At 41.5% G+C, this 244,383-nt stretch overlaps 2 protein-coding genes and 1 long non-coding RNA gene across 5 annotated transcripts; 2 read left to right on the top strand and 1 right to left on the bottom strand.

Moving 5' to 3' along the window:
* Positions 1 to 3,517: 3,517 nt before the first annotated feature.
* UPF2 (UPF2 regulator of nonsense mediated mRNA decay) lies at positions 3,518 to 112,374 on the top strand (the record flags this gene model as incomplete). 3 transcript variants are annotated; one of them, XM_082740828.1, is made up of 22 exons in its annotated part: positions 3,518 to 3,676; positions 9,314 to 9,693; positions 12,978 to 13,757; positions 23,112 to 23,272; positions 29,362 to 29,559; positions 37,956 to 38,105; positions 40,073 to 40,176; positions 44,663 to 44,748; positions 60,897 to 61,005; positions 67,782 to 67,895; positions 70,141 to 70,257; positions 72,366 to 72,551; positions 74,850 to 75,053; positions 75,750 to 76,025; positions 78,167 to 78,350; positions 84,083 to 84,222; positions 87,057 to 87,161; positions 87,466 to 87,564; positions 93,931 to 94,098; positions 103,416 to 103,557; positions 104,750 to 104,870; positions 111,088 to 112,374. In XM_082740828.1, exons 2-22 carry the CDS (start codon positions 9,332 to 9,334, stop codon positions 111,095 to 111,097), a joined length of 3,816 nt encoding a protein of 1,271 aa, XP_082596954.1. In that variant the 5' UTR covers positions 3,518 to 3,676; positions 9,314 to 9,331. The 3 variants fall into 3 exon arrangements, with proteins under 3 accessions (XP_082596954.1, XP_082596955.1, XP_082596956.1); XM_082740829.1 differs by having other exon boundaries at positions 3,521 to 3,676; positions 111,124 to 112,374; XM_082740830.1 differs by lacking the exon at positions 111,088 to 112,374 and having other exon boundaries at positions 3,521 to 3,676; positions 104,750 to 104,874.
* A 38,117-nt stretch (positions 112,375 to 150,491) lies between these two features.
* Positions 150,492 to 195,265, bottom strand: PROSER2 (proline and serine rich 2). Its single transcript, XM_082740833.1, has 4 exons — positions 194,973 to 195,265; positions 174,525 to 174,727; positions 155,067 to 155,307; positions 150,492 to 153,463 (listed from the first exon to the last, which is right to left on the bottom strand). The coding sequence occupies exons 2-4, from the start codon at positions 174,660 to 174,662 to the stop codon at positions 152,457 to 152,459; spliced, it is 1,386 nt and encodes a 461-aa protein (XP_082596959.1). The 5' UTR covers positions 174,663 to 174,727; positions 194,973 to 195,265; the 3' UTR covers positions 150,492 to 152,456.
* Positions 195,266 to 195,355: 90 nt separating this feature from the next.
* Positions 195,356 to 196,798, top strand: LOC309869519. Its single transcript, XR_014314225.1, has 2 exons — positions 195,356 to 195,550; positions 196,669 to 196,798. It is a non-coding gene; the product is annotated as an uncharacterized lncRNA (long non-coding RNA).
* The last annotated feature ends 47,585 nt before the right edge of the window (positions 196,799 to 244,383 follow it).

The raw sequence follows: 244,383 nt of genomic DNA, 5'->3' as shown, positions 1-244,383 counted from the left end.
GACCTTGCTTCCAATTTCATGATCTAGGAGGAAGTCCTTTACAATCCCCCTTCCAAGTCTATAAACCTATCTGTCCATGCATTCATCTTTGTTTTCTCTCTTATGTCTTGTGGAAATGCCATTGCTTCTATAAAGCACTCTTTCTTCTCCTTCTCCTTCTTTTTTCCCCTTAAGATTTATAAATTTAGGGCGCCTGGATGGCTCAGTCAGTTAAGTCTCAGCCTTCAGCTCAGGTCGTGATCCTAGGGTCCTAGGATCAAGCCCTGCTTTGGGCTCCCTGCTCAGTGGGGAGTCTTCTTCTCCCTCTCCCTCTGCTTGTGCTCTCCCTTTCTCTCTTTCTCAAATAATTAAATCTTTTTAAAAAATATTTTATTATCTTTAAATCTTTATTATCTTTAAGTTAAAAAAAAGATTTTATTATCTTTAATAAAATCTTAGAGAGAGAGAGAGGGAGAGTGGAGGCTGGTGTGGGGGCAGGAACAGCAGGAGAGGAAGAGGATCTCAAGCACACTCCAAGCTCCCCATGGAGCCCAACACCTGGGCTCCATCTCACAATCCTGAGATCAGGACCTGAGCCGAAACCAAGAGTTGGATGCTTAACCGACTGAGCCATCCAGGCGCCCCTCAAAGGCACTCTTTCTGCTTGTACTTCAGATTCTATTCCTTCTCACCACCGCAAGGATTTTGCTCATTGTTATCTTTTTTCTTTCTCCCTGCATCATTAATATTTACCCCCCTACTGGATTATGCCCAGGAGTATACTTCCTCTATATCTCTCATTAAAAATACAAAAAGACGGGCACCTGGGTGGCTCAGTGGGTTAAAGCCTCTGCCTTTGGCTCAGGTCATGATCCCAGGGTCCCCACATTGGGCTCTCTTCTCAGTGGGGAGCCTGCTTTCCCCTCTCTCTGTCTCTGTCTGCTTCTCTGCCTACTTGTGATCTCTGTCTGTGAAATAAATAAATAAAATCTTTAAAAACAAAAACAAAAACAAAAAGATACAAACAAAACAAAAAAGATGATACAATACAAAAAAAAAACCCAAAAAAGACACAAATCTAGCTTAAATTAGTCAAACTAGACATCAGCTTCTAAAAGATGGAGGTAGATTTATTTAAGATACAGCACACATTCAGCAGGGCACCAGGCAATTCATATCACATGAGCCCTGTTTTTTTTTTTTTTAATTTAAGATCTATCCTGCCCTGAAATTGTAATTGCTTTCTCTTGCCTTTGCTTTCTAATGCGAAGCAGCATTGTAACTGGGTTTTAAATGGAAAACAGTATCATGTAAATGATATGTATATCCGTTTTTTCATTCAGTGTAGTTCTGTCAACTGAAGCAGGCAAAGAGGAAAAGGCGTTTTCTAGAATTTGCTCAAATAATGAAATATCTAGATAGACACTTAAAAACTAATTATAATGTAGTTACAGCAAATAGTGAAGTTTGAATTATCAGAATGCAAAAATGATGACTTCTTCAGAGAAGTGTATTTCTTCCAGTTAGACATTGCAAATGGTATCCTCACACCAGAAAGTGTTGGTGGCTTTTGACATTTTTCTTTGGAAGAAAGACAACGGGGAGCGTTTTCAGTCTATGAAAAAGGCTAGGCATTAAGGCAGTGGGATACATCAGAAAAAACTTGGGTTTTTGGAGGTGGACTTGTGTGTAATAGTATGTTTACTAGTTTTGTGATATTGAATTAATCTGTGACTCAGTTTCTATAAAATGGGGATTGTAATACCTATAGGATTATGATGATTATTTTAAATAACAAATTTAAAATAAGCAGGTCAATAAAAATGCTCCTTTTGATCCCTGTATTCACATGATTTCCTTTTAATACTTCATGAAAGGTAAAGACCGACTTGGATAGGCATATTTATTCATTAATAGCATAGAGGTAAATTTTCTTAAGGTAGGCAGAGAAAATGAGAAAAACTTTTCAAAAGAACAGCAGTGGCCATCTCCACTATGGTGGTTTGGGACAGTTCTCTTCTGTTATGTTGTTTTTTTGAAGTAGGACTTGAATTTTTAACGCAGGACTTGAATTCACAATAGTGAAATCTAGACCTGAGTTGATATCAATAACGAAATGTTTAACTGACTGAGCGACCCGGGTGCCTCCCTCCTACTCATTAATCAGTGGTATAGAATAGCAGCATATCTTTCCCTTTCACTACCCTTTAAATAATTGACCTATTAGCAATGTTTTGGGAAAAAAATCTAAGTACAGTAAACATCAACACTCAATTTGTGAAGGCGATTTGCCTGCTACTAATAACTTTAAAGCGAACCAGTGAATAGAGGTAAATGGGCAAAAGCTGAATGCAAATGAATCTAGATTAGGCTCATGTATTTGAGGTTGGTAGCCGCTCATTTTGCGGGCTTCTGTATCAGGTGAGGCGCCACATGTCAAGCAAGAATCAAGACCAGTTTTGCACCCTTGTTCCTTTGGCTCCCCACCAGTCAAAACCAACCAGTATGAACACCCAGTGAGAACATGTTAGCAGATTCAAGCACTGGTTTGATAAAAATCGGAGGCCAGATACAGAGGAGATATACAATTTAAGAGCAGTTAAGTTGTGTGGATAAACGAACACCCATTTAAAAAAGTTGACTTGGTTTCGCATTTGGAAGAAATGACAAGACCAGCCAATTTTTTAGACGAGTGATTACATTCAGTAACTCAGATCATTCCATTTTAATTTTTTAAAAATTTGCTTGCTAGGACAGGGTACTTTCTAAGATAGGTTGAGAAAAACCTCTGTTCTTCACTCTGGGTTTTTATGTCGAACACCCAAAAAGTGCTTCCGGAAATTCCCCCACGGGAATTTCGCAGTCTTTCTAGGGCACTTTTAAATCTAGACCCATTCCCGACCAACTTTTACTTTTCCCACCAGCCATACTCTTTAGCTTCTCCGGTTTCCAACTTCCTAAATCTTCAACCTCACCCCTTAAATTAGTCCAATCAAACTTTCCCTTCTTAGACCTCTTCCTTACGTTCGCTCCAGGAAACTCCCCTGAGAATCACGTGGCCAAATTTGTCCTTAATGGCGCTCCGTAATTCTCCTACTGTTCCACCGCCCTTCCTTACCTCCTGTAAGCTCCGCCCCACCCCATTCTAGGCCGCCCCCCTGCCAAGTGCCTGCGCCTGCGCATCTACAATTCAGGCGCTTTCCCTTTCCTGGCGACCAATCCACTTCCTGCCTCCGGTCCTTGGAACACTCCTCCCCTCCGCAGGGGACCTCACTTGATATGCTGGTTGTGGCTGCCCTGTTCATTGCCTGCTTGAAAAACTGGCTTCTCTTCTCCGGTGGACAATTTGAACAAGTCTCTATCTGCATCGCACCTGTCTGAGCCTTTGCTCGCGATCCGCCACTTCGGGGTTAAACTAAGGGCATCGATATGCCGGGGGCAAGGAGACCCGGACAGTTTTCGATCAGGCAAGCGTCCGAACAGCCTCCTTCTTTCCTCCTCCCTCCGCCCCGCCCCCACTCGCAGCCCGGCCGCGCTGGTGAGTGGCGGGCGGGAGGGCCGGCGGGCGGAGGGAGGAGGGGGAGCTGAGGGAAGGCGGGCCCTCGGCTGCGAGATAGGTGGGGGGAGGGGAGGGGAGAGCCCGAGCGCTGGAGTTGGTGCTGGGAAACCCGGGGCTAATGTTGACAACAGGCTCGAGGTGAGTCCCGGGGAACCTCCTTCCCCTCCGCTCCAACGATCGGGAGGAAGCGGGTCCGGGGGGCACCGGCCTGGACTCCTACTCCCTGAGGGACCCAAGAGGCGACTCCGCACCCCAGCGCTCCGGGGGCGGCGAGCAGTAGACGGACCGCAGCTCCGGCGTCGTCCTCCTCAGACCCCTCTCCCGGAGACTCCCATCAACGCGGGCGCCCCCGGCCCGGGGCAGACATGAGGGGCAGTCGAGGGGGTGTCTGCCCCACATGCCCGCGCTGGGCCTTGGGGCTGAAGGCGGGCAGCCTGCTGTGGCGGGGTGAAGGTGTTTGGGGGTGTGGAGTAGAGCGAGGGGAGGTTGGGGAAAGCTCTTCGGGAACCGGGAGGGAAGCGAGGGCGAGGAAGTGGGGAGGGTGCGTTGAGTGGGAGGATGTGGAGTAGGGAGACCAGCATGAGAGTCTCGGTCTCGGGTGGTGAGGGAGTGTGGGGTGAGAAGTTAGGGTTGGGGCGAGGATGGTCAACGAAGGTGACCGTAGGTACTCGTAAGAAGGGGAGTTGTGGCGGGGAAGCGTGTGGGATATGGGAATGTGCAGCAGGAGCAGGGGTTTGTGGGAGATACGTGAGGAGGGGAAGGGGTTTCGGTGTTTGGGAAGGGTGGGCACGAGTTATTTGGTTTACTTCTTTTTAGTCCCATAGGCTGAGGGTTCTTTGCTTTGCCTTCGCCTTCATCCCAAAGCTCCTAGTATTTACTCTCGTTGGTACTTTTGAACTGAGGAGATCATCACAGGGTATTTGGTTGTCAGGTTGACCAGACAGAGCCAGCTTATGAATTTGGGGTACACTGAGCCGGGCCATCAGCTCTCCTGCTCTTTTAGGATTTGTATGTAGTAATGCATCAGACCAAAGTAAAACGATCACTCACCGTTATCGTTTATCGTAGTTTTTAGGTGTTTATACAAATTGTACAACTCATCAAGAAAACCAGTTTTGAATTCTGGTGAAATTTATAAAAACTTTGAACGAGTTCTTGATATTAAGGACTTTTTATAAAGCCAGACACTGGGAGATAAAGCCCTTGTGCAGTTAGGGCTTAGGACATTTTGAATAACACAGAATTAAAAGGTGAAACAGCATTGTCTTTCTGTGGACTATTTTCAGAGCAGTCTGATTGTGATTTCATACATAGTCCATATGGTACTTTGCTAGAGGACTATCTCTCAAAGGGAAACACCCTTACTCTGCACTCTGTCCTCTGGTACACTCCCTGGGTACCTGTTTTGCTAATAAAGTAATTCTACTTTCTTTTGGACATTCAGAGTATGTTTAGAAAACCAAATAAAATATACAGCCCAAAGGCCAGGGCACTACTTGGAGAGCTAGGAAGGTGGTTTTAAAACATGGCTTCCTTTTAAGGACTGGCTGTAATTGTATTAATTTGTAAGAACTAAAAAAGATTACTAATATTAATCTTGATTATTTTGAGTGAAATCTATTTATAATTTAAGTTTTTACTTGAAAAACATTTTGAAATAGTTTAGTTAAAATATTTGGGTGTTTATTAAAGCATGAATTATCAAAATAATTTAAAGAAATATTAGCATTTCACTAAACAGTTTGACAGTACAAATGCATATGGATCTAAATTAGGTTGTTGGTATATTTTGTTTGGCTTTTAAAATCTTGAGTCAGGGTATATAGTGGAGAAGAGCACTGGACAGTGTGTCTTGACCCAGCCATTAAACTAGTGTGATTGGGCAGGTCACGCCTCTGCTGCCATGTCTATGTAAAAATTGAGAATTGGAGTAAAGTCTGGTGGTCCTAATTCTAAAAAAAAAAAAAAAAAAAATCTTATCCAATGAACTTTTCAGTGTTCTGTGTGAAAGAACAAACATTTATTGAATGCCTTCTTGATACTACCTTCCATGTTAGTAGATTAAGAATTCTGTAATAGAGGTAGAAGTACCTCCATTTTATCAATGAATAGACTGAGAAGTGAAGTTTCCCAGTTCCCATAGCTAGCAGGTTGCAGAGTTGGGATGCAAACTTTAAAAGTCTGACTTCAAGCCTATACTGTTTTCACATGTTGCATTGCTGGTGTTTACATGGGTCTTTACATTTCTGTCACATTTTTTGTCCACTGAAATTTAGTTCAAAGTGTACTTTGGGTATGGATATGCTTTTAATACAAGGATGAAGTGATATAAAGAAGTTATCAGTATGAAGATTTAAGGGTCATACTGAGAATCTTTTTTATGTTCTAGAGCAGGATCAATTCATGAGTGCCTACTACAGTTTGATATAGTAGGCACTTAAACATTTATTTTTTTTTAAAGATTTTTTATTTATTTGACAGAGAAATCACAAGTAGGCAGAGAGGCAGGCGGTGGCGGGGGTGGGGGGAACAGGCTCCTGACATCATGAGCTGAAGGCAGAGGCTTAACCCACTGAGCCACCCAGGCGCCCCTAAACATTTATTGAATGAATAAATACTGTAGAGAATCACAAAAGTTTAAGAGACTCTGTAAAGCTAATACATGATCCTTTATGAATTTGTTAGATTCCAAGTGAATTTAATGTTTTTATAGAACTTAATATCTAAATTATCATAAATGAAACATTACTTGTAAATTTTTAGGCCATTCTTTTTATTTTCTGTAGTTCTTGTATCATTGAAGTATCGCTTGTTGATAAACTTCACTTTAGAAAATACCAACTCTGTATATAAAGAGTATTATTTTTTTGGGGCGTAATGACAAATATCCCTAAGTAAGATTGTATTGTTAACGTTAGGAATTATCTTCTGTATGTTTTAGCTAGGGTCTAACAAAAGTTAAAACTGTAAAAACTGCTTAGCCATTATCAGGGACTCTTTCAATTTCAGATGCATAATTCTATGATTTGTCAATATCTGTGATCAGGTCTTCCACCTCACAGTTTGGTACTCTCAAGGTTCTTAATAACTTTAGCTGAGAGTATGGGTTCCAATTCCAGCTCTGTCACCAGCTGTGGAGGCCTTGGTCAAGTTACTTGATCAAGTCTCAGTTAACTCATTTATAAAATAGGGAAAATAATACCCATCTCATAAAGATTTTAGTATTAAATGAGATAATGTATGTAAGATGTTTATACTGTGGGGTCAGTGAGTGGTAGCTATGAGTATTTTCTTTAAAGTTTGCTTGGTTTAGGGCATGGTTTTTTCAGACTAAAGGTTATTTGAAGCTGCTACTCTTCCCAGATGATACGAATGTTAAGACTGCCTTGCCACACAAGTAAGTAATTATGCCATTTGGTGTTTTAATGATAGCTTCAACACGATTAAGAGCTTTTTTTCTTGAGTTCCACCACTGAGGTTAACTGGGCGTCATTGTTAAAATAAATGCACAGAAGTTAGAATGTAGGGGTGCCTGGGTGGCTCAGTCAGTTAAGTGTCTGCCTTCAGCTCAGGTCATGATCCTCGAGTCCTGGGATCAGGCCCCACAAGAGCTCCCTGCTCAGCAGGGAGCCTGCTTCTCCCTCTCCCCATTCTTTCTCTCTCTCTTTCTTAAATAAGTAAATAAAATCTTAAAAAGAAAATAAATGCATAGAATGTGGACCTGCAGGAGAGTCAGAGTAAAGGAGAAAAAGGGAAAGAAAGAGGTGGTTGAGAGAAAATAGATTGTTGCTTGTGCCTCCAAAAATTACTTAAAGGGCTTCTATTGGCCTGGGTTTTCTTTATGTGATAACATCCTATTGGACTGCTGAAATAAATGTACTGTGTTTATAAAATATTTATTATTGCAAATGTTTTCTTTGCTAACCTAGTTTTTATTGCTGTAACTTAAAATCTGTGTTTGAAAATGATTAAGAGGAGCGCCTGGGTGGCTCAGTGGGTTAAGCCGCTGCCTTCGGCTCAGGTCATGATCTCAGAGTCCTGGGATCAAGTCCCGCATGGGGCTCTTTGCTCGGCGGGGAGCCTGCTTCTCTCTCTCTCTCTCTCTCTCTCTCTCTGCCAGCCTCTCTATCTACCTGTGATCTCTCTCTGTCAAATAAATAAATAAAATCTTTAAAAAAAAAAAAGAAAATGATTAAGAATACTGTGTATATTTTTAGCTCTTAATAAAATTAGGAACTTTAAATAGTTTAATTCTGTATTAAATAGAAAGTATTTTGATTTTCTCATATACAATTTTCAGATGATATAGGACTTAAAACATGAAGCACTGTCCATGAAAGAAATTACATTAGAACACTAGTTCTAAGTAGAGAAATTTTTTAGGAAAGAAAAATGCTGAATTTTGCTGAGAATTACAGTTTTTTGTCCCCCAGTTTATTTCCATTTAACTGTATAGAACCTGTACTGTCTACCAGTGTTATCCAGTAGAACTTTCTGCGATAATTAAAATGTTGTGTTTCTGCACTGTCTGATATGGTAGCTGCTAAGACATGTGATGAAATTGAGTGCTTGAAATATGGGTAGTGACTGAAGAACAGCATTTCAAACTCTTAATTAATTTTCATGTAAGTAACCATGTGTAGCTAGTACACTGTTTTTCAGCTGGTGGTGATTTTGTCCCCAGGCAACATTTGGCAATGTCTGGAGTAGTTTTTGGTTGTCAGAAGTGGGGAGATGACTGCTGGCACCTCCTTAGTAGAGAAGGCAGGGATGCTGCAAACATGTAGTGCACAAAATAGTGTCAATATCCTCCCTTCCCCCACCAAAACTCCCAAAGAATTAGCTTGCCTGAAATGGTAGTAGTGCCAAGCCTGAGAAATCCTGAGCTGGTGGCTACTGTATTGGCAGATGTAGACAGAATATACAGATTTTGTGAACACATTATCTTTATTTGTAGATTAATTTTGACTAGTACTAATGAAAAGATTAAAAGTCTAGTGTAATTTGGGATAGTTCATGGTTTCTGTATTCGAAAGTTTGATAAGTTAGAATGATAACGTGAAATCTGCCTTCTGTCGTCTATTTTGTCAGTTCATTTATAGGAGGCAAGAGCTTATGTTCCAACTTAAAAACTTCTATTCCATGTTGTGTGAAATATGTCACTAGCATCTCCTAATGGATGTGAAATGTTGGGATTAAAACTGATTGAAAATATTCTCAGGTACTGAACTATTTAATTGAATGTTATGTTTTGTAGTTGCTAATGGTTGATTTTGGGCAGTGAGTATGTGGAGGTTGGTTATATTGTGCTCTATACTTCTGTGTTTCAGTTTTTCCTTAATAAAAAGTAAAAAAATGGGGCGCCTGGGTGGTTCAGTAGGTTGACCCTCTGCCTTCAGCTCAGGTCATGATCTCAGGGTCCTGGGATCGAGCCCCACATTGGGCTCTGTGCTCGGTGGGGAGCTGCTTCCCCCCATCTCTCTCTGCCTGCCCCTCTGCCTACTTGTGATCTCTCTTGGTCAAAGAAATAAATAAAATCTTTAAAAGAAAAAAAAGTAAAAAAATACTTAGATGAGGTGTAACTAATAATGATAGAATGTGAAGTGTGACCAAGAAATTATTTTATCACAGAACTAGTGTTCATTTTGCATGCATTTATTTAATCTTCCACAATAATTTCATTAATATGTTCTGTTTAGAAAACAGTGTCACATTACTAAAAGTCACTGTATCTCCAATAGTACAAAGAATACTGACATTCTTTTACTCTTACAGATTGTTCTGGGTAACATAATGCCAGCTGAGCGTAAAAAGCCAGCAAGTATGGAAGAAAAAGAAACTTTACTAAACAACAAGGAAAAAGACTGCAGTGAAAGGCGGCCAGTGAGCAGCAGGGAGAAACCAAAAGATGAGATCAAGCTTACTGCCAAGAAGGAGGTTATTAAGGTCCCTGAAGATAAAAAGAAGAAAGTGGAAGAAGATAAGAGAAAAAAAGAAGACAAGGACCGAAAGAAAAAAGAAGAAGAAAAGGTAAAGGCAGAGGAAGAATTAAAGAAAAAAGAGGAAGAAGAAAAAAAGAAACATGAAGAGGAAGAGAAAAAGAAGCAAGAAGAGCAGGCCAAACGTCAGCAAGAAGAAGAAGCCGCCCAGTTGAAGTAAGAGCAGTTATTTTATCATTGATATGAAGGAATGGGAAGATTGAAATGGTAGGAAAGCAGTGATTATTTGGAATCCCGACTTCTGGGTGCACTTCAACGAGAGTATCTTCCATTACTTGATCTGTTACTTTCAGTGACTACAGGCATGCTTATGATGCTTTAATTATTTGTATTTTTTTAAAGATTTTTATTTATTTATTTGGCAGAGATCACAAGCAGGCAGAGTGGCAGGCAGAGGGAGGGGGAAAGCAGACTCCCTACTGAGCAGAGAGATCCATGTGGGGCTCCATCCCACAACCCTGAGATCATGACCTGAGCTGAAGGCAGAGGCTTAACCCACTGAGCCACCCAGGTGCCCCTAATTATTTGTATTAAATAATAGGAATTTTAACTTATTTTTTGTGGTGTGGAGTAATCTGGATTGTTTCTGACTTTTAAAAAAAAGTTTTTTTTCTGGTCTCTGTCTTATGTTGAAAATCTTCAGTTCTTAATGGGTCTTACTTGCTGAATTCTTAATATGTGCCAGGCACTACAAAATATATCAGCACATATCCTAAAGGCAGCCATAATGATATCCTCGTTTGAAAGATTAATAAAATGAAGTTTGAGGAGGTAACAGTAACCAGTGGAGTTGCAGGGTTTTTTGAACCTCGGTGACTTTAAAAACTTGTCCCTAAAAAGAATTCCATAATGCTTCCCATTCTTATTTTCATCTAAATCTGTTTTTAGGGGTGCCTGGGTGGCTCAGTTGGTTGGACGACTGCCTTTGGCTCAGGTCATGATTCTGGAGTCCTGGGATCGAGTCCCACATGGGGCTCCCAGCTCCATGGGGAGTCTGCTTTTCCCTCTGACCTTCTCCTTGCTCATGTTCTCTCTCACTGTCTCTCTCTCAAATAAATAAATAAAATCTTAAAAAAAAAAAAAAATCTGTTTTTAGGAACGCCTAGCTTAGTTGGTTAAGTGTCTGTCTTTGGCACAGGTCATGGTCCCAGGGTCCTGGGATCGAGCCCCATGCCTGGCTTCCTGCTCAGCAGGGTGTCTGCTTCTCCCTCTGCTTCTCCTCCTGTTCATGCTTGTTGTGCTCATGCACGTGTGTGCTCTTGCTCTCTCTCTCTCTGAAATAAAATCTTAAAAAAAAAATAATATCTATTTTTAACCTTATAAATCTATATAGATAGCATAATGACCTGGAGAAAAACCGTAGTTCTCAGGAAGACTACTAGGATGTAGCATGAATGACTACTGTTGAGTAGCATGGGCTGTCCCCTTGTGTGTGCATGCATGCACACACGTGTGAATTTTCATGGATCTCTAGAACAGCTCAACCACCTATTCTCCTACCAAAGTTCTTTAGCCCTTCTATTTTTAGTGAGGTACTGGAGCCTTATGTATGGAAGGCAGTAGTAGAGGCCAGTTTGGGAATATACAGAGCCATGATTCTTGAGAGTTTCTTGCTTATAATTTACTTAAAAAAAAATTAAGGAGCTGTGGACCCACACAGAATGAGGTGGTACAAAATGAGATTGATGTAAATGTGAGTGTTAATACTGGATTTTAAGGCTCATGAAAAAAAGAACGTAATGTATTTCACTGCTTATTTTATTTTAATTACATGTTAAAATTAAACTATTTTAGATTTGTGCTAAAAATGTATTCAAATTAATTACAAAATATTCAGAAGGATATTAAATTTCACTGTGACTTTTGCTCTTCCCTCTACCCTAGAATAGAAAGAGCAAAAAAAAAAAAAAAAAACCCCTCTCAAAAAACCCACAAACAAACAAATAAAGCCAAACCACCAGACTCCCAACTTCTTATTGGGAAAAATCCAGATATGCAAAAAACAGAGTAGAATAACGAACCGGTCCTCCCAACTCCCCCAACCATCTCTCTACCCAACATCAACAATTATCCCCTTTTTTCTTGGAGTACTTAAAAGCATTATTATTTCAGTGGTAAATATTTCATTTATGTATCTTAAAGTATTTCTATTGCAGATGAAAATGGACTTAAGGCATATACTTAAGGCATATACATGATGAGTTATTCTTTCTTAAAGTGTGCTCTCACTGTTAATCCTTTATTTTGTGTGTAGCTTTAAAATTTATATTTTAAAGTTACATACTTTGGTATGTCAGTAGCCTCAAAGTCAGATTGTTTGTACCTTCCTGCTCAACTTATTTTACTACTTTTGCAATTTAAACATGTTCCATTTAAAAAAATTTTTTTTTCAGGATAAACTGTTAGCCTTTTTTAAAATTAAAGGAGTTGTATCTTATCATTTTCTTCTGGTTCCTCTTCAGATTTTCTTAATTACACTTGAAATTTAAGACCCAAATTGATGGGGCGCCTGGGTGGCTCAGTGGGTTAAGCCGCTGCCTTCGGCTCAGGTCATGATCTCAGGGTCCTGGGATCAAGTCCCGCATCGGGCTCTCTGCTCAGCAGGGAGCTTGCTTCCTCCTCTCTCTCTCTCTCTATGCCTGCCTCTCTGCCTACTTGTGATCTCTCTCTGTCAAGTAAATAAATAAAATCTTAAAAAAAAAAAAAAAAAGACCCAAACTGAGAAAGGTACTTTACATATCAAAACATTTTTAATGCATTTTTAAATAAACATTTTTCTTTAAAATATTCTTAGTGGACATATTTCTTTTCCCCTATATTCCCAGTGCTTTTATCTGTTTTAGGTCTTATATCTTTCCCAGGCATATTATTTTGTATTTTTCATTTAGTGCATCATGTATTTAATCCATTAATTTTTGTAGCTTTATTGAGGTAGAATTGACAAAAGTATTTTATCCATTTAGTTTGCCAGTTGACAGAATGATTTTGCTCTAGTTATTCATAATCATCCACTCTGCAACATTTGGTATTTTTAGTATACTGGGTTCTTACCATCCTAAGTCATTAATAATATGTCTTTAGAAGTTGGAAAAGGGATGCCTGGCTGGTTTAGCTGGTACAGTGTGCAACTTTTGATCTCAGGATTGTGAGTTTGAACCCCATCTGGATGCAGAGATTATTTAAAAACATAATCTTAAAGTAAGGGTACCTGGGTGGCTCAGTTGGTTAAGTGTCTGACTCTTATTCAGGTCTTGATTTCAGGGTTGTGAGTTGAAAAAAAATGTTTAAAAAAGGTAGGAAAGGGCTTTTTGCGTGTTTCGTTTCTTTAGGATGCTGATCCTATATGATTATGTTTTCATTGTCTTTCACTCTTAGGACATTTGTCAGTGATTTTTCAAAATATACAAGGTATTTTATTTACGTGTTTGTTTTTTATGTAGAGAGAAAGAGGAATCCCTTCAGCTTCATCAGGAAGCCTGGGAACGACATCAGTTAAGGAAGGAACTTCGTAGCAAAAACCAAAATGCTCCAGACAACCGACCAGAGGAAAATTTCTTTAGCCGACTAGACTCAAGTTTGAAGAAAAATACTGCTTTTGTCAAGAAACTAAAAACTATTACGGAACAACAGAGAGACTCCTTGTCTCATGATTTTAATGGCCTAAATTTAAGCAAATACATTGCAGAAGCTGTAGCTTCTATTGTGGAAGCAAAGCTAAAAATATCTGATGTGAACTGTGCTGTGCACTTGTGCTCTCTCTTTCACCAGCGTTATGCCGACTTCGCTCCATCACTTCTTCAGGTTTGGAAAAAACATTTTGAAGCGAGGAAAGAAGAGAAAACGCCTAACATTACCAAGTTAAGAACTGATTTGCGTTTCATTGCAGAATTGACAATAGTTGGGATTTTCACTGATAAGGAAGGTCTTTCCTTAATCTATGAACAGCTAAAAAATATTATTAATGCTGATCGGGAATCCCATACTCATGTTTCTGTGGTGATTAGTTTTTGTCGACATTGTGGAGATGATATAGCTGGACTTGTGCCACGGAAAGTGAAGAGTGCTGCAGAGAAGTTTAATTTGAGTTTTCCTCCTAGTGAGATAATTAGTCCAGAGAAACAACAACCTTTCCAGAATCTTTTAAAAGAATACTTTACATCTTTGACCAAACACCTGAAAAGGGACCACAGGGAGCTTCAGAATACTGAGAGACAAAACAGGTGATTTTCAAATATTTCTCAGAATTGAGAATTTATTTTGGAGCTCATACTTAAAAATTTCCAAAGTCTTCATTCATGCCACTGAAAGAACTTGTGGAAAGGGCTCATTGCAGGTGATTTCTTAACATTTCCAGGAGAATTTCAAAGTCCCAGTCTAAGTACTCATGTTTAAATGGGAGTCTGTGATAGATTTTATTTATAAATTTGAAAGAAACCTGGCAAGTATATGGTGATTTTTACTTTGTGGATGTGTTTTCTTCCTGTGACTTAAAAAAAAAACTCCTTGATGTTGAGGGATAAATTTTCTTTTTCTGTTGCTTTAACTTAACCTGCTGTTATTTTTGTGTGTTTTGTTGTGCCCTCTCTATAATAGTTTTGCTTTCATTGTTTTGTATCCTTCTTATTGATGTCACTGTTGATGCTACTACTTCTTAGAAGATGAGTCATTAGAGCAGAAATGAGAAAAAGTACAAGTTAGATGTGAAAAAAAATTTCTTAAATGCTGCTATGTAAAGTGCGTTTATAGTAGTCTTTCTCCTGGGAACATCCATTTAAAGTTTCAGGGAATAATGTGGAATAATGTATGTGCCTCTGGTAATTAGTGAAGATACCTGATTGAGCGGCCACCTTTGACTGCTGTGTAGCCTCTGTACCTGGAAGGCATCAACAAGTTAGAAGCTGATGTAGTTGGTGGGCAGTAGATCAGTTTTTCTGGAGGGTAGATTTGGAGGAGGGCTGAGGAGTACAGAAAGGAGATAACAGCAGTAACGTTTGGCTGGGTACTTTGCACCTATTTAAAGTGCATGGTTAAGAGTCTGAAATTGCTGTTTTTCTCGAAGTAGTATGGGAGGGTACACTTTTATTTCTGTAAACCTGCAGTTGGGAAGGACGTGCTGGTTTATTCAGAAGGTGATTGACTTAACTAGAAGCGAAGACTGTAGCAGTACAGTTAGGTCTGCATCAGGGTAGGTCCACAGACCATATGACTAAACCGTGATGGTTGAGGGTCACTCAGGATGGGAGAGTTTAAGATGGCAATTGTGTTCCTCAGGGTTTCTTTAAAAAAAAAAAAAAGAAAAAAAGATCTTTGTTTTGTGCTTTTGAATAGTGAGGTCTGTTTTAAACTTCGAATAGGCAGCTTCAGGGTGTATTTATGTAGTCAGTAATGAGTTTAAAAAGAAAATGGTGGCCCTCTAATTCTCACATATTTAAGATATCTTAATTACAGCTGACATAGTGTTTTGTCATTTTCTTAGTCCTTTTTTTCCCCCATATGTTCTACCTAATACCTCATGGCTGATTTTATAGTATGCTTTGATTACTTTTTATTGGCTACTTTAGGGATTTTGTGTGTGTATTTACTTCTGATTGGCCTCAAGGGAGCTTAGAGGGTAGAGTCTACAATGATTTAATCCAATCACCTTACCAGTGCAGGAGTCCATTTTATAGATTATCTGACAGATAAAATATTCTTTCTTTGAAAGTGCCATTCCAGTGTTGGCACACCTACTTACTGGGAATTCAAGTGGTAATTTACCTTCCCATAAAACGGTTCCCTTTGATTTAACTTCTGGTAAATCTGGATTTTGATTTCTGGTACAATGAAATAAAGCTGCTTAAAATGGGGGTTCATGAACTGTTTACCTATTTGCAATGAATTAAGTGTAGGAACAGACAAAGCATTAAGACATCTTTATAACAGTTTTCCATAGTTCTTATATTGTTACTGTATTTTATAAAAGCATCTGTAGTGATGAGGAAAAAAACTAATTCTTTTAACATAGGTAGTTTGAGAAACACTGATGTGGGACATGTCTCCTCTTTCATACCCATGATAATAGCTCAAATATTTGCAGACTGCTAGGATGTTTCTTTTTTCATCTTCTCAAGGCTAAACACCTCTTGTTCCTTCAGCTTGTTGCATGATTTCTACACGCCTATCCTTAGGATGTTCGTTTTGGATGCATTTTTTTCCTGCTGTAACCTCAGATTCCATTGCTTTTTATAGCTGCCTTGTCATTCTTTTGACTGTGAACTTGTATATACCTGAAGATTAATTTCTCAAATGAACTGCTGCCAGACCAGTTCTTCACCTTGAACTAGTGGAAATCATCTTTTAAACCTGAATGCATTTACCTCTTTCAACTTTATTTAGATGTTTTTGATATATTACTTTATCCTAATGATAATTTTGAATATTGATTATGTTATTATCTGCTGGATATATTATTATGTACTTACATGCTGGTCACATTCACCTTTGATAAGCAGACCTGTTCTTTTATATTATTCAAGTCGTCATGAAAATTTTGAACAGGATGTAGTGTTCAAGAGCATGATTTTGTGGCCTTTACCTAGAAATTTTTACTCATTTAAAGAGAACCGTTAACATGTGGTTATTAGGGGAGGTTATTTACCTAGTATAAGTTGACCTAGCATCGTAGCAGTCATTTTATCATGGGATACTGTCTACTTGGATGTAATAATTTGGGAGATGGGATTTTTTTTTTAAGGATTTTATTTATTTGACAGAGAGAGAGTGAGAGTACAAGCCAGGAGAGAGAAGAAGAGGGAGAAGCAGCTCCTCTGCTGAGCAGGGAGCCCAATGTGGGACTTGATCCTGGGACCCTGGCAAAATGACCTGAGCTGAAGTCAGCCGCTTAACTGACTGAGCCATTCAGGCACCCGGGGAGATGGGAAAGTCTTAATCACAGTATAGATAATAATTGGCATATGGCTTAATAAATAACTCATGCCTTAGGATAGCTTTAAATTGAGCAGCCTCTGTAGCGTAGATTTGAACACCTGACTGACCAAGAGAACATGAGGAATGGATTAGTGGAGTCCCTTGGCCTAGTATTAGTACATTACAGTGTACTGTTAAAATGGCCAGTTTCCCAAGGTTCCCCTTCCTGGTCATTACCCAGTAGGTGTTTTGAGGTTATTCTACCTCATGGGAACAGTTGTGGACAATAGTCTACCCAGTAAGGTTTCTTTTAGGCATGGTAATGCTGGAAATCTCAGTGCTGAGCTAGGGGATATTTAAGACTTATGCAGTTAAATTACTTTAAGCCTTTATTCAATATCTTAATAATGACAGTTAAAAAAATGCTTTCTATTTTCAATCTGTGGACCTAAATGCTTTGGGTCATTTTAATTAACTTGGGAGAGGGCACTGTTCATAGAGATTGTGAAGTCTTTGTCTATACTCATTAAAGTCTATACTTAAGAATTCTTTCAGCCAAATTAAAAAAATAGAATAATAAAATCTCTGGTATTTTCTAAGAGAAACTAATGAGTGACTGAAGACAGTGACTGGATAAGACCTGTTGAGCCTTAGCTGTTCTTTTCTTGTGTTATGTGGGCTGATAATACAGGTATTAGATAGCTAGTTCTGTTTCAAAGCCCCTATAAGCAAGTATATACAACTGACCCTAGGATTTGGTGAATTCTCATAAATTTGACCTTGTTAGCTTTTTGTACCTCAAAGAACTTTTAAAATACATTTTGATTTGGGAGTATAATTAATACTTACACATTTGAAAATATCTGGTAACATCTGCCAGTTTAGAGTTAATAGCTTTACTTGGTTGGTTTTGCTTTTTATAATGTTCAGTGCTCTTACTTTATACTTAAAATGCTTTGTGCTATGAGATACTATCCTCATGGAGGTAATATGACCTACTATTTTTTGGCATTTAATAAAAGTTGAAGAAATTATTTAATTTTATTAGATATAATTTAATTATATAACTGTTTCTTGCAGAAGTGAAATCATGAATTCATATATTAAGTCAGTTCTTGCTTGAATAATTTTGAAATGTCTTAATTCCTTTCTTTCTCCCTAACTGGTGGGAATGGTGGCAAAAGTTTCTTTTTTCAGTAGTGGTGAATAGGACCTTCATGATTACATGTTCAGACAGCACTAAGTGATTTGATTGAAAGCATAGGAGAAAGAGAAGTAGAATGTAGGCTTTCCCCGTTGTTAATAAAATCGGAAATTTACTTCGTTTATTGCAAATTCATGCAGTATTACTTTGCCAGTGTTAAAACTTAAAAACACATTAATGTAAAATTAAGTAGTGTTACTTTTACCTTCCACTTTCCTTCCAGGTAAGTAGTACCTTGCCTTTACAGGTGGAATGTTTGATAAATTGTATAGCATTTAAGCACTATTAAGATGTTCTTTCACTGTACTTAAGGCTCAATGAGGATTTAACAATTTTGTAAGTACTCTGAAATTGTTACATCTTTCCTGAAATTCTCATTCAATGGCTTTGACAGTTATTTAATAAATATTTGATTGAGTAGTTATGCTTATTATGCTGTAGTGTCTTTTCATACAGGATTTTAAGACACCCATAACCAAATTCTTTTTTTTTTTTTAATTTTATTTATTTATTTGACAGAGAGCAAGCACAAGCAAGCACAAGCACAAGTAGCAGGCAGAGGAAGAGGGAGAAGCAGGCTCCCTGCTGAGCAAGGAGTCTGACACAGGGCTCCATCCCAGGACCCTGGGATCATGACCTGAGCCGAAGGCAGTTGCTTAACCAGCTGAGCCACCTAGGTGCCCCATAACCAAATTGTAAAATGAAACCAAAAGAAAATTTAATAGTCTTGAAAATTTGACTAATTGCTAAAGGAGACAAGTGAAACCTAGTCGTTTTTCATAGTCTGCTTTATGATTATTTTTTTCAAGATTTTGGCCATGTGTTCGGTGTTATTTTGCATGACTGTATTAGCTCAAAGCTAAAATGGATTTTCTGTGTTCTTGCCAAGATTTCTTTTCTTTTTTAATTTGGCTAATACAAGATCAAATAATAATTTGGCATTGAAGATCACTTTTTTCACAGTGGGCTGTGGCATTTTTTTTCTCATTAAAATACTGTTGTACATTGACAAAAGTGCATCACATGTTTGATTTTAATTGACCTTCATAGTACCCTTGAAAGAAATACGTCTGTTTTGAAGGTGATCAGATCTAGGGATTAAAGAGCTTGCCCATTGTGATTTAAATAGCAAGTGACAGATATAGTTCTTTCATACCTCTTCATACTGAACTTTTCACAATTTCCATATTACTCATCTTCATCTCCATTTAGTACTTGTACTTGATTTTAAAGTGTCTGGTAAACACAGTAGCCTCTTGGTACTTACCAAGTGAGATCCAAACAGAAGGACCCGAAGGAATATAAAATAAACACCCCAGTGTGAGAAGGCTTGCCGTTGATATATGCATTTGAGAGACATTCCGATTACAGTATAGGGTACCAAGTGGGTAATTTTAATTTGGGAGGCAGTAGAGTCTAATAGTTGTAAGCATGGAGTCTGGAGCCAGTCTCCTTGGGTTCAAATCTTAGATCTGTTATTTACTCAGTTCTGTAATTCTTGGCAAGTTATCTCACATCTCTGTGCTTCAGTTTTCTCTTTGTAAAATGGAATAATAGCAGTCTACCTCGGAGATAAATGTGAGTGATGCAGTGAATTCACGTGTAAAAGCACTTTTAATAACAGTATCTGGCTCATTGTAAGTATGAGTTTTTATTTGTAGTATATTGCCTGCTTAATCCTTCAGAAAGACTTGATGAGAATTTCTCTTGTGCCTTTTGATGATTTTGAAAATGTGTATTTTTAAAACAATGCAAAACAACAGTAAACAGTATATAAAATAAAAGAGCAAAAGAGTGTCAAGCAATAAGAAAAATTTATAAAAGGAAAACAAAACAAAAATTATGTCTTTTAATAGAGTTTTTTTGAGGCATTTATGACTTTTCTTATGAGATAGAATGCTCCATTCAAGAATGGACTATTTGGTATTTTCTGTCAGCTTTACAGTGTTGAATTAGTAATATAAAAAACACTAGAAATCAAAGATTGATGTACCTTAGGATTGCTTCCAGATAGTGATAACTTATCATCGGGTGGAGGAGGTCTACTATCTTGTATTTTTATTATAATGAATAAGATTTGGAATTAATTTTGTTTTCATTGTTTTTTATATCTTTAAAATGCTCCCAGTAACTCCCTATTTTATAGTGATGTCATGAGAGAGAATGTACTCACTTGCAGTACATTTAACAGACGATGATTCAGTGAACTCTAGTTATAGCACGGATTGGCAAACTATGGCCCACAGGCCAGATAGACCCAACACTATTTTTTATACAGCTGGTGAGCTAAGAATAAGAATGGTTTTAACTTTTTTGGATGGTTAGAAAAAAATCAAAAGAGGAATATTTTGTGAAATACTAAAATTATATGAGTTCAAATTTCAGTGTCCATAGATAAAGTTTTATTGGAACATAGTCATGCTCATTTGTTTATGTATTATCTCTGGCTGCTTTTGTGCCATATCAGCAGAGTTGAGTAGTTGCAACAAAGAATGTGTGGTCTGTAAAGCCTAAAGTATTTATATCTGTACACTTCGCAGAAATAGTTTGCTAACCTCTAAATTATGATCATCTCAAAAAGAATGGATTCTATTCAACTTTATGAATATATGTCTTTCTGAAGAGATTGTAATTAAAATGATATGTGATAAATCATGTATTCAGCTTGATTTTGCATAGTGATATAGTCCCATGGAATTCTCAAGAAAATTTGGTGAGATTTACATGAGAGAGTAGGTACTTTGGTCAAATGTGCTGCAAAATGTTTAGTTCCCTCATATAGGTCTTCTAAAAAAGTTAATCGAACTGATAATCTTTTCCAGGGGGTTTCATAAACATAAAAAACTGCCATGTATGGTACAGTCATTAAAAAATGTTTCATTTTAATTTGATGGGCACTTCTGAATGACTCTAGGGATTTTGAATGTTCAGGTACCTATGATGCATTTATTTCTCTGCTTGAAATGTATAGTCTTACTAGATGTGTGTTTAGTCTGATTCTTAGTAAATAAATAAATGGTCAAGGAAAATATGTAGGACTAGGTAAATTTTGTGTATGACAGAACTCTTCCAATGCCATTTCATTGATATCTTGTGCTGCTTGCTAAGCTTTTAGTATAAGATATGATTAGAAAATACATCTACCAAAAGCTAAGCTTTTGTCCTGAGGACTGTTCTCGCTAGGTAGTGACCTAAGCTCATGTAAGTTAAGCAGTTAGGTTAAATAGTACTGTTAAAAAAATTTGATCATGGGATTGAGCTTTGGGGGAGTGTGGGAGTTACCTCTGGAGCTTCAGAATTTCTAATTTGTTTTAGGGTGATTGGAAAGGAACTGGAGTGTGTATAGAGGGAACTATCATAGAATTAAATCACTCACTGTTAATTGATCGAATGCGAAGTCACAGGCAGATGTTTGAAAATGAGATTGATATTGGAGAAAGTATCAGTCTTTTTCGTTGTGATAAAAGTCATCACTTTATTCCTGCTTATATATTATAAATGCTTGGTGAGTGTATAACCAAAAACTGCATGTATGTTCCTCAGATTACTAGAATGTCAAAACTTGTTAGAGAAAGTTCCAGGTTCTGTTATTTTGAGATGTTTTCCAATTTCTTTTCAAGTACTGATATAATTTTGCATCTTAATTGTCAGTAGATGTTTTGAAATCTCTCAGGACTATTACTGTCACTCTGAACATAATCTTAACAGTTAATCTTACAGAATAAACTTAAGTTTTTATTGACTAACATTTTTTCTAATAGTACACTGCAGAACAGTTTAGAATAGCCTACTTTTGAGTATTAATTTAAACAATTTACTTAATTTTAGTGTCTTTATTTTTTTTATTTTTTTTTATTTTTTTTTAAAGATTTTATTTATTTATTTGACAGAGAGAAATCACAAGTAGATGGAGAGGCAGGCAGAGAGAGAGAGAGGGAAGCAGGCTCCCCGCTGAGCAGAGAGCCCGATGCGGGACTCGATCCCAGGACCCTGAGATCACGACCCGAGCCGAAGGCAGCGGCTTAACCCACTGAGCCACCCAGGCGCCCTTTAGTGTCTTTTTTATCTTCAAAAATGATACAACTTCTAATTAAAAGTTCTAACAAGCTTCCTCATTCAGAGTCATTGTCATTGCTTTCATGAGTTCAGCATTTTTTAATGTTTTGGGTTTAGAATTCATTCATAAAACTTACTGAAAGAATTCTTTCCTGTAAAATTAGTTTGAAATAAGTGGTTAAAGAGAGAAACTATTCTTGTTCATTGAATGATACTAATGTACTTTTAAATAGTAAGAAAATGCGTGAAAATTCTTCGTTTTGGATTCCTAATAGACTGGATTTGAAAACAGAAGATTGGATTTAATGAATAGTATCCTATGCCTTGATCTGCCCTGTGCCTATAATGGGAGCTGATATTCCTAACTTAGAAAATGTTGGCTGGAATGTTACAGCATTTAAACAAAAGCTTATGTGGGTAGAAATCGGGTAAGATAGGAAAATTTGGAAATTGTTCTAGGTAAGCTGGGATGAGTAAATTTAGGCATGGTTTTTCACTTTATTTTCTGTAACTCTTAATAAGATAACATCACCAAAAAACCCCTCATTTTCTTCCTTATTCATAAGAAAACTCAAATGACAAGTAATAAAAAACTTTTGTATATTTTGAAAATGACTTTATTTACATTTATAATTGGCTTTTTGAAACCTATATTGTATTTGCAGTAAGGTTTTACATTTCACGTTATTATGTATGTACTTAGTCATAAATAGATGCAGGTATAGACATCTCAGCTATCTGTTTATATAGTAAGATTTTTATTTCACTGTTCATTTTGAAAATTTTCAATAGTTCTATATTTATGATTATAGGTGGCTTATTAGTGATTTGTTTGTAGAGTGGAAGACTAGTTGTATTCTCTGTTCCTGAGATGGCCTGGCCTTGCTTAAGTGTGTTGCTTCATTAATATTCATTAAGTGGATAAATAACCAGTACTTGTACAGTAAACTGAGAATTGGCTGTTTGGGAGATGTGGGCTTTTTCAAAAAATCTTGATTCAGATCATTGTAAAAAAATTTAAGGATACTGATTTTATAACCTGTGGTTTTGAATAGTAACTATTTTACGTATGTTAAGTATTTTTGATTAACTATTTGAAGGGAGTATTTTTAACAAAAGACTTTTAAAATAATTTTTAATTAGTGGCATTGTCAAATTTTACATTTCTGCAGGCATAGGTAATCACAATTGCCTTTGAAGAATTAATGTTGAAATTTAATTGCTTAGGTGAATTTGATTATACCAGTTTTAATTTTCAGATACATCTTGAAAATGTTAATAAAAATAAATTGAAGAAAATATGCAAAAAGCTTATGTGATAAAATTTTGTGGAACATTCCCAGTGTAACAATACATGATCGCATGTATTTTGATGAGATTATCAGATTATTTCATCATTTGTTTATAGGCGTATTCTCCATTCTAAAGGGGAGCTAAGTGAAGATAGACATAAACAGTATGAGGAATTTGCTATGTCATATCAGAAGCTGCTGGCAAATTCTCAATCCTTAGCAGACCTCTTGGATGAAAATATGCCAGATCTTCCTCAAGACAAACCAACACCAGAAGGTAAGATAGCCCTAAAAACATTGTGATTTTTCAGCAAGCACTATCACTTGTCTTTATTTTGTCAGGTGTATAGTATTGAAAATTTAAGTTTTAAACATGCCTTTAAGATGTTTTAAATGAAGAAGTACAGTATTAAGACCTAATAAGGACTTCGAAAAACTGCTATTTGAAACATTCCTATGAATGGAAAAGGCTTTGCACTCAGAGAACAAAAATTAACTCATATGATTTTACGATGTAGTCCTTCGGGTTCTTTTATATTAGGTATCTTTGAATTATATCCAACAGGGGCCTCTTTTTTTTTTTTAAAGATTTTATTTATTAGAGCAAGCACATTTCAGGGGGCAGGGAGGAAAAGAGCAGGAGGGAGAGGGAAAGAATCTAAGAATCTCAAGCAGACTCTGTGCTGAGCGTGGAGCAGGTCACTGCGCTAGATCGCACAACCCTGACTGAGATCATGACCTGAGCAAAAACTAAGAGTTGGACACTTAACCAGCTGAGCCACCCAGGTGCCTCCAACAGGGGCCTGTCTTAAACCATAGTTGGGGTTATAAAAGGATTCACTTTATTTTTCATAAGGTGGAATGGATTTTTGGGATTCTAATATTTTTTATATTTATTTTTAATCTATTTTTTTTGAATGATACACTATCTTAAGTTGTTATTTAGAATTAAAAGTTACTTTACAGTTTTGTGAGATAAATTGTTTAACATTTTGTGAGATGAGTTTTCCATACTATTTCAAAGATGTTTTAAAGTTCCATTTTGATTGTCCTTAGGTTGGTAGGGCTCTTAATACATTAATCTGTCACATCAGCTACTTTATATAATAATTATATTTACATTAGTAGGTGAGTTAATGTGTTACTAACCTTCAAGCTATCTGGCAATCCTGTTCACTTAAAAAATTTTTAAGAGTAAAGTATTTGTAAAATAGCCTTCTATAATACCAAAAGATTATTTTGTATTTTACATCTCCATAAGAAACACATAGTGTATAGTGTGAATGTGTTTATTTTATTAAATTTATATATAATCATGTGTATAGTGCCTACTAATTTTTATATCCCTTCATCAGTGAACCTCAAAATTTTTTTTTTTTTTTAAAGTTCCACTGTATAATTTGTGTTTATTTTAATCTGGTAGGCTTCTTGGAACTTTTCTGTATATTTATTGCATTTTAGAACCAAAATCTTTGATATTGTTTGGTATTGATTTGGTATTGATTTATTTCTACTGAAATTTAAGGTAGTTTTTCTTTTAATGTTAAATGACTTGAAAAGTATTTTTAGGCATTTTCCAGAGATAACAGCCAACACAAAATTCTGTCCTCATTTTAAAAGATATTTTAACCAGGTATAGAATTTTAGGGTGACATTTTTTTCTTTGAATACTTTTTTGTATTTTTCCTCTGGCTGCTTTAAAATTTCTTAATTATGATGTGGCTAGGTATGGTTTTCTATATGTTTCTTGTGCCTGGGTTTATTGGATTTCCTGAATCTTTTAGTTTATAATTTTCATCAAATTCGGAGAATCCTGACCCTCATTTCTTAAAATATATTTTCTGTTACTCTTCCACCTGCTACAGAGATGTAATTATAACTATGTTAGGTGGTTTGAAGTTGTCCTTTTTATTCTCTAATACTTTATACTCTGTGTTTTGTATTGGGTAGTTTCTATTGCTGTGTCTTCAAATTCACTAGTCTTATTTTACAGTGTCTGATATAATACTAATCTTTTTACAAAAGATTTTTTTTTAAAGATTTTTATTTATTTATTTGACAGACAAAGATCACAAGGAGGCAGAGAGGCAGGCAGAGAGAGAGAGGAGGAAGCAGGCTCCCTGCAGGGAGCCCGATGCGGGATTCGATCCCAGGACCCTGGTATCATGACCTGAGCCGAAGGCGCCCTTTTTACAAAAGATTTATTTAAGAGGGAGAGAAAGCACAAATGGAAGGGGCAGAGGGGGAGAGGAAGAGAGAGTCTCAAGCAGACTCTGTGCTGATCACAACACTGAGATCATTCCTGAAATCAGGAGTCTGATGATCAACTGACTGTGCCACCCAGGTGCCCCATATTATTAATATTAGAGATGTAATTTTTATTTCTAGAAGCTTGTTATATTTTCCATGGTCTCAAACATGTTTAGTCTATCTCCTAGCTTATTGAGTGTATGAAATATAGTTAGAATATCTGTTTTAATATCCTTATCTACTAATTTTATCTTATATGTCATTTCTGTTTTGGTTTTTAATTAAGTGATTTATCTTCTCTACAGTTCTTGTATTTTTCCTACATTTTGCCTTTTCATCATGTTTAAATTGGATAACTGCTGGATAGTTTCGTATTCTTAGAAATATCATTGACCTTCATTCTGGGGCACAGTTAAGCTACTTTGAAACAGTTTTACTCTTTTCAGGTTGGCTTTGTTAGTTGGGATCAGAGCAGCCTTTAGTCTAGGGCTAATTTTCCCTATTACAGAAGCAATATCCTTCTGTGCTCTATTTGATTTCCCATGAATCTTCTATGAAGATTCATAGTAGTTATTTTCCCACTCTAAACAAGTTCCCTCAGACATAGGGGCTGATTAGTATTCTGCTGAACATTCAAAAGGAGACCTCTATTGATCTTCAAGGTCTCTCTCTGTGCTTTTCTTCTCTGTGGTACTCTGTCCTGCAGTATCTAGCCACGTGGGCTAGAGTCTGGCCACACTCTTAGCTTCTGTAGTTTTCATCTCACGGAGACTTCTGGGGTCTGCTTTACTTCTCCCTAACTTGCTATAGCCTGGAAAATCTTATCAGGCATTAAGCTATAGGTGTTAATTGTAGGGCTCAGGTTTTTTGTTTCTTCTCTCTGGAAATCACTTTCCTGTGCTATCTTATATCCTGTTCAAAAGCTTATGTATGAATTGTCTGGTTGGGTTTTTTTAGTTGTTTTAGAACACTGGTACCTCATCTTGGTCTGAAGAGGCCTGAACTTTTAAGTGATCAGAATACAGGTTCCTGCCCTGCTGAAATGAGATTGTATTATATATACTGTTCTGCAACTACTCTCTTTTTTACATTTTATTTTTATTTTTTAAGTTTTTTAAAAATTCCAGTCAGTTAACATATAGTGTAATATTAGTTTCAGGTGTACAGTTACAGTGATTCAATACTTCCATAGGGTATATGTATTTTATGTTTAAATATATAAAGTTAAATATTCTTCCAGAGAAATTTACATGCTACTAGCTGTGTGAGAATGAGTTTTTCCTTAGGTTCTTACTGTATTGTAGTTCTTGACTTTTATCTTGTCAGTGAGGTTGAGCATCTCTTCTTTAAGTTCATTGGCTGTTTTATATATATGTTTGTTCCTCTGTGACATACTTGTTTGAATCCTTTACCCCTGCCTTTTCTTTTTCATCAAATATTTATCTATTTTTAATTAAAGTATAAAAACACTTTGCATATTTAAGAAATTATTCTTTGTCATATGCATTGCAGATAGTTTCCTGAGATTATCAACTGCTTTTCGACTTCGTAGCATTATTTTGCTTCTCAGAAGTTGATTTTTTTGTAATTTATAGTTACTGTGCAAATGCATTTTTCATATATATAAAATATTCATGGATATTATAGAGTAAAAAGTGAAAGTCTCCTGTCTTATGCATTCTGTTTTCCAAGCTATCCATGGTTAACAGTTTAATATGCCTCTATCCACACTTTTTAGTACAAAATACTTATGTAAAATACATAATCAGATTTTGATACATAGCTTTCTTGTTAAGTTATATAGTATGTTATTTTGTATTAACTTTTCTATTTCAATAACATATTTTTGAGAAATTACTGAAATCAGATAAATAGGCTTTATTCTTTTAGTGTCTCATTAATATTACGGAGTGTATAAATGCATTTTGTCAGCCCTTATTGGTAGATATTTAGATTCTGTTCAGTTTTGCTCTGTTATAAACAGTGCTACAGTGAATATCCTTGTAAATCTTACTTCACATTTCCTTTTATTTCTTTGGTATAGATTCCTGGAGGGAATCTTACAGGATCAAAGATTGTACTTATCTTAAATATTGATAGATACTGGGGTGCCCGGGTGGTTCAGTCCCTGCCTTTAGATTAGGTCATGATTCCAGAGTCTGGTGTTGAGCCCCATGTGAGCCCCGTGTCGGGCTCTGCACAGAGGGGAGCCTGATTCTCCATCTCCCTCTGCCTGCTACTCACCTGCTTGTGCTCTTTATCTCCCTGTCAAATAAGTAAATAAAATGTTAAAAATAAAATAAAATAAATACTGATAGATACTGACAGATGACATCTCCTTAATGCTGTGTTAATTTATACTCTAGATAAGAGAGTGCTTATTTCCCTGTGGGCTTGTCAACATTTGCTTGTATCAGTCTTTTAAACATAATCTAATGTGTTGCAGTGAGAAATGTTAGTTTTATTTAACATTATCCTTTTTAGTATTGAGGTTAAGGTTCTTTTCATATGGTCTTTTACTTAACCTGTTCAGGGGCTTTATCCATTTTCTGTTGGGATTTTGGTCTTTGGTTGTAGGCCTTTTTAAGTTATGAATATTAATTTATTTGTATGAATATTGCCAGTATTGTCTTCTAGTTTGTCTTCGCTTTTGTTTGTATTTTTCATTGCACAAAAGTTATAAATTTATCAGTCTTTTATACTATATGGGTTTGATGCTCTTTGTTTAAATATATGTGCTGTAAGGCATATAAGGAGTGTGCTAGGGAGCCAGTGTTGTGTTGATTGTTGCACTTGGTCTTGTTTTTGCTATGAAATGAATCATTTTCTTACTTTTTTTTTTTTTTTTTTTTTAAGATTTTATGTATTTATTTGAGAGAGAGAGAAAAAGCATGAGAAGGGGGAGGGTCTGAGGGAGAAGTAGACTCCCTGCTAAGCAGGGAGTCTGATGTGGGACTCGATCCTGGGACTCCAGGACCATGACCTGAGCTGAAGGTAGTTGCTTAACCAGCTGAGCCCAGGCGTTCCTCTTATGGTTATTTTTAATCTATATGATCATTCTCCTACTTAAAGTTCTAGTTAGGAGAGAAGCACAGTGAGAATAGATAAATTCACGAGTGATCTCATGAGCATGAAGTTGGATATTAATTTTTTTCTTCTGATTTTAAGAAGTTATAGTTGTATGTAAAAGGTAGACTCTGTGTGTGTGTGTGTGTGTGTGTGTGTGTGTACATGTGCAAATATCTGTGTGGTTTTCTACCATCTACTGAAATATCTTCTTATTTTTTCTTCTTTCCTTCTGTTCTTTTCCAGTTATTTATCACTTGACACTTTATAGCAGCCTGCCTTATACCACGGATTATACCAAAGAATCATACCAAAACTTAATTAGAAGCTTATGGTTTACTTCTGGGGCACCTGACTGGCACAACTGGCAGAGCATTGACTCTTTTTTTTTTTTTTTTTTTTGAGAGAGGGAGAGAGAATGGGCATGCGTGCGCGTGTGTGTGCCCGCACACGCGCGCGCGCACACACACACACACACACACACACACACGAGTGGGGCGAGGGCAGAGGCAGAGGGAGAAGCAGACTCCCCACTGAGCAGAGGAGCCTGACGCAGGGCTCAATCTCAGGAACCTGAGCTCAAGGCAGATGCTTAACCCCCAGAGTTACCCAGGCACTCCAGAGAGCATGTGACTCTTTATCTCAATGTTGTGACGTTGAGCCCCACATTAGGTACAGGGATTGCTTAAAAAAAAATCTTAAATATTTTTTGGTTTACTTAGGAAGATAATTGTGTTATAAGTGGTACAGAGGGTTGGGAGTCATAAAAAAAATGCTTTATGGGAGATGTGAATATTTTAGGAATGGCCAGGCTTATGTATTTCTTATATAAGAGAAAAAGTGTCTTTCACATATGTTGTCCTCTAGTCTGTCCTCATTTGATATTAAAGATGATTACATGAACAGTCCAGAGTATTTGTTGATTGAAGAAGCTTCTATTAATTGAAACACTCCGGATTCATCAGTTGTAAAATTGAAAATATCTTGTTACATGTTTTTGCATACTATACCTGAAATGGTTTTAATTTCCTTTGGCTTATTTTATTGTAGAGCATGGGCCTGGAATTGATATTTTTACACCTGGTAAGCCTGGAGAATATGACTTGGAAGGTGGTATATGGGAAGATGAAGATGCTCGGAATTTTTATGAGAACCTCATTGATTTGAAAGCTTTTGTTCCAGCCATCTTGTTTAAAGATAATGAGAAAAGTTGTCAGAATAAAGATTCCAACAAAGATGATTCCAAAGGTAAATTCTAGAGGATAAATTTTTACATTAAGTGCTATAAAAATTAATTTTAAATTAGTATTTGTAAAAGTATATTTTTAGTTACTAGTTTTGCAGTATGAACATTGAGTCATTAGATTAAATAAATGACAGAATAACATGGAATAGAGCATGAAAGGGTGATAGATGACATAATTTCAACAGTACCAGAACATTTATGTTAATGTGAAATAATTTGAAAATGTTTGTTTATAATGTAATGAGTTCATGTGAGATCTTGGTAAGAGCTGAAATTCTCCCAGTTGGAGAATTTTCCCAGTTAGGACAAGTGTCAGTTCCGTGGTGCTCTTTACCTATTAAGACTCTTTCTAGGCCAGATAACCCTAGCTTTTTGTGAAGGAGAGTTAATTTAGAGAAATCACAAGCTTTGAGATCATTAAAATAGTGGAAGGTCCTGAATACCAGTCACACCATGTTTTCTAAATGGAATTCTGCCAGACTAGAGTTGGAAGGGAGATGGGAGGGAATGGTGGCAGGGATTTGTAGAGATAGCAGATAATTTTTTTTAAATGTACTTTTGTAATCCAATATATTTATCAGGGAACTCGTGTAAAAAAATAATAGCTAGTAATTTTTATTTAATAATTACTTCATGCCAAACGTCATTTTAGTACTTTATAAGTAAAACATTGTTTAATTCTCTTAATAATCCTGTGAAGTGCAGCTACTGTTATTGTCCCTGTTTTCAGATGAGGAAACTGGCACAAAAGGGTTGAGTAACTACCCAGGTTTAAGTAACTTAACACAGCTAGTGAGAGGTGGATCTGAAATTTCAGCCTTGTTAATGAATGATTTGGGCCCTGAATTCCTGTGTTAACACTGCTTTTTGAGTTATGTTAAGATTAGTAATTTACATGCCTTACATTAGAAACTAGAAAGTAATATTCTTTGCTTTTGATGCAGTGATTATAACACACACTTCTAAAACAGTCCCTCATTCCTATACCCATGAAACAATTTCTCTACATTCCTCCCTTCCTCTAACCCCTGGCAAATACCAATTTGCATTCTGTGTCTGTGGATTTATTTTTAGTGTGTCATATAATTGGAGTCACAAAAGTATGATCTCTTTGTCTTTTTCTTAGCATCATGTTTTGAAGGTATATTCACATTGTACTTTTGTCAGTACTCCATTCCTATTTATGGTTGAACTATATTTCATTTTGTGTGTGTATCACATTAGTGGACTTTGAGCTTTTTATTTTTTTAGTTGAAGTATAGTTGACATGTTATATTAGTTTCAGGTGTACAACATTGTGATTAGACAGTTCTGTATGTTGTATGGTACTCACCACTGTAAGTGTAGTTACCATCTGTCACCATGCAAAGCTATTATAATAACTACAGAATGGGAGAAGATACTTGCAAATGCTATTTCTGATAAGGGGTTAATATGCAAAATATATAAAGAACTCCTACAACTCAACACCAAAAAGCCACATAATTTGATTAAAACATGGGCAGAGGATCTGAATATACTTTTTTTGAAGAAGACATATAGATGGCCAATAGACCATGAAAAGATGTTCAACACCACTACTCACCAAGGAAATACAAATCAAAACCACAGTGAGATATCACCTCCCACCAGACCGAATCACTAGTATCAAAAAAGACAAAAAATCAGAGGTGTTGGTGAGAATGTGGAGAAAAAGGGATCTTCATTATTTTTGGTGGGAACATAAATTGGTACTACAAATAGAAAACAGTATGGAATTTCCTCAAAAAATTAAAAGGAGAAATATCATACAATCCACTAATCCCACTATTGGGTATTTGGGAGAACAAAAACAGTAATTTGAAAGGATATATGCACCCCTATGTTTATTGCAGCACCATTTACAGTAGTCAGAATGTAGAAGCAAACTAAGTGCCTGTTGATAGATGTGAATGGATAAGAGGATATGGCATATATATATAAAATGAAATGTTAGTCATAAGAAAGAATTAAACCTTAGGCATTTGGTAACTCAGTCAGTTAAGTGTTTGCCTTCCTCTCAGGTCATGACCTCAAGGTCCTGGGATGGAGCCCTGCATCTGGACTCCCTGCTCAGCAGCAGTAGGGTCTGCTTCTCCCTTTGCCCCTGCCTGCCCCACTCCCTTGCCCCGCCCCCAACTTGTGTTTTCTCGCTCACTCATAAATATATAAAATCTTAAAAAAAAAATAGAATAAGATCTTACTATTTGCAACAACTTGGATGTTGTTAGATCGACCTAGAGAATATTATGCTAAGTAAAATAATTCTGACAAAGACAAATACCATATGATTTCACTTATATGTGGAATCTGAAAAACAAATGAAAAGAAAAAGAAAAAAACCCAGAAACATATCTATTAATACACCCAACAAACTGGCAGTTGCCAGAGGGGAGGGATGCAGAAGGATGGATGAAATAGGTGAAGGGGATTAAGAAATACAAACTTCTATGTTTAACTTTTAAACTCTCAAACTGTTTTACAGTGGCTGGACCATGTTAACATTCCTACATTTCTCTATATCCTTACCAACCCTTGTTGTTTTATGATTTTCTTTTTCCTACAGCTGTCCTAGTGGGTGTAAAGTTGGTATTGTAGTTTTGATTATGTTTTCCTAATGACTAGTGATGTTGCATATGTTTTCATGTGGTTGGTGACCATTTGCATATCTCTTTTTAAGTCCTTTGTCTATTTTTTAACTAAGTCATCTTATTATTGTAAGAATTTTTAAAATATTCTGGATATTAGACCCTTATCAGATTTGCAGATGTTTTTCCCACTCCAAAGATTGTCTTTTTACTTTCTTGATAATGTCCTTTGACACACAAAAACTTTTTTTTTTTTTAATATTAGACTTCATTTTTGGGGTGCCTGGGTGGCTCAGTGGATTAAGCCGCTGCCTTCAGCTCAGGTCATGATCCCAGGATTCTGGGATCGAGCCCCACATCGGGCTCTCTGCTCTGCAGGGAGCCTGCTTCCTCCTCTCTCTCTGCCTGCCTCTCGCCGACTTGTGATCTCTGTCAAATAAATAAATAAAATAAATCTTAAAAAAAAAATATTAGACTTCATTTTTTAGAGCTAAAGCTTTAGGTTCACAGCAAAATTAAGCTGAAAGTATACAGTTCCCATATCCCCCATCCCTCCACACACACACACAGCATCCCCCACTGTCAGTATCCCAACCACAGTGGTGGATGTGTTACAGGTAACGTATGTAGTAACACATCACCCAAACACCTAAAGTTTTTAACTGAAAGCTTTTTTTTAAAGGATCAGTTTTGTTTTCCTTTTTCATATATAACATATATTTAAAATGGGGAATAGGGTCGTGCTACATATTAATTGAAAGAAGAGTAATAAAACAATTTCGTTTTATGACATTCTTCCTTAGAATCTAAGTTCTAAAGTATACTGAATGTGAAATGAAAAACAGGCTATTTTTTAAAGTTTTATTTTTATTTAAATTTAGTTAACATAATGTATTAATGGTTTCAGAGGTAGAGGTCAGCAATGCATCAGTCTTACATAATACCTGGTGCTCAGTATATTACATGTCCTTTTTAATGTCCATCCCCCAGTTACCCCATCCTCCACCCCACTTCCTTCCCCAACCCTTAGTGTTTCCTATGCGTAAGAGTCTCTTGTGGTTTGTCTCCCGCTCTGATTTCATCTTTTATTTTTTTTCTTCTCTTCCCCTATGATCCCCTGTTTTGTTTCTTAAATTCCACAGTCAGTGAGATCATTTGATAGTTGTCTCTCTCTGATTGACTTATTTCGCTTAGCCTAACACCCTCTACTTCCATCTATGTTGTTGCAAATGACAAGATCTTTTTATTTTTTGATGGCTGAGTAGTATTCCAAAAATTAAGCTATTTTTGTGTACACGATAGTTGAGGTCATCCTATGGTAAGAATGCCATAGGATAGTGGAACCATAAAAATATGTGGGACTATATTGTGGTACCATAAAAATATAAAAACCTCTTGGTTAATCTCAAAGATGTTCTTACCTTAAGATAAATTTTACTTTATATTTTATGGAAAGTAATGTTGAAATATTTGAAATGTTTCAGGAAGTATAAGGAAAAAAATACATAAAATGCTCATTTTAGGTAACTACTGCTCAGTTTTGTCAATTAAAGTTTCTCAGAAGGCATTTCCTCATATATGTACAACTGAAGCCCTGAGGAGTAGTTTCTAAAACATTAGTTACCTCAGTGTTTCTTTCTGCCATGATAGGTTTTTCATAGCATCATTCAAGTTTGACTTACTTGAAGGGTTCTAATATTTGTTTTTCTTTGAGGTAGTGGGATTAGGGTATCAACCTCTCTTGTGAGATAATGAACTGAGGGACATGGACGAGACAAATATGAGCAAGCCTGTTGACTTACAGTCACATTAGTGGGGAGCAGCCTGGGTCTCAAAGAATTAGAATATGAAGGAAAGTAGGAGTGGGGCCATAGGAAAAGTACAAGAACTGTGGCAGTTGAGGCAGTGGGGCTGGGGGGACCTGGGTGGCTAAGTCAGTTAAGCTTCTGACTCTTGATTTCAGGTCATGATCTCAGGGTTGTGAGATTGAGCCCTGAGCATGCAGCTCCTTGCTCAAGTGGAGTCAGCTTAGGATTTTCTCTGTTCCTCTCCCTTCTCTCCCCCCTCCCCCCATATACCATGCACTCTCTCAAATCTTTAAAAAACAAAAACAAACAAACAAACGCGTGGTGTTAGTAACCATGGTTGGAGATCAGATAAAACTCTGTGGCAGAAATGGACCTTTGTGACAGACTTTTTGAAGCTTAACTTGAATTTTGACAAGAGATACTGGGGTGGACCTTCCAAGTAGAGAGAATGGCATGAAAAAAAAAAAAAAAAAAAACAAGACACAGCAGCTGGAAATTATCTAGTATATTTGGAGAGGAAATAAGGATCAAATAATTCATTCTGCCTTTTTAGAAGGTATAATAAATTTGGAGGGTAGTGAGAAATTCATTTGAACTATCTCACTACAGACCATGAGTATCATTTATTTGAAGTTTAAATAACATAGATGCATAGATGTGATTGATACACAGCTTTTTGTTACTGTTTTGTTACTTTCTGTTAAAATGTTACTGTCAGTGATATAGAATAAATTAGAAATATGGTGTGGACCAGCAAGTCTCTGTTTTAGTAATATAAGAGATCAATCCTGTGAACAGTATTATGAAAGGAGAAGGGAGGTATGGTCTTATGTACAGAAATATACCCAAGAATGAATAAACCAAATTTGTAACTGACTAAGCAGTTCAACTTATTAAAAGAAAGAAAATGCTATTTTATTTGGTAGAGGTATTCTGTGGATAAAAAATTATAGGACAGTTTCTACTAGTAACTGGTTTGAACTTTACCTTTCATTCTTACCAGTATGATAGAAATTAATCTTCCAATCTGCACCAGCCCTGAAATTACCTCAAACCACTAACTTAAATACCTCTGTGTCCTTATACCTTACCTTCTCAGGTACCCTCACTGCCCCTCTTCTGCCTCTTTTGAGACATCTAGTCCCTTGCTTGGCTTCCTTAGTTTTTTAAAAATTTTAAATTTGCATTTATTTATTATTTTTTTTTGGCCTTCCAATAGTTTTCACCTGCCTTCGCTTACCTTCTTTTCTAGATTGCATGCTGCTATACATCTTTAATATTTCTTTTACACATTCTTTCTTCTTCTGTCTTTCATTCATACATGCCTGTCAAGTTCAGCCCTGGATGAACTCTGTCATCCGCCATATATTGATTTCTGTATCCAAACTGTTGAGTTCTCTTAGAGATGATCATTTAGATAGCTTGATAACTTGATAAATTCATGGTCACCAATCTCAACTAGGTTCTCAACACTGCGTGGAAATTTGACAGCATCTCTGTCCTTAGTTCCCTCTCCCATACTCCGTAACACATTTTCATTCTCTCTCCAGTTTTCGTTCTGCTTCCCTCCTTAGCAGAAGATGATGCGCAATATAGTACTTCATAGAGAAGATGGAGGCCTTCAGATATAATTCCCTCAATAGTGTACCCCTTCTAATTTATAAATCTGCCGGTCTTAGGGCTTATACAATGTTTCTTCCCTGGGTGATAAGGTGAAATTCTACAACTTCTGTATAAGGCCAGGTCATCTTCTTGCTCTGAATCTTGTTTCCTTCTTTGTCCTGAACCCTGTTGCAGTCCATTATCCCTTTTTATCTCTTTGATACCGAATTCTCTGTCTCTCTTTCCCTCTCTCTACTGGATCCTTAATCTCAGTATTCAAACATATTCTCATCTTTAAAAAACAAAACAGATCAAAGCAAATTGTGAATACTCTGAAGCCTCCTGGGCCTCCTATCCTTTGTTGGCTACTATCCTGTCTCTTTTTTATGTAGTCCTTTTGAAACACGCAGATTGTTCACTGTCTTACTTCCTCATTAGTCTACTTCAGTCTGGCTCTAGCCTCACCTCTACGCCAAAACTGTTTTTTGCCAAAATTACCAGTCAAGTTCATGTTGCTGTATCTCATGGGCAGGTTCCAGTCTCTCTCATTTGATCTCTCAAACCATTCAACACAGTTTACTATTTCCTTTGTGGAGCATTTCCATTCCATGGCTTCTGAGGCACTAAACCTTCTTGTCTTCTCTACTTACCTTCAGTTTCCACTTTCATTGGACCTTTGAAATGTCAGTGTTTTTCAGGGTCCGATAGAAGAGGAAGGGGCAGTCACTGTAGTAATCAAGTCTGCTTATTTCAACCTTTTACGTGTATCTGAGATTGGTTTTGTTCTTACTGCTTCTATTCTAATCTAAGGAGCTGTCGTCTTTTAACCTGGGCCACTGTGTGATTCTTCCTCCCTGGCTGCCCTGGATTTGCTCTTGCTGCCTTCTGTACATTCTAAAAATTAATTTGACTCTCCTGTCTTTTTAATGGCTTTACATTTATTTGGAAGATAATGTATACTTGTTAACCTTGTCTCTTGGATGCTGCACAGTTTGGTGTAGGTCTTCCTCCAATATCTGATACCACATTACCCTTACTTTTTTCGCCTTTTTAGCATCTGCAGCAGGATAGTCCTCTTACTTCATGGCCGTCCCTCGTCATGTTTTCTGCTTGTAATCCTTTCTTCACTATATTCCTCTGACTCACTTGTGTATATTAATTTAATTTCCTTGGATAGGTTATACATTTCTTGAGAGCAAGAGTCACATTTATGCTTTTTGTGAATGTTCAGTTTAGCATAGTTTTGAATACATAGTAGCTGGTAGTAAATGTTGTTTTTTTTGATAGCCAGACGTCAGAGAATACTGGGAAATGAGTATATGCTCCATATGGGCAGGGGTTTTTATCTCGTGCGAAGTGGTATCCTTGTTGTTTAGAACAGTAGTTAGCATGTAAGAATTTAAGTGTTAGTTGAATGGAAGGGTAAATGAATAAGAAAACTGTCTCCAATAGAGGTAGCAGAACCAATCCATATTAGAGTTTTGATTCTTCCAAATATGGGATGGGATCGTGTATCAGTAAAACATTTCTACTTTTACTGCAGAAATTATGAGATTAGAGACTCTTAAGAGAAGATGAGGCTGAGAAATATCATTTCAGTGGACACCCTAAGTCTACTACTCTTTAAAGCATAAAGTCTTGAACTCAGGCTTTTTTGTTTTTTTCATTTATGAAAAATTTCAAACACAAAAGTAAGGCTAATCCATTGAAAATTATGGCAATATTGTTGAAGTTGAGTTTACTTCCGCTTTCATTTTTATCCTTTCTGTTGAGCCTTATTACCAACTCCTGGCTATTTTTCTTGGTTTTGTTGCATTTTTTAATTTCCTCTAAGCCCTGACATCTGAATTACAGGGATGTTTTCCCAATTGGTCTTTTTGCATCTAGTCTTTCTGATTAATCTTGTGTATTGTTGCTAAGTCAGTTTTCACGTCACCTCATATTTAAATGTTATCTCCTGCTCATCATGACCCAACAAAGCTCATACTGTGTAAAAGAGAAAGTCTGAAGTTGTCATCATGGAGTTTGAGATCCACCTTAATCTGAGTCCACTTTATCTAATCAACTTTATTTTCCTCTCTTTACCACAGATCCTCATGCCATGTATGTCTCCATCCATCCATCCATCCATCTACCCACCCACCCATTCCTTCGGTTAATAGATGGCTTATAGAATCAAAGAAGTTATGGTCTTTGTTCTCAATGAGTATACTATATTTTATAAAATCTGAGAATATTAAATATATACTCAAGTTTATTGCCAGGTATATATGTAGATTCTAAGACAAATGATGCAGATTTTGTGAATTCTTACCTATTTTTGTGACAGGATTTCAATATGACTTTTAATTCAGAGATAACTGATTCTTTGTTTTCAAATAGAGACAAAAGAACCTAAAGATAATAAGGAAGTATCAAATCCTGATGATTTGGAACTCGAGTTGGAGAATCTAGAAATTAATGATGACACCTTGGAGTTAGAGGGTGGAGATGAAGCTGAGGATCTCACAAAGAAACTTCTTGATGAGCAAGGTAAGTTTTATTTTGCTAACAATTTAATTCTTTTTTTTTTTTTAAAGATTTTATTTATTTATTTATTTGACAGAGAGAAATCACAAGTAGGCAGAGAGGCAGGCAGAGAGAGAGAGAGGAGGAAGCAAGCTCCCTGCTGAGCAGAGAGCCCGATGCGGGACTCGATCCCAGGACCCTGAGATCACGACCCGAGCCAAAGGCAGCGGCTTAACCACTGAGCCACCCAGGCGCCCGCTAACAATTTAATTCTTGATTAATTTTTATACACAGAGCTCCTGCTTTACTCTTTAGTTCTCTTTTTTCCTGTTCTTTCCAGGCCATCACTTTTTTGGAATTTGATTTGGAATAGAAACATAATATGTCCCATGTAATGTGAATACATGCTTTAATGATCATCCAAATTCTCAATATCTTAATAGATATTCTGCATCTAAGTTTGTCCTGAATTTACTTTAATTTATGGTATGATCTTTACAGTCTTAACATAAAAGTATTTGAAAGTTTTTCTAAAATGGTTGAGAGATAAAAAGACAACTAGTAGATCAGTTTGTTATAATTTTGTTTTTATAATTGAGTAATATTTTATATTTAGTAAAAAAAAAAGTTTTTTGTTTATTACTCCCTAAATACTTCCTATTAGTTTTTTTTTAATTAGTTAGGACTTTTTATTGAAGTACAGTTAACATACAGTATGTTATATTAGGGACAGGTGTACAATATGATGATTCAGTGATTCTGTACATTATCGGTGCTCATCATGATGTCTCCTCCTGATCCCCCTTATCTATTTTATCTGCCTGCCCAACTGCCTCCCCTTTGACAACCATCAATTCTCTGTATTTGAGAGTCTTTTATGTTTGTCTCTTTTTTCTTTGTTTGCTTGTTCTGTTTCTTAAATTCCACATATGAGTGAAATCCTACGTTATTTGTTTTTCTCTGACTTACTTCACTTAGCATTATACTCTTTAGGTCCATCCATTTTGTTGCAAATGGCAATATCTCATTCTTTTTATGGCTATTAGTAATATTTAATATATATATATGCACACATATATATATGTACCACATCTTTATCCATTTATTAGCTGGGATTTTTTTATTAGAAGGATACCTTTTGTCGGTATTGCTTACTTCTCTATTGTCTTCATTGTTTCCTACTGCAGTTTTTTTTTTTAAGACTTTATTTATTTATTTATTTATTTATTTGACAGAGAGATAGAGTACAGGCAGGCATAGGCACAGGGAGAAGCAGGCTCCCTGCGGAGTAAGGTGCCCGATGTACTCGATCCCAGGGCGCTGGGATCATGACCTGAACCAAAGGCAGCCGGTTAACCGACTGAGCCACCAGGCATCCCTACTGCAGATTTTCTTTTCTCCATGTCATGAAGGGAGGGTGGGCATGGTGGGAAGCTGCCCTAGGCCCAGGTCCTATCAGCTATTAACATCAAAGGACAAGAGAGTCTCTCTCAGTATCTATACACAAGTGTCATGGAAGGATTTGGCTAGTGGTTGCCTGTGGCTAAGGGGAAGGCAATATGCTGTGCTGTGGCTGTGCTCTTTTCTATCAGAATCCCATGGGTTGCCTTCAAAGGCAAACAAGTGATGGGAGGGCTGTTATTACTTGAAGACATGGGGGTGGGATGCTCAGCAGATAAAAATAACAAATTTACTATAAAACTATATGCAATTTATGTTTGAGTTTTTATGTCTAATGCAAAAGTTTGCCTTTTCATATTTGATACCTGAAAGCCTACCTGAAATCTTTAGGTTCTGATTCTAGATAATACCCAAATATTAGGGTAATAGCTTCCATTTTTCATAAAAATGTTTTCATAAAAAGGCTTCCATTTTTTCAAAAAACTCCAGATTATCTATTTGCCAAATAACTTAAAATTGAATGTTTCTATTCTTGTCTGTATTGTCTCTTTGTATTTTTTTAACCTATTTAAAAAATAATTTTATATTAGAACAAGAGGATGAAGAAGCCAGCACTGGATCTCATCTCAAGCTCATAGTAGATGCTTTCCTCCAGCAGTTGCCCAACTGTGTCAACCGAGATCTGATAGACAAGGTATAATTGTCATGGTTTAACTTTATGCAAGCTCATAGACCTTGTGGGATAGCTCTAATTAGGAACGCCTGTGCGTTTTGGACAGTTTTTGCCATAGAATGAACTATGTTTTCAAGTGGACTCCTGGGAATCCAAGATTAACATAGAAAATTGGATCTAATTTGTAGATGTTGTCTCTTAGTGTGAAACTGTGTCTAGAATTGGCTTCATGCTTCTCCCCTTCATCTAGGGACCCCACAGTTTGAAAAATATGGTTTTAGACCCGAAATTCTTAAAGTATGCTTTGTCAGTTTCTGGAGTCTTCTGAGGCGCTTTCATGAGGTTTGTAAAGTTAAAACTCTTTTCATACCAAAACTAGGGTCCCCCCCACCACTAGCCTTGCCTTTTCATTGTTTTTGACATTTGAAAAAGCAACTGGCAATTTAGCATGAGTGGGTGAAAACTGTGCTAGTAGCCTTTGTATTCTTTGCTGCCATGATTTGCAATTAAAAATAGAGTGCTACTTTCACTTAAGACTCTCCTTGATGACTGTAAAAATTTATGATTTTATTCATTTCGATCTTTGAGTGCACATCCTTTTAATCTGAAAAAAATGGGACTTTCATATAAGGCACTTCTGCTTTCTCAAGGCTTTCTTGGGAAAATAGTTGTGTGATTGAGTTTCGAGTTGAACTAGTTGCTTTTTTCATAGAATACCATTTTTACTTGAAAGAAGTGATGGACAGACTGTTTACTCAGACTTGGGTGTTTGGCAGATGGTTTTCCAACATGAACAAGGTGATCCTGTCACTTCAAGGACAGCAACAAAGTATTTATTACCAATGAAGGAAAATTCTAAACAAAAGTTAGAATTTTGGGATACTTAGGTCTACCATGACAAGCTTGATACCTTCCCAATTGTTTTCTGAAGAGATTCATTGATGAGACTTTCCTGATGAGATTGGCAATTATATTAAATAATGTAATTTTAAATATATAAAATTATGTCTATGGAAGATCTGCATCACTCAGTGAACCATTGTTCTAAGTGACCACGAGACCGTGTTCACAGAATCTTGCTTGACTTTTAAAGTTTCACTCAAAAGTACAAGTTAGACCAGTGGATTTTAATGTAGCATGAAAAATTGATTTATATGGTTTTGGTTCCACATTGCAACTAACCGTTAGGAAACTACCACTTGTCAAGTTTTGGGGTAGTATCAGAGAATATCTACAATTATTGGAAAGTATACTAAAGTACACCTCCCTTTTCTAGCTATGTATATATGTGAAGTTGGATTTTCTTTATTTACTTCATCCTAAAAAAAAAAAAACACATCATGACAGACTGAATGTATAAGTAGATACAAAAATATAGCTGTTATCTAAAAAGGTACCTCTTTTGGCACTAAATTATTTTCATCTTGAAAAGTATATAGTTATTTCCAAAAACAAGTAACAACTAATAGATTTATTGGTATTTTTGAGTGAAATGATATTTTAAAAGTCTCTCAATTTTAATTTCTAATACAGTAAATGATGATAAATGTAACCCATAAACAAAGTTCTTTTAGGTAAAGGGCTTTCAAGACCCAAAGTTTGAAAACTTGCTTTAAGCCTTTTTTTTTTCTTTTTTTTTTTGGTCAAAGTATAATATAATCATTTTTTCCCCATAATGGTCTGACAGTCTCCTGTGGAGAACTACAGAAGTTAAGTTATTTTTCAGCTTTGAACTCGTTTAGTCCTTCTTCAAATAATTTTAGATGTATTTCACTAACTATTCATATAATCAAGTAGGCTTGAAACTGTTTCCAAATTGGCTTCTTGGAGTGATTAGGTCATTGTACAGTTTTCAAAAACTTATTAGCAAGTTTGAAATATGAATGAATATTTTCTCTGCCAAATTTTCATATATTTATTCATGTGACATAAACAGAGGATGATAGAGAGATACCTTGACACTCCTGCTTCATCCCCATACCCCATTTTGAGTTGTATCATGAAACTTGAAGGTGAGAAGGAACTCACCAGTTTTGTGTATAGTAGCATTATTGTAATGCGTGTGCATTGGAAGTTATCCTCTAGCGCCCTGCTCAGTATTAAGAGTTATTGCCAGTAATGACTGTATAGTAAATTCTGAGTTAGCTCTCTGAGGGTCACGTGGGCCACTCCTCCCTATTGGACCCCAGTTTGTTCCTCTGGGGATTTTTCCTCTGGGGAGTTAGCGTCCTCGTGAAAGGAATTTCCTCCATATACACTCACAGATGTCCAAATGGCTTAAAGGGAAAAGTACCTGGGAAACAGAAAAATCCAAGAATTCTTTGAATTCAGTAATTATGTAACACTATAGAAATTAGAGTGGAGATTTGGGTAACTTCTGTGAGTAATGTCATTCATGGTGATGTTTGTTTATTATTTTTTATTAATGTTTATTTCTACATACATTTGATGATCATAAGAATTTATTTTTACTTAATAAAATAAGAAATGATTATTGAACTTCCATTGACCCAAAATGTTTTGAAACAAGTTTTTAGAGTACTGCTTATTGAGTTGCCAGTCAGCAGTTCCTCAGGCAGGTATATGCCGCTAGAGAGACTCTGCTTCCGTTTCTCCCAAAAGGACAGGACTGGTTAAATCTAAGAATAATATGCATATGAAACTTTTCTCTTTTTAATTTTCTGAAATTTAATAATTCTAACAATTTTATACTCATCTTTTATTTATTCTGTATACTTAGGGTAGTAGAAACCCTACTGTGTGTTAGGCGTTGGAATGCTTTAAGGACTCCTGATCTGTGGAGAGTTTTGAATATTGTAGGTTTTTTTTCTCCACCTAACTGGCCTTTGATTATTGTGCTAGGTGAAGTGATTATTGCTTTTTCTGTCTTTCTAAAATTTATTTAGGTAGAATATGCAAAATATTTACGTATTTTAAAGGACAGTGTTCTAAAGTAATCACTGAGATTTATTTTATTTTTCGTGTTTTCAAATTTGTAGTGAAACATAAGCCATTATTGGCCTTTTAAAATGTTTCTTAATATTTTCAAAAATGTTGATTTGAGAGTTTGTGTCTGTATGCGAACTTTTCCAGTGTTAACCTGTTTTATTTTCTGAGTACATGACTTTGGGGTTTCTATTTATTAGGTCCAGAATTTTTCAGTGTTGCAAATGGGTGAATTGATTGTAGGAAATTTATTGTATTTTCTCCTTTCTCTTTGTTATTTTATTTGCTATGAGAAGCTTTAATGTTATAAAATGTAAGCTTTAATAACGTTGATTATACTCTCTTTACAAGTAGAAGAAAATTCTAAATTGATTTTTCTGTCTTGACTAATTTTGATGTACAGTTTTGATCTTGGTGAATACTTGGAATGTGAGTTAGTGTCCCAGGTTTGAATCTAATCAGTGTTAGTTGTGCCATTTCCTCAAAAGATTTAACCAAATGGGAGATATTTCAGTGTGTTCTGTCAATAGTGAAGAGTAGAAATCCTTAATAGATCTGGAACTTGTGGATCCTTTATGTGCATCTGATAATCAAGAAACTAAGGATTGGGATTATTGATAAAATAATCATTATATTACATGTGAACCTATGGAAGGACAATATTTGAAATCCTCAGAAGTATATTTAAAGGTAGTTTATTCCTTTTAGAAGTGTGACTTCCTTATTTTTCCTAAACCAAATATACTGAAAATCTTTAACATTTTAAAATATATATGCCTATGTTTTAAAAATACCAATTACTCATATTTTTGCTTTCCTCTGGCTTCCTAGAACACATACCTCTCTCAGCTTTTCTTTTATGCTTGTCAGACATAGTGATGAAATACTGAACACTTCTTTGTTCTTGCTGTATGGAATGGTAGATTGTTGCACTAGATAACAGGTGTGGGTATTTTTTGTAATCCTGTGATGTTTTTTCTTTAAATTGTTGAATCTGACTGTTGACGCTAAACTAAAACTTCTTAGTCAATGCTTAGGCACTTATTTTTACATGTTCCTGAGAATAATATATACCTTTCTCTCATTTCTAGTTTATCTCTGTTCATTTTTGATTATCCTGATTAGTGGCAATAATTTTCTTGGTTTTTGGTAACTTTTCTTGCTACTTTCTAATTCTGTCAGAATATTTTTCCAGTATTAATGGTGATTTACTTGACATCAGTGAGCTCAGAGGCATTAATTGCCATTTCATATAAATATTTGTCAAACAATTTGTGGCAGGTCTTCAGTCCACTCACTTGGGTTTCTGTTTGTAACGCTAGGTTGCAACTAAAAAGTTTGTGAGACATGTATTTTGAGATCTAAAAAGAGAGAAGACTTTAAACTTCAGTGATCTTTTAGTTTGGCATATGCTTACAATGCTAGTGTTCTAAAAGTATTTTGAAATGCTTAGGAACAAGTAGAAGTCCTTTGTAGCATGCATGGTTTCTGCTTTCATTAGCTAAATTGAAAAAAAAAATTTTTTTTTTTTAAGAAAAAAAATTTGCTTTTTCTCCTTTAGGCAGCAATGGATTTTTGCATGAACATGAATACAAAAGCGAATAGGAAGAAGTTGGTACGGGCACTCTTTATAGTTCCCAGACAAAGGTAGGTACTAAAAACCAAAAAGTAATTTGTTAGTGTTTTTATGCTGTAGTGATGATTGTAAGATAAATGTTTTTACTCAGCTCTCTCTTTAAAAACATCTCTTTGTCAGCAGACATTATTATTTTTAGCATATTTTCTGGAACTTTTTTCTTGTTGATTTCTGTTCTTTTGTTCATTAGTTTTAGTGGAAATATTTTTTCTAATGCTAATCTATTATTTGAAGAGAAAATGTTTGAGAATAATAGCAATCTAAGAGTAGTAATAACTTAATCATTTCTAGAAGCAGTTGGTTTACATTTTTGCCTCTGCGAAGAAAAAAATAACAAAAGGTATATAAGTTTTTTGGAGAGTTTTTATTTTGTATAAGGATCAGACTAATTTAGTGTTTCTAATTTTTGCAGTTGTATTTAAATGAAAAGTTCCATGTTTTTGTAATTATGATAGTTTAGAATTGGAAGTTATATTCATGATTATGTTGCTAGTTATTGAAGCATCATATTAGTTGCATAATGCATTTAGAGAATAATAATGCTGTAAATTACACTAACTTAATGATCCTGAAATATGGAGGACCACTCAGTCTATTGACCTTACGAAGGGAGGAGATGTTTTTCTGTTTATTCAACAGTGAGTAATTAAGTAATTTTGTTCACTGTTATGATGATTACATACCACATAGCTAATATAGATACTTCCCTAGAAAGTAAGGGCTCTGAGGGATTTTCATTAGGTCCATTTGTTGGTAGAGGCCCATAATCTGTTGATAGAAGGTTTCTCAGTGAAACCAAATCGCTGCTTCTTTTTCTTTCATACTGGTTTTTGCCTCCTGCCAGCATCATTATTATGAGCATTTGATTTTTCATCTTAGTGGGATAAGAGAGATGGAATGTATTAATAATAATAATAATTAAGCATTCTCTAGTTGAGAAAGTCATGTAAATGAATATTTTTATAATATGCATTTAATTTCATCAAATCTAAGGTGCCATCAGTTATGAAGTGCACCATTATGTAAAACTAAGAAAAAATAGTGCCGTTATTGTTAAACCCTTAATTGTGAGACACATCCCACTTTCATGTATTTGTAAGTGGGAAAAAGAGTATGCCTCTCATTGATGAAAATTCAGATACTTTTTCCTCAGTATCTTGGACTGATTTTTTTCAAGTGGTTCTCTTCTTATAAAGTGGAAATTTATAAGATTTCTTTCAGATTTTCAGATTTCTTTCAACTCTATTTGAATGAAGAAATAGGTATTAACAATTATTTGAACTTAATATAACACAGAATAATCCAAAGTTAGCAAAATAAAAGTCTTTGTTTACAAAAGAAATCATGCAGTGATGTTTAAATATTTGCTTACAAAAGAGCATCCTGTCTCCCTTCATCCCTACTCTGTCCTGTTCCACCATATTCTTCCTCTCCTCAGGTGGCCCACCCCCTAAGAAGGCCCTCAAAAACTGCATATTATTATTTGGTCTTTGCTAGTTGTATCCTTTATAACTCACTTTATCTGCTTAGCTCATTAAATAGCTGCAAATTAGATGTACTTGGAATCTGCTAGAAATGTAGACTTAAAGGTAGAAGTAAGTGACAATTTATGGTTTGAGAAGAGAGGGAAAAAGTAAAGAGACAAGTGTATAGTATGCTAGAGCCATGAGGAAGAGACCTATATGTAGTCTTACATACCTGAAATGTATAAATTCAGTCCTTTGGGTTTTTTTAATTAATATACCTGAGTGATCAGAAAAGATTATGTTCTAAAATTTATTTATTAACTAATTCATTAAGAGTCTGCTATATTCTGTGCTAGATTAGTGTTAGAGATACACTAACAGGACAGATTAGGCTCTTGTATTCACAAAGCTTACAGTTTAGAAAAGAAGAAAGACAAAGACTTCTAAGTGCAGTTACCAAGAAGAATCAAAACAGCATGCTTTGAAGTATATAGCAAGTGGAACTGATTGATTTAGTCTGGAGAGTCTGAGAAGGCTGCCTGGAACAAGGGTCATTTAATGTGAGTCTTGAGAAAGGAATTAGCTAGGCAGGGATGACTGGGGAAGGGGAGTGTAGAGAGAACATTCTCGTGGAGGCAGCTGAGTGTGTGCAAAGAGCTAGAGATGGGAAAAGTGTTGCAAAAACTGCTTTCTTGTTTACCTGGATGTTGTCTTCTAGACTAAATAAGCTGCAGGGAGGAGGCCATGTTTACTTCTTTATCTCCAGCACTCAGTGTAATATCGGACAGGTAGAAGGTGATAAAATTACATATGATGGTATTTCGTGCCTTATCTTATCTAGCCCCCTTTCAGCTTTAGACGGGAATTCTGTCCACTCTTCTCTTGCAAAATCCTGATCCTGATTTCTTCAATACCCTTCCCTCTTTCTGCTTCCAAGCCTATGTCTTCTAATCTGTATGGGATAATCTTTATTTTTTCCACTGAAAATTTCTGGCTCACCCTTTAAATCTTAGCCCAAGAGCTATCTTCTCTGAATAGCCATCTTCATTGCCATTATGTACATATAGATGCTCTTATAGCACTTTTAATATAATGTCTTTGTATGAAGAATCAGGTACATTTCCCAATATTGCTTTGCCACCTGTATCCTTACCAATCTGTACAAACTACAGGCTCTTTTAAAAGGGAGTTCTTCCCCAGTGTCCATAACCCATTGGGGAGTATATGTGCTTTGGTGAGTGCTGTGAATTGTGTAAGACTGATGATTCCACAGATCTGTAATCCTGAAACAAATAATACATTATAAGTTAATAAAAAATAATAAAAAATAAAAGGGTAAGATGTGGAAGGGGGGAAAAAAGGGAGGTTTTGGGAGTTCTTGCAGCACCTGGCTGGCTCAGTGGTAGAGCGTGCAACCCTTGATCTTGGATTCTAAGTTTGAGTTCCACATTAGGTGCAGAGATTACTTAAAAAATAAAAAAGAGAGTTTTGGATCTTTTCATTTTTTATATTTTCAGCACATATAGTTCTGGTAAGTGCTGAAATATTCCATGGATTATTGTTGGTCATATGCAAATCTAAAATTTCATTTTAAAAAATAAGTGAGGCATTTATAGGCTCAAAACCCAGAAGTAAAAGTATCCTTTCCATCCTTGTCTCCTTTTACCCAGTTTCCACTTTTCCATTTGGAAACCCCTGTCTTGATTCTTATATATCCTTCTAAGTTTCTTTTTCATGTACAAGAAAATGTAATTATAAATTCTTTTATTTCTTGTTTTTTATACAAGGGCAGCTTACTGTACCTGTCATTCTGAACATTACTATTTTCATTAATAATACATCTTGGAGAGCTTTCATATCCATATATAAAGATTTCCCTTGTTCTTTTAAAGCTGCAGTGTTTCTAATTATGGATGTACTATATTTAACCATTTTGGACATTCCAGTCTGCCATTACAGACAACGCTGTGTTTGTACTTCCCTTTTTTTTTTTCTCCTCTTAAGCATGTCAGCTAGAGGTTTATCCATTTTTGTTTTTCCTACCAAAAAACAGCTTCCAAATTACAATTTTTTTCTACTGTTTTACTATTTTTTTACTCACTATTTTTGGCTTTTGATCTTTACCAATTCCTTCTCTCTTGCTTTCCTTCATTCATTTTGTTACTTTTTTGGCATTTAACATATTGTCTTAAGAATGGTCTTAGCTGTGTATTGTAGTTCTGACATGTGGTGATTTCTATTTTTGTTTTTTAGAAATTCTTCAATTTTAGTTTTAAGTTTCATTTTGTTCCCTAAGGAGGTATCTGAGAGGTTTGAAACTTCTAAGTTTCTTTTTGTTCTGTTTTCTTGTCTGACTTGGTTAATAATTCATATTTTTACTACATTATGAATTAAAAAATACAGCCTAGACTTTCTGGATGTCTTTGAAATTTTCTTTATGGCCTATTATATAGTCAGTCTTCGTGAATATTCCACAAGCATTTTTTTTTTTAAGATTTATTTATTTTTTTAAGATTTTAAAATTTATTTTAGACGGAGAGCATGTGGGGGCACGGTGGGGCAGGACAGAGGGGGAGAATCTTCAAGCAGGCTGCATACTGAGCTGGGAACCCAATGCTGGGCTTCATCTCATGACCCATGAGATCATGACCTGAGCCAAAACCAAGAGTTAGACACTTAATTGACTAAGCCACCCAGGTGGGGGATGCCCCTCCCCACCAAGCATTTTTTTTAAAAAAGGGTTATGTTCTTTGTTTTTATAGTACAGAGTTAAATGTATTGGTCAGGGAAGTTTACAGTATTAAATTAACTTTTATTAAGTTTGTTTATTTTCTTGACTTTTTTTTCTCTACCCAGGGGTTCTGGACTAAGGTGAATTAAAGACTGCTGTTGATGTGTGGTGTTTTCCTAATAACTGCTATGATTTCAGCTTTTTGAATGTTACTGTTGTTATTTAGTATGAAGATAAAACTTACACCTCACTGTGGACTGAGCCTTTTATCACTATAAAGTGTCATTCTTTGTCTTAATGCTTTTTTGGCCTGATACTACCTTATCTGGTATTAATTTCTTTTTCTCATACGCTTTTGACCTTCTATACTGACCTTCTATATTCAGTATTTCAAAATCACTTTATTTTAGTTGAGTCTCTCATATATTCTAGAATTGAATTTTACTTTGACGTATTTTCTGAAAAATATGTTTCTTATCATTAAGTTAGGCTATTTACATTTTTTTTTTATTAGATCATGAGCTGGAAGTGGAGGTGGAGGGGAGGAACAAAGGGAGAAGGGAGAGGGATAAGCTGACCCCTGGCTGAGCAGGGAGCCAAAGTGGGGCTCGATCCAGGATCTGATCTGAAGGCAGATGCTTAACGACTGAGCCACCTGGGCACCCTGTTTACTTTTTGATAAGATAGATATGATTGGTCCAAGTTCTGTTATATTATTTGTCTTTTTGGTTTTATTTTTGAAAAAGTCTTTTATTATGTAATCTGTATTGTTTTATTTGCCTTACAAATGTGGGTATTTGTATTTTCTGATTTGAGGAAGGTTTGTATTTTTATTTTAGTAGTTCCCTTCATAATTGTAGGTTTACTTCATGGTCAGTTATTTAGATAATCTTTGTTTTTCCTGCCACAGTGATGATGAAATTAGCTTGTGTTCTCTTCCTTTGTTCTCCCTTGCCTTACCCACCTGGTGTCGGTCTGTAATGTTACCTTCTTTGACATTTTCCTCTTTCAGTGTTAAGTGTGCTCAGACTTGAGTCATTTGGTTTGTCAGCTTTCAGTGTTAATTCTCTCGCAGTGCTACAGGCAGGCAAGCAGCAAACTTACCAGACTTCCCCTTTTCTCTTCTCTTCCGTCTGCCCTCCCTGTTTTGTCTCCATGTTGATACAACGCATCCTAATTTGTCACTCTAACCCCCTCCTTTGTTTTGTCTTAGTTCTACAGTTTAAAATACTCCATGTTCCCGGCCAGCCCTGTTTCTCTGGTTTTCTTAGTTATCTCTTGGTTTGCTGAAGTTCATCTTCTAATAATTTTTTCAAGAAGAGTTCTTGTGAAAAAATACCCCTTGAGGTCTTGTACATTCAGTGATGTGTCTGTGGATTGATTTCTTGAAGGACAGCTTAGCTAGTTGTAGGATTCATGGCTCATACTTTATCCCTTAAATACCTTATCGGTGTTAACCCCAGTGTCATGAGACATTTGGTGTTATTGTGGAGAAGTTGTAGGCCAGTCTGTCTTTTTCTTTTTCTCCTGGGTGATTGACTTGGTCATTCATGTGGCTGCTCGAAACTCTTTCTCTAGTAAATCCAGTGGAGATCCAAGATGGAGATTCCTCAGTATTGTTGATCATTCTCCATGCCCTTTCAGTGTTCATATTGAATACTTCAGGGAAGTTTTCCCGATTTTCATCTTTAAGTATAAATAGATAATTGTTCTGTTCTCTTGTTTTGGTTTTCTTTCTTAGGTACTCCTAAAATCTCCTTTGCTTATTTCCAGCTACCGTATTTTTGCTAATCACTTCTTTCAGTGTCTTCTTTTAATCTTCTGCCTGTTAGTGTTCTCAAAGTATGTTCTTCCCTGTGCTCCCTTCCTCATTTCTTGTTTTGGGTTCATTTCGTATTTTTATTATTTTTAAAAGATTTTATTTATTTATTTGATAGAGAGATCACAAGTAGGCAGAGAGGCAGAGAGAAGGGGAAGCAGGCTCCCTACCAAGCAGAGAGCCTGATGCGGAGCTTGATCCCAGGACCCTGAGATCATGACCTGAGCCGAAGGCAAAGGCTCAACCCACTGAACACCCAGATGCTCCTCATTTCATATTGTTTTTTAAAAAAGATTTTATTTATTTATTTAACAAAGAGAGACACAGTGAGAGAGGGAACACAAGCAGGGGGAGTGAGAAAGGGAGAAGCAGGGAGCCTGATGTGGGGCTGGATCCCAGGGCTCTGGGATCATGACCTGAGCTGAAGGCAGATGTGCAATGACTAAGGCACCCAGGTGCCTTCTCATTTCATATTTTTAAAATCACAGCAAAATGGCCAGAATTTTAATATCTTTTGTGGCAATATTTTTCTGGTAAAATTTGATACATTTTAAGGAACTTTTCCTTTTCTTCTTCTTTTTCTTTCTTTTTATTTTTGTAAATGCCCAGTGTGGGGCTTGAACTCATGGCCCTGAGACCAAGAGTGATCTGAGCCAGCCAGGCACCCCTCTGTATTTTTTAAATAAATTGTGATTAATAATATTAATAAATAGATTTTGAAAAATTTCCCTGTTTGGATTAGCTCTCTGTTCACTTTTCACTTGTGGCTTCTGCTGTAATTTACCTTACATCAAATCTGGATTGATTTTGGTAGCTCCATTCAAAGCTTATGCAACATTGGCATTTACTCTGAAAAATGAAGTTTACAGACTTCATCTTATATCGTTGCCATTACTTCCAGGATTGCCGTGGCATGAAAGGACAGTGTGTGACTTCAGCTGATTCTGGGTACCTTGGACAAAATGTTACACATCGTTTTCACTCAGTCCAAAGCCTAAGATGACAACAATGACATTTGGAAAATGTAGGGAAGCAAGTGGAGCACTCGGGTAGCGCTGTTGCCGTTGCTTCAGATACACTCATAGGGATTTGTTTGAGGCCATTAAATTTTTATTTCTCTAGTAAGTAGTAAGTTTTCTCACTGAAAACGATAAAAGAGATTTTAAGTATGGTTTGACTGATAGAGGGCAGTCTGTTCAGCAATGGAGTTTACAAGTAGCATTGACTGTTAACTCTTTACTGGCATTTCCATATTTCATACGCATTTCAGATGAGCTGAGTTTTAGAAAAATCTCTAATTTATGTAAGAACAGATGTCTCACCTGTCTACTTTTCTAGTGTAAATAGTACTCTCTGGTCTTCTGTTTAGCTAAAACTTGTCTTGTTTATGTTCCTGAGTGACTTGGAAAGGCAAGGACTGTTTACACATCTTTAAAATGGTGAATTAGAGTCCCGGACAAGGTTGATGCTTCCTGGTTAACTGTATATTTTTATTGATTGGAATAGCCTTTAATTTTGAAGGGCTTTTGTTGTTGTCCTTAACCCCGAGGCATCTTTCTACGTTACCTGCGCTATTTGGGTTGTCCTGAGGATTATAGCTTGGTCTCTAAGAGGCCAGAGTAAAAATAATAGTCAAGTACCATTAAGTCTTCTCTCATTCCATTTTTCATTCTCTTTTTTTCTTTATTTCTTCTCTTCCCTTCTCTCATAGGCTCACAAACCCATCTCCATCTTTTATTCATTTTATTCATTCCGTCTTGAATAAAAGAGATGACTGATTGCCTTTAGAGGGAATGGGAGGAGGAGGGAACAAAGCAGGTTGGGTCTAGAGTGAGCCTGCTAGAATGTTCTCTTGGGTAGCCAGTTATTAGTGTATTAGGGGTAGCAGTTATTTGAGCCCTCTGGACTTGGGGACAAACTGGGACACTGGGAGAGAGGGCCAAGGAGATTCTTGACACGTTTTAGCTCTTGCTCTTATCTATCCCCACTGTCTGCTGTGTCCACATAGACTCTGTGGGACCCCTTTGATAAGGTGCATCTTTCTTTTTGGGTGGCATTTTCTCTCCCCCATGAATCCTTTTGAGCATCTGTGTGCCCAAGATTCTTTACTATGGCCAGGATTCCCTCCTTCATCCAGCCCATCCTGCCTGAGCTGACCAAATACTGTGCTTCCCAAATCAGAATAAACTGTTTGTTGTTTAAGTGCCTGTGGCTGTGAGGGCCCAAAGGTTTTATATATACAGTGGACTCTTGAACAGCATGGAGGCTAGGGGCACCAACCTTCTGCACTAAATTAATGTATAACTCTTGACTCCCCCAGAACTTAACTAAGGGCCTACTGTTGACCAGAAGCCTTACTGCTGACATAAACTGTTGATTAACATGTATTTTTTGTGTTACATGTGTTATATACTATATTCTTAAAATTAAGTAAGGTAGAGGCTTTTCACCTTTTTGGTGCAAGTGAAAAATCCTTTCTGGATTTTTTCCAGGTAGCAAAACCAGTATAGTTGCAGGTCTTAAGCAAAAGCAGAGTGGTATAACGTGAACTTTTGAAATGCAAGGGATCCCTTTATGTTTGTAGAGCTAGTGTCTGGTAGACAATGGCTGTCTTACCTAATCTGTATATTTTAGTTTAGGAAGCACTAAACTAGATAACTCTTAAGGTTCTTTATGGATCTTTTCTTAAAAAAAAAAAAAAAAAGCTTTATTGAGCTGTAATTCACATACTATACAATTCACACCTTTGAAGTGATATATTCAGTATTCTAAATATCTATCACTATGATCAAATATTAAAACATTTTTATCTTGCTCAAAGAAACCCATACTTTCTCTGTCCACTTTTTCTCGTGCCCTAAGAAACCACCAGCCGGGGCGCCTGGGTGGCTCAGTGGGTTAAAGCCGCTGCCTTCGGCTCAGGTCATGATCCCAGGGTCCTGGGATCGAGCCCCGCGTCGGGCTGTCTGCTCTGCAGGGAGCCTGCTTCCTCTCCTCCTCTCTCTCTGCCTGCTCTCTGCCTACTTGTGATCTCTGTCTGTCAAATACATAAATAAAATCTTTAAAAAAAAAAAAAAAGAAACCACCAGCCTTGGGGTGCCTGGGTGGCTCAATGGGTTAAGCTTTCGGCTCAGGTCATGATCCCAGGGTGCTGGGATCGAGCCCCGAATCAGGCTCTCTACTCAGCAGGGAGCCTGCTTCCCTTAATCTCTCTGCCTGCCTCTCTGCCTACTTGTGATCTCTGTCTGTCAAATAAATAAATAAAATCTTAAAAAAAAAAAAAAAAGAAAAACCACCAGCCTATGTTTAGTTGCTATGGGTTTGTCTATTCTGAGTGTTTCATATAAATAAAATACAGCATATGCCCTTTGTACCTAACTTCTTTTTACTTAGTATCGTGTTTTCAAAACTTATCCATGTTATAGCATGTATTAGAATTTCTTCCTTTTTAAGGCCAAATAATATTCCATGCAACATTTTGTTACCCATTTATCAGTTGAGGGACAATAGGATGGTTTCCACTTTTTAGCTACTAGGAGTAATGTTGACATGACTGCTTGTGTACAGGTTTTTGTGTGAGTATTGTTTTCATTTCTCTCGGTATGTGTCTAGGAGTGAAATTGCTGTGTCCTGTGGTAACTTTTTAATATTTTCAGTAATTGCCAGACTTTTTCCACAGTGGCTGCACTATTTTACATTCCCATGAGCCATGTATGAGGGCTCCAATTTCTCAATATCCTCAAAACACTTGTTATTGTCCCTTTTTTTTTTTTTAAAGATTTTATTTATTTATTTGGCAGAGATCACAAGTAGGCAGAGAGGCAGACAGAGAGAGAGAGGAGGAAGCAGGCTCCCTTCCGAGCAGAGAGCCCGATGCGGGACTCGATCCCGGGACCCCGAGATCATGACCTGAGCCGAAGGCAGCGGCTTAACCCACTGAGCCACCCAGGCGCCCTTATTGTCCCTTTTTTGCTTATAGCCATCCTAGTCTGAAGTGGTATCTTTCTGTGATTTTTATTTACATTTTCCTAATGGTTGATGGTTTTAAGCATGTTTTCATGTGCTTATTGGCATCTGTATGTCTTCTTTGGAGAAATGTCTGTTTAAATCCTTTACCCCCTTTTAAAAATATGTTATTTATTACTGAGTTGTAGGAGATCTTTATGTGTTCTTCGTATGTGTGTCTTATCAAAATAATTTGCAAGTATCTTCTCCCCTTTTGTGATTTGTCTTTTCACTTTCTTGGTGTCATTTGTAGCATAAAAGTTTTAAAATTTAATGTCCATCTGTATAATATTTTTTAAACATGTACAGTTTTTAAAGGTTCAGTCTGAAACTGTTTTTACTGTTAGTGTGTTTTTCCTTCATTAAATAAATAGTTGGCCAAAAAAAAATCTTAGAAGCCTGGCATTTTATCTCAGCCTATTGAAGGGCTCCATAGAAATGAAATCTACGAGAAATTCCCTTTGATGTTTCATATCATTTTATAGTTAATTTGTAATTTAACTTTAACACTTATAATTGAAATTTTGTACAAAGTATTCACATCTTAGGTATACCTATGTATCCACCACCTAGTTCAAGTTAGAGATTGGGCTTAGTATCTCAGAAAGGCCCCCTCCCCTAAACTAACTTTGAGTGTAAAGTACCTAGAAACGGCTTATTTATTCATTGTTCTGGTACAGTCGAACCCAGTATTGGTTTTAATGACTTTGAAGTTGTATGAATTTCCAAGTTTTTACAGATGGATGATCAGAATCTCTTTAGATTTAGATTAATATAAACAAACTTAAGAGAATGAAGTGTTTCCCCTGATTCTTTCAACAGCTTTTCCTTAGTCTTTGAAGCGTGTTAGCATGTTATACCACCTGATGGCACTGTTGCACTGGGAGTGGAACATTGTGAAAAAGTCTTTAGGGCATTTGGTTGTTGATTTCAGAGTAACTGACTCCAACCTTTTGTTATGTGTCATATGTTTTGAATCATCTGCTTCATTGTTTCAATGAAGAAAATCCTTTGTATTCTTTTAATTGAATGGTTTCGGTATTCTTTCACATTCCTCCTTTTTCTAGGCATTTTTGAACAAGGTAAAATTAATACCTTCCAATACTTAAATTCTTTAGATTTTAAAAAGAAAAAAAAAAAGCTGGACATTTCTTTTAGAAAGCTGATTGATTATGACATAAAAACTTTTAAGAATTTCTTTTCTTTCCACTCAGTAACAAAATGTGTTTCTGCATTCTTTATTACTTATAGTTAATGCCTGGATGCTTACTACCTTGATGATCATTAACTGCTAGTAAGATACTTAAATGTGTGATTTAAGAGACCTTAAATTGTAAGCAAGGTTTTATTGTTTAAGAAAAAAATGTTATTTTTCAAATGGTTCACTCATTAACTGTTGGTAAAAATAACGCTCACTCTGAAGACAAAAATTGTTTTCAGAGGGAGGATCTAAATTTATTTTCTAGTTGAATTGCAGAAAAGTCTAAAAATACATACCTAGCTTAATTTTTAATATAAATTTTACTCTTTAGTTTCATTAAAATGTTTTATTTTGTGGTTAATACCTTTAATGTGGTTGGCATAGCATTTAGCACTCATTCCCTTGCAGCCTTGCATGCATAAAGGGGTAGAACAGGCAGAAAAGCATATTTAAGATGAATTAACATTAAAGAAATATGTAATTTATTACCTTATATACAACATGAGGGGTTTTATTTTGCGAAGTAATGGATGAACAGTCAAAAAATTGAAGATTTAAATAGGGCAGGGTGACATTTACTTTCAGCCGTCCTTTTAATTGTGATAGGTATAATGGAAAAGAAATTTTATTTATTTATTTATTTATGTGTCTTATTTATTTATTTATTTATTTGTTTGTTTGACAGAGAGAGAGAGAGAGAGAGGGAACACAAGCAGCGGGGAGATGGAGAGGCAGGCCTCCTGATGAGCAGGGAGCCTGATGTGGGACTCCATCCCAGGACCTGGGATCGTGACCTGAGTTGAAGGCAGACATTAATAACTAAGCCACCCAGGAGCCCCAAAAGAGGAATTTTAGAAAGTGTTAGCTTGAGAAGAACTTGGTGAGCTTTATATGAGTAGAGGATTCCGAGAAAATAGAATAACTAACTTCACTTTCATGTGGCCAGAACAAAACCCAGGATTTCTAACTATCTTATCTGGAAAGGCGTAAAAGAGTTAAGATCTTCCAGGGAATCCTTAAACTTTTTTTTTTAAATCGCTTTGGAAGCTGAAAGCACTTACTTATTTGTTAGTTCACTGATAAGAACCTGAATGGATAGCACAGACTGGTTTCCTCTAGAAAGGTTAACTATCTCTTTCTTTTGGGACTAGGAAAAAGCTTTGATACAGATTGGGCTGATTTTGTAGAAGAAGAAAATAATGTAATAAAGTATAAGTGACTTGTCCAGGAAAAGAAGGAAAAGGAAATGATACAGTTAGGTCAAAATTTTTGTGCTAAGTGGATATAATCTTAAATTGTATTGAAAAATACATTGAGAAAGACAACCAAAATTAAAATTAATTTTAAAAACTCAAGAGCTATTTCTTAAAATCCAAATAGGGAAGCATTTAGAAAATTTAAACAAAAAGAACATTTAAAAGTTTAAGAAATGAGCCCGATGATATGCTGGAAATATTTTTAAAAGCACTTGAAAGAATCACAGTGAAATTAAATTTTGGGGGGAAAACATACATTTCCAAATTATTTCAAGATAAAGTAGACCTGTGAAGTTATCAGTTAATTTTATCTTAAATAGAGTTAGACTGGATAGTGTTTTTTTTAATATGTTCTTTTTTAAAAAAAAGATTTTATTTATTTATTTGCCAGAGAGAGAGAGAGAGAGAGCAGCAGAGGCAGAGGGAGAAGCAGGCTCCCTGCCAAGCAAGGAGCCCGATGTGGGACTCGATCCCAGGACGCTGGTATCATGACCTGAGCCGAAGGCAGCTGCTTAACTAACTGAGCCACACAGGCGTCCCTGGATAGTTTTTTTGAGTTCTTTCAGTCTTTTATGGAAAAGTGATTTTTCTGCTGTGTTGTTTGTTCTAAAGCATAGAAAAGCAAACTTGCTGTTTCCTACTATGAATATGCAGAATCTAACAAAGAGCAAGGGTTTGAAGGATTGGCCAGTCTCACTTTTGAATGTCCATATAAAAATTCCAAGTAAAAAACTAGCAAATCCTATTTAATAGTATAATAAATAAAAATTCAGGATCAGAGGATTAATTTTAGGATTAAAAAGATATTTTAAATAGGAAACCTATATATAAAATAAGAAAATATATGATTATCCTATTAAGTATATAAAATATTTGATAAGCTAGCTTTGATAAAATGTAAAACTTGATGAAGTTTAATATTATTTTTATAAAAATCAGATGATCCTTCCTCAGAGTGGTGAAGAATATTTTTGACTAAAAGCTAACAGTAAACCTGGGGGAGCCCGGGTGGCTCAGTTGGTTAAGTGTCCAACTCTTGGTCTCGGCTCATTTCTCAATCTCAGAAGTTGTAAGTTCAAGCCCTGCATTGATCTCTGCACTGGGCGTGGAGTCTGCTTAAAAAAAGAAAATAATTAATAAATAAACCTAATTGTGAGATACCAGTAATATTTATTTATCTAACAAATGTTTCTGAACACCCACTGTGTTGTTGGCACTGTGTTGAGTACTAGTTAACTGTTTCCCATGGAGTTTACTTATGTTCTGGTGGGGAAGGGTGACAAGGTAATAAACATAACAAGTAAGTAGATTATATAATATGTTAGAAGGTGAAAATGTTACTTTAAAAAAACAGTGCTGGGTAGAGGATTGGGGGCATGATGGGGCCTGGTGGATTTGTGGTTTCAGGGGAGTATTTGGAAGAAGTCTCATTGAGGAGATGAATTATTAGCCAAATAAGATTTGGTCTTTGTTAGGGTGTAAGTGTAGATATTTGGGGAAAGAGAAAAGCATCTTCCAGCTGAGAAAAGAGCCAGTGCGGAGGTTCTGAGGTGAGCTTCCCAGCCATGGGAGGGTTACCCAGGGCAGCTGAGACTAGAGGTTACAGAAGTACTATTTGAGAGAGTTAGAACCTGAGTCTCCTAACTCGGAGCACATTCCTCTTTGTTGTCTTATGACCTCAGCTCTTGTATTCACTTAATGTATTCTTCATTTTTCTGATTGGAAATTGTGGCAATTGTGGGTGGTAGAACCTAGGCATAGGTATAAGTAGTTTATTTGTATTTGGCGATTGGTTATGAACTGAAATAAAAAAGTATTTGTTGCTCAAGCGGGTTTGAAAAACAAATGAAAAACCAGATAATATATTCTAACAAAATGTATTACAATTATATTAAAATACAATATTCCAACCAAAGTTTAAAAATTTATAAAGTAAATTTGCTATTAGTGTGAATCTATCTGTTATGCAAGAAAGTTGAAGGTTCATTTGTCCTAGGCTTTTTAAGCTAATAGACATGAAGAAAATTGCTACTTATTTGTGAGAATATATCATGGGAACACTTCATTTTTATAATATCAAGGAGTAATGTGCCCCACATGTGCATATTTTCTGTATGACAGGAGCTTAACCTTCAGTTCATAAAACTTCTGAAATAATTCAAAGAAACATTTAAAGTAACATTTAACATTAAATATTTTGCGTTAGACCTTTATATAATGGATTGAACTTCTCATTGTTTCAGTAAAGAAAGGTGTGATGTCTTTAACAAAATTCACTGAGTCACTAATACAAAGCTACTATTTTCCTGACTTCTCAGCATCTGTTCCCTTATTTCTGAAATGGTAGTTAAAATATCCACCTTATGGGATGGTTATTAGGATCAACAAGTTCAATGAAGTGTATTATTAGGTGCCTAGGACAGAGCCTGGCATGTAAGAACGAACTAAATGATAATTTTTAGAAGAAATTATAATGGTCAAAGAGGAATGCAAAGGTTTTTAGGCTCTTAGGTATGAATTTGAGCACTTCTCTCCACCTTTCAGATTAACCTCCATTCTTTCTTTCTTTGCTGTGTTTCTTCTTCCAGCTGAGCCTTAATCTGTCCATGCTTTGAATTTTGCAGATCTAATCTAAGCCTTGCATGGTGTGCGTATTTTTTCCTCTGATGATGAAACTGTTTTCATCACTATTCTGTAGTGATGTATTCAGGGATAACCTGTAGGATTTTTGTGTTTCTATTCTCCATGGCTGTGGGCTGCTTAGTTTTTTGAGCTTTTGTGTTGAATTTTTATAATTTTTAACTTCCTTTCTCACTGTTAGCTCCCTATGACTTGATGCGGTCACCGCAGCTGCTTTTGTTAATTCCTCACTGCTGCTAATCTGCAGCATCGGCTGAGTATTGCATCATTTGGAAATCGAATTCTGTAAAATAATGGCTGTGGCAGGAATGGAAAGTAATTTTAGCTTGTGTATTCATTCTGATTAGTAGTGGCTGCCTAGAGTGCTGGGTTAAGCAGGACTGTGGGGCTGCATTCAGATTTGATGAGAAAGCGCTCTAATAATGAAAGGGGGTGGCAGCATGAATAACCACATATTTGCCAGTTATTGTCTAAAGTAAGAGAGGATAGGCACTGGGGGTGAATCTGAGTAGCTTCTGTAATGAATAAGATGCAGAAGTTAGTGTGTGGGTTTTGGATAATATTTTGACTTCTTAGATGCCATCTTGGTTATTGGTTACCCTTTCACTTTAGACATTAAAGTTTCCAAATAACTTAACCAGTGAATAAAAGAAGGAAATAGTTTAAAAGGATTCTGTTTTGTACTATGTAAGTGACCATTAGGTATGTTTACTTAGTAATTATGTGATCAAAAATTCAGGCCATGTCAAAACTTGATGTTTTCTGCACTTGGTATTTCATATATTATCAAAATTGTGTACTCAGTGAAATTGCACATGTGCAGTAAATGCACTGAAGAGCAAATGCCAGATTCTTAGTAAGCTTTCACAAAGCAGGTTGAATTTCCTTATGCTTCATTATGATGGCAATAAATAGGCACATCTGTACGATTACTAGTTTTTATCATTTAATGTGTGAATATATCTGAGAAAGTTTAAATTTTAAGATTAATTACTTCTGGTATGTCTTTCCTTTTACATATATCACATATAACTTTTGCAGGTTGGATTTGCTACCATTTTATGCAAGATTGGTTGCTACATTGCATCCCTGCATGTCTGATGTAGCAGAGGATCTTTGTTCCATGCTGAGGGGGGATTTCAGATTTCATGTATGTATTTAAGCATTTATTTTGTTATATATGTATACACACATATTTATATACTTCTAAGTTGAGTGAGGATTCTTTAAGAATATAATTTTGTATTGGTAAGCATATTTTTGAAATTTGATAGTGGTTAAGAGTTCAGAATTAATGAGCTTCTGAGATTTTAAAATGTAATTTTCTCAACAAAGCTTGAAATTGATAAGTAGTATATTCCAGTCTGGAGATGAGCTGCTGCTGCTACCTTGTTTCCTACAGGTACTGCACTTTTTTGCTTTTGTAAACTAAGAACCATTCTCTAAGGTCAAGAGAGCCAGCAGGTCTCACTGGTGTTCCCAGAAGAAACAGGATTGGCTGTGCAAGTCAGGGCACAGTGCCTGGAGGATGCCCGTTGGGGTGTCGGGAGTCCAAATGTCTGGGGTACACGAGGTTGTATAATTTATCTGAGCAGTGAATGGTGTGATAGCCCATGTTTTTATTGATTCTTGCCTTAACAATCTTTATCTTGTATAGCGGTAAGTTCTTAAAGAGTACCCTGGTAAGTACCAGGGACCAGTTTCCAGACAGCTTTTCTCCCTTTCTGGTTCTAGGAGTCTTAAATTACCTGTTAGCTGTTCTCCAAATCCATACTACCCATCACCTCGTAAGGGTATATAAATAAGCCTTGAAAGGAGTAAAATGGTTCCTTAAAGATGACTGAAAGTGAATATTGTAGACTGAAAACGCATGAAATTCAAGTGGTTATATTAGCCAATGGGAAAAAATTGACAAACTTAGCTTAATAGCAAGTTGCTTGTGCTGCACATAAATGTTTGCTGTGCCCAGCATGCACTTTATTGCTCATTGTACAGAAATTGGTATTGCTGAGTTCTCAGAGAACAGTAATAATTCCTGAGAACAGGAATCTCACAACCTAGTTGTGAAGAAAAGGCATAAATACAAAAATGAGAGTGAAATAAACATTTAAACCCTGAGTATATTTGATATTATAAGAAATTGCATGTTTAATTGCCAAACGAATTGTTCAGGAGTAAGAACCTTGCGTTCAGAGAAGGAAAAAGTCTTCACTGAAGAGTGGGATGACTTCTAAAGGCCTCTTGCCATAGGAGTTAGTTTATATGAGATTTGTGGTTAAGATTTTTCTGAGGCAGTTTTTGCTGAAGTGTGTTCTGGATTTTCATACATAGTATTAAGCAAGCACCGGTTTCTGTGTTTTAAAGGCTGTTTGGAAACATTTGAGATCAAGAGAGCTAAATGATTTTGTTTTGTTCCCTTTTAAGAATTCCCAAAGCTTTAATAGGGTAATGTGCACTTTGAACCTCCTGGAAGGGGTCAAAGAACACACTTTGATAAATGCTGCCAGTTCAGGGATTGATGCATCAAGAGTTATGATATTCTTTTTGATTTATTTAATCCCATTATGCAAAACAAATTTTTCCTGGCAGACAGTATGACTCTATTTATATGAGTCACACATATACCCCTCAACCAAATCCAAAAACAACATACATGCTGGAGCAAGCATAATTAATGCTTTTGGTGAGAAATTTAAGATTAAGAATATTCTATTCACAAAAAAAAAGAATATTCTATTCATGTATCTTTTGCTTCCCACCAAAATTGATAATTGAAATTGATAATTGGGGTGAGAGTTGTGGGACTTGGAAGTTTCGTTCCTGATGTAATGCTTTGTTACGACTCAGAGACTTAGCGGAATTCTAGGAGAATACTGTGGGAACCACTGCTTTCAAGGGAGAGAAGAGTAACTTGAAGTCACTTGATCAAATAACTTGATCATTTCTGCTTCCTCCAGGATCTATCTTTTCTAACCCTGACATCTGCAGACTTTGCCAGCAACTTGCTTTTTGTCTCTATATGTGCCTAAAGTTTCCCATCCTTAAGTGAAACTAAAATAATAGCAACAAGAAAATGTCTTCAACCTTACCCCCCACCCTCTTTCATTTGCTTCTTGTTCGAGTTGTTTTAGAGTATACTTGTCTCTTCTGCTTCTGACATTTACCTTTATTTCATCATAGCACCCTGGCAGAGACCACCAGCATCCTCTTAATCACTTTAAGTTAGTTGATGTCCCTACAGATTCTAAACTGCTGGACTGTTCTTTTTTTCTGCCCTTCTGTCTGCCCCACTTGCTAGCATTGTTAACGCTGGTCGAGTTACTTAAGTGGGGATAATACTGGTATCTTTTCAGATGGGATTGTTCTTATGTATTACACAAGATAATGGATAAAAAGTTCATCACGCAGTGCTCAGACATAGATATTATTACAATAATAATCATCCCTTCTCTCCTACCACACTCTCCTGGTTCTTACTTGACTGCTTTTCCCAATATCTTGTATCAAGAGTAAAATATCTTCTTTTTTCCAGCTGAGTCTGTATTTTTGCATTCCCCAGACCTTCTTCTTCACCCTCCTTTTTGACAGAACACATTTTACCTGGGCTTTAGTTGACTTTTATTTCTCAGCAACCTCAAATACATGTCTCTTGCCAGAACCTCTCTCTTGATGCTTAGAAAGTTCTCATGTAGTTCTAGGTAAATATGTTTATAAAATAAACTCATGAATTCTCAAAAAAAAATCTTCAGCTTTCACTTCCTCATATCAACCTTCATTCTGTCTGTAAATTTGCAATATTTTTTCTCTAGTCTCTAAGAGAAGTACTTCTACTTTTGCTCTTTGGACATTCCGGAGCCAGCCTTCACCAAATTCTGTTGGTACTATCTTCTAAAATACTTCTCCAAATCTAGCATCTCCTCTTCATAGCTTGAATTATGAGAATAGTGTTTTACTTAGGCTTCCCTGTCTTTGTCGTCTAATTCCAGCATATTATCACAATCATACCCTTTGCTTAAGAATCTCACCTGAGGGAAAAAAAAAAGAATCTCACCTGAGAACTAAAACTGGTTAACAGAACTATATGAAATCTCATCGAGTAGTCCAAGAAATTCTGGTTAAAACAACAATTAATCTACTAATTTGACCAACAGATTAGTAAAGATGATAGAAACCAGAAACCACATACACTTGAGGTCAGAATTTGGAGGAGGAATTAGGTAATATGTTTCAAGGTTCTTACAGGCGTTTATACATTGGACAACTTTGAGAATCTGTCCTAAGTAATCCTATATACCCAAAAAAGCTTTATTCATATCATGAATTGTGGGGAAAAAATGGAAAGTAAGCTAGAAGCTCAACAGTGAATTAAGAAAATGGTCAGGTAGTCGCAGTGCTGAAATGATATAGAGCCATCGAAAGTAATACTTACTAAAAAATTTTCGTAACAAAAAGTGCTTCTTTTGGTGGAAAAAAAAAGCAAGCTGTAAAATCTTACACAGAATAAATTTATAGTTATGTTAAAATGCTTGGAATGTAAAGAAAGAAAAGAATTACATATCAATATGTTAGCAGTGGCTGTCTTGGATAGTGGGGCAGTAAGAAATATTTTTTTCCTTTCTAATTTTTCCATGCTCTCCAAATTTTCAGCAGAGCCTACTTTACAGCGAAGGGACAGCTTTTATTTAAATATAAGCATATCAGACTGACCTTTTTTTTTTTTAAAGATTTTATTTATTTATTTGACAGAGATCACAAGTAGGCAGAGAGGCAGGCAGAGAGAGAAAGAGGAGGAAGCAGGCTCCTTGCGGAGCAGAGAGCCCGATGTGGGACTCGATCCCAGGATCCTGAGATCATGACCTGAACCGAAGGCAGAGGTTTAACCCACTGAGCCACCCAAGTGCCCCTGACTGACATTTTTTAAATTAGCAGTCTTTCAGTTTTTTTAAATCAAATCTCTCTAGTGGTAAAATAAATTGACCACATATCCCAATTTGGCATACTTATATATTTGCAGTTGTATGAAATATTTTATGTAAATTTATAAAATAAAAGTAAATTGAAAAGTGTGAGATCAGAACATAAATAGAAGTTCCAAGACTTTTGGGGCACCTGGGTGGCTCAGTGGGTTAAAGCCTCTGCCTTCGGCTCAGGTCATGATCCCAGGGTCCTGGGATTGAGCCCGCATCAGGCTCTCTGCTTTGTGTGGAGCCTGCTTCCTCCTCTCTCTCTGCCTGCCTCTCTGCCTACTTGTGATCTCTGTCAAATAAATAAATAAAATATTAAAAAAAAAAAAGTTCCAAGACGTTTTTTCCGACACTCTAGTAGATCAAGAGTCTTACCTACCTTACCCTGGAGATCAGTGGTCCACAGCACGAAATAAACTTTGAAGGCAAGTTTACTTGTTTATAGACTTAGTGCCTTCTTAGTGTCTAGTGTATAGTAGATTTTCCAAAAAATTAGAATGATTAAATGAATAAAGTTTATGTAGAACAAAATGAGCAAATTATAGAGGACAATGTATCATGTCTATTTGGGTGAAGCTATAGAAGGACCAGTTTGGGGAGGAGGGTCTTCCTATCTTAGATAGGCCTTGGAAAGCCTTAATTTTTATATGTTGATGTATCCAAGAGTTTTTATTAATGCTTAGGAATTTAGTTATTCAGTTGATCTCAGTTTTAGCTGTCACTAATAAATGAGTTGTAAGCAACATTTTTGCTAAGTAAGATTATGTGAGTAAAATTCTGTAAGAGACATTGAACTAGAAATATATAGAAAAAATTTTTTAAAGATTTTTTTGAAGTTTATTTATTTGATGCAGAGAGAGGAGAGAGGGAATATAAGCAGGGGGAGTGGGAGAGGGAGAAGCAGGCTTCCTGCTGAGCAGGGAGCCTGATGTGGGGCTTGATCCCAGGACCCCCGGGATTGTGACCTGAGCTGAAGGCAGACACTTAACGACTGAGCCACCCAGGCGACCCAAGATATAGAAAATTTTACATTGTTAGTTTATTTACTTCCGCAGAAATGTTTGGACATACCTTTTTGATCATAAGGAGTCAACAAATGAGACTAGAAAATAATGAATAGTCAGAATAAGTCAGTCTTTTTTATAAGTTATAGCATTTTAAAAAGCCTTCATTTTGGGGCACCTGGGTGGCTCAGTGGGTTAAAGCCTCTGCCTTCAGCTCAGGTCATGATCCCAGGGTCCTGGGATCGAGCCCCACATCAGGCTCTCTGCTCTGCGGGGAGCCTGCTTCCTCCTCTATCTCTGCCTGCCTCTCTACCTACTTGTGATCTCGGTCTGTCAAGTAAATAAATAAAAATCATTAAAAAAAAATAAAAAAAATAAAAAGCCTTCATTTTTTTCATCTGAAAATGAGGGACTGAGGTAGAATTGATTTTTTATAATTCATTTAAAAATTCTATAATTTTGTCATGTTACTTAGATTATACCTCCTTACCCTCAATAATATTTAAGAATAATTGTAGATGGTACACTATGTTACTTGTTTTGAAAGTTATAATGCTCATACCTAAAATTGTATAGTGTTCCACAGCAGTTATTAAGAGCTTGTACATGCAGAGTCACCAAAGAGATTTTTAAAACCATGTTTGTATACTTCTCAGCCCCACACCCTCTCAGGATTCAGCTTTAGTATATTATTTTTGAGTTGCTTCCTTACACATTTTTTGTTAACCTGTTTCTTCAGCTGTAGAAGAAAGACATGCTCAGCATGGGTTCTTTAGAAAATATAAGATACATAATTTATTTTTCTTAAAAATGAAGATGATAAATTCAATCCAAGTGTTAGCTCCTTGAGTATGTAGAAGTTTAGTATTTATATAAATGACTGTCATTAATCATCTAGCTGCTTGTGAGGTTAGGCCTTATTTTAAAACCCAGCACATTACTTGAATTGAATTCTCAAGTAATAGGAAACTGGGATTTTAGTACTGATCTTTCATCAAGTCATCTGAGAGCTTTGTCTTGTTTTGTTGTTAAATTATTAAGTCAGATTATAACCTATTGTTCCTTTCTCAGAATGTTGTTACGTGGAACAAATAAGATAGGATAGTAACCTGGAAAAGAAAACACTAAACTGGTTTTAGTGTTTGAACAACTGAATAAGACAGGAGAGGATTCTGAAAAAGTATATTATAACTAGTTCGAGACACCACCATGTTATTGTCACTGTTGTTCACATAAAAGATTTTTAGACTGTTTGCTGTTAGTCTGTTTGCTGTTAAAATTGTAATCCATTTACATTTATCTTGACATACATTTGCTTTGTACTATTATAATAGGATTTTGTTATGCTGAATATTTTTTGAAACATGCGTCTAAGTTAGAAGGCTTATATTTGCAAAGGGTTTGAAATTTGATATACAGCCATGACTGATGATAAAAAAAGAATAGTGATTATATCAAAAATTTCACTGTAATGAATTTATGATAGAAAATGCATACTGTAGTTCATAAGTATGATACACTAAGCCTTGCTAATATTTTTGCTGAAGGAGCTCTTGGTACTTATTATTTTTAAAGCAGCATTTCATTAAGTGTTTTCCTTATAATATTAGTGAGATGTTAACTCGTAGTTGCTAGCATCTCAAAAGGAGCTTTATGTTAAATAAATGAATTAAATTAGGTTAAATAGGCTTCTTTATTTGAGAACCTGTTTAAGCCCAATAAAGTGTATCATTTCCCAAAATTATTTGACCATGGAACTGTTTGCAAATCATATCCCAGCACTCGTGTTCCACAGAGCTTACTTTGCCTTAACTTAAAGTAATTTGAATAGCAAGAAATTTATTCAGATTTATTTAAAATATTTGGGGTGAATGCAATCTTATTAAAATTACATTTTTTATCAGAGATTTCAAAATGTTAATTCTCTAAGCTAATGTCTCTTTTCTTTTAATTTGTAGGTACGAAAAAAGGACCAGATCAATATTGAAACAAAGAACAAAACTGTTCGTTTTATTGGAGAATTAACTAAGTTTAAGATGTTCACAAAAAATGATACATTACATTGTTTAAAGGTTAGTGCCGCATTGTTCGAGTTGTTTTTAGTAGACAAAGTTTTAGTTATAAATGCTGGAAAAAAATGAAATAAGTAAGGAATATTTGTTTAATATGGAGGACAAGAAAAGAGTAAAAAAGAACTTTAAATAGATGAGCAGAGCCAAAAATAAATAATAGTATGGTAGATAGAAATACAGCTATCACAGTAATTACATGAAATGTAATGGGACAAAATACAGGAAGTAAAAACTGAAGAATGTAAGACTTTATTAAAACAACACTGTAAAATAAATAAATAAATAATTAAAACACTGTAGGCTGCCTTTAAGAAAGTTAAATATGAAGACCCGAAAGGCTAACATTAAAAGGTGGGGGAGTATACCGTGGAAGAATTGACTAAAAATCACTTGGTTTGGGGCACCTGTATGGTGCAGTTGGTTGAGCATCCAACTTTTGGTTTTGCCTCAGGTGGTGATCTCAGGGTCATGGGATCGAACCCCATGCTCAATACAAAGTCTGACATCCTCTCTCCCTGTCACTCATGCTCACTTGCTCTCTCACTCTCTATCTGAAATAAATAAATAAATCTTAAAAAAGAAAATACACCTGTTTTCATTATCATCAAGCAATTAAGGTACAAAGCATTTATTGTAAATAAAGAAGGACAGTTCATAATGACAAAGAGCTAATTTTAGCAGGAAACTATTACCTTCCTGAATCAGTATGAATCCAGTAAGGGACCTTCAAAATATATAAAGCAAAAGTCAACAAGGAAAGAAGTAAACAAATCCACGGTCATGGTGAGAGACTTAGAAACACCTTTCACTAACTGAAAGAAGAGGCAGACGAAATTAGTATGTGTATACAGAACTGAACAATACAGTTAACAACCTGGATCTAATGGACATTATACCCAGCAGCATCAGAACTTAAAATCTCTTCAGGTTCACATGGGTCATTTACCGTAACTAACAACAAAAATCGCAGCAAATTAGAAAAGACTAAAATTACTCGATTATGTTTTCTGTCCGCAACGAAATTAAGCTAGAAATTAGTAAGTAATTATATGTGGTAAAGCTGATGCAGCAGAGATGGAATAATTCTAAAATTTGAATTGATCATGACAGACAATGACAAATTTTGTATCAAATTGATTTCCTTAGGTTGTTAGGTATGTTACACAAAGTGGGTCTCACGGATTCAAGTACATTTGGAAAACCCCAAGTTAAACAAATTTATCAAGTTTCTTCATTGCTTGATTTCTTAAGAGTGTTTAAAATATTAATAGTCATTGTAAATAATTAAGGGGTTAAGTTTCCTAAATCTACTTGGAGCATCTCAGAAGACAACAGAGTACATTTAGGGATCTCTGGACAGCATTTCAAAAACGATTGTGAAGGATTTCTCAGTGCTATATTTGAAGGGAATCATACCATGGAACAATTTAAACGTTAGTATATTTCTTTATAGTAATTATTACAGATAGATGGGAAGGGTATACATTTCTTTGACCTAGAAATTCCATTTCTATTTGTTTGCTTTAAGGAAATAATAAATGTACAAATTTATCTACAAGGACGTTTGTCCCACAGTTGTTTAAGTAGCAAGAAATCGTAAACAATTTCAATATCCAGTAAGTAAGAATTACTTAGGTTTTAGTGTAGTTCATATTATGCAGTAATATGCCTCTTTTAAATCATGCCATAGAAGGATAAATAAGGACACAGCAAAATAGTCGTACTAGCTAAAAAACACCAAGTTATTAAATACTGTGATATGTTTGAATCTGTTTTGGTTTAGAAAATGTGCATAGAGAAAGATTAGGAGGATAAATACTGAAATGCTATGGTAATGTGTTACATTTCTAAATTTCATACAGTGCGCCTGTTTTGGTCAGAATTTTACAAGGGAATGTCCCATAAACCAAAAACCACAAAGTGATTTAGAAAATGTTAGTTGTGTTGTGTATGTCACAGGTGTTTAAATAAATAGCATCTAATAGTCATTATATACAAAAGGCTTTGATACTAGTTTTCGTGTAATTATCTGAATGAAAAGACATTAAGTATATTGAAGATTTTATATAAAATTTTTGTGACTGAACACAAGATACTCATCAGTGAATCTTGTTAAGCCAAAGTAGACTAGCTTTTGTTTTTCACACTTGACATTTCTGAAGTTGTTATACACATAGATCTGTATTTTCTTTAACAGGATTGAAGTGTTGTCTTTTGTGTTTTCTCACCATCATTGTTGTTACAGATGCTTCTATCAGACTTTTCCCATCACCATATTGAAATGGCATGTACTCTACTAGAAACCTGTGGAAGATTTCTTTTCAGATCACCAGAATCACACCTGAGGACCAGTGTACTTTTGGTAAGGGCTTGAGGATCCTAGCAAGAGCTTGAGGTTCTTGATTTACTTCAGGGGTTAGAAATACTGACCAGTGCCTATGTTCATGGTCTGCTATATAAAAAGAAACATTTCTGCCTAAACTAGAACCTCCCATATTTATGTGCTGTGGCCATTCCAGGAGAGTTGTAGGAATTTTCCTCACTTGTCTGCCAGTGAATTCACTGTATGGTAAAGGAGGATTAAGTTCAACCCTAAATACCTTTTGATAAATGATGCAAATGAGCAAGTACTGGTGATACTGTTGTGTTAGAGCTGTTTTTTATGGATGTTCTTGAATGTTTAAAGAAGCTGTTGTGGGATGCCTGGGTGGCTCAGTTGGTTAAGCAGCTGCCTTCGGCTCAGGTCATGATCCCAGCGCCCTGGGATCGAGTCCCACATCAGGCTCCTTGCTCCGCAGGGAGCCTGCTTCTCCCTCTGACTCTGCCTTCCACTCTGTCTGCCTGTGCTCGCGCTCACTCGCTCTCTCTCTGACAAATAATAAATAAAATCTTTAAAAAAAAAAAAAATAAATAAAAAAAATAAAGAAGCTGTTGTTTGGGGCGCCTGGGTGGCTCAGTGGGTTAAGCCTCTGCCTTCAGCTCAGGTCATGATCTCAGGGTCCTGGGATCGAGCCCCGCATCGGGCTCTCTGCTCAGCAGGGAGCCTGCCTCCCCCTCTCTCTCTGCTTCCCTCTCTGCCTACTTGTGATTTCTGTCTGTCAAATAAATAAATTAAAAAAAAAAAACCTGTAAGAAGCTGTTGTTTATGTGCCATAAGCATATATATTGTAAGCTTAAAAATATAAAATTTAATTTAAAAATTAAAAACTATAAGCTTGAAAAATTAACTTGGGGTAGAAGCTATTTTTTAAGCTACTTAGGATGCTGAAATGGCGATCAAGTTTATTAAGCAATTAAGTTCTTGTGCTTATGGATAATATCCATGCATTCCCTTGCAGACTCGGGAGGATGGGAAGTGTGATGGCAGAGGGAATATTGATGTTAGTGTTAAAAAGAGCTCAGGTTTAGGAATTCCTGGGCATAGACTGTCGTTACATTAGTGTTACTGTTACAGAAGTCTTGATTATATAATTTTCATTAGATAATTTAGTTTTTTTAAAATCCAGTTGTGAGCTTGAATACTCTCTGCCAATAATATTTAATATGAAGAAACAGAATTTATTTCTAATAAACAAAAATATTAATCTGGAGGCCATCAAATGGAATTGATTTCCAAATTTTCTGTAGGCTTGTATCACATTAGTGACTTAAACGTCATTCCAAGTTCAAATTTTTTTTTTTTTTTTAAAGATTTTATTTATTTAGTTGACAGACCAGAGATTACAAGCGGGCAGAGAGGCAGGCAGAGAGAGAGGAGGAAGCAGGCTCCCTGCTGAGCAGAGAGCCCAATGCGGGGCTCGATCTCAGGACTCTGAGATCATGACCCGAGCTGAAGGCAGCGGCTCAACCCACTGAGCCACCCAGGCACCCCCCAAGTTCAAATTTTTATCCTAACAAGGAAAAAGCTCTTGTTCTTTTGACTCAGGCTCTTAAGGTTAAAAGAGACTGTATATGTAAAAATGTGATAGAGCTAGCTTTTAAGGTCTTGTATTTATTTACAATATTTGAATCCTCTATTTTTGCTAGGAAAAACATTTACTAGTCATGGTGGTATGGGTGATACTGGATTGGCTCAGTGGATCTTTTCCCCTCTTACAGCAAAAGCAACAAGCTTTTATCACTGGTTGACTAGATGTCTGTTTGAATCAACACCTCTTGGGTTGATACTCAGAGCTGTGGACAAGTTAATAAACCTGGGGTGCTTTTAGTTTTCTTGTTCGTAGAGCTGTGTCAGAGCCTAAGGACTAACACCAAGTAGTCTTGGACTAATTTGTTCTAAAAACATGATTTTGGTATATTGGTGTGCTAATACATTCTTAGAAATACCTAGTGATTCTGATTTTTTGTCTTTGGTTTTTTTTTTTTTTCTTTTTTAGTCCTTTATCCTGAAGTCCTATCACTGAGAATAGAAATTTGGTTAGGAATAAAGATTAGAATGAAAGTATTTTGATTTAGACATTTTTATTTTAGGAGCAAATGATGAGAAAGAAACAAGCAATGCACCTCGATGCAAGATATGTTACAATGGTGGAGAATGCATATTACTACTGCAACCCACCTCCAGCTGAAAAAACAGTGAAAAAGAAACGTCCTCCTCTCCAGGAGTATGTCCGGAAACTTTTGTACAAGGATCTCTCCAAAGTTACCACTGAGAAGGTAAATCCTGTTGAAATCATAAAGTAATAGTCAATTTGATATTTGTAGTAATGCTAAGATGATATAATACTCAACAGAATTAATTATTTTTCATTCTAGTGATTGTAGTATTAAGAACAGTGCAGTTGGCTTGTAGCCTGTGTACTAAAATGTTTCGGTTCAGGACATATATTTCAATTTCTCCAGATCAGCTTGTTTATAAATTGCTTCAGTGTTCGACAAAGTACCGGTAAGGAATGTAAGCAGCTTGCATTATTCATATTCTGTAACTGGAGAAATTGAAGTAGAGCTGTTAAAGTTTCAGCGGTGGAGTTTAGGAGAGTTAAGATTAGATCATAGGGGCGCCTGGGTGGCTCAGTGGGTTAAGCCGCTGCCTTCGGCTCAGGTCATGATCTCAGGGTCCTGGGATCGAGCCCCGCATCGGGCTCTCCGCTCAGCGGGGAGCCTGCTTCCTCCTCTCTCTCTCTGCCTGCCTCTCTGCCTGCTTGTGATCTCTCTGTCAAATAAATGAATAAAATCTTTAAAAAAAAAAGAAAAAAAAAGATTAGATCACAAGTTGAATTGTGACTTCTTCTATACAAGTCATCCTAAAGTGAAATTCATATGATGAACATAAGATACAGGACACATGTTTTGTTTTCCTTTTGTGACTCTTGTTACATTTGAATTAATTAACTAATTAATTAATTACTTCTGAAGTGATTACTCTAATTTTACTTTTGGTACTGTTTATATTTGACATTACTACTTTGTCTCTGATACTATATAATGAATTTGACTTTTAATATTCTGCTTCAGTATAGGGGATCCTAATCTTGAGTGGGCTTTAGTAGGTCCCTGGCCCCCTGAAATTTCATAATTTTGGTCATTTTCCAGAAAAGGTTAAGAAATGCTGACCTGTTTTCATAATTATTGCAGTTACCTTGTTAGAAACTTCACTTTCAAGTAGGATATGTTGAACAGAACATTTCATGGTTAACTCTTGAAATTGAAACAACACATTGTATAGAACCTTTTTCCTCTTTAGGAAAAAAAAAAGGTGAAACAGATAAGCTGTTGTACAGAGAAAACCTGTGGGAGAAGAAAAGGTGTGCAGTAATACATGCATTATACACGGGTAATGAGCAATGATCATGTGACTTTGGAAATTGGACTCAACTTTCAGAGAATCACAGATAGTAGTTGTTTCAAACAACAAGCAATTTGAAAGCTATTTTAGAATTAGCTGTAAGTTTAAAAATATAGGTTGCTCTTTGGTTGAGACAACATTAGTATTTCCACTGAAGCTGATTTGAGAACATATTAAGTGCTTGAAAGATGGATGGTGGCTACAGTGCCTGAATGGCTCAGTTGGTTAAGCATCTGCCTTCAGCTCAGGTCATGATTCCAGGGTTCTGGGATCAAGTTCCACGTTGTGCTCCCTGCTCAGTGGGGAGTCTGCTTCTCTTTCTCCCTCTGCCTCTCCCTGCTGCTGCTTCTCTTTCTCTCTCTCTCAAATAAATAAATAAAATCTTAAAAAAAAAAAAAAGATGGGTGGTGGCTATAGAGATGAAAAGAGTGCTTTGCAATCTGCTAAGAGTATCCTTTTTTTAACTTTTTTTTTGTTTTTCAGAATAAAAATGGGAGGAACTTGATTATAGGTAGAGCTCTGCTCACCATCTCATTACCAGTAGAGTTTTTGAAATAGTAATGGCTGACTTTTCTGTCATACTTATAACGAGTCAGACAGTTCTATGTGCCTCACATAATTTAACTTTGTCTAATCCTTAACAATAGACTGTGGAGTAAGTGCTGTTACTATCCCTCTTTAGACTTGAGGAAACAGGATGCTGTATAATGTTAGTTTTGTATAATGTTGTATCCTCCATATCAAGTGATCTTTTAACCCACTGATCTTGGATTTATTTATTTACTAGAAATTTTTGATTTACAAAAAGTACCTGAGATTATTTACATTAGTGATATGCAAAAGAAAATATTATTTTTTGTAAACCTTGGGTATGTGTTTGTAGTGACTGGTATTATGGGTATATACTATTAGCCTGATTGAAGATCTGGAAACTCTAGGAAATTTAGGGGCATCATAAAGAGATGTAGGGCAAGCGTGAATAAATTTTGCCAGTAATTAAAAGTATTTGACTTTTCCTGTCTCTAAAGCTAAGAAGCTGGTAGAGGATCTCTAAAGTATTTTTTATTTCAAAAGTTAAATGACTGCAGAATCAAAATATTTATATTATTGGGTATATTAGAGTATTATGTACTTATCTTAGTAATTGAAACAAAATTCTCTCCGTGTAGGTTTTGAGACAGATGCGAAAGTTGCCCTGGCAGGACCAAGAAGTGAAAGACTATGTTATTTGTTGTATGATAAATATCTGGAATGTGAAATATAATAGTATTCATTGTGTAGCCAACCTCTTAGCAGGCCTGGTCCTCTACCAAGAAGATGTTGGAATCCATGTTGTGGACGGAGTTTTAGAAGATATTCGATTAGGAATGGAGGTAATAAGGACTTTCCTTGAAGTCATCAAATTGGAGTTTGTGGAGAATGTAAACAACTTTTAAATCCAATTATTAAAAAGAGTAATTTGGAAACCTTTCTTTCCCTTGTGATGTCAATTTAGTGTTTCTTTAAAATTAGTGTGGTCTCAGATTTCCTAGTCATCCTTCAGGCTAGTGCTGGAGAGTTTTTTGCTTCTTTTTCTCAAGTTCAGTTAGGCTTATTTTGGAAGAGTATGATAGATTTTAATTATTTCTAGGGCACTAGAACTCAGGCTATAGGAATCTATAAATCTCTTAATTAGGTGAATTGGTAATCTGTTGGTAAGAATTTCTATATACTGTTTCCTCTTACTGTTGGCTCGTCATTTCCTTAATTCATGGATTACAGAAAAATAAGTTATGGGGGGACTGATAGGGAGAATTACATCTTGACTGTATCATCAACTTAGTTAATGATAATACTAAATTTAAATATTTAACTTGTTCTTTTTAGTAAAACATTTTAAAGATAGCCATTTCTTAAAAAGGATATGCAGAAGTGATCACTTAACTAGAAAATAAGGAAAGGACCCGTTTTTTTCCCTTCTGTTTAGTGTTCTTTCAGTAATTGGTATTATCAAGTGACAGAGGAGAATTTTACCTCTTGTCAACACATTACTGCTCTTTAATGGAAATCTGTGTTTTTTTTCCCTTTAGGTTAACCAGCCTAAATTTAATCAGAGACGTATCAGCAGTGCCAAGTTCTTAGGGGAACTTTATAATTATCGAATGGTGGAATCAGCTGTCATTTTTAGAACTCTTTATTCTTTTACTTCATTTGGTGTTAACCCAGATGGCTCTCCAAGTTCGCTAGATCCTCCTGAACACCTTTTCAGAATTAGACTAGTGTGCACTATTTTGGATACCTGTGGCCAGTACTTTGACAGAGGTTCCAGTAAACGAAAACTTGATTGCTTCCTTGTATACTTTCAGGTATGTAAACTAAATATTCAGTTTGGCATCATTTAATGAGTTGGTTGTGTTACAGAAATATTAGAGAAGAAACACAGCATTCATATATCACATATAAGATGTGTTCATCATTAGATTAGATTTTTTTTTCTTCCTGCAAGGATGTTTTAGAGATTAAACATATATGATGAAAAGAATTCTACTATATAAACATACTATTTGCATTGTTGCTTTTATGATTAACAATGATCATTGGGGAACTATTTTGGTATGGTTTATAAATTTGGTATGATTTATGGATTATTGTTTTAGTATGATAATTTATGACTTTATATGTCTGATAACATTTTCAACTCATCTGTGTTCTGATTTTACATTAAAATTCTTGTTTCTAAATGATTTCATTTTTTTCTATCGTTTTTGGGAAAATATGCTCTTCTCAACACAGGAAAAAGTATTTGTTCATTCATGGTAAATTCTTGGGTTGTGCTTCTCTCTCTATCTTAATATCAGTTAATTATATAAACTTAAAATTTAGACTATAATATAAATTAAATTCAGAAACAAGTATGGAGACAGTTCTACAACTTTTATAAGGTTGGTGTTCCAAAAGTTAACTTAGATTTAGGTTTAACTGCTCACTATTGAATTTTCCAGGTGTTACTAAAATAAAATACCAAAGGCACCATTCAGTTATATATGATCATTCTAATGTATATAATCTCTTGTTAGTATTTTCTTCACTTATTTTGTTGAAGAAAATACATTTAAAATTACGACTTTTGAAGTATTAGAAATATATCCACATAGTGGCTGCTGTTAAATGAGGGCAAATGCTCTGGGGGAAGAGCAGATAACTTTATTCTGTCACCGTACCTATGCAGTAGAGGACAACTTGTTACTCGCTTGTTTTCTGACTTGATAAGAAGAAAATGGGGAGGGAAATTCTACAGATTTGAGAGTCAGATTGCCTGTAATATGCAAGGACTATCATACATTGGAGACTGTATCGAAACCAAAAGTTTGTGGCAAAATGTCACTTGTAACTCTCAGCATCAAAAGTAAACTCTCTTTCAGAAGAGTGTCCTTATTTGCATTCACTCTGAAATCCCAGACTGAGAGAAAAAAGCCACTCAGAACTATCCAGGAGCAGAAGGAGACAAAAGTAGTTTTTGAGTAACAAGCAGAAATGTGTAGCAGGATATATACCTAGGGAGTTGGGAGTAAGGAGTGAGTAAGGCCTGGGGGATGAGGGCAGTGTGTTCTAGGTCAGAAAATGTACATGTACAGTTAAGTATGGGAAGGCCAGATGGAAAGGACCTTCGCAGTGGTGCTTCTAAACTTTAATGTATATATGTGCCACCTGGAGATACTGTTAAAATGCAGATTGTGATTCATTTGGTCTAGGGTGGGGGCCCAAGAGTTGGCATTTCTGACAAGGTCCCAGTTGAAGTCCACATGTCAGTAGCAAGGACCTAGAACAAATTGGAGAGGAGAAAGCACCCAGAAGGATACCCTTTTATATATAAACAAATTCTTGGGTTGTGCTTTTTAGTTAAATTTACAGATAACAAAGTAGAAAATAGAATGAAGGAATCAGGCTAGGAGAAGCGAGGGAAGATCTCTGAACAGCACCATGTATGACACAGTAGCTGTCCAATAAATGCTTGTGGATTAATGGTTTTTATATATTTCAAAAACTGTATCTTCAGATACTTTTTTTTTGTATCTTCCGATACTTTAATTGACTTGCTTAAAAATCAAAGCAAGTAGCATAGAGAAAATACTAAAAACGTATCAAAACTATGGTTTGAATTTGGTTTTATTGTTTTGTAAAATAAATATTTAAACCCTGTTTGGGGTTTGGGAGTGGGATTTCTGTTTCAGTACCTAGAAATTTATTTGATATTTTATTTTATGATTTTTCCTTGTGTTTAAAAAGGATTTTTGACAGTTGTAATAAAAAAAAAAAATTAAAATCACCAAATGGCTTAGAAAGTGGATTAGGGTTATTACTGTTGACCATTAAAAATGGTAGGTGTTTTGTATAACTCTTTAGCTTAGTTATTTTAACTAGGTAATATCACAATATAGATTATTATTTTAAAATATTTTTGTTCTTTAATTTCCTATAGCTAAACTTATTTTTCATTTGTTATCAGCGTTATGTTTGGTGGAAGAAAAGTTTGGAGGTTTGGACAAAAGACCATCCATTTCCTATTGACATAGATTACATGATCAGTGATACACTGGAACTGCTAAGACCAAAGATCAAACTCTGTAACTCTCTGGAAGAATCCATCAGGCAGGTACACGACTTGGAACGAGAATTCTTAATCAAACTAGGTAAGCAGTTAATTACAGAGAGAAAACGAAGATGATGTTTGGCAGATTGTTTCTAGAATTTGCTTTATAGTGTTGTCAGTGTTTGCTTTTGTATACTTTGTGTTTTCACTGTTGAGTGTTGTATAATAGTGTAGGCAAGACCTGGGTGACATACTTCTTGATTTCATTAAATAATCCCAATTTGGAGGAGAATAGTCATGTAAGGAAGGGATAGTGATGGAAAAACACTTCCTGTCAGCCTCTCTTAATTAGTGGAATTTTTACTGCTAATAGAAAACACCTTTGATGAAAGCATTTCTTACGTATACAGTATATATTTTAAACAAGCATTATCTTCTAACATAGTGCAGGCAGACACTGTAGGGGGAGTATCAGAAGTTTTGGAACGACCTTGTGGAATTTCAGACCTTACTTGGGAGAGTAATCTCTATTTCTTAGGACTAGAGAAAATGTGAGAACTATGCGCTATAGGACGATTGATCTGTTTACTTTCTCAACATTCTTCTGAGACTGTTCTTGAAGAAGAGTTAGCTCTTGAACAGCTCCCACAAGGGACTAGGAGCTGACTAACTTTATCAGTAGAGATAACTGGAATGAGATGCAGCCTTACCAAATAGTTCTTAGCATGTTAGCATGTTTTATTGTAGCCATTTCAGAGTGACACGTTTTTAGGCTTTAAGCTAATGTTTTATTTCCTGCCAGCACTTGGTATCCATATGTCTGTCATTAGGGGATCCTTAAGCTTCACCATTTATGCTAACTGCATAAATTTACTATGTTGCATACCTAAAGTACTTCCTTTCATGGGAGAAGTATTTGTGACTTTTTTCCTCTAAAACTATTTTTTTCATATTATATCCAGCATTTTAATTTCTTTCTCCAAGGGTCCATCCTCTGGAGAATATGATTGCTGTTATCTATTTGAGCAGTATTTTTTTTTTTTTTAAAGATTTTATTTATTTATTTGACAGAGAGAGATCACAAGTAGGCAGAGAGGCAGGCAGAGAGAGAGAGAGGAGGAAGCAGGCTCCCTGCTGAGCAGAGAGCCCGATGCGGGCGGGACTCGATCCCAGGACCCTGAGATCATGACCTGAGCCGAAGGCAGCGGCTTAACCCACTGAGCCACCCAGGCGCCCCTATTTGAGCAGTATTTTTAAAGATGCTACTGATTGTACAGCTGTTCACTTATCTACCACTCCACCCAGAAGGGCATATGTGATTCCTTTGTTCTTTGAACTTTGTCCCCAGTTAACTACCCTTTTTTCCCTTTTTAGATTTCCAGTTGTATAAAATGATCATTTCAGGCAGAGTACTCACTTCTCTTGATTATTTCATTTACTTCAAATGCTTTTAAAGAATTTTTTATTTTAAAGATTTTATTTATTTATTTGAGAGAGAGCACGAGAAGGTGGGGGAGGGCCAAAGGAGAGGGAGAAGCAAAGTTTCTGCTGAGCAGAGCCCAACACAGGGCTCAGTCCCAGGACCCTGAGATTATGACCTGAGATTAAGGGCAGAGGCTTAACAGACCGAGCCACCCAGGCGCCCCTACTTCAGATGCTTTAATATAGTTAAGTCTTAGCCTTGTTTCCCAAAAACGTGTACAGATGGTACATTCTGTGTAGTGGGCATCGGGTAATACTAGTTTGACACCTGGTTTAGTAGCAGCAAAGAGTATGGTATACTTTATCTTTTTTATAGAGCAAAGGGTTAAGTTAAAGGACCTCAGGCTTCTTTTGAGGGGTCTGTTCTTGTTTAGAATATGGGAAGGAAAATACAGGCCACCATTTGTGGATCAAACTCTAAAGATGATGGCTACTAGAATCAGTATACTCTCAAGTTGTCCCATTTTCCTCCTGTTTTAGAATCTAAGTATCAGGAAGAAGATGTACAGGAACAGTTTATATTACTCTATTTCCGTATCTTGCCTTTGGTAGTTTTTTTTGTTTGTTTTCAAGCACTTTGTAAATTCATTATTATTTTAACTTGGTAATAGCCCAGTGTTAAAGAGCTACAACGATCCTTTTTCTTTTGAAAGTCATGTTTATATTATTCAAAGTAGAACTTGTTTGGAGCACCTGGGTGGCTCCATCATTTAAATGGCTGACTCCATTTTGGCTCAGGTCATACTCTCAGGGTTGTGGGATTATGCCTCACATCAGGCTCTGCACTCAGTACAGAGTCTGCTTGAGGATTCCCTTTTTCTCCCTCTGCCCCTCCACTCACTTTCTCTTTCTCTAAAATAAATAAATACATCTTAAAAAAAAAAAAAGTAGTACTTGTTTGTGGCAAAAAATGAAAAAAATACCAAGAAAACAAAAATCATGCTCCATACACAAGAATAATCACGTGTTGACATTTTTTGGTATATGTTTTCGTCCTTTAAAATTTTTTTCGTGTTTGCAGTTTTTTTTTTTTTTTTTTTAAAGATTCTACTTATTTGTCAGAGACAGAGGGAGAGAGAGCGAGCGAGCACAGGCAGACAGAGAGGCAGGCAGAGGCAGAGGGAGAAGCAGTCTCCCTGCCAAGCAAGGAGCCCGATGCGGGACTCGATCCCAGGACCCTGGGATCATGACCTGAGCAAAAGGCAGCTGCTTAACCAACTGAGCCACCCAGGCGTCCCTCGTGTTTGCAGTTTTATAACTAGATTTTTTTCTACCTAATATATTATGAAATTTCTTCCTGATATGAAATATTTTTCTAATTCTTAATTGGCTGTATTCCTTTGTATGAATATGCCATAATTTATTTAAACCTATTGCTTGGCACTTAGGTTATTTCCAGTTTTACATTACTATAAATAACATTTTTCTGTGATATTTATGTGTATCTTGGTGTTCTCAGTATAGACTTAGAATTACTGGCTAAAACATTCTCTATAAATTTAAGAACAAAACCAAAATGGTCATAGGCAATATAATTTAATCTTGTTTTGGAACTTCTAGATTGTATCATCATATAAGGAACAGAAATGAGGGAAATGGAAGTGAAAAAGAAAGAAGCCACATGAATAAATTATAAAGCCAACAGTGTATTTCACAAATTAGTAAAAAAAAATCAGTAGAACAGAACAAAAGGCCTAGAAGCACCCCCCAATTAAATAAAAAATAATTTATATATAATGAAATAGGAATATTAAAAATAGGATAAGGGCAGCAGGTCAGCATTTTGGAGGAAAATTGATACAGAGCCACAACCTATCAAACTGCAGATGGATTATGGAGTTAAAATATTTTTAGGGACACCTGGGTGGCTCAGTTAAGCATCTGCCTTTGACTCAGGTCATGGTCCTGGGATTGAGGTCCCGCTCCTTGCTTAGCAGGGAGCCTGCTTCTCCCTCTACGTGCTGTTCCCCCTGCTTGTGCTTGCTCTCTTCTCTTTCACTCTCTGACAAAATCTTTTTTTTTAAACTATTAATTTTTTAAAATAAATCTGATTATCAAATATTTAAAGAGGCATTAATTTTCTCAAATTTTAAAACAGTAGAAGAAAGCATATACATGGCAACAGATTGGGGTGTTTAAAGCTTTTATACAGTACAAAAATAAAATCAAAGTGAAAATAGTCTCCATGCCAGGTTAGTTTCACTTTACAAAAAGAGCAAAGGCAAATTGGTAATAGATAAATGAACATGATAGATAAATGAGCATGACATAATCACATGGTGGGAGGGCAATTGGTGTTTTTATTGAGTACTGTCTGATGCCAGAGTGACACAGGAAGGTAATGTTAGTTATATTTGACAAATCAAAACACTGGGTTAACCTGCCAAGCCAGAATTCAAAGACTGCTCTCTCTGACACATTAAGTTTGGGAGGAAATGCTTAACATCTCTCGTAAGCAGAAAAATAAAATTTAAAGCAGTCTGAATGGAAATATTATTACTCTCTTTTATGAGCAGGAGAACTGAGGCACCAAGAAGTATTTTATTGTTTGTATTTTGCTAACTCGATATCCTGTGGGTGTACATTTTTACTCCATTGTTTAAGATTGTGTTCTAGGGATCAACAGCTAGATAGTTATTATACTGTTTAGCAAATGCAAAATATATTTATAAATTGTTTTTTAAAATATCCTGCAATGCAGCTGAAAATGTGTTAGAAATAGTATGTATTTTCCTTACAAATTGAAAGTATGACTGTTAAAACAAAGCAACTTCTACATTATAGTTCTTCCCACTATGCATGTTTTAGGTGGATAGAAAAAAGGTATAAGGACAGCTCATGCTATGTGAGTTTACCAGCACTGTGATATTTTTTACCCTGAAAGTTTAGATTTACACAGTTGTGACTAAATTTTTTGGCTTTGATAGCTTAAATAACAGTCTAATATTCTGCTCTTAAAGTGCCTATATATAAATAAGTAAATAAATAAAATGTTTCTGTATAAAATCTGTATTTGTGTTTGAAAACTAATAAGTGACAGAAATTTTAAGTTAATGGATTCTCATTCTGAAGCAACAACTTCTTTTCTCAGTATTTTAAAATATTAAAACTTCAGTTACTTACCTTAATCACCTTGTACTTTCATGTTTTTGTTACTTCTTGGTTAATTTCTTAAACTTAAGACACTGGAATAATTTTTTACTCCTATTGGATAGGTTATTCAAATTCTTTGGACTTCAGTATTCCTCATAAAATGAAAGAGTTAAATCATTATATGATTGCTAAAGTTTCTTTCTGCTCTAATCATCTAAGAGTCTGAATAAATAATTATTTACTAAACACCTAGTATGTATTTATCAATATATGGCCTGTGATAAGTTTTGGATATATAAAACAATTCTTTGTCTTCAAGGGCCTTATAATCTGATATAACGGTTATGAAATCTTTAGGAAAAAAAAAATGTTGTAATGGTGTATCCTTAAATGTAAAGTGCTATGAGATATTCAAGTGCTTTAGGAGCAAGTAGGAAGAGTAATAGGTTGAGGTACTCATTGAATTTATGCAGAAAGTATAAAATTTAGACTGAACTTAGGGAATGTACAGGAAGGACTTGAAAGTGTACTTTGAAGGATATTCTCTATTGAGAAGAGTATCAGATGAGCAGGAGTCCAAGATGGTATGCTTTGTGACAAAGAGGCCCAGCTATCAGAGAAGGCTCAGGAGAGAGCAGCAGAAATTCAGATCAGATGAGGCATCTTGGAGTAGAGTGGTTTGGAATTCAGATGTTAATTAAGAATTGACTAGGCCTTGAGCTGTGGAAGCAAATTCAAGCTAGGGTTCTCTGAGGAGGAGAATGCCAATACTGAAGAAAAAAATTAAGCCCTTTGGTAATATAACTTTGCCTCCTTCCCTCAATCTTAATGTGTAGACATTCAAGTTGATAGCCAAATGATTTCTCTATGAAGGCAACTTAATTTTATATCTTTGATGTTGGAGGTATTCTAAAATGTCACATGATAAAACGTGTGGCTGAGGCTTCATCTTACATGGTTAAGGCTGCATTTTATATGCTGGTATGTTTTGTGTTCCTCTGAGATGGAGATAAACAAGCTGAAAGAAAAAAATATGTATGTGTTTATGCATATAGATATACATATATATAATGTGTTAATGCTTTTTTGTTGAAATGAAGGTCTCTGTAGTTTGTAAAATGTTTCTCAAATAATTTTAAATTGTATTCTTACTATTCTGAGAAAATGGCTGTTAAATTATCTCACTTAAAAAAGTGGTATAATATTGAAAATTTACTCCTTTTTATGTTTTTTATTCCACTTTCTCCTCATTTCAAGGCCTAGTAAATGACAAAGATTCAAAAGATTCCATGACAGAAGGAGAAAATCTTGAAGAGGATGAAGAAGAAGAAGAAGGAGGAGCTGAAACAGAAGAACAATCTGGAAATGAAAGTGAAGTAAATGAACCAGAAGAAGAGGTGATGACTTTTGTTTATAGGCAATAGGTACATCTGTACAAGAGTATCTTGATTATTTGAGCCAAAGTTTTCTTTAATTTGTAAAATAAGATCTCCTCCTTAGTTTTATTATAGGAACTAGTAATATATGTCTGTTATAAAACCCCTGGAATTAAGGTGGGGTTTTTTTGGTTTTTTTTTTTTTTTAAGTAAAAAAATTATAGTATCGACCAGAAGATCATAAGACATTTTTTTAATAGGAACATTTTTTTGGAGTAGATTTTGCACTAATTAGATAAACAGAATCTAATAAATTAAACATCCTTAGTAGGTCTGTCATTGAAAAGTGACTCATTTTCCTGTATTTCTCATCTGAAGAGTTGGGATGTATTTTTTCTTTTTAAAAAGTAAACTATAACTTTGAAAGTTGTATAATTTTTCACCATTGTTTACTTTTCCATTTGCAGTTGTAAATATCATACATGATACATGTGTGTTTGCTAAGTAGAAAAACACAGTGTTCAGTTGGCATTGCATGAGCCTTGTCTTCTTCTCAAGACCACCCTTTCCCATGGCTGCTCTCCAAGTATAGGGAAAACATTTTATTTTATTTTTTAAGAGATTTTATTTATTTGAGAGAGTGAGAGTATGAAAGGGAAGAAGGTCAGAGGGAGAAGCAGACTCCCTATGGAGCTGGGAGCCCCATGTGGGACTCCCATCCCTGGACTCCAGGACCACTGCCTGAGCCGAAGGCAGTAGATAACCAACTGAGCCCCCCAGATGCTCAGGGACAACATTTTAAAGAGAGAAAATAGGTTGATTCTTGAGAGCAGTGTGAGATATTCTACAACTTAAGCTGAGAAAGGGCTACAGTGTACTCTTCAGAAAAATTGTGCTCTTTTATTCTTCTTGGTCCTTGGCTCCATATGGCCTTTCAGAGTTATTCCTAGCACCAAATAGCCAGAATATTTCCTCCTGAATGTCAGCTGTGTAAATTAAAGATAACAGTAAAGGTGAAGTAAATGTTCTGCTAAAATTCTAATTTTCTGTAGTATAGCATTTATATAATTTAGCAGTAAGTGTAAGATTTAATTTATCATTATAGTAGTAATAGTATTTATATTACTATTTCTCATACCATGCTGTGAGGTAGGTGAGAAGATAAGGCACAGGTAGTTTAATATGCCCAAGATCTCACTAAGTGCTGAGCCAGTATTTGAATTCAGACAGTGTGACTTGTGCTCTGCTGCCCCTCCTGCTTTCCTTTGCCAGCTTTTGTGGTCCATTCACTTCCAGTGTGCACAGATTATTATGTATAATAGGCATTAGGATGTGGAATTCTTGATCAGCATTTCAGTTTCAAAAGGTAATCTATTTTATTTTGCCTGAGTAATGTAAAAATAAAGGGTAAGGAGGAAAAGTTTATGCGTTTAATTTAGTTTAGCTTAATTTTTGAATAGGAAATATTTTCTAAGTGTTAAGAAATGATTACTTTTTTCAAGCAAATTTAACATCTCTTGCAAATTTGATTTTGAATTACAGACTTATGTTTAAAAAAGTTAATACATTTTGGGGCACCTGGGTGGTTCATTCCGTTGAGTGTCTGCCTGTGGCCCAGGTCATGGTCTTAGGGTGCTGTGATCAAGCCCCACGTTGGTCTCCCTGCTCAGCAGAGAGCCTGCTTCTCCCTCTCCCTCTGCCCCTCCTCTGTCCCAGCTCATGCTCGCTCTCTCTCTCACTTCCTTTCTCTTCAAAAAAAAAAAAAAAAAAAAAAAAAGTTAATACATTTGAAAAAAGTAAATGCATTTCTTACATTCCCAGAATATTTCCATTTTAGAAGCGCTAAAAATCTCTGTCTGTATAGTAAATTATAATACAGTCTTTGGATTTTTGGAACTAAAATGTTGTTATGTATACTGAAAAGGTTGTGACACATTTAAATAATTCATTTTTTTCCCTAGGTGATATTTCTCATTCACATTATGTCTCAGCATAATGAGAAGAAGCTGGATTTAGTGTAGTCTTTTTTTTAAACTTACAGAACTGAGTGAGACTGAATTTTGTTGTTGGGAATGGAAGAATACACAGATATGGTGCAACTTTGTGCTTTTTTGTGTGTGTCCTTGTCCAGAATCACTCAGGTTATTTCCAGTCTTCTGTTTGAAAAGGAAATTTGGCTGATAGAAGAGGAGGTGGGGACATTGACAGGAGAGGATGGGAGGAGTGTGGGGATCAGAATGTCTATCTCCTCTGCTTAATAAGCAAGAGTGTCCTTGGGCAGGTCAATTAACTTACCCAAGCATTGTTTTTGTCCTGTATAAAAATGGGGACATGAAAGCTTATCCTGCCTTCTTCAGAATTTTATAAAGCAAACAGAATGAGGTATGTCTGCATACCTTCCAAGCCGAGGTGCTTTATACACTGTAGTGCTTTATAAATTTTGGTGTTCTTGATTTCAACTGCTAACCATGTTAAATTTGAACTACTTATTGACTTTCAGAGTTAGAATGGGTATTAAAGAACTACAGTGAGAAATTCAGTCTCAAAATAGTCAGGGAGGAGAAATATATAAAAGGTTCGGGAAGCTCATTCCTTCTGCAGTGCAAGGAAGAATTTCTACAAAGGATCTTTGTGTTACTAGGTCAGTGGAAGATCGTGAGATGGGTTTTCAGCTACTGGTGTGCATTAGTTTTCAGCTAATGCCAGCTGACTTTTCTCTGAGTTGTAGGCAGACTACATAAAAGGCTGGAACTTGAGAATAATGAACAATTATACAGAAATTTTTAAATCTTAAAGCATTTAAAATAGAGTTCCTTTTCAAAATGTTTTAATCTTCTAATGTTAAATAATTTCAGGAGGGTTCTGATAATGATGATGATGAAGGTGAGGAGGAAGAGGAAGAGAATACCGATTACCTTACAGACTCCAATAAAGAAAATGAAACTGATGAAGAAAATACTGTATGTATGGCTGAAAATTGGCTTTTGAAATCATGCCACATTCTCTTTATTATTTCAGTTTTAGCCACTCAAATTGTGTTTCTTGTGATTATTGAAAAATATTCCTTTGGAAAATCATTTTCAGTTTGTTTTCCTAAATACTTTACTACATTAACACTTTTTTTTTTAAACATGAAGTAATGTTACATACTTTACTCACTCATTCTCTGAGTTACGTTGAACCAACTTATCAATACAAAAGACTCTGCCATCCAAAACATGATCTTAAAATTTGTGGTCTGGTTTCTTATTTTGTTTTAATAAGGAGGTAATGATTAAGGGAGGTGGACTTAAGCATGTACCTTGTGTGGAAGATGAGGACTTCATTCAAGCTCTGGATAAAATGATGCTGGAAAATCTTCAGGTATGAATGGTTCCTCTACCCCAGAGTGTCTTCTTACTACAGAATAGTGCGGCACGTTCCGTTCTGGTTGACACAAGGATCTCGACATCTAAACAAACATTTGCCTGCGCGGCAGCTGCTTCCTCACGTATACAGCTTGCACTTGCCAGTGCTTCTTGCATCCCACATCCCAATTTGAACATTTTTTTGAGATACACTGGGGGAAATGTAGTAAATATTACACTTAGAGTAATTTCATCGTACCAGTCACTGCCTTTTCTCTCTGAAGTCCTCTCTCTGTTTCTGAGACCTCTTTACTTAGAGTTTGTTTGGGATTCAAACCTTGTCAAAGATAAATATTTGGGGAAATTTAATATACCAAATTCTTAAGTTTGATTTAAAATTTGAATAACTGTTTGTAAATATGTAGAGGAATATTGGTCATTTGGTGTTTGAAGAAATGTTTAACATATTCTTGACGTTAATACACTGGACTTATAAAAAGCTCCATTTCCCAGTAATTTAGATTAATTATGTTTTTCTATAATTAGAGGTCACATCCTGTGGACTGTTTCCTTCCACCCTCTTTATGGCTGTTGTTAAATCTGTTAGTGATTTGAGGAGAGTCCTTCTTCTGGAATAGGGTATGCGGGCCCCATGCTGTAGGCTCATTGGAAAACAGGGAGGGAGGAAGTGAAAATACTAGATACAGAAAATACTAGATACAGAGTCGTGCCCTAGAGGAGTTTTACTAGAAAGGGAGGAGAAATGGAGAGGTGACTAGAGGTAAAAGGGTTATTTTTGAGATGGAAGATTTTGTAGTCTTTCTGTGCTGAGGGAGTAATCCTTAGGGAAGAAATACTGGATTTTACTTTTGTGGATACTACCAAGTCCAAAAGCTCTGATAAAGTAAAAATTAGTGCTATAGGTTTTTAGTCCAGTTTGTTTCTTCCTATGTTGTTAAAGCTTCTTCATATATCTAGAAATATGAAGTCTTAAATTTATCTCATTTAGGAGCTCAAGTCATCAGATGATCATACTCTCCCTTTGAAGAGACAGATAATAAACAGTTTATTTCTTTTAAAAAAAAAAAAAGATTTTTATTTATTGATTTGAGAGAGAGAGATTGCACACAAGCAGGGGAGAGAGGTAGAGGGAGAAGCAGACTCTCCGCTGAATTGGGACCTGATGTGGGGCTCAATCCCAGGACCTGGAGATCATGACCTGAGCTAAAGGCAGATGCTACCCAGGCACTGCAACAATTTATTTCTTTAAAAACTTTTCCAGGGGCGCCTGGGTGGCTCAGTGGGTTAGGGCCTCTGAGGCCTTTGGCTCGGGTCATGATCTCAGGGTCCTGGGATTGCAGCCCGCATTGGGCTCTCTGCTCAGCAGGGAGTCTCCTTCCTCCTCTCTCTCTGCCTGCCTCTCTGCCTACTAGTGCTCTCTCTCTGTCAAATAAATAAGTAAAATCTTTAAAAAAAAAAAAAGCTTTTTCTGTCTTACATAACTTTCCTATCTTACATAAGTCAATAGCTATTTATTCTGTTGTTCATTTGTTTAAGTATTTATTGAGTATGTCTGTGTGCCTAGCACTATGCAGTGGGCATTTAGAAGGTAGTAAATAAAAACAGACCTAGTTCCTGCCCTCAGAGACTAAGTTTTATGTGGGAAGATACATGTTTTAAAAACTAAACAAATATATAATTTCAAATTGTGCCCAGTGCTAAGGAACTGAAAGAACAGAATGGCTTTTGTTGAGATAGGATAATCAAAGATCACGAATTTTAGACAAGACAGGCAGAAATGGAGCCATCCAGGTGAAAAATTGGGAGAATATGGGGACAATGTGTCAGAGGTCCTGAGGCAGAAGATGATGTGTAATGTTTGAAAAACTAAAAGGAAGCCAGTATTCCCAGAGTGTAGTTGGGTCTGTGGGGAGGGTGGCCTGGTATGTGAATGGATATTTATGATGGGTTTTCTTTGGATGGCACAGTCGTGTATGAACCATAGGTTCTTATGAAGGTTTAGGCTGGGATAAGAGGAAAAGCAAGGAGAGTGTCAGGAAGACTGATTAGAAGGCTGGTGATCCTGGTGACAGATGATCATCTGTCTAGAATAGTGGCAGGGCACAGGGAATGAAGTCTGGATTCAAAAGCTGTTTAGGAAGAAGAATGAACCAGATTTATTTGGCACTTGATTAGATAGCGGTGGGGTCAAGGAGTCCAGGATAGCACAGGCTTTTTAGCTTAGGCCACTGGCTAGTTATCTGTGGTTGGAAATAAGGAGAAAGTGAGCAAGAGTTCCATTTGGCTATGAAGTTTGAGAAGCCTGTGAAATGCCAAAATGGAATTGTCAGATATCAGAAGAGAAACATAAGTGGAGTAGTTGTTAGAGCATACTTAAAGATGGAGCAATAAATGAATCACCCACATATAAAGTTTGGAGAGGGGGGATGCTTGGGTGGCTGACAGTTCAGTGTCCAATTCTTGATCTCAGTTCAGGTCTTGATCTCAGGGTCATGAGTTTGAGCCCCACACTGGACTCCACATTGGGCATGGAATCTACTTTATTATTTATTTATTTATAAAGATTTTATTTATTTATTTGACACAGAGAGAGACACCACAAGTAGGCAGAGAGGCAGGCAGAATGGGGGGCAGGGAAGCAGGCTCCCTGCTGAACAGAGAGCCTGATGTGGAGCTCTATCCCAGGATTTTGGGATCATGACCTGAGCCTAAAGGAGAGGCTTTAACCCACTAAGCCACCCAGGCGCCCCTGGAACCTACTTAAAAAAAAAAAGGTTTGGAGAGAGAGGAAGAGGAGATTCCAGGTTGAGTCCTGAGGAGCCCCTAACATTTAGAAATAGAAAAGCTGATGGAGTCAAGATACAGTCTTTTGATAGGATCCAGTAATCATTGGTTATTGGGAGTTCATGAAGAAGCAAGCTAGAAGGATGGGAGGATGTGATCAGAGAGGAGGGAAGTTTGAATTTACGTTTATGCGTATGTGTTTAGCCTACTGGAGAAAATTTAATCCCAAATTAAGCGCTAATTTTCAAACACTGTCAAATACCCAAACCAAACAGCCACAGGGAGTTTTTTTTCTTTTGATAAAGTTGTCACAGGAAGACACAGTAGTGTAAAAGATACTGATTCTCCATGAATCAGGTCCTTAGATTTTGTGTAGTCATAATTCTGTCCCACTGGAAAGATTGGCAGGGGATGGGAATGATGGATTGGGGGAGGAGGTAGTTGGAGAAGAACAGGGAGATAGAGGCAGAATGAAATTAACAAAATTCTTTTTTAAAAAATAATATTTTATCTGGGGCGCCTGGGTGGCTCAGTGGGTTAAAAATATTTTATCTATTTAAGAGAAAGTTTTTTTTTTAAGATTTTATTTATTAGAAAGGGCTTGTTTTTAAGATTTAACAAAATTACTCTTAAATGTATCTATAAGAATAAAATAGCGAGGAAACTTCTGGAAAGTAGGGGAAGATACTCTATAAGAAAATAAAACATTTTAAAGACAAAATAATTGGCACAGCAGTAAATAGATTAATGAAATAAGAGAGTCTAAAATAGACCTAAAACATGGCAGCTTAGACTGTAAAGATAACATTGCAAATCAGTTGAGGGAAATGGATTATTCAGTGAATGGTCAATAAAAATAAAACTGAATTTCTATTTTATTTCCACAACAGAATTAATTGCAAATTTGTCAGGAATCTCAAAAAATGTTCAGACTATTGAGTACTGCATTAAGACTTCACATTTATTCTTCATACAGTGCTGTCAGATACTGTTAATATTGCCATGCCGCAGTTAAGGCCATAAGCCTTGTAAGTGGTGTAGTCTGTTCTCAGTCACCTTGCTATTTTGCTTTCCATCACAGAATGCCATAAGAAATGACAAACCGGGCTGGAGGTGGGGGAATGGTGGGGTGCGTGGCGGGTGTGTGTGTGTGTGCACGCGCATGTGTGTAATATAAATATGTGTGTGTGTGTGTGTGTGTGTATGGTCTATATAATGCAGGGTTAATAGCTGTACTATAGCAGCAGATCCTGCAAGCCAATGAGAAAAAAAAAAAAAAAAGAATGACCCAGGGTCTTTTTTTGATTGAAAAAATAAGTGAAACCATGCCAAAGCTCACGATAATCAAAAGATAAGCAAATTAAGGGTGCCTGGGTGGCTCAGTTGGTTAAGCATCTGCCTTCGGCTCAGGTCATGATCCCAGGGTCCTGCGGTTGAGCCCCACATCGGGCTCCCAGCCCAGCGGAGAGTCTGCTTCTCCCTCTCCACCTGCCTGTTGCCTCCTCTGCTTGTGCTCTCTCTCTCACAAATAAATAAATAAAATCTTAAAAAAAAAAAAAGATAATTAAATTAGGATGAGCCCTTTTTATCAGATCACCAGATACTAAGATTTAAAAAGTAATAATACCCATTGTGGTTAAGTGTTGGTAAACATCTGTATTTGGAATGTGTATATCAGTCCAGCCTTTTTAGAGAGAAATTTAGTAAACCTATCAAATGGGGATGCCACTTGATATAAAAATTTACCCTTACTAATTGTCTCTCAAATGCGTGAAGTTAAATATGCAACGATGTCATATTGTGATAGAACAAGAGTCTAGGAGCCCCTGGATGGCTCAGTCGGTTAAGTGGCTGCCTTTGGCTCGGGTCATGATCTCAGGGTTCTGGTATCAGGCCCTGTATCTGTAGGTTGAGCTTCCTGCTCAGCTGGGAGTGTGCTTCTCCTTCTCCCTCTTCCCCAGCTTGTGTGCATGCTTGCTTGCTCTCAAATAAATAAAATCTTTAAAGACAAAAAAAGAAAGGAAAACCTATCAGTACAGGACCAATTACATAAATACGGGCATAGCCATGTAATTAGCTCTATATATACTCAACTAGAAAGATGTCCATGGAATCAAAAAGAAGAAAAAGGCGTATAGAACAGTATGCACATTTGCACCTTGTAAATTTTTATGTTTGTATTAGCATTTTCAAGAAAAATCTGAAAGAACATGCCCCATTGATACTGGTTTTGGCACTTTGGAGCAGGTAGAGGTGGTCAGTCGAGGGAGAGGTTTGTATGGATGGACACATTAGCTGATTCATTTCTGTATTTAAATAATTTACAAAGAGAATATGTTAATTTTATAATTAGAAAATGGTTAATTTATAAATCAAGGGTGATCTAACCTGATCCTTTCAAGTTTTAAGTAAAAAGTCTTTGTAAATCTTACAAACCTGGGAGAACTTCAAATTCTAACAAAGTGGAACTTAGAAATAACAAAATTTTACACCTTATTACCATTTTATTTTATTTGAAATCTCTCGGAAATAAGGAGCCTATATCGAAAGATCATTTAAATTATAGTAAAGCAAATTCAAAACCTTCATGGCCTTTTCAGCAATCCCTGCTTAGCTTTGAAGAATCATGTTCAGTTCTTTCCTCATTTGTGCTCCTTTCACAAATACGGAAAATTGTGTGCCGGTTCCTAAATGCACCATGTTTCATGTATTTGCTTTGCACCTATTCTTCCCCTTCCTAAATTCCTTCCAAATCCCCCAGACTGCTCTGCTACCGTCTGCTTATAAGAAATCATATGAAGCCTTAAAGATATTTTCAAGTGTTCCATTTTTATTGTCTTCTATGAAATCTCAGCATCCACCCACTCCCAACTGAGCTTATATATAGCCACTCTACACCCAACACAGGTTATATATGACTTGAATGAATTGTAATTAATTGATTTCTCTCTCTTAACAAGTTATGAGCTCTCTGAGGATAGAGACTATATTTTTAGTATTAGTACCTCAAAGCCTAATGCACAGTAAGTCGTCAGTGAAGGTTTGTTTAAATAATTGGTTGATGAAACTGGTGTAAATGTTAAAAACTTGGATGTTAACAAACATAAAGCTAATCTGAACATTAATAGATTTCATTCATTCTTAAACATTAATTGAGCACCTGCTAGAGGACACCAGGAAAAGGGTGTCCCGTGCTGAACCCCACCAGTCTCGTAGAGGATTCTCACACAGGAGCAGGCACTTGTGACACATGGTAATTATGTAGGAAGATGTGTGCTTTGGCTGTGCATTTCAGGAGCAGGTAAAGTTAGGAGAACCTACAGCATTGTGTGTTTTGGCCTCAGGGGAGGCTACAGTGATAAACGGGAACTGGTCACAGAGGTCTGCCAAGCCGGCTGTAAGAGCAGGGGCACGGGAGGGGCCAACTCTGTTTCGGTTACCTTTCAGAAAGATTACTTTGGCTCTAGTGATTGGTGTGTTTTAGGAACTGTGGCACTGAATGAATTGTTCACAATTATATTTACATATATCCATGTGTACCTTGGAGTACTTATATTTTTTTATTTCTGTCTTTAAGCAACGAAGTGGAGAATCTGTTAAAGTGCACCAACTAGATGTTGCTATTCCCTTGCATCTCAAAAGCCAGCTGAGGAAGGGGCCTCCACTCGGTGGTGGGGAGGGAGAGGCAGAGTCTGCAGACACAATGCCGTTTGTCATGTTAACAAGAAAAGGCAATAAACAGCAGGTAAGAAACTGTCCTCTGTGCATTCACAATTGATTGTTAGTTACTGAGTTTAACTAATAACTGTTTTGTAGGTTCTAAGTTATCTTTTGCCTATGAGGGGAGAGTTGGAAACATTTAAAGTATTCAGAGGTAGAAATAATTTTATTTTAATATGTGTGGAAGACACATCTGACTTCTAGTGAATGGATATGTTTTAAAAGAAAGGACATTTATTTATTTATTTATTTAAGATTTTTATTTATTTGACAGAAATCACAAGTAGGCAGAGAGGCAGGCAGAGAGAGAGAGAGAGGAGTAAGCAGGCTCCCCGCTGAGCAGAGAGCCTGAGGCGGGACTCGATCCCAGGACCCTGAGATCATGACCTGAACCGAAGGCAGCGGCTTAACCCACTGAGCCACCCAGGCGCCCATAAAAGAAAGGACATTTAAATCTTAAATTCATATATATTTGTTAGAATATATAAATACTTTGACTTTCAGGAGAAAGGTTTCATAAGTAAGCTCGGTAGGAAAGGAGGATGATGACAGATACAGCTCAAGAAAATGTTCAGTTATTAAGATTTGTCTTGAAGGGGTGCCTGGGTGGTTCAGTGGGGTAAAGCCTCTGCCTTCAGCTCAGGTCATGATCCCAGCCAGGGTCCTTGGATGGAGCCCCTGCATCGGCTCTCTGCTCAGCAGGGAGCCTGCTTCCTCTTTCTCTGCCTGTCTCTCTGCCTACTTGTGATCTCTGTCAAATAAATAAATTAAATCTTAAAAAAAAAAAAAAGATTTCTCTTGAAAATCATTGTTTTCTGACCTCTAATCCTTCTCCATTCTCCTTATACTGCTTCCTCCTCCTTTCCATTATCTTATAGACAGTCCTCAGAATAATTTCCCTGACTGCTAAACTATTACTTAAGGGATTCGTACACAGATTCATTGTTCATCCGTCAAATATTTATTGGTTATTGAGCATTTGCTAGATGCCAAATACCAAGTACTGAGACTTTGGTGATCTATAAGATAAAATTCCTGCCCTTGTAAGTTCACATCCTGCCAAGGTTGATAGACAAATGTATTTGCAAAGAGTGCAGTGTGCTATGAAGAAAAAAAAGCTCAGCTCTCAGATACAACTCTAGGATATATCACCCATTACCAATTCTGTAAAAATTTTCTCACATTTTAACATTTCTGAAATCAAGTTGCCTCCTAGCATTGATTGTATCTTGTGATAATTGGCAGCATTTTTTCCTGTTTTAGTGGTGTGTAAAATAATGGAGCATCTTAAAATTAGGGAACATTATGTTCTATGAAATATGGTAGCTACCACAACTTACTATAGATAAGTCTATAATATAGACTTATAATTATGGACTCTGTAATAAGTCTGCTATAGATAAGTCTAATAACCTGGCTTCTGCATTCATTCAAACAGTCATGTAACAGGTAATTTGTTGTTCACTCTGTATGTACCAGGTACTGTCCCAGGTGCAGAATATACAGCAATCACCAGAGTCCCTCCTCTGGGCAGGAGGGGGTGGGGGCATGGGGCAGGGCTGTTGGGGGGGTTGAGGAGAGGGGAATTTTCATTCCAGTGCTGGGAGGCAGACAGTGAAGAAACGCACAAGGTGAGGTTGAGGGAAATCCCATGAAGGAAAATAAAGCAAGATAGAGGCTAGAGAGAGACAGGTGGGGAGAGGGGGAGGGAGCCTACTGTGCTGAAGTGGATGGTCTGCAAGATCTCTAATGAGATGTCATCTGTGATGGAAGGGATAGTCTATTCCCTCCTCACCAGTACAGCCATCAAGAGATGGTGCTCAAATTAATTTTTTATCTTTGCTTTTGTCGGGTAATCTTATGTACTCAGGGGATCAGAGTTGTCCAGTATTTTGCTGTACTGCAAGTAAATCTTCCAGTATACAAAACTTGAGATACAAAACTTGTACAATTAGAACCCTGGAAAGGAGGGCCAGAGAAGGCTTCACATCATGTTGTATGTCAGCAGTTAACTTTGGCTCAGACTCAGAGCACTGCTGTGTCTTCCAAACATTGCCTTCATAATTCTTTTCCAGTCATGGCCTTTCCTCCCTCCTGGCCTCTGGGGTTGTTGTGCATTTAGGGGAGCTCTGTCTTCACCCACCCTCAGGCCAGGTTTGAACTCTGGCAATTCCCCCCTACCCCATACTCTACTCAGTCCCTAGAAAAATAAGGGTTTTTTCTAATCAAGACCCTAAATTTGGTGTTGAATCAAGATCTTTGCAAAACTGCTCTCAGAGCACCTGAAACTGCTAGTTCATCATGGTTCCTAGGATTCTCAAAGCCCAGAGTTTCTGCTTTTCTTTCCTAGGGACTACTACGTTCTCTGAGGCTCACTATTCTATTTCAGTCATTACATTTTAGGTCTGCTTCATTCTCTGTTTTCTTTAAAAGCTCTTAGCTCCTCCCCTACCCCATACCAGATTTTCTGGGCCCAAAAGAGAGGGGTTTTTTTGTTTTTTGTTTTTGTTTTTACTGTGAAGGGCAGTACTTGGTGACTTCAGTTAGATGTGCCTTGGTTCCTATTCCAGTGCAGCTACTGAACATTTGTATTACTGGCATACTTCTTGAAACATTTTTCTTAATCTTTTTTTTTTAAGATTGATTTATTTGAGAGAGAGTATGAGCTGAGGGGTGGGGGCAGAGGGATAAGTAGACTCCCCATTGAGTGGGAGCCCTACTACATGGGGCTCGATCCCAGTATCCTGAGATCATGACCAGAGCTGAAGTCAGATGCCTAATCGACTGAGCCACCCAGGTGGCCCAATCCATTTTTCTTATCTAAAAGGGGGCTTAGGAACATCTTTCTGTGAAGATCAAATTGCACAAAATTTAAATAATCCGTTTCCTTCATTTGTCCCTCCCTTTTTTGAGGCACATGTGGAAATTCCTTTTAACTTCATCAATTCATAGATACCATTTGACCTTTTTAGGACATGCAGGCATAAATTAAACCACAGCTAAGAAACTTCTGAGCTTTTTTTTTTTTTTTTAAAGATTTTATTTATTTATTTGACAGAGAGAGATCACAAGTAGGCATAGAGGCAGGCAGAGAGAGAGAGAGGAGGAAGCAGGCTCCCCGCTGAGCAGAGAGCCCGATGCGAGGCTCGATCCCAGGACCCTGAGATCATGACCTGAGCCGAAGGCAGCGGCTTAACCCACTGAGCCACCCAGGCGCCCCAAAACTTCTGAGCTTTGAAAAATAAATTCTTTTCAGCAGTCCTAAATTCTAAATAGTATCGATGGAAGTAAAACTTGCTTATTTTTTAGGAGGAATATTTTTGGTTTAAAGTAGATAGATTATATACTGTATAACCCATATAACTTTATACAAAATGAGGAGTGAAAATTTTTATTTCTTAAAATGTGAAATTTTAATTTTTAAGGAAACATTTTTATTGAACTTTACTAAAAATATATTAGCAAGATGAAGTAAGTACTTGGTTAATAAGTAAATTTTCAACTCATAAACTTTATTTGGAATTTTGGAAAATGTTCAGTTTTAGGAACATTATTTGAAGAAACATCACTGGTATTTTGTGGTCTGAAAAAGAAAGTTACTTTGTTCTGATTTTTATTTCTTTATTTAACTTTTGGGTGTTGGCCCTTCTTGTGTAACGGTTTTTCTAGAAATGTGAAGTGTTTTGCCTTATAGGAATCTTTAGTTCTTAAGTGAATGATCTCTTTGTGTACCAGATTTCTGCTGAGAAATAACTTTCTTCTGTAGTCATTAGGAAAATAAAAGTGTAGGTACTGATGAAATGAGTAGTTGAAAAGAAAAGAGGATAATGCTATTCATAATTTATTTTTCTAGATTTAAATATTTATAAATTAGAATAGTGAATTGAAATAAGATGTTTTGGCTATTAAAATAGAAGTTTTAATAGAACCATTATATAATGTTTTAAAGAACTTTTTTGACTGCTCTAAACAAATGTACAGTATATTTTTTATATATAATATTTGTAAACCATTTTTTTGCAGTTAATATTTATAAGGAGTCACCATTTGTTTTATATATCTTTTGACTATAGCAATTGATACTTGGGATTATGTGTAGATATTTCAGTTTCAGCTGCAGTTATGAAATAGCTTTAAAATACAGCCTAAGTTACCTTTATTTCAATTATTGCATTCCAGAAAATGTAGTTTAAAAGACTTTTGTCTTTTTGTCATCTAATTTGCTATAAAGTAGTAACTTTCTTTTAAAAATGTTTTGGCAGCTTTACAGTAAAGTCAGTTGGTGATGGTGGCATCAGGAAATTGGTCTCTTGTGCTCTCTGTATTTATTACTCTCTCTTATATCCTTTTTAAGGACTTCAGAACATTTTCTTTTGCAGAACTTATCTCAAGTCAGTCTTATAAATGAATAGAAGCTTATATTTTTCATATTTTTAATCAAATCATTATGAAATTTCTTTTATAATGTTTTATTAGTGTGGTAAGTACCATCATTATTCATCTCTTTAGTACTGAATTGTGAGGGACAGTTTAAATGTTATTATCAGAAACCCAGAAAGGGGGAAAAAACAGCCACCCTGTTTTCTCTCGTAGTGTTTTAATGTGGTAACAGATAGAAGCATCTTTGAATTGCAGTTTGTGATTTCAAGAAATTATCTGTCTGCCTTTCTTATTGGGCCGTTTGTTTTGTGAAACAGTAGTATGTCACTGTGTTTACATATATCTACACATGTTTAAAACCAGTTTGTAAAGTTATTAAGGAAAAGCAGCTAGCTGAATAAGTAAGAGCATTGTAATATTAGAGTCTGTAATTTACTTTGAGAAACTCAGATTTTCACTTTTTTTTTTTTAAGATTTTATTTATTTATTTGACAGACAGAGATCATAAGTAGGCAGAGGCAGGCACAGAGAGAGGGGAGGAAGCAGGCTCCCTGCTGAGCAGAGAACCCTATGCGGGGCTAGATCCCAGAACTCTGGGATCATGACCCGAGCTGAAGGCAGAGGCTTTAACCCACTGAGCCACCCAGGTGTCCCTCACCTTTCTTTATCCTTATCTCAAATAAGGCATTTTACTTGATGCTAGGAACAAAGAGTGACTTAAAATTTAGTTGTCATTCTTGTAATAGGTATCTTATATTTCACTGCGACAGTACTCAGCATTGCCCAGATTTCTTACTTATAATAAAAATAAGAAAGTAATTGTGGTGATGACAGTAATACCTAAAACATACTGAATTCTTTATTTCAGACATTGTTCTTTTATGTGTAAGTATATCTTTAAAACTAATATATTAATTTACATAGCTGTCTTTATTGATTTATACTGGCAGGTTAAATTTTATTTAGAGTATTTGTATCTCTGATATATCTGCTAACCAGATTTCACAATTGTTAAGAGAAGATTGGAAAATTGCTTTAAGTCATCATTCTGGAAATTGTCCTCATTCTTGTGGTCTTCCTGGAATTTGACATATCTGCTTCTGCTGTCATAATAATTTGACCCACCTCTGTTTGCAGTGTCTGGATTGTTTCGTTGTTGTTATTTTGTTTTTTGTTTGTTTGGTTTTTTTTACACTTTATTTTTTTAAGGTTTTATTTATTTGAGAGAGAGAATGAGCAAGTGAGAGAGAGAGAGAGAGGACACAAGCAGAGGGAAAGAGTCAAGAAAACTCATCGCTGAGCAGGAAGCCTGATGCTGGGCTCTATCCCAGGATCCTGGGATTACGACCTGAGCCAAAGGCACACGCTTAACCAACTATCCTCCCAGGAGCCCCTCTAGTGTCTGTTTTAATCAGCTTTTCTCTACCAGTAGTTTATAGTACCTGGATTTGGGAATGTAGGTGAAACAATGCTTTCTTCATGCATAGTGCTGGAAATTTAAAATTTCGTTTTGAATTAATGCAACATCTCAGTAATTCTGCTTAGGAAGAGTAAATTTATTATGAGGCTTTTGTTTCACCTATTAAATAACATGTAAAGAGTCTGGCAGAAAGGTTATTTTGAGCTGAACTTTTTCATTAACTTATTTTTTGTTCATCTTCTTGATTTGTGAAAAATAAAAGATTTATTAGCAGGAATAACTTTCTTTCAGTTGTTTTTGTTAGTGGAAATAAGACACATTCCTGATGTAGACTACTACACAGGCCTCAGGACAGTAGACAGAAGTAGTTAAGGTCTTCAATTTCTACTTGGTGGTTGTCAGTGTCATTCTGCTAAGAAAGTGATGTTTTTAGTTGACTTTTGATTTTATTTTTCTGCAGTTTTGGTTTCAGCTGTATAGTGACTAATGAGGGTGACTATTATTCTGAACTTTTGTTATTTTGATGCATTATTAATAGGTAATATTTATGGAGAACCTACTGTGTCCTAGGCACTGTACATATTTATCTTACTTAATTCTTATAGCACCTTAAAAGATAGTCTTGATATCATTTTATAGCTGAGAGAAAGAGTGTTCTTAAGTGATTTGCCGAATTGTACTAATATATAGTAGGCCTGAGCTGTGAACCTCATCTGTTTGACCACAGAAATCCATGGTCTTCTTTGCAGCACTGCCTGGCAAGTGTATATTTCATGAAAGCACTGATTGTAATGTGGAACCGAAAGGAAGTTTGGGGGAGGAGCAGGAAAAACACAGAGTCATAATTGTGGATGAAGGAGAAAATGGACTCTCGTCAGACCATAAACAGTCCACAGCTAGCCATTTTTAAAAGAGATGTAGAGGATGTGTAAATGCTTTTTCTTTTAATTGAAGTATAGTTGACAAGAGGAAGTACTTTTTAAAATGCTATGTTCAGGATCATAAGAACAAGGAAGGGTAATCCCACCGTTTGTGGGAGGTTTGGGGCCAGGCAGGCGGGGGCAGGAACGAACCAACCATTCACTTTTGCTTTTATCAACAAGAAAGATTTCATCCTGGCAGTTGGTGAGTTGAAGATCGGGTAAAATTAGATAGTGTCGAAAGGGATAATTTATGTACTTTAAATGAGTCCCAGTCTTTAGTTAAAAACCAATTATATCCTCAAAGACTGAAATAACTTCTATAAGTAATTGTAGAGCAGTTGTCGTTAAACTTAGAAAGTCGTTCATATTGAGGTAGTAGTCGAAAGTTCCTAATGGGCAAATAATTTCCTTGTTCAAAGAGCAGGGGAAAAATACATTCTGAAAACTGTACAATCCAGTAAACTTATATCACCTTTTAGCAGAATTCTAGATTGAATTTTGAAACAGATGATTTTAGTCATGAGGAAAATAAAAATTAAAACCAAAGTAAAAATGCCATTGTATACTCACTAGAATGGCTAAAATTAAAAAGATAGGCCATCCCAAGTATTGGCAAGGGTGTGGAGGAACCAGAACTCTCTTACACTGCTAGTGGAATGTAAAGTGGTACAGACACCTCAGAGAATATTTTTGTAGTTTCTTAAAAAGTAAAACACACCACAGGGTGCCTAGGTGGTTCAGTTGGTAAAGCATTTGACTCTTGATTTCAGGGTCATGAGTTCAAGCCCCACTTTGGGTAGAGAGCTTACTTGAAAAAAATTAGAAAATACACCAGCTAGTCCCAGCTTTTCTTTACTAGCATTTTGTTTTTAAGAAAACTGGAGACCTGTGTCCACACAAACATTTGTAAATGTGTTTGTAATAACCCAAAATAGGAAGCTCAGGTGCTGTCAACAAGTAAGCAGATAAGCAGATTGCAGTATGTTCATATAAAGAAGTACTGCTCTTCGATAAAAAGGAACAAACTATTCATGCATGCAACAACATGGATGCATCTCCGAATCATTGTGGGAATTAAAAGAGGCTGGACAAAATGAAATACATGTTGTATGATTCAACTTACATAAAATTTTAGAAAGTTCAAACTAATCAGTAGTGACAGAAATAGCAGTTGCCTGGGGTTGGGGTAGAGGAAAAGATGGGTTACAGAGGGACAGAGAAGTCTTTGGAGGTAATGGACATGCTCATTATCTTAATTGCAGTGAGGTTTTCTTGATTGAATGTGTATGTGTTTTTTTCTTTAAAAGATGGTTTTGAACTCATAAAATAGAAAGGGGGTAGTTTCAGAAAGTCTATCCTTGACCACTAAGAGCACATTAAGTCAAACTAATCTCATTGGGGAGAATGGGTAAAGTCTGCTAGGCTGGTAGCCAAATTGACTACCTTAAATATATTTCTATTTTGAAATAGGAGATACTTGGTTATCTACTGTGATAAAAATGAAATGCAGTCACTTGGGTTTGTAGATGTTTCTTTATATTTTTCATCTTTATATTTCACCTTTATATTTATATCACCACCCACTTTATATTTTTCACCTTAGTGTATCTGGCCTGGTGCATTTAGTGTTCTGGGTATTATATTTTAAGAGGAATGTTAACTGACTAAAGTGCATTATATAAAAGTGAGTATCAAGAGAGGACATATGAGATAATATGAAGAACCAGATTGTCTGATCAGATTCACATGAGTCAGAGACCTAAACAGTGTTAAGCTTTACTAATTCAAGGGTATAAGCATTCAAAATGGCATAGACCCAGCAGAGAGAGGATCCTGAGCACAGGTCTTTATGTCCTTTCTTTCCTCATCAGGCATGCCATTGATCCAGAGTATTTGAGAAGTTCTCTTAACTAAGGTGTGCACGTTATCCACAACAGAGAGAATTTCCTTTTTGTGTTCAGATAGTTATGTAACTTACTCAACAATTTCCAGGGAGCTCTTAAACTCATAGCTTCTGTCTAGGTTTGTATATGTTGCAGAATCCTAAGCAGAGACGTCCTGCTAAAAACAAAAACATTTCATAGATAAGGACTCTCCTGTAACAGAGAAATAGATCTTACAGGGTAGTTTCTTAACTCTTCCTGTAGTCTATCTTTAGAAGTAAGAAGGTGTCTCAATACTAAAGATGGCGTAGATTTGTTTGTGGTATGGTCCGGGAGGCTGGAACTGGTTCCAGAGGATAGAAATAAAAAGGATGCAGGTTATAGCTTGCATAAAAAGCCTTTTTGACAATTACCCACACATAATAAGGTCTTTTTGATGGAAGCTGATACCCTGTTGCTAGATGAGTGTTTCTAAACAATGCAGGCAAGAGGAGCTTTTACTTTTCTTGAGATTGAATTTGATAGTCTTCCACTTCCTCTCCAACCTGAGTGGGTTTGTCTCTAGAAGATTAAGACTATTAATCTGTTTTATGTTCTTGGATGATACTGTCTTTATTGACTTAGAGTAAAGACATTATTTTTTCTAAATTTGTTTAATTCTACTTAGCATTTTATTTGAAATCATTTTTCTTCGATTTTCTCAAGCCATTTGTTTTTCTTTGTTATTTTTTCTCAGTTTAAGATTCTTAATGTACCCATGTCTTCCCAACTTGCTGCAAATCACTGGAACCAGCAACAGGCAGAACAAGAAGAAAGGATGAGAATGAAAAAGCTGACTTTAGATATCAATGAGCGGCAAGAGCAAGAAGATTATCAAGGTAAATAATCCTTTTTAGGACAGAAGTGGAAAAGTTTTATGCTTTGGGGGCTTTTTAAATATAGAATATCAGGGGTTTTTTTACACTCTCCTCTTTGTAAATATTAAGCTTTGTAAATATTTGTCATCTTTGTAAATATTAAGCTAAAGAAATTGCTTTTATATTCCCTTCTGTCTTCACTTACTTGCAAAATAACAATGTCATTTTCAGCAAATTCTGCCAGCTCCATAATTCAGATTAGATTCTGTACTCTTTAGAGCTATGTTTGCAACTGAGATGATAATCACTTTTTAATTGCCTCATGTTGCCAATCATCTGTGAGCAATTAATTCAGTACATATTTATTATCTCATTTGTCTGGGAATCCTATCTCGAGGACCCCATGCTTCTTCAGATTTGAAGGTATACTTAAATTAAGATTCTGGTTTTGTGCAGATGTACCCAACACTCTTCAACTAACTGGAACCTCATGTATAGAATCCACGAACCTCATTAGCCAGCCTCTTGGCATTTCTCTGGCACCCAGATTTTAGAGCCATAACATGACTGTTTATTATATAGCACTATATTGACAGACTGCTTTCTGTGCAAGAGAGATTGTTAAGTAAATAAATATTTGGTTTTCTATCTTCGAATCGTTCTAGAATCTCTTCTGGTAGATGATACCCAACATTTTTAACAGTCAGTAGTAATGGCTAACATTCAGCAGAAGTGCCTACTACGGGCTGGGCACTGACTTCTGTACTTTCACAAAGCACATAAGCCTCACCACAATTCCATGAGATAAGTGCTTATTATTACCTGCATTGACATTTAGGGAAATGAACCGGAAGTCTCATAGCTAGTAAGTACCAGAGCTGGGATTTGAATCAATATTTTCTGGCTCCAGATGCTATGTTTGTAGTTATTGAACTAGACTGCTTCTCATACTGCTTTACTGCCTCACACTTACGTAGTGGCCAGATTGACAGTATGGGGAATATTGGATAGTAAATGCTTGAGAGAGTGTCGCCTCTCTGGGTGTGCTCTTTCAGAACTTCTTAATCATTGTAGTCTGTGTGAGGGTTGTTTTTCTTTAATCACCTACCTGACAGAACTAAAAAACTTGATCTCCCTAGGGTTTTATTTGCTTCATGGAGGGGAGTGCATTTACCACAGTTGACCACTTTTTCTGTTTTACTCCTGTGTACAGAAATGCTGCAGTCTCTTGCCCAGCGCCCAGCTCCAGCAAACACCAATCGGGAGCGGCGGCCTCGTTACCAACATCCAAAGGGAGCACCTAATGCGGATCTAATCTTTAAGACTGGTGGGAGGTAAGATGGTCTCTCTTTTTTTTCCTCCTTTAGTTACTTCTTTTTCATGATGTCTGTATGAATAAATTAGATAGTTTGGGATTATACTTAATGATAGAGGCCTAATTTTTAGCAAAATAGAAAAGTCTTTGAGTTGTAGATATTTGAGAAAAGAAAACATTTATGAAATAATTACAGTTCTTTGGTTTTTTAATTTCAGCCACATTGATCTTGGCTTTCACTCTGGGAGTGGACTTTTTTGGATTCTTTAATTTTCACTTGTGCATTCACAGAGATGACTAGTTATAGATGAGTTTGAGAGAAATCACACTTTTCTGTTAGGATTTTTTAGGCCAGTGTTGGATCATATTAACAAAAACTCAAAACCTATTTCCTAGACTTTTAAGCCTGCAGGTTGTTTGTTTTGAGGTGTTTGTTTGTTTGTTTTTAATTATAGAATATTCTGCCGGGATCCATGCCAGTTCTGCTTAAACTTGAGTTGCTTAAAGTGAAATAATTACAATTACATAAGGAATTTCACATAGAAGATTGCCAATAAGACCTTATTCATCTTCTTTTAAGGGAGAAAATTAAGTTTTTCTGGGATCTGATCTAAGGACCCATACCATTAACTCAGTTTTCTGTCTTATGGTCAGTTTATAATCAAAGATAACATTGGCCATGCTGCTCTTACTGATCTCCTTCAGGGTATTGGTGTTTTAGCCTAAGGACAGACGATAGGCCCAGGATGTCACCTTGCTGTCTGCGGCAGGCAAGGTGGATATGGGAGGGAGTGTGCTAGGGATAGGGAGCAGAATAGTTCATTACTGTGACAGCAGTGCTGGGGAAGTGTAAGTCTGTGTCTTGTACGCACTCTATGTTTGTGTGTACCTGATACATTTCTCTTTGACATATATGCTGAAACAGCTCTAGTCAGATTATGGGTTAGCACTTTGGTTTGTCATGACAGTTTTGGGGTCTGTTTTTAACATCTAGTGAGTGTAATGTTTTTAGAAATCCAAGCTAGGACTGATGTACAAATCCATCTAATAAGTGCAAGATATTAGGTTATTTTTAATTATCCAAGCTTCATTAAAATCCTTTAGTAAAACCTTTTATTGCCACTAAAACGTAGAAGCTAGGTAGTTTTAACAAGCCATGAAAATTTTCGTTTTCTGCGTTTTACATTTTCTTACAGAGCTTTGAATATATATCAGTGTTCTTGATACTGCCTGTTTCTCTTGTCTCCTGGTTGGCAAACAGATCTATTAGAATATTTTTATCTTGATGTTTTCCACCAACTTCACCTTTACGTATTATAGCTTCACATCTCTGAATGGCAAGATTTCTATTAATACCTAATCCCTTCTTGAATCACGTAATGCAAGTATAGTGCATTTTCCTAGTTTTTCCCAATTTTTAAATGTTTGGGTGAATTTAAGAATCAGTAACTATGACATTTGATACATATTTGATACTTGTGGTACGATTTGCCCCCCTCAGTTTTCACTCGTTCTGCACTTACCATGGGTTTAGTCCTACACTATGGCAAATTAAGAAGTACAAAAAGACAAAGTCTTTATGCTTAAGCTTATAGTCCAGTGGAAAAACTAAGTGTAGGTATTTGAAAGAGCTGATTTTGTCCAAGTCATTTAATTATTTAAACAGTCATTACAAGTTTATTAAGTACCAGGCATTTCTTAAGCAATAGGAAAAAAGATATGGGAAAACAGATGTGTAAATGTATATATGCTGATAGATGTGTAATAGATGAACACAAAGGTATGCCTTTTAGCTACCAGTTATTCAGTTGTTTATCAGAATTCTCTTTGTTAACTTGTGTTTTTGTTCCCTCCCTCCAGCCCCTAGTTAAACAAACTTGGAAGGATTGGCATGTGCTCTTTCTTCCTCACCTCTCACTGGTCTGGCTGACTGTAGTCTACTGCCCCCTCACCCCAGCCCCCAGCCACCTCCCAGTGTTTCATCCTGTTTCTTTCAGGCTGCCTCAGCAGCACTCAGCACGTGGGCCCTCTTTTTCTTGACATACTGTCTTCCCTGGGCTTACGTAGCTGTCTAGTCTTCTGGTCTTTCTTTTCCCTCCTTGACTGCTTCTACCTGTCTCCTGATTCCTTTATGGGCTTCCTTCTGCCTGGAGACACTCATGTCACTCAGGGTCACTCCTAGACCCTCCTCTCTTATCCCTGTACTCTCTGTGGGAGGTGTCCTTCCCTCCTGTGGCAAAGTTTCCATCCATAGCTATGGCTCAGGTCACAGGTTTTAGTTTCTGACTGTAGGTCTACCTGTCTTCTAAACAACCACCTAGGAGGTGTGTCCCTTGCCCTCAGATCTCTCTCCTCTGTTTTCTGCTCAGCGAGCAGAGGCACTGCTAGGCCACTTATCCATCCTAGAAAAGGAGGTTTAAGTTTGGACTGTTCTCCATATCTAATTAATTAACAGTTCCTTTGATTCTACTACTGAATACGTCTCACACTTGCCTATTTTATTCTACCTCTGCTGCAGACACCCTAGATCAGGCTGCTGTCACCACTTCTTCTTCTTCTTCTCCTTTTTTTTAGAAAGATTTATTTATTTATTTGACAGAGAGACATCACAGGAAGGCAGAGAGGCAGGCAGAAAGAGAGGAGGAAGCAGGCTCCCCGCTGAGCAGAGAGCCCGATGAGGGACTCAATCTCAGGACCCTGAGATCATGACCTGAGCTGAAGGCAGAGGCTTAACCCTCTGAGCCTGAGCCACCCAGGCGCCCCAGCTGCTATCATTTCTTATTGGATTGCTGCCAGCAGCCCCATATCAACCCCTTCTAATTCATTCTCTTTGTTCTTTCTAAATTTGCCTATCTGCTGTCTGAGTAGGTGAACTCTTCTACTTAAAACCTTTGGTGGCTCCTCATGGCTGTAGGATAAAGTCCAAACTCCTAAACTTATTAACAAAGGCCCTGCATTATTGGGGGGGGGGCGTTTGTACTTATCTTATTGACTTTATCTCTTTCTCTTCCTCTACTCCCAACCAAGCTGGCCTTTTAAGTCCTTCTAGTTATGTTTTCTGTTTGGAACTTTCTCTCGTTTTCCTCTGGAAATCTCCTGTTCTTCCTTCACATCTTACCTGATAGTCTCAAGTCTGACGTAAGTTGGTGCATATATGATGCCCTGTATTTCCACAGACTTTGTCCTGTGTAATCATCTACTAACTTGTCTTTATATTCCCCATGAGACTGAAGATTGAGGACAGAAGTGAAGCCTTACCTTGTTTTCTGTTAGAAATCCTCCATGGCTCTTGGGCCTAGCACATAGTAGATGCTCAGTTAATATTTGTTGACTGGACAGAGAAATGTGGAAAAATCTGTATTTAGTCATTTAATAAACTTTTCCCCTAAGCTCTGTCCCCTAGCCCTTTCCTCATTTCCTGATTTTGTGAAAGTCCAATTCTTGAGTTACCATCTCTTCCTGTTTTAAAATCTCTTCTTAAAGTCATAACTCAATAAAAAATGCTAACTTATTCATCATTCTTAAAAATGGCTTTCTGTAAAATATTACGGTGGTCTTATAATACACTAGTCTTATAATAAAGGCACAAGTGAGCATGGGAGAAGAGCAAGCAATCATGCAAACATAAGCTTTTGACCAAATATTCTTTGCCATTTTTTTAAACATAAATTTTAAGTGAAGAAATGTAGTCATTTGAAGGAACATAACTGGTGGGGTGGAGTCTCCTGGTGGTTTGGCACCTCTTTATTTATTTTCTATTTTTAACACTGGGCCAGACAGTAGAAAGATGTGTATCTAGAGCAGTGGTTCATCAGATCCCTTAGGAAGAATGTGCTGTGAGATGAATTCCTAAACAGAGGAGGGGGAAGAGAACTTGAGTCAGGTCTGAGAAACTGTTTTCAACTTGTCTCTTAACTTGGCTACCATTTATTTAAAAAAAAATAAGTTATTAGTATTGTCCCTGTTATATGGCAGATAAGGAGAAATTCAGTTGGACACTGGTTATTAAAGCAGATTTTGATAGGTTCCCAGGCATTAATTATAATGATTTAAAATTTTTCTAATCAAAAGTGATCCTTAAAATAGGCTTGAATTAAAATTGCAGCCCTTCTCACTGGGCAGTGATACCCTAACAAAGGATAGGTATTTGCTTATAATGCATTAAAATTGTAATAACGTTCTAGTAAAACAGTTAACCAGTGCAGAAAAGGTTGTTTTCCACTCTGCCAGTGTTGAAAATACTGTGAAACTTCACATCTTCGGCAAGTATTAGTGCTGATAAAGTTTTTGTGCTAAAATTCATATGAATTAAACCAGTGCTCCTTAAACTTTAAAATACATATACATATAATTATATATATATATGGTTTTGTTTTGGTTTTTGTGTTTTTTTGTGTTTTTTTAGAGAGCATACCCACACGAGTAGGGGTGGGGGGTGGGAGAGAGAATCCCAAGTGGGCTCCACATCCAGCATGGAGCCCAGTGCAGGGCTGGTCTCATGGCTCTGAGATCCTGACCTGAGCCAAAATCAAAAGTCAGTCACTCTGCCAACTGAGCCACCCAGGTGTCCCTAAATATGTATTTTAATTTTCGTGGCTTTTATTAAACTGCTAGTTTTCACTCATTTCTAACATCTCTCGGGTGATGTCAAAGCTGCTGAAATACAAATGACACTCCAAGTAGAGTGTTATACTTTAGGACTTCTTTTAATCCATCTTAAAGATATGTGCTTCTGTTTAAGATTTTATTTATTGGTGAGAGAGAGCAAGCAAGTGAGTACAAGCAGGGTGAGTCAAGCCCAGAGGGAGAAGCAGACTTCCCACTGAGCAGGGAGCCCCGTGTGGGACTCCGACCCAGGACCCTGGGATCATGACCTGAGCTGAACACAGATGCTTAACCAATAAAGTGGCTCCAGCACCCTGAGATGTGCATTTTTTATTAGAAATTTTCTTATGTCCTTATTATAAAATTAAATAAATGATACTTTTGTTTTAAAATAGAGTCCCTTAATTGAATAGTTTAATCTAAAAAGTATGTTGTATTTTTTGAGCTCTTAAATTTTTAAATCTCTCAAAATGATTGTTTGCCTATAAAGCAGTCAAATGACAATCTATACTATATTCAGGGATATATTTATCTTATCAAAGACTGGGCATTTTGGGGGGCACCTAGGTGGCTCAGTGGGTTAAGCCTCTGCCTTGGGCTTAGGTCATGATAGGGGCCTTGGGATCAAGCCCCGCATCTGGCTCTCTGCTCAGCAGGGAGCCTGCTTCCCTTCCTCCTTCTCTGCCTGCCTCTCTGCCTACTTGTCTCTCTCTGTCAAATAAATAAATAAAGTCTTAAAAAAAAAAAAAGACTGGACATTTTTCCCCATCATTTATTGTATTTATTTAAAATATTCTATTTTAGACCATTTGACTTGATTTCAGGAGAGACACTCTCTCAGGGAGTACTTGTGTTATTGACCTTGTTCCATTCAGTTCAGTCCTGTAATAGATATATTGAGCTGAAGATACACTTAGCCATATTCGCATCTTATTCTTTGAAATCTGTTTCTTGCTCATATAAGCTTCTCTGTGAGCAGTGAACTGTTAGTGCTGCCAGAGGATGCAGCGCCCGCTTGGTGATGGCGGCCAACTCCTCATCTTGGTGCCAGGCGTCCGCAGGCTTGCCTCCTCCTGACACCTGTGGCGGGGGAGTCTGTTCAGGGTCCTCCCTCAGCTCCCTCAGCACTGCTGATCCCTGCACCTCCATCTTCACCTGGCATTCCCCCTCTGAGTGCTTCTGTATCCAAATTTCCCCTCCTTAGAAAGTCACACTGGATTATGGGCCTACTCCAGTGTGGCCTCATCTTAACTAATTACATCTGCACTGACCCTTTGCAAATCAGGTTGCATCCTGAGGTCCTGGCATTAGACTTCAACATGCAGGTTTGGGGGGTGGGGTGGACACAGTTCAACTATTATACAAACTCTAAGTACTCAGCACCTTAGAAGGTAGTTACAGGCAAGATTCCAGGACCACCTGTCTGATCTCCATCAGAATTGCTCGTTTAAGTACCCCTCTGCTCCTGTTGTTTCTGAGTAACAGTAGGAGTTTGTGTGCTCTTTAAGAAGCACCGATTTGCCTGGGACACCTCAGGAAACAGCAGTTGGTGGTGTTGAGGGGGCCTTTTCTTGCCAGAAGTTTGCCCTCAGCGCTAGTTCTTTTTAACGTTGCCCTGTTTGTGCCTCCAGGAGACGTTGATCCAGCAGCACGTGTCATTTCATTAGGTCCTGTATCTGATGTTGTGGATAGTGGAGTCCTCCAGCAATTGAATGAGAGCAGTGGACACATCTCAGCATGTCGGTCTAGAGAGTTGCGAATCCAAACCTGGGACAGGCTGGGGCCGTGAGGCGGGAACAGCAGCCTCTGCCAACACCGGAACAAGCCGAAGCTTCCAGATAAGGCGTAAAGGCCTTTTGTAATGGAAATCACGTGAGGGTTAATCTTCTCTTGTGAATGGCGGTCAAGAAATGAGATGGTTAACTTGACTACTGAGCAGTTACACCAAGAAGAGCGTCAACGAGATGACTGAGCCAGAGAAGAAACGGTTGTGATGGTAATGGTATGGGGGAAATGAACTTGAGTTTTAAATTTGATTTGAGTTACAGTGTCTCTGAATTGAACATCCCATGTTGGAAGAAGATACATTTGGGGGCTCCAGGACTGCAGTAGAAAAGTATAGAGCAAGCAGTAAAACCTTCTAGTAAAAACTTACATGCAGGACAACAAAATGATGAAAGATAACCAAATACCAGATAATCCACCAGGAAGGCTTTTGTTTAGGAATTTGTTTCAAGAGGAACAAGGGATGAGGGAGAAAAATCAGTTTTATCCATCAGAGTCAGTAATACAAAATTGCCTACTAGGGTAAAAGAGAAATGTGAAGACTTCTACTACACAAAGAGCAGGAGTTCAGATGGCTTAGAGGAATCTGACACCAGCCCAAGAACAGGGAGAGTTGAGCCCATTGTAAGTATCATAGAAAACAAACAGCGTACCAGTCAGCATGTCACAGAAAATGGACGAAGGACAACAAGGAAAGGGGATCAGAAGATTTTGTTGACCTTCATGGGTTTACAGCCTCTGTCTTTAAAGAAAGTATGGAAACAGTAGAGCTTTTATTTTGCATTTGTTTTTGTTTTGTTTTGTTTTGTTTTCCCCCCCACTAAATAGAAATGAGGGTTCTTAGTCTGTTTCTGGCAATCTGTTAATTTATTAGGATAGTTGTCTTTCGTTTGCTTTCCGATAGGCATAGTAAATTTAGTTAAAGAGCACATCTGTATGCTACAACTTGATTACATCTTTTTTTTCTAGCTATTTTGCATTTTTTTCTTTTACCATGTTTCAGTTTCTGCATGTAGAATTAAATAAGAACAAAACTTGTAAAGTTGTAACATTTCACATGGAAATGCTGCCCGATCTTCACCAGCTTCAGAAATCTGACCTTTGCCGATGCTGCAATAAAGTGTTGTAATTTAGATTTGCCATGGTTGTGTTTTATTTGGTTTGGGTTTCAGAGATTTTATTAAATGGGTAAGTCTTTGTCTTCAGAGGTCATCCTTGTTCTTTCTGAAATAGTCTCAGAGATGGTTTCTTGGGCATATCTGTGGTAGTGCTACTCTCCCTCTAGCATTCTGGGTTTGCGTGGTTTTCCTGGGCTCCTGAGTTACCTCACCTGAAGGTCTGTACACAGATTAGCCAGCCCATGGAGACCAGTAGAATAAGCATTTTTAGAATGGGCTTAAAGCTGATTAGGTGGAAAAGGTTGACATGGTCTGGCCTAGCGTGAGGCAGCATTTCTGGTTTTACCCATGTATGTGCAACAGGATTGACAGACGCCTCTGTGCAACTCAGAAAGGAACCACTCTTCTCAGTTTCTTTCCAGGTGTTCATTTCAAGGCAGCCTTACACAATCCAGAAGACATGATTGTGATCGATATTTCTAAAATGCATCTGAGGGTCATTAGAATTTGAAAAGAAACAAACTTTTAATTAAAAAAGGAAGTTTCAAAACTCTATTAATCACATTTTTCCCACCCTCACTGCCATCTTTGTCATGGTTTGGTATGCCGTTACTTGTGATCCTAGGTTGGGGAGAATGGTTTACAATTGTTATTATTTTTACATTATACATTTTAAATTGTTAGAGGAAGCCAGAGATAATTCAAATGTTATCATACACAAGGCAAAGAATATCTGAAAATCAGCTGTGATAATTCATCTTCAGTCTTTCATCTGGAAAGGATAAGGTCACTAGCAGGTGTCCCATGTTTTGGGAACTGTAAAGAAAGTGGACCAAATAAGGTGGAGTGCAATATTGGTACTTGACTCAGCTTATTGGAACTGGAACCAGATAGATTACTGGTGACCAAAAGATCAGTGCTATGTAAGATAGGTTATGTGTTAACCATTAATAAGCTTGTGTCTATTAAAAATAAAAGGGGAGAGCCTCCTGACTTTTGGGAAACATTGTGATTCTCATAACTTTGTCAGTCTTCAGGGCCTCTTTTTCCTCTTATGGTCCATTAAAGGTAAGCAGATGTTAACAAATCTGATTAAGGCTTTGAACCCTTGATTCCTTTTGGGAACTAATGAGCCAAAAAGGCCTCTGGGCAGCCTAAAGTTCCCTCCTCAGATGAGTCCCTGGGGTTCACTGTGGGAGTTGCCCATACCTCGAATGTTCTCCATAGAGTCATCACCAACATGCCCATGTAAACCTCAGCCAGGAAGAAGGAAGAACAGTAGTAGCACACACCAGGAAGAGTGGAGGAGGAGCAAGACCAGAAAGCTAACAACCACATGAGCAAGACACAGACACACAAAAGATAAGAGAACGTGGTGCAGAGCCGGGCTGTGTGGGGTGGTGGTAGTCAAGGAGTGTGTGGGATGTTAGTACTGGAAGAAATAGTCTACAGATGGTAAATCGTCCTGGAAAGTGTGGCCATTTTACCCCACTTAATGCGATGAGGTCAGTCATTGGTGATACCAGATTTTTTGTAAGCAAAATTTTTATAGGAAGGAAATGGGTCCAGAGTGGTAAGGCCAATGACAAAGAGAGGTAAACCTCAGATTTCCTAATAGTCTCCCACTGTAGTATATAATAATCTTGATAATACTCATCATGGAAAACCTGACATTTAAAAAATATACAAAAACCTCATAAAAGGCAGAGGTGGAACATTTTGTGCTTCCTTCTGAAATGATTTTAAGGTTTTTACATTTATGGATGATCTTCTGCTCTCCAGAAGCCCAGTGTGCTATGTTGTCACAAATGAAAGATACCCAATTTGAATTTGCTTAAACCCATGGGAGACTAAGGATCCTAATGTTTAAGCCAACATGGGAGTATTATTGGGCTTTGGAAGTAACGAAATGCAGTCCAGATTCACACTGTGCTTTCTGCTCCTCTGCTTTGTTCTTCCTCAACTGTCCCAAGTCTCCTCAGGCTGCCCTCACAGAGTACCACAGACTGGGCAGCTTAAACAGCATTTCTCACAGTTGTGGAGCTTGGAAGCCCAGGGTCAAGGTGCTAGCGTAGTCAGGTTCTGGTGAGGCCTCTCTCCCTAGCTTGCAGCTGGTGGCCTTCTAATGGTGTCCTCACTCTTTGTCCCTCTCTGTATCCTCCATTTCCTCCTCTTGTAAGGACACCACTCCTATCACATTAGGGCCCCACCCGAGGACCTCATTTAACCTTAGGTACCTCCTTTAGAGGCCCCTTCCAGGTTACAGTTGCCCTGGGGATTGGGAGTTCAACCTAAGAAATTTGGGGGGCAAGATTCAGTTCATAGCAGTCACTGTAAACTTGGCTGCCAACATCTCCTGAGTCTTCTCTCTAGTTACAGAGATGACCTGATGGTCTGCGGCCACATCTGCATGTTACTCAACCCGCAGGCTGTGTTTGGTGCAGGTGTCTGACCTTGGGCTAGTGAGCTATGCTCAAGGGGAAGGCCCTGCAGTACCATGGCTGTCCTTGCAGGGGCCTTAGCAATTATCCAGGGAAGGGCCAATTCCTGTACTCGCTTTTCCAAAATTGGGTTTCTCTCAGATTTTATTTATTTATTTTAAGATTTTATTTATTTATTTGACAGATCACAAGCAGCAGAGATGCAGGCAGAGAGAGGAGGAAGCAGGCTCCCCACTGAGCAGAGAGCCTGACGTGGGGCTGAATCCCAGGACCCTGGGATCATGACCCAAGCCGAAGGCAGAGGCTTAACCCACTGAGCCACCCAGGCGCCCTCTCTCAGATTTTAAATGTGAGGTTTCCCGCACTGCTATCTCTCAAAGTTTGGTTTTTAAAGAACCCCAAGTGTTTTTATCTATACAACCTCTTGTTATAGCATCCCTTTTACTTTGTGTGGCTGCATCGAGGTGTAGCTGTCCACCTCGCCATCTGATGCTTGTCCTTATTCTTGTTTCGGATGAAAATAAAATGAAGGTGGGATCCATTTAAAACAAATTTTAAAATACCTAACATCCTATAGTAAAATCACATTTTTTACATTTATTGAAAAAAGTTTTTTCCTCTTTAACCTTTGGAAATCCGAAGGACACTCAGCTACCTGTTATCTCAACAGATAAGCTTTCTGGAGGAATAACTTAGAAAATTGTTGGATTATTACTCAAATGTTTGTTTCCTTGGAAGTCATTCTAATTTTCTAGTTTTTGAGGAAAGTATTTCAAATTCTGTAGAGTGAGTATGTGTGTGTACAAATACTCATATTTTTATGTCATTCTAGTTCTATGAACTGTTTGCTTTGTGATCTAAGAGGTAAACTTTTTATAATCTAAGAGCTGGGTTTAATGTGTCTCCCCACCAAGAGTTGTGTGCATCTGTATACACTTGCCATTAGGGGGTGCTTGGGTCTGGAACATATTTTCAGTAACACCCAAAGGCAAGAAATGCCTGCTATGTTCAGAGGGGCATTGAAGGCTCAAGGCTGACCCCTGATCGCTCACTCGTTAGTTATAGATTGAGCACCATCTCTGACACTTCCTACCTATACGACCTTAGGTAGTTACTAACCTCTAGACCTCGTTTTTCTCATCTGTAAAATGGGGTAACTTTTTAGAGTTGAATGAGGAAATAATGGGATAATGGGTCTTAACACAGTGGCTACAGTGTAGTTAGTGCTCAATAAAGGTTAACTAGTAGGAGTGGTGACAGTAGTTGTAGTAACCGTGGCTTCTATGTGCCACATGCAGTGTCAGTGGCAAAGTTGACTGACACACTCTTAGCGCTCGAACTCCTAAATCCTTTAGGTGTTCAGACAGTAAATATGAAGTTCAGACATGGGTGAACTTCACACGCATGACCTCCAACAAACTATATACATTATCACCCACAAACAGATGTCCCCCAAAAGCAGTGGGAATGCCACCCTTCAAGTGACTCCAGCCTGGACTAAGCCCTCTTTCCTTGCCAAGTAGAAAAATAACATCCCATCTCCCCAGAGAATATTGGCCACGTAAATTCAGTCATAAACCTTTTACTTTCTCATTGATTTTTTTCCCTATCTCTAACTTCCTCAGTAGCAGAGGGTTGCTGGTCAACTTGACTATTAAGGAAAACTACGTGGTGGTCCTACTTCATCCGACTCCAAAAGTAGGGTAGCTTCTGAGTCCTCCTAACATTACTGAACAAGATAGAACTGGTTATTGGGTCAGGCCATGCCCATTGTTTTCCCAAAGTGTATCATGGATGAGGTCAGACTGACCAAATGCCCGGGTGCTCTTTGGAAGAGATGGGTTCCTTGAAACTCCACGGGCTGGCCGTGTCTTCCAGCAGGCAGGATGGGCCAGGAAAATACTTGAGAGTCATGTTGAGATGCAGGTGGTGTTTTTGCTGGGCTTCTTTGTGAGGGCGTTGACAAAAAATGAGAAGAGAAGGGGACAAAACAGGAAGCAGCTTTGAAATGATAAAGTGGAGTTGTTCCTTGGTTTAACCAGTTTGACTCCCCGCTTATGTGTGTAGCACCAGGCCATGTGGGGCTTGGCCTTCGAGCCAGTGAGTCCACGCTTGCTACGACTTCTTTGTGCACAGGGGCCATTGATGAAGCCTTGAGAATATGAGGAATTATAAGGAATGGCCCAAATGCTTCAGAAATGTATAACCTTGATCAAAGCTGCACTCAGAATGTGTACCCTTCCACATCAATGCAGGACCAACTCCTGCACGGCCCCCCTTCCATGACCTTGGTGTGGCAGAGTTATGCTGGACAGCGCCAGCTGGAATTTCGGTCCTGCCCCTTGTTGGGTAAGTGTCATAACCTAAGCCTCATTTAACTCATTGGGACAATGAGAAATGATAAATTTTCCAAGTTGGTTTTGAAAATTGAATATGAAGTGTTTAATCAACACTTGGTATGTGCTAGGCAGGGGTGCGGGGATGCACAAGGCAAAATCCCGCTTCTACAGAGCTTACCATCTAGGAGGGAGAGACGTAATTAAAAAAAAAAATTAGGGGCGCCTGGGTGGCTCGGTGGGTTAAAGCCTCTGCCTTCGGCTCAGGTCATGATCTCAGGGTCCTGGGATCGAGCCCCACTTCGGGCTCTCTGCTTAGCAGGGAGCCTGCTTCCTCCCTCTCTCTCTGCCTGCCTCTGCCTGCTTGTGATCTCTCTTTCTGTCAGATGAATAAATAAAATATTAAAAAAAAATTAAGGGTCAAAGAAGCCTCGAGGGATGGCTCCTGTGGTGTGTCTCCCAGGCCTCCTTGGCTGAAGGCCTTGTTCTAGGAGTGCTGCTGGCTGGTGGCCTTCACTCCTTCTAGAATTGCTGGGCTATAGGTGTTGCTAGGCGTGCCCTGGGGCTGTCCACACATGGAGACTGGTCAGTGCAGGAGTATGAAGGCCTGGCCATCCTCAGCCCAGGTCAGGATAACTCCAGGGCCTTTCCAACTCCCCATGGGTATGTTGTTGGGCTTGCGTCCAAGCTCACTTGCCCTTCTACCCATGCATTCTGCTCACGCTTCCACAGAGGTTGATCCCAAGAGCCCTTCCTGATAAACATTCTGTCTCTGAACTCCTCCTCAGAGTCTGTTTTCCTGAGACTACACTGTAATGCAGGTCCTGTGCTGGCTAGGGCACTGTGGTGAGCCGGCTCCTTGAGACTGGGCCTGTAGAGAAGGGGTGCTCCCTGCAAGGAAAGTGGGCTCAGCCAAGATGTGAATGACAAGGACCAGCCCTTGGAGATGGGGGACACACATTCCACAGGAGACTGGAGAAAAAGCAAAGAGCGTGGCACATAGAGGGACTCAGGGAAAAGCCAACAGGAGGCAGGGCCCATACCGGAGAGGATTTGTAAGCCAGAGTGAGAAATTTGGATTTCCTTCTAGGTGTGACAACACTGATTTGCTCTGATTTTCATGGGTCACTCACTGCTGAGTTGAGCGTAAGAAACTTGTAAGGCAGGAGCCCAGAGAGGAGGATGAGAGACAATGGGGGTGATGGTGGCAAGAAGGATCAGATTTCAGACCTATTTCCTGAGGGCCAGCTGGAGGGTTCTGTGGAGGAGGGTGGGGGAAAGAACCTGAGCAGTTGGGTGATGGGGTGCTGCAAGAGACAGTGTCTAGGGGGTGTCATTCCTGGGAAAGGGAGCTACATAGAGGCTCCTGCTTCCTCTGCTCGACTGGTCTGCAGGGCCTGGCCCCACACCTTGTGTTTTCGCAGGCTACCAGTGAAAATGGCTACTGCCAGATGCACCTGGTTTCTGGAGACTTCCTAGTCTGTGGGTGGGTGGGCAAAGGTCTAGACCAGAGAGCTGAGATCACGTAGCCCTGGAAAAGGGAAAGGAGGCACCAGGGGCCTCTTCTCCAGAACTGCTCCACATAAAACTTTAAGAACTCAGGCTCTCCTTGTCCTCTGGGACTTGTGGGCCCCAGTGCTGGGCCCGAGGCTTGGTGAGTGAGGGAAGGCTCCCTGCAGGGCTGTGCAAACCTGTGAGAACAGGGCTGACTGCAAACTGATCTCTGGCTCTCTGTTCTGTGTGACCTGGATTTTCCTTTCCTTTTAATTTGACTTTTGTTTGTTTGCTTTGCATTGTCTCTGAGCGACTCAGGAGACATAACAGGCAGCCGGGCTGGCGGTGTCGTTGCACACCTGGGTCAGGCCAGAGGTCCTCCAGCCGCAGCCTGCAGGTGTCCCTCTCTGAGGCCAGTGCTCAGCAGCAGAGCCCTGGGCTTCCAAAAGGTTTGGGCACCAGGCAAACCACACCTACCTGGAGCCTTTGTCCTCTCCCTCCCCCTCCCCTGCCCACTGCAGTAGGAACCAGGGGAAGGTGCCATTGGACCAGCAGGCACAGCCCTCGTGGGAGAAAGGCTTCTGCTTACTCAGAGCCTGTCAGGAGAGAGGTGGAAGGTGAAAAAGAAGACATGTGGCTGGCAGAAGTGTTTAGGTTTCTAGTGCCAGTCCTATGTGACTCTGCCCCCTCCCTAGTCAACCAGTGTTTCTGTCTTTTCAGTTCCCGCTGGCTCCAGCTGGAGAACAAATGTGGAGATCAAATGCACGAGAGGCGGTCAACCCCCTCGCATTACTGGGGACAAAATCTAAAATATGCACAGGATCCCTAATTCCATTTGACTTTTTAAACTTTTTAGCTGTAAATAATCATAAACCCTTGAGAGGTTGCAAAAAACAGTACAGGGTTCTGCAAACACTTCATCCAGCCGTGGCTTCTTAGATGACAATAGTATGGTATCAAAACCAGGAAACAGACATTAGGTAAATACTGATAGACTACATACTGTCCAGTTCTCACTGGTTTTTATATACGCATTCATATAGGTGGTTCTGTACAATGTGATTCCATGTATAGATTCATGTAACCCCTCCACAATCAAGACACAGCTCCATCGCAACAAAGGAACTCATGAGCTAGCCCTTGTCGCTGGGTAGAGTTTGAAGGCTCAACATCTACCATCCCTTGTGTCCAAGGGCAGGAGAAGATGGATGTCCCAGGATGAGCAAGGAGAGCACATCTGCCCTTCTTCCACTTCTGTTCTATTCAGGCTCTCAGTGAATTGGATGATGCCCACTGACACTGGGAAGGGCAATAATCTTTACTCAGTTGTCCGATTCAATGACTAATGTCTTCCAGAAACACTCTTCTACACAGGCCTAGAAACGTTTGCTGGTGATCTGGGCATCTCTAAGCCCAGTCAAGTTGACATATACAACTAACCATCGTGCCTAGAAACTACTAATCTGGCTTCATCTCTATCGTTTTGCCATTTTGAAAATGTTATGTACACTGTGGACCTGTTTCCCTAGAAATCCATCCAAGTTGGTGCATGTGTCAACAGTTTATTTCTTTTTTATTGCCGAGCAGTATCCTGTTATGTGGGTGTACCAGAGTTTGTCTAACGATTTACCCACTGAAGGACATTTAGACTATTCCCATTTGGGGGCTGTTCTAGATAAAACTGCTATGAATATTTGTGTACAAGTTCTTTTTCTGCTATGGCAAAATATTTGCACAAAATTTACCATTTTAACCACTTTTAAGTGTAAAGCTTCCTATATGTTGAGGTTTTTGTGTGAATCTAAGTTTTCATTTCTCTGATTTAGATGTTCGAGAATGCACTTGTGGATCCTGTGGTAAATGCATGTTTGAGTTCATAAGAAATGAGTGATGGTACCAGGAATGTATGAGAGCTCGAATTTCTCCATGTTGTTGCCAGCATCTGGTCCCAACCACTGTTCTTTATTTTAGCTACTATTATAGGTATGGAGTGCTATCGCCTTAGTTCTAATTTGTACTTCCCCAGAAGCTAATGATGTTAAATATCTTTCTATGTGTCCATTTGCTAATCATTTCTCTTCTTTGGTGAAATGTCTATTCATGCCTTTGGCCTTTCTAATTTGATTATAGGCAGGCTTGCATTGGTGTTTTTACTGCATTTGTGTATTTGAGTTTTGAGAATTTTTTCTATAGATTCTGGATACCAAGCCCATTACATAGTTTTCAATATTTTTCCCAAACTGTAGCTTGTCTTTCATCTTCCTAATGGAGTTTTCTTGTCTGCAAAAGTTTTTAATTTTGATGAAGTTCAACTTACCTTTTTCCCCCCATAAATTATTTCATGCCCAAGAACTCCAATCTTTGCCTAGCCCTAGTTCTCAAAGATTTTCTGCCACCCTTCCCTCCAAAAATAGCTTTATGGTTTTTACATTTTACATTTAAGTCTGTAATCCATTTTGAGTTTATTTTGGTGTAAGATGTGAGATTTAGGGCAAGGATTTTTTTGCTTGAAAATGTTCTGTTACATGTTACAATGAAGAGGCTATCATTCTTCCATTGGATTGCTTTTGCATCTTTGTCAGAAAAAACCAAAAACAAAACAAAAAGCAACCACAGAACATACTGTGTGGGTCTGTTTTGGTTTCCTTTTTTTTGTTCCTTTGATCTCTGTGTCTCTCCCTCTGTGAATACCACACTGTCCCGATTATGATAGCTCTCTAGTAAGCTTCCATATCAGGTAGAATGGTTCCTCCCATTTGATTTTGTCAAGATTGTTTTAGCTCATCTAGTTCCTTTGTCTTTCCATACAAATGTTAGAGTAAGCTTATCTATGTCTATAAAATATTTTGCCGAGATTTTGATAAGAATTGCATAATGATTTTTTAGCTATTGTGAAGGAATTATTTTCTTAACTTCATTTTCAGATTGTTCATTGCTCATATCTAAATGCAGTCAATTTTTTTTTTACATTGGTCTTGTACCTTGTGACATTTTCTGACCCTTTAATTAGCTCTAGTGGTTGTTTTGTGAATTCCTTAGGATTTTCATCATACAGGATTATGTCATTCTGCAAAAACAATTTTATTTGTTGCTTTCCAATCTGAGTGTGTTTTATTTCCCTCTGTTACCTGATTGTGTTGGCTAGAATCTCCGGTACCATAGTTGGTAGAAATGTTGGCCGTGGGCATCCTTGCCTTGCTCTTGATTTTAGAAGGAAGCATTCTATTTTTCCCATGCTGTTTAATGCAGAGAAAACCATGTACTGACTAAGAACTAGCCTCTTGACAAAGGGGGTGAGTGGGTTGGGCAAGAGCATCCGGAAAAGATTCCCAAGATGAGTTGGGAGGAAGAGCTCACCAAGGTCAGGAAGTCTGTGAGTTTGTCATGACTTTCTGAAGCTGGATGGACTCAGGACCTTCTGAAGAGGTTGCACTCAGGACCACCAATGCTATGTCAGGCTTCACTGTGCTTCCATAACAAGGTAGATCTCTCCCTCCCGCCATACTCATGGAGGAGACAGCCAGAGAGCCTCCAGAGGGGCCTGTGCCACCACAGGGGACAGTCTCACTTCCTATCACTCCAGGGGATGGAGCAGAGTTGGGGCTGGGTAGGCAAACTGAGATGCTCCCCACTGTTGCAGGGAAGAAAGCCAGAAACCAGCCCATGGAACTCTTGTCTTGGGGGTGCTGCCAACAATGGACACCCATGAACCTTCTTCCTGTAGTAGGACCTTCATTTGTTCCTTCCTTCAATAATCCCTGCCCTTACTGAACACATTTATCCAGCATCGACTAGATACAAGGCATCTTTTGAGACATAGCATTAGGTGAAATAGACTAACAAGGTTGTTATTCACCAGACATTTGTCATTTACAACAGAGACATGAGACTCAAACACATCTCAGGAACAATGTAAGCTCTGACAAGGGAGGCATGAAACAACTGTTGTGGTCATTCTGAGAAAACAAACGACATGTCTGTGTGTTGTGTGTGTGCGTGTGTGTGTGTGTGTGTGTGTGTGTAGGAGGGTGGATTATGGTAGGTGGGAGCAGGGGAGTTCCAGGTAGGAAGGCACAGGTGAGGCCTTAAAAGATACACAGGATTTTGCCAGATAACTGGCAGGAGCATGGAGTAGATCATCAAATACTCACATGGGTGTGACCCTCTTAAGATCTTGTTAAAATGCAGATTCTAATTTGGTAGGGCTTGGAGAGGGCTTGAGAGTTCTGAGAAGCTCCCAGGTGAAGCTGATGCTGCAGGTCAGAGGGTGGCTCTGAGTAGCCAGAGTGCAGAGAACATCTGCTATGATTTGGCTAGAGACTAGTGGGAGAGAAGGACAGAAGAACTGGACAAATAGGAAGGGCCAGATTCTAGCCTGAGGAGTTTACACTGTGTTTGGCAGGCAGTGCACAACCTCTGAAGGTATTTGGGTCATGAAGAGAGCTAACTTAGACATTAGGAAGATTGGCCTCTCACTCAACAGAGCGACAGAGCCAGACAACTAGAGGCAAAGTGATTTTTCTATTCATCTATCACCCAACCTACCCACCCATTCAGCCGCCCATTCACCCATTCACCTGCCCATTCACCCATCCACCCACCCATTCACCCATCCATCCCCCACCCACCCACTCAGCCACCCATTCACCCATCCACCCATTCAGCTGCCCATTCACCCATTCAGCTGCCCATTCACCCATTCATCCACACGCCCACTTACCCATCTGTCTTCTGCTCACCATCCTCTTACATTTTTTAGATGCCTATTATGCTCTAGGCCCTGGGGGAGGATGAAGAAGACCCAGGCTTTCCTCCCACAGATCCCAGAGTCTAGTGTGATTAATGAACCCATATTATGTGTGCACGTTCCACGTGAGCACAGAGGGGGTGAACCAGGGGCTTCCTGAAGAAAGGGACTCTTGACAACTTTCAAAGAGCAGTGGGAGATACTTCGATAAAGAAGAGTCCAACTAGAGGGCACTACCTGGGCCAAAGTCAGCCCCAGCAGTGTGATGCATGTGGGTTGCTGCTGGACGTTTGGGTTGACAAGGGCTCAAGAGGTATAGTTGGGTCCCTGTTCATAAACAGTAGGGACACACTCGCATGTGCACACACTTGCACACACACACAGAGTCTCTTCTCTCTCCTTCTCTTTCTGGTCGTCTGTGCCTTCAGCTTCTTGCAGGCTCTGGGTCAAGGGCCCTTTGCCTATGACAAGAATGGGGTAGTGTGTGGTAGACCAGTGAAGGATGATCTATATCTGAAAGAATTCTGCAGAAGCAGACATTCCCTGCCAGAGAGGGTATCAGAAACAGATCCCCTGCTAAGAATATTTGGAGAGCCTGTGGGTCGCTGGTTTTCCACCAGGGTTCAGGCCATCTTAATGTCTCTCAAAGGTGAGAGTGGCAGCAGACCTGGCTTAGGTCTCATTCCAACCAAACTCTGCAGCACAGAAGAGCAGATACTCTTAGAGACCCAGGATGACAGAGGGAGAAGAGCCTGCCATGGGCTGCCATGACCAAGTCCCAGGGACATTTAGTTCTCACAACTCTGGAAGTTGAAGTCCAGATCAAGGTATCAGCAGGGCTGGGCCCTGGGGAGGGCTCTCTCCTTGGCTTGCAGAAGGCCACCTTCTTGCTGTGTCCTCACATGGCCTTTCCTCTGTCATTTACAGGAGAGGGAGTTGGGGAGGAGGGAGAGGGGGAGGGAGCATGCATGCTCTCTGGTCTCTTTTCTTATAAGGACTCCACCCCTATTGGGTTAGGGCTCCACCCTTTCACCCTCATTTAACCTTAATTAGAAGCCCTTAGAGCCCTATCTCCATTTTTTAAAATTTAAATTCAATTAATTAACATAGAGTGCATTATTAGTTTCAGAGGTAGAGTTTAGTGATTCATCAGTTGTATGTAATACCCATTACATCATTACATCACCTGCCCTCTTAGTGTCCATCACCCACTTACTCCGTCCCTCCACCTCCCTTCCCTCCAGCAACCCTCAGTTTATTTCCTATGATTAAGAAAGAGTGGCTTCCGCTTTGTCTCCATCTCTGATTTCATCTTGTTTTATTTTTTCCTCTCTTCCCCAAGATTCTCTGTTTTGTTTCTTAAATTCCACATGTAAGTAAAATCATTTGATAATTATTTTTCTCTGATTGACTTATTTCACTTGGCATAACACCTTCTAGTTCCATCCATGTCGTCGCAAATGGTAAGAGCCCCTTTCTTCAAATGTAGTCCCATTGAGAGTTAGGACCTCAACATTTGAATTTGGGAGGGGACGTAATTCAGTCCATAGCAGCACCTACGAGACTGTCTAGTCCAGCCCCCTTGTTCCCTGATGAGGAAATTGAAGCTCAGAGAGGTTGAGCAGTTTGCTGAAGGTCACACAGCTAGCTACCATTGCACCCAGAATCGGATGCTGGGTCTGACATCTCCCAGACGCATGGCAGGAAGAACAGTGTCTTCTGGCTGATGTGGCTGCATGTGGCGAGGCCTGCCATAGGCACCTTCGCCAGCAATTCTTTGTTTACATGAGAGACAAGAGCAGAAGGGAACAGGCCCACCCCGAAACCTAAAGGGTTTAGTTCAAACCTCAGGAAGACTTTCTGTTTGAAAGAGTTGAGTCACCGCCAAGTATGTCCAATGGCAATTATGTTTTTTTTTTCTTTCCTTCTCAGGAAATGGCAGAAAGTTTGGCAAAGGGCTGGGGTACAGACTTCATAACTGTGAAGATCCTTCTAGACTTAGGTTTCTACACTGAATAGGAAATTATTCCACTGAAACTTCCTGAATCCAGAAGTCTTGCCAGCAGGAAATAGTCCCTGAAAAAATTTCCCCAGGCAAACCTTTGGCCCAGCAGCCTGACCTTGGGGGCTGGGGGGCAGGGACCAGGCCTCTGTGGGGCTGTTTACCTTGGTTAGGCAATGCAGATAAGTCTCCCTGTTTGTGTTTGCAGGCGGGGGGCCAATGTTTGGGTGGGCAAGGTCAGGTCAGAGCAGGCAGGAGAAGCTGTGGGCAGCTGGCCCCCAGGGCGGGCGGGGGGGGGGGGGGGGGGGGGGGGGGAGGGGGCGCGTAGGGGCTGGGGGCGGGGAGACCAGGCAGCTGCAGCCCAGCTGAGAGGCCTCTGCTCCCCTGCAGGTATCCCTCTGTGCTCTGCTGAACTTCTTCTGTTGTGACGGCATTAACTCTGAGGTTGCTTCTCTCTCTCTCCTCTGTCTCTGTCTCTCTCCCCACCACACACCCTTGGTAGCAAAATTCTGCACTGACCCAGGCCCAAAAGGCTTTTTTTTTTTTTTTTTTTTTAAGAAAATGATGTTTCCATTGAAACATGAATTTTTGCAATCCCTTAAAGATCCACAAATGCCATCTTCAGGAAAATAGGAACATTCTGAAATCTGCCCAGTTGGGTTATATGAGCGATTGGCGTTCTGAGCAGAATCACTCACGTTGGCAGTAGGAGAGCATGGTCTTTGGAGAGACTGCATGAAGGCACAAGAGTGAATCAGTCTATTCTTACCACAGCCTGATTGTGACCTGTGCTCAGTGTTTTCTGGCTCAGTGTGATGAAGCCGTTGCCCCCTCTTCAGAAGCCCAGGAAAGAAAGGAAGAGGCAGGAAGGACATCTCTGGGTGGCTGCCAGCTGCTGAGGTCCCCACCTACCCCCAAGCCTGGGAGGCCACAGCTAACAAATAGCATCCTTTCCTTATAAAGAGATTCTGAAAGACTATACAGAACAAAGATCCCATTTCTTGGACCCCACCTTTGGGCTGGGACAAAGTCACGCTCTGTGGGATCTGTGGGACCCCATGCCCAACCCCTCTCCACAACTCTGCTGGATGCTTCCATCCCATCAGGCTGAAGGGGGAAAGGCCCAGCCGGCAGTTTGCTCCATGTCTTATGGCCGTGCCCCCCTGCCTTCGTGGGCATGTGGGTGAGCATGGGCAAAAGAGGGAGACAGAATGTCCAGTGGCCACAGGACCCAGTTTTGGTTCAATCCTGATTTCAAACACTTGGCTCCACTCTCCCTAGAGGTGGCTCTGGGGGAGACTGGTGATTCGGGAAATGTGGTCAGTGGGCACATAGCCTTCATTCCAATGTTTGGTTTACTGAAAAAATGAGTGCATTTAAGACTCAATGGCCTCTGCCAAGGAAGACAAGATTTCCTGCTGATGTGGCAGAATCTGTTTCCACTCTTCGCACTTGCCTTGTTGACCCGGGGTCAGCGTGAGTCTTTAGGCCCGTCGTCGCCAGCCTCTGCAAGTGTGGGTGTGAGCTGCCGCCTCTAGATCCTGTCCCGTGTGTGACTGAGATCTCAGGGCTGCAGGGGTGGAGAACGTCACCTCCTCTGATGAGCTCTTAAGTGCCCTTGACCAACATCCTACCCAGCTGACAGGATATTTGGACGGTGCCCCTGACCCAGCCGCTGGAGCTCAGATGTGTTGGATGCGGCCTCACCAGCCTGTTGTATCCCCTGGGCGATCTCATCCCACACACAGGATGCTGGCTGGGGTAGGGCAGCTGGCGTCAGACAACTGGTTTGGTGCCCAGTCTCTTTGGTCACTTGCTGGACCCGTGACCTTGGAGCTTGGTCTCTCTAACCTTCAGCTTCCTCATCCTTCAGTAGAAGTTAAAAGGGAAGCTCCTTCACGGGTTCATCATGAGGAGGCATCCTGGCAATCCACATAGAGCCCTTAGCACCTTAGCACGGCACCTTGGCACAGAAACACACATGGCCTGTGTGGCCCCCAGGGGCCATCTGTCATGAGCGCTTCCAGTTGAGGGCGGTCAGGACTGAGTCCGAGATGTCTGCTGTAGGAGAACAGCGAGCCAGGGGTCATTTGAATGTGAAAGAGTCCATGGGGCTTCATCAAACTGAGTGCTGGACACTTGGCTTTGAAACAGCCTTACCTCAGAAGGGCTTTTTTGGCCCTAATTTACAAACTCAGCTTAAACATGTGAACTCCATGCCGACCCCCTTGAGCACACTGAGGCCCAGGGGCATTCGTAAGGCCTGACAGGTCTAAAGTCATCCTAAGCTGAGAGGGCTCCTGGGGCCCAGTGACTCACTGGACAGGCTGCAGTAACCCAGACGAGTTAGACTCAAAACCCTTCCCAAGACCCCTGAGGAAAGGGTATGCGGCTGGCAGCCGGTAGTGAAGACATTCCAGCAAACCGTCCTCTGGGTTCTGGGGACGGGGTGGGGGTTGGGGGAAGCATGATGTCATTTCTGGCCTGGCCTGTTAATCATCTTCAGGTGGGCCTGGCCACACCATTCGGGGCTTCTTCCTCCACAAGGGTGGGGCCCGGGTAGTCCAGGAGCCAAGAGGGAATGAAGAGCTGAATGAGAAGCTGAAAAAGGATCTCCTGAGGAAGCTGCCCAGCTTGATAATTAGAGTGGCCTGAACTTCCAACCAGGTCCCAGCCAGGTTCTGCTCTCCCTGGGGCTTCCACACAGCCATCTCTTGGCAAGGAGCCTCAGAATGGAATGTTCTGGGACCAGCAAGTGTGTTACGCATGCTACAAATACCTGGTCCGTGATGTCAGAGGATCAGGACTGACCCAGATGCAGGTTGGTGAAGGCTGACTCTGCTGATCCCAGCTTCCCTCCTCCTTCTCCACCGCTTTGGCTGCCCCTTTGCATCCCTGTCCTCTTTCTCTCTCTCCTGTCCTGACTTGAAAACTTCTCCTCAGGAAAAGCAGACTTTAGACTATAGCATTTAGACTATAGTGTAAATGACTAGCAGAGCTCTGCCATCCCCCTGTCTCCATCTTTTTAACAGGCTTCACATGGCTAAGTCTTGGCTTCTGAACCATGAATCTCTGGGGATACCTGATTTACCCCGTATGCAAGACGTAAATCCTTTTCAGAAGATTTACAAAATGTTTTGGACATTAAGGTTAGACTTTCCTATCCACATAAGCCCGTGTTATCCATTCTGAACCTAACACAGAGCTTAAAGGGAATTCACAAGAATGTTCTGGTTTTCTGAGCCTGTGTTTACTTAAAGGCTTGCATGTTTTCAGAAGGGCAAACATGATTGAACTAGCTGTAAAACTGCAAAATTACAGGAGAAAACTTTTAACGAAACCTTGGCAGAGAGCACAGGCTCCAAGGATATCTGATGCTTGGAGAGCAGTGGGGAGGGGTAGCACCAGACCCTCAAACTGGAGCTGGACAGAGTTGGGAAGCTGTAATCAAGGCCATGAGGAGCAACCCGGGACCCTGTCCTCCTCCTACACCCACACCCAGCACGCCTTGCATCTTTCCAGGGAGAAAGTTCCCTAGTGTTTAGCTAGCTCACAGACCACAGGGACTGACAGTGCCTGCTTCTATTTCCCCATGCTTATATTCACTCTCTGATGACGTTTGCTCCCATGATGCTGATCTCGAGGCTTTCGGTATCGTAATTAGTAAACGTATGTTGGGAAGAATGAGATTAGTTGCCTTTATGGTGAGGCAGGTGAAAAAATAAGCAAAATGCATTGTTTTGTTAAGGACTCAGTCCTATCTCACTTTTCATGGGGGTCTGTTCCTGGAGCTGGCATCTGCCCTTGGGGAACCTTCCCCTTTCCTCCTGAGATCCCTGGGTGTCTTGGTGTGCCTCCATCCAGGCACCCCTCAGCCCCCGTGGGCTCCAGGACTGACGGGGAAGACATTTCCCGAGACTCCAGAAGGCTTCCCGGGCCACTGGTCTCAGCATGCACCCAGGCGCTCTGCCCGCCTGCCTCTGTCCTCGGTGGTGGTAGCGCTCTGGCGGTCATGGAGGTCATGGGTTGGCCAGAACACAGCACAAAGTGCAGGAAAGCCACACAGATGAACAACACACTTTCAGAACCCCCTCTCCAGATTGAGCACCAGTATGAATGCTCCGTGGGGAGGAGGGGAAAATCATTTTCTTCGCGCTCTTTATAGAGAAGCCAGACCTAGGAAAGCAGAGAAGGAAACATACATCGGAAACCTTCTAGAGATGTAAGACATTTTCACCCTGAATGTCCCACTCTGAGTGTAGAAATAGTTTCCTTATTTATGTGCAAGGAGAAACTGAGGTTCACAGAGATTAAGACCTAGGAGTGGCTGATGGTCATCAAAGGCTTACTACAGGCCAGGCACCGATACGTGTTACCCATTTATTACTCACCAACCTGACCACGCACAAAGATCCCCATTTTACATATGGGAAACCAGACCTAGATTCACCAGGTGTCTTACCCATAGTTCCAAGGTAATAAACACTGGAGCCAGGGCCAGAGTCTAGAAAGTCTGGTTCCAAAGCCTGTGTGTATTTCCCCACCACGCTGCACTGCTCTTCAGGTCACAGAGTTGCTAAACACAGGACTCTGAGTTGCCATATCTCCAAGTTCTGCAGAAGTCATCCCGAATGCCCAGGGTCTGAAGCCAAATGTCACCTCCCTTAGTACACAAGGATGCTCCAAAATGGCTCAGTTGCAAAGAAATGCGGGGATGCAGCTGCCAGACACGTGTGCAGCTGGGCCCTCACCCTGTGGTTCTTGGGCATATCTGCCACTGACACAGGGTACACATGCGAGGGACGGTGATTTGTTCCCTTTCTCTAGGTGCCGGCAGGGTTGGCTCTGACCCCTGCCCACAGTACAGGCTGCACGGGGTTGCGGCTGGATGAGCTGGAGAAGTTCCCATTGGCCAAGGGAAGCTTGTTTCTCCTGGGGCAGTAGGGGTGAGGGGAGGGGAGAGGAGTTGGGGGGGTGGACTGGGGATCACCTCTCCCTGGCCAGATGAAGGCAGGCGAAGTCTTGCCCAGCAGCTTCCCTGATGACAGAGCAGGAGGCCCAAGCTGAGTCCAAAGCAGAAAGCATGTAAACAAGATGAGAGACAGAGTGTGGAATGTTAGGACAGATTCCTGAGAGAGGCGAGGCACACACACAGGTCTAGTCTGGCTCAGATCCAAGCGTGCACTTCTGAGCAGAGAAAATTGGGTCCAGCTTAGGCTCGAAAGAGTGAGCACTGGAGAAAAAGACTTCTCCATTCTGAGCCACTAAAATGTATTACCCATGTGGCAGAATTATAGCCAATGCCCAGTACGCATTTATTACATAGCACTATATTGCATGGTACTATTATTATTACATAGTACGCAGTACTAGAGTTGCTAGGTTCTTAGCTTTGCCTTTAGCTGCATGTGACCGTGAGACAAAGTTCTGGCAAATGCAGTGTGCATGGGAGTGAGGTGTGTGCAACTTTGGGGTCATATCCTTAAAAGGAAGTGGTGTGCCCTTGCTTTTTGCCAGGCCACCTCATGACTGGAATGCAGACTTGATGGCAGGAACTGGAGCAGCAATTTTGGGCCACAAGATGGAAGCACATGTTGAGGATGACAGAGCAGATAGTTAAAGGATCCTGGAGCCAGATAGTTGTGCAGCTACTGTACCAGCTCTGCCTGCTCATTTGAACTTTCACAGGACAGAGGTATAGATTTCTGTCTTAAGCCAATATTATTTGGGTCTCTTTGTTACAGCAGGAAAGCTGATGTCCTACTCATGCAGCTCAAAGCTCAAATAGGCTCCCCAGGTGTCCTTTGGGTGTGAGGGTTTTGTCATTTCTCCTGTGTATGAAGCACCATGCCAGAAGGGCTCCACACACACCAGACCTCATCTACCTGGTCTTAAAGGGAGCAAATTTTGGAACGAGTTTGTAGGAAGATGGAAGAGAAGACCATACAAGCAGCCTCCTTCCCTACAAGCCTGTGACCACTTTCAGGCAGGCTGTCCATGCTCTTAGAAAAGTGGGACCAGACCTGGTTCTGTTTCATTCAAACTGAGTTTATTTTTAGTATTGTTACCATTTCTCTAGAGAAAGAGGGAGAGTACGAGGTGGAGGTGAGAGGTAGCGGGACAGAGAGAATCTCAAGCAGACTGCATGCAGGGTGCAGAGCCCGAGGCGGGGCTCCATCTCAAGACCCTGAGATCATGACCTGAGTGGAAATCAAGAGTTGGAAGTTTAACTGACTCAGCCACCCAGTGCCCCTCAAATTGAGGTTATTTTGGTGGAAAGAGCTGGCAGAGGAAGAAAAACCCCAAGGGCGGGGTAAGGATTATGTTCTGGTCCTGACCAGGTTGCCGAGTGGCCTTGGACCAGTTTCTCTATATGTAAAAACAGGAATGACAGCAGCCCCTCTTCACAGGGCCTTGACACCCTGTGTCTTCCTCAGGAGCCTGGGAACACTCTTTCTATCCAAGTCTATGGCATTTTTTAAAAGATGACTGCCAAAAAAAAACAAAACAAAAAAACGACTGCCATCTTTGATTTGATGTCTCAAGGAGTTTGACTTAAAGGGAAAGCCCCTCCACATTTTGACGTAAGGGCTTCCAGCCCGGCGCTCCTCCTCCATCCCTGGAGCCATCCCGCCTGTCACACAGCAGCCACGGGACCTCAGCAACTTCTGTGTTCCATTTTATTTTTTATTTTTATTTTTTAGATTTTAATAATTTATTTGACAGAGATCACAAGCAGGCAGAGAGGCAAGCAGAGAAAAAGGAGGAAGCAGGCTCCCTGCCAAGCAGAGAGACCAAAGTGGGACTTGACCCCAGGACCCTGAGATCATGAGCCGAGCCGAAGGCAGAGGCCCAACCCACTGAGCCACCCAGGTGCCCCCTGTGTTCCATTTTAAATCATGAACATGACATTCCATCTTCTGACTTTGTGGTCTTATGGAGCTTGGGTGGCACAGAGGAGACCATCTCACGGTCGAGGGCCAGAGCAGCGCAGGCAGCCTCCCTGGGTCTCCTGCTCCTTTCCACCAAACCCAAGGCCTCACCTTCTAGCTCTTTCCTCCCCTAAAGTACACATCCTTGTCTCTCCTAAAATCAGTGTCTTTTCACGAGCGATCTCTACCTCTCTCCGGGAGAAGGCTTCTCCTGAACTCCTTCTCAACCCAACCCCCTTGCACCCATGGGCCCCTGGCACTTAAATAGGCCACAGAGGCAGCTTCTTTTCTTGAGAGGAACTTAAAGATCGACTGAAGGTCCCTGACCATCTGGGTTTAGCCCTGATTGTCAAGTCCACACTTAATTCTGTTACGTTTTCCTCTTCTGATTTCATTGTGGAGACTTCCTGACCAGGAAAGGACCCCATGGTATAATGCAGGGTTGTAGTGGAGGGGCGCTCCTTGAATAGGTACAGGGGCAGCCTGGGCTGTTTGATGTCTGCTGCCATCCCTTCCTTTAGCCCCATTTACGAAACAAGGGGCCAAAGTCTCACTCTGCTTCCTGCTCTGTCTCAACTATCTCTTCTGTGAAGTGGGGGTAATTAAACCCATCCAGGCCCCAGGACAGGGGGCCTGACTAACCAATCTGTCGAGTTCCCTGCCATCCCCGGGAACCATCATTTTATGGAAGACTGACTGATGCATTTCGAAATGACCTCAAACTTTTACAGAAAAGTTGCGAACACGCTGTAAATATTTGTCCAGGTCCACGTGGGGAGAAACGGCTGACATGGTGTCTCGTTCTCCCCTGGATGTTTCAGCGTTGTCATCTCCACACACAAGGACATTCGGCTACATGATCACAAAGCACCTGTCAAATCGGGAGATGTGGGGCGCCTGGGTGGCTCAGTGGGTTAAGCCGCTGCCTTCGGCTCAGGTCATGATCTCGGGGTCCTGGGATCGAGTCCCGCATCGGGCTCTCTGCTCAGCAGGGAGCCTGCTTCCTCCTCTCTCTCTCTCTGCCTCTCTGCCCACTTGTGATTTCTCTCTGTCAAATAAATAAATAAAATCTTTAAAAAAAAAAAAATCGGGAGATGTGTCCACTCCATTCCTACTGCCCAGGCATTCTGTCCCCTTCAGACCCCCCCACTGTTCCCAGTAGTGGCCTCTGACCAGATGTATCCAGCAGAGAATCATCTGGCTGTGAGCTCTCTTCTGTCTCCTGCCATCAGTAAGGGTCTCGTGCGCTTGCCAGGTATCTAGACTTTTAAGCACTGCAGACTCCGTTGTGTGGGGGGTGTCCCTCAGGGATTCGGGTCATGGTGTTGGGTTCAGCGCTGCGTGGTCTCCCCTTGCTCCATCACACCTGGAACATTGATTCCCTGATTAGGGTCCGTCTGCCAGGTCCTCGTGGGAAGCCGGATTGCGTTTGTCATTATTCGGTATTTTTGTGGGGAGGCACTTTGAAACCATGGAAATATCCATTTACTCCTCAAATAGAGTTAATTAATTCTAAATATGATTATGATAACTAATTGATATAATTAACTAATTGGCATACGTGTGAACTTGTGGTTTCCGAGTCCATCCTGTGGGTTCTGACTCATTATTATTATCATGTGTCTTGATGCTCCAGTTGTCCCCAGTGTGGTCAGCAGGAGCCCATTCCAGATGGCTTCTCTGTCTTTCTGGCATGTCCCTGTCATTCTCTGAGCACTTCCGGTTTCTCCAGCACAAAAGTATGTTTTAGGCTGATCTTGCAGTTTCCTGTCCAAAGCTCTGGAGCAGCCATTCCTCTCAAAAGCCCCAAGTCTTTCCAGGTGACAGCGGATGGTGACAGAGACTCCCCTTGATATAACTATACTCGGGCTCCTCTGAACTCTGCACTGCTGGGGCCAGTGTGGGCTCCCTCTCTGTCCTTGTGGAATCCACTTTGAGCAAGAACCATGCTAAGTCAGTTTATCACCACCCCTCGGGCCCACACCAACCACCCTGGCCGTCTGGTCAAATTCCTCATCCCCAACCTGAACCCCTTAGCCCCCTGGTCTGCACTCAGCAAGAGTTCTGTGGGGTCATCGGGCGGGAATGGCCCTCACCCTGACTTCCCTGTGTTGGAGTGGGGTCCAGGCTCATCAGTTTCCCCCACCACAGACCCCTGAGTCACCCGCCATCCTATCTTTAATACGTGTCACAGACCAGTCTCCTCTTAGAGTGGTATTCAGAAGTTTGCATCCACATGCCACGCATGGCTGCGGATACTACAGTGTTGTGGGCAGAACACGGGAACCTGCATGCACGAATCTGTGTGCACACACGCTTACGGCCCGTTTATTTCTACTTCTCTCTTTTTTTTTTTTTTTTTAAGATTTTATTTATTTATTTGACAGAGAGAAATCACAAGTAGATGGAGAGGCAGGCAGAGAGAGAGAGGGAAGCAGGCTCCCTGCCGAGCAGAGAGCCCGATGCGGAACTCGATCCCAGGACCCTGAGCTGAGCCGAAGGCAGCGGCTTAATCCACTGAGCCACCCAGGCGCCCTATTTCTACTTCTCTTGATGTCGACTGGAAACATCCAACATCTCTGATTCCAACCCAACACCACAGGGTTCCTTCTAGTTTTCTCCTTTCTGTGTGGGTAGCCCTCTTCTCAGACATGGACACAGCTGGCTCCCACGGTCCTTAACATTTTGATTCCCGCTGTGTGTGACTCAACTGCTGTCACATTGTCCCCTCCTCCACAAGGATGCCATCCCCTGACCCTCCCTGGCTCTGGGACCCTCTGCTGGACCACCTACACTCAACAGCCCTCTCCCCCGCAATGCCCCCCCCACCCCTCTCTGCCCAGGCCTCCCCTACAGCCTGGCTCCTCCCCCATGGAGCCTCACCTTCCCCTCCCCACCTCACCTTCTCCTCCCTACCTTCTGGCTTTTGCCTGTCCTTGCTGTTAGGGAAGGCAGAGGGAGGAAGAGCCTATGAGAACCTTTGATGATGGAATCTTCCAGTCAGCAGTGAAGGTCTCTGAAACTTAGGAACCAAAGACAACCGGTGGCAATGTTCACACAGACTGTTCCCTAGAGACCGCGGCTTTCTGACTTGGGTCATCTGTGACCCTGTCTGCATCTCTTAAAAAGAAGAGCCACTGGTGGCAGTCAAGAGAGAACAGGTCTTTTTTTCCTTCTGTGCTTCCACATGAGCTTCAGGCCACATGAGTGACCTTGGATGGGTTACATTTTAATGATCCCACCAGTTTCGGGGCTGGTCAGAAAATTTTCCACGTTTTCCTCCTGGCTGTTCATGCTTTCGGGACTCAGGCCCAGTGCCCACAGCTTCCGGTCTGCCTCTCTCTGAGCACCACCAGGCTCCCAGCCTCTGGCGCTCCCCCCAGCTGAGCTGAGAGGGGTATGGGCTATTTTAGGATTTCCCTCAGATCCCTTGCAGATTCCCCTCTGAGATGGGGGGAGACAGACAAGGTGCCAGTGGACAGAAGAGACTTCAGGAAGCCTTAGTATAGTTCACTGGAGTCTAACAGCCCCAGAACTGTAGGGCAGTCGCTCAGCCTCTTCCACAGCCTGCATGATTTGCAGTCATATTTCTGAAGTCTTTGTCTCCAGGAAGGACCCCCCAATCTGGGCCTACCCTGGGTCTAATGCTACGTGGGATGTGACTCCCAGCTCCTGTGTGTCCCAGAGGGGTGGGAAAGGTCCAGTGAAGGGACATCCCCCTCCCACCTCAGCTCCAGGTATGGGAAAGTGGCCTAGTGTTGCAGTCAAGAGCAAGAGTGTCCGGGTTCAAATCTCAGCTCTGACGTTTGCCAGCTAGCTGTGGGATTCTGGAAGTCACCTCTGAGGACCAACGTGAGGTTCAGTACATTCATCTGTGCGTGTGAACTTTATCATCTATCTATCTACCTACGTACCTGTCCTCTGAAACACAGACACAGAAGGAGTCCCCGGAAGAGCATTAGACATGTCCTCCCTCCGTTCAGCTTTTTATGAAACGCAGCCATGAAAAGTACATGGCCCGCAGCTTGGAGAGCCCTCAGTCTTCCCCTCATTCTTCACGGCCAAAGAATGTTCCTTCACTTCTTTGCCTTATTTATGGAAGGTTTGAAAGACTCATAAAGGTTTCAGGACATTAAGAGTTTGGGAGTGTGGTTCTGGGCGGATTTGCCAGAGAGCAGCGTGGACGCGCCCTGACACGTGGGATCCTGTGCGCGCCTCGGCTGCCCGGGGAAGCAGAGGGCTAATAGCTGGGCTGTGCCGCCTCCTGGCTCTGTCCCCCAGGGAAGGGCCTGCTGTCCTCTGTCTTGAAGAGGGAGAAAATGAAAGGACTGGGTTGCTCAGGAAGGATTAGGACATTCAGGGGGGTTGCTGGCTGTGAACGTGAGGAGGATATGAACCAGTTTTGTGGGGGAAAAACCCCAATACTAGCCTCAGAGGATACTCTTAACAGGGGGGTACTCTTGCTTTGTCCTGGGAGTTTCTTCTTCTTCTTTTTTTTTTTAAGATTTTATTTTTTATTTGTCTGAGAGAGAACACAAGCGGAGAGAGCAGCAGGCAGGGGGAGAAGTAGCCTCCTGCCAAGAAAGGAGCCCGATGCAGGACTTGATGCCAGGACCCCCAGGATCGCTTAACTGACTGAGCCACCCAGGCGCCCCTGTCCTGAGAATTTCAAGCCTCGCACAGTAGATGTACCATGTAGGGAATTGTGATCCCACTTGGCATCATCCTGACCACCTCTTCCCTCATTGTCAGGAAGCCAGGTGCTAGATACTGGAATTTCATGTGCATTTCTTGCTTCTCCGCTGGCCAGCTGTGTGAGCAACCGACAGCATGGCCACTGGTTCTAGATGAGGCCAGCCTGCCTGGGCCCTGGCTGGGCCTTGGAGATCGGCTCCTCCCATAAAGAAAGCCTCTCTAGCCACCTCCCTGCCATCCCAGAGCCTTCCCTTTCTATCCTGACTTCCCAGAATGCGACCTCCCTGATCCCCACCGCTAGTTCCTTTCCCCACCCAGCTACCTGTCCTCCCTGCCCACCAACCAGCCTTTCCTCCCCTCCTCCCATGCGTACTAAGATCCTGGGGTCCCAGAAGGGCCGCAGCTCTTGACTTAGTAGAGGGAAGCTGTATCATTTTTGTCCCAAACCAAGCACTTCTGAAAATAAAAGGGGACTGTGGGACAATGAGCATAGGCAGAGACTTCCTGGGCAAGCTAGGCTAGGTGGTCACCCTGTTCCACCTCTAGTCATTCCAGCCTTCTCTGGCTCAGCTGATGCTCCCACCAACCTGCATTTTCCTGCTTCTTCCTTCTTCTCGAATAAGCCCCAGGCTTGCCTCCACTCAGCTCAGGCCGAGCTCCTGCCTCCTCGGACCTGCCTCAGGGTGTCAGCAATGGCCAGGTTGCCTGGCTGGACAGACTGTGAAGTTTTCAGAACTTTTACAGGCCAACTGTTCAACGCAGCCATCACCCCGAATTAAATGATATGAACTCACCATTCAACAAGGCAATAAATACTCTAAATTCATCTCTTCTTAATTACATTGTTCTATCCTAGGCTCTTGATAGGATTTATGTTCTCTCTCTCCGTCCGGTGGAAGTACCTCTGGGCTGGCTTCCTGCCTCCGTTTGCTCTCCGACTCTGTCTTCAACGATGTCAGCTCTGTAGCTGGGAAGTGGCCACGGTGGGAGTAGTCACACCACTGAAATGGCAAGTTCTAGAAACCAGGCCTTGATTTGTGGATTGTCCACACTTCAGAAAGTGATGCAAGAAAGAAAATGTTGGTAATGCAGGTTGAACTCAAAAGCCCCTGTGGGGTCCCTAGCCATGATGTGATGAATGATACAAAAAAATAGAGGGAACATTTCTCGGCATTTGAAAATTTAACTGATTTAGCCAAGAAGTTACTCATATTAGAAAAGGTTTCGGTTTAGGGGTGCCTGGGTGGCGCAGTTGGTGAAACCTCCGACTCCATTCGGCTCAGGTTGTGATCTCAGGGTTCTAAGACTGAGCCCCGCACCGGGCTCTGTGCTCAGTGTGGGTCTGTTTGGGGTTTGCTCTCCCTCTGCCCCTCCCACTTATTGTCTTTCTCTCTCTCTAAGAGATAATAAATCTTCTAAAAAATGTTTCGGTTTAATAGACATAATTAGGATGAAAGGGAGAGATAGTTTATGAGCAGAGTGAAGGACAGTAAGTTTCTTGGGGAGAGAGCTGATTGGAATGCAAGGCTGCTTGTCAACCCAGGGCTGAATGCAAGGGGTTGGCAAAGATCAATGAAGGCATTCTGTGAGAATCTGTTGGCTATGCACAGTGTAGAATATTGTGTATTTCAGCATTGTTTATAAATTGCATGCTGCATGTCCCTGACATCAGGAAAGTTCATGATACACATGTGTACATCTCCGTAGGCATACACGACTCTTCTTATGCATGCACCGTGGTCCACTCCTTGGCCAGGCTGGGCTGCTTGCCTCTTTTTGCTGCTCCCACAATAAACCATGCAGTCTTGCTCACGCACTGAACTTCTTGAGGACCAGGACATCTCTGTAGCTCTAACACTTAATTCCATGGTACATATTAGGTACCCCTCCCAAAACGTAATTAAGTAATTTCTGGATTTAATAGTTGAGTGAGTGAAGGTGACGCTGTGCACTCTCCATGCATTTTTCTCTTCCTGGGGAGGGACTGCATTCCGGGCCCTCTTACACCGGGGTGTGGCTGTGGGATGTGTGTGCAGTAGGAGGGATGCCAGCCTCTTTTAGACAAGACTTTCCAGAAGCTTCTTCCTTCCCTGCTAAGGGCACCCTGGAGGCCAAGTCTTCCAGATCGGGTAGGACATGACAGAGGAGAGCTGCCTGGCCCACAAGGTGACTTAGTAAAAGAAACTTTTATTTGCTCAGCCTCTAAGATTCTGGAGTTCAGTTGTTACCACAGCAGAGCCTAACCTATCCTGACTAACACAGGCAGGTGGACTGGGACCAGGCAGCCGAGATGTGGCAGGTGGCCTGGGACCAGCCTGTATAGCATGTTAGTGGCGGGGCCAGGCATGTTAGTGGCAGGGCCAGGCCAAGAGCCCATCTTCATTTTCCCTATGCAGACTGCCTTCTGACACTTTTCCGGAAATATAGAATAAAGTCTGAATCCAAGGTGGCTTTTGTTCCAAGCCCCATTTCAGAGGATAACTGGTTAGGACCCACTCATGGTGAGGTCTTCTGAGGCCACTAGCCCAGCAGGCACGCCCACCAGACACCCTCCTTCATCAGAGGATCAACAGGTATGACTGGGGTGTGGGATTCAGTCTCCCATTAACTGTCATTACCCTGGCTGATGTTTCAGCCACAAGCACCCTCCCTGCTCCCGTCATTTACCGCTTCCCTCCAAGCGTATCCAGACAGGTCTGAGACTTGAAGGGAGGGAAAGGCAGCTTTAGAAGTGATACTCTCAGGGTGTAGAACTTGAGTCCGAAAGGCAAGCAGAAAAAAGAGGACCCCCTCCCCAAATATGAGCTAGAGAAGCCTTAGCTCAGTCTCACAAACATCCATGAAGCATGGATTACGTGTCCCACGTTAGGCTATACTATAGTATAGTATGAATAGTATGGGCTTAATATAGCATAGAATATAGCATGTATAGTTTAACAGGTATAGTGCAATATTAGCATAGTATGTATAGTATATGTATAGCATAGCATAACATTAGTGTAGCATAGTATGTTCTTTATGGTATAATGGCATGGTATGGTATAGTACAGTGTATCAGTATATTATTCATAGTATAGCATATGGTATATTAGTATATTAATATAGTATAATTGTGTATGGTATAGTCTAGTATGTATGCTATAGTAGGTATAGTATATATATAGCACAGTATAGCTTAGTGTACTACATAGAGTACAATATGCTATATTATACATACTATACTATGCTATAGTACTAGTATAGCATAGTCAAGTATGTAAAGTATGACATATGTAGTGTAATCTATAGTAAACTGCGCTATATTGTACATGCTATACTATGCTATACTATACTATATACAATTTACTAAAGTATGTACAGTATAATATGTATAACACAGTATGGTATGTATAGCATTAATATAGCATTGTGCAGTATTTATGGTATAGTATGTACAAAATGTATATTATTACTGTCTGGATACGCTTGGAGGGAAGCGGTAAATGACGGGAGCAGGGAGGGTGCTTGTGGCTGAAACATCAGCCAGGGTAATGACAGTTAATGGGAGACTGAATCCCACACCCCAGTCATGGTGTGGTATATGGCATGGTATAATCTTTTTTTTTTAAAAAGATTTTATTTATTTTTTTGAGAGAAAGTGAGAGAAAGCAATAGAGAAGGAGCAAGACAGAGAGAGCACGAGCTGTGGGGGAGAGGCACAGGGAGAGAGAGAAGCAGACTCCCCGCTGAGTAGGGAGCCCGATGTCGGGCTCAATCCCAGGACCTTGAGATCATGACCTGAGCCAGAGGCTTAACCGATAGAGCCACCCAGGTGCCCCGCATAGTGCTCTTTTTGTCTTTTTTCCAGTCTCCCCTGAAAGCCTGGCAATTTTTCCTTTCTTTGATTGTAAACCAGCATTCTGGAACCACCTGGCTGAAATCGCAGAGCCCCGAGTGGTGGGGTGATGTGAGAGGGGAGCTGACATGTTCCTGACTCTACCTACCTGCCATGACACCACCATCACCTTCCTGGGCACCACCCCTTCTCCCTCCACCTGCATTCCCTCCAGGACTTCTGCTTACCCCTTGCCCTGAAGCACAGCTCTTGGTCTTATGGTTTGTTTCTGTCTCAGCCACTAGGACTTAAGCCCCTAAGGGTCTTGGTCTTATTTTGGGCTCTGTCTCTGGTCTGCTGTCTCTCCAGCATCTGGAGAGATGCATCTGAATGGCAGGGACGGCACCCCTGCCTCACACCATATTTTATGCCAGGACCAGGGCACTGACAGCATCTCAAGTGTGCCCTCCACTCTGGCTGCTTTTGTCCCCACTTGCCTCTGACCTTTGTACCGGCTGTGCCCTCTGCCTGGGACGCTCTACTGGTTGTAGTCCCATTAACTCCTGCATGCCCTTCAAGTCGGTCTGGCTACCTTCCTCAAGCAGAGCCCTTCCCTGTCCGCTGCCCCATCCTCTGTCCCCTAGTCCCCTTACTTTCCCTGTCACAATACTGTTCTACCTTCTTGCAGTGACTGTGTTTATTTGCCTGTCTTCTCCCTGGACTGCCAGCTTGGGAGCATGGGACTATGTGTGCCCTACTCGCCGCACTATCCTTAGCCCTAGGATGGCACATCCCAGGTGCTCAAATACTCAGAGGATGAACCAATGGACGCTGATCACAGCCAACGTGTGACCTCTTGGTCCATTCTAGGGAGACCCAGAGACGCAGTGAGGGAGTGTAGGCCCTTTTTCTAGAGGACGTTTCCCAGTCATCCTCTCCCCTGTAGCCATCATAGGCAGGCCAAAGATAATGGGCCTTGTCTACTATTTTTTCTGTCTCCTCTCATTCCCCTCTCTTTCTCAAATGAGGTTATCTGCTTTCTCAGTGATAAAAATAACATACATTCATTGTAATATTTCTGAGTTAGTCTTATCTTTCAGGGTTCACACACTTATTCTGTGCAAGAGTTATTAAATGAACACCTGCTATGTGCCAGCTGCCATACCCAGCAGTGGGGAGGCACATGGAAGGACATGGTCGCGACCTTCCAGGAGCTAACAAAGTGCCTGATGGTGTTCATTCTGCTGGCCAGGGGAAACACAGTTGGAGAACCACTGCCCAACACTACAGCACTAGCAGTTTTCCGAAGTTAGGCATATCTGTTATCTTGTTCAGTCTTTCAGAATCTCTCACCTGAGTACGTTAAGGGCATGCCTGTAGTGGATCCTCAAGCCCAGGTCTTCCTGGAACGCTCACCTCTCTCCATGGCACCAGGGTCACCTGCCATCCCCATTGCCACAGGAGTGCTGAGAAGGCTATGATGGGTCTGTTAGGAGGGAGGGGGTGTTGAGTTGCAGAAGGAAATTCCAGGAGGTTATTTACTGGAGGGAGGGATGCAGGGTCTAGCACTGTGCTCTGGAAGGAGACCTGGCTTGGGTCACAGTGGGCTGAACAACTGTGACTTGGTGCAAGAGCTAGTGCAGAGCAAGGCAGAGGGAGTGCAACGAGGGCCTTCTGACTTCAGGCAGGTGAGACTGGGCCTGGATCACTCCACCTGCTTCCCGGTGGCCCCACCCCGGAGGCTTTGGCTGAAGAGGCACCCCCTCTTTTCATTCTGCCTTAGCATCTCCCTCTGCCAGGACTGGCTGGGAGTGTGCTGTGCAGGGTGGAAAGTCTGACGGCCACAGTCTGGCCAGCCCAGGAGCTCAAAATAAGCATTTCCTCCTGGGTAGTAAGGCGGCCAAGGGGCTCTGACTGGACAATCCCCCAGTGTTCCCTGGAGCCTTTTGGGCACGAGGCTGGGCTGGGCACTTCCTCATCTGGGAGGAGGCCCTGGGAGGAGGCCCTGGGAGGTGGCAGGAGAGCCCAGCTCTGAGAGGAGCTCTGTGAGTCCCATGGGGAAAGGAAAGGAGACATGGAAAAGTGTGAACTTGGAAGAGGGAGTCCTCTGATGTTGTGTATCTAAGCAGGAAGCCAGACCTACCCAGTTCTGGGGAAGGAAAATAAACTCTGGAGACTTATTTTTAGAAAGTCGCAAAATTCTGTTTCTCACTAGGCAGTGGAATTTAAATCTAAAACTTGTTTCATTGCTGAAGTAACCACCAGACTACATGTAGGAATGGGACCGTGGTGAGCAGTGGTATCTGAATGAGGCTGTTAGGCTGGTGCCTGCTCACCCTTGCTGCTGCTAGACTTGCCCAGGGCCATTCCAGAAGACTCCATAGGCATTCTGACACAGAGTTAGTGGTGGTAATGATGATGGAAGTGGAGATGGTACGGATGATGGTAATCAAGAGAATGGTAATGGTGATGATGGTAGTGATGGTAATGGTGATGGTTGTGATGGTGACAATGTTGGTGGTGATGGTGGTGATGCTGACGGTGCTGGTGATGCTGATGGTGCTAATGGTGATGGTTGTGATGGTGACAGTGGTGATGGTTGTGATGGTGACAATGTTGGTGGTGTTGGTGGTGATGCTGATGGTAATGGGGATGATGGTGGTGGTAGTGATGCTGCTGATGGTGGTGATGAGGATGATGGTTGTGGTAATGATGATGGTGCTAATGGTGATGGTTGTGGTGGTGACAATGGGATGGTGATGGTGGTGATGCTGATGGTGGTGGTGCTGATGGTGCTGATGGTGTTGATGGTGATGGTTGTGATGGTGACAATGGTGGTGGTGATGGTGGTGATGCTGATGGTAATGGTGATGCTGATGGTGATGATGATGGTTGTGGTAATGATGATGGTGCTAATGGTGATGTTGTGATGGTGACAATGGGAAGGTGATGGCAGTAATGGTGGTGATACTGATGATGGTGGTAATGGTGGTAATGATAGTGATGGTGATGATGGTGATTGTGTGTGCCAGGCCTCCACTTAGCATATGTGATTTTATTCATTCCCACAACAACCTTATGAGGGGAGTATGGGTCACCCCCATTTTGTCAGGTGAAGAAAGTGAGGCACAGAGAAGTCAAGTCATATAGCCAACAATCATAAGGCTGGGATTCAAAGTCAGGTCAGAGTATCAACAAAGCCTGTCTATATGAACACATCACAAGATCTCAGATCAGGAAGGGGCAACACCGAGTACAATTCCTGACACCTTCCTGTCCCAGAGCACTTGCACGGTGTCTGCTCACACACCTCCATGGAGATGGGACTCACACTCCCATGAACAGTTCTCTCCCTTTCACTCAGCTCAAAGGCCCTAACGTTTCCTGTCTGGAGCTGAAATCTGTCCCATGTAATTTCTGTGGCTGCCTCAGATTCCCTGTTCTGACTGCACTGTAAGCCTCTGGAGGTGGCTTTCATTGCTTCTCAAGTCTTTTCTCTCTGAGGTTTGGATGCACTTGGTCCTGTCAGTGGTCTCTGCTCCTCATGAAGCCCTTTGGGTTTCAGTGTGGAGTCTGGAATCAGGCAGAATGCATTAGGGAAAAATATACCTTTGAAGGTGGATCTGATTTCTAGAAATAGCAAGTGGTTGTTTGGAATCACTGTGCCTGTGGATGATTCCACTGAGAAAAAAAGCTGGTTTAAAGATAAAATTGAGGGATTTTTAGATCTGGCCCAAACTAGCACTGAAAGAAGTTACTCCTGGAAGAAATGTACCAAAACACAGTTGAAACACCAACAACAGGGCATCTGGGTGGCTCAGTCCATTAAGCATCTGTCTTCAGCTCAGGTCATGATTCCAGGGTCCTGGGATGGAGCCCCGCGTGGGGCTCTCTGCTCAGCGGGGAGCCTGCTTCGCCCTCTCCCTCTGCTTCGCCTGCTTGTTCTCTCTCTCTCAAATAAATAAATAAAACCTTAAAAATAATTAAAAAATAAACACCAGCAACAGTCATTATTAGAAGAAATGTAGAGCCTTTCAAGGTGAGGAGATGCCCAGTTCTCTGAGAGCTGGTTCATCCCAATAAAAGGTGGACAAAACTTCAGTGTCACCTACAAATGTTGGCAGATGTGCAATAATTCTTGACAGGATCGGGGAAGGAACACCAGTTTGGGCTGCAGTTGTGTCCTGAGTGGACTGTGGCTAGAGATTTAGAATGGTGAGGCCGAGTCTAGCCCCAGCGGCCTCCGGAAGGGTTCCCACCCAGAGCTGGGTGGCCTCGGGCAGGGGGAGAGGCTGAGGCCGGGTGTGGGCCTCTGCGGGGCCTTGTCCTGCTTTGAGCCCTGACGCTTGGGGCAGCCGAGTCCCAGACTTTCCACTGAAGCCTGGCTGCCTTTCCAGTACCAACCACAACTTCAAAGGACTGCCAAGGAGCAGCCTGGGCAATGTCCCCAGTGAACTTGGCTAGCTGGGTGTGCAGCGTGTGCGTGGGAGGCTTGCACACACGGGGGTGTTGGAAACCACGACTGGCAATTCTGGATTCCAGGAGCAAGCCCTGAAGGTGGGAGTGGAGGCATGGAGCCAAAGGATCTGCTTTGAACTGGATCCCCTGAGGCAGAGGTCACATGCAGCAGCAGGTTCAAGCAACCCACGCCCCCGTGGAAGGGCCCTTCTCAGGCCCGGGAACACAACCCGCTTCCCTTTCCTCTTTCCAGCTCTGTTCCGCCCACTGGAATGCTCTTTCAACCAAGCCAGACTGTGGAAATGATAGTCCCCACCTGCCTTCCCTTCCTTCCCTAGCGATGCCCCGCCCTCCAGACCCTGTAAGCTGAGGCACGGCTGTAAACTGGGGATGGGCCCCAGCGAGTAGGGGGCAGAAAGAACACTGCAGGACGTGGCTGCATGGGAGACTAGCAGGGCTCGGCAGAGGAGACACAAGATGGTGGCCTCTCTCGGTGACAATGAAGAGGGTCAGCCCTCTCCACACTTGGGAGAAGGGATAGCTGGAAAGGCATCAGCCTGGTGAGGCTTGGGCAGCTTCACAGAAGGTGCGGGAAGCAGGGAGTTTGCATTCCATGCCACCAGGGTATGGACCACTAATCCCCTACCCCCCTCCCCTCCCGGGCATCCCTTGTGAAGAAGAGGAGTCTGCATTTTCTCATCTGTGAATGTTGTCCTCGCAGCCGCCTGACAGGCGGTCATGAGGAACAGTGTGGGGCACAGGGAGGGACACACAGACTCGTTGGATGAATCGGCAAACACAGTCCTATTTAGCACCACTTGGTTCTCCTCCTAAGCTGCATGAATTACGAGTTTTGGACAACTGCTGTCCGTGATTAACACTTCAGTTGAGTTCCCTTGGTTTTTACGATTGGGCTGGAGAATAAAGGGCCTTAGAAGATATATCACAAACCCAGGGATGATGAGCTGGGAAGAGCCTGCCGAGGTGCCCCAAGCTGGGTTTGGAAAGCAAGCCCCAGGGAGGTGAGGCTCCCCGGCTGGTATGTCAAGGCCGGCCAGGGAGGCCCTTCCTGAACCTTCCTCCTCTTTGACATTGTCTTCACAAAGCAAAGGTTATCTCCCCCCAACTTCAAAATGCATAGACACCAAAGGATGTCTAAGTGACAGGATAAATTCTGTCCTATCCCATGGACTGGAAAGCCACGTACCACAGGAAGACCCGTTGGAAGCAGGAGAGAACCTTCTATCGTTACCACCCCAATAACGTCGGGGTGTGGGTTCCATCGGTGTGATGTGATTGCACAAAGACCACGGAGGCTGGAACGCGTCTCTAATAACAAGGGCCAGCCTCCCGCTGCATGTCCCCCACTCGAGGGGCGCACGCCACTCAGCGGCAATCAGCGAATCCCGTGGACGGATCTCACCTGTCGCCTAGAAGTGCGTGTGCATGCTCCCGCCAGCACACACACGTGTGTACACACAGGGCCCCTGTGCTCGGGAGCCTCTCTGCCTGACACATGGATTCCTTGCTCACTCACCCCACCCCTTAAAGGTTATTTCCAGAACTTTGGTTGTTCTCCTTGGCAGCTGTGCTTGACCCACAAACACTGAGAGGCTGGTTTATGAAGTGTGACGTGTTTATCAAGGACTAAGTTCCATTAACCTCTGCTTCTGAATGTGAATTCCTACCTCTGGCCCCCCAGGCCGGAGCGGCCCAGCCCCTACCTTGAGTGCAGGCAGGGGGTGTTGGGCGGGGGTGACCGCTGAATCCCGAACCTAAGCGGCCACACTAGGAGCTCCAGTGCCCAGAAAGTAGACCCCCGAGGCCCTCCACAAAATGAGGGTGGGTTTCCCCTTTGGAAATACTCTCTGAACCTCAGAAACACGGTTAGCTGGGGAAATGGCTGGCTTAAGCGTCTTGAAGAAGCAGTGGGAATCAGGAAAACCTACATTGAACTCGGCCATGGAAGCAGGGAGATTCCTTCTGACTCGGCTTTGCTCTAGATCCTGGCATGCCCCCAAAGCAGAAGGGCCCTTGGGAGCCCATGGCACACAGGTCTGGGCACTGGGGGAATCGGAAGGCAGAAAGCAACACTAGGAGGCGCCCCAGGATTGCACCGTTCTCCGAGTTGGGGTGGGGGGTGTCATTGGTGGACCCTACCCCTGACTCAGGGCCATTTGTGGTTTGCCCCAGCTTAGCGAACACGTGTTTGCCCTTTTGGCTTTCTGGGCCATTTCTGAAAATCACCCTGTTTCCCCGCCTTTAGCTCATTGTTGAATAGAAAGTTCCTGCGCTTCAGATGATAAGCGGGCCTAAAGGAGATCCTTACACAGTGCTGGCCCGGTTGGTGCGCCGATGGTATCGCATGGGCCGGGCACTGCCTGGCTTCTGGGGTCGTCAGTGGCCTCCCTAGAAGGACAGTAGCCAGGACAGCCAGTGAGCCTGCTGGTGACGGCAGCGGTTGGCCTTTCTTAAGTCTCATGAATTTGGAATATGCAGGGAAGAGTTTCATGATCTGTTTTAAAATAAAGAGACATTTTAGAAGGACCACAAACCTCACACACAGAGGTTGACCCTTTTTATGCTGAAAAGCGTGGGCTGGGAAGTGCCTTTAGGTCATGATCCTGCCTTTTCTCATGCAGACAGATTTTTTTCCCCTAGCAGCACTGCTTGCTCTTAGGGAAGAGGGAGAACCTGGCAAGGGGCAGGGAAGCAGGGGCTGCACTGGCCTGGTCAGCTGAGGCAGCAGGTGGCTGCATTCCTGGCCCAGCCACCCCCTCACCCCCACCCCTCCAATGCAGTTCCAGTCCCCATCTTCCCAGGACTCGGTGGCTTAGAGCCCTGCCTTCTCTTTTCTCAGGTATCTGAAAGCAGGGCTTGTCCAGTGAGTAGATTAGAAAAGGATATGCCAACTTGTTCCCATACTTGAAAGCCCGAGAAAGCCTTGCTGTGAAGAGAACAAACAGAACCTGTTTGGTGGCTTGTCATTTCAATGACAACACGAACCTTTCACAGGTGAGCGTTCCTCACACACCTCCCCTTCCTCCTCCCCCTCCCCCACCAGGCAGGCAGCGGGGGGGTCACAGGCCAGAGCAGAGGAAAAACACAGCAAACCAGCTCCGAGCCTTCAGGGAACACCAGGGTTTGATGACAAACATTTAAGATCTCAAGGGACAGCTGAGGGAGAGAAATGTATTAAACCTTTTCCAGGTGGTCAAAAACACTCCTAGGGAAACAATGCCTCATTCTGCTGCCTCCATTAGGGACCCGGCCCAGCAGGGACGCCTTCCTCGATAAGAGTGTATTGTTTTCAGATTTATCTTATTTCTCTCTACGTTTCTCTTGAGTAAACATCAAGAACTGATTTCTTAGATCACCTGTATCAAAAACATCCCCACCAAATCCTCCGAAGGGTCAAAGTCCTCATAGCCAGAGCTGTGGGAATTTAAGGAAGAGAATACCTTTCTGATTTCTTTACAAATAAAAAGGCCAATCCTGAGGGTCTCCTGAGGCCTCACTTATCAACTCCACTAACCTCTTCATGAAAATGGGGAGCTGACCTTAGGAGCCCCCCACGAGGAATTTTGCGTGAAGAATCCTATACTGCCCATGACCGTGTGTGCTGCGCAGGGAAGGAAGAGCAGGAGCGGGCTCAGGCCCGAACCCCGCCGTGTGTACCTCGACAGACTCAGGACACCCCCTGTCTTTCTCCTCAACGGGTCTTGAAAGAGAACAATGCCAGCTGGGGGACAAGAGCAGAGATCAGACTTTCTCCCAGTTTGTGCAGATTAGGGAGCACAGATGAAACGCACAGTGGAGCAGGGAGGAGGAGGGACGGGAACAGACATGGCTGCTCTAGTATCTGTGAAGTAGTGCTGTGCGTGCATGTTACTGTGGAATCCACAGAGCAGTACTGTGTGCGGATTGTTACTCTGGTATCTGGAAAGCAGATGATACCTGTGTTGGATTGTTTCTCTGGAATCCACAAGTAGTACTGTGTGTGGTTTGTTGCTCTGGAGTCCATGAAGTAGTACTGTGTGCAGATTATTGTTCCGGTATCCACAAAGCAGTGCTGTGTGCAGATTGTTACTCTGGTATCTGTGAAGTGTTAATGTGTGTGGATTATTTCTCTGGAATCTGGTAAGTAGTGCTGTGTGGGACTTCTTACTGTGGTATCCATGAAGTAGTACTGTGTGTGGATTGTTACTCTGGAATCCATGAAGTAGTGCTGTGTGTGGAGTGTTTCTCTGGAATCTGTGATGTAGTGCTGTGTGTAGATTGTCACTCTGCTATTGAAATAGTACTATGTGCAGATTGTTTCTCTGGAGTCTGTGAAGAAGTACTGTGTACATATTGTTACTCTGGTATCCATGAAGTAGTACTGTGTGTGGATTGTTACTTTGGTATCTGCAAAGTAGTACTGTGTGCAGATTGTTTCTCTGGAATCTGTGAAGTAGTACTATGTGTGGATTGTGACTCTGGAATCCACAAAGTAGTACTGTGTATGGATTGTTGCTGTGGTATCTGCGAAGTAGTACTGTGTGCGGAGGAGACTTCAGTGGCATGTGTACATACCTTCCGAAAAGCAGGAAATCTTTCCCACCATTTTTAAGTATTAAGATAAAGAGTTTCATAAAAACGGAATGTGATTTACAGGTATCACTTTGAAAAGAAAAAAAAAAAACCCTGGGCACTGGAGATTAATCTTTTCTTTTCATTACAATTTTGCTTTGAAATGTGATCCTTAGCGTTCCCTTGAAGATGGGCCTTTATGAATGTCCTATCACATAGTTATGACAAGGGAACTAATGCCTCACTGCAAACTAGAGGTTAATTTAATTTCATTTATTTGAGAGAAAGCACGAGCAGGGTGAGGGGAGAAACAGACTCCCCGCTGAGCAGGGAGACTGATGTGGGGCGCCATCCCAGGACCTCAGGATCACGACCCGAGCTAAAGACAGGTGCTTAACCGACTGAGCCATCCAGGGGCTCCCAAACTAGATGATTTTATTAACATGAAACGTATACAGGTTACAGCATTAATAGCTATCATTTGAATCTTGTACAAAACACATGCCTTTAATTACTAGGGTTTGGGGCACAAGAAATGGCCAGAGTAATAGCCAGTATAATTATGAATAAATATAAGGGAAGGATATAACCATTTAAAAGAAAATAATTGGGTGCAAGTATAAAATGCAAAAACAAAGCTGTTTCTACTTAAGACAAATCTCTAAATTTATTTTTCAAAACCGTCATCATGAGAACAATATATTTATAGTCATGTTGACCTTAATCACAGTGAAGTCATAGGATAGCATACAAGAGATAATTCTCATATTTAAAGGATATTTAAAATGTTAGCCATAAAAGACCATTAAAAGACCCTCTTTTAAACACTATATGGCATCTCTCCTTATGAAAGGGTAATATAGCCCTCAAGAATTCTTCAAACAAAATCCAACATAAATAGGAACACAATAAAAACTATTTTGAAAACCTGTAAAATCAAAGCACCTATTTAAATTAAGACCATCAAGAATCTATAAGATTATTTTAGGAGGACATGGGCTGGGATGAGACACTAAATACTGTAGTTCTAAGGAAACATTGACAATCAATTTATGTAACTTACAAGGCAAATTGAACACTACGAAAGATGTCCTTTACGACACATTTAAGTTTTAATTTAAATAATACTCAACAGGAGGCAACCAAGTCTGTGACACTCACTGAGACATAATAACAAAAGGGCATGACTTGCAGTTGGGGCCCTTCCCAGTCTATTTTTAGAGGCTTAAGACTCCAGCCTTAAATAGTTTTAATAATAACATGCTTGTGGCTACAACTCAGCATGTAACACACAGTCTGGGAGAAAAGCAGTACTCAACAACTGTGGAACCTAGCTTGCTGGGGTTTCGTTCCCCTTTAAAACTAAACCTGAGATCGTGCTCACTGAACACGAGGGATCTCAAGAATGTTTTCGTTTCCTTCTGTTCACTAGCTACCTTGCAACACGCACAAGTAAAATTGGGTGATAAATTGAAATCAGGTTAAAATTAGGGGATACATCCTTAAAAATGTTCTTCACTTAAAAAAAAAAAAAAACAAAAAACTATCTTGCTTCTCTGGAAGCCTACTTGAAATATTACCTTCCCTGGGTACAGGGTGAGTAAGAAGCACTCTGATTATGGAGATGATGGAGATGTGTCCTTAAAGGTTCCAGTCTCTCTCTCTCCTATTGTAGCTGGGACGGCTGCGTCCATCGAGAGAGTAGGAAGGGCACTTACCTTACATCCTCTAGTTACTTGATAGGGTCTTGAAACGTTGGTGGATGTGGACTCACGAAGATATGTGCGTGTGAACACAAGTTTCCATAAACACACATTACAGACAGGTATATACACCATACATGCTCACCCACATATCTCCCAGTGACAAAGCCCCCATAGTCTGATGGGACTTACTGAAAATTACCACCTTTTCCAAATCCGGCCTTCCCATTCCGTTCCTGTAACACTCAAAATTACATATTCTGAAGGATTCATTTCAATATTCAATTTTTAAAAAACGCAAAGCAACACATGGGTAAACCAAATTATAGCCAGAAACAAAGGCACATCTAGGGCCAACACACCAACATTTACCCCTGAGAAACAAACAGAAAAACCAAGGGAGATGCTCTGAGATGTTATAAAGATTGAATGGGCATTTCTGTTTTATTTTCTCAGAAAAGGAAGAGGCAATCCCTTTCATGGATAACTAAATGTAAGAGATCTAAATGTCTTGGGTGTCCCCTTCTTGGGATAAGTCTAGATGAGAGACTGAAAAGTAAACAGATCAGATCCAATCCCCTTCCTTCTAAATCCAAAAAAAAGAAAAAAAAAAAAAAAAGATATGGCATTTAGGGTTTTCAGGGCTCGTCTTTGAACTCCAGGAAAAGATAGGAGGCCGGACTCTCCCAGAAGGATCGCCCTGCTCGGACTTGGCAGCGGAGTCGGGCATACTTCCTGTCCCCACTCCCTCCGCCTGGACTGTGGAGTCCTGGCACCTGTCATCTCTTGTCCTCCACAGGGCACAGCCCTGGGACCGTGGCCACTGCTCCTCACGCGGGCACATCTGTTGTTAGGCCACATGGGCCTGGCCATCCTGCCTCTCCAGCCCCACCCCACCCTCCATCACAAGTTCTCCTTCAGAAGGCCGAGCTTGCGCAGGGCCTCCCGGCGGGCCTCCTCCGTGGAGCCGCGACCAGAGAACTGGACAGTGATACCCTGGGGCCTAAACCCAACAGCCCTGGGCAGCGACCCCGACCGCTTCCTGGCATCCTGGCTGCAGTCTGGCTGCCGGTGCTCATAAAGGCTCCTGCTGGCATTCTGCCGAGCAAGTTTGCCGGCCAGTGCCGGGTCTGGACGGAAGGTGACAGTTTTCCCCATTGAGACGAAGGCACTGGGCTCACTCTTCAGGACATCGTGGATGCTCTGGAAGCCATTGGCCAATGGCGGGCACTGTTCCGTCTGCACACCTCTGGACTGCAGAGTGCCGGTGTGGCTGCCCGCCCGCGTGGACGCAGCATCGTGGATGGGGCCTGGCTTGCTCTGGCCACGCGTCCCTAGCTCGGCAACCTCAGCCCTGGGGGCCCGGTCTTCCACCTCTCCCGCGGCCAGGAAAGAGACGCCATTGATGTTGGCCAAGACCCGGGCCTTCCGCTCCTGCACGTTGACAGCTGCTTTGGAGATGGTCTTGTTGAACTCCTTCCCCGCGCTGTTGGTCACGCTGATGTTGCTGGGGAAGCGGTGGATCTTGGGCGCGGGCTGGGCTGTGTGTTTGTGCCACAGGAAAGTGTCCCCATGCCGAGGGGCCCCCGAAGGCAGTGTCCTCCAGTCCCCTGGCTTGCTCTCCTTGGAGGGGGACACAGGCGGAAACCCTTCATTCCCTGCCACCTTCTCTGACATTTTCTGAGCGATTATCAGGGGAGTGGGAACAGAGCGGGGCAGTTTGGGGTGCTCTGAGGGGGGAGCCGGGGCCAGCAGCTCTTTCCTAGGGGGCGCGGCTGCTGTGGCCACAGGCGGGGAGGGCGGCACAGGAGGGGCCTCTGGAGCTGCTGGGTCTGGCAAGGGAGGATCCCCGGCTTCTGGTTTCCTGCCCTCAAGGACAGGAATGTCTTCCTTCCCAACAGGGCCAGTCCCTGAAAAGGAGGCAGAACCCTCATCAGGTACCACGTTAGGTAAAAATAAATGCATCCCACTGCCTTCCCACTGGATTCATGAAGGCGTACAAGGGACATAAAGCCAACATCAGCAGCAATGTCAGCATCCTGTCGGCTAACCTCCCTGGCCCAGCGAAGGAGAACCTGCCCCGTGAGTCTCACCACCCCCGTGAGTTATGAGAAGGCATGACGCGTCAGGGACAGTAGAAGACGCCAGTCTGAAGGCTCAGCCCCTGGGATGCACACGGAGCATGTGGGCTTCTAAGGAGGTGTGGACCAGGACAGAATAACAACCCACCTCAGGAGGCGGTGTTGCTGAGGAAAAATGGAGGCAGGAAGGTTGGGGGCACCCCTGCATCAGGTTTTTTTAGATGAAGACCAGCTGGTTGTGTCAGATGCCCTGGGTCAAACTCAATACACCGCTGAGCCTTTACGATGTCCTTAACAGTTATGGATTATAGGCCACCCAACACCGTGGGCACCTACATCCACACACTGTCCTTTGCGGCAGAACTGCACGCCGCATCTTATTTGTCCCTAGTCTCAGATTCTCACACAGCGCCTGCCGGAGAAGGCAACTGCCACTGCCCTGAGAATGTCACGGTAGAGACGGGTGGGCAGGGCGGCTTTCTCTCAGTGAGTGTTTCCCTTGGCACTAGTATACAATCTGGCATTTTTAAAGGATCAGCAGGTTCAAGTTAACGTTAGGAAACACACTTCAAAGAAGTATGATAAAAACGGGAAATTCTTATTCAGTCTCTTCTTTGCTGACATGGCTACAGGCAAAGCTCCACACTGGAGCCGAGAACCCCAGTCTGTGAAATCTGGTGTAACACCGCGCCTTGCGCACATAGCTCGCACGCACACACACATGCGCGCACGATAGAAAATATATTTCTAGAGGCTTGTGGCAGATGGCAGTATTTTGTAGTAAGAGCCCAAACACTTTCCCTTCTGTCTCTCCCTCATCCTTCCAATCCTCATGTCCTTGCCGAAGCTTATTTCGAGGATCTTTTCCGATCAGGAAGGACAGTGCCAGACAATCCCACCTCGTCCGTCCTGTCTGGTCTTCTTGCAGGATTCAAAAGACAAAATTCGTGCCTCTCCTTGGAGGCCACCCCGAATCAAGCAAACCTACAAACCCACAACCTACTAGATGCTGAGCCAAACTCTTGTCTGCTCTTTTCCTGCTTTCCTGAACCAGCAGACTTCTCAGTTCAAATACTCCTACTTTGGAAAGTCATGCTAGAGAAACAGGGATAGAAGATTGCTCAAACTCTGAGATCAAACCCAAGGGCTAAAATAGAAGTACCTCGTCTGTTTCCTTCGTAGAATGAATTGTTACACCTGGAATTCATTTCCAGTTTTCTTTCTCTCCCCTTCCCCTCCGATTCATGTGGCCAGCTAGTGTCATTCTTTATCCTGGCCCTTTCGGAAACTCCCTTCAGAGGCTGTCTCCTAATACGCTATGAAAGCATCTGCTTGGCTGGACACTCAAACTAGCGAGACACTACTTCTACCCTGCAAAAACCCGATGTGCCCCACAGCATCATTTCTGGCCACACACAGGGGACGTCCTCACCTGCTGCTGCTGTCCCAGCTGCGAGGCACTCCGGTTCTCCCGCCTCTGGTGCTGGCTGCACTAAGTCGATCACCTCTCCCGGCTCTGAGTGACCAGAAGCACGCTCTTCCAGAGACCCTGGAGAGTGGCCGTCACACAGGACTTGCTCCTCAAAGTCGTCTTCCAGGGAATCGATGGTCTCTTCAAAAAACAGGATGACATCCTTTTCCTCGTGCGTCAGGTACTTCAGACTCTCGTCATCCTGTCCGACAGGTGTGGGGATTGGGAATAAAAGGGAAAAAACAAACAGTCATTTTGCTCAAGAGAGAAAACAAGACAAAGTCGGGATCTGCACCCAGCGCCTGATAGGATCCACAGCCCCCTCGGAGCTCCTGCTGGGGAGAGTCTGCCATTCGGGAGGCCCCATGGACCAACGTGTCCCTCCCCATTTTACCTGAATGAAAAAGAACACTGCCAAGAAGCTATAGCCAAGAAAGCATCTTAGAACCTATTACAGGCTCTAGCCTATGGTTCCTGATGAGTCAATGACAAGAAAAATAATAATTCTTCAAACCTCCTTGGACCAGTGTTCTCAACTGACTGCTCTCAGATGTCTTCCCCAAGAGCAGCGGGGGACATCTCTGGTCAAAGAGAGTGACATGAATGGACATATTTATGTCCTCTTCCACCGGAAACCTCTATAAAACAATGGTATTTATTATTTGTTTTAAAGGCACAAGTCACAAAGACAAAAATAATAGGAAAGGAGACGGCAGCCACAAAATGTGGGAAGTTAGGCGGCAGCAGGACAGGTGTAACCGACTCCGAAGACCCAGGGAAGCTGAGTTTCAGCCAGCAGCCGCGGAAAGCCAGGGACCAGCCTGCTGGGGACAGGGGACTCTCCCCTCAGTCCCCCACCCCCGCTCAGGTACAGGAGGTACAAAGCAGTTCTGGGAGGGTGGCAGCAAGTGGACGGTGGAAAGAGCAGAATTGGTTCAGCAGGAATGAGGCACCCTGGCAGAAAACGAGATATTTTTTTTTTTTTTAAAGAAGGTAAGAGAGGGATTTGAAGCAGAGCTGGTTGTGATGGAAACAGAGAGTAAATGAAGCCAAACAGATGCTCTAGGGACAGAAACCTGGAAGCTTTCCTGGGGCATCTGAACGTTCAAGGGCCCAAAGGGGTCGGCCCCACGGGTTCCCCAACAGAGCAGCTCAGTACGATCTCCCTACAGATGAAGACCACAGTCAACAAACCCCACACAGAATTTCTAATCAGCTTCTCAACCTCCTCTCTTAAATATGTGCACACGCAGAAGGATCAGCGAGCAGCTGAGAAAAACCTTTATCATGAAAGACATACCTGAACAAATAAAAAAGAAAGCACTTAACAAAAACAAACTATGGAGAACTGATGACAATTTCCAAACAATGACTATGAATGCCCTCAGAGAGATGAAGAGACACTGAACCCGTCAAGAATATGATCCTCTTGGGGTTCCTGGGTGGCTCAGTGGGTTAAAGCCTCTGCCTTCAGCTCGGGTCGTGTTCCCAGGGTCCTGGGATCGAGCCCCACATCAGACTCTCTGCTGGGCAGGGAGCCTGCTTGCTCCTCTCTCTCTCTCTGCCTGCCTCTCTGCTCACTTGTGATTTCTATCGGTCAAATGAATAAATAAAATCTTAAAAAAAAAAAAAAAAAGAATATGATGTTCTTAAAAAAAAAAAAAAAACCCAGAGGACCAAAAGCAGCTCTTATAAATTAACACCAGGACAACAGAGTTGAAAAATGAAATCAAAGCCTACAAGAGAAAGTAGAGAAACGAGTAAAGTAAAACAAATAGACATTTAAAAAAAAATTAAAAAAGAAGGAAGACAAGAAAATTAGAGGATAAGTATGGGAGGGCCAACATCTGATAATGAGGTTCCCAAAAGATAAATCAGAAAAGTAGAGGGGAAAGTATCAAAATAAATAAGTAAGAGAATTCAAGGAGAGGCCACTGAACTGGAGGCTCTGAGTTTCCAGAGTTTGCATGGTGGAAGTCATCATGAGGACAACCTAATGAACAAGAACAAAACAGACTGAAATCTCAGGATGCCACAGACCAAGATCCCAAAATCTTCCCAGAGTGAAAATCAGGTTACAAAACAAAAGACCAAGAATTGAAATAGCAACAGACTTCTTAGCAGTGATATCATTGGAAGCAAGAAGCAAACAACAGGATTCCTTCAAAATTCTGAGTGAACTGAGAACTAGAATTTTATGCCTAACCAAATTACGGTGATGATAAAATAAAGAGGCTTTTAAGACACGTGAGGACTACACAATGGATCCCCCATGTATGCCTTTCTCAGGGTGGTGGGATAGTGTGGCTGCTCCCCTGGACAAGGGAGGAAACCAAGAAAAGACACGGGAGTTGGGGCCCAAGAGAGCATGAGAGACAGCCAAAAGGAATCCCAGGAGGCCAGTGACATTCCCAGGATGTCGGCGGTGCAGTGAACAACCAGTCTAGTTCAGAGCACACTAGAAGGGGAAGAACACAAAACAAGCAAATAAAACTCGGACAGTTATTAACCACAGAAAACTGAAGTTATGAGAAAAGGCATGTCTATGAATCCATTTGTCTACAGTAATAAGCATCCATACACATAGATATATGAGTTATATTTGTGTTCACAGTAGCAAGAAAACAAGCAAAACAAGAAACTACAGAATGTCCAACAATAAGGGTGTAGTTAAACACACTGAGGCATGCTCACAGATGGAATGTTATAACCGGTGTTTTCAAAAGAATATAAAGCTAAGTGAAAAAGATGCAGATAGAAAAATGGAGCTGTCTCAATTTGACTTAAATATATGCATATTTAATATTTCCCCCCCACAAGAAATACTGATGGGACATAGAGTAAAAGGTAGACAGTGGCAGTGGAAGGAGGATAAAGGTAAGTAACAGAGGAACAGGGTGTGTTAAAGGTTGTGTCCTCTAGGGGCGCCTGGGTGGCTCAGTGGGTTAAGAGGCTGCCTTTGGCTAGTCCTGGGGTGGAGTCCTGCCTCTGTCCCCTGCGCAGAGGGGACTCTTCTTCTCCCTCTGCCCTTCCCCCTACTTGTGCTCATGCACTCCCTCTCTCACGTAAATAAACAAATCTTAAAGAAAAAAGTCACGTCTTCTAGTGAGTAGGAAATGGGAGGAGGGTGTTTTCATAACCCTATGAAACTGCTTGACCCTCTATGAGTGCAAACTTTGATAAAACAACAGAAAAAGTGGTAGACGCAAATGTGATTAAGACCTGACCAGGGTGGAGTGGCTGCGTGGCTCCAATGGCTAAGCATCTCTTGCTCTCAACTCAGGTCTTGATATCAGGATTTTGAGTTCAAGCCTGCCTCATGTTGGGCTTAAAAGAAAAGAAAAAAGAAAAAAAAATTGTTGACCTCGGTGGCGCAGGAGAATGCTTTTCACACTGGGATCTGAGAGATAATGACAAATGCTCGCCCACCCAAAGCCCCTGACTCCCGGGCCGCCCACGGAAGGGCCTGCAGGCTTCACAAATTTAGAGACCATTTAAGGCATTTGTTTGTTTTTGGTATTAAATCAAGAAGACATGCAAATTTCTCAAGCTGCCTAGGCTATGTTAGCTTAATCCCGAAGACAGGACCACTCTGGGCAAGGGGACAGTCTGCAGCCGGGTTCAATGGGCAGACAGACAGAATGGCATGGGCTGGGTCACAGCCATGCGTCTGCTTTGGTAGACACAGACAGACAGTTGTCTCATATGCTGGTCCCTGGTGGGCTTCTGCCTCTGACTCCCCCTCCCCCGCAGGCGTGGGCCAGCATCCTATTGTGATTTTCCATCCGCTCCCAAGAAGACCAAGAAGACAGTGCTGCAGTTTTTTCCCCCGCCCCCGTAATACTTCACTGGCTGTTTGGAGATTCTTTTATGAAGTGCCGCCAGTTCCCGTTTCTATCAAGTTGTCTTTTTAAAAAATACAGTACTAGCCAGACATCATTTGTTGGATATACTCGTTGCGAATATCTTCTGCTATTCACGGGCTGCTCCCTGCTATTCACTAGCAATTGGACGGGCATCCTGGTTGGCGAGGCTTCTGCGATTCAGTGCTACAGTGAGTCTGGAATGAATCTCTGTTGTATGGTGTGGTCAAGGGTCATTGTTTTCTAAATTGATACCCAATTGTTTCAGCACCAGGCCTTGTAAACACCTCCTTTCTCCCCTACAGGTCCCCCTGGTTGTATGTCAGGTGATGGGTCACGTGTTGGGTCTGTTTATCAATTCTCTTACCTGCCTACTTGTCTATTCATATACCAATTAAACAGTTCTATTTTTAAAAGGATTTTATTTATTTGAGAGACAGAGTGAGTGAGAGACAGTGTGAGCAGGGGTAGGGTGGGGCTGAGGGACAGAGGGAGAAGCAGGCCCCCTGCTGAGCAGGGAGCCTGACGTGGGCTCTATCCCAGACTCCGGGATCATGACCCGAACGGAAGGCAGACACTTAACCTGACCGAGCCACCCAAGAGCCCAGGTTGCTTCCATATATCTTGACTATTATAAATAATATTGCAACAATTACATGCTCACCCAAAGTGCATGAGGGCTCCCTTTTCTCCACATCCTCGCCAACACTTATCTCTTATCTTTTTGGTACGCCTCATTCTGGCAGGGATGAGGCGATACTTCACTGTGGTTCTGATTTGCATTTCCCTGATGATGAGTGATGTTGAGCATCGTTTCGTGTCTGCTGGCCATCTGGATACCTTCTTTGGAAGAATGTCTATTCAATCCACTGTCCATTTTTACTTTTTGTTTATTTACTTTTAAAGATGTATTTATTTATTTTAGGGAGAAAGAGAGCAGGGGTGGGGGCAGAGGGAGAGAATCTCAAGCAGACTCCGTGCGGAGTGTGGGGCCCAACACAGGGCTTGATCTCATGATCCCGAGATCACGTACTGAGCTGAAACTAAGAGTCGGATGCTTAACCAAATGAGGTACCCAGACGCGCCTTAAACACTGTTTTAATTATAAGTTTCACTACCTGGCAGTTTAAAAACCTTCCACTATCTGGCAGTTTAAAAGCCTTCCAGGTTTGCTGTTCTTCTCTAAGTCTGTGCTAGCTCTTTTGGTCCTTTTTATGTCCATGTAAATTTTAGATTCAGCTTGTCAGTTTTCCATACACCCAGATACACACACACCTCTGCTGGGATTTTGGAACTATACAGAAGTTCCTTAAATGAGGAGAACTGAATTTTCCAATGTTTTTTGAATCCTCAAATATGGCATACATCCTCCCTTATTTAATTAGTGGCTCTCAAGCTGTGGGCCTTTACCAGCAACCGTAGGAGCTCAGCACAGCACTTAGAACTACAAATTCTTGGGCCCTACCTCAGATGGGCTGAATTTTGTAAAGCATTAAGGGCCTCGAGTCTATGCGTTAACATATGCTCTGGGAAATACTGATGCACTAACGTTGGCTAGGCACTGATTTGGTTCTTCAGCATTCCTCAAGAATGTCTTGGGGTTTCCAGTCTGAGATTTTATGCAGTTGTCATTATATGTCTTCTTAGGTATTTGATGTTTTTTTTTTTTTATGCTAATATAAATGCTGTCACTTAAAAAAATTTTTTTTTAAACTTTTAGGTGTTTTTTTTTTTTTTTTTTTAAAGTAAAGGTTACCTCCAACGTGGGGCTCAAACTTATGTGCTGGAGATCAGAGCTGAATGCTCCACTGACTGAGTCAGCCAGGTGCCCCTAAATGGCGTCACTCAAAATTTTTTCTAATTGCTGTTGGTATATAGAAATATAAAGTACACTCATCTTGTAATAAATAAATTCAATTTGTTGTGTAATCCTGGCAACTTATTTGTAGATTCTTTTCATTTTCTACACACACAATGGTGTCTGCAAATGAGAGATTTTTTTTCCCCCCTCCTTCCATTCTGCTCACGTCCTGTTCCATTTTTTCATTTGCCTTATCTCGCTGGGTTCTCAAGTCGGCTGAATACAAGTGGCCTCTTTGTCTTGGTCCCAGTATCAGAGAGAAAGCTTTCAATATTTCTCTATTAAGTATAATGTTTGACATAGGGTTTTCTTTTTCTTTTTTTAAATTTTATTGTTTGTATGTTTACTCTTTTTTAAAAAAAGATTTTATTTATTTATTTATTTGACAGACAGAGATCACAAGCAGGCAGAGAGGCAGGCAGAGAGAGGGGAAGGGAAACAGGTTCCCCGCTGAGCAGAGAACCCGATGTGGGCCTCCATCCCAGGACCCTGGGATCATGACCTGAGCTGAAGGCAGAGGCTTTAACCTACTGAGCCACCAAGGCGCCCTGTTTACTTATTTTTAAGTAAAGTCGACCCCCAAAGTGGGGATCAAACTCACAACCCTGAGATCAAGAGTCCCACACTCTACCAACTGAGCATCAGGCACCCCTGCTGTAGATTAAAAAAAAAAAAAAAGGCTTCTCATCAGATTAAGAAAGATTTCTTCTATTCCTAATTTGCTGAGCGTGTTGGTTTTAATATAATGAATGGGTTTTGAATTTTGTCAAATAATTTTCTTTACATATTAGAGTGATACTCAGCTGAGGGTGCTGTTACCCTTCACAGGGCGCTTGGCAATGTGTGGAGACACTTTTGGTTATCACGACTGGGTGGGTGTCACTGGACTCTAGCGGGTAGAGGGCACAATAGCCCACAGGGCACCAGACAGCTCCTCACAGAAAGAATGATCTGGCTGGGGGCACCTGGGTGGCTCAGTGGGTTAAGCCTCTGCCTTCGGCTCAGGTCATGGTCTCAGGGTCCTGGGATCGAGCCCTGCATCGGGCTCTCTGCTGGGCGGGGAGCCTGCTTCCTCCTCTCTCTGCCTGCCTCTCTGCCTGCTTGTGATCTCTGTCTGTCAAATAAATAAATAAAATCTTTAAAAAAAAAACAAAACAGCAAGAATGATCTGGCTGAGGAGGCTGAGGACACAGGATCATACGCTTTTCCTCTTCTATTCTGCTAATGAACTGAATTACGACGACTGATTTTCAAATATTAAACCAACCCTGCATTCTTGGAACAAGTCCAGTCTGGTTGTGATGTTATCTTTCTTATACATCACTGAATCTGATTTGCTAATACTTTGTTTAGAATTTCGGCATCTGTGTATTCACCAGACAGACTGGCTTGTCATTTTCCTTTCTTTGTGATCGGGTTTTGTACACCCTTCTTTTTAAAATGTCAACTTATAAATAAAACAATGTGCCTGCCCTAAGATTTTAATTTTAGTTCCTAGCTTATCTTTTTGCTCCACCTTTCCTGAGATATTTTTTGGGGGAGGCGGGGGGAGACAGAATTTCAGAATACTTTTTCTCCAGCTGAAATGAGAGCAGATTCATTTTAACTAGGTCTGTGTAATTTTATCAGCAGATCTAGCAGTAGACACTCCCTGAGAGCTTCAATACTTCCTCTAAGAACATGGTCAGGGTAAGGGGCATTAGAAGAGGGGCAGGGTACCATGAGGGAAAAGGTGTACCAGGTGTTCCTGACTGAGTACTTTCTATTGAGTGCTGGACCAAGGAAAAGAGAAATGGGTTTTTAAATACCTAGCACAGGGATGCCTGGGTGGCTTAGTCAGTTAAGCATCTGCCTTTGGCTCAGGTCATGATCCCAGGGCTCTGGGATCGAGTGCCATGTTGGGCTTCTTGCTCGGCGGGGAACCTGCATATCCCTCTGCCTGCCATTCCCCCTGCTTGTGCGCTTGCTCTCTCTCTCTCTCTCTCTAACAAATAAATAAAATCTTTTAAAAAAATAAAAATAAAACCCAAAATATGATCATCTACATAACATGTGACTAAAGAATTTACACTTTATTCTGAGAATTTCAGGATCTGGCCCTACCTACTTTTCATATTTCATCTCCTACCACTCTGCCCTTTCTACTCTATTTAGGGGTCGTAAACCTTTTTCTGTAAGGGCAGGGAGTAAATATTTTGGGCTTTGTAGGCTTTATGGTGACAACTACTTAACTCTGGCCATGTAGTGTGTAAGTTATAGGCAGTATGTTAATGAAAAAGCCTACCTTGTTACAATAAATCTTTATTTACAAAAACAAGTTGGGGGCCAGAGTTGGCTTGTAGGCTGTGGTCTGCCAAGTCTTGCTGTGTACACATCAAACCACCTGCCATCTCCTACGCTTGTTTTCATGTCAGCAGTGCCTGTCTCTGCATAGTCACATCTTACCTATCCTCCATGGTGACCACGCCTCCAATACCACCACACCTCCAGCCTTCTCCATAACATCTACTGAATCATACATTCAAATATTTGAGCATCTACTAAGCATCAGGCAATGTAACTGTAACAAAAGTCTACCTGACCATCTAATGAGGGCTTTAGATAAGAAAAGAGGTAGTTACTTCAGAGTCTGGAAATGGTTCCAATGAGGTGACTTTCCTGTTAGGGAAATGGGCGTCAATTCACACATTTGGGGAAGTGGTCTGACCTGGAACACTTTGGCAAGGATATAGTATCTGCTAATAATGTGAAAGAAGTGGGTGAGATTCAAACACAAAGGGCCACGGGGTAGGTAGATCTGTGTTTCAGAGATCATGCTGGCTATCATGTGGGAAATATTGGATGTGGGAAGCAATCTGGACGAGACTTCAAGGTCACCTAAACTAGAGCAAGGGTGATGGGAAGAGAAAGGAGGAGGTGGGATTTCAGAGAGATATAAAATGTAGAATCATCTCCTCATTTAAATCTTCTACTATAGTTTCATCATCCAGCTTTTCAGCTCTACTAGCCGTCACACTTAAAGAGGAGCCTCATATATCTGCTGCCCACCTCCCCGGACCACCCACAGAGTTTACAGGCTATCCTGTCACTGTGAACAAAGCATCAGCTGTCTCTTTACCACTTCTGACTACTTTGTCCCTCTGGCAACCAGAACAGGAAAGCTTCATATGAAATCAGCAACGCCGTTCATTTTCTGATTTTTCTAGAGTTTTTTGAAGACTGGTGGGATCATCTGGAGGGTCACCATGGATGATGTAGGGCATTCCTGCCTCATCTTTTCTTTACACACCTTCTTCTTCTTCTTCTTCTTCTTCTTTTTTTTTTTAAAGATTTTATTTATTTGACAGAGAGATCATAGACAGAGAGGCAGCAGAGAAGGGGGGAAAGCAGGCTACCCGCTGAGCAGAGAGCCCAATGTGGGGCTCGATCCCAGGACCCTGAGATCATGACCTGAGCCAAAGGCAGAGGCTTAACCCACTGAGCCACTCAGGCGCCCCTACACACCTTATTCTTGCCAGACCAACCTGTCCCCTAACCATTCAGCACACACGCTCTTAACTCTCTTCCTTTCCCAGACTCACCAAAAGACATTTCAAATGTTTCTCCTATCCATGCAGAATGGTTTAGCTCAGTAATTGGAGGGAAAAAAAAATTCCAAGTCTAAAAATCATTAGGGCTCTTAGCATAACAAAGGTCCCTGTAGTTAATAATTACAACCATCACGGATATTGTTAGGATGACGAGATGATGATAACAGCCATAACCAAACAAAATGTCTACAGAAATAAATTAATGCTCTCTACCCTCTTCCTCCTACTTCTCCTCTCCCAACTCAGTGTTTCAGGAAAGCTATGCACAAGAATTCTAGATAATCTACATTGGTTAGGCATACAGACAGCAGAATTAAATGGGCAGCTGGCCTGCAACTACACCTTCAGCTTAAGACACATGCCAACTTCCCACACTGAGCGAGGGGCAGAAACTATGAACAGAGTGTATAACCCCCTGGGTCTTTTTTTAAAAATATATTTTATTTATTTATTTAACAGAGAGAGAGAGAAGCAGGCAGAGAGAGGGGAAGATGAAGTCTCCCCGCTGAGCAAGGGAGCCCCATGTGGGGCTCGATCCCAGGACTCTGGGACCATGACCTGAGCTGAAGGCAGACACTTAATGACTGAGCCACTCGGGTACCCCAATAACCCCACGGGTCTAATCCAACCTCAGAACAAGAAATCCCAGCGTAAGTTTTCATTTGAAAAATGGGCTTAGATCTGCCTTCGGCTCAGGTCATGATCTCGGGGTCTTGGGATCGAGCCCCGCATCGGGCTCTCTGCTCAGTGGGGAGCCTGCTTCCCCCTCTCTCTGCCTGCCTCTCAGCCTACTTAAGATCTCTGTCTGTCAAATAAATAAAATCTTTAAAAAAAAAAAAATGGGCTTAGAAAGGGCAGCTCCTACACAAGGATTCTGTGTTCTAGGACAGATTGTGGGACCCACAGGCTGAAAGATACAACACATAGATCAATCAGCCTACCTCCCTCACTGGAAGATGGGAACACTGGGCTCAGGGCCAATGAAGTGACCCCAAGGGTCATACAACTCCTCAGTAGAGTGGCTAAGACAAGACCTAGTCTGTTCTTGCTTTTTTGTTTTATCCCATTCATTTCTGTTTTTAGTCACATACTTATTCAAGATCAGAAGCCTGGGTCCTGGAAGACTCAGATTTTTGCATCCTCAACCCATCCAAGGTCTCTCCCCAGAGTTAGAGGCTGGAGTATGTATAGGCTGGCAGGAAGGCTGGTGTGGATTCCCACGCATAGTCTCTGAGCTCAGCCTGGCCTTGAGCACTGACTTCAGGGGCAGAGCCAAAAACAGCTGTGTGCTTGGTCTGCTGCCTAATTCCCCAAATAAGAAGCTGCCCTCCATATGAAGCCCCCTCTGCCTACACCTGGGAGAGGAAAGAAGGCAGAAACCAAAAAAGGCCCCAGAGCCACAGGCAGGGAAACGGTATTCAGGGCCAGAAAAGGGGCGCATGGCCTTGTGCAAGAGAGTTCCTATCTACTCCTCCCGTCCCAGGAGATGCCTGCGCTGTCTCCCTCAGACAGGGATGTGAGAGGAAGACTCGGGCCTTGGGGAAGAGGCAGAGCTTGGAAAGCAGAGGGCATAGGCAAATCCACAGAGCCAGGGAGTAGGTGAGTGTTTGCTCAGGGCTGCGGGAGTTGGGGGAAATGGAAATGACTGCTAATGGGCATGGGGTTTCTTCTTTGGGGGCAGTGACAATGTTCTAAATGTGTCTGTGAGGATGGTTGCTTGACTCTGGGAATCTACTAAAAACCACTGATGGGCATACTGTAAACGGGTGGACTGTCTGGTACGCGACTATCTCAACAGAGCTGTCATGCAGTGAAAACAACAAGGAAGGCAGGGCCTCGTGGGCCCGGGGAGGAGAACTAAGTAGATAGGAAATGAAGATAAATGAAAACAGCAGCTTTCTTTGGAAGAGGGAATTAAGGAATTGTATTAGTATTTGCAAGGAAGTCGGCTGACAGCAGAACATTTTTTTTTTATAATCCCCTTTCTATAAATGGTGTTTCTATTTTATTTTATTTATTTTTTAAAAATATTTTATTTATTTATCTGATAGACAGAGATCACGAGTAGGCAGAGAGGCAGGCAGAGAGAGAGAAAGGGAAGCAGGCTCCCCGCTGAGCAGAGAGCCTGACATGGGGCTCGATCCCAGGACCCTGGGATCACGACCTGAGCCGAAGGCAGAGGCCCTAACCCACTGAGCCACCCAGATGCCCCTCTATAAATGGTGTTTTTAATGTACCAAGTTGGGCTACCAATCTCCAGATCTACAAGAACTCTCTAGAAAACCATACCTCTCCCCCCAAAGATTCTACCCTGCCATGCTGACTCCAGGTAATGTCTATAAGTCTCCAAGGGAAATATCACTTTGTTTCAAGAATGTGAAAATACATACATTTCTATCCTAATACGTATATTATAATTGTGCAGAAATAATTTCTATTATATTCGAACCAGAAAATTCAAGTGCTAAATCTACTAAAGTAATCACAACTACTATATATGTCTCCCATAAGGAGAACAAAGTCCTGGTCTTGTGGATGACTGTCCACTCCTATATAAAGATGACAGAAGAAATGTCTATCTAGTCCCATCAGAGCTCTGAGAGAAATATCTTGATAAGTTGGATGACAGACTTATCAACTTAAGTTGTAAGATTTTATTTTTAAAAACATTTTATCTGTTTATTTGAGAGAGAGAGAGAGAACATGAGTGGGGGGAGGTGCAGAAGGAGAAAGAGAGAAAATCTCAAGCAAACTCTGCATTGAACTTGGAGCTCGACACGGGGCTCAAACTCACAACACCGAGACCATGACCTGAGCCCAAACACTGAGCCATCCCCAGGTGCCCCTGGATGACAGACTTTTATAGCAAATGTTACCAACAGTTGACTGTTGTCAACAGTCCTAGATATGCCTATAGGAGTGCAGATTTGGGACAAGAGTTTCATTTCAAGGGAAAATGTAGAGAGGACAAAAAATATCTCTGTTTGATTAAACAAAAAAGTCAAGGAAGCCTAAAATACTCATGCTAAACACCTACCTAAAAAAGTACTGAATTAGTTAAGTTTTGAAGCTTTTTCTTTTCTTTTTTTTTAGAGTTATTTATTATTTTAGAGAGAGAGAATGCAAGCAGTGGGTGGGGAAAGGGACAGAGGAAGAGGGAGAATCTCAAACAGGTTCCATGTTCAGCACGGAACCCGATGTGGGGCTCGATCTCAGGACCCTGAGATCATGACCTTAGCTAAAACCAAGAGTTGGAAGCTTAACTGACTGAGCCACTGAGGCGCCCCTTGTTTTGTTTCTTGTTTAAACAAAGAAATTGGGGTTGTGGGGCACCTGGGTGGCTCAGTTGATTAAGTGTCTGCCTTCAACTCAGGTCATGATATCAGGGTCCTGGGATCAAGCCTCACACTGGGCTTCCTGCTCAGTGGGGAGCCTGCTTTTCCCTCTGTCCATCCCCCAACCTGCTCACGCTGTCTCTCTCATGTGCTCTCTCACTCTCTCTGACAAATAAATTAAAAAATAAATAAAAAAAAAAGCAAATATGAATATCAAATCACACTCTGCCAAAATAAATACTATAGGCTGCCTACCTAAGAGACAGGCAGTTGAGAACTTCTCAAGAATATTTTTAGAGGGATGCCTGTGTGGCTCAGTTGGTTAAGCAGCTGCCTTAGGCTCAGGTCATGATCCCAGCGTCCTGGGATCGAGTCCCGCATCGGACTCCTTGCTCCACAGGGAGCCTGCTTCTCCCTCTGACTCTGCCTTCCACTCTGTCTGCCTGTACTTGCTCTCGCTCGCTCGCTCTCTGACAAATAAATAAATAAAATCTTTAAAATAAAATAAAATCTTTAAAAAAAAAAGAATATTTTTAGATGTCATAATCTTGTTTATGATTTTTTTTTTTTTGTCTAGAACAGATATGAGTTCTATAGGGTTTTTTTTTCTCCCTCACAAGGAGTTGCCACATTATCTTAACCTGCAGTGAAGTCAAATTTCTTTGTTTCATTTAAAAAAAATTTGTTTAAGAGAGAGAGCACGACTGGGTGCAGGGGGTGGGGGAAGGGAAGCAGGAGGAGAAGCAGACCTTGTGCTGAGCATAGAGCCTGACTCGGGGCTCAATCTCAGGACTCTGAGATCATGACCTGAGCAGAAACCAAGAATTAGTCTCTCAACTAACTGAGCCACCCAGGTGCCCCAATCCCAATTTCTTTTTTTCTTTTTTAAAGATTTTATTTATTTATTTGACAGAGAGAGAGACATCGAGAGAGGGAACACAAGCAGGGGGAATAGGAGAGGGAGAAGCAAGCTTCCCACTGAGCAGGGGGCCCAGTGAGGGGGATCCCAGGACCCTGTGATCCTGACCTGAGCCGAAGGCAGATGTCTAACAAACTGAGCCTTGCATTTGCTTTTTTCACACACCAAAATGACCTTCCAGACACTTGAGCAGGGCTTCACTGACCTAAGCTGAGGAGCGATGCCCCCACCCCCGCAGCTGAAGGGAACCGGGGCAAAGAGAAGCACATCAGCCTCGGCCTCTGCGCAGTTCTCCACGTGGCTGTGCGTGCTGTGCTGACCTGGGCCCATCACCCCCACCCCAAGAGCAGAAGTGCACATGGCGTGCCCCACAGCCTGGGGTAAGGGCTTCATTATGGTCTAGGCGTCCCTGCGGTGAGGTTTCCCCAGCACTAACTGAACCCTGTACTTCTGGCCGGAAAGAGACACAAACTGACCAGTGGGCGACCAGATGTGCACCCAGTTTTGATTATAGATCTGATGATTCAAGGCTTCCAAGGATCACCGCTGGGCTCCCTGCGGCCTGTAACTTCCCTCCGCCAGCAGTATCAGGAAGGAGTCCTGACGACGATGCACCCCCACCAGGCGTGGGCCAGCCACTGAGCCCCCACCCCCACCCCAGACCCCTCCGGAGCCCGCAGTGCTGACCCAGATCCTCCCATGGCACCCAACTGCGAGTTCCTGCAAGGCTGAAAACCGCCTTGTGCTCATCATCTACCATAGCGGTAGTTTGGCTTTGGGGTTTACTGAATTGAACTTTTGCAAAAGCTATTTGTGCTTTGTCATAAAATGGCTGCTTTGACCGGCAAGTGAGGCCAGTATAGAAAGGAAGATGGGTTCATTGTTGACCAGTCTTTTTTTTTAAAATATTTTATTTATTTATTTGGCAGACAGAGATCACAAGTAGGCAGAGAGGCAGGCAGGGAGAGAGGAAGGGAAGCAGACTCCCTGCTGAGCAGAGAGCCCGATGCAGGACTTGATCCCAGGACCCTGAGATCATGACCTGAGCTGAAGGCAGAGACTTAACCCACTGAGTCACCCAGGCGCCTGACCAGTCTTTTTAAAGATTTTATGTATTCATTTGAGAGAGAGTACGCACACGAGCAAGGGAAGGGACAAAGGAGAAGCAGACTCCCCACTGAGCAGGGAGCACGATGTGGGGCTCCTTCCCAGGACCCTTATATCATGACCCAAGTGGAAGGCAGACGCTTAACTGACTGAGCCAGCCAGGCACCCCTGCTTCTTCTTTCCATCCTAGGTTCTATTTCCTCTCCTTGCAATCACCCGACCCCTTATGTGTCCCAATGCCATGTATGACCCAGACTTCACCTAACCCAGCCACGCAGGCAGAGCTCACCACTGCTTGCTCTACCTTCTTATTCCATGACAAATGGGTGAGGCCAAAAGGCAATCAAAGGCTTTGGAGAAGGAAGGGGGTAATCAGGAGCTGACAACTGCTGCCTGACCACAGGCTTATTATGTGACTACAGGGCCCTGACGTTTGTTAACTCAGGGTTAAGGGAGGGTTGTAGGACCGTGCACTGAGTAGATCATCTCCAAACACGTGCTAATGAATCTGGATCATTGTTTGGCCCCAAGTTAGAGATAAAAATGAACAGGAGGTATGCCTGGGGATTCGAGGTGCTTCTAATCTGCCCTCAAAGAAGCGTGTGCATTAACAAGTCCCTTCCGAGCTAGAGTTTCCAACTCTGTCCAAGCAGGTGGTCACTTTCTCTTCTAGAAGAAGCCCCAGGAGGCCTGCAGGCTGCAGGGCCGTACACAGCAGTGGCACCCAAGCACACCAGCAGGGGGCAGCCATCTTTCCCTGGGCATTTCGTGAGATGGGTGCTCCAGATCCAACCCAGCTTGAAGGAGTTAAGAATATAGGGAACCCTACACCCAAAGTTTCCTTTGCTCCGTAAACAGCTATCATATATGAATGTCTCCAGATTCTTCTCAAAACTTTTATCCTGAATCTGTATTACGCACTGAGGATAAATTTCTAGAACCATCCTCCCAGATTCGTGAATATGTGCTGCCTTGTGTTGCATTTAGTCATCCTTCTCAAGTTCCAGAGAGGGAGAAAAAACACGTTCAAAAGGTATCTTCTTACTCAAGTATTTCAAGATTTGGCTAATCTGGTCTCATTCTAGCTCTGTCTTTCATTAAAACGTGTTCAGAGGCAGAATTCCTTACAAGAGAAATAAAGTACATATCCAAATACAACCAGCCTCTTGGTAATACAGACCACATCCTCTGCCCTCCTGGAACAGCCCCGGTCGTCATGGTGGCCATATGGGCAGCCAGAACAAGCCTACTGAAGCATCTATTTTCATTTTTAGCTTGCACTGGCTCAGGAGAAAAGTTTCCATTGTGTAAAGATCTGTTACAACCCAGGCAACCCTTCCACCAGTGTTTGAGAACATTAGGATACTCTCATTTAATACCAGGCATTCGTGTTTTATCTTCTTTTAAAAAATAACCTTGCTTAAAAGAAATGTTTCCCTAAGGCAAAACTAGGTGATCTCTTATTTAAAGAGCCTTCCAAGAGGTACACGGAATACAAAACAGTGTAAAGGCCTGAAAGCACAGTCCCTGACTAGTCTTTCATGAGGCTGGGGGTTCAGGGAGGCAAGGGTTTGCAAAACTATTATGGTTGAGTCTCATTCCGAAAAAACGAGTCATAAAAAGCCCTGATGATGTAGAATCAAAACATAAAGAGCTCCTCTCCACATTCAGACTCCCTGAAAGTTCACCCGTTTTTGTAATGGTGTGGCTAGTTCACTGGTGAAAGGGGCTGGCTGCGGAGGCAGTGCTTCATTAAAGTTAAGTCCTAATCAAAATGCCAAATTTTCTCAGCGTGCCACTGCTCTCTAAGGAGAACACACAACTGTAAGAGGACACAGATGGCAGCTCAAGTCGGCTTGAGAATCTTCCAGAAAGGAAAACACTTGCAAGCAAGCAGAGGTCTGCAAAGAAGGTGCTGGAACAAGACTGGGATGTGTCCTCCTACAGACACCGAGAAACAGGGAGCCAGGTGGGGCACGCGGCAGGATTACGTGGTCACACCCACCCACGCACGCATCCTGAGAATATAATTTCACTGTGCACTTCTTGAAAGCAGAATCTGCCATGCCGTTCCCACAATTATGCTCCACTGGGTACAGTGCTGGGGCTGCCAGAGAATAAAAGAGTCAGGCATGTTGCAGTCCCACTGCAGGACGGTACCAGAGAGGAAACAACACGGAGGATAGGCATTCTGGACGTTCACTCCAAAGTGATGCCCCAGAGTGAGATCGCCAGAATTAGGAAGTGTGTGAGATGCTCGGTGCGGGGAGAGGAGTTCTCCCTTTCCCATCTCATCATTAGTGGCCAAAGGAAAAACTCAGAAGACTACTGGTAAGACAGAGACACGACACGGAGAGCATGGATCCCACGAGAAGCTGGGGCAGGATGAGGCAGAATCACATACAGCCTGGAAGCTAAGTGGGCACTCACCAAGGAGGCTGTGGTCAGGAAGGGCGGACTATATGCTGGCCGGCGCGTCCTCACAGTCACCCTGGGGAAGAATTCTTATCCCAGCACCCCTGTTTGTAACTCGGGAGGAAAACTACTGAGGAACACAGAGATGATTAACTTTCCCAGATTCCAAAGGCAATGAATTTGAATTTGAACTCAGGCCTGTCACTAATATGCTGGGTTTATGACTATGTTGAGCAGTTTCTTAGGATACAGACTGCTTAGTAAGAGGGAAGCAACTTGAAACATGCATAATGTGGGGTTTTTTTGATTTCAGAGAAATTATAAGTATACTGGGGAATGTCCTGCTGATACCTATTCATACGCACTGTAAAACCTATTTGGACCAACACTGATGGCTCAGAAATCCTTTCCCAAAGATAGTTAATGCTGTTCACTCTACCCACCTTGACCTCCTGATATTTATAAATGTAAAAGATTTGTAATGTCTCCCACCTTTGAACCTAAAATTTCTAAAGGCAGAGGCTTAACTCACTGAGCCACCCAGGCACCCCTCATCTGTCTTTTCTACATATTCTTTTATTTTTAAATTTTTTTTTTTTTTTTAATTTGAGAAGGAGAGAGGGAGAGATCACAAGTAGGCAGAGAGGCAGGCAGAGAGAGAGGGGGAAGCAGGCTCCCTGCAGAGCAGAGAGCCCAATGTGGGGCTGGACCCTGAGATCATGACCTGAGCCAAAGGCAGAGGCTTAACCCACTGAGCCACTGAGGTGACCCTCTACATATTCTTTTAATAGGTCCTTTGTATAAACTTAAATTTAAAAAGCAGCCCAGGGGCATCTGGGTGGCTCAGTCGTTAAGCATCTGCCTTCGGCTCAGGTCATGATCCCAGGGTCCTGGGATCAAGCCCCACATCAGGCTCTCTGCTCAGTGGGAAGCCTGCTTCTCCTTCTCCCACTCCCCCTACTTGTGTTCCCTCTCTCAGTGTGTCTCTCTCTGTCAAATATTAAATAAAATCTTTAAAAAAAAAAGTAAAAACAGCCCAAATTCCCCTTTATTAAGGCTTTCTAGGTCCCCAGATATTCAGGGAGTAATTTGTAATATATGTTTTTTTTGGATGAATCAAATCCGATAGTATTTATTTCATACTACTGTGATGGTTTAAGAAAAGATCCAAGTGTAAATCTATAAAGCTCTATCATTACTATTAACTGCCCTCTTTGCCATATACAGTTATCTTAAGTTCAGCACAATTGGGGTTAATTTTAGGACTCAGTGTATCTGAAGGAAATTCTGCCCCCACTCCAAGGGACTGAGATGAACAACTGAAACAGTTCTCAGTGGGCCCAACGTTAACCTGTCCTTCCCTCTGTGAATAAAAAGGTCTCTCTCCTGAAAGACGAATATCTTGAGGGGCAAGGGGTGCAGAAGAGTCACCATAAAAACTAAAGACCCTTTCTGTAAATGTTGCCAAAGCTTTCTGATGCTGTGTAAGGGCCTGGATCCTGAGAGAAAGGGATACAATAACACTTAACATTTGCAAAGGAGGTAAAAATCAGTTTCAGAGTGAATTTGGTTTTGCCCCATGAAATGCTTCTCTCTTTTCAACATCCCCCCTTGCTTTTTAAAAATATTTTCATTTATTTATTTGAGAGAGAGACAGAGATAGGCACAGAGATAGTGAGAGAGAGATCAGGGAGGAGAGGGAGGGCTGAGCAGGGAGCCCGTCCCAGGGCTCGATCCCAGGATTCTGGGATCAGGACTCGAGCTGAAGGTAGACGTTTAATCAACCGAGCCGCCCAGGTACCCCTCAACCTCAACCCCTTTTAAAAAAAGATTTTAATTACTGATTGATTTAGAGAGAAAGAGAGAGCATAAGCAGGGGTGAGGGGCAGAGGGAGAGGGAGAGAGAATCTCAGGTGGACTCTGCACTGAGCTTGGAGCCTGATGTGAGGCTCGATCTCACGACCCCGAGACCATGACCTGAGCCAAAATCAAGAGTTGGATGATCAAACCGATGGAGCCATCCAGGCACCCCTCCTTTCAGCCCTTTGAGCGGAAAGGCAGTGGGCCTTTGCTGGGTGGGTTACAGACATCAGGCACGGTCCTCTCCGAGTCTCAGCAGCCGGATTACCGGCCACAGCATGAGATCTGATTTGAGTGGAACGTTCTGCATCTATGCAAATCTTAAGATGATTACAAACGAAATGCCACTCCACAAAGCAAGTATGTCGAGATGTCAAGCTTGTGAACCCAAGAAGGTAAGCTATTCCTCAAAGAGGAGGGGGCTGCACAAAACCAGGCAGCCAGAGCATTAAAGAAAGCAGTCACTCACCAAAGTCAAACTCCTGGAGCGGGAGCTGCTGCTTCGACTGTCCAGGCTGCCCCCTCTGCTCAGGTCGCTGAGACCGCAGCTGGGGGACACATCCGAGTCCATCTCCGAAGAGTCTGACTGCTGGCGGTTCACAGGCATCCCCACACACCTCCGCCGCTGGCCCAGTCACAGGAAGTGGGGGAGGGGCCAGGGTCCCATTCCCTCTGGAGAAACCAAGCACAGGGGGACAGCTGTTAGAAAGCCCACACAATGAATGCCTTAGCCCTCCGAATGAAAGGCTCAGCATGGGTCAGAATCATCTCAATCTGCAGCCTCGACCATCAAAACAAAGGGAATTAGGAGCCCCTAAGTCAATGTGTCTGCTCATTTTCATTTCTCCTTTATATCTCTTTTCATCATGAAGATGTGAATCATTTTTTAAGGAAAAGATGAATGGACTAACAATTACTTTGTCGCTGAAAAGTTAATAGGATAATGTTCTGGCTCCCTCCTTTGCACCGAGGACCTGTACTGTCAAGCTCTTTCCCACGTGGATTCAGGACTTCCTTGTGCTCTTTATTGATGCTAGTCTCTTCTACCTCAGACACCACCACATTATGGCTCTTTTTCCAGCTCCACTGCAGTTCAGAGTTCAGTGAAGTGAAAAGAGCTAGTAAATCGGGAATTAAAGTCTGGTTGACATCTCTGAGATTCCAGGCTCTCTGGGGGCTGAGAGGCTTTTGCAATTTCTACATAATATTCTAAGGTACGGTAAGTTACCACTACAAGGAAGTTCGTATTTTTTACTTTCAGGAACAAAGATAGCAAAATTTCCCCTACCAGCCCCTTAGTTTCATACTCTGACTCTTTTAGCAGGAAATTCAACTCAGTCTCTGAACAATGGACAATGGAGTTCAACAAAACCTTCTAGGAGACCAAACAAGATTAATAGGGAATAAGGGAATAAGCCTCTTGTGGAGGCTTAGGGCAAGTGGAGAGATACAAGCTCACGTCATTTATTCCTAAATTGAAAATACTGCCAGGTGGCCTTACGAACCCCTTTAAGAATACTGAGGGGCATGTGAGGTCAGATAACCATTGGCAGAACTGCGTGTGTGCACACACGTGCACACTCATGTGTGCATTAATTTTTTTTAAATTTATTTGATAGAGAGAGAGAGATCACAAGTAGGCAGAGAGGCAGGCAGAGACAGAGAGGGAAGCAGGCTCCCTGCTGAGCAGAGAGCCTGAGGTGGGCCTCGATCCCAGGACCCTGGGATCATGACCTGAGCCGAAGGCAGAGGCCTAACCCACTGAGCCACCCAGGCGCCCCTGTGCATTAATTTTTAATAGAAACATGACCACCTGTGGAGAAAACCTAATCAGTATGGAATACTTTTGGGTGGACTGTGTTGTTTAAAACTTCTAAAATTAGTGTAAGATCTTCTTAGGGAAATCCTGAAGGTGTGAGAACAGCTTAGAAAAGAAACTCTTCCTCGCCTGGTTTCTCTTCATTTTTCAGGTGAGTCAGCTTATGTTAACTGGCAGTTTAAGAGCAAGGCTAGGGAGCAGAAGATTCTGAGCATATACATACTTTTTGGAAGTCGCCATTATTCCAAATGGTTTAAAAAAAAAAAAGCTTAATGTTTAAAGGTGTTTCTTTTTTTTTTTTTAAGATTGATTGATTGATTGATTGATTTTGAGAGAGAGCGAGAGAGCGAGCATGAACGAGCACAGCCAGGGAGAAAGGGAGAGTGAGCTTAAGCAGACTCCTTGCTGAGCAGGGAGCCTGGAGCGGCTTTGATCCCAGGACCATAGGATTACAACCTGAGCTGAAATCAAGAATTGGACGCTTAACTGACTGAGCTACTCAGGCACCCCCCCAAAATGTTATAGGTTTTAAAATTTGTGTAACAGCAAGCCTAAACAGTGCACAGACGTAATCTAAACCATCTAACCATCTATGTAGCTAATAATATGCGCCATCCCTGGGCCGGTGAGTAGCTGGGGACTGGGTGAGGTGGACCCATGGACGCTAATTCATTCCTGAACTAAGCAAGTCACTGCTTCAGGGAAAGGAGGGAGATGTGGGGCAGTAAGTCTTCCCCTGACACAACAAGGAGGTGAAAGATGGGGAAGTGAGATGCTCATTAGCCCCACATGAGGAAGGAACCCAGTGGATGTGCCTTGTCTGTGGGAAAGGGCCGGGAATTTTGCAACAAGTCTGTGCAGTACGAACAGCGCTCTGAGGCAGCCCCAGCATGGCCAGAGGGCAGTAACCTACCAGATCGTTCGAGAACACACCTTTTTCTTGTGCTACGACAATTTGAAAAGCTATTCTGACACTGTAAAACTATAACATTTAGATTTTTACAAATTACTACCTTGAAAGAATATGAGGAAGCTAACCATAATTCTCCAGAAGGCAGAGGTTGTCGGGGAGAAAGTGAACACCTTGGTTCAACATCCTTCCCAAGTTCAAGGTGCAACTCTTCTGTGATCTCTTAAGACCTCAAGAATGAGGGGCTCCCCTCATCCTGGTTCCCTGGGAACTAAAAATATAGAATCCCAAGGTGGTCCACTGTGGCGAGAGCAAAGTTTTCTGGAGAGGAAGGGCAAAGACGCAGCCTTCTTCTCTGGTCTGCCCTGGGAAGGGAATAGGGCAGACAGGTTTGACAGGAGTGACTCCCCACATCCCATGAGTCTGGGAGGGTCATTACCACCCTAAAATATTTAGTCTCCTTGTCCAATCATGGGTTCACTCTTTGGGTTTACAGTAAAGTTTAGAACAAACAAGACTAAGAGAGCCCCATAGGTGAAGAAGCTGATTTCTACCAGAGGAGCTTGCTGAGGTCCCAAGTCTGACACCATAGGAGCAGAAATTTGAGCCACTGTGTTCACTTCCTTTTTTTTCCCTCTTCAATTTAATTTAATTTTTTTTCTTCAATTTAAGGTAATTAAAAAAAATTTTTTTTGAAGAGAAAGAGTGGGTGGAGGGGCAGAGGGAGAGAGAGAATCTCAAGCGGGTTCCATGATCAGTGCAGAACCCAATGTGGGGCTCAATCTCATGACCCTGAGATCATGATCTGAGCTGAAACAAGAGTCAGAACTTAACTGAGCCACCCAGGTGCCCCGATGTGCTCACTTTCTGTTTATTTTTTTAGACTTCCTGTGTTTATTTCTCATTATTTACTAGTAGTGTCCTTGTTCGGAAAGGTCTAGTTTATCTGTTGAGCAGACAGAACGAGGACAAGGCCACTGCTGATCTACAGTCCTAGGAAACCTACATCGGCCAAGCATGGCAGGTGGGAAGGACAGCAGCTCTCCAGGCTGAAGGACCTGGTGGGTCTGTGGGAGCTGGGCAAGTGAACGCCCTCAGGTGAGTCCATTGCAGCCAACAGAGGAAGACAACTCCTTTTCTTCATCTTCCCCTACATTCCAGCAAGATATAGAATGACCTAGATGCATCAAGCACAAAGCCCTCCCTCACCATCACCCCACTCTGTCTCAGTTCCTACCAATCAATACGTGCTTCAATCTGAGGCCTATCTTCCCTTCTAGCCCCAGCATATTCTCCAGATATTTGCCGTTTTCCGACCTCACACTGAGCAGACTGCAGGTACCAGGCAATAACCGACAAGTAAAAACCACTTCTTCCACAGAGGAACTTGATGGAGGCCCTGGTTCTTAAGTCCATAAGGTATCAGACAGACTGAATGTGCGTACAAGAGTTAAGCCTGAGCACATGTATTTTTTAAAAGTGCTGCAAACAGTTCTGCTGCGCAGCACCGACTCCCACATAAGACGGTAGTGTAGGCTACGCTCAGCGCCATTGCGGGGAAAATGGGAGCACAGGGCAAGGTGCCATTAAGCCCAGCGGGATTCAGAGACTTCACAGAACAGTGACAACAAGGTCAAGCCCTAAGAGATGTTTAAGATGTAAGAGACTATCAGTTATACACACTGTGATGGGCATTCCGAGCAGAGAGAAGGACTGAGCAAAGGCCTGGCCCCACTCGGGGTCTATGGAAGTGGTGGGCACTGGGGTGAAGCACTGAGCTTGGCTAGAGCATAGGACCAAATAAGCTGGGAAAGGAAGACAGAAGTGCAGATGGAGGGAAAGTGACCAGAGGGAAAGGGGCTCTGACTTTTTTTTTTTTTTAAAGATTTTATTTATTTATTTGACAGAGAGAAATCACAAGTAGATGGAGAGGCAGGCAGAGAGAGAGAGAGGGAAGCAGGCTCCCCGCTGAGCAGAGAGCCCGATGCGGGACTAGATCCCAGGACCCTGAGATCATGACCTGAGTGAGCCGAAGGCAGCGGCTTAACCCACTGAGCCACCCAGGCGCCCGGGGCTCTGACTTTTGAAGTGACTTGATCACAGGTGGAGGAGGGGGAGCAAGGAGGTTTATGCCCCAGCTGAGTGCCACCATCCCATGCATAACACACAGGTAACTCAGGTGATACCTTGACGGGCAGACAGCCCAGGAGAGGAACTTAAAGATAATGAAGATAATGGAATATCAAACACTGTTTTAAAAGGGGTGGGGGTATGTGCAGGGCGCCTAGGTGGCTCAGCCGGTTAAGCGTCTGCCTTCAGCTCAGGTCATGATCTCAGGGTCCTGAGTTTGAGCCCCACATCTTTTGGGCTCCCTGCTCAGCAGGGAATCTGCTTCCCTCTCTCTGTCTCACTCCTTCTCTCAAATGAATAAATAAAATCTTTGGGGGGAAAAAGAAGGGGCAGCTGAGTGGTTTGCAGGACACAGTTTGTGTGTGGAAAGGGCAAGGGAAAGAACAGAACCTGGCGTATACTTCCACTGGAATAGGGAAATCAGTGAGAAAATATATTTATGCAGAAACTTTCTCTGGAAGGATAGACAGAAAGATGCTCAGGGGAATTGTCTGCAAGGAGGGAGAAAGGGATGGCCAGGAGGCGAGAGTAGAGATGATGCTTTCACCAAATTATCTTTTCTGTCTTTCAAATGCTGCACATACTCACTCTCCAATAAATAATCTATCTCTGGGGCAATCAAAGCTGTTATCAAGTTATTTTACCAGTTCACATAAGAAATGATAAAAACCTGGAAACTACTGTGGCCGTAAGTTTGGAAGGCAAAAAACGTTAAGAGGTAAAGGGTATGAAGTTTTCATGACTAACAGGCAGGGCAGGAGTGTATTTTCAGAACAAAAAAGAGGGGGACTCTGGCTGCCAAAAGGTGCAACAGAGTAAGGACTAAAAACTGCCCAACAAACTCACTGACCTTATAAAGAGCGAGCAGTGCAGAGATGATCCAAAGCCCCCGAGAGTGGGCCAAGGCATGGACGGGAGAAGTGGGGTGTGCATCATGTCATTGGGGGTGTGCTCTCTGGCGGGGGGGATGGGTGACATGGGTAATGGGGATGAAGGAGTGCACTTGTCGTGATTATGGAACAGCTGAATCACTAAATTGTATACCTGAAACGGATATAACACTGTATATTAACTATCTGGAATTAAAAGAAAAACTCAAGGGGTCCTGGGTGGCTGAGTCAGTTAAGTGTCTGACTCTTGATCTCAGCTCAGGTCTTGATCTCATAGTCATGAGTTCAAGCTCCGTGTTGGGCTCCACACTGGGCATAGAGCCCACTTTTAAAAAATGAAGTAAAATAAAAACTTGGAAAAAAAAAGTTGAGATGTGATGGGAAAGCAAAAAAAATGAAAAAATTAAAGACAGTAGCTACAGGGACAACTGGGTTGGAGAAAGGTTATTTTCAGTTACTGGTTTGGTTTATCTATTTTGTTTTGTTTTAAGGAGAGGAGAAGCCTATTGATGAGCTAAGGGGAAAAGAGAAGGTAACAGCCCCATGGAGAAACCCTCATTTCCAGAGTCTGGTGGATAAGACAGCCTGGCTGGTATATTGGGACAGTTTTAGATGTGGAATGCTATATGAAAAATACTTCTGACCACTCTCTCTTCCTCACAGAAGGAAAATATCTCATCATAAAAAATGACCAGAGTAATTTGAAAAAGAACCAAATTGAACTTAAAAAAAAAAAAAAAAAAGTTATAGCAATTTAAAAACTCAAGTGGATGGGGTAAACTGAAGATTGAATATCTGAAGCAATGAGTAAATTTAATATTAGGCATAATTTTTTTAAGAACTTCACAAAGTATGAAGGAAGAACTTCTAACCCAATTAAAGATATGCATGAAAAATTACAGTAAACATTATACTTAGTGACAAAGCATTAAAGCCATTCTCATTATCACCACTGCTGTCCTCTATACTGTATTTTATTTAAGTCCTATCCCACATATAAGACAAGAAAAAAAATGTATAAGGATTGAAAAGGAAGAAACAAAAATGTCAGTATTTATAGATACTTGTGATCTTTGTAGAAAACACCAAGAATCTCATAAATTATTAGAATCAACAAGTGTTTTCTGGGGCCCCTGGGTGGCTCAGTTGGTTAAGTGTCTGCCTTCAGCTCAGGTCATGGTCTTGGCGTCCTGGAATCAAGCCCCATATCGGGCTTCCTGCTCAGCTGGGAGCCTGCCTCTCCCTCTCCCTCTACCTGCTGCTCCCCTGCTTGCTCTCTCTCTCTCTCTCTCTCTGTCAAATAAATAAATAAAATCCTAAAAAAAAAAAAAAAAACCCAAGTGTTTTTTATAAAGTCACTGGATATAGATCAATATATAAAAAAACCAATTTCTATAGGCTAGCCACAAACAATAACTAAGAAAACATTTAAAATAGCATAAAATAAAAAATAAAATGGCATAACATATGTATGCATATACATATATATTATATTAGAGTTGCACAAAAAATGTGCGAAGTTTTTTGGAAAAAAATAATAAAATGTTATTGAAAGTCAATAAAGAACTAATAAAGAGACCATATTCAGGACTGGAAGAGTCAATATCACTAAGATGAGCTAGTCTCCTACAGTTGAATTGCTCTGAAGAAATAGACATCCAGTAAACTCTAGCCATGTGTGGTTACTTAAATTTAATTAAAATTAAATTAAAAGATTCGGTTCCTCAGCTGTACTAGCCATATTTTAAGTATTAATTAATGGAAATTTTCCATCATTCTAGAAAGTTCTGTTGGACAGTGCAGCCAACAGAGCCATCAAAATCACAACAGGGTTGTTTTTGGAAAAATCCAGTAGGTTGGTTTTTAAACTTATTAGGGGCTTAACAAAAGGAGAAAGTTGTATTGGGAAAAACAAAGAGATAAGAACAACCAGGAAGCTCCTAAAGAAGCTTCCAGAATCATTATAAAGTAAGAGTAATCCAGACACAGGTACTGGTGCTAGATCAGTAAACACACCCATGGAACAGACTAGAAAACCCAGAAACTGCTTAACATAAATTGCAAAAATGTTTTCTTAACTTGTGCATTGACTTGGAGAATTTGTTTTTATATAGTTGACTTCATCAATCTTTTGGTTTATAACTTATGGGTTTTGCAAACTTAGAAAGGCCTTTCCTGAGGCATCTAGGTGTCTGAGTCAGTTAAATATCTTGCACTTGGTCTCAGCTTGAATCTTGATCTCAGGGTCCTGAGTTCAAACCCTATGCTAAGACTTGAACTAAAAAAAAAAAAATTCTAAGGATATAAATAAAATACTTCTCATATTTTCTACTTAGCATTTTTATGGTTTCACTTTTCATATTTAAATATCTGACCCAACTTGAATTTGTCTTAGTGTGAAGTGTGAAGGAGAGATCTATTTCTCCATCCCCAAGCTAAAATGGCTCTGCAATTACTCAAATGCCAAGTGTTGAAAACTCATCTTTTCCGCTGTCTTGAAGTACTAAATGTTATTTTATGCTAAATGGTTATGTGGTAGTTTCTATTTCTGAATTTCCTGTTCTGTTCCATTGATATTTCTGTTCATTAGGACTCAAAAAACCACAAGTCCTAAGGTGAAAATTGCAATGATTATATGTAAAAATGGAAGGCACTGTAGGCCACATTAACAGAAAAGAGGCAGGCCGGTGGGAGATGTGCATGGTCTCATAAAAGGAACTGATCGCTAGAATATGCAAAAAATTCTTGTAAACCAACAGGAACAAGACAGGAAGCTCATGAGAAAAAAAGTACAAGGAATATGATTAAGCAGTTCACAGAGAGGAAACCCGAGTGACTAAGAGGTATGTGAGAGATGTTCAATGTTACCGGGAAACAGAAGAAATACAAGTCTAGAAGTACCGTAAGACATTAGCTTATACCTACTGGATTGGCACAAATTAGACAACTGAAAAATAACAAACACCAGCAAGAATGTGGGGAAACAGGAAACTTCATGTACCACTCACTGTTGGGGGTGTGAAATTCATCCGACCTCTCCATGGAGCAATGGGGCAGCACGGTAAAACTATGCCCCGTGATCCAAAAATCCCACTGCTTGGTCTACTCCATGGGAATTCTCCAGGAATACAGGGGAACTTTGCCTGTAGCAGAGTTGAGCTGGTGGGAATCTAGTTTCATTATCCACTACGAACTCCCAGAATAAATCAAAACCTGGTAAATGCTTTTACTATGGAAAATTGTGCCTCAGCCCAAAGCAATCGACTGGACAACGGCATGCATATGTCCTAAAATGTTTTGAGTGAAAAGTTATAGTCAGATTGTTAACACAATTCCATTTATTTAAGTATAACACACAACACTATGTTTTATCTCCATACCCAGAGGACAAGCTAGTCGCAGGTACAACTCCCACTGCCAGGGAGACAGAAAAGAAAGATGACCTGGAAGTTTGAAGAGTAACAATGTATCAGATCATTTAGCACCCAGGAGATGTCCAGCATGGAAGGAGATGATGCAGGACAGGCGGATGAGTTTGGACTTAATGAGGGAGGAAGAGAAGACATGTAATCTAGAAACCCCAGGGCAATGCAGGAGGGAAGTGCTTTCAAAGGAAGGAGAAACCACAAAGATAAACTTTTCTTGGTTCGAGGTTTAGCCTGAAATTAACCAGGGAAAGGCTGATCTGATGGCAGTTTGCTGCATCTAAGCTAGAACAAGTATATGAAGTTCCTTCACCTTCAACTATTGGGCTTTGTACCTACAAGGTGGGGGGCAGGGAAACATACCTTACAAGGCTTAGATGCCCTACAGACAGGCTGAACAAATTCACAAGAGTGATTACTGCCTTTGTTCATTCTGAACATGAATGGAAAAATTATCTACCTTAACCGAATGATGTGGAACTAATTTTTGCTCAGCGTGCCTACAGGACACTTCAAAAAGAAAACTGCTCCGGCTCCTCGCCAAGGTAAACTCCTTATGAAAGAAAAGGTCCAGGTTGGATCCTAGGATTCTAAGCCCCTGGATCTGTGATTTATAGACCCGTACACATTGTCCAGATACCACCGTTACCCAACAGTGCTAAGATGCAGTCAGCAGAAGCACAGCTGAGCTGGAAAAGGGGTACAAGTCATCTTAGAAACGGCCCCTTTCCCACGTCAGGCTTTTCCCACGTCAGGCTTTTCCCACGTCAGGCTGTGCAGGAGGGTCGGTGTGCCCATCTGTGAGTAACGGGAGCAGGATCCCTCCCCACCCGAGTCCTATTGCTCCATCAACTCAGTCTCTCCTGCTTCCATTCACAGGAATTCTGTGAAGACTTTTTCAGAAACGTAGAAAAACAATCCTAGGAAAGGAATGACCTTTAAAGCTATAGCCTGAGAAATCTCAGTATGATGATTTAACAGCCAAGCTGCTTTCAAAGGTATGGGCTGTTGGTATTTTGATTTCATGTGTGTATGTGTGTGGGGGGTTGTTTATTTTTGACCTTCAAGAACACTAAAAACGAAGCAGTTTCACAGTGGGAATGGTTTCTAAGTCACCACTGCTCATTATCATGAATGGGCTTTTTCATACGGTTAAGCAGTGGGTGAGACTAAAGAGAACAGCCATTTTTATTGGAATGTACACACTCCTAGATGAAACTCGCAGTAAATATAAAATAGCCATTGTTGGCCTTAATGCTAGTAGCTCCTGACAACATTCATTCATGTGAACACCAACGAATGTGATAGGCACTTTGTACTGATTTACTTGAACAAAAAAGACAGGAGTCCTACTTTTATCGTTTCTGTCTGGTTCTGTCTTGATTCCTATTTTTATGTAAAGAGTGTGTGTTAAAAATGAGTTATTTATAATAAGAAATTAACTAGAAGATGGAGTTATGAATGATACCAACTCTTGTTCTTTTTTAAGAATTTTATTTTTAAGGGGCGCCTGGGTGGCTCAGTGGGTTAAAGCCTCTGCCTTCGGCTCAGGTCATGATCTCAGGGTCCTGGGATCAAGCCCTGCATCCGGCTCTCTGCTCAGCAGGGAGCCTGTTTCCTCCTCTTTCTCTGCCTGCCTCTCCGTCTACTTATGATCTCTGTCTGTCAAATAAATAAATAAAATCTTTAAAAAAAAAAAAGATTTTATTTTTAAGTCACTTCTACCCCCAACGTGGGGCTTAAACTCACAACTCCAAGATCAAGAGTCACACATTCCCCTAACAGAGGCAGCCGGGTGCCCCTTCTATTGTTTTATATTACCCCAATCCATATGTGAGAAGAAAACTGAATGCTTATATTCTCTTTCCTATTATTCAAATTAATTAGGGATTTAACCAATTTCTTGTGGGCAAAGAGCTCTCTTTGTTTTTTTCAATATAGCCACAGGACTTCAGAAAACATGTGTCACCAAATGGAGACTTGCTATTCAGTATTTCACAACATTCATATTTTGAAACCATCTTATTATTATTTTTAAGTCCTATCCTTAAAACAGACCTTTGATCTAAGCAAAAGGCTTCCACACTCAGGAGTCCTTTCAAACATGGTAACTTCACTGGGAGGACCATCCTTTATCCCTCTCTCAGACTGAAAGACCGAAGCAGTCAGATTTAGATGAAATTACTCTCATTACCTATCTATTTCAATCAAAGACAAATGGAGAACACAGGGGAAGTGACTTTAAATTACAGCCATAGAGGAGATGTTTCACTTAGATTCACAAGTGTTAAAAAGTCAGCACTAATAAATACACCAGGCGTAACAAACCAGTACCGCTCCCCAATATTAACATGTAATACGTGTCAGTATAAATGCAGGTATGTGTACAACTATAGGCATTAATCTATACCCAAGATCAACTTAAAAAATAAGACTCTAACAAATAAACAGCTGAAATAAAAGAAATATGTAGTTACTATTCTTCAGCATGGGCTCTTTCTCAATGTCAAGAAAACAAAAACCTTGGGAAGATAAGAAAGCTTCAAAAAAATATTCACCGAGTCAACTGGCAAACTATGACTAGTCCCCAGCACTGAAGATCAGAGGAAAGTCCTCTACAGATGGAAGCTGGTTGGTGCTAGGCGTTAGATATTTAGTTTTGTTCTGGAATTAAAATTTTTTTTTTAAAATATTTGTTTATTTGACAGAGAATGAGAGAGAGAGAGAGAGAGAAAGCATGAGCAGGGGAGAGGAGAAGCAGACTCCCTGCAGAGCAGGGAGCTCTATCCCAGGACCCTGAGGATCAGGACCTGGGCTGAGGGCAGATGCTTAACTGACTGGGCCCCCCAAGGAACCCCTGAAATTTTAAAATGTTAATGTGGCCAACGGTTTTGGCATCCCTTACATGTGATTTTTTTGGCTTTTTCTCTGAGTTGGGTTTTTTCCCCTTACTACTGAAACGTCTGCTGTAAGAATTTAGGACCTTAAACTCTAACTGGCACTCACGGGTATTAAATACAATTACACATTTTAAAGGCTAGTAATTTTACTTTTCCAGAACAACTGTCATGCTTTCATTTAGACTTTTTTCTTTCTTTCAAAAAGCTCTTTCTGAACAATGTTGAAAAGCAAGATTTATTTCAGACTGTCTCAACTGTGAACAGTTTCAGCTGTTTATAGGAGATGGTAATTTACTGAGGGCCTGGCAGCACCTGAGAGTAACTGATGTGCCTACACTTAAGCAAACAAGTTCAGGGTTGAGGCCTCACCTAGCTAGGCTAGGTTAACAGGCCTAAGGGAAGAAACCTCCTGTTACCTGTTTCCTATCACTGAACAGAAGCCATGGAAATTAGATTTTCCTAAAGTGAAGCCTCACCTGAAAACAACCTTGACTAGATTTCAGATAAGTTCCTTATAACAAGAAGGAATGACAAAAACAAAAAAAACACCTACAAGAGAAAATCCAGTTCTACCTGATGAAATACAAATTTTATTTATATACAAATGTATTCAAAGACGGACACTTCTAATTTAATTCTTAGCTCATCAAAACGAAGAAAATTGACATTCTGTATGCCTACTGCCTATTTCTGGATTTCTGGATTCTTATGGAAATTTTTTAGAAGAAAATCCCCATTTAACTTTTACTTTTGTTAAACAAGTTTGGGTGCGTTCTCTGCATGTATTCAGCAAATATTAACAGAGTACCCCCTACATGCTACAGTGGCGAGATAAAATTCATACTTTTTACTTAGAAGTAATAATCATGCCTTATTATTGTATAATACTGTTTCTTTCTGAGAAGCTCAAAGTTCTTAGCTGAGTATTTCTTTTTTCTTTTTCTTTTTTTTAAAGATTTTATGTATTTATTTGATAGAGATAGAGTGAGAGAGGGAACACAAGCAGGGGGAATGGGAGAAGGAGAAGCAGGCTTCCCGCAGAACAGGGAGCCCACTGCAGGGCTGATCCCAGGACTTTGCGATCATGACCTGAGCTGAAGGTTAATGACTGAGTCACCCAGGCATCCCCAGCTGAGTGTTTCTTTCATCCTCACAATGAAAATAAAGCTGAGGTAGAGTATGTTCATCTAGTATTAGTATTTTAACACCTGGTTAGATTGGAAGTAGAGATCTGATTCACATATCTTATCTCAAGTTGAACAGATTTAATTCCAAGCCAAGGGGAAGCAAAGCTCACTCAAGACATCCCACTGGGTCAACCCACTGCACTGGACCTTTAACCCTACCTTCCAAGACTTCTTTTCTAGCCCTGCTGCTGTGGGTGTATATACAGAGGCTCCCTTCTTCTCCCCAGACTCTTCTTAGACACCTTCTGGGAATACCGTCAGTAAGAACATTCATCCTGAAAAACTGGGAATTAGCTAAGAAACACAATATTTAAATGCACTGTGTTTTTCTGTGAATTTTCCAGTTCACTGACTACATTCTTACAATGGTTGAAAAGGGGAGAGTCTAACAACCGGGCCTCTAAGGTTAGATTGAATCATATGAAGTTGCCATATGCATAGGCTGAAAATAGCAGAATACTGGTAATTATATATGGTTAATTTAATGTTCTTAGAATAGAATTGATAATTAGTCATAGCAAATTATATATATATATATATATTTCATTTTAAGGAATATATATATATTCCTTAAATATATATTAAATATATATACATGAAATGTGTTTAAAATGAAATTGTGGTTTAAGTATGATTTACTACATGTTGATACAGATATGTTTTTCCTCAGAAGACACCTCTAAAATCACAGTAGGAGGAGTGTCTGGGTGGCTCAGTCTGCTAAGCTTCCAACTCTTGATTTTGGGTCAGGTTGTGATTTTAGGGTCCTGAGATTGAGCCCTGAGTCAGGCATGGAGTCTGCTGGAGATTCTCTCTCTTACCCTCTGCCCCTCTCCTACCCTCCTGAAAAAATAAGGTAAAAAAAGATCAATAAAATCACAATAGGAGTCCGCAGAGAAAAAGTGCTCACTACACAACATATTCACCTCAGATACACTGTAAGATAGCTGATTCATGAAGTGACGTTGCCTGCAGTATTAGCAGGACCTCAGTCACCAAAGTTGTTGGTTTATCTAGTGTGTATGGAGGGCAATTTAACAGGTGAGGAACTGAGGCCCAAAGCCCTTAAGTCAGTTTGGCAAGTCAGAAGGAGCGGGGTCTAGATCCCTAGTTCTCCACTTAAGAATAATGCTTTTTTTAAAACACTTCTTGTGGGCACCTGGGTGGCTCAGTGAGTTAAGCCGCTGCCTTCGGCTCAGGTCATGATCCCGGGGTCCTGGGATTGAGCCCCGCATCGGGCTCTCTGCTCAGCAGGGAGCCTGCTTCCTCCCCTCTCTCTGCCTGCCTCTCTGCCTGCTTGTCATCTCTCTCTGTCAAATAAATAAATAAAAAATCTTAAAAAAAAAAAAAAAAGAATAATGCTTTTTTTAAAACACTTCTTGTGGGCACCTGGGTGGCTCAGTGGGTTGAGCCACTGCCTTCGGCTCAAGTCATGATCTCAAGGTCTTGGGATGGAGTTCTGCATCGGGCTCTCTGCTCAGTGAGGAGCCTGCTTCCCTCTCTCTGCCTGCCTCTCTGTCTACTTGTGATCTCTGTCTGTCAAATAAACAGGTAAAATCTTTAAAAAATAAAAATAAAAAAATAAAAAAATAAAAAAAAAACCACTTCTTGCACTGAAACATCTAATCAAGATTTGACATTTTCAGTGCCAACTCCCCTGTTTGTACCATCTTATCTCATATTTCTATCCTCCCTCCTCAACAATGAATATCCCATTCAACGTCAAGTTACTCCCTGTGTATACAAAAGTCTATTCTACAGTGAAGCCAGAAGATAAGACCTGCCGTCTTCCATGGTTAATTCCCCCCAGATACAAGACTAGCCTCCTCCGCCTTCTAATCCAAGCCACCATTCTACCACTCTGATTTTCCAGTATTCTCCCGTTTTTGGCCCAGCTTCAACATCACATTCTCCAAGAGATGTTCTGATGCCCTGAAGGAAAGAATATCTATGTCCTCTGTTCCCAAAAGAGAGCAGAATGTCGCTGCTATGGACTCCGATGACATTTATCCTATCTCCTTTATTAGATCATGAATTTCTCAAAAGCAAGTTCCACCCCTTATCCATGTCTACATTCCTAGTTGTGCCTACCATGGTAGGAACTTAAATGCTCACGGAAGCTCTTCAAACCCTCTGAATCTTTACAGAAAATACCAACTGCCCCATCTTGGAAGGAAGCAGTCAACCAAACCCACCTTTGTCATCTAGTGGAAAGGAGCACAAGCTGCTTCTTCTTTCTTTCTTTCCCCCACACAAGATAGTTCCTTTAAGTGTACTGTGCAACATAAACTATTTTCCGTACCTTCACAGAATTAGGTGTGCAAAAGAAAACTGTCTTGAATCCTTAACTTACAATAATCAGTTTCAAGGTCAGAGGGGTCTGAGAAGTCATACCCCAAATTTCCTACCCCAAATTTCACAGACCAGGAAACTAAGTTCCAGAAATGCAAGTTGGTGAACCCTGCAACACATGAGGCAGACTCCCTCACCTCCAGCTGAGTGCTCTTCTTTTTCCCTATGCCAAGCTCTACTAATATCTTTAAAAAAAAAAAAAAAAAAAAAAAAAAAGATATCTACAGACATCAAAAAGAGAAGCCCATGAAGACTGGTATGTTTGTATACCCAGTGACTAGCTCAGTGCACAGGACAATGCTGGTGGCCAATCTTCAAATACTGCTGAATGAACAAAGGAACAACGCAGGCCTTTGGAACAATCAATACCTAAAATAGGCAGAATATGAAATATTTCAAAGCACTAGTCAGACAATTAGTCTCCTAGGAGGAGTAGCTGACGTCTGAAAAAGAAAGCAGGGGGAAAACCCCCTAAACAACAGAACGAAGGTTTGAGAAGGAACATAATAGACAAACCAAGCCCTATAAAAATAACTACACTTGCTCACATGCAAGATTTTGGCAATACAAAAGCAAATACAAAAGAGAACTGTGTCCTTGAATTATTATTTCTCCAAAGAAGACCTCTAAGTGGCTAGCAAGCACATGAAAAGATGTTCAACACTATTAGTCATTAGGGAACTGCAAATTAAAACCACAGTGAGATACCACTTCATGTCCACTAGGATGGCAATTTAACACACACACACACACACACACACACACACACACACACAAGTGTTGACAGGATGTGGAGGAACTGGAGCCTTCATACGTTGCTGGTGAGAATGTGTAAAATGGTGCAGCTGCTGAAGAAAACAGTCTGGTGATTCCTTGATAGGTTACACACCACATTACCGTATTACTCAGGAATTCCACTCTTAGGAACAGACCCCAAAACATTTAAAACAAGTTTTCAAACAAAAACTTGTACATGGGTGTTCATAGCAGCACTACTCAGAGCAGCCAAAAGGTGGAAATGACCCAAACGTATATGAACTGATAAATGGATAAGCAAATTGTGGTCTATCCGAGGAAATATTCAGCCTTTCAAAAAGGGATGAAGTGCGGCACCTGGGTGACTCAGTCAGTTAAGCATCTGCCTTCGGCTCAGGCCGTGATCTGGGGGTCCTGGGATCAGCCCTGGGTTGGGCTCCTTGCTCAGCAGGGAGTCTGCTTCTCCCTCTGTCTGCCCCTCCTCGCTGTTTGTGGGCTCCCTCATTTTCTCTTTCTCTCTCAAATAAATAAATAAAATCTTTTAAAATAAATAAATAATAAAAAAGGGATTAAGTACTGATGTACACTTTCACATTGGTTGCTCTCACATGGATGAATCTTGAAAACATTGCTAAGTGGAAGAAGCCAGCTGCAAAGAACCGCATGCTGTATGATTCCATCGACATGAAAAAGCCAGAACAGGGAAATCCATAGAGAAAGAAAGCAGATTAGTGGTTGCCAGAGGCTGGAGTGGGAGGAAAAGGGGAGTGACTCGAGTGACTCTTTAATGGGAATGGGGTTTCCCTTCAGGGTGATGAAAAAGTTCTGGAACTAGATAGTGGTGATGGTTGCACAACATGGTGAATGTACCTTTTTTTCTTTTTTAATGCTTTAAATATGTGCAGTTTATTGAATGTCTATTATAATTCAGGAAAGACATGTAGAAGAAAATAAAAATGAGAAAAGGTAAGATCAAGCCAGTATTCACAACAGCAACAATGAGAGGATCTCTTCTGGCTGTATTACATAAAGCACAATAGATTTTAAGGCAAAAATCCTCATTAATGATGAGAGTAATCAAGTAATAATAAAAGCTCAATTCTTATTAGACACTGTACATCTACCAATATATACTTACAGATGCACATTTTTAGGTATTCACATATAAAGATGTATGCACAAAGTCTGAGAATACTTTCTAGCTCAAAATACAAAGAGAGAGTGACAAATCCCCCATTGCAGTGTTATCTTTCAATATACAGATCTTCCTTGACTTATGAGAGGGTGATATCCCGATAAATCTATGTTAGGTTGAAAATGCATTTCATACACATAACCTACTGAACATCAAAGCTTAGCCTAGCCAACTTTTAATGTATTCAGAACACTCACATTAGCCTACAGTTGGGAAAAATCCTCTAACACAAAACCTATTTGATAATAAACTGTGGATCATCCCGTGTAATGTACCGAACGCTGGACCTGAAGACTAGAGTGGTGATGGGTACAGAATGGTTGTCGGGATGGCCCACCCGCCCTCATGATCGCTGGCTGCCTGGGAGCTGCAGCTCACTGCCCAGCGTCCGAGAGAGGACTGACCACACATTGCTGGCCCAGGACAAGATCCAACTTCAAAATCCTAAGTACTGTTTCTACTGAATCTATACACTTTATGAAGTTTAAAAATCGTCAAGTGGGGGGACAATCTGTACCTCTCTCAATTATTAACATCTTGAGCAGACACAAACTTAGGAATAATTCAATTAATAAGGTTCATTTAATGGATATCTGCAGACCTCTACAGAAAAAAAATTAGAGAAAACATTCTCAAACATGTAGAATGTGAATGTACTTAATGCTACTGATTTGTATACTTTAAAATGATAAATTTGATGTTATATATATTTAACTCCATTTTAAAAACAAAAATGAAGAGATTCAAGTCTTTGGAGTGCTAGGATCTTTGCAAAGATCCAGTCTGAAGCTCTGCATTCATAAAGCACTATCCCGTCTCTCTCCAACAAAGTAGACTGTTCTGCCCTACAAGTTTCTTTGCCACCAATCCTGACCGCATGGATTATAAAACCAGCACTTACTTTCTTAAAATAGGTTTCAATATGAATGCTGTGAGTCTAGAAGGGGGACAAGGGCATCACTGTGGCTCTCCGCAGACAGAGTACTACCAGGGATTCCACGCTGACCCTCCTGTGTCAGTGTGGACAGAGTTTTCTCTGCAATGGTCAGCAGACCATTCAAAATTCAAGAGGGACAGATGTGCTACAATGTATCAAAGGGTGGCAAGATGCATCATTCCTTAAAGCACGCCATCAGCTCAGAAGCCACCAGCATTACCACCAGTGGAAACTGAAATGCAATGCTGCCCTTCAGCAAAGCAGAGAGCTCAAGTTCTGGGATGCTCCTAGGATTCCCTAGCACCTACCCCTGAACGGCCTCTGTGCCCTGGCGGCTGTCCCACAAACACGTAGATAAGATGCACCTGAACTTTTGTTCCAGAGGCTCCCTTGCTCTTAGCTCAGCTCTACCAAAACCTTTCACCTCTCTCCCTCTAGGCTTCTACTCGATGCATTTAGTTACTTGAGATGATCTTTAAAATCAACACAGAGTGCCAACTCTAGACTCCTTAGGTGTCTGAGAACTTTGGAACGGCGGCCAGGTGTTATCTTCAGCTCCTGATGAAGGCTTACTTGATCTGATTTCAGTCAGTTTGGGCCATATGGCTGATATCTAGATATGCTTGTGTGCCCAAAGATGAACTCAGTACTCAGCGTGGTGTAGGTGGTCAATCCCCAAATATTGCTGCACAAGTTAAAGAGCACTCAGTCTGTACCACTTAAGGACGTCATCCTACCTGACACAATCAAATCTTCTTAAAAGCATCTCTCATCTTTCTAATCTTTAAATTATTACTAGCCTATGTTACTCTAATTTTTGGCTTCCTGATTTTTAGTAATGGAGAAAATGTGTTGCTTCTAGATTATCAATGTCCAAAATTTTCAAAGAAAAGCTCACTTGAAATGCTGTTACCAAGGAACCTATCCAGTCAGTTAAAAATGGCTCTTATTGGTCTGGGCAAGAAAACACACAAGATTCCATACATACACTGTCAAGTTTGGCAAGAGAGATTTTAGACAACTTCCGTCCTTCCCACCCAATCCCAAGTAAACAGGGCATTTGTTTGTATTTCCACATTGGCCTCATGAACGAAATACCTCCTCCACCTAGAAAAACAATCTGTAACATTCAGGCATGGAACTTTGAGGACTAACTTTTTAGTGTATGCTAGAGCCCTAGGTATTCAGTGCTTTAAAAAAAAAAATAAAGTAGAAAATTATCTTTAATAAACATTTCTCCGGTGAGCATCTTTCTCAAGTCTACACTTATACCTGGCTTGATGTTTCTGTGTCTTTCAGAAATGCAGATCTAAAAAAAAAGTTTTCCATTAAAATTGGAGCCAGAAGGAACTTTCTTCCTACAATCTCCCTGCAACAGACCTGAACGTTCGTTTTACTTTCTTTGGGGAGGGTGGCCGGGAGTGGGCGAGGCACAAAAAACGACTTTCTTTTACTCACTGTTTAAGTTTTCTGCTCTGTACCACTATCCTGCCCCGCAAAGAGTTAAGAATTTTCTGAGGTTAGTTCCTGCGGTTTAAAAAAAAAAAAAAAAAAGCTAGATGCTTAAATTTAGACTCCGTAAAACAATACTGGGAAACTTTCAAAGCCTCAGAGAAATACTGGAGTTTATTGTATTGCCTTTCGTTAAACTGCATCACATCGGTCACATTTTCTTCTCTTTTTTAATCCCTCCCGGCCTCGATTCACTGCTGATCCTACACATGCCCACTTGATTCAGCTACCTGCCGGTGATTGGGGGTTGGGGAGCGGAGGTGGGGGAGAAAATCTCGTGGTCACTTTGCACCAAGTTTAACAGGTGGCTTTGGCTACCTCCTGTCAATATGAACGTCTCCCACCCTCCTCTCCGTAGTGTGAGGCAGAGCTCCCGGGAGTTCGAGGGCCACCGCAGTGGCGACGAGTCTAGAAGGACTCCGGGAAGAGCCGTGGGGATCAACCGTAACCGCTCTGAGCCCCCAAGTTAAACACGTGCCTCGGACCACCTCGCAGCCCCCAATAGGATAACCTCGGAGCCGAAAATCGCCGCGTTCTCCCTACCTCCCCGACCCGGAGCGGAGGCGTACCCCTGAAATCCCAAAGGAAGCACTGGGTTTCCCGTAGGTGAGGCCCCCAGGTTGACCACGGTCCCTCGGATTGCGCGTCTTTCCTAACTTTCAAGAGGCTGGGCGAGCGATGTGGAGGACACTGGCGAGCGAGAAGAGATCCACACAACCTGGGCGCCGGCATGGAAGCGTGGGACGTGCACACAGCCGGGCCACAAGAAAAGGGGGTCACCCTTGCCTATCCCGAAACCCACCCGAGCCCAAGCCTCCCTCTACAGGCTCTAAACACCGCCCCGCTCACGGACGTGCCCGCCCGCCTCCCTGATCCAGTCCGCGATCCCAAAGTCCATACTCACCTGGAAGGAGCCCCCGCGCCCGGGACCGCAGGTGCCCACCGGGACGCCGACCCAGAGCCCTCACGCCGCCTGCTCTCCAGTCAGCCCGCGCGCGCGCGCCTGGCGTACAGTCCCAGGCCGCTCCGCCGCGCGCTCCCCGCCGCGCGCTCCCACGGCTGCCGCTTACTCCTCGCCGCGCGCTCCCAGCCTACCCGGCGCTCGCACCGCCGCCGCGCGCTCCCCGCCTCGCGCTCGCAACCGCGCCGGCGTCCGCACCTCCAGCCCGCGCCCGCACCCCTCCCCCACACGCAGCGCGTCCGCTTCTGCGCGCTGCACAGTCCTGCCGCGCGCTACCCGCCAGGGCTCAGCCCCCCAAAACGCACAGCGCGCGCCCTGGGCATTTAAAGGGACAGCCCCCCACCCACGCCACTGCTGTCCGGAGGCCGCCTCTGGAGGGGGGTGTCCTCGGTCTCCGCGCGAGGTCTGAGTTGGGGACTCCATTGCACCCTCCCCGAGTTAACAGCCGCCGAGAAGAGCAACAGGGGTTTGCGTCTGGAACTCTGAGGGAGACGGGGCTTGTTCCCCCTCACCGCCGCATGGTCAGCTTTTTATTTTTAGTGATAATAACTCCCAAACATAGGATTTTTATTACCCTCGGAAAAGACATGGAACATACCCATTATTTCACGTAACCCGTAGAACTAGCCTCTGATTCTGCGCGCCGTTTCTCACTGAGGGAAACCCGTGGTTCAGAGAGGCGACGAACCTTCTCCCGGAGCTCCTGACCCCACTGCTGGGTGCTGTTTTCTTCTTTTCTCCATCGCGGTGGAAATACCGACTGAGGTTAACAGCCGGTTGTGGAAGGCTTTCATCAAGTTGTTGAGAGCTAATGGGACCAGTGTTTCCACCGGGCGGCACAGGTCCGGAGGGAGGGAGAAAGCAAGAGTTACGGGCTTTATTAATTGTAGGGTTTGTTGGGGACTCCGCTGGCAGACATTACAAAACCTACATTCCAAAAGGCTACGTGTGGCGTATCCCCATTTTACAGAAAACTGAGGAAGGAAGTGGATGGAGGCACCGCAGGGCTGAGTCACGGGCGGCGCTCAGGGCTGAGCCCCAATACCTTAGTCCTTAGCTCATTTCTTTGTCCTCCCCAGGAAGGCATACCTGATTAAAGGAGAGACCTTTTTCACTAATAACACACTGGCCTGATCTAACTCCCTGCATCTTTAATTAATGTTTACAAAGTACTTTAATCTACCCAACATGCTGGCTAATTAGGCAAGTATTATTACCCCCTCTTTCTGAACCAAATCCAGGAGAGAATCAATATTGTCAGTCCTTAATTTCTGTTGAATAATGGGCCTAATCTTTCGGCTGTTTATGTTTTTTTTTTTTCCAAATTGTGATACTAACTTATTTAGCATAAATGGGCTTACTAAAAGAGACTATTAAACACCCGCAGGTGAGAGGTAAAATAGACAACCCTGTCTTTAAGGATTTCAGCATTTTCTTTAGCATTTCAGATAAAGCATTTTGTCAAGTGCTTTCCAGAATTTTTTTTCCTTTTTATTATTGTGCTATTTGCTTGTTGGGGTTTTCATGATGTATAAACATATGTTTGGCTTAATCTTTAAAGTTTATTTAAAATTTCTGATTTACACATTATCTTTACTTATTAGTAATTAAGCACTAAATTTTACTATGTTTCTTACAGGTGAAGAAGAGATAAGAAAGAAGAAATTGAAGGATGTTGGGATTGGGAAGGAAGAAGGAGAAAAGAAAAAGGCAAAAAGAAAAAAAAAATCCCAAACACCACCACTGCCATCAAAAAAACAGAGAATGAACAGGGAAGAAGGTGAGACAGGTTTCAACCAGATGGCTGTGGGGCCGTGAAGCAGCCCCAGGTTAGCACACCCCAGAGCTCTGTGGGAATTACAAACAGGTGGACCTTCCTCTGGGCTGGTGTGGACCTAGCCAGGGCCCCAGAGTGACTACCTGAACACAGGCTGGCTTCCCCTCCCCACTGCACCCCTGTCCAGGGACCTTTGTGCCACTGATTAACACAGAGGAACTAGAACAACAAGAAGGGAAGAAAACAAGAAATGGCTTAGAGGGGTAATTGAAAAATAGTTATTCATAAAAGTACTTACATGACGTCAAGGGAGGAAAAAAGAAACAAAGAAACATCTGGAGGGTCTTTCTATCTACCATCTTTATTCCTTTAAAACCCATGGAATTTACAAACTTCTACTTTATATTTACTTGAGTTTTTAATCAACGTCTTCCAAGGCTGCTCTTCGTTAAGAAAATCCTGGCACTACATGATCCCCAAATTGGAGACAAATAATATCATGAACTTTGTGTAAATTAATTTTAAAGTGAATTTTAAAAATTAAGCTAAAGGCACAGGAATGTTTTATAATTACTGTAGAACATTGGCTTGATAAACTGCAGTATCTGTTTTGGCCACTAGAGGAGGCACACAGGAAAGAAGGAAGGCTAATGATTTTCACGTTTCCTTTGCTGAAAAACTATAGCATGGCAGAGCTGAAAGAGATTAAAAGAAATGATTTTATTTTATGCCTCTTCCACTCATATGATTTTGAGCTGCTTATCCTTTTTGAGACTCAGTTCCTCATCTGTATAGTGAAGCTACTAACACCTACCCTTGGAGGCTAAAATGGAATTATTTTAACGTTTATCTGAATACACGGCAGATGAGAAGAGTTAAGAAAATTGCGAAAATGGAGGAAAAATATAGCAAATTGCACTGTTTTGAATTGAAACATAGTACAAGACTATAATAATTTAAAAGTATCATGATAGAATGGCAACAGATATTGAATAATAGAGAAAGTAGAATGGAATCGATAATCCAGAAAAAGATAATATTGACATAGTGTAGACTTTGAGATGTGATGAAGAGAGTCATCTAAAATAAATGAAAAAGGGGCGGATTCTCGATAAATAGGTTTGAGAAAACTAGTAATTTGAAAAAATACTCGATGTAGAACCCTTCCATTATGTGCTAAAACAAATTTCAGATACATTAAGAAATTTTAAAGCTAGGAGAAAATTTAGGCATTTATGTGACCTCAAGATGAGGGAAGAAAAGTGGAAAAATCATAGATGAAATGAACATTAGACTAGATTACATAAAAATTTTAAATCCTGAGAACTAAAAATATTCTGAACAAAATTTGAAAGGAAAAAAAGACCCTACAGTACTGTGCAGAACAAATCTGGCAGTTAATTTTATCCTCAATGCAAGAATATCCTTAAGTTGAGGGACGCCTGGGTGGCTCAGTTGGTTAAGCAGCTGCCTTCGGCTCAGGTCATGATCCCAGAGTCCTGGAATCGAGTCCCACATCAGGCTCCTTGCTCCGCAGGGAGCCTGCTTCTCCCTCTCCCTCTGACTCTGCCTTCCACTCTGTCTGCCTGTGCTCGCTCTCGCTCTCTCTCTGACAAATAAATAAATAAAATCTTAAAAAAAAAAAAAAAAAGAATATCCTTAAGTTGATATGAAAACTCCAATAACTCAATGGGAAAATTACCTCAAAAAATGGTAATTAGCTCTCTTGCTGTTTGTTATATTTTTAAGCGTTTGAACTACCTAGTAATGGGAAAGTAAAAATTTAAAATAATACCTAATATATCTAGTAGAAAATATTTTCTTAAATTCTAATGTTTAATACTGATAGGAACGCAAAGAAATGGGACATTTTATATACTATCAATGGGAGCATAAAATGATATAACTTTACTGGAAAACAATTTTATAAGAATATTTCCCAGCTTTAAAAATGTTTATACATTTTGGAAGGCAGCTATGCTCACCACTATACCACCAACGCTGTTTATACATTTTGGGACGCCTGGGTGGCTCAGTTGGTTGGACGACTGCCTTCGGCTCAGGTCATGATCCTGGAGTCCCGGGATCGAGTCCCGCATCGGACTCCCAGCTCCATGGGGAGTCTGCTTCTCTCTCTGACCTTCTCCTCATTCATGCTCTCTCACTGTCTCTCTCTCAAGTAAATAAATAAAATCTTAAAAAAAAATGTTTATACATTTTGATCCTATAATTCCATATCTGTGGATTCTATAGAAATAGTAAAAAACGATCACAAAAATAATGCATAAAGATATATATTGTCCCTTTTTAAAATGTTAGAAAATTAGAACCAACCACATATCTAAAATTAGGGAGAAATAAATTATCGTGCAGCTTTTTGAAATGAGGAATTTTTAGTGGCCTCAAGAAAATATCTAAATATATGGTTGGGGGGGACATTACAAAATTGTATATAAATTATTATTTCATGGAAATATATTTCCACATACGTAGAAAATGCATGTATGTATGGAAAAGTTAGAAGGAAATCTGTCAAATTGATGGCAGTTTGTGTTTCCATCTCTGATTATGTGATTCTTTTTTATGATAACTGTATATGTTCCAAATTTTCTGTTGTGACTTTTTCTATGACTTTTTTCTCTTATTACTTTTATACATCAACAAAAACGAGTAGATATTTTATGTCTATATGGGACAGTAAATGCCAATGTGCATAGCATTGAGCCTGGCTTCCATCAAACATTCAATAAATATTTGCTAGACAACAGGAGGAGAAGAAGGACATTGATGTACTTCAAGCATGATTTCTTGGTGAAGTTTCTTGATTCAAAAAAAGAAATATTTTTTTAAAAAATGAATAATTATTCTACTTCAGCAAATGAAGAACTTATGACCTGGAGGTTTTTTGGTGACACATTTAGAGGAAGACTAGAAAAAATGTGGTGGAATGGTTTCACATTTCCTGAAAGCAGGTAGATGATGTCCATATTCCAGGGCAGTATTTTGAAGGAGAAACATGTGAAAGAAACAATTATGGAAGCAAACAGTAAACAAGTTACTACTAAGCTTTAATGGTAAGCATTCTGGAAGAGAAGCAAGTCTCCAGAAGATGCCTGGTGAACAACAGTGCTGCTCAGGCAAGCGTTAGGACCTGCCAGGGAATGAGGTCCAAACACGGAAAGAGGATGTCAGGCGCCTACCCATACTTCATCCGAAAATTCTTTGTGGTCTTTTCTGTGGCAAGCCCACAGTGGTAAGGTCTAGGAGATACAACAGTGAAGAGTAGAGATAAATTCCCCACCTCCAAGGAATTTACAGTCTGGGAGGACTTGGAGAGACAAAGACAGGACTCAGGTGATAAAATGGTTAATCACGAACAGTCTGTTAATCCACAGGTGATTCTATAAATAAAAACAGTAGCCAGCTGAACTACATTCCCCCCCCTGCCAGAGATAAGCCTGAGGCATAATTGGTGGTTAAAATTTGACTGAGGAGAGCTTGTTTTGCTGCTGCCGATCTGTGTCCGGCTAGTTTTCAGTTTACGGGTGGAGGACACAGCGCTGACAGCGTTTGGGAATGGCTTGTTTCTGAGGAGACTGGGGGTAGGGCAGCTGCTGAGGGAAGGACTTTTCAAGGAAAAGTCTCAGGAGATTTCCCTGACAAGGTGTCTGTTAACCCTCACCCTCTTCCCACCAAACCTTCACGAACTCCCTGCTTCCCCCTGAGGGCTTTTGGTGTCAGGAGTTGAACATGGGCCAACACCAGCCTCAGATGAGTGTCTGGTAAGAGCAGGACTTGGCAAGACTCAATCTGGTTTTTGTCACAGATAAAGCAAGTACCACTTTTGGAAGGACAGATGAGTCTAGTGGGTGGAGTGCTGTGTGTGTGGAGTTTTCTGCTTCGGCTACATTGAGCTTTCGTAAGCCCATTTCAGTCAAAATAGTTCATTATGCCAGATTTCTGAGTTTGAGGGCTTTTAAAATACAATTCCACTGTAACCTGAAACAGAACTTCCTCTTTGATCTGACCCTGAACTTGAAGATGTGAATTCCCTGAATTGTGAATGAGCTCTTTCCTAGTGTTGCAGTCAGAGTGAGAGGAAGGAATCACCCCACAGGATTCGTGATTACTTAATGGGGCTGCGAAGTCCTGGTCTGGCCACCAGCTTTACAGACCTGGGCATCACCAGGCTTTCAGGCCCTGAGTCCCCATTGCATTTCCAAGCTGCAATATTGGTGGAGGGGAGGATGGGGGAGATCTTACCGGCCGTCCTTTGATAAGCTTAAAATATTTTAATTCAATTTCCAGATTGTTAAATAGGATTGAAAACAACAACAACCACCACTCTTCCTATGGAGAATCACAACAGGAAAAGAAAAGGGAAACCGCACCACACGCTACCATTCACCGTGAGTAATAATATGTTGGGGGATGTGTTTCCTTTGTCCTCAAATGGCAGCTGAGGGCGGACAATTCTCAACATCTCGTACGTTTCAAATTCAAGACATCACCAGGAACTAACAGCGAACTAATCTCTTCAGGATTTACTGACAGGACCTCTCAGTTTCTGGGCCTCTACTTGAAGGAACACAGAAATGATCTAAGAGACAGACTTGGAGTAAGCTGCCTGCCACGGGGCCAGTAAGCCAGGCAGCTGAGTTTAAGATGGAAGTTTCTAAATGCCTAGGACTAAATCTTTTTTTTTTTTTTTTTTTTAAAGATTTATTTATTTGACAGAGAGAGATTACAAGTAGGCAGAGAGGCAGGCAGAGAGAGAGAGAGGAGGAAGCAGGCTCCCTGCTGAGCAGAGAGCCCGATGCGGGACTCGATCCCAGGACCCTGAGATCATGACCTGAGCCGAAGGCAGCGGCTTAACCCACTGAGCCACCCAGGCGCCCAGGACTAAATCTTTTTTTAAAAAACTCTTTTTATTGTGGTAAAATAAAATTTATCATTTTATTTTATTTTTAAATGTATCAGTTTAATCATTTTTGAAAGTACAATTTAGTGGCATTAAGTACATTCACAGTGTTGTATAACCATCATCACTCTCTATCTTCAGGACTTTTTCATCTTTGTCCCCATTAAACACTAACTCCCTATTGTGCCCTCTCCCAGCCTCTGGCAATCACCATTCTTTCTGTCTCTATGAATTTGCCTGTTCTAGGTACTTCATATATGGGGAATCATACATTTGCCATTTTATCTGGCTTATTTTGCTTAGCATATGTTTTCAAGTTCATTCATGTTGAAACATATATTAAAAACGCCTTCCCTCTTAAGACTGAATAATATTCCTTTGTATAGATAGACCACACTTCGTTTATTTGTTCATCTGTCTATAAACACTTGAGTCGCTTCCAACTTTTGGCTATTGTGACTAAGGCTGCAGTGAATACAGGTGCACAAGTATCTGTTCAAGCCTCTGCTTTGAATGGTTTTGTGTATTCACCCAGAAGAGGAATTGCTGAATCATACTGTGACTCCATGTTTGACATTTTGACAGACCGCCATATTGCTTTCCACAGTGGCTGTGCCATGGTACATTCCCACCAGCCGTGCCTATGTGAGTTCCAGTTTCTTCACATCCTCACCAGCTCTTGTTGTTTTCTCTTTGTAATAATTGGAACTGAATCTTAAAATGAGACTGGTTTAATAACCAAAACTGTTAGGGAGTTTATTAAACCTGGCCAGTCTGATTCCTGATGTCCTGCTGGTCTGTGGAAAATGGGAATTTCATAGAGAACAGCTCGGGGCAGATACTGATAGCAGTAAAACTGATTGATGCTTATGCCCCAACATGTTGAGACTCCTGAATAGACCAGTCAGGAACAAAGAAGTAGGTGAAAAATATTTTTCTTCCTCCTTGGCTTTTTCTTAAAATGTGTACTAACTTTGAAAATGATTCACATAAGAATGTAGCAGGCTACGCATATGGCCAGTAAGCCATACCCTGGCTTACTGGCCCCGTGGCAGGCAGCTTACTCCAAGTCTTATGTGAATGATTCACATAAGAATGTAGCAGGCTACGCATATGTATGACCTTCATCGTTTCATGTCCCATTCATTTCTTAAACCTTTACCATCTGGGTTCTAATACCACAACCATTCTGAAGCTGAGTCCTCTTGGTTTCTATCCTGGCTTTCAATCTCTGGCGGTTGGGATCACCCATTAAATCTACATATTTTTCCTAAAGTTGAGTCTTCATCAGAGTTCACACTGCTTTCCTTGGGGAAAGAAAGACATTCATCAGCCTGACCTCACATATTCTATGACGATGATCTGGAAAACTCCCCCTCTGGGCATTATTCATTCCACTTAACAAGCTGAGTGGCTACTCTGGTTTCAGTTGGGAGCCTTGCTTTAAACTGTGTGCTGGGCATCTCATTCATTAAATTCATTCACCATCACCCTGTCTTGGTTGTGAAAGGCCAACCTCCCTCCTTAGACTGCTTGACCTGGGAGAAGTATAGACACACATACACCCAGTTAAATCATTCCGCATGATGGGAAACAGGAGTAATCCACTGGCATCTCAAGAAGGAGATTGGGATCCTAAAAGAGGAAATGGAAGGGTCAGGAGGGGTGGGAAGCAGGGAGGGCTAGCTGATGACATGATGGAAGCGCAGGCCCTATGGAGAGACATAGATAGCGAACATTCTGTATGTGGGAATGATGGGACTTTGGGAAAGTGATATCGACAGTAAAGTCTAAAGTGTTTACTAATTGTGTGGCATTCCCTCTGCTACTCCCAAATCTCCTAACACCAGTGGTTCTTAGGGGGAATGAAAAGGATCATAGCTCATGATTTTCAGGGAAGTAAAGAGAAGTGAAATATAGCCAGGTGTACTGGTTTGGAGTCAGAGGGCAGCAGGAAGTCAGTTGCAGTATGGGTAAGAAAGCAAAGCCCTGTGCCATTGAATATGTTAGAGAAGTAGAGGAGGGTGTTCTAGACTCTACCATTATGACAACCTAAGTCTTTAATGTTGACATTAAGTAAAGCAGCAACCTTAAGAAGTGGGAGGCTTGGAGATTCTTGGATATACAATGTTCACAAACAGGATGTCAACCTGTGGCATCAGGTGCCTATTCTTCATAGAGGCTGGAGCACACCTGGGACCAGCTGCATGTGTTGCTCTAGCCGCCCTCACCTTTTGGCTTCTTCTTGGGTTCCTAATGTTCTCTCTCGGACCTAATCTTCTTTCTGAAGCTCTTTATAAGTTCTGGAGACCCTCTTTCTCACATTTCAGGGGTATAAGTAATAATAATGCTGTGTATCTTTATATCATATTTCATAGTTTACAGAACTCATTCACACATATTTAATTCTCATAATAGTCTCAAAAGGTATCGTTCTTCCCATCTTACAGATAAGGAATCTGAGGCTCAACAAGGTTCCATGACTTGCTCAAACTCACTCATGCAGTAAGTGTCCCAGTGAGAATTCTGTCTGCTGTACTCTGCTTTTCGTGAGAGCTGCCTTCGTGAGCTCTTCCCATAAGGAAGAGCAGTGCTGGTTGATGCATTTTCTCTCTAGAAGGCCAGTTGAGGGATTTGTGCTCCTGCTGTTGACTGTTTTCAAGGTTTCAAATTAGTATTGGGGAAAAGTGTAACCTTTATGAGAGTTTAAGGAATAGTAATAAGCATCAGAAATTTGGAAATCTTACCTTATTCAATATTCATCTGAGTGGAGTCAGCTGAGGAGGTACTAAGATGGACGAAAAAAGAAGAAACCACATTTCCCAGCCAAAGAAAGGATGAGAACTGCATAAAAATCCACTAAGATTTTGATGGAATGATTCCAGTGTTTTCCTTAAGGATTCCATAAAGAGTTGCTCAATGCCAAATACAAAGTATCATTACATAATTGTGAAAAGATTCTTTGCTTCCATATATCAAGTAAATCTAAAGCAGAATAATTCCATGAGTAGAGCTAACATATGGAAAGCATCACGTCTTTCCAGGACAGACTGAAGCCCTGAAATCAGGCAAAACCCCAGAAGCTGCAAAGAGATAAGGCTAAGGATTCATGCTGCCCAGACTTCATCATCTTACTCATCTTCATCACATGTTGCTTCGGTTTTACTTGGAAGGCCTTAGCCGGACTGCAGGAGTGACACAAAGAGTGCAGGTGATGAGGAGAGCTGGCCAGAGAACAGAGTTTGCTTCTGTTTCTGGCCCTCGCAGGAAGAATAGATGGACCATCCTTGCAAAATATGTATTATGGTGGCAGAATCATTATTCTCAAGGGGTATTTAAATTTGCCCACTTCCATGCAACTGTTTGAGAATTGAAGGGCTATTGGATCTAGAATAGTTCTCCCCTCTCCTTTATCTGCACTCAAGTTAGTCCAAAAGCAGATGATTCTCCTTCTGACATAGGGTCAGAAGGTCACTAGTAGCTTCGTGCTTTGTCACAATGCCTACGTCATTCATCTACTTCCTCTCATCATGGAGGCATTTCACCATCTCGCTCCATCACAAGAAGAAAGGTGAGTACAGCACACAAGAAGATATTTTGTGAGAGAGAGAGGGGGACCACATTAACAGAACTTTTATTACAGTATATCAGTACAATTGTTCTATTTAATTGTTAGTTATTGTTGTTAATCTCTTACCTGTCTACTTTATAAGTGAAACTCTATCATAGTAAAGTATGTATAGGAAAAAACAGAGTACATTTGGATTTAGTACTATCCCTGATTTCAGGCTTCCGCTGCGGGGGGTGGGGGGAGGTTGTGGAATGTGGATAAAGGGGCCCAGCTGTTCCACAGCAGGATTGAGTTTTGTCTTTCATCACCTCATTTTCCAAGTTTACTAGAAAGAGTTAAATTAAGTCATTTAATTTTCATTGACTTGCCCTTCTCCTTCCTCTCCTGGGAAGAAATGCTTATGAGCTCTGAAGAGGAACAGGCCTGGTTAGATTCATAAATTGAATAGCTTAAGCAATTAAGATCTGACTTCAGAGCTAAATAGGATATACTAGTAAGGAAGGAGTCATCTAATTTAATACGTGGAATGACATGGTAAAGAATAAGCCATTTTAACTTCCTCTCTGTTAAAAAAAATTGTGTTAAGAAATTCCAAATGCATGAAACATTTCTAAGAGGGCCCGACAATTTAACATTTCATAAATGCATTTACTACAGGGTTTCTCTAGAGGTGCTCTGGGTACACCTCTGACTCTTGATTACGGCTCAGGTAATGATCTCAGGGTCATGAGATCAAACCCCACGTCCAGCTCCTTGCTGAATATGCAGCCTGTTTAGGATTCTCTCTCTCCCTCTCCCTTTGCCCCTCCCTCCTCTAAAAAAAAGGTATCTTTAAGTCATGAGGGTCTTAGGTGCATTAAGAATATCCAGGTTACATGGGTGCCTGCATGGTTCCATTGGTTAAGCCTCACAGTCTTAGTTTTGGTTCAGGTCATGATCTCAGGGTCCTGGGATCCAGCCTCATGTTGGGCTCCATGCTCATTGAGGAGTCAGCTTCATCTCTCTCTCCCTCTGCCCCTCCATCTGCACACTATCTTTCTCTCTCTCTAATAAATAAGTAAATTCTTTTTTTTTCCTAATAAATAAGTAAATTCTTAAAAAAAAAAAAGAGTATCCTGGTTACACACAAGAATACTTCTGTTGCTTAAGATGAGCTTTTTGTGTAGCTCTGGACCTAGAGTGGTTCTCATGCCTCAGTCTCAAAATGTTTTTCAGACACTAATGCATTAACTAGATGACAGAGAAACTGAAGCTCTGAGAGAACCAAGAAAAGGACATGGTTTCTGATCCTCAATCTGCAGCCTTCCTCCAACAAAACAAAACAAAACAACCCATTGCCAATTCAGGGACACTGCCTGACAAGTAGAGTTGTTGTAAATTTAGGCAATGTGTTACTAAAACAAGGCAGTAAGATGAAATGCTATGAATTTTGGTAAAATACATTTCAGATAATTAACTGAAAAACCATAAACATCAGACTGGGACTGGAGGAAAGGCTATTTAAATGTGTTTTAAAAATACATAGCCTTTGTCCTCTTGCCCAGTGAAGAGATACCCGTAGGGTGGCATCAGCTGGGTATGTTTAAGTAAGTGAAAAAGTATCTAGTAACCAGAACGGGTGGGTCGGCGTGTGCCAAGGCCGTGTGACATTTCAGCACCAGTGAGGGGGTGACCAGCCTCCTGGGGTCTGATCGCTATCCCCTGCCGGCACTGTGGGCCATCTCCAGGGCCTTCCACGTCACCAGCGCTTGTCTTCCAGGAGCAGCGATAACTGTCCTTGGGGGGGAGGAGCCTTCTTGGCAACTGCTTCAAGGTTGTGACTTCATGACCCATTTCACCTCAGAGTCAGAACGGATGAGGAAAAGGGTTGAGGTGGGAAGGCCCGAGGTTCCCTGCCTTTCAGAGGGGCGGGAGAGGGAGGGGCAGGAAGGCAGCCCACCCCATCTCCAAGCTTTGCTAATGGCATGTGCTTCTGCTGTTGTCTTGGGAGCCTCGGGACGAACATGAGGCCACTGAATTCTATTTTTTTTTTTTTTTTTTTTTTTTGGTTTTCGTGAATGGAACAGGACCCAGAAGCTTGACATAAAAGGTAATAATAATGATTCAGTTCCTTTTTTATGTGTAAGCAGTCAAGTTGGAAGGAAGCCTGAGTGGGTAAGGTGTTATGGCTGCCTGGTAAATAGTTGTCACCATGGGTCCTACTCACATACTTAGTAGTTCACCAGGTCCAGCTGGCCTCATCAGTACCACATTCCTCTATCTGACCCCCAAGGCCCCTCTTCCCTCAAATCTCTAACTTGTTCTGCAGCCCGAATTGCTCCCCGCGTTGTAGGGATTGCCCCCATCCTGGCCTGTTCAAGACCTCAGTGGAAGCGCCGGCCTCCTCTGTGGAGGTTTCCTGAGTGTCCCCTCAAACAGTACTACCTGCTCTTTTCTTCCTCTTTCTCTTTTCATAGTGCCTGGGATGTTCTCCCTGGTGGCGGGGCTGTTCCTGAGCACCCCCCACGGATCTCCCAGCTCTCTGTAGCTAGGGCCGAGCATTCAGTCCCCTTAGCACCTTCCACAAGGAATGAACTCAGGCTGAAACTCACATTTCAAAACTGAAACTGATTTGGAAGAGGTGGAAACCCAGTGGAAGGGAGTAAGGGGCCAAGTGTGGGAGCAGAAGGCTGGCGGGCAAACGCAGGGGAGCAGGATGGTGATCGGTATCCGAGGCGGCAAGTCTGATGGGTGCTGAAAGGAAGGACACCATGGGAGAGTCTAGCAGGATGCGCTGAGTTCTGAGTCATTGATGGGTATGATCCCTGGAAGGGCCCCCAGGAACTCGGGGAACTCGGGGAATAGGCCAGAGCCCTGGTATCCTCAGACAATGCGATATGACCAGTGGGTGACTGGCTGCAAGCAAAGTCCATTCTTAGAGCAGCTAAATCCCAACAGCCCGGGGGCCGAGGGGGGAAAGGTCAGAGTGTCCGGAGCAGCCCTGACTGAGGGACACGCTTCGGGGTCCGGATGAGGAGTCCTGTGGAGACCCACCCCTGCCCAGTGGGGGCCCAGATCCAAGGATGACACCGGGCTCTAGGAGACCGGCCACTTGGGAGTCACACGTCCTCCAGCTGCAATCGATGAGCCTCTCGGCTACTGTTCAGGGTTTCTAGAAAAGATTTTACTCCCTTCTCTCACAGGGAAAGCTTCTATCTGGGGTTAGTTAAGGATGCGTCCGTGAACTCTGGAGGCCACCTGGGCCCTGTTGTGTGCGGCCGTGACTCAGGGTCCGTGTGTGTGACTGCCCCAGTTTAAACAGGAGAGGACAGACAGCCTTGGTGCCGGTGCCCACCCAGTGAACAGCATCTGCAGAGAACTTACCATGTACTTTCTGGACTCTGAACCCAGCCCAGTGGCCAGGGTGGAGGGCTGAGGCCGGGGGTCGGGTGAGAGGTGGGGAAGCTGAGGGGCTGTTTCTCTGAATCAGGGTGTCGTAACACAGCTGCGAGAGGGGGGCGGAGAGGATGAGGACCTGCTCCTCCAGTGGGCCTTGGACCGACGCCAGACCGCAGATACCTCCCATCCCTGCTCAGCGCCTCAGGGCCAACCCGACTAAGGGCCTTTCGTTTGGAAGGGTGTGCAACCCGGGTGATGAAACCTGAACCAGAGCCGGAGGGACGGCCTCAATCAAAGATCTGGACTAATGCAGCCAGTTGGAGACCTCTGTAATCCCCAGGATGCAAGCTGGGGAGGAAACAAGGGCCTTGTTTTTGTGTCAGCGGTGGTGCCTCTGTTTACCTTCTTAATTCTGAAATGCTTTAGTTTCCAGTCAGCTGCGCTGCTTGGCTGCTGTTGGTGGGAGGCAGCTCCCCACCTGAGTCTGCGGCTTCCCAGAAATCCTAGTGTGCCTATCACCAAAGAGGCCAGGTCCAGACAGTTGTCCTGTGGGGCAGTTAGGGGCACCCCACACAGAACCCAGTTGTAATTCTGACAAAACAAGTGACAGACAAACCAAGAGGCCTGTGGGTCGGCATCTAAATTTAAACACACCCTGTCCTGCCTAATGTTTTTGGGGCGGGGTTCGGGGGTGGTTGCCCACACTAGAAAATTGGACCTCAGAGAAACCTTGACTTTGAGGGGACTCTTTAAAGGCTGATTTGTGTTCCCCCAAATTCCTGTGTGAAACTCTTATCCCCAGTACCTCAAAATGTGCCTGAATTTAGAGATGGCCCTAACAGGGTAATTAAGTTAACATGAGGTCATTAGTGGGGGCGCCTGGGTGGCTCAATCAGTTAAGCGTCTGCCTTCAGCTCCGGTCATGATCCCGAGGTTCTGGGATCGAGCCCCATGTGTGGCTCCCTGCTCAGCAAGAAGCCTGCTTCTCCCTCTCCCCCAGCTTGTGCACTCTCTCTCTCTCACTCTCAGATAAATAAATAAAATCTTAAAAAAAATAAAAAGATTACGAGGGACCCTAATCCATGTGACTGCTTTCTGTATTAAAAGAGATCCAAACCCAGACACAGAGACACCGTGGGGAGAGACACAGGGAGAACGTGCCTGAGGAGAGCTGAGGAGAGTAGCATCAGGAGAAACTGATGCCAGACATAACTTGCAGCCTCCAGAACAGTGAGGAAATAAATGTTTGTGATTTCAGCTTTCCAGTGTGTGGGACTTTGCTGTGGTCCCCGGGTAGACTCCTATAAGACTGTTGAGGCATACCGTCTGGGGAGCAGGAACAAGGCCTGGAAAAGGGAAGGAAGGATCCGAGACTGAAGGATTGCTCGGAAGTGACAGCTTAGGTGGAGTGTTCCAGATTAGGGAGACAGACTCAGGGGTGGGGAGTGAAGGATAACTGTAAGCCTGGATGAAGGTAAAAGGAGCAAACCGGTCGAATTGTGCTCTCTCTGCCTGGGTTCCACACATCCTTCTTTCACAGCCCAGCTTGTTTATCGCTGCCCAAGGTCTTAGCGTGTCTCTCGGGAATATATACCATTTATTCGGGGACCCTCAAACGTAGAACCGTACCCCATCTTCCCCCCCAATAATCTCTACTGGTGGAACTTCACAGTGGTAGTAGGGAACTGTGAGTAGTAAAGGCCCTTTTTTTTTTTTTTTTTTAAGATTTTATTTATTTATTTGACAGAGAGAGATCACAAGTAGGCAGAGAGGCAGGCAGAGAGAGAGAGAGAGGGAAGAGGCAGGCTCCCCGCTGAGCAGAGAGCCCGATGCAGGACTCAATCCCAGGACCCTGAGATCATGACCTGAGCCGAAGGCAGTGGCTCAACTCACTGAGCCACCCAGGCGCCCCAGTAAAGGCCCTTCTTAAGGGGCTCAGAGTGTATCACTTGGGGTACAGCCTGCTATTTCTACTCTTGATTAAGGCTGCCTCATTGAATAAGTAAAAGATTTAAAGAAAAAAAAAGATTATGAATTGTGGGAGTTCATGCTGAATTTCAAGTGGAAAAAAAATCCTCAATATGGAGTCCCCTCATAGAGTCCTGTCTTCCCGTTAGTCTCAGATCTTGATTCCTCTCTCTCTCTCTCTTTATTTATTTTATTTTTAAAAATTTTTTTGAAAGATTTTATTTGAGAGAAGGAGTGGAGGCAGAGAGAGCACAGAGGGAGAGGGAGGGGCAGACTCCCCACTGAGCAGCGACCCTGATGGGGGCTCAATCGCAGGAGCCTGAGATCATGACCTGAGCTGAAGGCAGATGCTTAATGACTGAGCCACCTAGGTGCCCCCCCCCCTTTTTTAAGAGAGGGAGAAGGAGAGAGAGAATCTTAAGTAGGCTCTATGCACATTGGGGAGTCCAAGAGGACTCAATGTCATGACCTTAAGCTAAAATCAAGAGTCAGGTGCTTAACTGACTGAGCCACCCAGATGTCTCCATTCCTGTCTCTTTTATTTTTAGTACCTTAAAACAAAATTACTAGCCCAGCATTAACTAAGAGTTGGGCCAGAATTGGAAGTTCTGCCATGAAATAGACACAGAGACCCCTAGAAGTTTCATTAGTTTGTGTCTTGATTTCTCCATGTGCAAACCAGTAGGCCATGCTACCCCACTGCCTTCATGCTCAAAATGCATTCAGGGACATTCGAGCTACAGTAAATTCAGCTTCTCAGCAACTGTTTGGTAAGTACTAAGCTCCAACATACTTCTTACTAGAAGTGAGAAAGTACCTGAAGCCCAAGTTCCCCCTTTTAAGTTTTGAGTTTGAAAAGGACTATTTCTGGCTTTTTTGAAAGAACAAACAAAACAACACAACCATTCATTCTTGATTCCTAAATTATTACAATTTTCATTTAATAACAGGTCTCTAATAGGTAGAAATCCCTAAACCTGTGGAAAGGATGGCTCTCATCTCACTATAATTTTTGATAATTATAGCTAACAGCAGTTCAATTTAGTTAGCTTCATTTGGGAGAACTGAAATTTATCTCTCTGAGTGTTCTCCTTGTAACAGTTCTTGTTTTGATAGAATCACTTCCAAATCCAATAAACATCCTTTTCTCTTTGTAGTCATTGTCCACTGAATATAGGGTCTTCACACTATTACTGTTGCACTAAGGCATAATTCAGTGCTGTCATCAATGAACCACTGTGTGTGCCTGCACGTGTGTGTGAGTGTGTGTGTTCCCCTTGTGGTTAAATGATCACACTTTTAGGAATCTTGTGTCTACTTGGTGCCATTGCCTATTTTTGTCAATCTATGTACCTCAGTCTCTCCCACTTTCTGTGGCCTGGGAGAGCTGACACCAAGATTATTAGAATATGTCTATAACTAGATAAAATTGACTCTGAACTCCAAGTGTCAGGACATCTCTGGTGAATAGTGGTACAGTGAATATTCATGAATACTACCCCAGCTTGCACTACTGCCTTTCCAGTAGCCCCTGATTTCTACTAGGGACTCCAAGGTTGGAACCCTTGAGCCCAGTTAAGCCAATCAGCACATTGCATTCCCCTAGGCATGTGATTGGTCCAGAGGTGAGCAATGGACTCAAGAAGGTCCAATCAGAGTGCTCTCAGCATCTCTAGCTTATGATACCTTGATAAAGGTACCTGCTTTTTCTTGTACATGGAATAAATCATATAGGCTGAATCTGTCCACAGTCATCTTGTCACCATTACTGAGTTAGCCTAGGATGAAGCTGACACCAACAAAGACAGAATGAAAACAAGGATTGAAACGACACTGTGATGACATCTTGTAAGGACTAAGCCCTGGTTTAACCATTGCCTAAAGCTCCCCTTACCTCTGGATATTTCTTTCTCTTTCTTTCTTCTTTCCTTTCCTTTTCCTTCCTTCCTTCCTCCCTTCTCTTCCTCCCTCCTTTCTTTTCTTTTCTTCTCTCATCTGAGACTTTAAATGACAAATATCCTTATTGTCTAAGCCAGTTTGACTTAGCTTTTCTGACACTTACATCAAAGAGAATCCTAGTGGATTCATAATTTGAAAGAATTTTATACTTGGACTTGGTAATAAAGTACATTTTGATACCTCAGAAGGTACTGTTGACATACCTCCCGGTAATACATGGGAATCTACTTATTCTTTAAATTGTACATATGCAGGGGCACCTGTGTGGCTCAGTTAGTTAGGTGTCTGACTCCTGATCTCAGCTCAGGTCTTGAGCTCAGGATCATGAGGTTGAGCCCTGCATTGGGCTCCATAGTGGGTTTGGAGCCTATTTAAAAATATAAGTAAATAAAATAAATTATACATATGCACTATATTCACTTTTATATGTATGATATTTTACTATAAAACAAGAAAATAGTTATTAACATTATATACCTATTTAGGCATAATTGACAATAACATCCATTCAGAAAATATTTATTGAATGTCTTTGATATGCCAGGCATATTCTTGGTCCTAGAGATATACTGGGGAAACAAGATAAAAATTCCTGCTCAAAAAATTTTTTAAAACAAAGGATATATGGGAATGTTATGTTTTTTTCATGTACCATGCAAAAAAGAGTATTAAGGGAGAGACAAAAATGTGTTGTCATTTTAGGCAGCACAGCAGGGAAGGCACCTCTGGTGAGATGACATTTGAGCAGAGATGTGAAGGAAGGTGAGGAGGTGAGCCTTGAAGATATCGAAGGGATTTAGGAAGAGCTCTCCAAACAGGGGGAATAGTATGTGCAAAGGTCCTGAGGTAGGGATGAGCTTGGAGTGTTCTGGGAACAGTGTGTAGTCTGGTGGCCTGCAATGCAGGAGGTGAGGGAGAGGGTGTCATAATGGCAGCTAGGAACACAGCCTCATAGGCTATAGCAAGGTCTGATTACATTCTGAGAGAGATGGGATATGTTTGGAGGATTTTGAACAGGAAGTGTTAGAATCTGACTTAGCATTCAAAGGATCTCTGCTGCCATGTGGAGAATAGCGTGTAGAGAGTAAAAATGGACTCAGGGAGACCAGTTAGGAGGCCCTTACATTATTTCAGGTGAGACAAACAGTGGCCTGGACTTCACTATAGCAGTAGGGATACTGAAAGGAGGTCAGAGCCCCCAAATAGAGCCTAGAACTTGTCAGGGAATGTGGATGGGATGTGGCATGGGAGGCAACAAGTGGAATGGAGAGTGCTTCCAAGTTTTTCCCTTAGGAACACTTGGAAGAGGAGCAAGTCTCCTGAAGAGAGAACTCAAGAGTTCTGCATTGGACTTTTTAAATTTGTGATGCCTGGGACGCCTGGGTGGCTCAGTCGGTGAAGCATCTGTCTTCAGCTCAGGTCATGATTTCAGGGACCTGGGATCAAGTCCTACATCAGGCTCCTTGCTCAGCAGGGAGCCTGCTTCTCCTGCCTACCTCTTCCCCTGCTTGTGTGCCTGCACTCTCTCTCTGACAAGAAATAAGTAAAATCTTAAAAAAAACTGTGATGCCTGATTAGGCATTCAAGTGAAGCTCAGGTGGGCAGATGGATATGCAAGTATGCATTTGGGAGACTTTATCCAGGCTTCCGTGGATTATCCTATCACAGGCTGGTGGAAAACTAAAAATAAATGAAGTGGGTAGAAGCTTCAGGAATGCTGGTGGTCATTACTACAATATCCACGTGGAGGCTCTGAAACCTCTAAGTGAGCTGCCTAAAATGGACTGATGCTCTATATCTGATCCACAAGTCATGTTATTGACGGACAGAGCAGAGGTGAGCTGAAAACCCTCCAGGAGCATGCCTGCGAGGCATCCCCCACACTACTAGACCAGTCCAGTTGTGCTCAGATGGCCTTGCCTCGCCAGCCTTCTGAACAGCAAAGGCACAGCCCTGGCACAGGCCCAAAGTCCATAAGTGCTGCGGATTCTGTCCTGATCTGATGCCATTCTCCCTGCAGAGTCACTAAGGGAACCTGTCAATGCTGCTGTGGCACTGGGGACAGGAGATGCCAGTATTACCTGGGACTGTAAGGGCCACTCCCCTGGGTACTTCGTAACCCCTGACCTTTGACCCTCCTGCTCTGTGCAGCATGGGCACCACTGAACGTGAAACCAATAGGGTCTGCCTCTTCTATTTTCAGTGTAGGTCTCAGCTGGGCACATTTACATCTGAGTCCTTGGGCCCGTTCTCTGTGACATTATCTAATGTAGATTTCAAAATGAACACCAAACATAAAAGTTCTAGGAGTTCAAACAAAACATTCTTGCCTAACCTAGCAGAATTCTTTCTCCATTTTCCTGAAGGAAGAGGGCCAAGAGAGGAAGTGGGACAGGGCCTTAGTAACTCCTCAGATGATCTGTTGAGTACCCTTTTTATGGAAGGATTAAAGGCTCCCTTGAGGTAATCAGCCCAAATACTCCCCTGTAGTTTTGCATTCAAATTAACTAATGAGATAAGCGTCCCAGTCCAGTTTCCTGTCTATGGTTTTAATTGCTATTGCAATCTTACTAATCATTTCCTGCAGTTTTTTCCTTCTTTTGCTATGATTAAATATTAATGCCTTTAATTTTCCATTCCTCCTTTGGCCTGGGGAGTCTGTTAAGAGAGAGTATTTCTTACTCTCTAGTGTGTCTTTCTCAGCGGTGAACAATTTTCATTTCCTGGGTAGATTTATTTATTTTTTTTCTCTCTCTTTTTTAAAGATTTTATTTGTTTATTTATTATTTATTTATTTGACAGATAGATCACAAGTAGGCAGAGTGGCAGGCAGAGAGAGAGGGAGAAGCAGACTCCCCGTTGAGCAGGGAGCTGGATGCAGGGCTCTATCCCAGGACCCTGGGATCATGACCTGAGCCGAAGACAGATGTTCAACCAACTCAGCTACCCAAGCGGCCCTAGACCAGATTTTTCTAGGTTAGTTTTTGATTCAGACTTTCACTTTTGTTTTACTTTGTTCTAAAAAGCATGAGAATCCTACAATAACCAGAGTCAAATCCAAGAATTTTAGGCTCTTTGAGGTCTCTTTTTCATTGAGGTCTCTTTTTCATTGTTTTCGCTCAGGAGCCCTTAACCTGGGCTTCAAGGGCTGTGGGAATTCCCTGAGACTATATGCAGCATTTCGAGCACAATAAGAGTAATGTTCCTCACCCCACTCCCAGATAAAGAGGTCACAACTTTCATCAGGTTTTAAAACATTTTACTAAAATAAACTCAAAAGGCTTCAGGAACCCTACTTAATCATTTTAGAGATTATTGCTTTGGGCAAATCTGGTGACTAATCCTTACCATACCTGAGAACAAAGACAAGACGTTCTAGAGACTGTAGGAAAAGAGTCTGCTTCTCCCTGTGCTCCTCCCCACTGTGCCCTCTGATTCACAGCCCATTTGAGCTAGAACTTTCCTTTCCCCCACCTCTTCCTCCTTCTACAGATGTAGGAACTGATTTCTTAAAATGGTAGATGAGAAGCCCATTATGAGATGAGAAGCTCGTAGATGAGAAGTTTTGGAGATAGGACTAGAATCTGAATCTGGGTCCTGATTCTATTCACCATCCACTCTCCATCACCAACAGCAGGGTGACCTCTCACAAGCCATGATATTCAGCATTCCAGATGCTTCTTTCTTCATTAGGATGCCCCCATTTTCTTAAAAATTTTATTTGACAGAGAGACAGTGAGAGAGGGGATACAAGCAAGGGGAGTGGGAGAGGGAGAAGCAGATTTTCCGCTGAGCAGGGAGCCCGTATGTGGGGCTCAATCCTAGAACCCTGGGGTCGTGACCTGAACCGAAGGCAGACACTTAACAACTGAGCTACCCAGGTGCCCCTAAGATGCCCCCATTTATTCTCTCCACCTGAAGCATTTTCAGTGCAAGTGCCTAGGTAAAAGTGCCTAAGTAATATTTAGTAATTGAAAACTTCTGAACCATGTAAAGGGTAGTATGTCATTAACTTCAGAAATCATTTCTTGTCCTTCTAAGCCTACAGAGAACATTCCTGTGTGTATTGTACACTCCAGGAGTTATCTCTTTCTGTCGGTCCTCCTCATTTCTCCCAGGATTTTAGGGGCCTTGAGGACAAGACTTTCTATTGAATGCTTTCTATCTCAGAGAGCTAGCACATAGGCCTTTTAATAAGGCAGATGTTTGTGGAAGGATTAACACTATTTGCACATTCCATTACACTTTTAGGACATTATCTAGGTGTCACCCCTGAACACTATAATTCATGAGCTCAGATGCCTTCAGGGTCAGGCAGATAATATAAATTAATGAGGCAAAACAAGTGTAGGACTATAGGGGTGGTGGAAACAGTAGACAACAGGAATTTCATGCCCCATCATCTTTAATGTAAAAAAAAAAAAAAAAAAAAAAGTGCTTCAGAGGCCAAACCTCCAGCTACCTTAGCATGAAAAAGTCCAGCAAATCCTCTCTCTACAGAACATGTAGAAAGCTGGAGGAAACAAAAATAACAAACAAACAGCTATTTCTAGACCCTGGAAATTGGCCAAAGGCAGATAACAAATTGAGAAGCATTTACTCATGAAAAATAGCTAGAGCTTCAGGAAAGAACAGTGGGAGTCTGTAGCCTTTTTGTCTTGTTTCCCCAGCTTTATCAGCAAGGGGATGACCAGGAAGAAAAGAAAAAACTAAGTTTGCGGCCAAAGGGAGCAAATCAATTTTGGGTAGAGGGCAAAAACCTGCAGTGCGGACAGTAACAGAGAACTTGGCAGGAAACTAATGGGGGAAAACTCACAGCTCTGTAGGTGTGAGAATGTGCTTCTGGTTGGGGTAAGCAGCAGGCCGTACATAAATTTAACAGAAATTCTTGGAATGGGAGAGCATGGAAGGGCTGAGATGGGCTCTCACACATCCCTGGCTGCCTGGGAAGCTATGTGTGTGTGTACCACAGAGAGCCCAGTAGAAAGTGAAAACCAAGGCAACTTAGCACTGGATAAACATCAGAGACTGTCCCCAACCCTCACACACATCTATGTGCAGGTATGGAAGATTTCCTGGCCTGTGGTGTTGGAGAAAAACCTCTGCCTAAATTCACTGGCTGACCATTAAGCCACAGAGGGAGAGGGCAGCCCCTAGGAGATCAGGTTAAAAATAAAATTAGAAATAAACCTACCCACAGACAGCAGTAGCTACACAAATGTGGGGGAGAGTGGTTCTGCCATTCAGGTACAGACATATGTACAATAAGACTCTCAGGAAGAGAAATCAAAATGCAGAGTTATAAAAATATTACCTGAAACAAATACAACCTGAAATACTTGGTTCTCTCTCTCTCTCTCTCTCTTTCTCTCTCTCTCTCACACACATACACACAAACACTGCAAGACACGTAAACAGAGCAAAATGTGACTCATATTCAGGAAAAAAAAAAAAAGCAGTGAATAGAAATTGACTCTGCATGGGCCCATATGTTCAATTTAGGAGATAAAGGCTTCCAAACAGCTATTTTCGAACAGTTTCAAGGAACTAAAGGAAACCAGATTTTAAAAATTAAAGGAAGAGGTACTGGGGTGGCTCAGTTGGTTAAGCATCTGCCTTCAGCTCAGGTCATGATCCCAGGATCCTGGGATTGAGTCCCACATTAGGCTCTCTGCTCGGTGGGGAGTCTGCTTCTCCCTCTGCCCCTCCACACTGTGCTTGTGCTCTCTCTCTCTCTCATACACAAATAAATAAATAAATAAATAAATAAAATCTTTAAAACTTAACAGGAAAACACAATATGGTGACTCAATAAATATGGAATCTCAGCAGAGAAATAAAAACTATAAAAAAGGACCACATGGAAATATTAGAATACTGAGAAGTACAATAAACAAATGAAAAATTCACTATTGGGCTCAGGAGCAGATGTGGGATGGTGGAAGAAAGAATCAAGGAACATGAGATAAATCAGTAGAAATTAATACAGTCTGGATAAGTCAGTAGAAATTACACAATCTGAAGAAAAAAGATTGAAAAGACACAGAGCTTTTGAGATGTGGGATAATATTGAACATACCAAAATACATGTAATGGGAGTCTCAGAAGGAGATGAGAAAAGAGTGGAATATATCTGAATAAATAATGATGACAAATTTCCAAATCTGGGGCACCTGAGTGGTTCAGCTGGTTGAGTGTCTGCCTTTGGCTCAGGTCATGATCCCAGAGTCTGGGATTGAGCCCCGTATTTGCCTCCCTGCTCAGTGGAGAGTCTGCTTCTCCTTCTCCCTCTGCCTCTCCCCCTGCTTGTGTTCTCTCTCTCTCTGTCAGATAAATAATAAAAAAATAAAATCTTTTAAAAATTCCAAATCTGATAAATAACATTAACCCATATGCCCAAAAGCTCAGTAACTCCCATATAGTAAACACAAAGAGACCCACATCTAGACCCACCATAAGCAAACTGCTTAAACACAATGACAAAGAAGTAAAGATTGAGAGAAGACTCAATCCCAGGACCCTGGGATCATGACCTGAGCTGAAGGCAGATGCTTAACCAACTGAGCCACCCCTCTTGCTCTGAAAAGAGCAAGAGGAAGACAGTTCATCGAATACATTCTAAAACTGTTAATGGCTGATTTCTCATTCAAAGAAGACCAAAGGCATTGGAACCACAGCTTCAAAATGCTCAAATAGAAAACAAATTCCATCAAGATCTTTTTATCTGGCAAAACTATTAATGAAAAAGAAGGTGAGAGAAACATATCCTTGGATATTACCCCCAAATCCTTGGATATTACCCCAAAAAACCCAAGAGAATTTGTTGCTAGCAGATGTTCCCTATATAAATAAGTAAAAGATGTCCTTTAGGCTAGAATACACAGGAAGAAACGAGGAGCTCCAGAAATTGTGTGTGCAGATAAATACAAAGATTTCATGTCTTTCGTTTCCTACTGTTTCTCCAGCACCTGGCTTAGTGCCTGGAACATCAGAAGTACTCAGTTCATATTGAGTCAATGCCTGCTATTTTGCCATGTACAATAGATCGATCTAGGTGTTGCCTTAGCTACTTTTCAGAATTAAACAAGATATATGTAAATAAATTAATAAAAATTATATTATTACTGAATAATATATGTTGGAGAGGGTTCAGGAGATAGGAGCCATTTTGTACCCACCAACCCAGGGACACAGGTGCCTGTCTAGTGAGAAGCAGTTGACATGTGATGGACAAAGCATTTAATCACCTGGGAAAGCTCTTTTCCTGACAGCCCTGATTCCTGGTGCTTTTCTCCATGTAGGCTGTGTCCTCTGTGTTATAGAAATCTGTCTTAAGAGGAAAAAAAAAAATGTTTGCGATGTGCATCACGCAGTGCTGGCAATGAGAGAACTCTGTGGAAATGTTATTAGGAAGGGTATAATAAGGTCTTCTGGTTATTCCCACCCAACTCCAATTTCATGGCCCCATGTAATTCTTCCAGAAATTAGAATTGTAACACACATCCTCCATCTCCAATTCTTGGCTTGTAGTTTCCTTAGGGGAATGCAAGTAAAGCCCATTAGGCCAGCAGTTCACTCAGACTTTGGGTGCTAAGTCAGCCCAGATGTTGGGTGGAAGACTGACTCCATGTGTGTTTTGCTGCTCAGGGCAAAGATGAAGAAAACAACTAAGGAAAGTCTTCTCTTGAGGTTGGAACAGGGCCCAGAAGTATGTGAAGATTTGGGTACACTGGGCGAGCATATGTAACTGATGATACCCAAATACACACCCTCCTTCCTTCCACAGAGTTCAGTGGCTTCTGTTTCCCAGGAGGTAGTGAATCCCCACTGTCCGAGTATCTGTGGGAGGTGTCCAGGTCCCAGATTCTGGGAGAGCAGTGCTACCCTTGTTCAGGTATCTTCTTGTTCTGGGCAGACTAGGCTTGCCTCTGTGCAAAACCCACAATTCTGGTGATGTTAGCTGTATGATTCTACTCAGGCTGCCATGGCAAAGTACCTCATACTGGGTGTCTTAAACAACAGATTTTTATTTTCCTGCAATTCTGAGAGCTGGAAGTCCAAGATCAAGGTTTGACAGCATTTCTTTCTTCTTAGGCCTCTTCTTCTCCTTGGCTTTAGACAGTGGCTTCTCCCTGTGTCCTGACCGGGTCTTCTCTCTTTTCCTATGTCCTCATCTCCTCTTCTTGTAAGAACTCCAGTCTTGTCAGATGAGGACCCACCATAGGGCCTTATTTTATTATAAATACCTCTTTAAAAGTCCTGTCTCCAAATACAGGCCCATTCTGAGGTCCTGGGAGTTAGGACTCCAACATAACAATTTGGGATGTTGAGGTACACAGAAAGGCAGATGTCACTTAAAGTCGTGACTTACTTGGCACGATTGGGAGAAGCTAAGAGTGTACAAAGAGGGTTTTTTGAAGAGAAAAGGAGGATTACAGTTATTTATTTAGCATCTAGTATGGGTGGGCCATGTCCTCGATGCTCTGCTTAGTCAAGCCTCTCTTAAACTTCCTTGAATCTTGCCCAGACAGCCACCATATCAGAAAAGTTCTCTTCACCTTCTTGTGTACTGTGGTGTTGCCTTTCCTCTTTGATTTTTTTAAAGTTTAAAAAAAAGGGTATTATTTATTTATTTGACAGAGAGAGCATGCACAAGTTGGGGGCACAGCAGAAGGAGAGGGAGAAGCAGGCTCCCTGCTGAGCAGGGAGCTCAAATAGGGGCTCAATCCCAGGACCCTGGGAATCATGACCTGAGCTGGAGGCAGACACTTAACTGACTAAGCCACTCAGGCATCCCTCCTCTTAGATTTTAAAATCTTATTCTGATGGTGGTGGTTGAGTCTGTTAAAGAACCTAACTTCCAAATATTCAGACTCATTTTGGTGTTTGGCTCTTCTCTTGAGTTGCCTGAACCATGGTCAAAAATGTATATAAGCCTGTCAGCTGAGTCCTCAATTATTTCTCTGAAATGCAGTGAAATACCCTGCAGTTTCTCTAAAGGACAGCCTGTCCCCACCTGGATAAGACGGAGAATTCTCTGCCGAGTTTTGTCTGATTTGTCTAGATGTCTAGATTTTTTTGTCTAATGTCTAGATTAGATATCTGCCCTGTAAGTTGAGACTTAGAGCATTTTGCTGTTGTCTTAACCCTTAGTCCTATATAATCACATGTACTGTATACTTGCAGGACCTGCTACATGATTTGCAGGCCCAGTGCAAGACAGAAATGAGGTGCCTCTGTTCAGAAATGATTAACAAGTGCAAAAGGGTGATGGCAGAGCCTTAAACCAAATGTGAGGTCCTTCTAAGCGTGGGCCCTGGGGGACTGCTCCCCTCACACGTCCATGAAACCAGCCCTGGGAACAAGGAGGGCCTTTCTGTTGATTATTCTCCCCCTCCTAGATTAGAAGATCACTTGTCTTCATTTGGAGAATCTGCATCATTCATTTCCAGTTATCATTAGATCTTTCTCAGCTGGGTTGCTCGGAAGACTCCACGCTATCAGGGAAATCTGGCCTTCGGCTTCACGGTTCCTCCTGTTGGTTGGCTTGGTGCTGGGGAGGCAGGGGTGAGGTTTGAATTCCTGATCATAGGCAGCGCCTCTCTGTCTCCTTCTGTGGACTGGCTCCTCCTCTCTGAGGCCCACAGCTTGTCTAGGAGCAAAGGGCTAATGCCACTGGAATTCTCTCATTCCTGCAGTGGGAAGGGGAGAGGAGCCCTAGGCAAGACCCCTGAGGCTCGCAGGATGTCTGGTGTGTGTTTTCTGGTCATATGGCCCTTCTGTTTCTTCTCTAGCCAAGATGTCTTGGCTAAAGAGTTCTGAGTGATAGGTCAAGGTGGCTCAGCTGTCAGGCAGTGCCAGGTGCCGGCCCTTCCCTGTCCCTGTGGGCACTGGCTCTCATGTCCTGGCCTCACAGGGACTGTCCCATGCTGCCTGTGCAGCTTGCCTTTCCTTTCCTCCTCTTCTGATTCCCTCATTTGTTGGTTTTTGATCAATATGGGCAATGCACATTTGTACTGGCCCTTGGGTCACTCCCAGGGACTTGTCAATATTGGGGTGTTTCATTCCACCATACTCAGGCTCGTAAGAGCTACACCAAAAGGTAGGCAAACTGTTGTCATTCCTGGAGGAGGAGTCTACCCCCCAACCCTTTCCAGTGAACCACCGAGATACAAATTGATCCACAGGGCACCCCCTTCCTTCTAAAAAGTTAGATAGTGTGTGTGTATCGGGGTGTATGTAGTACCAGGGATTTATGGGGTGTGCACAATGGTAAACCAGCACTCCAAGAGAAAAATCCTCTGCTCTGTATAACCCAGCTGCTGTCTCTGACCCTCAGAGATGACCTTGACTCTGAGGAGCCCAAGAGGATGGAGGGTGCAGTGAGGACCTGAGATCCATAGGGATTCCTAGGCCAGAAGTCAATAGATGGGAGTTCGGGTCCCATGTGGTAGGCAGAAGAACAGTCCCCGCAAGATATCCAGTTCCCTAAAACTGTGAATGTTACTTCACGTGGCAAAAGGCAAAATTCCTTTACTGCATATGCAGTAAAGGATTGTGAGATGGGAAGGGATGCCTAGATTACCCAGGGGGGTCCAGTATGATCCCAAGGGTCTTTATAAGAGGGAGGTAGGAGGGTCAGAGCCACAGAAGGAGGTATGATGAGGGAAGCAGAGGTTGAAGTGTTGTGGTTGCGGCTGCTGTCACAATCCAAAAAATGTGGGTGGCCTCCACAAGTTGGAAAAGGCAAGACAATTGGTTCTCCCCTGGAGCTTCAGAAGGAATGCAGTCTTGCCAACACCTTGATTCTAGCCCAGTGAGACTCATTTTGGACTTCTGACCTCTAGAACTATGAGGTAATGCATTTGAATTGTTTAAAGTCACTAGGATGTCGTAACTTGTTACAGCAGAACAGGAAATGAATGTGTCTTAATCTGCCATTAATGGGCTCCTTCATTCTTGGGAAGGTCATTCCTTGGTCTCAGATACTGTACTTTAGGGACAATGGTTTTCAAATATTTAATAGAAAATTTAAAGGAAAGGAAAGGATTACTTTAGCAATTGAAATAATATGTGGAAGGCCAACATAAATCAGATGCAGGTGGATCTTCTTGGTGAAGTTCGGGACCCATTGAGTAGAGCACTGGTTGGAATGGCACTGGGGTTGGGTCTCAGGTGGGGAGGTCGGGCATTCTGTATACTGGACTGGTTGCCAACTTCTGACACATACACATCAAAACAAAACTCACTGGAATTGAGTAGAATTTAAACTTACTGTTGATATTAGTGAGGCTTTACACATGCATTTCATTTTGGGTGTTGTATACAACTCCAAAGAATAGAGTTCATCTTCAAGGCATTTCCAGTTCTTCAAGGCATTTCCAGTTCTTCCAGGGACCTCATTTTAAATCCCTGCCCTTCCAGGAACTTAAGCAGGGAGATGGTGGCCATTCAGAAAGTATCACACTAGGTTTTCACTATTACTGAAATAAACTCTGCAGCCTGCCAGCATCCTCAAACTGTCCTTGGGGAAGGTCCTTCTTCTCTGGTATTTCGTTTTGACTTGCTTCTGTTGCTCTTGAAGCCTAGCCAGGGTCTCTTGCCCCTCTCTGTGGCTCTCATGCCTCACACTGGGGACATCGTAGGACATCATTCTTGAGCAGTGGAAATGATAAGCAAGGAGAGCAGCGAGACACGTTTTCTTACTGGCACTAAGTTTCTCTGGGAGGACGCCAAGGGCCGTATAAACATAGCCCAACTGTGAAATCCAGGCGTCATTTAAACAACAAACAAATGGGAGCTCAATGGGCTAAGATTACTACTCCCTTATTAAAAAGCAACTTTAGGACTTGAGAAAGCAAACACGAAACTAGAGGAGCGTAATTCATGGGAGACTGTGCTCCTCAGGAAAATTTTCCACTTGGTCACTCCATGACTCCATAGCGCAAGATGGAAGGAATATGTATTTATCTCCTGGGGTAGGGCTATATATGGAAATGCCTTTGCTCCTCCAAACACAGAGATTCTGTATCAGTACATCTGATGTGACACATTCCTGGTGACTCTAAATGGTGATCCAGGAGGAGATTGTGACAACCACCAACAAGGAACGTGCAGATAGGAGGTGGTCCGTGCATTTAAGCCCACTCTTGCAAACTCGTTAACAGGGACCCACATGCATACTTCTTTTTATTTCTTTGTACTGCCTTTTCTCTAAAATATTTTATTAGGTGATGGCCTGGTAGGTCTCGGATAAACACCTACTTTCCGTGTTTGTGGCTGAGACCTCTGTAATGAAAGAGGAATTAACAAGGGAAAAACAGATTTATGAACATCTAGACCTTGATTATACATGGGACACACCTGGGGAGAGCTGACTACCCTCTGGGGCGACATGGAACTCAGGCTCAGATACAATCCTCATAGGGAGAGGGGAAGGGGAGGTAGGCCTCTTAGGGGCGAGGAAGTGATTACCTGGAAGGATGAGGGGTTCTAGCAGAGCAGAGGGGAGTGTGACAGTTTGTGACTAAGTCTGGGTGTGGCTTTGACTTCTGGTGCCTTCCGCTGGGGTGAAAGCCGCTCTTCGTGAGGGATGAAACTCCCAGGGAGGGAGCATCAAGGACTCAGACTTCCTGTTGGAGGATCTGTTCTTGGACAGATAAGGGGAGCTCAGAGAAAGCCTCTCCCTGCTTACGCTGTTTTTCAAGTGCCTATGGCTTAAAATAATCCATAGAGCCAAGTGGCGTATTTTGGGGTGGCATGTCCTAAACTCCTGTTCATGTTTCGGGCGGTGTATTCTGCTACCCTTCAGTCTCTATCTCCAAGCCCTGTGCTGGTCTCTGCAGGGGGAGCCTCGTCCACTTCTGTTCCTGCCAAGGTCCTGCCGTGTCTGCAAAGACAGCCCAGCGGTACACTATCCCCCCGCCCCCCATCCTGACCTCCTGCCTCCAGTGACCTTCACGTCCACCCCACTTCCCACTCACAGCGGGATCTTATGATCGCCTGCACCTTCTTGAATTCCTCCCGTGAGGAATTCAAATCCACCACACCCTGCTCTGTGGTCTTATGGTTTCATCATGCTGGCTCTCAGGCCTCATGTGGGTGGTCTCTGACCTCACAGAAAATGCCTTTGTCCAGAATGTCCCAGTTTCTTGTGACATGTTAGCTCCTACCTGGACTTTCTGCTTTTCGTGCTCAGCCTGGACCTGACTGATCATTGCAGTGAGTATCTTCTCAGAGACTCAGTGGCCCTGCGCCTGTCCTGGGGAGCACCCCCCCCCAACCGCCAAAGCCCAGCCCTGAGCTCAGTGGCAGCCCACTTTCACGCCTAGTGGCTGAGAGTGCTGAAGATTTGTAAATTCTGTCCATACACTCTAACACTTAATCACACACCCAGTTGTGCAAGGCATGGGAATGTACGGAGATAAATGATACAAATCCTTGCCACAAACAGATGAAATTACTACATGGAAGAGGTTTTTGAATTTTCGTCATGGGGGAATCCTTACTTCTCTGTTTCCTTATTCTCTTTCTTGTGTTAAGAATTTTTTCTCATTGGCCTCCATTCCTTTTGCAGTCCTCCTGCTGACTGTGAAGAGCTCTCTGGGCAAAGACAGAAGCTGCTGATAAAAAGTCTTCTCTTGGGGCGCCTGGGTGGCTCAGTGGTTTAAGCCACTGCCTTCGGCTCAGGTCATGATCCCAGGGTGCTGGGATCGAGTCCCGCATCGGGCTCTCTGCTCAGCGGGGAGCCTGCTTCCCTCTGTCTCTCTCTGTCTGCCTCTCCATCTACTTGTGATTTCTCTCTGTCAAATAAATAAATAAATAAATAAAACCTTTAAAAAAGTCTTCTCTTTACAGAGAGCTCATTCATTCATTCTTTCATTCATACATTTGTTCATTCCACAAATAATGGTTGGGCGCCTATGTTGTGTCAGGCGTGTCCTCTCGAGGAGGGATACAGATGTGAAGGAGACAGACCAGGTCCCTGCCCACGTGCAGCTTATACTGGAGTGTGAGAAAATGTGCAAGGCAGCAGGGGAGGGGAAAGGAAAGAAAGAAAATCCGAGCTGCAGGTGCTGAGAATTAGAGTGAGATGGTAGCTGGCCTGATGGGTCTTGGCGTGGGGTGAGCAGGGGTTGGGTGGCTGGTTTGGGGGGCAGTCTTACGTTAAACGTCAGAATATCAAGAAGCTGCTAATGAAAATAGTTGTAGGAGGGGTACTGAGGCATGAGGGGCTATGTGCTCAGGGAATGTGAACTTAAAGTCAAACAGAACAAAATAGAATTAGTGAGCCATTGTGTGCACCCACTACACACATTTAAAAAAAAAACCCTAATTTTCTTAAAATGTACTATTTTGAATCAGAGTCCCCCAGGGAACAATACAGCCTTGCAGCAAACACCCAGACCCTGCCTGAGACCTGTGAACGGCCAAGGAGCATAGTCAGTTTTGATAGAATTTCTTTCCTAGGCAGGAATCTCTTTACTTCTTCTTGTTCTCAGAGTGGGGAAGAAGAATGAAGCAAACGAAACCAATCAGACCCAAACCGAGAGGCCAAATCCCACCCCACATCTCGCCTGGCCTGAGACAGATATAAAACTCCCATTGCTCCCCGACTCCAGAAATAAGGGAAGAGATGGCAGCAGTAAAATGTGTGACACGTGACCCTCCCCCTCCCCTCCCCCACCCTTGCCCCCCGCAGAGTTGGGAAAGTAGCTAGTAAGATCCTGGTGACTCAAGGATTGAGTGTAGAATTTAATATTTTATAACTTGGAATTAATGTGTTCTTTAAACCAAAAGTTTATTACTATTTTGGAATTTCTTATTTTTTTCATTCATAGCAGGCCATTCGAAATGTTTGTTGAGTAGATAAATGAGTATTTGAAGAGGATACCACTGACTCTGTCATAGAGAAGATGTGTACCTTTATACCCTCCCCACCCCCAGAGCTGAGGTTAGTTTTCTGTTGGAGTGAGATGGGGAGCAGATCAGTGGACCCAGTGACACCCTCACCAAAAATGTTAACAGCATCGGGGCTGTAGGGTGATTTGGGGGACCATATGTACATTTGTCTTCATAGGTCCCTTTGCCCAAAGGAAAAAAAATTCTATTTTACAGTGGCCCTTTTCTGATTTTAAAACAAATGAACACAAAAACATGAAAAACGAACATGAAAAGAAATGAACATGAAAACCGTGAAAGTGTCGTGAGCTCTGGGCACTATTCCTCTGTGTCCTGACAGGGGAGCCATCTCCATGGCTGGAGTCAGAGCCCTGCTCCCATCACTCACAGCTGGGAGGCTTGGGGACCATCATGTGTATGTACACACGGAGGTTGATGAAGGCATCACAAGAAGGGGGGACATCTTATTGGCTGGGATACTTTGATAGCATCTGGGGGTGGAGTGTGCTGCAGGGTGAGCTGGAGCTGAAGCCAGACTGGAACTCCGCCCAGAAATTGTGGGGGGCGTGGGGCAGGAGCAGAAATGTCACAGGGAGAAACTTATGAAGGGGCTTCTCTCCTTTGCGTCCTTGGGATGCCTTATGGTGATACTTCCATTTTCCCGTACAGCTCTCTGAGTGTACTTGGGGGAAGTGGAAGGTGCTGAGTTCTGCTCCAAAGTGGGGTTGGGTTTACAGGAAGCAGCTGCCCCAAGTTATGATGCGTGAAAGCTCTCAAGAAACCAATGATTCCTTTTCATATTCTCGGCCCTGGACAGGGTGCAAAGGGCGGGCCCCATTAATACCATAGAAACCGTGATGGGTAAGTGGACTGATGATTACCTACGGCACCGGTTCTCAGCTGGGAGTGACTTTGTACCTCCTCATCCTCCTGGGAGGCACATTTGCCAAAGTCTGGAGACAGTTTTGGTGGTCACATCTGCGGGGGAAGGGTGCTGCTGGCCTCTAGTCGGGGGAGGCTGTGGTGTTTAACATCCCGCAAGGCACAGGAGGGCCCCAAACAAGGAGGAGCTGGCTCGCAGTGTCCATAGTGCCGTGCCTGAGAAACCCTGATATGGTGCCATTCCTCTAAGGGGGACCCCTGCATAAATAGTCAGGAACAATCTTTACAGCACACTGTGAGATCGCCAACTGTATATTATTTAAACAGCAACAATAATGACAACACATAATTTGTTTGTGAACTTCTTCCTTTCCACTGCCTGGCCTGATCTAACATCTAACTAAGTTTACCATACAACCTGCTAAATAAGTTACATTCATTCTCAGGACTAAGAAGCATGGTATTGCCATCCACGGTAATTTAGCAAGTTAGGCTGCTGGGATTTCTGTCTAGAGGTAAGGCACCATCGCCCTCTTCTGGGGAAGTTTGTAACTGCTGCTTTGTATGGAGAACAAGAAATAGATACCAGTCGTTGTAATTCAGCGAGTGTCTGGGGCCACTGAGTTTTTACTGAGCTTGCGATGACCTTAAAGGGCGGAGCTTATATTGGTTTATAGGATCAATGCCTTTCTTACGTAGTACCCCAAAATTTATACATTATTTGATGATTAAAATATTCCTCTTCCTTCCGTATAAGCTGGAGGAGGGCAAGATTCCCACACTCCCTGTCTGCCTGACCTTGGACACGTCTTTTCCTGCCCTTAGAGCACTTGGGTCTTGGGTCTTGCGACGTGGCTCTACGCCTTTGAATGTCACCACTAGCTCTAACTCTTTGGGTCTTCAGTTTGCCCACTGCAGATGGTGGGACCACTCAGACTCCATAACTGTGTGAGCCAATTCTGCATAATTAATCTCTTTCTAGAGATCTCTGTCACACTGTCCTGTTGGTTCTGGTTCTCAAAGAATCCTAATACAACTGCATATCCCTTTACTTTTTTTATTTTTAAAAAAGATTTTATTTATTTATTTGCTAGATAGAGATTACAAGTAGTCAGAGAGGCAGGTAGAGAGAGAGAGAGAGAGGAGGAAGCAGGTTCCTTGCTGAGGAGAGAGCCTGATGTGGGGCTTGATCCCAAGACCCTGGGATCATGACCTGAGCTGAAGGCAGAGGCTTTAACCCACTGAGCCACCCAGGCGCCAAATCCCTTTATTTTTTTAAAAAAGATTTTATCCATTTGAGAGAGTCAGAGAGTGAGCAAGGGGGCAAGAGCAGACAGAGGGAGAAGCAGACTCCTCACTGAGCAGGGAACCCGACTGGGAACTTGATTCCAGGACCCTGGGATCATGACCTGAGCTGAAGGCAGATGCTTACAACTGGATATCACTTAAAAAAAAAAAAAAAAGTTTTAGGGTGCTTGGATGGCTTAGTTGGTTAAGTGACTGCTTTTGGCTCAGGTCATGATTCTGGAGTGCCAGGATCCGGTCCTGCATTGGGCTCTGCTTCTTTCTCTGACCCTCCCCCTTCTCATGCTCTCTCTCTCTCTCTCTTTCATTCTCTCTCTCTCAAATAAATAACATCTTTTTAAAATTTATAAAAGAACTTTTTATTTTGAAATAACTCTAGATTTACTGATGAATTTCAAGGATAGTGCAGAACTGCTGTAATTTCTTCCTGCATCTAATGTTACCATCTTAGAGCACCGTGTTCACAACTGGGAAATCAATAGTGGTATATGCCATGACTATAACTCACTGTTACCCTTGCTTACAGTTCTTCATAAGGCTTTTTTTCAGGTGCCTGGGTAGCTCAGTTGGTTAAGCATCCGCTTTTGGCTCAGGTCATGATCCCAGGGTCCTGGAATTGAGCCCCACATCAGGCTCTCTGCTTCTCGGGGAGCCTGCTTCTCCCTCTTCCTCTGCTTCCCCACCCTTTCTCCCTACTCATGCTCTTTCTCTCTTTCTCTCAAATAAATAAATAAAAGAAATAAAGCTTCTTGTCAATTTATGATTCTTTCCTGAGGGTAAAGGGTATAGGGTATGGCCATTTTTTAAGGATGTCGACTAATTTGACTAACTTTCTCTTACCTTTACACTGCTCTTTGGTCTACAGCGATGACCTAAACAGGTTCATGCTGTTCCAACTCCCTCTTTCTGGCCTCTCAGGACAGCTTTCCACATGTGGGTCATGTCTAAAATCAGACATAAGACTTTCAGGGGATCTCGTGGACACATCCTTCCGGAAGCTTCTTGTCTCCTTCTTTTGGGGCTGTTTCCTCTCCAGGCCTCCTGCCTGGACATCATGTTGGGACTTCCCTTTGCTGTCATTCTTAGAACTCCCTTTGCCCCTCTCCTGGGTTGATGTCTTAGCCTGGGTTTCCTGGAGAAAGCAGAATCCAAGCCCCAAGTTGACAAACAGGTGGTTTACTTTGGAAGGTGATCCTAGGGAGCAGGAGCAGGGGAGTGAAACAGAGGAGGGAAGGTATATGATAAGTTTTGCTAACAGATCATAGAAAACATATGTGTTAGTCGCTGCCCTGGTTCTTGGCACAGAGCTCCTGAGACCCTTGTGATTTCCTGACAAGAGCACCAGGAGCATCTTTTGTTCTAATATTTGGTCTTTGACCTTGGTTCCTGACACTGAGCTCCTAAATGGCCTGGAATTTCCTAGATGATAGCAGCGTCTTTTGTTCTACTGAGCCAGCTCTGCGGTTCCTTTCAAAATAGTCTGGGGACGGGAGGATGAGAGAAGATTGGCAATGACAATTAGTGTGTTATCCATCGGTAATTGTTATAAAGCTGAGTATTAGCTGTTAAAGTGGAGTACACGTTTGGGGTGTCTGGGTGGCTCAGTCAGTTAAGCACCTTAAGTTCAGGTTGTGATCCTGGGGTCCTGGGATCAAGCCCAACATCTGTCCAGAGCCCAACATCTGTCCATCAGGCTCCTTGCTCAGCGGGGAGCCTGCTTCTTCCTCTCCCTCTGCCCTTCCACCTCGCTTGTGCTCTCTCTCAAAATAAATAAAAATCTTAAAAAAAGAGAAAATCTGAGTACATGGTAGTGTATTACACTTTCTCTCAACTTTCCCATGTGTTTGAAATTGTTCATAATTAAAAGCCTTTTTTAAAAAAGGTGCTCTTCCGGGTTAGACTTGCGCATCTGGGGGACAGGGAAGATGGAGCGGGCAGGTGGAGGTTGACATGGTTGCTGACAAGCGATGAGAAGGGGAGATGCCTCCATGTGCTTTCCTGTACCATCGTGTCTCGTTAAGACTGTGCATTTGAGGGGTGAAATAAACTGTCCGTGAAGGAAATGGAATGCCTTCTTTCAATGCCTGCAAGTTCCAGACTTTGCTAAGGCAGACTTGTCATTTGTGGTGAGAATTTGTCACCTCTCAGAAGTAAGTCTTAGCAATTATTTCACCAATAAGTTCTCCATAATTTATTTTATTTTTATTTATTTTTAAAGATTTTATTTATTTATTGGACAGAGAGACACTGTGAGAGAAGCAACACAAACAGGAGGAGTGGGAGAGGGAAATCAGCCTTCCTGCTGAGCAGGGAGCCCGATGCAGAGATGGATTCCAGGACCCTGGGATCATGACCTAAACCGAAGGCAGATTCTTAATGACTGAGCCACCCAGAAGCCCCATAATTTATTTTATTTTTTATTTTATTATTTTTTTTAAAGATTTCATTTATTTGACAGATGGAGATCACAGAGAAGCAGGCAGAGAGAGAGGAGGAAGCAGGCTCTCTGCTGAGCAGAGAGCCTGATGCGGGGCTTGATCCCAGGACTCTGGGATCATGACCTGAGCCAAAGGCAAAGGCTTTAACCCACTGAGCCAACCAGGTGCCCCCCCCCCAATAATTTATTTCAAAAAGAAACAGAATCAAACCTAAAATATGCCCTTAAAGGAATGAAGAGGCATGGTACCAGGGAAGGGGCCATTCATTAAAGACTGGCCATTTGTCCCAATTCTCTGCATGCCCGCTGGGTGACTGTTAGCATAGGGGAGTGCCCGTGTGATCTGCCCAGTTCCCCAACCTACCCCAGCTCTCAGCTGCTACAAAGACTGAAGCGAAATGGAGACTCTTCTCCTCCCAGTGACCAGGCATGATGCTGAGTAAAATAATGGTCAGAAAGAACATTGCCAGGCCCCTAATGAGAACCTGTTGACAGAAAAATTGCTGTCACATTCATCAAAAAGCCAATAAATGTGAAGGATGGGACTGGAGATGCAGTAGCCCATAAATTCTCTCTCCAGGGGCCTCTGGAGGGGAGTTTTGGGACCACACACTGGCTCTGCCTTTTTCCTAGATGTTGCTAAATCCACTCCCAGAAAGCTTACAACGTTTTTGGAGGCTCACCCTGATAGCTTTGAGGGCATGTCCGCAGGGCAGCCACTTTGTCATCTGGCCAGACGATCCTGTCTTGGGTATGAGCAACTGGCTAGGTCTGTATCTTTCCAGCCCTTTAGACCTTGTTGTGTGATGTTCCAGTTTGTGGTAACTGAGAGCTGAGATTCAATTGGGTAGAAATCTCAGGAGAACAGCCCAAGTTTCCAGGAGATTTGAACTGAGATCTCTCCAGATTTGGAAAAAGTTCACACAGTATATGAATTCTCAGGAGATTTCCAGATTTGGGTAGAAATCTCGTGAGAATTGCCCGAGTTCCCAGGAGTGTTAGACTGAGATCTCTCGAGATTTAGAATAAGTTCTCGTGAGATTTACACCAAGATCTCTTGAGATCTGGACTGAGATCTCATGGGATTTGACTGAACTCTCATGAGATTTGGACCGAGATCTCATGAGATTTGGAACAATTTCTCACAAGATTTGGACTAAGCTCTCCGGAGATTTGGACAGAGGTGTCACGAGATTTGGACTGAGATCTCACAAGATATGGATTGAGATCTTAGGAGGTTTGGAATAAGCTCTCTCGAGATTTGAAGACAAATGCCGTGAGAAGTGCCCGAGTTCTCGTAAAACTTAGACTGAGTTCTCTGGCAATTTTGCATTAGATGTCTCGAGATTTGGAACAAGTTCTCATCTCATGGTATGTGCAATGAGTTCTGACGATATTTGGGTAAAAATCTCATGAGAACTACCTGCGTTCTCATGAGATTTGGACTGAGATCTCATACCTCCAGTGTCGGGAACCAACACTGCCACTCCTTCCAGCATTTTGCACTGAAGCTCTGCACTGCATCCAGTGGCATGAAAGTGCATTGCAGTTTCTTCCAGCACCTCGCACTGGAGCTTACCACTGTCTCCAGTGGCTGTAAGCTGCGCTGGCACGTTTCCCAGCAGCACTCACAGTGCAGCTCAACACTGCCTCCAGTGACAGAATTCTGCACTGCCATGCCATCAAGCAGCTCTCATAATTCAGCATTACAACACTGGAGGCAATGCTGAACTCTAATGCAACAGATGCGGAAAGATGGGGCAGTTCAGTTTGCCGCCAAGGGAGGCAGTGCTGAGCTGCAGTGGGCGAGACGCTGGAAGATGACACTGGCACTTCCTGACAAAGGGTTCAGTGGACAGATACAGTGCAAGGCATGGAAAGGAGAGGCAGTGCGGATTTCCACCACTGGAGGCAGTGTTGAGTTGCAGTCTGGGTGATGGTGGAAGATGTCCCAGTGGGGCTTGAGACCGCTGGAGGCAGCTGTGAGCTGCATTGCGAGACAGTGGAAGGCCCAGCAATGCAGGTTCACACCACTGCAGGCAGTGGCGAACTACAGTGCAAAAGACGCTAGAGGATGCGTCAGTGCAGCCTGTCGGCACTGAGGGCAGTGGTGAGGTGCTGGGTGAGAGACCCTGAGAGGAGTCACACTGCAGCTTGTTTGTCCAGGAGGCAGTGGTGAGCTGTATAGTCTCTGTTTCCCCAGGCTCAATAGTGGTGGTAACAATCCCAAGAACTGTCTACCAACTCAGCATTGAGACCCATGTCCCTGGGGCTGGTGGTAATAGGCTGTCAGGATTCTGGAGTGGGCCTCCTGGTGGGGGTGTGGAGCCTGGAGGAAACCAGACCTGACTCATGTCGCATTTGGAAAAGATGAATTGAGCGTTTTTTTGGAAGAGCAACTTAGCTTTTCCAGAAAGGAAAATAGCATTGGTCAACTTTAGAATGAAGCTAATTACTACTTAAGAAACAAGCACATGTCTCCCCTCCTTGCAGGAACTGGAGCAGGTGTTCGGTCAGAGGTGCCTTCTTATCTCCACCTGACAGCACTTCCCCACTCTCGCTCCACCAGACCCGAAGTTTTGAAGTCAGTGTCTGAGTCAGTCTTGTGGTTTGTCACCGGACGTCAGCGATCAGAGAAAGCAGCAGGTACATTGGGTGCAATGTCACATCCATGTCAGAACGGGAGGTAAAACTTTTTTTTAACCCCAAACCTCCTGGGCTTTCCCCTTCTCTAATGGAGCCACAAAGTCAAACTAAGGAGCTGTCAACAATCTAGAGCGGGTGCCAGAGTTCCTGAGTTTCTCTGCAGGGAGAACGGGGCAGGGGGGTCCCATTTTCTCTGTTCATTTCTGGCTTACAAAGGTATTTGGAACATCTCTTTCCTAGGCAATCGCTTTGATTAGAAAGGGAAGATGAGATTTCCTGTTCGTGTTTTTAACATGTAATGTGTTCCTTCATCTAATGGTGTTTATTTCATTGGGCCGAGGTTGTAGAGGAGTGGCCGGCATCTAGAGTTAGGTGGCTGTCTACAGTCAGATAGAGACTTGGATGATGTCATTTGTCAAAGGTTATTTTTCCTTATTGATTAGTCTTTTCATCTAAAGAGTTACAGTGAGGGCAGAGGGAAAATTCTGAATGATTCCAAGGAGCCTTTTACAATTTAAAAGTTAAACTTGACTTTCTAGTTTCACTAATGGATCATCTAGATATTTGGACATGCCGTATTTTCTCTGACTTCTGGAGAAGTCAGAAGGAGGAACTTTGGGAATTCTCCTGGATAGAGGCATGCTGGTGGCTTCAAGGGATCAGGAACCCTGGGGTGAATTTTGGGAACTGCTTCCCTGACGCTGCGTGAGTCAGGCTACTCTACAGGTTTTCCGTTTCCTCCTTAGGAAATTGCTGGCAGGTAATGTGCTTAAAGCGGAACCTCCTGCACTGTTGGGGGACATGTGGGCTGAGGCAGCCACTCTGGAACACAGTGTGGTGGTTCCTCCAAAAGCTCAGAATCGAACAACCCTAGGATGCAGCAATCGCACTCCTAGGTATTTACCCAAAGGACACGAGAATGCACGTTCAGTGGGGTACGAGCACCGGGATGTTTATCGCAGCATTATTGGCAATAGCAAAACTGTGGAGGGAGTCCCAGTGACCATTCACTGATGAATGGGCAAAGAAGACATGGGAGATGATATGCAATGGATCAGGACCCAGCTTCCCAAAGAATGAAATCTTAGCATCTGCAAGGATGCGGTTGGACCCGGAGTGGACTAAGCTAAGCAAACTCTGTAAGGAAGACAAATCCCCACTGACTTCAGTCCTGTGGAATTTCAGAAAGAGCACAGATGCACACCGTGCGGGCAGGAAGATAGGCAAATGAGGAAACACACTCACCTTAGAGCACAAACTGTGGGTCGCTAGAGGGCAGGTGTGTGTGGGGAAGGGTCAAAGGGGTGATGCTATGAGGGAGGGCACTTGTGACGGCACCGGCTGTTGTCTGCAGGTGAGGAATCACTAAATCTGAGCCCCGAAGCAAAGGAATGAACGCTGCATGGAAACTACCTGGAATTGAAGTCAGTGAAGAAAAGAAAAGACCGTGTTCTGCTTCATGAAGAGTGAGGTAAAAATGGAGTGATTTTCGCTCTCCTATTCTGTAGACGATAGTTTTCAAACCCACTGTGGTGGGACACGCTAGTTTCTTATTGCACAAGGAGCCCTCAGACAGCTGTAGGGAAAGACTCAGATCTCAGAGCACGTTCATGTTCCATCGAAACGTGACTTACAGTTTGCCCAGGGAGGAAGGTAAGTGCAGAGAACCACGCCAGAAGGGGAAAGGAGGTGTTAACCGTTCAGGAAGGAGCCTCCTGTCTTTCTCCTGAAAGCCCTGGGCCAGTGTAATTTTGGAAGGGGGGGATCCCGGAGCTCTGCGGCAGACAGGGGAGCTCCAGGGCTGGGCAGAGCTGACAGGGGTCCCGGAGGAGAGCGGAGTGCATTCTGCAGGAGGCTGTGGGCAGGGCTGGCTGTGTGTCCCCTGACAGGTCAGGGCGGGGAGCAGGTTCCTGGCTGAGGACAGGTGAGGCGCAGGCGGAGAGCTGGCAGAACACCTGCTTCTGTGCCACCAGCCTCCCCCAACGTGCACAACCTCGTCTGTCCCTGTCACTCCAGTTCAGACCTCTCTGCATTGCCAGGCCGAGACGCTGGTTTGGGCTTTGTTCTTTGCATGTGGGTGACATTTCAAAAGTCGGATGGTAGAAATGATGGGTCATCAGAACATCTGTTTCTCTATTATTTCCTGCTCTTCTTTCAATCACTATGTGAATCAGACCTGCCAGTGGAAGGAGCAATCTTTATGTTTTCGTTCCCGTTTTAATTAAACAATGGGAAAGCAGTCTTCTGAAATTGTCCAAGAATCCTTTGTGGGGGTCCATGTTTTTCCTCTTCCGTGAAACACGTCTGATATTGGAAATTATTTTTCAGGGGCGCCTGGGTGGCTCAGTCATTCAGCATCTGCCTTTGGCTCAGGTCATGATTCCAGGGTCCTGGGTTTGAGCCAGGCAGGGGGCTCCTGCTCGGCGGGAAGCCTGCTTCTTCCTCTGTCACTCCCCCTGCTTCATTCCCTCTCTTTCTGTATCTTTGTCTGTCAAATAAATTTTAAAAATCTTAAAAAAAATAGGAAATTATTTTTTAAAGTGAAGCACAGCCTCAGGGGTGTAGCCAGGTTCAGTGCCTTTTGTGACAGGGAGAAATGGAGGAGCAGTGTAGGTTGTTTAGGAGCCTCGGGAGTGGCTCATTGTGCTCCCAATGGAACACAGGCCCCTGTTAGCCTTCTCTGGTGGCAGGGCCATGGCAGGGAGGGGGCGTTTGCTGCTCACCTGGTGGCCCATCCCGGGCTCTTGCCCGGGCTTTGCTTCATGGGAAGAGTTTGTGTCTTCATCCTGATCTGAACCGGAGCCATGTTGTCTGGTTATGGAGACCCAGACCTTTACGTGACCATGTCATTATTATTCTTGTGATTTTAAGAAAGCAATCCAGACAATGACTTTGAGATACAAATATCAAAATGAAAAATATTAGGTCAAATATGTATATATGAGGGCTGAATTTGTGGTATCTCTCATTAGTACGGGCAATGCAGGGCTGCCCGTGTGAGAATGAATGAGGCATTCTATTTGGATAGAAGTGTGCTGTGCCCACTTTTCCTTACTTCTCTGAAGGGAAAATAGAGTGGTGATTGGAGCTTGGTTTCTGACTTGAAGAAATGGGAGACAAGAGATTTGAAAGAGCAGGGTTCATGCTGACTTGGTGCTCCGTGCCCAGTGAGTGAGGGTTTGAAGCTTGGACTGGGGAGCATTGGTGTTCAGGGGTATATTGTCTGAATTTCCCACACCCAGAGTCACTCAGCTGCTCTGCCTCATCGGACCCGTTCCTGCCTTTTGAAGGGCAGCTTGAAGGTAGCTTGAAACCCGAGTATCTGAGGAATGATCTGGAAGGCACACGTGGGCGGGCCTGTGTAGACAATCCCAGGGAATTCTGTAGCTGATGATGAACACGTTTCTGAGACTGGAGTTTCTCTGAGCTTCTCTGTAAGCAGCACTGAGCTGGGGAGGAAAGCAGTCTCTGGGTCATAGGAGTCACTAGGTCAGCAGGTGTGAGCCCGGCAGGGTGGTCAGACTAGATAGATGGGAGGTTGTGAGGCCTGGCAGTGGGCCTTTGCTTGTGATGGGTGGACCAGCCTGCTCCAAGAATAGGACTCTGCTCCCTGGCCATCCCTCCTGCTGCAGATGTGATACAAAAATTGCTTCCTGTTGGCTTCTCAGGCCTTCATCTCAGCAGGGGCCTGATGGGAAGCAGCTCACAGGCAGTATTATGGACTCTTGCCCTCTGTTCCCCTTGCTTCCTTAGCTGAGGCACTGCAGGTCCTCTGCCTGGCATCTGTGAAGTCAGCCAGCAGCAGCACTTCTTCTAGAGCCACAGCCCTGAGAAATGCTCCCCTTTCCTGTGCTGTGTGCAAGAGGCCAGTTTTCATTTGGAACTGAAAGCTCAGCTCCTGCCATTAGGTTCCAAGCCACACAGCACACCAGTGTCCTTGATGCTCTAGTTCCACATGGGCCTGACGTGCAGGGCTGAGACTGAACATAGGGGGCCTGCTGCTGGTTCCTTCATGAAAACTGCAGCAAAACCTGGTTTGTGATGACGTTCCAGGAAAGAGGGACAGGTGCACCCTTCTGCCCCAGCACAGGAGGATCCTGGATGTCAATCACATCACACAGGTGGCTGGTGCAGGGAGGAGAGATTTCTGTTTCCTGGACCTCTGCCAGAGGGAGATTTGGACCCTGGGATGCTTCTCTGCTCAGCTTTCTCGGATGAGCACATCAGGCAAGGGGAGGAAGTGTGTAGTCACCTGGGATCGAGGAAGGTATCTGCCTTCAGGTTTCATGCACAAGTGGATCCTCTTATGGCTCATTTTCCTGATGGTCTTCAGGGTGCAGTAGGGGGACCCATTGTCCCGGGCATCTTGGCTGTGCAAGAGCTCTGGTCACCTTTTCTCACAGGGCTCTGCACTAGGAAACCATCCGAGTAGGCCTTTGTTTCTCCCTTGCTGAGATGGCCTGGTGACTGTGATAACTGTTCTGGAAATAGAAAGCAGGAGACAGGGCTGGAGGGAAGTGTTGCTTGCTATTCACTTAGGGGTTGGGTAGACATCACTACGAAGGTGATGCTTGGGTCAAGTTCTAAAGAAGGTGAGTGACATCTCATCAGGAGCCTTCTAAATGGAAAGGAAAGCATATTCAAAGGCCCTGGGGCAGGAGTATGCCTGGTATGTCCAGGACCAGCAAGAAGGCCCTGTGGCCACAGGAGACAGCTTAGGACATGGCCAAATGGAGGTGACAGTAGGATGACAAAAATCCATTACAGGGCCATGACCTCATGGGACTCTGTTTCACTGGGCCATCCTGGCTACACTATTGAGAACAGATGACATAGGGTTGAGGATGGGCAAGTGAGGTCAATGATGAAGTGTTCTAGGAACTTAGGCAAGAGATGGGCTTTGGTGTGGACCAGACAGGTGGCCTTGGAAGGAATGGTTAGTCCCATTCACGGTACCTATTGAAGATGGAGCTCACAGGATTTGCCAAAGGGTACGATATTGGGAACAGGAGAAAGGAGGAATTGGGGTAACTCCCAGCTCTTGTTGGTTGTCTTGAGCAAGGTGAAGGAGATTTCTGGGGGAAGGAGGTAGTCCATGTTCCACCTGCTGAGGAAATTGCCTTTCACAGTGGTTCTGCTGATGTTTGTGTCTGGGAGAACTTTGAACCTCTACCCTCTCAACAACATTCAAGCAAGTCTCCCCCACTTTTCTCAAAGTTCTTGGTAAGATACTTGGCTTACTGAAAAGATCTACGTTATTCCCCAGCTCCAGTAGCAGGAAAAAACCTAAAGAGGATTTCCCTCTTATGAAAAAGTCAAAAAGTGGGCATCGCATTCAGCATCTGTTTTGTGGGAAGCCACTACAGAGGCGGCGTGTACCCCAATCAGCTCCTTCCTGGGCACTGCTCTCCGCATCCAGCCACCAGCACTTTGAATTGGGTCTGTGAGCATCTGCTGGGCTTTATCTCCATTTATTTTGGGTTAGGATGTTGTGTGCTGAGGCCTAAGAGTCAAAGAGAAGGAATTTTTGGAGTCTGAGCACGCTCACTCATTTTTCTATAGAAATGAATGGTAATTCCCTTTTCAGTTTACACCATTTCTGCTGTGAAGGGTTTACTAGGAACCTTGTACTTTCAAATAGCCTGGGAGTCTGTACGCCATCCTGCGGGGGTAGCTTTAGTCTCCATGCTGCACAGAACATTCCATGACTTGCGGATTTTATCACTCAAACATGGCACCTTTGACTACCTTCACCCCTTTCCCCCCTTCCCTGAATCTGATGACCACCAATCTGTTGTCAGTATGTATGCGTTCAGTACTTCTTTGATTCCATGTGGAAAGTCCATGAAGGGCCTCGGGTGTTGGTCTTTCTCTATCTGAGTTACTTAGCATAATGCTCCCAAGGTCAATGTTTCCATGTCTGGTTATTGTGAATAATGCTGCAGTGATCATGGGCAGAATCTCTCTTTTTGAGTGAGTGTTTTTGTGTTCTCCAGAGAAATACTCAGTAGAGCAATTACCAGGTCATGTGGTAGTTGTATTAATTTGAATTAATTAATGGATACTGCACCTGTATCCATTCCCACCAACAGTGCACAGGGTCCCCTTGTCTACACCCTCTTGACCACACCTGGTGTCTGTCTCTGGGATGATTGTTGTTCTAACAGTTGTGAGGTGACAGCTGATTGCGGTTTTGACTCATGTTTCCCTGATGACAATTAGCAATGTTGAACAACTTTTCCCGTGTCTGTTGGCCACCTGTGTGCCGTTTTTGGAAAGTATCTATTCACATTTCTCCCCAGTTTTTATTCAGTTTTTGTTTAGATTTGAAGGAGTGTTTTGTGTATTTTGGATATTAGCCTCTTCTCACACGTAGGATTTGCAGATACTTTTTCTCAGTGGGTAGGTTGCCTTTTAAGGGTTTGATAGTTTCTTTTGTCATGCAGAAATTTCAGTTTTATGTCCTTACACTTGTTTATTTTTACTTTTGGCTTTTGGTGTCTGATGTAAAAACTCTTCACTAAAACCAATATGGAGAAACTTACTACTTGTGTTTTCTTCTTGGAGGTTTACGGATTCAGCTCTTATGTTCAGGTCATTCATCCATTCATAATTTTTGTGTGTGGTTTAGGACAGTGATCCAGTCACATTCTTCTGCATTTAGTGTCCACTTTTCCCTGTACCGTTTACTGAAGACACACTCCTTTCCCCACTGTATATTTTCTGCTGCTATGTCATAAGTTAAGACCATACATGTGTGGATTAGTTTCTGAGATTTCTTTCCTGGTCTGTCTTTCTTTTCTTTTCTTTCTTTCTCTCTCTCTCTCTCTCCCTTTCCTGGTTTCTTTCTTCCTTTCTATCTTTCTTTACCTTTCTTTTCTTCTTTCATCTCACAGTTTATTTGTAGGGAAATTATTTTTCCTGTCAGAATATATGCAGTGTGGACTTCATTGGTGACATCTTCACACTCTTTCTTAGGACTTTTCTCTGATGTCTGTGTTTTTGTAACTGACTAGCTGGCTCTATAGCTTTCAACAGGTTGAACATTGGAGCAGAACTACTTAAGTAGTATTCTATTCTTCCATCAGACACCAGATTGTGTCTGGTTGTCTCCTTTTGTGATGTTCTCAGTTGTGATGATGGATATCTATATTTCCTTTTCTGTGGTAGGTTTAGTAAAGTGAATTTAATGTCTCTTAAAAATGTGATTCTAAATCATCCTTATTCTATAATATATTTATAGAAAACAGTGTGTTTAAGGAAATGCATTTATTGGAAGCAACGGTTGGCACAGGACATAAATGTTACTAATTCCCATTCAGAGTTAATAATTCTATCACAGTTAAAATTAATTATTTTTATTAAAATATAATGTATTATTTGTCCCTGGGGTACAGGTCTGTGAATCGTCAGGCTTACACAGTTCACAGCACTCACCATAGCACATACCCTCCCCAACCACCCTCTCCATATAAATATACTTTTAATAAACTAATGAATAAACTTTGCCAAAAGTACTATGATTATCAGCTTCTGAGCTTTCTGTTGTGTTCCATTGACCTGTGTGTCTGTTTTTATGCCAATCCCATACTGTTTTGATGACAACAGCTTTGTAATGTAGCTTGAAATTGGAGTGTGGTGACTCTAGGTCGCTCAATCGCTTGTTTGTCTTCTTTCTTTCTTCCCTTCTCCCTTTCTTTCTTCAGTAAGATTATTTATTTATTTGTTTTTACTTAGTTTACTTATTCATTATTAATATTTTTCTTTCATTTCTTTTTTATTATGATCATATAATGTGACATTTGTTTCAGGGGTACAGGTTTGAAGTCCTTCAGTTTTACACAACACACAGTGTTCACCACAGCACATACCTTCCCCAGTGCCCATCCCCCAGCCACCCCATTCCCCCAACCCACCTCCCCTTCAGAAACCCTCAGTTTGTTTCCTTAGATTAAGTGTCTCTTATGCTTTGCCTCCCTCTCTGGTTTCATCTTGCGTCCTTTTCTCCTCTGTTCCCCCTATGATCCTCTGCCTTGTTTCCTAAATTCCACATATCAGAGGGATCATATGATAATTGTCCTCCTATGATTGACTTATTTTGCTTAGCATAATTACCCTCTACTTTCATCGATGTCATTGCAAATGGCAAGATTTTATGTTTTTTTTTTAAGATTTTATTTATTTATTTGACAGAAAGAGTGATCACAAGCAGGCAGAGAGGCAGGCAGAGGGAGAGGGGGACGAGCAGAGAGCCCGATGTGGGGCTCAATCCCAGGATCATGAGATCATGACCTGAGCCAAAGGCAGAGGCTTAACCCACTGAGCCACCCAGGTGCTCCAAGATTTCTTTTTTTGATGGTCGCATATCATTCAGTGCTATACCATCCATCTGTCGATGGATGTCTGGGTTCTTTGCATACTTTGGCTTTTGTGGCATTGCTCTATAGATACTAGGGTGCAGGTGCCCCTTCAGAGCACTACATTTGTATCTTTGGGGTAAATACCCAGGAGTGCATTTGAAGGGTTGTAAGGTTGCTCTATTTTCAACTTCTTGAGGAACCTCCACACTATCTTCCAGGGTGGCTTCACCAGCTTGCATTCCCACCAATACTGTAAAAGGGTTCCTGTTTCTCCACATCGTCACCAACATCTGTCATTTCCTGACTTGTTCATTTTAGGCATTTTGACTGGGGTAAGGTGTATCTCATTATGGATTTGATTTGTATTTCTCTAATGTCATGGGATATTGAACACTTTTTTATGTGTCTGCTGGCCATTTGGATGTCTTTTTGGAGAAATATCTGTTCATGTCTTTGGCCTATGTCTTGATTGGATTATTTGTTCTGTGGTTGTTGAGTTTGGTAAGTTCTTTCTAGATTTTGGATACTAGCCCTTTATCTGATATGTCATTTGAAAATATCTTCTGTCGTTCTGTTTATTGTCTTTTGGTTTTGTTGACTGTTTCCTTTGCTGTGCAAAAGCTTTCAATCTTGATGAAATCCCAACAGTTCATTTTTGCTTTGGTTTCCCTCGCCTTTGAAGATGTGTCTAGCAAGAAGTTGCTCTGGCTGAGGTCAAAGAGGTTGCTGCCTGTGTTCTCCTCAAGGATTTGGATGAATTCCTGTCTCACCTTGAGATCTTTAATCTATTTTGTGTCTATTTTTTGTGTATGGTATAAGGAAATGGCCCAGTTTAATTCTTTTGCACGGGACTGCTCCATGTTCCCAGCACCATTTATTGAAGACACTTTTTCCCCCCACTGGAGAGTCTATCTTGCTTTGAGGAAGATTAGTTGACCCTAGAGTTGAGGGTCCATTTCTGGTTTCTCTATTCTGTTCCATTGATCTATGTGTCTGTTTTTGTGCCAGTACCATACTGTCTTGAGGATTGAAGCTGTATAATAGATCTTGAAGTCTGGAATTGTGATACCGCCAGCTTTGGTTTTCAACATCTGTTTGGCTATTCTATGTCTTTTCTGCTTCCATAGAATATTGGGGATTATTTATTCAAGTTCTGTGAAAAATGTGGATGGTACTTTGATAGGGATTGCATTGAATCTGTGGATTGTTCTAGGGGGCATAGACATTTTCACAATATTTCTTCTTCCAA

Source organism: Mustela nivalis, assembly GCF_964662115.1.
Source record: "Mustela nivalis genome assembly, chromosome: 7".
NCBI lineage: Eukaryota > Metazoa > Chordata > Mammalia > Carnivora > Mustelidae > Mustela > Mustela nivalis.
This window is presented reverse-complemented; position numbering and strand designations above follow the sequence as displayed.

Coding starts and splice junctions, on each gene's coding strand:
- PROSER2 (XM_082740833.1), bottom strand. CDS start 174,662: ATGCCTGTGAACCGCCAGCAGTCAGACTCTTCGGAGATGGACTCGGAT. Junction 155,308..174,524: donor GCTCCAGGAGTTTGACTTTG/GTGAGTGACTGC, acceptor CCTGTCGGACAG/GATGACGAGAGTCTGAAGTA. Junction 153,464..155,066: donor AGCTGGGACAGCAGCAGCAG/GTGAGGACGTCC, acceptor CCTCCTTTTCAG/GGACTGGCCCTGTTGGGAAG.